This window comes from Coregonus clupeaformis, chromosome 38 (genome assembly GCF_020615455.1).
Source record: "Coregonus clupeaformis isolate EN_2021a chromosome 38, ASM2061545v1, whole genome shotgun sequence".
NCBI classification, from domain to species: domain Eukaryota; kingdom Metazoa; phylum Chordata; class Actinopteri; order Salmoniformes; family Salmonidae; genus Coregonus; species Coregonus clupeaformis.
The window spans coordinates 2,559,429-2,804,843 of NC_059229.1; the positions used below are offsets into that span (position 1 = coordinate 2,559,429).

General features: G+C 43.7%; 3 protein-coding genes, 26 non-coding genes and 1 pseudogene across 29 annotated transcripts; all 30 read left to right on the top strand.

Annotated features, from left to right (window-relative positions):
- Window positions 1-632: 632 nt before the first annotated feature.
- trnap-agg lies at window positions 633-704 on the top strand. Its single transcript has one exon. It is a non-coding gene; the product is annotated as a tRNA-Pro (tRNA).
- A 1,183-nt stretch (window positions 705-1,887) lies between these two features.
- Window positions 1,888-1,959, top strand: trnap-agg. The gene has a single exon. It is a non-coding gene; the product is annotated as a tRNA-Pro (tRNA).
- Window positions 1,960-3,141: 1,182 nt separating this feature from the next.
- Window positions 3,142-3,213, top strand: trnap-agg. Its single transcript has one exon. It is a non-coding gene; the product is annotated as a tRNA-Pro (tRNA).
- A 1,315-nt stretch (window positions 3,214-4,528) lies between these two features.
- Window positions 4,529-4,600, top strand: trnap-agg. The gene has a single exon. It is a non-coding gene; the product is annotated as a tRNA-Pro (tRNA).
- A 1,181-nt stretch (window positions 4,601-5,781) lies between these two features.
- Window positions 5,782-5,854, top strand: trnap-agg. Its single transcript has one exon. It is a non-coding gene; the product is annotated as a tRNA-Pro (tRNA).
- A 1,201-nt stretch (window positions 5,855-7,055) lies between these two features.
- Window positions 7,056-7,127, top strand: trnap-agg. Its single transcript has one exon. It is a non-coding gene; the product is annotated as a tRNA-Pro (tRNA).
- Window positions 7,128-8,308: 1,181 nt separating this feature from the next.
- trnap-agg lies at window positions 8,309-8,381 on the top strand. The gene has a single exon. It is a non-coding gene; the product is annotated as a tRNA-Pro (tRNA).
- A 1,202-nt stretch (window positions 8,382-9,583) lies between these two features.
- trnap-agg lies at window positions 9,584-9,655 on the top strand. The gene has a single exon. It is a non-coding gene; the product is annotated as a tRNA-Pro (tRNA).
- Window positions 9,656-10,871: 1,216 nt separating this feature from the next.
- trnap-agg lies at window positions 10,872-10,943 on the top strand. The gene has a single exon. It is a non-coding gene; the product is annotated as a tRNA-Pro (tRNA).
- Window positions 10,944-12,150: 1,207 nt separating this feature from the next.
- On the top strand, window positions 12,151-12,222 carry trnap-ugg. The gene has a single exon. It is a non-coding gene; the product is annotated as a tRNA-Pro (tRNA).
- A 1,209-nt stretch (window positions 12,223-13,431) lies between these two features.
- trnap-agg lies at window positions 13,432-13,503 on the top strand. The gene has a single exon. It is a non-coding gene; the product is annotated as a tRNA-Pro (tRNA).
- A 2,600-nt stretch (window positions 13,504-16,103) lies between these two features.
- Window positions 16,104-16,175, top strand: trnap-agg. Its single transcript has one exon. It is a non-coding gene; the product is annotated as a tRNA-Pro (tRNA).
- A 1,209-nt stretch (window positions 16,176-17,384) lies between these two features.
- On the top strand, window positions 17,385-17,456 carry trnap-agg. The gene has a single exon. It is a non-coding gene; the product is annotated as a tRNA-Pro (tRNA).
- Window positions 17,457-18,702: 1,246 nt separating this feature from the next.
- trnap-agg lies at window positions 18,703-18,775 on the top strand. The gene has a single exon. It is a non-coding gene; the product is annotated as a tRNA-Pro (tRNA).
- Window positions 18,776-20,019: 1,244 nt separating this feature from the next.
- trnap-agg lies at window positions 20,020-20,092 on the top strand. The gene has a single exon. It is a non-coding gene; the product is annotated as a tRNA-Pro (tRNA).
- Window positions 20,093-21,424: 1,332 nt separating this feature from the next.
- trnap-ugg lies at window positions 21,425-21,496 on the top strand. The gene has a single exon. It is a non-coding gene; the product is annotated as a tRNA-Pro (tRNA).
- A 1,255-nt stretch (window positions 21,497-22,751) lies between these two features.
- trnap-agg lies at window positions 22,752-22,823 on the top strand. The gene has a single exon. It is a non-coding gene; the product is annotated as a tRNA-Pro (tRNA).
- A 1,270-nt stretch (window positions 22,824-24,093) lies between these two features.
- trnap-agg lies at window positions 24,094-24,166 on the top strand. Its single transcript has one exon. It is a non-coding gene; the product is annotated as a tRNA-Pro (tRNA).
- Window positions 24,167-25,457: 1,291 nt separating this feature from the next.
- trnap-agg lies at window positions 25,458-25,530 on the top strand. The gene has a single exon. It is a non-coding gene; the product is annotated as a tRNA-Pro (tRNA).
- A 1,303-nt stretch (window positions 25,531-26,833) lies between these two features.
- trnap-agg lies at window positions 26,834-26,905 on the top strand. Its single transcript has one exon. It is a non-coding gene; the product is annotated as a tRNA-Pro (tRNA).
- A 1,336-nt stretch (window positions 26,906-28,241) lies between these two features.
- Window positions 28,242-28,313, top strand: trnap-ugg. The gene has a single exon. It is a non-coding gene; the product is annotated as a tRNA-Pro (tRNA).
- Window positions 28,314-29,605: 1,292 nt separating this feature from the next.
- trnap-agg lies at window positions 29,606-29,677 on the top strand. The gene has a single exon. It is a non-coding gene; the product is annotated as a tRNA-Pro (tRNA).
- Window positions 29,678-30,981: 1,304 nt separating this feature from the next.
- Window positions 30,982-31,053, top strand: trnap-ugg. Its single transcript has one exon. It is a non-coding gene; the product is annotated as a tRNA-Pro (tRNA).
- A 1,290-nt stretch (window positions 31,054-32,343) lies between these two features.
- trnap-ugg lies at window positions 32,344-32,415 on the top strand. The gene has a single exon. It is a non-coding gene; the product is annotated as a tRNA-Pro (tRNA).
- A 1,297-nt stretch (window positions 32,416-33,712) lies between these two features.
- Window positions 33,713-33,784, top strand: trnap-agg. The gene has a single exon. It is a non-coding gene; the product is annotated as a tRNA-Pro (tRNA).
- Window positions 33,785-35,124: 1,340 nt separating this feature from the next.
- trnap-agg lies at window positions 35,125-35,196 on the top strand. Its single transcript has one exon. It is a non-coding gene; the product is annotated as a tRNA-Pro (tRNA).
- Window positions 35,197-41,506: 6,310 nt separating this feature from the next.
- LOC121553896 lies at window positions 41,507-44,268 on the top strand (annotated as a pseudogene).
- A 19,356-nt stretch (window positions 44,269-63,624) lies between these two features.
- Window positions 63,625-74,038, top strand: LOC121553951 (sal-like protein 3). Its single transcript, XM_041867354.1, has 4 exons — window positions 63,625-63,708; window positions 69,916-72,837; window positions 73,052-73,395; window positions 73,553-74,038. The coding sequence occupies exons 1-4, from the start codon at window positions 63,627-63,629 to the stop codon at window positions 73,949-73,951; spliced, it is 3,747 nt and encodes a 1,248-aa protein (XP_041723288.1). The 5' UTR covers window positions 63,625-63,626; the 3' UTR covers window positions 73,952-74,038.
- An 8,193-nt stretch (window positions 74,039-82,231) lies between these two features.
- LOC121554026 (probable phospholipid-transporting ATPase IIB) lies at window positions 82,232-145,177 on the top strand. Its single transcript, XM_041867464.2, is given in 31 exon segments — window positions 82,232-82,345; window positions 86,840-87,013; window positions 89,036-89,186; window positions 92,839-92,952; window positions 93,143-93,251; window positions 97,257-97,315; window positions 97,592-97,643; window positions 100,724-100,818; window positions 103,995-104,075; window positions 104,744-104,819; window positions 105,951-106,027; window positions 110,867-111,027; window positions 111,237-111,379; window positions 114,880-114,992; window positions 116,833-117,093; window positions 126,445-126,606; window positions 126,926-127,018; window positions 127,853-127,936; window positions 138,821-138,991; window positions 139,231-139,329; window positions 139,452-139,541; window positions 139,801-139,945; window positions 140,526-140,590; window positions 140,750-140,905; window positions 140,988-141,052; window positions 141,206-141,314; window positions 141,491-141,548; window positions 142,654-142,857; window positions 143,303-143,319; window positions 143,321-143,336; window positions 144,958-145,177. Coding segments are annotated over 31 exon segments (3,417 nt in total). The 5' UTR covers window positions 82,232-82,265; the 3' UTR covers window positions 145,095-145,177.
- A 4,923-nt stretch (window positions 145,178-150,100) lies between these two features.
- On the top strand, window positions 150,101-225,780 carry LOC121554012 (nuclear factor of activated T-cells, cytoplasmic 1-like). The gene is made up of 10 exons (XM_041867447.2): window positions 150,101-150,588; window positions 155,325-156,366; window positions 156,566-156,725; window positions 163,528-163,730; window positions 165,412-165,584; window positions 165,963-166,103; window positions 176,276-176,331; window positions 193,426-193,558; window positions 194,799-195,392; window positions 223,985-225,780. The coding sequence occupies exons 1-10, from the start codon at window positions 150,570-150,572 to the stop codon at window positions 224,038-224,040; spliced, it is 2,577 nt and encodes an 858-aa protein (XP_041723381.1). The 5' UTR covers window positions 150,101-150,569; the 3' UTR covers window positions 224,041-225,780.
- The last annotated feature ends 19,635 nt before the right edge of the window (window positions 225,781-245,415 follow it).

Below are 245,415 nucleotides of genomic sequence, written 5' to 3' on the forward strand. Positions count from 1 at the left end.
TTACCGTCAGTCGAGTCCCCTGACACTTGTGGGGGTCATAGAGCAAAACGGAGAACACCATCGTGTCCGTGAGAGTACCCCCTTTCCATAGAGCAGTCAAAAAATGTTGTAGGTCAAAGTGTTTGGAAGCTAAATACGTTTTTGTGAGATGATCGATTATTGGGATGTCTCATGGTTTGACAAACAGCGCTCTAGCTCTGCCACCTTTCACCGCAGAAGCGGAGGTGTGACATCAGTTGTTATGGAGGATTGAGATGCAGTCTAGTTTAAAACTGACAGAATATAATTGGGATTTTTAAGATGATTTGACTTCGATTGACATACGGTGCGTCAATCGACTCAAAATAAATGTATTCTTTTTAAAAATCTTCATTTATCTCTTAATCTTCATTTGTCTACCCTCATCATTCATTTCCTGCGGTTACGGCTGAAGTAGATCGAAACTGGAAGACACAACAGACCAATTAAAGAGAATTTGAACTGGACCCCGGTCAAATGCTTGTGATACAGCTATGCTCAAATGCATACCACCAACACTAACATGTTATTCACTCTTTCCTGGCACCATGGACACGTCAATCCATATCCTCACCGTCTTTGCTGTGGAAAGCAAAAAATATAGAAGATCAAATGGTTCGTTGGTCTAGGGGTATGATTCTCGCTTAGGGTGCGAGAGGTCCCGGGTTCAAATCCCGGACGAACCCTTTTGTAGAACCTTTAATAAGTTGAGATAGGCGGATCTCGGGCCACTGGTAGGAGGGGCGAATGCAACAGCTAGAGTGCCGGGTAAGGTGGCTGAGTGGTTAAGGCAATGGACTGCTAATCCATTGAGATATGCGCCAGCAGGTTCAATGTTGCACAATGTTTATTCATTTCATGACCCCAAATGAATATAGAAAACGTGCAAGAGCAAAGCAGACTGTGAAGAGTTACGCAAACAAGGATATAGATTCGAACCCACAAGTCTGGAGACCAAATCCAGAACCTAAACCCACTAAACACTTAATGCTTTGGCATTGGCCAGGAAACGAACACAGGTCAAATGCTTGGAAGGAAGCTATGTTCACCACTATACCACCAATACAATTTGTCACTGTACAGCAACATGGAGACATCAATTTATATCTTGACCGTCATTTCTGTGGAAAACCAAAAATCTTTGACCAAAAGGCTTGTTGGTCTAGGTGTATAATTCTGGCTTAGGGTGTGAGAGTTCTCTGGTTAAAAAATATCTGTCATTTTAACCAGCACCGGTTACCGTCAGTCGAGTCCCCTGACACTTGTGGGGGTCATAGAGCAAAACGGAGAACACCATCGTGTCCGTGAGAGTACCCCCTTTCCATAGAGCAGTCAAAAAATGTTGTAGGTCAAAGTGTTTGGAAGCTAAATACGTTTTTGTGAGATGATTGATTATCGGGATGTCTCATGGTTTGACAAACAGCGCTCTAGCTCTGCCACCTTTCACCGCAGAAGCGGAGGTGTGACATCAGCGGTTATGGAGGATTGAGATGCATCTAGTTTAAAACTGACAGATTATAATTGGGATTTTAAAGATGATTTGACTTCGATTGACATCCGGTGCGTCAATCGACTCAAAATAAATGTAGAGTTTCTTTTTACTCTTTAAAATCTTCATTTATCTTCTTCATTTGTCTACCATCATAATTATTTTGCTGTTATGGCTGAAGTAGATCGAAACTGGAAGACACAACAGACCAATTAAAGATAATTTGAACTGGACCCCGGTCAAATGCTTGTGATACAGCTATGCTCAAATGCATACCACCAACACTAACATGTATTCACTCTTTCCTGGCACCATGGACACGTCAATCCATATACTCACCGTCTTTGCTGGTGGAAAGCAAAACATATAGAAGATCAAATGGCTCGTTGGTCTAGGGGTATGATTCTCGCTTAGGGTGCGAGAGGTCCAGGGTTCAAATCCCGGACGAACCCTTTTGTAGAACCTTTAACATGTGGAGATAGTCGGATCTCGGGCCACTGGTAGGAGGGGCGAATGCAACAGCTAGAGGGCAGGGTAAGGTGGCTGAGTGGTTAAGGCGATGGACTGTTAATCCATTGAGATCTGCGCCAGCAGGTTCAATTTTGCACAATGTTTATTCATTTCATGACCCCAAATGAATATAGAAAACGTGCAAGAGCAAAGCAGACTGTGAAGAGTTACGCGAACAAGGATATAGATTCGAACCCACAAGTCTGGAGACCAAATCCAGAACCTAAACCCAATCACTAAACACTTAATGCTCTGCATTGGACAGGAAACGAACACAGGTCAAATGCTTGGAAGGAAGCTATGTTCACCACTATACCACCAATACAATTTGTCACTGTACAGCAACATGGAGACATCAATTTATATCTTGACCGTCATTTCTGTGGAAAACCAAAAATCTTTGACCAAAAGGCTTGTTGGTCTAGGTGTATAATTCTGGCTTAGGGTGTGAGAGGTCTATGGTTAAAAAATCTGTCATTTTAACCAGTACCGCGTAATGGGGTCAGTAGCCCCCTGACACTTGTGGGGGTCATAGAGCAAAACGGAGAACACCATCGTGTCCGTGAGAGTACCCCCTTTCCATAGAGCAGTCAAAAATGTTGTAGGTTAAAGTGTTTGGAAGCTACAGACGTTTTTGTGAGAAGACCGATTATCGGGATGTCTCATGGTTTGACAAACAGCGCTCTAGCTCTGCCGCCTTTCACAGCAGAAGCGGAGGTGTGACATCAGTTGTTATGGAGGATTGAGATGCATCTAGTTTAAAACTGACAGAATATAATTGGGATTTTAAAGATGATTTTACTTCGATTGACATACCGGTGCGTCAATCGACTCAAAATAAATGTATTCTTTTTAAAAATCTTCATTTATCTCTTTCTTCATTTGTCTACACACATCATAATTATTTCTGCGGTTACGGCTGAAGTAGATCGAAACTGGAAGACACAACAGACCAATTAAAGAGAATTTGAACTGGACCCCGGTCAAATGCTTGTGATACAGCTATGCTCAAATGCATACCACCAACACTAACATGTTATTCACTCTTTCCTGGCACCATGGACACGTCAATCCATATCCTCACCGTCTTTGCTGTGGAAAGCAAAAAATATAGAAGATCAAATGGTTCGTTGGTCTAGGGGTATGATTCTCGCTTAGGGTGCGAGAGGTCCCGGGTTCAAATCCCGGACGAACCCTTTTGTAGAACCTTTAACATGTGGAGATAGTCGGATCTCGGGCCACTGGTAGGAGGGGCGAATGCAACAGCTAGAGTGCCAGGGTAAGGTGGCTGAGTGGTTAAGGCAATGGACTGCTAATCCATTGAGAGATGCGCCAGCAGGTTCAATTTTGCACAATGTTTATTAATTTCATCTAAGGACCCTAAATGAATATAGAAAACGTGCAAGAGTAAAGCAGACTTTGAAGAGTTACACAAACAAGGATATAGATTCGAACCCACAAGTCTGGAGACCAAATCCAGAACCTAAAATCACTAAATACTTAATGCTGTTGGCAGGGAAACGAACACAGGTCAAATGCTTGGAAGGAAGCTATGCTCACCACTATACCACCAATACAATATGTCACTGTACAGCAACATGGAGACATCAATTTATATCTTGACCGTCATTTCTGTGGAAAGCCAAAAATCTTTGACCAAAAGGCTTGTTGGTCTAGTTGTATAATTATGGCTTAGGGTGCGAGAGTTCTATGGTTAAAAAAATCTCTCATTTTAACCAGTACCGGTTACCTTCAGACGACTCCCGTGACACTTGTGGGGAACGTAGGGCAAAACGTAGAACATTGTGACAAGTGGGGTCAAAGTAGCTTGAAGGCTAAACTGCTCTGACGCTACAAACAGAAGTTGGCATGTAGACAGTACCGACTTTAGACGAGCCCCCTGAGACTTGTGGGGGTCATAGAGCAAAACGGAGAACACCATCATGTCCGTGAGAGTATCCCCTTTCCATAGAGCAGCCAAAAAATGTTGTAGGTTAAAGTGTTCGGAAGCTAAATACGTTTTTGTGAGATGATCGATTATTGGGATGTCTCATGGTTTGACAAACAGCGCTCTAGCTCTGCCACCTTTCACCGCAGAAGCGGAGGTGTGACATCAGTTGTTATGGAGGATTGAGATGCATCTAGTTTAAAACTGACAGAATATAATTGGGATTTTTAAGATGATTTTACTTCGATTGACATACCGGTGCGTCAATCGACTCAAAATAAATGTATTCTTTTTAAAAATCTTCATTTATCTCTTTCTTCATTTGTCTACAACATCATAATTATTTCTGCTGTTACGGCTGAAGTAGATCGAAACTGGAAGACACAACAGACCAATTAAAGAGAATTTGAACTGGACCCCGGTCAAATGCTTGTGATACAGCTATGCTCAAATGCATACCACCAACACTAACATGTTATTCACTCTTTCCTGGCACCATGGACACGTCAATCCATATCCTCACCGTCTTTGCTGTGGAAAGCAAAAAATATAGAAGATCAAATGGTTCGTTGGTCTAGGGGTATGATTCTCGCTTAGGGTGCGAGAGGTCCCGGGTTCAAATCCCGGACGAACCCTTTTGTAGAACCTTTAACATGTGGAGATAGTCGGATCTCGGGCCACTGGTAGGAGGGGCGAATGCAACAGCTAGAGTGCAGGGTAAGGTGGCTGAGTGGTTAAGGCAATGGACTGTTAATCCATTGAGAGATGCGCTAGCAGGTTCAATTTTGCACAATGTTTATTCATTTCATGACCCCAAATGAATATAGAAAACGTGCAAGAGCAAAGCAGACTGTGAAGAGTTACGCGAACAAGGATATAGATTCGAACCCACAAGTCTGGAGACCAAATCCAGAACCTAAACCCACTAAACACTTAATGCTCTGCATTGGACAGGAAACGAACACAGGTCAAATGCTTGGAAGGAAGCTATGTTCACCACTATACCACCAATACAATTTGTCACTGTACAGCAACATGGAGACATCAATTTATATCTTGACCGTCATTTCTGTGGAAAACCAAAAATCTTTGACCAAAAGGCTTGTTGGTCTAGGTGTATAATTCTGGCTTAGGGTGTGAGAGTTCTCTGGTTAAAAAATCTGTCATTTTAACCAGCACCGGTTACACCATCAGTCGAGCCCCCTGAGACTTGTGGGGGTCATAGAGCAAAACGGAGAACACCATCGTGTCCGTGAGAGTATCCCCTTTCCATAGAGCAGTCAAAAAATGTTGTAGGTTAAAGAGTTCGGAAGCTAAATACGTTTTTGTGAGATGATTGATTATTGGGATGTCTCATGGTTTGACAAACAGCGCTCTAGCTCTGCCGCCTTTCACCGCAGAAGCGGAGGTGTGACATCAGCTGTTATGGAGGATTGAGATGCATCTAGTTTAAAACTGACAGAATATAATTGGGATTTATTAAGATGATTTTACTTCGATTGACATGCGGTGCGTCAATCGACTCAAAATAAATGTATTCTTTTTAAAAAATCTTCATTTATCTCTTAATCTTCATTTGTCTACAAACATCATAATTGTTTTGCTGTTATGGCTGAAGTAGATCGAATCAGGAAGACACAACAGATGAATTAAAGAGAATTTGAACTGAACCCTGGTCAAATGCTTGGAGATACAGCTATGCTCAAATGTATACCACCAACACTAACATGTATCACTCTTTCCTGGCACCATGGACACGTCAATCCATATACTCACCGTCTTTGCTGGGGAAAGCAAAAAATATAGAAGATCAAAAGGTTCGTTGGTCTAGGGGTATGATTCTCGCTTAGGGTGCGAGAGGTCCTGGGTTCAAATCCCGGAACGAACCCTTTTGTAGAACCTTTAATAAGTGGAGATAGTCGGATCTCGGGCCACTGGTAGGAGGGGCGAATGCAACAGCCAAGAGTGCAGGGTAAGGTGGCTGAGTGGTTAAGGTAATGGACTGTTAATCCATTGAGAGCTGCGCTAGCAGGTTCAATTTTGCACAATGTTTATTCATTTCATGACCCCAAATGAATATAGAAAACGTGCAAGAGCAAAGCAGACTGTGAAGAGTTACGCAAACAAGGATATAGATTCGAACCCACAAGTCTGGAGATTAAATGCAGAACCTAAACTCACTAAATACTTAATGCTTTGCATTGGCGGGAAACGAACACAGGTCAAATGCTTGGAAGGAAGCTATGTTCACCACTATACCACCAATACAATTTGTCACTGTACAGCAACATGGAGACATCAATTTATATCTTGACCGTCATTTCTGTGGAAAACCAAAAATCTTTGACCAAAAGGCTTGTTGGTCTAGGTGTATAATTCTGGCTTAGGGTGTGAGAGTTCTCTGGTTAAAAAATCTCTCATTTTAACCAGTACCGGTTACAAAATCAAGAGGAATGCTCGAAGTGAGAGGAGCCCCCTGACACTTGTGGGGGTCATAGAGCAAAACGGAGAACACCATCGTGTCCGTGAGAGTACCCCCTTTCCATAGAGCAGTCAAAAAATGTTGTAGGTCAAAGTGTTTGGAAGCTAAATACGTTTTTGTGAGATGATCGATTATTGGGATGTCTCATGGTTTGACAAACAGCGCTCTAGCTCTGCCACCTTTCACCGCAGAAGCGGAGGTGTGACATCAGCGGTTATGGAGGATTGAGATGCAATCTAGTTTAAAACTGACAGAATATAATGGGGATTTTTAAGATGATTTGACTTCGATTGACGTACCGGTGCGTCAATCGACTCAAAATAAATGTATTCTTTTTAAAAAATCTTCATTTATCTCTTATCTTCATTTGTCTACACACATCGTAATTGTTTTGCTGTTATGGCTGAAGTAGATCGAAACTGGAAGACACAACAGACCAATTAAAGAGAATTTGAACTGGACCCCGGTCAAATGCTTGTGATACAGCTATGCTCAAATGCATACCACCAACACTAACATGTTATTCACTCTTTCCTGGCACCATGGACACGTCAATCCATATCCTCACCGTCTTTGCTGTGGAAAGCAAAAAATATAGAAGATCAAATGGTTCGTTGGTCTAGGGGTATGATTCTCGCTTAGGGTGCGAGAGGTCCCGGGTTCAAATCCCGGACGAACCCTTTTGTAGAACCTTTAACATGTGGAGATAGTCGGATCTCGGGCCACTGGTAGGAGGGGCGAATGCAACAGCTAGAGTGCAGGGTAAGGTGGCTGAGTGGTTAAGGCAATGGACTGTTAATCCATTGAGAGATGCGCTAGCAGGTTCAATTTTGCACAATGTTTATTCATTTCATGACCCCAAATGAATATAGAAAACGTGCAAGAGCAAAGCAGACTGTGAAGAGTTACGCGAACAAGGATATAGATTCGAACCCACAAGTCTGGAGACCAAATCCAGAACCTAAACCCACTAAACACTTAATGCTCTGCATTGGACAGGAAACGAACACAGGTCAAATGCTTGGAAGGAAGCTATGTTCACCACTATACCACCAATACAATTTGTCACTGTACAGCAACATGGAGACATCAATTTATATCTTGACCGTCATTTCTGTGGAAAACCAAAAATCTTTGACCAAAAGGCTTGTTGGTCTAGGTGTATAATTCTGGCTTAGGGTGTGAGAGTTCTCTGGTTAAAAAATATCTGTCATTTTAACCAGCACCGGTTACCGTCAGTCGAGTCCCCTGACACTTGTGGGGGTCATAGAGCAAAACGGAGAACACCATCGTGTCCGTGAGAGTACCCCCTTTCCATAGAGCAGTCAAAAAATGTTGTAGGTCAAAGTGTTTGGAAGCTAAATACGTTTTTGTGAGATGATCGATTATTGGGATGTCTCATGGTTTGACAAACAGCGCTCTAGCTCTGCCACCTTTCACCGCAGAAGCGGAGGTGTGACATCAGTTGTTATGGAGGATTGAGATGCATCTAGTTTAAAACTGACAGAATATAATTGGGATTTTTAAGATGATTTTACTTCGATTGACATACCGGTGCGTCAATCGACTCAAAATAAATGTATTCAAATTTTTAAAAATCTTCATTTATCTCTTTCTTCATTTAGTCTACACTCATCGTAATTATTTTGCTGTTATGGCTGAAGTAGATCGAAACTGGAAGACACAACAGACCAATTAAAGAGAATTTGAACTGGACCCCGGTCAAATGCTTGTGATACAGCTATGCTCAAATGCATACCACCAACACTAACATGTTACACTCTTTCCTGGCACCATGGACACGTCAATCCATATACTCACCGTCTTTGCTGTGGAAAGCAAAAAATATAGAAGATCAAAAGGTTTGTTGGTCTAGGGGGTATGATTCTCGCTTAGGGTGCGAGAGGTCCCGGGTTCAAATCCCGGACGAACCCTTTTGTAGAACCTTTAATAAGTTGAGATAGTCGGATCTCGGGCCACTGGTAGGAGGGGCGAATGCAACAGCCTAGAGTGCAGGGTAAGGTGGCTGAGTGGTTAAGGCAATGGACTGTTAATCCATTGAGAGCTGCGCCAGCAGGTTCAACTTCGCACAATGTTTATTAATTTCATCGACTCTAAATGAATATAGAAAACGTGCAAGAGTAAAGCAGACTGTGAAGAGTTACGCAAACAAGGATATAGATTCGAACCCACAAGTCTGGAGATTAAATGCAGAACCTAAAATCACTAAATACTTAATGCTTTGCATTGGGAAACGAACACAGGTCAAATGCTTGGAAGGAAGCTATGCTCACCACTATACCACCAATACAATTTGTCACTGTACAGCAACATGGAGACATCAATTTATATCTTGACCGTCATTTCTGTGGAAAACCAAAAATCTTTGACCAAAAGGCTTGTTGGTCTAGGTGTATAATTCTGGCTTAGGGTGTGAGAGTTCTCTGGTTTAAAAATATCTGTCATTTTAACCAGCACCGGTTACCAGCGATCGTGAAGGGAGAAGGGCGAGTAGAGCCCCCTGACACTTGTGGGGGTCATAGAGCAAAACGGAGAACACCATCGTGTCCGTGAGAGTACCCCCTTTCCATAGAGCAGTCAAAAAATGTTGTAGGTCAAAGTGTTTGGAAGCTAAATACGTTTTTGTGAGATGATCGATTATTGGGATGTCTCATGGTTTGACAAACAGCGCTCTAGCTCTGCCACCTTTCACCGCAGAAGCGGAGGTGTGACATCAGTTGTTATGGAGGATTGAGATGCAGGTATTCTAGTTTAAAACTGACAGAATATAATTGGGATTTTTAAGATGATTTGACTTCGATTGACATACCGGTGCGTCAATCGACTCAAAATAAATGTATTCTTTTTAAAAATCTTCATTTATCTCTTTCTTCATTTGTCTACACTCATCGTAATTATTTTGCTGTTATGGCTGAAGTAGATGGAATCAGGAAGACACAACAGATGAATTAAAGAGAATTTGAACTGAACCCTGGTCAAATGCTTGGAGATACAGCTATGCTCAAATGTATACCACCAACACTAACATGTTACACTCTTTCCTGGCACCATGGACACGTCAATCCATATCCTCACCGTCTTTGCTGTGGAAAGCAAAACATATAGAAGATCAAAAGGTTTGTTGGTCTAGGGGTATGATTCTCGCTTAGGGTGCGAGAGGTCCTGGGTTCAAATCCCGGACGAACCCTTTTGTAGAACCTTTAATAAGTTGAGATAGTCGGATCTCGGGCCACTGGTAGGAGGGGCGAATGCAACAGCCTAGAGTGCCAGGGTAAGGTGGCTGAGTGGTTAAGGTAATGGACTGTTAATCCATTGAGAGATGCGCCAGCAGGTTCAATTTTGCACAATGTTTATTAATTTCATCGACTCTAAATGAATATAGAAAACGTGCAAGAGTAAAGCAGACTGTGAAGAGTTACGCAAACAAGGATATAGATTCGAACCCACAAGTCTGGAGATTAAATGCAGAACCTAAACTCACTAAATACTTAATGCTTTGCATGCGGGAAACGAACACAGGTCAAATGCTTGGAAGGAAGCTATGTTCACCACTATACCACCAATACAATTTGTCACTGTACGGCAACATGGAGACATCAATTTATATCTTGACCGTCATTTCTGTGGAAAGCCAAAAATCTTTGACCAAAAGGCTTGTTGGTCTAGTTGTATAATTATGGCTTAGGGTGTGAGAGTTCTATGGTTAAAAAAATCTCTCATTTTAACCAGTACCGGTTACCAGGCGATCCCGTGACACTGTGAGATGAAAGGTCAGAAAGAAGCCCCCTGAGACTTGTGGGGGTCATAGAGCAAAACGGAGAACACCATCGTGTCCGTGAGAGTACCCCCTTTCCATAGAGCAGTCAAAAAATGTTGTAGGTTAAAGAGTTTGGAAGCTAAATACGTTATTGTGAGAAGATTGATTATTGGGATGTCTCATGGTTTGACAAACAGCGCTCTAGCTCTGCCGCCTTTCACCGCAGAAGCGGAGGTGTGACATCAGTTGTTATGGAGGATTGAGATGCAAATATCTAGTTTAAAACTGACAGAATATAATTGGGATTTTAAAGATGATTTTACTTCGATTGACATACCGGTGCGTCAATCGACTCAAAATAAATGTATTCTTTTTAAAAATCTTCATTTATCTCTTTCTTCATTTGTCTACACACATCGTAATTGTTTCTGCTGTTATGGCTGAAGTAGATGGAAACAGGAAGACGCAGCAGACGAATTAAAGAGAATTTGAACTGAACCCTGGTCAAATGCTTGGAGATACAGCTATGCTCAAATGTATACCACCAACACTAACATGTTATTCACTCTTTCCTGGCACCATGGACACGTCAATCCATATCCTCACCGTCTTTGCTGTGGAAAGCAAAAAATATAGAAGATCAAATGGTTTGTTGGTCTAGGGGTATGATTCTCGCTTAGGGTGCGAGAGGTCCCGGGTTCAAATCCCGGACGAACCCTTTTGTAGAACCTTTAACATGTGGAGATAGTCGGATCTCGGGCCACTGGTAGGAGGGGCGAATGCAACAGCTAGAGTGCAGGGTAGGGGGGCTGAGTGGTTAAGGTAATGGACTGTTAATCCATTGAGAGATGCGCCAGCAGGTTCAACTTTGCACAATGTTTATTAATTTCATCCGGACTCTAAATGAATATAGAAAACGTGCAAGAGTAAAGCAGACTGTGAAGAGTTACGCAAACAAGGATATAGATTCGAACCCACAAGTCTGGAGATTAAATGCAGAACCTAAAATCACTAAATACTTAATGCTTTGGCTTGGGAAACGAACACAGGTCAAATGCTTGGAAGGAAGCTATGTTCACCACTATACCACCAATACAATATGTCACTGTACAGCAACATGGAGACATCAATTTATATCTTGACCGTCATTTCTGTGGAAAGCCAAAAATCTTTGACCAAAAGGCTTGTTGGTCTAGTTGTATAATTATGGCTTAGGGTGTGAGAGTTCTATGGTTAAAAAAATCTGTCATTTTAACCAGTACCGGTTACCTAGCGATCCCGTGACACTTGTGGCAGGAGAGGAGCCCCCTGAGACTTGTGGGGGTCATAGAGCAAAACGGAGAACACCATCGTGTCCGTGAGAGTATCCCCTTTCCATAGAGTAGTCAAAAAATGTTGTAGGTTAAAGAGTTTGGAAGCTAAATACATTTTTGTGAGATGATTGATTATTGGGATGTCTCATGGTTTGACAAACAGCGCTCTAGCTCTGCCGCCTTTCACCGCAGAAGCGGAGGTGTGACATCAGTTGTTATGGAGGATTGAGATGCAAGAAGGTCTAGTTTAAAACTGACAGAATATAATGGGGATTTTTAAGAAGATTTGACTTCGATTGACATACCGGTGCGTCAATCGACTCAAAATAAATGTATTCTTTTTTAAAAATCTTCATTTATCTTTTCTTCATTTGTCTACACACATCGTAATTGTTTTGCTGTTATGGCTGAAGTAGATGGAATCAGGAAGACACAACAGATGAATTAAAGAGAATTTGAACTGAACCCTGGTCAAATGCTTGGAGATACAGCTATGCTCAAATGTATACCACCAACACTAACATGTTATCACTCTTTCCTGGCACCATGGACACGTCAATCCATATACTCACCGTCTTTGCTGTGGAAAGCAAAACATATAGAAGATCAAAAGGTTTGTTGGTCTAGGGGTATGATTCTCGCTTTGGGTGCGAGAGGTCCTGGGTTCAAATCCCGGACGAACCCTTTTGTAGAGCCTTTAATAAGCTGAGATAGTCGGATCTCGGGCCACTGGTAGGAGGGGCAAATGCAACAGCTAGAGTGCAGGGTAAGGGGGCTGAGTGGTTAAGGCGATGGACTGTTAATCCATTGAGAGATGCGCCAGCAGGTTCAATTTTGCACAATGTTTATTAATTTCATCCGAGGACTCTAAATGAATATAGAAACATGCAAGAGTAAAGCAGACTGTGAAGAGTTACGCAAACAAGGATATAGATTCGAACCCACAAGTCTGGAGATTAAATGCAGAACCTAAAATCAGTAAATACTTAATGCTCTGCATTGGACAGGAAACGAACACAGGTCAAATGCTTGGAAGGAAGCTATGTTCACCACTATACCACCAATACAATTTGTCACTGTACAGCAACATGGAGACATCAATTTATATCTTGACCGTCATTTCTGTGGAAAACCAAAAATCTTTGACCAAAAGGCTTGTTGGTCTAGTTGTATAATTATGGCTTAGGGTGTGAGAGTTCTATGGTTAAAAAAATCTGTCATTTTAACCAGTACCGGTTACCAAGGAAAAGTCAAAAAGGCGAAAGTAGAAGCCCCCTGACACTTGTGGGGGTCATAGAGCAAAACGGAGAACACCATCGTGTCCGTGAGAGTACCCCCTTTCCATAGAGCAGTCAAAAAATGTTGTAGGTTAAAGAGTTTGGAAGCTAAATACGTTTTTGTGAGAAGATTGATTATTGGGATGTCTCATGGTTTGACAAACAGCGCTCTAGCTCTGCCGCCTTTCACCGCAGAAGCGGAGGTGTGACATCAGTTGTTATGGAGGATTGAGATGCAGATATCTTTAGTTTAAAACTGACAGAATATAATTGGGATTTTTAAGATGATTTTACTTCGATTGACATACCGGTGCGTCAATCGACTCAAAATAAATGTATTCTTTTTAAAAAATCTTCATTTATCTCTTATCTTCATTTAGTCTACACACATCGTAATTATTTTGCTGTTATGGCTGAAGTAGATGGTAACAGAAAGACACAACAGATGAATTAAAGAGAATTTGAACTGAACCCTGGTCAAATGCTTGGAGATACAGCTATGCTCAAATGTATACCACCAACACTAACATGTTAACTCTTTCCTGGCACCATGGACACGTCAATCCATATACTCACCGTCTTTGCTGTGGAAAGCAAAACATATAGAAGATCAAATGGTTTGTTGGTCTAGGGGTATGATTCTCGCTTAGGGTGCGAGAGGTCCTGGGTTCAAATCCCGGACGAACCCTTTTGTAGAGCCTTTAATAAGTTGAGATAGTCGGATCTCGGGCCACTGGTAGGAGGGGCAAATGCCAGCACAAGAGTGCAGGGTAAGGTGGCTGAGTGGTTAAGGTAATGGACTGTTAATCCATTGAGATATGCGCTAGCGGGTTCAATGTTGCACAATGTTTATTAATTTCATCCTGACTCTAAATGAATATAGAACGTGCAAGAGTAAAGCAGACTTTGAAGAGTTACGCAAACAAGGATATAGATTCGAACCCACAAGTCTGGAGATTAAATGCAGAACCTAAACAATCAGTAAATGCTTGCTGCTTTGACGGGAAACGAACACAGGTCAAATGCTTGGAAGGAAGCTATGTTCACCACTATACCACCAATGCAATATGTCACTGTACAGCAACATGGAGAATCAATTTATATCTTGACCGTCATTTCTGTGGAAAGCCAAAAATCTTTGACCAAAAGGCTTGTTGGTCTAGTTGTATAATTATGGCTTAGGGTGCGAAAGGTCCAAGGTTAAAAAATCTCTCATTTTAACAAGTACCGGTTACCTTCAGACGACTCCCGTGACACTTGTGGGGAACGTAGGGCAAAACGTAGAACATTGTAACAAGTGGGGTCAAAGTAGTTTGAAGGCTAAACTGCTCGGACGCTACAAACAGAAGTTGGCACACAGACAGTACCGACTTTAGACGAGCCCCCTGACACTTGTGGGGGTCATAGAGCAAAACGGAGAACACCATCATGTCCGTGAGAGTATCCCCTTTCCATAGAGTGGTCAAAAAAAATGTGTAGGTTAAATAGTTTGGAAGCTAAATACGTTTTTGTGAGATGATTGATTATTGGGATGTCTCATGGTTTGACAAACAGCGCTCTAGCTCTGCCGCCTTTCACCGCAGAAGCGGAGGTGTGACATCAGTTGTTATGGAGGATTGAGATGCAAGAAGGTTCTAGTTTAAAACTGACAGAATATAATTGGGATTTTTAAGATGATTTGACTTCGATTGACATACCGGTGCGTCAATCGACTCAAAATAAATGTATTCTTTTTAATAAAATCTTCATTTATCTCTTTCTTCATTTGTCTACACTCATCGTAATTATTTTGCTGTTATGGCTGAAATAGATGGTATCAGAAAGACGCAACAGATGAATTAAAGAGAATTTGAACTGAACCCTGGTCAAATGCTTGGAAGATACAGCTATGCTCAAATGCATACCACCAACACTAACATGTAACTCTTTCCTGGCACCATGGACACGTCAATCCATATACTCACCGTCTTTGCTGTGGAAAGCAAAACATATAGAAGATCAAATGGTTCGTTGGTCTAGGGGGTATGATTCTCGCTTAGGGTGCGAGAGGTCCTGGGTTCAAATCCCAGGAGGAACCCTTTTGTAGAGCCTTTAATAAGTTGAGATAGTCGGATCTCGGGCCACTGGTAGGAGGGGCAAATGCAACAGCCAAGAGTGCAGGGTAAGGGGGCTGAGTGGTTAAGGTAATGGACTGTTAATCCATTGAGATATGCGCCAGCAGGTTCAATTTTGCACAATATTTATTAATTTCATCCTTAGGACCCTAAATGAATATAGAAAACGTGCAAGAGTAAAGCAGACTGTGAAGAGTTACACAAACAAGGATATAGATTCGAACCCACAAGTCTGGAGATTAAATGCAGAACCTAAAATCACTAAACACTTAATGCTCTGCATTGGACAGGAAACGAACACAGGTCAAATGCTTGGAAGGAAGCTATGTTCACCACTATACCACCAATACAATTTGTCACTGTACAGCAACATGGAGACATCAATTTATATCTTGACCGTCATTTCTGTGGAAAACCAAAAATCTTTGACCAAAAGGCTTGTTGGTCTAGTTGTATGATTATGGCTTAGGGTGTGAGAGGTCTATGGTTAAAAAATCTCTCATTTTAACCAGTACCGGTTACCAAAAGAGAGGGTCAAGTAGAGTAAAGCCCCCTGACACTTGTGGGGGTCATAGAGCAAAACGGAGAACACCATCGTGTCCGTGAGAGTACCCCCTTTCCATAGAGCAGTCAAAAAAATGTTGTAGGTTAAAGAGTTTGGAAGCTAAATACATTATTGTGAGATGATTGATTATTGGGATGTCTCATGGTTTGACAAACAGCGCTCTAGCTCTGCCGCCTTTCACCGCAGAAGCGGAGGTGTGACATCAGTTGTTATGGAGGATTGAGATGCAAAAAGGATATTCTAGTTTAAAACTGACAGAATATAATTGGGATTTTAAAGATGATTTGACTTCGATTCACATACCGGTGCGTCAATCGACTCAAAATAAATGTATTCTTTTTAAAAAATCTTCATTTATCTCTTTCTTCATTTGTCTACACACATCGTAATTATTTTGCTGTTATGGCTGAAATAGATGGAAACAGAAAGACGCAGCAGATGAATTAAAGAGAATTTGAACTGGACCCTGGTCAAATACTTGGAGATCAGCTATGCTCAAATGTATACCACCAACACTCACATGTATCACTCTTTCCTGGCACCATGGACACGTCAATCCATATACTCACCGTCTTTGCTGGGGAAAGCAAAACATATAGAAGATCAAAAGGTTTGTTGGTCTAGGGGTATGATTCTCGCTTAGGGTGCGAGAGGTCCTGGGTTCAAATCCCAGACGAACCCTTTTGTAGAGCCTTTAATATGTTGAGATAGTCGGATCTCGGGCCACTGGTAGGAGGGGCAAATGCACAGCACAAGAGTGCGAGGGTAAGGGGGCTGAGTGGTTAAGGTGATGGACTGTTAATCCATTGAGATATGCGCCAGCGGGTTCAACTTTGCACAATATTTATTAATTTCATCCTGACTCTAAATGAATATAGAAACGTGCAAGAGTAAAGCAGACTGTGAAGAGTTACACAAACAAGGATATAGATTCGAACCCACAAGTCTGGAGATTAAATGCAGAACCTAAAATCACTAAATACTTAATGCTTTGCATTGGACAGGAAACGAACACAGGTCAAATGCTTGGAAGGAAGCTATGCTCACCACTATACCACCAATACAATATTCACTGTACAGCAACATGGAGAATCAATTTATATCTTGACCGTCATTTCTATGGAAAGCCAAAAATCTTTGACCAAAAGGCTTGTTGGTCTAGTTGTATAATTATGGCTTAGGGTGTGAGAGGTCTAAGGTTAAAAAATCTGTCATTTTAACCAGTACCGGTTACCAACTGAAAGAAGGGGTCAAAGTAAAGGAAGAAAAGCCCCCTGAGACTTGTGGGGGTCATAGAGCAAAACGGAGAACACCATCGTGTCCGTGAGAGTATCCCCTTTCCATAGAGCAGTCAAAAAAATGTTGTAGGTTAAAGTGTTTAGAAGCTAAATACGTTTTTGTGAGAAGATTGATTATTGGGATGTCTCATGGTTTGACAAACAGCGCTCTAGCTCTGCCGCCTTTCACCGCAGAAGCGGAGGTGTGACATCAGTTGTTATGGAGGATTGAGATGCAAATACTCTAGTTTAAAACTGACAGAATATAATTGGGATTTTAAAGAAGATTTGACTTCGATTGACATACCGGTGCGTCAATCGACTCAAAATAAATGTATTCTTTTTAAAAAATCTTCATTTATCTCTTTCTTCATTTGTCTACACACATCGAATTGTTTTGCTGTTATGGCTGAAATAGATGGAAACAGAAAGACGCAGCAGATCAATTAAAGAGAATTTGAACTGAACCCTGGTCAAATGCTTGGAGATACAGCTATGCTCAAATGCATACCACCAACACTAACATGTTACACTCTTTCCTGGCACCATGGACACGTCAATCCATATACTCACCGTCTTTGCTGTGGAAAGCAAAACATATAGAAGATCAAAAGGTTTGTTGGTCTAGGGGTATGATTCTCGCTTAGGGTGCGAGAGGTCCTGGGTTCAAATCCCGGACGAGCCCTTTTGTAGAGCCTTTAATAAGTTGAGATAGTCGGATCTCGGGCCACTGGTAGGAGGGGCAAATGCCAGCCAAGAGTGCAGGGTAAGGTGGCTGAGTGGTTAAGGTGATGGACTGTTAATCCATTGAGGTATGCGCCAGCGGGTTCAATTTTGCACAATATTTATTAATTTCATCCTTAGACCCTAAATGAATATAGAAACATGCAAGAGTAAAGCAGACTTTGAAGAGTTACACAAACAAGGATATAGATTCGAACCCACAAGTCTGGAGATTAAATCCAGAACCTAAAATCAGTAAATACTTAATGCTTTGCATGGACGGGAAACGAACACAGGTCAAATGCTTGGAAGGAAGCTATGTTCACCACTATACCACCAATACAATATGTCACTTGTACAGCAACATGGAGAATCAATTTATATCTTGACCGTCATTTCTATGGAAAGCCAAAAATCTTTGACCAAAAGGCTTGTTGGTCTAGTTGTATAATTATGGCTTAGGGTGTGAGAGTTCTAAGGTTAAAAAAATCTGTCATTTTAACCAGTACCGGTTACCTAGCGACTCCCGTGACACTTGGGAGAGGGGTCAAGTAAAGCAAGCTACAAAAAAGAAAGCCCCTGAGACTTGTGGGGGTCATAGAGCAAAACGGAGAACACCATCGTGTCCGTGAGAGTACCCCCTTTCCATAGAGCGGTCAAAAAAATGTTGTAGGTTAAAGAGTTTGGAAGCTAAATACATTTTTGTGAGAAGATTGATTATTGGGATGTCTCATGGTTTGACAAACAGCGCTCTAGCTCTGCCACCTTTCACCGCAGAAGCGGAGGTGTGACATCAGTTGTTATGGAGGATTGAGATGCATACGATAAAAGGATATTCTAGTTTAAAACTGACAGATTATAATTGGGATTTATAAAGATGATTTGACTTTCGATTGACATACCGGTGCGTCAATCGACTCAAAATAAATGTATTCTTTTTTAAAAATCTTCATTTATCTCTTTCTTCATTTGTCTACACACATCGTAATTGTTTTGCTGTTATGGCTGAAATAGATGGAAACAGAAAGACGCAACAGATGAATTAAAGATAATTTGAACTGAACCCTGGTCAAATACTTGGAGATACAGCTATGCTCAAATGTATACCACCAACACTAACATGTATACTCTTTCCTGGCACCATGGACACGTCAATCCATATACTCACCGTCATTGCTGTGGAAAGCAAAACATATAGAAGATCAAAAGGTTCGTTGGTCTAGGGGTATGATTCTCGCTTAGGGTGCGAGAGGTCCTGGGTTCAAATCCCAGGACGAGCCCTTTTGTAGAGCCTTTAATAAGTTGAGATAGTCGGATCTCGGGCCACTGGTAGGAGGGGCAAATGCCAGCCAAGAGCGCCACGGTAAGGTGGCTGAGTGGTTAAGGTGATGGACTGTTAATCCATTGAGATATGCGCCAGCGGGTTCAATTTTGCACAATATTTATTAATTTCATCCTTGAAGACTCTAAATGAATATAGAAACGTGCAAGAGTAAAGCAGACTGTGAAGACTTACACAAACAAGGATATAGATTCGAACCCACAAGTCTGGAGATTAAATGCAGAACCTAAAATCACTAAATACTTAATGCTTTGCATTGGCGGGAAACGAACACAGGTCAAATGCTTGGAAGGAAGCTATGTTCACCACTATACCACCAATGCAATATGTCACTGTACAGCAACATGGAGAATCAAATTATATCTTGACCGTCATTTCTGTGGAAAGCCAAAAATCTTTGACCAAAAGGCTTGTTGGTCTAGTTGTATAATTATGGCTTAGGGTGTGAGAGGTCTAAGGTTAAAAATATCTGTCATTTTAACCAGCACCGGTTACCTAGACGACTCCCGTGACACTTTAAGGGTAAAGAAGAAGGAAAAAGGATAAGCCCCCTGAGACTTGTGGGGGTCATAGAGCAAAACGGAGAACACCATCGTGTCCGTGAGAGTATCCCCTTTCCATAGAGTAGTCAAAAAATGTTGTAGGTTAAATAGTTTGGAAGCTAAATACATTATTGTGAGAAGATTGATTATTGGGATGTCTCATGGTTTGACAAACAGCGCTCTAGCTCTGCCACCTTTCACAGCAGAAGCGGAGGTGTGACATCAGTTGTTATGGAGGATTGAGATTCATACGATACAAAAATCGGATATCTTTAGTTTAAAACTGACAGATTATAATTGGGATTTTAAAGATGATTTGACTTCGATTGACATACCGGTGCGTCAATCGACTCAAAATAAATGTATTCTTTTTTAAAAATCTTCATTTATCTCTTTTTCATTTGTCTACACACATCGTAATTGTTTTGCTGTTATGGCTGAAGTAGATGGTAACAGAAAGACGCAGCAGATCAATTAAAGAGAATTTGAACTGAACCCTGGTCAAATGCTTGGAGATCAGCTATGCTCAAATGTATACCACCAACACTAACATGTTATTACTCTTTCCTGGCACCATGGACACGTCAATCCATATACTCACCGTCATTGCTGTGGAAAGCAAAACATATAGAAGATCAAAAGGTTTGTTGGTCTAGGGGTATGATTCTCGCTTAGGGTGCGAGAGGTCCTGGGTTCAAATCCCAGAACGAGCCCTTTTGTAGAGCCTTTAATAAGTTGAGATAGGCGGATCTCGGGCCACTGGTAGGAGGGGCAAATGCACAGCACAAGAGTGCAGGGTAAGGTGGCTGAGTGGTTAAGGTGATGGACTGTTAATCCATTGAGGTATGCACTAGCGGGTTCAATGTTGCACAATATTTATTAATTTCATCCTTGAAGGACCCTAAATGAATATAGAAAACATGCAAGAGTAAAGCAGACTTTGAAGACTTACGCAAACAAGGATATAGATTCGAACCCACAAGTCTGGAGATTAAATCCAGAACCTAAAATCACTAAATACTTAATGCTTTGCATTGGGAAACGAACACAGGTCAAATGCTTGGAAGGAAGCTATGTTCACCACTATACCACCAATACAATATTCACTTGTACGGCAACATGGAGAATCAAATTATATCTTGACCGTCATTTCTATGGAAAGCCAAAAATCTTTGACCAAAAGGCTTGTTGGTCTAGTTGTATAATTATGGCTTAGGGTGCGAGAGGTCTAAGGTTAAAAAATCTGTCATTTTAACCAGTACCGGTTACCTTCAGACGACTCCCGTGACACTTGTGGGGAACGTAGGGCAAAATGTAGAACATTGTGACAAGTGGGGTCAAAGTAGCTTGAAGGCTAATCTGCTCTGACGCTACAAACAGAAGTTGGCATGTAGACAGTACCGACTTTAGACGAGCCCCCTGAGACTTGTGGGGGTCATAGAGCAAAACGGAGAACACCATCGTGTCCGTGAGAGTACCCCCTTTCCATAGAGTAGTCAAAAAAATGTTGTAGGTTAAAGTGTTTAGAAGCTAAATACATTATTGTGAGAAGATTGATTATCGGGATGTCTCATGGTTTGACAAACAGCGCTCTAGCTCTGCCGCCTTTCACAGCAGAAGCGGAGGTGTGACATCAGTTGTTATGGAGGATTGAGATGCATGAAAATGGATATCTCTAGTTTAAAACTGACAGAATATAATTGGGATTTTAAAGAAGATTTGACTTCGATTGACATACCGGTGCGTCAATCGACTCAAAATAAATGTATTCTTTTTAATAAAATCTTCATTTATCTCTTTCTTCATTTGTCTACACACATCGAATTGTTTCTGCTGTTATGGCTGAAATAGATGGTATCAGAAAGACACAACAGACCAATTAAAGATAATTTGAACTGGACCCCGGTCAAATGCTTGGAAGATCAGCTATGCTCAAATGTATACCACCAACACTAACATGTATCACTCTTTCCTGGCACCATGGACACGTCAATCCATATACTCACCGTCTTTGCTGGGGAAAGCAAAACATATAGAAGATCAAAAGGTTTGTTGGTCTAGGGGTATGATTCTCGCTTTGGGTGCGAGAGGTCCTGGGTTCAAATCCCAGACGAGCCCTTTTGTGGAGCCTTTAATAAGATGAGATAGGCGGATCTCGGGCCACTGGTAGGAGGGGCAAATGCCAGCACTAGAGTGCCACGGTAAGGTGGCTGAGTGGTTAAGGTGATGGACTGTTAATCCATTGAGGTATGCACCAGTGGGTTCAATGTTGCACAATGTTTATTAATTTCATCCTTGAGGACCCTAAATGAATATAGAACGTGCTAGAGTAAAGCAGACTTTGAAGACTTACACAAACAAGGATATAGATTCGAACCCACAAGTCTGGAGATTAAATGCAGAACCTAAAATCACTAAATACTTAATGCTTTGCACGGGAAACGAACACAGGTCAAATGCTTGGAAGGAAGCTATGTTCACCACTATACCACCAATACAATATGTCACTTGTACAGCAACATGGAGAATCAATTTATATCTTGACCGTCATTTCTATGGAAAGCCAAAAATCTTTGACCAAAAGGCTTGTTGGTCTAGTTGTATAATTATGGCTTAGGGTGTGAAAGGTCTAAGGTTAAAAAAATCTGTCATTTTAACCAGTACCGGTTACCAGGACAAAAGTAAAATTTAAAGTGGGGTCAAATGTAAAAGTCGCGCACAAACAGAGTATACAGAAGCCCCCTGAGACTTGTGGGGGTCATAGAGCAAAACGGAGAACACCATCATGTCCGTGAGAGTACCCCCTTTCCATAGAGTAGTCAAAGAAATGTTGTAGGTTAAATAGTTTGGAAGCTAAATACATTATTGTGAGAAGATTGATTATTGGGATGTCTCATGGTTTGACAAACAGCGCTCTAGCTCTGCCGCCTTTCACAGCAGAAGCGGAGGTGTGACATCAGTTGTTATGGAGGATTGAGATGCATACGATACAAAATGGATATTCTAGTTTAAAACTGACAGATTATAATGGGGATTTTTAAGAAGATTTGACTTCGATTGACATACCGGTGCGTCAATCGACTCAAAATAAATGTATTCTTTTTAAAAAATCTTCATTTATCTCTTTCTTCATTTGTCTACACACATCGTAATTGTTTTGCTGTTATGGCTGAAATAGATGGTAACAGAAAGACGCAGCAGACCAATTAAAGAGAATTTGAACTGAACCCTGGTCAAATGCTTGGAAGATCAGCTATGCTCAAATGTATACCACCAACACTAACATGTATCACTCTTTCCTGGCACCATGGACACGTCAATCCATATACTCACCGTCATTGCTGGGGAAAGCAAAACATATAGAAGATCAAAAGGTTCGTTGGTCTAGGGGTATGATTCTCGCTTAGGGTGCGAGAGGTCCTGGGTTCAAATCCCAGACGAGCCCTTTTGTAGAGCCTTTAATAAGTTGAGATAGTCGGATCTCGGGCCACTGGTAGGAGGGGCAAATGCAACAGCCAAGAGTGCACGGTAAGGGGGCTGAGTGGTTAAGGTAATGGACTGTTAATCCATTGAGATCTGCACTAGCGGGTTCAATGTTGCACAATATTTATTAATTTCATCCTTGAAGACTCTAAATGAATATAGAACATGCAAGAGTAAAGCAGACTGTGAAGACTTACACAAACAAGGATATAGATTCGAACCCACAAGTCTGGAGATTAAATGCAGAACCTAAAATCAGTAAATACTTAATGCTTTGCATTGGGAAACGAACACAGGTCAAATGCTTGGAAGGAAGCTATGTTCACCACTATACCACCAATACAATATTCACTTTAGTACAGCAACATGGAGACATCAAATTATATCTTGACCGTCATTTCTATGGAAAGCCAAAAATCTTTGACCAAAAGGCTTGTTGGTCTAGTTGTATAATTATGGCTTAGGGTGTGAAAGGTCTAAGGTTAAAAAATCTGTCATTTTAACCAGTACCGGTTACCTAGCGATCCTGACATAAGAGCAAAAGAGAACATTGAAGGGGTCAAAGCAAGGAATGCTCGCGTACAAACAGAAGTCAAGACAGAGACTAGAGCCCCCTGAGACTTGTGGGGGTCATAGAGCAAAACGGAGAACACCATCATGTCCGTGAGAGTACCCCCTTTCCATAGAGTGGTCAAAAAAATGTTGTAGGTTAAAGTGTTTGGAAGCTAAATACATTATTGTGAGAAGATTGATTATTGGGATGTCTCATGGTTTGACAAACAGCGCTCTAGCTCTGCCGCCTTTCACAGCAGAAGCGGAGGTGTGACATCAGTTGTTATGGAGGATTGAGATGCAACGAAATGTTCTAGTTTAAAACTGACAGATTATAATGGGGATTTTAAAGATGATTTGACTTCGATTGACATACCGGTGCGTCAATCGACTCAAAATAAATGTATTCTTTTTAAAAAATCTTCATTTATCTCTTTCTTCATTTGTCTACACACATCTAATTGTTTTGCTGTTATGGCTGAAATAGATGGTAACAGAAAGACGCAACAGATGAATTAAAGATAATTTGAACTGAACCCTGGTCAAATACTTGGAAGATAGCTATGCTCAAGTGTATACCACCAACACTAACATGTATACTCTTTCCTGGCACCATGGACACGTCAATCCATATACTCACCGTCATTGCTGGGGAAAGCAAAACATATAGAAGATCAAAAGGCTTGTTGGTCTAGGGGTATGATTCTCGCTTAGGGTGCGAGAGGTCCTGGGTTCAAATCCCAGGACGAGCCCTTTTGTGGAGCCTTTAATAAGTTGAGATAGGCGGATCTCGGGCCACTGGTAGGAGGGGCAAATGCCAGCCAAGAGCGCCACGGTAAGGTGGCTGAGTGGTTAAGGTAATGGACTGTTAATCCATTGAGGTATGCGCTAGCGGGTTCAATGTTGCACAATATTTATTAATTTCATCCTTGAGACTCTAAATGAATATAGAAACATGCAAGAGTAAAGCAGACTGTGAATACTTACACAAACAAGGATATAGATTCGAACCCACAAGTCTGGAGATTAAATCCAGAACCTAAAATCAGTAAATACTTAATGCTTTGCATTGGGAATCGAACACAGGTCAAATGCTTGGAAGGAAGCTATGTTCACCACTATACCACCAATACAATATGTCACTTTAGTACAGCAACATGGAGAATCAATTAATATCTTGACCGTCATTTCTATGGAAAGCCAAAAATCTTTGACCAAAAGGCTTGTTGGTCTAGTTGTATAATTATGGCTTAGGGTGCGAAAGGTCTAAGGTTAAAAAATCTGTCATTTTAACCAGTACCGGTTACCTAACGACGTGACACTTGAGGCAAAAGTGAAATTGTGACATGGGGTCAAAGTAGCTTGAAGAAGTCGGAAGTGGCATGTAGACAGTACCGACTTAGACGAGCCCCCTGAGACTTGTGGGGGTCATAGAGCAAAACGGAGAACACCATCGTGTCCGTGAGAGTACCCCCTTTCCATAGAGTAGTCAAAAAAATGTTGTAGGTTAAATAGTTTAGAAGCTAAATACATTATTGTGAGAAGATTGATTATTGGGATGTCTCATGGTTTGACAAACAGCGCTCTAGCTCTGCCGCCTTTCACAGCAGAAGCGGAGGTGTGACATCAGTTGTTATGGAGGATTGAGATGCATAGATACAAAATGGATATTCTAGTTTAAAACTGACAGAATATAATTGGGATTTTAAAAATGATTTGACTTTCGATTCACGTACCGGTGCGTCAATCGACTCAAAATAAATGTATTCTTTTTAAAAATCTTCATTTATCTCTTTCTTCATTTGTCTACACACATGGTAATTGTTTTGCTGTTATGGCTGAAAGAGATGATATCAGAAAGACGCAGCAGATCAATTAAAGATAATTTGAACTGAACCCTGGTCAAATGCTTGGAAGATCAGCTATGCTCAAATGTATACCACCAACACTAACATGTTATCAGTCTTTCCTGGCACCATGGACACGTCAATCCATATACTCACCGTCTTTGCTGGGGAAAAGCAAAACATATAGAAGATCAAAAGGCTCGTTGGTCTAGGGGTATGATTCTCGCTTAGGGTGCGAGAGGTCCTGGGTTCAAATCCCAGGACGAGCCCTTTTGTAGAGCCTTTAATAAGTTGAGATAGGCGGATCTCGGGCCACTGGTAGGAGGGGCAAATGCCAGCCAAGAGTGCCGACGGTAAGGTGGCTGAGTGGTTAAGGTAATGGACTGTTAATCCATTGAGGTCTGCACCAGCGGGTTCAATGTTGCACAATGTTTATTAATTTCATCCTTGAAGACTCTAAATGAATATAGAAACATGCTAGAGTAAAGCAGACTTTGAAGACTTACACAAACAAGGATATAGATTCGAACCCACAAGTCTGGAGATTAAATGCAGAACCTAAAATCAGTAAATACTTAATGCTTTGCATTGGACGGAAACGAACACAGGTCAAATGCTTGGAAGGAAGCTATGTTCACCACTATACCACCAATGCAATATGTCACTTGTACAGCAACATGGAGACATCAATTAATATCTTGACCGTCATTTCTATGGAAAGCCAAAAATCTTTGACCAAAAGGCTTGTTGGTCTAGTTGTATAATTATGGCTTAGGGTGTGAAAGGTCTAAGGTTAAAAAATCTGTCATTTTAACCAGTACCGGTTACCTTCAGACGACTCCCGTGACACTGTAGAGGGCAAAAGAGAACATGAAGGGTCAAAGAGCAAGGCTAAACGTTGGCACAAACAGAAGGCATGTAGAAGTACCGACTAGACAACCCCTGAGACTTGTGGGGGTCATAGAGCAAAACGGAGAACACCATCATGTCCGTGAGAGTATCCCCTTTCCATAGAGTGGTCAAAAAAATGTGTAGGTTAAATAGTTCAGAAGCTAAATACATTATTGTGAGAAGATTGATTATCGGGATGTCTCATGGTTTGACAAACAGCGCTCTAGCTCTGCCGCCTTTCACAGCAGAAGCGGAGGTGTGACATCAGCGGTTATGGAGGATTGAGATTCATACGATACAAAAATCGGATATCTTTAGTGTAAAACTGACAGATTTTAATGGGGATACAAAAAAAAAATTGACTTCGATTCACGTACCGGTGCGTCAATCGACTCAAAATAAATGTATTCTTTTTAAAAATCTTCATTTATCTCTTTCTTCATTTGTCTACACACATGGTAATTGTTTTGCTGTTATGGCTGAAAGAGATGATATCAGAAAGACGCAGCAGATGAATTACAGAGAATTTGAACTGAACCCTGGTCTAATACTTGGAAGATAGCTATGCTCAAATGTATACCACCAACACTAACATGTTATAGTCTTTCCTGGCACCATGGACACGTCAATCCATATACTCACCGTCATTGCTGGGGAAAGCAAAACATATAGAAGATCAAAAGGTTTGTTGGTCTAGGGGTATGATTCTCGCTTAGGGTGCGAGAGGTCCTGGGTTCAAATCCCAGACGAGCCCTTTTGTAGAGCCTTTAATAAGTTGAGATAGGCGGATCTCGGGCCACTGGTAGGAGGGGCAAATGCCAGCACAAGAGTGCCTGACGGTAAGGGGGCTGAGTGGTTAAGGTAATGGACTGTTAATCCATTGAGGTCTGCACTAGTGGGTTCAATGTTGCACAATATTTATTAATTTCATCCTTGAAGGACCCTAAATGAATATAGAAACATGCTAGAGTAAAGCAGACTTTGAATACTTACACAAACAAGGATATAGATTCGAACCCACAAGTCTGGAGATTAAATGCAGAACCTAAAATCAGTAAATACTTAATGCTTTGCAGCGGGAAACGAACACAGGTCAAATGCTTGGAAGGAAGCTATGTTCACCACTATACCACCAATGCAATATCACTTTAGTACAGCAACATGGAGACATCAAATAATATCTTGACCGTCATTTCTATGGAAAGCCAAAATTCTTTGACCAAAAGGCTTGTTGGTCTAGTTGTATGATTATGGCCTAGGGTGCGAAAGGTCCAAGGTTAAAAAATCTCTCATTTTAACCAGTACCGGTTACCTTCAGACGACTCCCGTGACACTTGTGGGGAACGTAGGGCAAAATGTAGAACATTGTGACAAGTGGGGTCAAAGTAGCTTGAAGGCTAATCTGCTCTGACGCTACAAACAGAAGTTGGCATGTAGACAGTACCGACTTTAGACGAGCCCCCTGAGACTTGTGGGGGTCATAGAGCAAAACGGAGAACACCATCATGTCCGTGAGAGTATCCCCTTTCCATAGAGTGGTCAAAAAATGTGTAGGTTAAATAGTTCAGAAGCTAAATACATTATTGTGAGAAGATTGATTATCGGGATGTCTCATGGTTTGACAAACAGCGCTCTAGCTCTGCCACCCTTTCACAGCAGAAGCGGAGGTGTGACATCAGTTGTTATGGAGGATTGAGATGCATAGTAATGGATATTCTAGTGTAAAACTGACAGATTTTAATGGGGATTTATAAAGATGATTTGACTTCGATTCACGTACCGGTGCGTCAATCGACTCAAAATAAATGTATTCTTTTTAAAAATCTTCATTTATCTCTTTCTTCATTTGTCTACACACATCGTAATTGTTTCTGCTGTTATGGCTGAAATAGATGGTATCAGAAAGACGCAGCAGATCAATTAAAGAGAATTTGAACTGAACCCTGGTCTAATACTTGGAAGATACAGCTATGCTCAAATGTATACCACCAACACTAACATGTTATTCAGTCTTTCCTGGCACCATGGACACGTCAATCCATATACTCACCGTCATTGCTGGGGAAAGCAAAACATATAGAAGATCAAAAGGTTCGTTGGTCTAGGGGTATGATTCTCGCTTTGGGTGCGAGAGGTCCTGGGTTCAAATCCCGGACGAGCCCTTTTGTAGAGCCTTTAATAAGTGGAGATAGTCGGATCTCGGGCCACTGGTAGGAGGGGCAAATGCCAGCACAAGAGTGCCGACGGTAAGGGGGCTGAGTGGTTAAGGTGATGGACTGTTAATCCATTGAGGTCTGCGCCAGTGGGTTCAATGTTGCACAATATTTATTAATTTCATCCTTGAAGGACCCTAAATGAATATAGAAAACATGCTAGAGTAAAGCAGACTTTGAATAGTTACACAAACAAGGATATAGATTCGAACCCACAAGTCTGGAGATTAAATCCAGAACCTAAAATCAGTAAATACTTGATGCTTTGCATTGGGAATCGAACCAGGTCAAATGCTTGGAAGGAAGCTATGTTCACCACTATACCACCAATGCAATATGTACTTTAGTACAGCAACATGGAGAATGAAATTATATCTTGACCGTCATTTCTATGGAAAGCCAAAATTCTTTGACCAAAAGGCTTGTTGGTCTAGTTGTATGATTATGGCTTAGGGTGCGAAAGGTCTAAGGTTAAAAAATCTGTCATTTTAACCAGTACCGGTTACCTTCAGGACGACAGGGAGGGCAAACGTAGAACATTGAAAGGGGGTCAAAGTAGCTAGGTAATGTTGACGCTAAAACAGAAGTGGCTTAGACAGTACGATTAGAAGCCCCCTGAGACTTGTGGGGGTCATAGAGCAAAACGGAGAACACCATCATGTCCGTGAGAGTATCCCCTTTCCATAGAGTGGTCAAAGAAATGTTGTAGGTTAAATAGTTTGGAAGCTAAATACATTTTTGTGAGAAGATTGATTATTGGGATGTCTCATGGTTTGACAAACAGCGCTCTAGCTCTGCCACCTTTCACAGCAGAAGCGGAGGTGTGACATCAGTTGTTATGGAGGATTGAGATGCATAGATATGGATATTCTAGTTTAAAACTGACAGATTTTAATGGGGATTTAAAAAAAAATTTGACTTCGATTCACGTACCGGTGCGTCAATCGACTCAAAATAAATGTATTCTTTTTAAAAATCTTCATTTATCTCTTTCTTCATTTGTCTACACACATGTTAATTGTTTTGCTGTTATGGCTGAAAGAGATGATATCAGAAAGACGCAGCAGATGAATTACAGATGATTTGAACTGAACCCTGGTCTACTACTTGGAAGATCAGCTATGCTCAAATGTATACCACCAACACTAACATGTTATTCAGTCTTTCCTGGCACCATGGACACGTCAATCCATATACTCACCGTCATTGCTGGGGAAAGCAAAACATATAGAAGATCAAAAGGTTTGTTGGTCTAGGGGTATGATTCTCGCTTAGGGTGCGAGAGGTCCTGGGTTCAAATCCCAGACGAGCCCTTTTGTAGAGCCTTTAATAAGTGGAGATAGTCGGATCTCGGGCCACTGGTAGGAGGGGCAAATGCCAGCACAAGAGTGCCGACGGTAAGGTGGCTGAGTGGTTAAGGTAATGGACTGTTAATCCATTGAGGTCTGCGCCAGTGGGTTCAATGTTGCACAATATTTATTAATTTCATCTTGAAGACCCCAAATGAATATAGAACGTGCTAGAGTAAAGCAGACTTTGAATACTTACACAAACAAGGATATAGATTCGAACCCACAAGTCTGGAGATTAAATGCAGAACCTAAAATCAGTAAATACTTGATGCTTTGCGCGGAATCGAACACAGGTCAAATGCTTGGAAGGAAGCTATGTTCACCACTATACCACCAATGCAATATGTCACTTTAGTACAGCAACATGGAGACATAAAATAATATCTTGACCGTCATTTCTATGGAAAGCCAAAATTCTTTGACCAAAAGGCTTTTTGGTCTAGTTGTATGATTATGGCTTAGGGTGCGAAAGGTCTAAGGTTAAAAAATCTGTCATTTTAACCAGTACCGGTTACCAGATCCGTGACACTTGTAAGAGGGCAAAACGTAGAATTGTGACAAGGGGGTCAAGTAGTGAAGGCTAATGTTGACGCTACAAAGAAGTGGCATTAGAAGTACCGATTAGAAAGCCCCTGAGACTTGTGGGGGTCATAGAGCAAAACGGAGAACACCATCGTGTCCGTGAGAGTATCCCCTTTCCATAGAGTAGTCAAAGAAATGTTGTAGGTTAAAGAGTTTAGAAGCTAAATACATTTTTGTGAGAAGATTGATTATTGGGATGTCTCATGGTTTGACAAACAGCGCTCTAGCTCTGCCGCCTTTCACAGCAGAAGCGGAGGTGTGACATCAGTGGTTATGGAGGATTGAGATGCATAGATACAAATGGATATCTCTAGTGTAAAACTGACAGATTTTAATGGGGATTTTAAAGATGATTTGACTTCGATTGACATGCCGGTACGTCAATCGACTCAAAATAAATGGTAGTTCTTTTTTAAAAATCTTCATTTATCTCTTTCTTCATTTGTCTACACACATCGTATTGTTTCTGCTGTTATGGCTGAAAGAGATGGTATCAGAAAGACGCAGCAGATGAATTACAGATGATTTGAACTGAACCCTGGTCTACTACTTGGAAGATAGCTACGCTCACAGGTATACCACAAACACTCACATGTAATTCAGTCTTTCCTGGCACCATGGACACGTCAATCCATATACTCACCGTCATTGCTGGGGAAAGCAAAACATGTCAACACTGAAAAGGCTCGTTGGTCTAGGGGTATGATTCTCGCTTTGGGTGCGAGAGGTCCTGGGTTCAAATCCCAGACGAGCCCTTTTGTGGAGCCTTTAATAAGTGGAGATAGGCGGATCTCGGGCCACTGGTAGGAGGGGCAAATGCAACAGCACAAGAGTGCACGGTAAGGTGGCTGAGTGGTTAAGGTAATGGACTGTTAATCCATTGAGATCTGCACTAGTGGGTTCAATGTTGCACAATATTTATTAATTTCATCCTTGAAGGACCCCAAATGAATATAGAACATGCTAGAGTAAAGCAGACTTTGAATACTTACACAAACAAGGATATAGATTCGAACCCACAAGTCTGGAGATCAAATGCAGAACCTAAAATCAGTAAATACTTGATGCTTTGCATGGCGGGAATCGAACACAGGTCAAATGCTTGGAAGGAAGCTATGTTCACCACTATACCACCAATGCAATATTCACTTTAGTACAGCAACATGGAGAATAAAATAATATCTTGACCGTCATTTCTGTGGAAAGCCAAAATTCTTTGACCAAAAGGCTTGTTGGTCTAGTTGTATGATTATGGCTTAGGGTGTGAAAGGTCTAAGGTTAAAAAATCTGTCATTTTAACCAGTACCGGTTACCTTCAGACGACTCCCTGACACGTGGGGCAAAGTAGAAATTGTGAGGGGTCAAAGAAAGGCTAATCTGTGCGCTACAAACAAAGTTGGCATGTAAATGATAGAAAGCCCCCTGAGACTTGTGGGGGTCATAGAGCAAAACGGAGAACACCATCATGTCCGTGAGAGTACCCCCTTTCCATAGAGTAGTCAAAGAAATGTTGTAGGTTAAAGAGTTTAGAAGCTAAATACATTATTGTGAGAAGATTGATTATTGGGATGTCTCATGGTTTGACAAACAGCGCTCTAGCTCTGCCGCCTTTCACAGCAGAAGCGGAGGTGTGACATCAGTTGTTATGGAGGATTGAGATGCATAATACATTTCTAGTGTAAAACTGACAGATTTTAATGGGGATTTTAAAGAAGATTTTACTTCGATTGACATACCGGTGCGTCAATCGACTCAAAATAAATGTATTCTTTTTTAAAAATCTTCATTTATCTCTTTCTTCATTTGTCTACACACATCGTAATTGTTTCTGCTGTTATGGCTGAAATAGATGGTAACAGAAAGACGCAGCAGATGAATTAAAGATAATTTGAACTGAACCCTGGTCTAATACTTGGAAGATCAGCTATGCTCAAATGCATACCACCAACACTAACATGTTATTAGTCTTTCCTGGCACCATGGACACGTCAATCCATATACTCACCGTCATTGCTGGGGAAAGCAAAACATATAGAAGATCAAAAGGTTTGTTGGTCTAGGGGTATGATTCTCGCTTTGGGTGCGAGAGGTCCTGGGTTCAAATCCCGGACGAGCCCTTTTGTGGAGCCTTTAACAAGTTGAGATAGTCGGATCTCGGGCCACTGGTAGGAGGGGCAAATGCACAGCACTAGAGTGCGACGGTAAGGTGGCTGAGTGGTTAAGGTAATGGACTGTTAATCCATTGTGGTCTGCACCAGTGGGTTCAATGTTGCACAATATTTATTAATTTCATCCTTGAAGGACCCCAAATGAATATAGAAAACATGCTAGAGTAAAGCAGACTTTGAATAGTTACACAAACAAGGATATAGATTCGAACCCACAAGTCTGGAGATCAAATGCAGAACCTAAAATCAGTAAATGCTTGCTGCATTTGCTCGGGAAACGAACACAGGTCAAATGCTTGGAAGGAAGCTATGTTCACCACTATACCACCAATGCAATATGCACTTAGTACAGCAACATGGAGACATCAAATTATATCTTGACCGTCATTTCTGTGGAAAGCCAAAAATCTTTGACCAAAAGGCTTGTTGGTCTAGTTGTATAATTATGGCTTAGGGTGTGAAAGGTCTAAGGTTAAAAAATCTGTCATTTTAACCAGCACCGGTTACCTTAGGACCCGACACGAAGAGGGCAAAGTAGATTGTGGGGGGTCAAAGAGCTTGAAGGCTAATGCTCTGACGCTAAAACAGAAGTTGGCATGTAGACAGTACGACTAGAGAGCCCCCTGAGACTTGTGGGGGTCATAGAGCAAAACGGAGAACACCATCGTGTCCGTGAGAGTACCCCCTTTCCATAGAGTAGTCAAAAAAATGTTGTAGGTTAAAGTGTTTAGAAGCTAAATACATTTTTGTGAGAAGATTGATTATTGGGATGTCTCATGGTTTGACAAACAGCGCTCTAGCTCTGCCACCTTTCACAGCAGAAGCGGAGGTGTGACATCAGTTGTTATGGAGGATTGAGATGCATAGTCTGGTTCTAGTTTAAAACTGACAGATTTTAATTGGGATTTTTAAGATGATTTGACTTCGATTGACATACCGGTGCGTCAAACGACTCAAAATAAATGTATTCTTTTTAATTAAAATCTTCATTTATCTCTTTCTTCATTTGTCTACACACATCAATTGTTTTGCTGTTATGGCTGAAATAGATGGTAACAGAAAGACGCAGCAGATGAATTAAAGAGAATTTGAACTGAACCCTGGTCTAATACTTGGAGATACAGCTATGCTCAAATGCATACCACCAACACTAACATGTTATTCAGTCTTTCCTGGCACCATGGACACGTCAATCCATATACTCACCGTCATTGCTGTGGAAAGCAAAACATATAGAAGATCAAAAGGTTTGTTGGTCTAGGGGTATGATTCTTGCTTAGGGTGCGAGAGGTCCTGGGTTCAAATCCCAGACGAGCCCTTTTGTGGAGCCTTTAACAAGTGGAGATAGTCGGATCTCGGGCCACTGGTAGGAGGGGCAAATGCACAGCACAAGAGCGCGACGAAGGGGGCTGAGTGGTTAAGGCGATGGACTGTTAATCCATTGAGGTCTGCGCTAGTGGGTTCAATGTTGCACAATATTTATTAATTTCATCCTTGAAGACCCCAAATGAATATAGAAAACATGCTAGAGCAAAGCAGACTTTGAAGAGTTACACAAACAAGGATATAGATTCGAACCCACAAGGCTGGAGATCAAATGCAGAACCTAAAATCAGTAAATACTTGATGCTTTGCATTGGACCGGAAACGAACACAGGTCAAATGCTTGGAAGGAAGCTATGTTCACCACTATACCACCAATGCAATATTCAATTTATCACGGCAACATGGAGAATCAAATAATATCTTGACCGTCATTTCTATGGAAAGCCAAAAATCTTTGACCAAAAGGCTTTTTGGTCTAGGTGTATAATTATGGCTTAGGGTGTGAAAGGTCTATGGTTAAAAAAATCTGTCATTTTAACCAGTACCGGTTACCTTCAGACGAGTCCCGTGACACTTGTGGGGAACGTAGGGCAAAATGTAGAACATTGTGACAAGTGGGGTCAAAGTAGCTTGAAGGCTAATCTGCTCTGACGCTACAAACAGAAGTTGGCATGTAGACAGTACCGACTTTAGACGAGCCCCCTGAGACTTGTGGGGGTCATAGAGCAAAACGGAGAACACCATCGTGTCCGTGAGAGTACCCCCTTTCCATAGAGTAGTCAAAAAAATGTTGTAGGTTAAAGTGTTTGGAAGCTAAATACGTTATTGTGAGAAGATTGATTATTGGGATGTCTCATGGTTTGACAAACAGCGCTCTAGCTCTGCCGCCTTTCACAGCAGAAGCGGAGGTGTGACATCAGTTGTTATGGAGGATTGAGATGCAGAACAATGGATTCTAGTTTAAAACTGACAGAATATAATGGGGATTTTTAAGATAATTTTACTTCGATTGACGTACCGGTGCGTCAATCGACTCAAAATAAATGTATGAGGTTTCTTTTTTAAAAATCTTCATTTATCTCTTTTTATTTGTCTACACACATCTAATTGTTTCCTGCTGTTATGGCTGAAATAGATGAAAACAGAAAGACGCAGCAGATGAATTAAAGAGAATTTGAACTGAACCCTGGTCAAATACTTGGAAGATCAGCTACGCTCAAATGTATACCACCAACACTAACATGTTATTCACTCTTTCCTGGCACCATGGACACGTCAATCCATATCCTCACCGTCTTTGCTGTGGAAAGCAAAAAATATAGAAGATCAAATGGTTCGTTGGTCTAGGGGTATGATTCTCGCTTAGGGTGCGAGAGGTCCCGGGTTCAAATCCCAGACGAACCCTTTTGTGGAGCCTTTAACAAGTGGAGATAGGCGGATCTCGGGCCACTGGTAGGAGGGGCAAATGCAACAGCCTAGAGTGCACGGTAAGGTGGCTGAGTGGTTAAGGCGATGGACTGCTAATCCATTGAGGGATGCGCTAGCAGGTTCAATGTTGCACAACATTTATTAATTTCATCTTGAAGGACCCCAAATGAATTTTAGAAAACGTGCAAGAGCAAAGCAGACTGTGAAGACTTACACGAACAAGGATATAGATTCGAACCCACAAGGCTGGAGACCAAATCCAGAACCTAAACCCACTAAACACTTAATGCTCTGCATTGGACAGGAAACGAACACAGGTCAAATGCTTGGAAGGAAGCTATGTTCACCACTATACCACCAATACAATTTGTCACTGTACAGCAACATGGAGACATAAATTAATATCTTGACCGTCATTTCTATGGAAAGCCAAAAATCTTTGACCAAACGGCTTGTTGGTCTAGGTGTATAATTATGGCTAGGGGGAAAGGTCTAAGGTTAAAAAATCTCTCATTTTAACCAGTACCGGTTACCGTCAGACGAGTCCCCTGACACTTGTGGGGGACATAGGGCAAAACGTAGAACATTGTAACAAGTGGGGTCAAAGTAGTTTGAAGGCTAAACTGCTCGGACGCTACAAACAGAAGTTGGCACACAGACAGTACCGACTTTAGACAAGCCCCCTGAGACTTGTGGGGGTCATAGAGCAAAACGGAGAACACCATCATGTCCGTGAGAGTATCCCCTTTCCATAGAGTGGTCAAAATTTTAGACCCTTTTCATGCAAAATGTATACAAAATATTTTTCACGTTTGTTATAAAAAAAATGTATCCCTTCATATGCCGAACTAGTTGCATTGTTGATTTTGCCTAAAACATGATTTTAGAAAATATTCATATATATATTTTTTTTTAATCACATTTAAAAACCCTTGTATGTTATATTCTATATATGTCCTTCTAGTGCTGAACGTTAAAACATATTTTAGACCCTTTTCATGCAAAATTTAAAAAATATATTTTTCACGTTTTTTATAAATAAAACTTTGTATCCCTTCATATGCCGAACTAGTTTTTTTTGTGGATTTTGCCTAAAACATAATTTTAGACAATATTCATTGAAAAAAGCTTTTTAAAAAATCACATTTGAAAACCCTTCTAAATTGTATTCTACGTCTGTCCTTCTAGTGCTGAACGTAAAAAAAAACATTTTAGACCCTTTTCATGCAAAATGTATAAAAAATATTTTTCACGTTTGTTATAAAAAAATGGTATCCCTTCATATGCCGAACTGGTTGCATTGTGGATTTTGCCTATAACATGATTTTAGAAAATATTCATTGAATATTTTTTTTTAAATCACATTTGAAAACGCTTGTATGTTGAATTCTACATATGTCCTTCTAGTGCTGAAAGTTAAAAAAATATTTTAGACCCTTTTCATGCAAAATGTATTTTAAAAAAAATCACGTTTGTTATAAAAAAAATTGTATCCCTTCATATGCCGAACTAGTTGCATTGTGGATTTTGCCTAAAATATGATTTTGGATAATATTCATAGAATTTTTTTTTTTTATAACCCTCCCGTTGTCCTGTCCGGGTCAAAAAGACCCAGGCTACGTGTTAGAGTGAGTGGCTGTAAATCCCGTCCCGCTGTCCTGTCCGGGTCAAAAAGACCCAGGCTACGTGTCAGTGCCAATGTATCAGAGCTAGTGGCTGTATATCTCCTCCCGCTGTCCTTTCCGGGGTCAAAAAGACCCAGGCTACGTGTCAGTGCCTATGTGTTAGAGCGAGTGGCTGTATATCTCCTCCCGCTGTCCTGTCCTTTCTTGTCCTGGTCAAACGACCCAGGCTACATGTCAGTGCCTATGTGTTAGAGCGAGTGGCTGTATATCTCTTCCCGCTGTCCTGTCCGGGTCAAAAAGACCCAGGCTACGTGTCAGTGCCTATGTGTTAGAGCGAGTGGCTGTATGACCCCTAGCGTTGTCCTCTCCTGTCCTGGCTGGGGTCAAAACGACCCAGGCTACGTGTTAGAGTGTTAGAGCGAGTGTGTGCTGTGAACGGTACCCTTGCAAATCAAATCAAATCACATTTTATTGGTCACATTGTAGGTACAGACATTACAATGAAATGCTTACTTTCTAAAGAATCTGGTGATTTCCTTGTAATATTGTAGGTGTGTGTCACTACTTGACAATGCTTGAAACCCAAGATGTCCATTTCCTCAACAAGTGAATATATGTCATCTGGTCTTCGGCTTGCTGACAATTGTACATCTCCGCACGTGTTTAATTCTGACAGTCTGTCAACTTGTATACTTGCGGTACAATATTGTAGGTTTTCGTGAAATCACAAGGTATGCGTAGCCTCGAACGGATCCCCGTCATGGCGCCTTGTTTGGGGGCAACAGAAAATTCTTGAAATATCCAGGCGACTTTCTTCATCAGAAGTGTCTGTTCCTCATCTGAGAGATCTGTCATGTGGACACCGCTACACACGGAAGAGATATCGCATGGCATTTCCCGATATGTCCGATATGTCAACAAATGGTCTCGGACGTGGCTGTGACAAACGTCCATGTCCCACATGTCGTAGTACAAAGCACAAGTACAAGACTCGCTATTGTCGAAACCGGTCAACATTGCACAGGGACACCATCCCACAGCTTCACGGTGTATCTTCTGCAAATGGTCCTGGTGTGTCACCATGATGTGTGACACTGCACCGTGGTAAAACCACAAGAGCAGAGCCTGTCCTACGACCCGAACGAGCCACAGCTCATAACTCAACAGACTATATTTCGGTTCGACAAATAGTCTTACCTCCAGTTTGTTGTTGGGCATGACCGAGAGGCTTTTCACCGTGTACCCGAGAAGTATGGGTATGTTCTTCACTACTCGATTGAATGCAGAATAGATGTCGTTGAAGTTGATGGTGCTCAGATTCAGTCGAGTCGACCCTCCGATGGCCAGACCGATCACAGTGACGACGACGGTGGTGTTGTCGGTAGTAGTTACGTGACTGGAGTCCGACGTGTGTATGTCAAACACTGCAGTGATGCAGCAAGAATCCCCCTTCACGTTTTCTGTGTTCTGGAAAGTCGACATAGCTTCGATCGATGTTGTTTGTCTGTGAGACACGAACCTGTTTTGATGCAGTGCTCAGAAGCTTCTCTGGTGGTATATTGTGGATTCAATGACCACTCCCATAAAAAGAATTAATTATATTATATTCATTTATTTATTTGTTAATTTTTTGTCAAATTATATCTTTGTGATTAGTATTAAAACATGACATTTTTAATAGTAGTTGTTATTTGTTGTAAACATAGATCATGGTTTCGGCTACATACAAGCAATCGTGGTGTCTACGTAGACAGACATCAAGTTATTCGATTCAAAACCTATTCTGTGCTGCCCATGTTCTATTCCTTCGACACACATCGTCGCTATTTTGACATGTCGGCAATCATGAGTTTGCGTTCCACGCCATTCCTTGAGTGCGATACAGCTAGTCCAGAAAGTGTCTCTGTGGGTTTGGGAGAAATTAACCCTCCCGTTGTCCTGTCCGGGTCAAAAAAAAAAGACCCAGGCTACGTGTTAGAGTGAGTGGCTGTATAACCCCTAGCGTTGTCCAGTCCAGTCCTGTCCTGGCTGGGGTCAAAACGACCCAGGCTACGTGTTAGAGCCTACGTGTTAGAGCTAGTGGCTGTATAACCCCTCCTGTTGTCCTTTCCGGGGTCAAAAAGACCCAGGCTACGTGTCAGTGCCTATGTGTTTGAGCTAGTGGCTGTATAACCCCTAGCGTTGTCCTGTCCAGTCCTGTCTGGGTCAAAAGGACCCAGGCTACGTGTCAGAGCCTAGGTGTTAGAGCTAGTGGCTGTATATCCCCTCCCGCTGTCCTTTCCGGGGTCAAAAAGACCCAGGCTACGTGTCAGTGCCTATGTGTTTGAGCTAGTGGCTGTATAAACCCTAGCGTTGTCCTGTCCTGTCCTGTCCGGGTCAAAAGGACCCAGGCTACGTGTCAGAGCCTAGGTGTTAGAGCTAGTGGCTGTATATCCCCTCCCGCTGTCCTTTCCGGGGTCAAAAAGACCCAGGCTACGTGTCAGTGCCTAGGTGTTAGAGCTAGTGGCTGTATAACCCCTAGCGTTGTCCTGTCCGGGTAAAAAAGACCCAGGCTACGTGTCAGAGTGTTAGAGCGAGTTGCTGTATAACCCCTCCCGCTGTCCTGTCCGGGGTCAAAAAGACCCAGGCTACGTGTCAGAGTGTTAGAGCGAGTTGCTGTATAACCCCTAGCGTTGTCCTGTCCTGTCCTGGCTGGGGTCAAAAAGACCCAAGCTACGTGTTAGAGTGTTAGAGCGAGTGGCTGTATATCTCCTCCTGCTGTCCTGACAGGGTCAAAAGGACCCAGGCTACGTGTCAGAGCCTAGGTGTTAGAGCTAGTGGCTGTATATCCCCTCCCGCTGTCCTGACCGGGTCAAAAAGACCCAGGCTACTTGTTAGAGTGTTAGAGCGAGTGGCTATAAATCTCCTCCTGCTGTCCTGACCGGGTCAAAAGGACCCAGGCTACGTGTCAGAGCCTAGGTGTTAGAGCTAGTGGCTGTATATCCCCTCCCGCTGTCCTGACCGGGTCAAAAAGACCCAGGCTACTTGTTAGAGTGTTAGAGCGAGTGGCTGTATAACCCCTAGCGTTGTCCTGTCCTGTCCTGGCTGGGGTCAAAAAGACCCAGGCTACGTGTTAGAGTGTTAGAGCGAGTGGCTGTATATCTCCTCCTGCTGTCCTGACCGGGTCAAAAGGACCCAGGCTACGTGTCAGAGCCTAGGTGTTAGAGCTAGTGGCTGTATATCCCCTCCCGCTGTCCTGACCGGGTCAAAAAGACCCAGGCTACTTGTTAGAGTGTTAGAGCGAGTGGCTGTATATCTCCTCCTGCTGTCCTGACCGGGTCAAAAAGACCCAGGCTACTTGTTAGAGTGTTAGAGCGAGTGGCTGTATATCTCCTCCTGCTGTCCTGACCGGGTCAAAAGGACCCAGGCTACGTGTCAGAGCCTAGGTGTTAGAGCTAGTGGCTGTATATCCCCTCCCGCTGTCCTGACCGGGTCAAAAAGACCCAGGCTACTTGTTAGAGTGTTAGAGCTAGTGGCTGTATATCCCCTCCCGCTGTCCTGACCGGGTCAAAAAGACCCAGGCTACTTGTTAGAGTGTTAGAGCGAGTGGCTGTATATCTCCTCCTGCTGTCCTGACCGGGTCAAAAGGACCCAGGCTACGTGTCAGAGCCTAGGTGTTAGAGCTAGTGGCTGTATATCCACTCCCGCTGTCCTGACCAGGTCAAAAAGACCCAGGCTACTTGTTAGAGTGTTAGAGCGAGTGGCTGTATAACCCCTAGCATTGTCCTGTCTTGTCCTGCCCGGGGTCAAAACGACCCAGGCTACACGTTAGAGGCATAAGCTCTGAGCCAGAGGTACTAGGTAAGCCGTAAACAAACACCAACACCAAGAACAACTACAACTACAACTACAACTACAACTACAACTACAACTACAACTACAACTACTACTACTACTACTACTACTACTACTACTACTACTACTACTACTACTACTACTACTACTACTACTACTACTACTACTACTACTACTACTACTACTACTACTACTACTACTACTAATATTGCCTCCGTGGCATGTCCGGACACGTCCCGAAGAGAGTGGTCTTGGGGACTTCCCCAGCCTGGGTGTCGAAGCTATTATGAGTGCTGTGCGTTTCACGGCCAAACAGGTCCTAGAACATATATTTTCCAATGACTCTGACTGCGACGAGGAAGCGGACGAGGAAGCGTCCGAAGAAGAAGACGGGGAGGAATACAACCCAGAGGACGAGGAGACCACAGAGGACGACGACGACGACTACGATGCCGCAGCCGCCGCCGCCGCTGCCGACGACGAGGACGATGTCCAAGTAGAAGAAGGTCAAGGCATAGAAGACGAACGAGACGATGACGACGACGACGACGACAACGACGACGAAGACGACCACAACGACGACGACGACGACGACCAACAAGAAGAAGAAGAACAAGGAGAAGAACAATGGGAAGGTGAAGGTGAAGGAGAGCGAGGAGACCGCCGCCGCTGCCGCCGCCGTATCAGCCCCAGAACACAACACAATATCCCTCGAGTGGAAAGAGACATTCGTGTCGAGAAACGGCCAAATCCAATGGTGCTCGGTGCCCTGTGACAACAATCGGGGCGTCGGAGGGGCCACCGCAGCGGCAAAAAGTAACAGGCCGGTTGCTGAGGTGCCGGAGGACATGAGGCCCGGGCCTACTAGGCAGGCCGTAGGCCAAGCCCGCGACATCCTCTCCACGTTCCGCTTGTTTTTCACACCCGAGATAGAAGACATCATCCTGGAGATGACCAATCTGGAGGGCGTTCGAAAATACGGAGCCCGAGGCGACGGCGACGGCTGCGGCGGCGAAGCGACCACCGCCACTACGCCGACGACCACGAAGACCACGACCGCGACCGCGGCGGCCGCTGGAAAGCGATGGACTCCACAGACCTGCGAGCCTACGTAGGGCTGCTCATCCTAGCCGGCGTGTACAGGTCCCGAGGCGAAGCGGCCTCTAGTCTCTGGGATGCCGAGAGCGGAAGGACCATTTTCCGCACAACCATGCCGCTCAAAGTCTTTCACGCTTACTCGAGACTCCTTCGCTTCGACGACCGCCAGACCAGAGCCGAGAGACGCGCAGCAGGCGGCGGTGACAAACTTGCGGCCGTGAGAGAGGTCTGGGACAAGTGGGTCGAGAGGCTGCCGCTCCTCTACAACCCCGGGCCCGACGTTACGGTGGACGATTAACTGGTCCCTTTCAGAGGTGTGCCGGGCCAACAACACCGTACAAGAGCACAACAACACTGTACACAACACAACACACTAAAGCTAATCTCTTCTCTCTCTCTCTCTCTCTCTCTCTCTCTCTCTCTCTCTCTCTCTCTCTCTCTCTCTCTCTCTCTCTCTCTCTCTCTCTCTCTCTCTCTCTCTCTCTCTCTCTCTCTCTCTCTCTCTCTCTCTCTCTCTCTCTCTCTCTCTCTCCTCCAGGCCGATGTCCTCTCCGCCAGTATATTCCAAGCAAGCCGGCCAAATACGGCATCAAGACCTGGGTGGCCTGCGACTCCAAATCCAGCTACGCCTGGAAGATGCAGGTCTACACCGGGAAGGCCACATGCGGAGGCCCCGAGAAGAACCAGGGGATGAGGGTCGTGCTCGATTTGACGCAGGGACTCAGGGGTCACAACGTCACCTGCGACAATTTCTTCACCTCATACGAGCTCGCGCGCCAGCTCCTGAGGAGGAACGTCACCGTGGTCGGCACAGTCAGAAAGAACAAGCCAGAGCTCCGCATGGCGCTGCTCGCCTCAAAGGACAGGCTCCTCTTCTCCTCCAAGTTCGCCTTCACGCCCACCACCGCTCTAGTGTCCTACCTGCCAAAGAAAAACAAGAACGTCTTACTCCTGAGCACGCTGCACACCGAGGCTCACGTTAGCCATCGCCAGGACAAGAAGCCGGCCATCGTCCTAGACTACAACAGCAACAAGGGAGGTGTGGACAACCTAGACAAGGTGACTGGAACCTACAGCTGCAGGAGGATGACCGCGCGCTGGCCCCTGGTGATCTTCCACAACATCCTTGACGTGTCCTCTTACAACGCTTTTGTCATATGGCGAGAGCTCAACCCTACTTGGATGCCTGGTAAGCGAAACAAGAGGAGGGTGTTCCTCGAGCAGCTGGGAAAGGCACTAGTGACTCCGTTCATACAAAGAAAGGCCCGTCTCCCTCGCACCGAAGCCTCTGCGGCGCTCGATAAAGCTGTTCAGAGGGCTACGTATCGTGATCAGCCCCGGCGGGATCACGCCCCCGCAGCACCGGACCACGCACCGGCCCAAGTACCCAACCCCGCACAACCCAGTAAGAGGAAGAGGTGTCAGGTCTGCCCCACAAAGAAGGACTGTAAAACACACACGGTGTGCACCAGGTGTAACAAATACATCTGCAAAGGCTGTTCACACGCATACTGTCCCACATGTTCCAATTGGGCCTTTAGTGAGAGGGGGACAGTTCGACCCGGAGGGCACGGCGTGTGTACAGAATACCAGGACAACGGGAGGGTTAACCATGGGAATGTGCATGATAAATATATTCGATTGCTTCAGGCTTCAGACTGAGTCACAGGAAGTCCCAGTTTCATACAGTTTACACAGATGGAGATCATTCTTAGTCAACATTCACATAAAAATGGGGCTGAGGAGTTTTCCTCACCTCTTTTCCATTATATGCAGACAGTGATAAACGTTTTAGAGTATAAAAGTGTTTGAATGGGCAGGAGTAAAATCACTATTTGTTTGCAGCCTTGTTGAACTTGTTGAATTCTATTATTCTCATCCTGCTGTCTCTTGTTTATAACCTACACTAATTCAAAATACTTTTTTTGGAGGTGACACTTATTTCAGTGAAGAATAAATGCAATCCTATTAAAATCATTTCCTCGACTTCCCAGCTTCTTCATTGTTTGAAATCTCTGTTTGAGGAGATTTTACAGGCAGAGAGGGATCCAGTTAACTCAACATTTCAGCACATACATATCATTGCCACTGTCTGTTTATTCCCGACTGGTGTACAGAGCTTTAAAACTACAAATGTCACAAGCATCTGTGATCTCACACCAGTGGCACGCAAGTAGGGGGAAATGTTTTCAGACATCATCTTGTCAAGCGTTTCTAAAAACATATTTTACGCATCTGAAATGCACTATCATTTACTTTTAATGTACTTATAAAAAGTGTAGATGTACGAATGTAGAATGACATTTCTGTATGTAAAAGTGCAGGAGGAAGTGGTTTCATTCTGATTCGTTTCTGGTGTTTATGCTATACCATCTTTGTTCATGAGTCATTCATTTATATCGATATCCAGGTGACAGTTGTATAGGTGAATTATGAGTACTTGAACATGGTTATGTGTTTCTCCCAGCATGCTTTAGAGATGAGTTCCTAATCGTTGTCTTGTCCCCTGTCTCCTACTGAGACTAACATGCTGGATAAAGAGGCTCCAGTATCTTTACATACGTGGCTTTAATGCGTCAAAGATTCAAGTTAGTGGAGCATTACAACATCAGTAATTTTTTTAGTAGTTTCCATTTCAATTACATATGCCAATGTCAACGTCAAAAACTTAGATGGATTCTTGAAAGTTTGGACAATCCTTGTCCGGCAGGGAAAATGTATTTTTAAGTAAAAATAAGAATTATTTTGTTGCATTATTTGAGATAAAAAATTGCATTTAGTGGAATTTTATAAGGGAAAAGATTTGTTTTGGAATATTCAAAATATTGTTCTTTTCCATGTCGGCTCTATGCCCGGAAATGCCCTTGTCTGAAGTGAAGGATCCCGATTTCAAACTCTCCAAAAAAACAATAATGAATATGAACTGAAAAAGGATCTTATGTAGTTTCTTGCAAAAGCCCTCTTTGACTTTGTAGCCCTCTCTAAAAAATGTGTCCGGAGATTTAGTCAACTTTGTCAGCTTTGTCTAAAATCCTAAATTAATCAGGAATGAACAGAGTCAGCTATACCATAAGGACCCCTACTTCATGTCCTCATTACATATAGTGCAACAAGACCCCTCAGGGTCTGTAAAGTTCTCTACTTTTGATAGATTTAAACAAACAATAGTGAAGTCATCATGGTCACAACCATAAACTGTGAACTCCATATTCCTGATAGAATATGAATGTTGGTTCAAATATGTTGATTTTAATTAAGCTTTAGAGTCATAAAGCAACTGAGAAAAGGAAAATTGCTACTTTGTATACCACTTGAATGAATAAGAAAAACTCTGAAAAACATAAACTCTGTCAGATTTTTTACTAATGTCAACTCCGTCAGTGCTGAAAGATCTGATAGAATGGTTATGTTTTTATTGGGGATTTTGAAATGAATAATTGTCCATATTTTACAAATGTTTGTATTGAGAAAAAAAATAGGACAGAAATCTCTGTTTTGAGTATCTGTTGTCAACTCCGTCAGTGGCTTGTCAACTCCATCTATGATGGCTAACCCTATTAAGATACATTTATTTTACAAAATTCTGAAAAAAGCTTTTGAATCACTGTTAATTATTTGCTCTCCTAGACTTACGTTTGCTTTATAAATGTTAATTTATGTTCTAAATCTAGAAAAACAAAATGCCAAAAATGTATGTAGAAATGAAATGCCCTTTATGGTGTCTGACGGAGTTGACATAAATGGTCTATAAAAAAATCTATGTTTCAAATATTGTTAATATTTGGTTGCAGGTAAAACCCTTTTGGGTTCCATGTAGAACCCGTTCTACAGAGGGTTCGACATGGAACCCAAAAGGGTTCTCCTATGGGGACAGCAGAATAACCTTTTTGGAACCCTTTTTTCTAAGAGTGTAAAGGATGCTTTTTGAGGAGGCTATGAAAGGAGTCCTTGGTTGTCCTTTAATCTGAAATGTATTTAAAACACTTCCATTTGTTATTGGGACATCTTCAAACAACACAAAAGACATCCAGCTGGTACATTCAATAATATTTTCCCTTTTGTTTCAAGAAAACAGCTATGATAAAGGTCTACCATACTCTCATTTGTACTATTCAAAATAGTTACAATGACCTTATATATCTTGTAACTTTTAGAGAGGCTGGTCTCACATGGTATTAATATAACCTTTGCCACATCAGGACACACTGAGAGCAACTCATAAACTATTTGATACCTTCCCATACTTTAACCATTCTCTGTAATAACAGGGTTTGTTCAATTTCAAGTCTTAAATGTGTCTGAATTGTATTGTGCTTTGAGTCTTCTTTTTACCACTTTTAGACGTTAGAGTGCCTACAGAAACTATTCACACATTTTTACATTTTTAGTCATTTAGCAGACGCTCTTATCCAGAGCGACTTACAGTTAGTGAGTGCATACATTTTCATACTGGCCCCCCGTGGGAAACGAACCCACAACCCTGGCGTTGCAAGCGCAATGCTCTACCAACTTAAATGTCTTGAGTCAATAAGTATTCAACCCCTCATAATACGTTGCATGGACTTACTCTGTGTGCAATAATCGTGTTTAACATGATTCTGTTATGACTACTTCATCTCTGTACCCCACACATACAATTTTCTGTAAGTCCTTCGAGCAGTGAATTTCAAACACAGATTCAACCACAAAGACCAGGGAGGATTTCCAATCCCTCACAAAGAAGGGCACCTATTTGGTAGAAAAGCACACATTGAATATCCATTTGATCATGGTGAAGTTATTAATGGCACTTTGGATGGTGTATCAATACACCCAGTCACTACAAAGATACAGGCGTCCTTCCTAACTCAGTTGCTGGAGAGGAAGGAAACCGCTCAGGGATTTCACCATGAGGTCAATGGTGACTTTAAAACACTTACCGAGTTTAATGGCTGTGATAGGAGAGACGACGGATCAACAACATTGTAGTTACTCCACAATACTAACCTAATTTACAGAGTGAAAAGAAGGTAGCCTGTACAGAATAAAAAAATATTCCAAAACATGCATCCTGTTTGCAACAAGGCACTAAAGTAATACTTTTTAAAAATTGGCAAAGCAATTAATTTTTTTCCTGAATACAAGGTGTTATGTTTGGGGCAAATCCAATACAACATGTTACTGAGGAGCACTCTCCGTATTTTCAAGCATAGTGGTGGTTGCATCATATGGGTATGCTTGTAATCGTTAAGGACTGGGGAGTTTTTCAGGATAAAAAAATTAATGGAATGGAGCTAAGCACAGGCAAAATCCTAGAGGAAAACTTGGTTCAGTCTGCTTTCCACCAGACTCTGGGAGATAAATCCACCTTTCAGGAGGACAATAACCTAAAACACAAGGCCAAGTTGCTTACCAAGAAGTCAGTGAATTGTCCTGAGTGACCAAGTTACATTTCTTTGCAAATCTACAGTGCATTCGGAAAGTATTCAGACCCCTACTTTTTCCACATTCTGTTACGTTATAGCCTTATTCTAAAATTGATAAAATAGTTTTTCCCATCAATATACACGCACCAATGTGTCAGAGAAAACACCACACACCTGGCAACCGAGTCAGCTTGCACTGCGCCTAGCCCGCCACAGGAGTCGCTAGTGCGCAATGGAACAATAACATCCCTGCCGGCCAAACCCTCCCCTAACCTGGACGACACTGGGCCAATTGTGCACCGCCCCATGGGTCTGCCGGTCACAACCAGCTCTGAGCCTGGATTCGAACCGGGATCTCTAATGGCACAGCAATGTAGTGCCTTAGACCACAGAGCCACTCGGGAGGCCCTACAGAGGCAATCATAGCTGTATGTTAAATACACCATAATGTAAGTTATAGGGAATAATTGGAATAGACATAATTGGAACTGGGCATTTGATTGATACATTGGCAATTACATGACAATTTCATGACCATATGCTTTGAATTAAAATAAAAATGTCCCAGGATAGTTCTACTCAGAGTCAGAGCAAATATTTACAACAGTCATGTCACACTCAGAGATAGAACCAGTGGTGTGTATTCGTGGATGCCAAGGGTAGCCATGCTTCCCCAAAAAATGTACCAAGAAAAATGTATCTTTCGTCTCTCTATGTTTCATACATTTCCTTCAATTTGTAAGAGGCTGAATGCATCTCACCGGAGTATGCATCCGAGCGAGGAAAACAGCGCCCCCTCTGTCTCAATACGTTTAGCCCATCTATCTGATACTGTCTGGTCAAAAATAATATGACACTGTTGCCACCCATAGCATTGAATGCAAGGGAAGCCAGCGAGCATTTGGCCTACCTTGATAAAAAATAAAATAATAATAATAATAGCTCAACGCTGATTGGTTATTAAACTGAGTGAGCTCAGCTGTGAATGGTCCAGGCGCACCAACAAAAAGTGTCAAGGGAAGGCAGTTTGGATTTGACTTCACACCAATCTCATCATATCAGAAGCTAAACGTCATTGACAGAAAACTTTAATTGTTGCATCTCGTTGTGTCGTTAAAATTAGCCATGGATGGAGATAGGGATTTGGATTTATGGTTTTACTTAATTCTACGTACTGGCCAATGATTATAACGGCGATTCTGATCCAACCCTAAATTCATACATTGTGCCCCTGTCCTGAAAGGATGGAAGTTCAACATGTAGCTAGATGTAGTAGGCTAATGTTAACTAGCTGGCCTGGCTCATCGTTGTCCATGAAAGGAAGTTAGGCTAGCGAGCAAGCAAACTAAAAGCGTGTACTGTATGACAGACTCATTGACTGTCTAGGTAACATGAAATAGGAGGACGGCATTTCTCTACAAGTAGGGTGAGTCAACATATTTGTTCTACTTGCACACACACATGCACACACACACAGAGAAATCAGTATAATAGACAGCCACATCATATATAGCTTACGCTGATTGTGTAAGGTTCTGTATTTATTTTCTTAGTTCACCTTGTGTTCTTGAATGTAGCCCTGTTTCTTTGTGTTCTTGGACATAGCCCTGTCTTTAATTTTTGTTCATTGATTTCACCTGTGTTAGTTACTCACCTGGTCTCATCAGCTCCTTATTTAGTTCAGTTCTTTCTGTTTGTGCCTTGTGAGGTAATGTTCGTTTTGACTCTACTAAGCCTTTCCTAGCTCGTTTGTGATTTTATTTGTCACATACTCGTGTTTAACAGATGTTATTGTGTGTGTAGCGAAATGCTTGTGCTTCTAGCTCTGACAGTGCAGTAATATCTAACAATTTCACAACATATACCCAATACACACTAATCTAGTAAGGAATGGAATTTAAGAATATATACATATATGGACAAGCAATGACAGAGCAGCATGGACTAAGATACAGTAGAATATTATAGAATAGAATGCAGTATATACATATGAGATGAGTAGTGCAAGATATGTAAACATTATTGAAGTGTTCCATTTCTTAAAGTGGCCAGTGATTTCAATAGGCAGCAGCAGCCTCTAATGTGCTATTGATGGCTATTTAACAGTCTGATGGCCTTGAGATAGAAGTTGTTTTTCATTCTGTAGCTCAGTTGGTAGAGCATGGCGCTTGCAACGCCAGGGTTGTGGGTTCGTTTCCCAACGGGGGGCCAGTATGAAAATGTATGCACTCACTAACTGGAAGTCACTCTGGATAAGAGTGTCTGCTAAATGACAAAAATGTAAAGAAATGTAATTATCTCTGTCCCAGCTTTGATGCACCTATACTGACCTCGCCTTCTGGATGATAGTGGGGTGAACAGGCAGTGGCTCGGGTGGTTGACGTCCTTGATGATGATTTTTTTGGCCTTCCTGTGACATCGGGTGCTGTAGGTGTCTTGGAGGGCGGGTAGTTTGCCCCCGGTAATACGTTTGGCAGACGCACCACCCTCTGGAGAGCCCTGCGGTTACGGGCGGTGCAGTTGCCGTACCAGGCGGTGATACAGCCCGACAGGACGCTCTCAATTCTGCATCTGTAAAAGTTTGAGGGTTTTAGGTGTCAAGCCAAATTTATTCAGCCTCCTGAGGTTGAAGAGGCTCTGTTGCGCCTTCTTTACCACACTGTCTGCGTGGGTGGACCATTTCAGTTTGTCAGTGATGTGTACGCCAAGGAACTTGAAGCTTTCCATCTTCTCCACTGCGGTCCCGTCGATGTGGATAGGGGGGTGCACCCTCTGCTGTTTCCTGAAGTTTTGTTTTGTTGATGTTGAGTGAGAGGTTATTTTCCTAGCACCACACTCCCAGAGCCCTCACCTCCTCCCTGTAGGTGGTCTCATCATTGTTGGTAATCAAGCCTACTACTGTTGTGTTGTCTGCAAACTTGATGATTGAGTTGGAGGCATGCTTGGCCACGCAGTCATGGGTGAACAGGGAGTACAGGAAGGGGCTGAGCACGCACCCTTGTGAGGCCCCAGTGTTGAGGATCAGCGAAGTGGAGATGTTGTTTCTTACCTTCACCACCTTCCTTGACTAGTCTCTCAAAGCACTTCATGATGACAGAAGTGAGTGCTATGGGGCGATAGTCATTTAGTTCAGTTACCTTTGCTTTCTTGGGTACAGGAATAATGGTGGCCATCTTGAAGCATGTGGGAACAGCAGACTGGGTAAGGGAGAGATTGAATATGTCTGTAAACACACCAGCCAGCTGGCCTGCACATGCTCTGAGGATGCAGGTAGGGATGCCGTCTGGGCCAGCAGCCCTGCGGGGGTTAACATGCTTAAATGTCTTACTCACGTCGGCCACGGAGAAGGAGAGTCCACAGTCCTTGGTAGTGGGCCTCGTCAAAGCGGGCAAGAAGGTGTTTAGCTTGTGTCGGCGACGTGGCTGGTTTTCCTTTTGTAGTCTGTGATTGTCTGTAGACCCTGCCACATACGTCTCGTGTCTGAGCCGTTGAATTGCGACTCCACTTTGTCTCTATACTGATGTTTTGCCAGTTGAATTGCCTTGCGGAGTAAGTAGATACACTGTTTGTATTCTGCCATATTCCCAGTCACCTTGCCATGGTTAAATGCGGTGGTTCGCGCTTCATTTTTTTGCAAATGCTGCCATCTATCCACGGTTTCTGGTTAGGGTAGGTTTTAATAGTCACACTGGGCACAACATCACCTATACACTTCCTGATTAACTCAGTCACCGTTTCAGTGTATTTGTCTTAATTATTTTCGCAAGCTACCCGGAACATATCCGAGTCCGCGTGATCAAAACAATCTTGAAGCGTGGATTCCGATTGGTCAGACAAGCGTTGAATAGTCCTTAGCACGGGTACTTCCTGTTTGAGTTTCTGTCTATAGGAAGGGAGGAGCAAAATGGAGTCATGGTCAGATTTGCCGAAAGGAGGGTGGGTGAGGGCCTCACAACCACCAAGGATTTTAGCAGCGCGAGTACAACAGTTGATATGTTGATAGAACTTCGGCAGCCTAGTCCTCAAATTTGCTTTGTTAAAATCTACAATAAATGCAGTCCAGTGAAGTTCTTTGAGGGCCGTCGTGGTATCAGCTTGAGGGGGGATATACACGGCCGTGACTATAACCAAATAAAATTATCTTGGGAGATAATACGGTCGCCATTTGATTGTGAGGTGTTCTAGGTCGGGTGAACAAAAGGACTTGAGTTCCTGTATGTTACTACAATTACACCACAAGTCGTTAATCATGAAACACACACCTCCGCTCTTCTGCTTCCCTGAGAGTTATTTATTCCTGTCTGCGCAATGAACTGAGAACCCATCTAGCTGGACTGATTTCGACAGAATATCCCCAGAGAGCCATGTTTCCGTGAAACAAAGTATGTTACAGGCCTTGATGTCTCTCTGGGGATACCTGTGTATGACCATTGCCTGCATGTGTCCACGATTCCTGCCTTCTGCGAAAGCGTAATAAACACTTGCCGCACTCTGCGCATGAATCTATACCTTTTTCTCCCTGAGTATTCATTACAGAATACCTCACCAAAAATTGAATGGATTCAGCGGAGCTACAGTGGCGCCAAACCCGGCAAGAGGAGCGTATGGAGGTAATCGGCCATCTTCTCCGCCAGCCTATCCCTACTCCTCCAATGCCAGGTATCGTAACCTATAGCCCTCCTTCATTCATATCCATGCCTGGAAAGTACGATGGTTCACCTAGGAAATGACAGGAATTTGTGTTGCAATGCAGAAAATACATTGAGCACAACCCCACTAACTTCGCAAAGCCCTGGACTGGGCCACCGCCATATGGACTGCCAACAGCACAGAACTCGGATCTGAGACCTATTTCCACACCCTCTTCAAAGAGGTATTCGATCACTCTCCTTCCTGTCGTCCTACAGGGGACCTCCTCATAGACCTTCAACAAAGACGCAATTCAGCTGTAGAGTATGCCCTCGAGTTCTGCACCATGGCTGCAGGGAGTGGATGGAGTGTGGCTGCTTTACTTACCGTCAACCGAAGAGGGCTCAACAGGGAACTTCAGGCGGAGCTGGCCTGTAGAGGTGACCTTCAGGATTTAAATCAATACATTCGAATGTCCATCTCCATCGACCACCTCATCGCCGACTGCCAAAGAACTCTGCCACCCAGGAACCCGAAACCTTCTCTTTCCATGATTCCGTCATCCCGTCCGAGTCTTCCAGAGCCCATGTAGTTGGGTCATGCTCCTCTCCTGTGTATCGAACGTCAAAGGCGGATCCAAGAAGGGCTCTGCCTACAGTGAGGGGAAAAAAGTATTAGATCCCCTGCTGATTTTGTACGTTTGCCCACTGACAAAGACATGATCAGTCTATAATTTTAATGGTAGGTTTATTTGAACAGTGAGAGACAGAATAACAACAAATAAATCCAGAAAAACGAATGTAAAAAATGTTATAAATTGATTTGCATTTTAATGAGGGAAATAAGTATTTGACCCCTCTGCAAAACATGACTTAGTACTTGGTAGCAAAACCCTTGTTTGCGATCACAGAGGTCAGACGTTTCTTGTAGTTGGCAACCAGGTTTGCACACTTCTCAGGAGGGATTTTGTCCCACTCCTCTTTGCAGATCTTCTCCAAGTCATTAAGGTTTCGAGGCTGACGTTTGGCAACTCGAACCTTCAACTCACTCCACAGATTTTCCATAGGATTAAGGTCTGGAGACTAGGCCACTCCAGGACCTTAATGTGCTTCTTCTTGAGCCACTCCTTTGTTGCCTTGGCCGTGTGTTTTGGGTCATTGTCATGCTGGAATACCCATCCACGACCCATTTTCAATGCCCTGGCTGAGGGAAGGAGGTTCTCACCCAAGATTTGACGGTACATGGCCCCGTCCATCATCCCTTTGATGCAGTGAAGTTGTCCTGTCCCCTTAGCAGAAAAACACCCCCAAAGCATAATGTTTCCATCTCCATGTTTGAGGGTGGGGATGGTGTTCTTGGGGTCATAGGCAGCATTCCTCCTCCTCCAAACACGGCGAGTTGAGTTGATGCCAAAGAGCTCGATTTTGGTCTCATCTGACCACAACACTTTCACCCAGTTCTCCTCTGAATCATTCAGATGTTCATTGGCAAACTTCAGACGGCCCTGTATATGTGCTTTCTTGAGCAGGGGGACCTTGCGGGCGCTGCAGGATTTCAGTCCTTCATGGCGTAGTGTGTTACCAATTGTTTTCTTGGTGACTATGGTCCCAGCTGCCTTGAGATCATTGACAAGATCTTCCCGTGTAGTTCTGGGCTGATTCCTCACCATTCTCATGATCATTACAACTCCACAAGGTGAGATTTTGCATGGAGCCCCAGGCAGAGGGAGATTGACAGTTATTTTGTGTTTCTTCCATTTGCGAATAATCACACCAACTGTTGTTCAAGCTGCTTGACAATTGCCCATTCCAGCCTTGTGGAGGTCTACAATCTTGTCCCTGACATCCTTGGAGAGCTCTTTGGTCTTGGCCATGGTGGAGAGTTTGGAATCTGATTGATTGCTTCTGTGGACAGGTGTCTTTTATAGAGCTAACAAGCTGATATTAGGAGCACTCCCTTTAAGAGTGTGCTCCTAATCTCAGCTCGTTACCTGTATAAAAGACACCTGGGAGCCAGAAATCTTTCTGATTGAGAGGGGGTCAAATACTTATTTCCCTCATTAAAATGCAAATCAATTTAAATTTATAACATTTTTTACATGTTTTTTTCTGGATTATTTTGTTGTTATTCTGTCTCTCACTGTTCAAATAAACCTACCATTAAAATTATAGACTGATCATTTCTTTGTCAGTGGGCAAACGTACAAAATCAGCAGGGGATCAAATACTTTTTTCCATCACTGTATACTGTGGTGGGAAAGATAATCTACTCAGCCATTGCCCTGTTCGCCCACCACGGAGAGATGAGAAGGGTACCTCCGCTGCCATGCAGGTAAACGGGTCCGTATTTCTAAATATCTCCCAGAAGCAATTCTCCATCCCAGTATTGATAACAGTGAAGGGGGTTACGAAGTACGTAGAGTGCTTGATAGATTTGGGAGCAGCAGGTTGTTTTATCGATCCCCAGCTAGTACAAGAGCTTGACATTGATCTTACACCTGTCACCCCTCCCTTAAGGATTAACACCCTGGACGGGAAGCCATTGGGCACTGGCTTCATTACGCACCTGACGTTACCCTCCAGATTGGATTCTTGCACACCGAAACCATTCAACTCATGGAACTCTCATCCCCCAAACAGCCACTCATCCTCAGACACCCCTGGCTTTGTCGTCACGACCCTGCCATCTCGTGGCGACAAGGTGAACTACTGTCCTGGTCTTCTACTTACTTCACCAGTTGTCTCAGCCTACCCTGCAGAGCCAAAACCGTTGAGGACTCTGCCTCTGCAGTGCCACCCACCATACCATCTGAATAAGCCCAGTACAGCAATGTCTTCAGCAAAATCAAGGCCTCCACTCTGCCACCACATCGCCCAGGGGACTGTGCTATTGACTTACTCCCTAGAGTGTCCCCACCGAAGGGCCTTGTTTACCCCCTATCTATCCCGGAAAATGAGGCAATGGAGAACTACATTGATGAAGCACTCAAACGGTTTCATTCGTCCTTCTTCTTCCCCAGGTGCGTCCAGCTTCTTCTTAGTTGGAACAAAGGACGGTGGTCTTCGTCCATGTATTGATTACCGTTCCCTGAATGACGTTACGGTCAATCTTCCTCTGATCCCAGCGATCCTTGAACAAGTGGGCCATGCCAACATCTATACAAAACTCAACCTGTGGAGTGCTTATAACCTTGTCCGTATACGTGAATGTGACAAATGGAAGACGGCCTTTATCACCGTACGAGGGCACTATGAATACCTGGACATGCCCTACGGCCTTACTAACGCCCCCCGCCGTCTACCAATCCTTTATGAATGAGGTTTTTCAGGAGATGATCAACCGCTTTCTCATCATCTACATTGATGACATCCTGATTTACTCCCACTCCCTGAAGGAACACATACAGCATGTACAAAGGGTTCTTCAACAGCTCCCTGACCATAACTTTTATGTGAAGACTGAAAAGAGCACCTTCCATGTAACCTCAGTTCACTTCCTTGGTTTCGTACTGACACCTGGAGGGGTCAGCATGGATGAGAACAAAGTCACCACCGTCAGTAACTGGCCCAAATCCACCACCGTTAAGGAACTCCAATGTTTCATTGGGTTCTCCAACTTCTATCGCCGGTTCATTCGGAACATCAGTTCTATTGCCGCTCCCCTCACTGCTCTTACCAGCCAAAAGAACCAGACCCTTCAATGGACTGATACCGCACTGACTGCTTTCAACACCTTGAAACGCCTCTTCAGCTCTTGTCCTTCTCCAACCTGATCCGACACTTCATTTCACCCTGGAGGTGGATGCCTCCGAAGTAGGAGTATGAGCCATACTCTCTCAGCGGGTGGGAACACCTCCAAAATCACATCCTTGTGCCTTCTTCTCCAGGAAGTTATCCGCTGCTGAGATGAATTACGATGTGAGGAACAGAGAACTCCCCGCCATCAAATCCCTTTCTCTTCATCTGGAATATATCAGAAGGGCCAAGAGGTTAAACTCCAGACAAGCCCGCTGGGTTATCTTCTTCACATGCTTCCATTTTCATGTTACTTACATCCCTGGAAAGAAAAATGTAAAAGCTGATACTCTCTCCCGCCAGTTTGACCTTCCGACCAGTAACTCAGAACCTACACCCATTCTTCCTTCCTCTTGCATTATGGGACCGGTACAGTGGGATGTTCACTCTTCCATACAAGAAGCCCTAACCTCAGACCCGGCTCCTCCTGAGACACCAGCTGGGAAGAGTGACATACCAGCAGCTGTTAGACCCCAACTGATGCAATGGTGTCACGTCCTGGGGGTTAGGACATCTGGGAATTACCTGAACCACTGAACTTCTAGCCCGTAAATTCTGGTGGTCCTCACTGGCATCCGACGTCAGGGATTACGTACTCTCCTGTCCAGTCTGCGCCCAAACCAAAAGCCCTCATCTCCCTTCCGGTAAGCTTCAACCTTTGCCAATTCCTCACAGACCCTGGTCCCACATAGCTGTTGACTTAATCACAGACCTTCCTGAATCCTCTGGTAACACCATCATCCTTGTCATAGTAGACCGTTTTTCAAAAATGTGTAGTCTGGTTCCTCTTCCTCATTTACCTAACGCCATGGAATTGGCTGAGTGTATGTTCCAACAGGTGTTCCGTCTGTATGGGATTGCGGAGGACATCATCTCTGACCGCGGGCCCCAGTTTGTCTCCCGGGTGTGGTGAGCCTTCTGTGACCGACTGGGGGTCGCCCTCAGCCTCTCCTCCATGTACCATCCCCAGACCAACGGGCAGACGGAACACCTGAACCAAGAAATAGGGAAGTACCTCCGCCAACGATGTTCTGCCTCTCCACACGACTGGAGTCGGTATATGGCCTGGGCCGAATACGCTCAGAACTCACTCATGCATTCATCCCTCCACCTTACTCTGTTTCAGTGTGTACTTGGTTACCAACCCCCCCATGTTTCCCTGGGAGGTGGAGCCTGGTACTGTCCCAGCTGTCGACGACTGGTTTCGCATATTGAGCAGGTATGGGAGACCGCTCACCGGCATCTGCAGAATGCCGACAGACGCCACCGACCTACGCCACTCTTTCACCCCGGACAGCGTGTGTGGCTCTCTACCAGAGACATCTGGCTCCTCCTCCCCTGCTAAAAGTTCTGTCCTCTCTTCATTGGTCCCTTCAAGATAACCCATCGCATCAACCCTGTCATGTACCGCCTCCAGTTACCCGGTCAGTATAAAATCTCCTCATCCTTCCATGTGTCTCTGTTAAAACCGGTCACCTACAGTCCCCTTCATCCTCCGGTCTCAACCCGCAGTGCGCCCCCACCGTTGGACTCTCGGAGGGGAACCTGCCTACGCCATTCAGGCCATCCACGCCTGAGAGGTTGCATCCAATATCTAGTGGTATCTGTGACCAACAGATTCCTATCTGTAATCCCAGTCATGTGAAATCAATAGATTAGGGCCTAATGAATTCATTTCGATTGACTGATTTCCTTATATGATCTCTACCTCAGTAAAATCGTGTGATCATTCGTTTAATAAATATGTTCACCCTCAACGCTGCGCTTTGGTCCTTCTCTGTAGACGAGCGTGACAGTTTGTCTCTTCACAGTCCGCGCTGTTCCATAAAGTGTAGTTTTATCTGTTTTTTAAATCTGATTTTACTGCTTGACTGAGTTGTGGAATAGAGTTCTACAGTGAGGGGAAAAAAGTATTTGATCCCCTGCTGATTTTGTACGTTTGCCCACTGACAAAGACATGATCAGTCTATAATTTTAATGGTAGGTTTATTGAACAGTGAGAGACAGAATAACAACAAAATAATCCAGAAAAACACATGTAAAAAATGTTATAAATTGATTTGCATGTTAATGAGGGAAATAAGTATTTGACCTCCTCTCAATCAGAAAGATTTCTGGCTCCCAGGTGTCTTTTATACAGGTAACGAGCTGAGATTATGAGCACACTCTTAAAGGGAGTGCTCCTAATCTCAGCTTGTTACCTGTATAAAAGACACCTGTCCACAGAAGCAATCAATCAGATTCCAAACTCTCCACCATGGCCAAGACCAAAGAGCTCTCCAAGGATGTCAGGGACAAGATTGTAGACCCACACAAGGCTGGAATGGGCAATCGTCAAGCAGTTTGGTGAGAAGGTGACAACAGTTGGTGCGATTATTCGCAAATGGAAGAAACACAAAATAACTGTCTAATCTAACTAATCTCCTTCTGCCTGGGGCTCCATGCAAAATCTCACCTCGTGGAGTTGCAATGATCATGAGAATGGTGAGGAATCAGCCCAGAACTACACGGGAGGATCTTGTCAATGATCTCAAGGCAGCTGGGACCATAGTCACCAAGAAAACAATTGGTAACACACTACGCCGTGAAGGACTGAAATCCTGCAGCGCCCGCAAGGTCCCCCTGCTCAAGAAAGCACATATACAGGGCCGTCTGAAGTTTGCCAATGAACATCTGAATGATTCAGAGGAGAACTGGGTGAAAGTGTTGTGGTCAGATGAGACCAAAATCGAGCTCTTTGGCATCAACTCAACTCGCCGTGTTTGGAGGAGGAGGAATGCTGCCTATGACCCCAAGAACACCATCCCCACCATCAAACATGGAGTTGGAAACATGCTTTGGGGGTGTTTTTCTGCTAAGGGGACAGGACAACTTCACTGCATCAAAGGGATGATGGACGGGGCCATGTACCGTCAAATCTTGGGTGAGAACCTCCTTCCCTCAGCCAGGGCATTGAAAATGGGTCGTGGATGGGTATTCCAGCATGACAATGACCCAAAACACACAGCCAAGGCAACAAAGGAGTGGCTCAAGAAGAAGCACATTAAGGTCCTGGAGTGGCCTAGCCAGTCTCCAGACCTTAATCCCATAGAACATCTGTGGAGGGAGCTGAAGGTTCGAGTTGCCAACATCAGCCTCGAAACCTTAATGACTTGGAGAAGATCTGCAAAGAGGAGTGGGACAAAATCCCTCCAGAGATGTGTGCAAACCTGGTGGCCAACTACAAGAAACGTCTGACCTCTGTGATTGCCAACAAGGGTTTTGCCACCAAGTACTAAGTCATGTTTTGCAGAGGGGTCAAATACTTATTTCCCTCATTAAAATGCAAATCAATTAATAACATTTTTTACATTAGTTTTTCTGGATTTATTTGTTGTTATTCTGTCTCTCACGGTTCAAATAAACCTACCATTAAAATTATAGACTGATCATGTCTTTGTCAGTGGGCAAACATACAAAATCAGCAGGGGATCAAATACTTTTTTCCCCTCACTGTATTAATTAAAATCAAAAATCTCAGTATTGATTGTGTTATCAGGCCACTGCAGCCAAGCCCCACTGTATTGATCCAGGCTGTGATTTATGAACATTTTCAAGAAAAATCCCTTTGTGTGGTTATAAGAGGAAACATACCCTTAGTATGTGTGTAATTATTTTTGATCTATTTTGTAATGGTGTAGTGTGCCGGCAGACTGCAAAGAATGTTGCCAAACATATGAGAACCCTTTTGTGGAATTATATTTTCAAATAAGCTTACTATCAATAGTACCAAACTGATATGTAACATGTTTATGTAATGTTGTTGCGCCAGAAACACCTAAGATGTTGCTCAATGGCAGAGCAATTGTGTTGTCTCTCCAAATGGAGTTAAAAGTGTCCCAAAATAATTTCTGGCATTTTTCTTCCTTGTACAGCCCTCACCAGACCTGCTGGCCTCAGTCATTTGTCATCTAATCCATAATGCAAAGCTTAGCATTTTGCTGTTGCTGTCTTGCTGATCAGTGTCTTTGAGCAAGGATAGGGTCTGGGGTCACAGGATGTCGTATCTTCATCGTAGGTACACACATTCCTCAGCTGACAGATCCTGATAGGAGGGGGCAAAATCTGCTCATCCATTTGGCCAGTAGTAAATCACACCCCACTGTAATCAATGCACACAAAAGCATGCCACAGGAAGTACTTCAATATGCACACTTGTGCACTGGCCTCCAATACGTTGTTTACCTTGAAACAAGCTTCTTTTTTCGTTGAGACTTTAATGGCACAGATAAAATGCAGTAAACATGTTTTCTATACACATACATTACCATGATTGTTGAATCTATCACAACGTCTTTTGGAAAAATATTTTTTTCTGAATGCACTTACCAGGATTGAGAGTCAGACTGTGCCCTGTGGTGTTAAAAACAATCTACAGTAAATGATACTGTTCAAAAAAAATTCTGAAGGGAGAATGGAATACAAATCTCACTGGTCCCTGGGAAAGAAACACTTCCCTAAACCCCTCTGTCTACTGGGGCTCATGCACTTTGGCGTTATAGCATGCAAGTACTATCCTACTGGATTGATAAGTAGGTTCATACGTTCAGTTGAAGTAGGCTGATCTGTGTCTGTACTGTAAGTTATTGTGCTTCTCTTTGGTAATCATACAGTACTGAAATGAAATCATTACATTTACATCATTTAGCAGATGCTCTTATCCAGAGCAACTTACAGTTAGTGAGTGCATACATTTTCATACTGACCCCCCGTGGGAATCGAACCCACAACCCTGGCGTTGCACCCCTTCTCAAAAAACCAACACTCGATCCCTCTGATGTCAACAACTACAGACCAGTATCCCTTATTTATTTTCTCTCCAAAACTATTGAGCGTGCCGTCTTTAGCCAACTCTCTTGCTATCTCTCTCAGAATTACCTTCTTGATCCAAACCAGTCAGGTTTGAAGACTGGTCATTCAACTGAGACTGCTCTTCTCTGTGTCACGGAGGCTCTCCGCACTGCTAAAGCTAACTCTCTCTCCTCTGCTCTTGTCCTTCTAGACCTGTCTGCTGCCTTTGATACTGTGAACCATCAGATCCTCCTCTCCACCCTCTCCGAGCTGGGCATCTCCGACGCGGCTCACTCTTGGATTGCGTCGCTCCTACCAAGTGGCGTGGCGAGAAGCTGTCTCCGCACCACGTGCTCTCACCACTGGTGTCCCCCAGGGCTCAGTTCTAGGCCCTCTCCTATTCTCGCTATACACCAAGTCACTTGGCTCTGTCATATCCTCACATGGCACCTCCTATCATTGCTACGCAGACGACACACAACTAATCTTCTCCTTTCCCCCTTCTGATAACCAGGTGGCGAATCACATCTCTGCATGTCTGGCAGACATATCAGTATGGATGACGGATCACCACCTCAAGCTGAACTTTAGCAAGACGGAGCTGCTCTTCCTCCCGGGGAAGGACCGTTCCATGATCTCGCCATCACGGTTGACAACTCCGTTGTGTCCTCCTCCCAGAGTGCGAAGAGCCTTGGCGTGACCCTGGACAACACCCTATCGTTCTCCGCTAACATCAAGGCGGTGACCCGATCCTGTAGGTTCATGCTCTACAACATTCGGAGAGTACGACCCTGCCTTACACAGGAAGCGGCACAGGTCCTAATCCAGGCACTTGTCATCTCCCGTCTGGATTACTGCAACTCGCTGTTGGCTGGGCTCCCTGCCTGTGCCATTAAACCCCTACAACTCATCCAGAATGCCGCAGCCCATCTGGTGTTCAACCTTCCCAAGTTCTCTCACGTCACCCAGCTCCTCCGCACACTCCACTGGCTCCCAGTTGAAGCTCGCATCTGCTACAAGACCATGGTGCTTGCCTACGGAGCTGTGAGGGGAACGGCACCTCCGTACCTTCAGGCTCTGATCAGTCCCTACACCCAAACGAGGGCATTGCGTTCATCCACCTCTGGCCTGCTGGCTCCCCTACCTCTGCGGAAGCACAGTTCCCGCTCAGCCCAGTCAAAACTGTTCGCTGCTCTGGCACCCCAATGGTGGAACAAGCTCCCTCACGACGCCAGGACAGCGTAGTCACTCACCACCTTCCGGAGACATTTGAAACCCCACCTCTTTAAGGAATACCTGGGATAGGATAAAGTAATCCTTCTATCCCCCCCTTACCCCCAAACATTGTAAAGTGGTTATCCCACTGGCTATAAGGTGAATGCACCAATTTGTAAGTCGCTCTGGATAAGAGCGTCTGCTAAATGACGTAAATGCAAATGAAAAAACTGAGCTACACGGGACCAAATCATACAAACTTTTCTTTGCAGAAGCAGGAGATCAATGTTCCAGTATTGTAGTTGTACATGATAGTGGTCAAGTAGTTAGTTTTGTGTGCCAAGCTAGTGATAAATAATCAATATTATATCAAAGTTTTGACATAAGAGAGCTCTCAACCACTCTGGCTATTCTTCATAAGTCTGTAGAAAGTTGAAGGTCAAAATAAATCATATTCCTCAAGGAGCGGGTCTTCTTATCTCTCTCTATATAGAATAGGTATAGGGAATAGGAGACAAGGCAATCAATACAAGCCTGCTGTGTAGTAGGCCTACTTGCAATTATTAACAGCTGATTCTGCCATTTCCAGGCAGGCCACATCCTTTAATACCATAATTACAGCCTTTTGAACAATAGGTGATGAGAGGGCCACAGCCTTGGACAACTACACCCACTTTGATACATTTATTATCTCAGAGGGGGGGGGAATGATTTGTGAATGAATACAGTGTATTCTTAATAAGACATCAAACCTCAAAAATTATGTTTGTAATGTAATTATCTATAGGCTACTGTTAGTTACACTCACTTTGATTGTTTGAGAAAACAACTTATCAACCCAGTAAAATGGCTCCATAAGCCAACTGAAACATCATCTATATATATTTGGCATTTAGCAGACGCTTTTATCCAAAGCGACTTTCAGTCATGCGTGCATTCATTTTTGTGTATGGGTGGTCCCGGGGATCGAACACACTACCTTGGCGTTACAAGCGCCGTGCTCTACCAGCTGAGCTACAGAGGACGGTTGGAGAAACGGTTCCAACACCTTATGTGGCATCCTAGCAGTCGCCTATAACATTTGGATAGAGGGCTTCTCATAATGGACTAGAGGCTTCTAAAGAGCAGCTGCGGGCAAGCAAAACCAAGAACCCGCTCCTCGGAAAGACAATTGCTTTGAGATTCGAAGTCGGTCTGTGAATTGGAACATTACTTTTATGCAAGAACTTGAATTTTTACGCACGAAAACAAATATCAGTATTCGATCACAGCCACTTGGCATCTGTTTGGGCACCTGAACAAGACTCTTGCTTTCTTCATATGTTTATTTTTTTTACAGTCCCCCTCCTCCGCTCAGCTTCATGAGAAATAGAAGACCAAGAGGATAAAGGCGCTGGGCAAGACTTTTCTGGCCAGGACTATCTTATCCATATGTAGATCTCCAAAATAATTAGTAAAAAGTGAAAAAACAGGAATGGAAGTGGAGTAAATTAAAAGAAAGTGTTTGTGATAAAGATGGGACGTAATTAAACTCAAAGAAGCGTTGGGGGAAATGTAGGCTACTGTAAAAACGGATGGCAAAAACATATTTACACATATGTGGCGGGTAAAAACAAAACCAACTGTTGGGGAACTGTTCACAGGTAGCCAAATGTCCATCACTGTTGTAGGGTGGACCGTGCGGAAAGACAGATGAATAGGAAGTAAAATATATTGTAATTATGAAACCCATCCCTCATTTCCATATCTAGTGTGGGTCTGCTGGACCTTTGCCAATCCCCCATCGAAAGCAACCAAGAGTGGTCAAGCATTATCCTCCATCATAATTATACCGACATGCGCAATCTGCACATGGGTCAATTCAGCTAATAGGCTATCCCTTATTTCACTGGCCCAACTTTCTCTGACGGGTTCTATTTGTTTGCTGCCAATGTATCCGCCAAAGGCAGCAAGGCAACTAGCAGATAACTGACAACATGTCCCGCCGCAAGCAAGCGAAGCCACAACATCTCAACTCGGACGAAGAAGCGTTGCAAACTGACGTCGCATCACAACATGGTACGTGAGATTCACACACACTTTTATGCAAACAAGCATATGTATATATTTTTAATCATAGACATATTTGATTGCCAGACGTTAATATGCTAGAGGCCTATTTAGCTTTTAAAGTTATTCATTCATACCTTATTATAATCCTTCCCAACTATTCATATTGTATTACAACCTTTTACCTCATTGGGACTTACATATTTGTTATTATTTCCTTTACTTCCCAAGTTGTTACAAATATAAGACTACTATGAATGGGAGAAGATTTTCAACGTTCTTTATCCTGTACATCAGTGTGATATTTCTTATACAATCTTAGAAAGTGGAATAAATAAATGGTAGCCTATAGCCTAGATAGATAATATAAATGGGCATAAATAAATTAAATTCCCCTCGGATATGATAAGATCATTCTGGATAGGCTATTGTCTGATCGATTTCAAAGCACACTTTCATGAGTTATGCGTGCAATTTTGCCCATTGGCAGGCCTAATGGTAGAAATTTGTCCTGAGAAATGTGTAGCCTATCAATAGGCTATATCCGTTCAGTGTGAAGGAATATTGAAAATAGTTACATGCAGTGGTGTTGTGGAGGGTATATGCAAGTAAACGCAGTTTACCCACCTTCTGCGGAAAAATGCATTGAAAGTGAAGGAAGCCTTACTTTTTTCACCTCGACCGGCAATCAGAGTTTACCCACCTATTTTTTTAAAATTTTTACCACTACATCACTGGTTACATGAAAAAACAAATGAATTGTTGTTGTTATTACATTTGTCATCAAATCATATCCTGACATAATTTTGACAAATGTATAAAAAGGAAATAGTTTCACAGAGGACACACATCAACTTTCTAGATTATAGCCTACTTCTAGTGGAACTGTATATTGTTAATGAAAAACTATAAGGTAGGCTAGTATGGTTACTATTAAAATATGATTTACAAAATGGCCTATAGGTCTAGAATGAGAGTTCGGTTTTGGATTAAGGAAGTGTTCATGATAAGGATACTCCTACTACTTCGTTTTTTGAAAGAGGTAGGCTATATTGGCATAGAGGTAAAAGAGGATGCCTAATGGGAAAGATTTTAGTATTTTTTATTAGAGTATATTGTTCTTCAGGTATGGAAAAGAAAACGTATATGGTCATTGAAATGTTTTTGGTAGTTCATATTCTACTGCAATTGAAATGCTTAGCCCACTGGGCAAAAACTGGTTAAATCAATGTTGTTTCAACATCATTTGTCAAAGCAAAGTATTTACATAATGTGATATGGAATCTACATGGAAAATACATTGTACTTGAAAAAAGGCATCAAAGTAAACTGTTGTTTTGAGGGTGAAATTTCAACCACAGGATTATGTCATCATGGTAACCAAATATTAACATAGACAAACCTTCTATAAAATATGTTGAATTTGTACCTTATATAAAATAAATATATATGTCCTTCAAATGTTGATATTTGGTTGTGTGTATAAATGTCTTCTTATGTAACCATATGAAGCTTGAATGTTCAAGATAGCATGTATAGGTAATTGCAGGTCTGTGGAGATCTTCACAATTGCAATAATAAGTTGTGCAGAATCTCGAACGGCATTGATCACTTACACCATGTAGCCTACTGTTAATGTAATCTGAACTGTAATCCAGGCCATTTGGTTCTGCTATTAGATGAACCACAGTAATACCACATTAATCTGTTGTATAAATAAGCAAAATAGCTGACATTGTATTCCCACTTGAACTTTGCTGTGATTTTAAATAGTTGAAAGCGCACTGAAAGACATTTGGGTGACAACTAAGCCAAAAATTGGGTTGTGCTTTTAGATGGATGAAAGCATACTGATAACACATTGGAAATTCAATTAACTTTTGGCTGTCTGTTTGAGTGGGGGAATATAGGTTGTTACCTCATTGATCAACGTCTCAACCAAATATTACCAAATTATCCAAGTTGAAATGACTTGGTGTGCCCAGTGGGAGGCTGCTTCTCTGAAAGTGTTTATTTGAATAAATACAGTGCATTCGGAAAGTATTCAGACCCTTTCCCTTTTTCCACATTTTGTTACGAGACAGTCTTATTCTAAAATTGATTAAGTAAATTGTTTTCCTCATCAATCTACACACAATACCCCATAACGACAAAGCGAAAACAGGTTTTTAGAAATGATGCAAATGTATTCAAACTAAAAAACATATACAGACCCGTTGCTATGAGACTTGAAATTGAGCTCAGGTGCATCCTGTTTCCATTGATCATCCTTGAGATGTCTCTACAACTTGATTGAAGTCTACCTGTGGTAAATTCAATTGATTGGACATGATTTGAAAAGGCACACACCTGTCTATATAAGGTCTCAACGTTGACAGTGCATGTCAGAGCAAAAACCAAGCCAGGAAGTCGAAGGAATTGTCCGTAGAGCTCAGAGACAGGATTGTGTTGAGGCACAGATCAGGGGAAGGGTCCCATAACATTTCTGCAGCATTGAAGGTCCCCAAGAACACAGTGGCCTCCATCATTCTTAAATGGAAGAAGTTTGGAACCACCAAGACTCTTCCTAGAGCTGGCCATCCGGCCAAACTGAGCAATCGAGGGAGAAGGGCCTTGGTCAGGGAGGGGACCAAGAACCCGATGGTCACTCTGACAGAGCTCCAGAATTCCTCTGTGGAGATGGGAGAACCTTCCAGCAGGACAACCATCTCTGCAGCACTCAACCAAACAGGCCTTTATGATAGAATGGCCAGACGGAAGCCATTCCACATGACAGCCCGCTTGGAGTTTGCCAAAAGGCAACTAAAGGACTCTCAGACCATGACAAACAAGATTCTCTGGTCTGATGAAATCAAGATTGAACTCTGGCACCATCCCTATGGTAAAGCATGGTGGTGGCAGCATCATGCTGTGGGGATGTATTTCAGCGGCAGGGACTGGGAGACTAGTCAGGGTCGAGGGAAAGATGAACGGAGCAAAGTACAGAAAGATCCATTGAGATGGTTTGGGATGAGTCGGATGGCAGAGTGAAGGAAAAGCAGCCAACAAGTGCTCAGCATATGTGGGAACTCCTGCAAGACTGTTGGAAAAGCATTCCAGGTGAAGCTGGTTGAGAGAATGCCAAGATTGTGAAAAGCTGTCATCAAGGCAAAGGGTGGCTATTTGAAGAATCTCAAATATAAAATATATTTTGATTTGTTTAACACTTGTTTGGTTACTACATGATTCCATATGTGTTATTTCATAGTTTTGATGTCTTCACTATTATTCTACAATGTAGAAAATAGTAAAAATAAAGAAAACCCCTTGAAAGAGTAGGTGTGTCCAAACGTTTGACTGGTACTGTGTATATATATATATATATATATATATATATATATATATATATATATATATATATATATATCACAAACAATAGTACTCAACCACCACCATAAACTCAAGGGAGTGAAATAAATAGGCTAAATGTTTTTAAAGTTTTCTGGATGGTGCTTAAGTGTAGGACTATATTGTTCTCATATGGCTGATGGAAATATCAATTTAAATAAACATATGTTTCAATAATATCACATTTATCGTTATGATAATATATTATTTATATATTAAGATAATTTCATGGTAATTTGGCCTTGAAGTGAATCTCTCTTAACATGAATTTGTGATAATCTTTCTAAAATAAAATACTCACAGGTCAAATTAAATAAAGAGTTTTGAAATGAATATTGAACAATATGAATATTGTTCCACAGTTTTATAAGTTTTATGGTGTTAAAGTGGTTGTAATAGGGTTTGGCACAATGATCGAATCAGAATCATCAGAATCTTTGCTCAGAGGTCCTTAAACTCAAAATGATTTATTACTATCAGGTTTAATCTTATCAGCATGGTATTTATTTTTGTAATTCATTCATAATATTTCCCCCCACCTCAGTCAAAGATTATGTATCTGTATTTATTATGGATCCCCATTAGCTGCTACCAAGGCAGCAGCTACTCTTCCTGGGGTCCGGCAAAATTAAGGCAGTTATACAATTTAAAAAACATATTACAATACATTCACAACAGATTTCACAACACACTAAGTGTGTGCCCTCAGGCCACTACTCTACTACTACATATCTACAACACAAAATCCATGTGTACGTATGTGTATAGTGCGTATGTTATCATGTGTGTGTATGCATGTGTCTGGACCTATGTTTGTGTTGCTTCACAGTCCCCGCTGTTCCATAAGGTGTATTTGTATGTTCTGAGCCAGTAGACATTTTCCTAAGTACCTTTTTGTGGCACCTGACCACACGACTGAACAGTACTCCAGATGCGACAAAACTAGAGCCTGTAGGACCTGCCTTGTTGATAATGTTGTTAAGAAGGTAGAGCAACACTTTATTATGGACAGACTTCTCCCCATCTTAGCTACTGTTGTATCAATATGTTTTGACCACGACAGTTTACAATCCAGGGTTACTCCAAGCAGTTTAGTCACCTCAACTTGCTCAATTTCCACATTATTTATTACAATATTTAGTTGAGGTTTAGGGTTTAGTGAATGATTTGTCCCAAATACAATGCTTTTAGTTTTTGAAATATTTAGGACTAACTTATTCCATGCCACCCGTTCTGAAACTAACTGCAGTTCTTTGTTAAGTGTTGCAGTCATTTCAGTCGCTGTAGTAGCTGACGTGTATAGTGTTGAGTCATCCGCATACATAGACAAATGTTGTGACAATCCCACACAGTAGGCCAGACATCCTCAGACACACACACACACAAGCACACACAATCATTGTGAAAGCCGCTGTGCGTATGTGCTGTCACAATGGCTCTGTTTTTCAACCAGTTCCATGAATGCACTCAAAAATAGTAAGACAGAAGGTCTATCAGTGTTTGTTTGACAGTTCTAAGCACCCAACATTTGTTTTGCTACAATGTTAACTTGTTTGAACAAAACTTGTTTTATTTAATGTATTGGGTGTACAGAATAGACAAAACCTTGGATAGATCACAGCACGAAGATAAGTTTATGCCATATTTACATTCTATCATATTCTATAGAAGTGTAAACACGCACAGTCATCCCTTTTGCTGGTTTTTTCCTGACTTTATAGACTGTTTAGGAAAAAAGAAGGAAAAGCAACTTGGGTGTAAGTGTAATAAAAGAAAGGCTGAAAATGGCACCCTATGGGCGCTGGTCAAATTGACATTTTTGTCATTTAGCAGACGCTCTTATCCAGAGCGACTTACAGTTAGTGAGTGCATACATGTTTCATACTGGCCCCCCGTGGGAAACAAACCCACAACCCTGGCGTTGCAAGCGCCATGCTCTACCAACTGAGCTACACAGGGCCCCAAGATAAATGAAAGAAATATCATTATCTTGTGTGTGCAAGGGAGGTATCACGTGTTTATAGCTGGATTATGTAAGTATTAGTGAAGTTATTTAATATCAACATCAGACCAAGAAGTACATATTTTAATGATCTAGACTGATAACATGTTTCAACTAAGTATTACTTTTATATAGAAGCAGAATTATAGATTAATAATTTAAAAGGTTCCTATAGAATTGAATAAATGAAGATCAATTATTGGGTTTTCCTTGTTTTGTTTCTTAAATTACTACACTTTAAATATCAGATCACATTCATTCACAGAATGTAGTCATTTGAATTCACTGTAAAATATTGTTTTGAAATATTGCAATTGTATGTCCTTGTTTTCAACTTGTTTACAGAAGGTCATTTTGTAAACAATTTCACAAAGATAATGTTGCATTTTTTCCAGACATGCTCTAATAGACAATGATAACATGTTTGTTTGACAGAGTCAAGTGTTGTGGAATACCATTTGAAATTCCTGCTGCGGAAATTAGTGGTTGATTGCAGTAGGGAATGAGCAAGTCAAAGACCCAATTTGTACTCAACGGACAATTGTATGAATGCATTGGAAATCAATAATCAATAAATGTAATTCAGTTGCTGTATGCACAATTGATAGGTCACATAATCTGCATAAAAGGAGATTGCATAAAATTAGATTTAATTTAGTAGAAACTGGGTCTAATATGATACAATTAATCTATAGATTTAGAATGAAAACTATAGATTTTGTTTATCATTGAAAATATTTACTCTTACTGTAATTGAAGCGTTATAGTCTGTAATCATAGTAATATTAACTAATAATTATTTTCTTCTCTCCCTGTTTTCCATGCAGCACAATTGGAGGGAATGGACAAGGAGGAGCGGCACAGTAACAGTGAAGAAACGCACGTGTGTGAAAAATTTGCTGAGTTCTTCACCTGGGCCGAACTGTATGAGCACCAGAGAAGCTCCACAGAGGACCCAGCTCAGGTCCTCATTGTGAAGGAAGATGAGGGGATGCCTGGACCTGAGGGATCCCAAGCTGGATCCTCCCGAACCCCCAGCCTGGCCCTTCTTAGCCTGGCCCCCAGCAACTCAGCAGACATTATTGAGTCAGTGGACTGGGGCCTTGAGCTGGTGGAGCCTGTGAATGATAATGATAATGACAGCACAGATATGTTAGAGGAGATGAACATGGGAGAGAGGGAGGATGAATCCATGGAGATGGAGCAGCAGCACCACGACAAACATAAGTCATCTGGCCCCCAGAATCCCCCAGAAAGAACCGAGTTGGCCATCCCTTCATTTCAGTCGTCCGCTGTGACCAACAGCATGCCCAGTACGAACGTAACGCTGGAGATCCTCCACAGTACCCAGGTGGCTGTGGCCCAGTTCTCCCAGAGCCTCCACAGTAGTGGGGCAGGAGGGAAGGCGGCCACAGCAGCCATCCTAGTGATCCTGGAGCACCTGCTGGCTTTGCAACAGCAACAGGTCCACCAGTTGCATCTTATTGAGCAGATCCGTAGCCAGGTGGTCTCCAGGGCCCTATCACTGGCACCGAACCCTTTCCCCTCCCAAGGTCTCATCGCTCCCCCTGTCCTACCACAGTATGGGACGATACCCTCTGCCGTCAATGGACAAGTGTCTGTGTCTTTGGCATCTGTGCTTGAGAGGTCCCACACACTCACCTCACAAACTTCATATGGACAGGCCCACACGAGAGATGTTATATGTACCTCAGCTCCCTCGGACAACTCTGCCCCTCCCCCTACTAGCTGCAACAATATTTCCTTATTACAGCCTACCTACACGGGTTCACATACAAGTGGTAGCTGTACTCAGACCCAGACATCGTCCAGCCCACTGTCCATGCAGGGTCAGAGCAACAGTCTCCTCAGCTCACCATCCAGCCTGCCGTTTCTACCTCAGAGCCCCCCCAGCAGTGTCATCTTCCCCAACCCCCTGGCCAAAATCACAGCCACGACTAACGCTCTCGACCCCTTCTCTGTCCTGATGAAGCACCACCGGAATGGCAAGCTGCCCAATGTGTCCATGTTTGACACCAAGCCCAGCCCTGAGCAGCCCTTTTTCAAGCATAAGTGCAGGTTCTGCGCCAAAGTGTTTGGCAGCGACAGCGCGCTGCAGATCCACCTGCGCTCTCACACTGGGGAGAGGCCCTTCAAATGCAACATCTGTGGCAATCGCTTCTCCACGAAAGGGAACCTGAAAGTCCACTTCCAAAGACACAAAGAAAAGTATCCCCATGTTCAGATGAACCCTTATCCAGTGCCAGAATATTTAGACAATGGAATGTCATTCCCTCCTGAAAAACCAGCAGCCACTTGGCTGGATAGCAAGCCTGTTTTAGCGCCCTCTATGGGCCTTCAGCTTCCCTCCACTCTCACTACTATGGGAAGCTCAAGTGACTTTCTAAGTGTCACACTATCCATCAAATCCCCTTTTAGGCCCTCCCCAGACTCAAGTGAATGTGTGTCTTTGTCGCCGAACACTACAGGCAATGAAACCAGTGTTCCCACAGCTTTAGAGTCTCCACAGTCTAATCAGGAGGGGGAAGCCTCCAACGTCTTGAAAGCAGAGGAAATGCACCTGCCCCAAATCTGCACGACTAAACCCAGGGTGAGTCCAATTACTGTGACAACAAGTACAGCCATGACTATGACCACATCCACACCTGAGCCCAGTGCTCCAACTTCCCCCGTTTCCAACTCCTCACCACTTTCCCTGGCCTCTGACCTGTTCAAAGCCAAGTTTCCATTCGGTGGCCTCTTGGACTCTATGCAAACGTCAGAGACCTCAAAGCTCCAGCAGCTGGTGGAGAACATAGACAAGAAAATAACAGACCCCAACCAATGTGTCCTCTGTCACCGCGTGCTTAGCTGCCAGAGCATGCTGAAGATGCATTACCATATCCACACTGGGGAGATGCCCTTTCAATGTAAGGTCTGTGGCAGGGCTTTCACCACCAAAGGAAACCTTAAGACACACATTGGTGTCCACAGAGCAAACCCTCCTCACCGGGTTCAACATTCATGTCCCATCTGCCAGAAGAAGTTCACCAACGCTGTAGTGCTACAGCAGCACCTTCACATGCATATGGGGAGTCAGATCTTAAACTCACCGTTAATGGACGGCCTGCAGGACCTGGACATTGATCTCTCCTTCCATGAGAAAAACTTTGACAGCCTGAGTAACTATGACAATGACCTCATGGATGACAACTCCATGGAGGAGGATGACGAAGAAGAAGAAGAAGAAGAAGAAGAAGAAGAAGAAGAAGAAAAAGAAGAAGAAGAAGAAAAAGAAGAAGAAGGTGTAGATCCCCTCAAACCCCTGAGCTCTGTCTGTAGTTCTCCTCCCTACTCTGATGCTGTTGTCTCCAGCATAGCTGCACCGGAGAACCAAATGAAAATGATAGACTCCACCATAAACCTAAACCACTCCTTTGGGCTAAAGTCAATGATGAATGGATGTATGGACAGTGAACGCTGCGCTGCTATCCACTCCTCTACAGTGGGAGAAGGACAGAATCACAATGCAGCCGGCAGCCCAACCGTGTCTGAATCGTCCACCCACATGCATGTACCAGTGTCACCTGCACAAAGCAACTCTGAGGTCCACCTCTGCAAATCCCTGTCTGGGAAGCACAGTGGAGAATCCCAAGAGATCACAGCCTCAGTGAAGAGTGAGCAATCTGATTCGCCCACCTTGACTCCGGTACTGGAAAATGGAGTGGCCCTGGATCTGAGAGAACGTGGTAAGATAACAATATCAACTGATAATATCAATTGTATAGAGTAGGTGTAATAACAATGTAAAACGGTGTTCCATTTTTAAATGTTCTACTGTATATCACTACAACGGTTGAAAATGTTGTTTTCCCCCTTCACTATCTAGCAAATGTAGATCTCACTCATTTACCCCCAAAACATTTTAAAACTCTAAAACATCCCTTTATCTAATTGTTTTAGGTGCCAGCCAAAGCATTCCTGGCCTGGTTACCAGCATTGTGCCAAGGATGATCAAATCTGAAATGAATGGGTACCATCGACCAATGAACTTCAACGAGGGGCTGCATCATCCATTTGGCCTCCCGGTTCCTGCCACTCCTCCATCTCTGGTGAGCCCAGGAATCACCTCTCTGCTTGGGCCACCTCAACCTCGACGGACCCCTAAGCAGCACAACTGCCACACCTGTGGAAAGAACTTCTCCTCAGCCAGTGCTCTACAGATCCATGAGAGGACCCACACAGGGGAGAAACCTTTTGGCTGCACCATCTGTGGCAGGGCATTCACAACTAAAGGAAACCTGAAGGTACTACACGTTTATTTTGGATTGTAATTACTGCATATATTACCCAAACACGCTAAAGAATCAGTGCCTGTTGTTCAAACTATTTTAGAATATTTTCAGCTTAGTTTATAGATGAAAATGCTATATGGTCTATCCCCTCTCCCCCATTCCTCTTTAGGTACACATGGGCACTCACATGTGGAACAATGCACCAGCCAGAAGAGGCAGGCATCTGTCGGTGGAGAACCCCATGGTCTTGTTGGGTGGGGAAGCTGCCATGAAGTTCGGAGAGATGTTTCAGAAGGACCTGACGGCACAGGCCATGAACGTGGACACAGGGTTCTGGAACCACTACACAGAAGCTTTAACCAATGGCCTGGCCATGAAGAACAATGAGATCTCAGTGATCCAGAATGGGTGGATTCCACAGCTTCATGCCATGACGGCAGGAACGGACAGAGTCAGCACTGGAGGTAGCCCACCAATGACCAGTCTAGGAAAGACAGCCATGGACCTTGGAATTAACCGATACTTTTCTATGTTAATTGATGACAGTAAAAAGATTGGGATCAATTGAAATAAGTTTAATGGTAGATTAATAAGATAAATATATTATACAAACAATGTAGAGAATCATTAATTGATTTATTTGTAAACATCTACAGTGGGGGAAAAAAGTATTTAGTCAGCCACCAATTGTGCAAGTTCTCCCACTTAAAAAGATGAGAGAGGCCTGTAATTTTCATCATAGGTACACGTCAACTATGACAGACAAAATGAGAAATCCAGAAAATCACATTGTAGGATTTTTAATGAATTTATTTGCAAATTATGGTGGAAAATAAGTATTTGGTCAATAACAAAAGTTTCTCAATACTTTGTTATATACCCTTTGACACAGGTCAAACGTTTTCTGTAAGTCTTTGCAAGGTTTTCACACACTGTTGCTGGTATTTTGGCCCATTCCTCCATGCAGATCTCCTCTAGAGCAGTGATGTTTTGGGGCTGTCGCTGGGCAACACAGACTTTCAACTCCCTCCAAAGATTTTCTATGGGGTTGAGATCTGGAGACTGGCTAGGCCACTCCAGGACCTTGAAATGCTTCTTACGAAGCCACTCCTTCGTTGCCCGGGCGGTGTGTTTGGGATCATTGTCATGCTGAAAGACCCAGCCACGTTTCATCTTCAATGCCCTTGCTGATGGAAGGATGTTTTCACTCAAAATCTCACGATACATGGCCCCATTCATTCTTTCCTTTACACGGATCAGTCGTCCTGGTCCCTTTGCAGAAAAACAGCCCCAAAGCATGATGTTTCCACCCCCATGCTTCACAGTAGGTATGGTGTTCTTTGGATGCAACTCAGCATTCTTTGTCCTCCAAACTCGACGAGTTGAGTTTTTACCAAAAAGTTCTATTTTGGTTTCATCTGACCATATGACATTCTCCCAATCCTCTTCTGGATCATCCAAATGCACTCTAGCAAACTTCAGACGGGCCTGGACATGTACTGGCTTAAGCAGGGGGACACGTCTGGCACTGCAGGATTTGAGTCCCTGGCGGCGTAGTGTGTTACTGATGGTAGGCTTTGTTACTTTGGTCCCAGCTCTCTGCAGGTCATTCACTAGGTCCCCCCGTGTGGTTCTGGGATTTTTGCTCACCGTTCTTGTGATCATTTTGACCCCACGGGGTGAGATCTTGCGTGGAGCCCCAGATCGAGGGAGATTATCAGTGGTCTTGTATGTCTTCCATTTCCTAATAATTGCTCCCACAGTTGATTTCTTCAAACCAAGCTGCTTACCTATTGCAGATTCAGTCTTCCCAGCCTGGTGCAGGTCTACAATTTTGTTTCTGGTGTCCTTTGACAGCTCTTTGGTCTTGGCCATAGTGGAGTTTGGAGTGTGACTGTTTGAGGTTGTGGACAGGTGTCTTTTATACTGATAACAAGTTCAAACAGGTGCCATTAATACAGGTAACGAGTGGAGGACAGAGGAGCCTCTTAAAGAAGAAGTTACAGGTCTGTGAGAGCCAGAAATCTTGCTTGTTTGTAGGTGACCAAATACTTATTTTCCACCATAATTTGCAAATAAATTCATAAAAAATCCTGCAATGTGATTTTCTGGAAAAAATATTCTCAATTTGTCTGTCATAGTTGACGTGTACCTATGATGAAAATTACAGGCCTCTCTCATCTTTTTAAGTGGGAGAACTTGCACAATTGGTGGCTGACTAAATACTTTTTTTCCCCACTGTAAACATATTTTATTTGTCACATGCGCCCGAATACAATACCTGTTAACTCAATGTGTCATATTATATACAGATAAAAAACATTGTATTAATTCACAGAGCTATAGTATTTCATTCTTGTTTTATTTTACTGTTCATTTGCAAATGTTGGTTTTGCCCACACAAACAAGTTATTTCACTTTGTCCATGGTGCTTACTAAAGCCACATACTCTATTACTCTAAAAAGGGAAAATGTGATTTAGAAATGCAAAAATAGGAATCTGTCTTATGCCCACTACTGTATGCATACAGTATTTCCAAATTGTGTTCTAGAAGTTACAAATATGTGTCATTATAATTTACTTTTAATTCAAGATGCATCACAATGGTTGAGTTGAATATAAAACTAGAACTATAAAAAACATACTGTCCCACTGGGCACAGACATAATTTCAACATAGAGAAGTGAGTCCTCCTCATTTCTCACTGACGACATGCTGCTGTTGTGAAGATCAGCCTAGGATAGCTGCTTACCTGAGGAGGAGGTCGTCGGGTAAGCTTGGCGTCGGGTAAGTTTGGCTTTATACATAGCTTGGGCTTTGTCGAGTAAGGCTTAAACTATGTATTTAGATTGTAGTTAGGTATTGTAGGTAGGTATCGTGGGTTGTTGTATGTAATTATTGTAGGTTAGTACTGTATACGGCGGTGCCGGGTGTAGCACGAAGCTAGCTAGCTAGCTAACTCACCACCTAGCTGGCGAGTAGCTATTAGCAACGGTATAGTTGTCTCACGCCTGAGAGTGCTTGTTATTACGCCAGCTGGCTGCCTACAATAATTACATACAAGAACTGCCTACCATTCAGCTGTTTTCTAACCTCATTGTCTGAACCGTTAACGTTAGGTAGCAAGTGGCTACTGTGCTTGAAATGTAGCTAGCTTGTTGCTACCTGGATAGCGACTAGTAAACAATAGCTGGAACGACCGAACGAACAGACGCGAACTGGTTGAGTCAATTCAGTGGCTAGCTTTGCACTTGGCTAGCTAACAGTAGCTGCTAGGGGTAAGTCATAACCTACACTTGTGTTTTGTTCTTTACATATTGATAGCCCGAGTCGTTCAAGGAATTCGGGACATGGGTGACTAGTTAACGTTAGTTTGGCTCTCTTTGTGTTCGTGCCGTGAAAGGAGGGGTTCTTCTTTGTCTGAAAGCAATGGCTAGCTAGTTTGCTAACTATCCTAGCTAACTAACTGGCTGAATAAGTTGACGACGGACTCGCTCAAGCTGTCGGGACTAACCCACAACGTTAGACACGGACACGAACGATCTGCTTGCGTGTTGATACACTGGTGGTTTGTTGTGGCTGAGTATTGGCGCTAAACCGTGTTGTTGGAGACCGGCATGCTAGCTGGGTGTGGCGTCTTATGACGAGGTGCCCGGACGTTTTTCACGGAATAATACTGCACCTAGTTAGCTAGCTGAATAAACTAAGTTAGTATATTCCTAGAAAACATTGAACCGCTGTAGTTTACAACAATTATAGTTTCTGAGGTGGAAGTTGGGAGAGTTATATTTGGGAGTTGTGGTGAGGGAGGCCCCGCTCTCTCCTTTCCCAGATGTTTAGTTCATTTCATTCCGATCTCCTCTGCATTATTGTAGCCATCTGCTGCAGCCTGTCAACTATGCCTCTGCCTATCCCTGTTCTCTCCTCTCCGCACAGGCTACACAAACGCCTCACACCGCGTGGCTGCTGCCTCTCTAACCTGGTGGTCCCTGCACGCACGACCCACGTGGAGTTCCAGGTCTCAGGCAGCCTCTGGAACTGCCGTTCTTCTGCCAACAAGGCAGAGTTCATCTCAGCCTATGCTACCCTCCAGTCCCTCGACTTCTTGGCGCTACTCCTGCTGCTCTCTCCTCGTCTGACCATGTGTTCTCGCATACTCCGAGAGCATCTGGTCAGCGGGGTGGTGGCACAGGAATCCTCATCTCTCCCAAGTGGACATTCTCAATTTTTCCCCTGACCCATCTGTCTATCTCCTCATTTGAATTCCATGCTGTCACAGTCACTAGCCCATTTAAGCTTAATATCATTGTCATCTATCGCCCTCCAGGTTCCCTTGGAGAGTTCATCAATGAGCTTGACGCCTTGATAAGTTCCTTTCCTGAGGATGGCTCACCCCTCACAGTTCTGGGGGATTTCAACCTCCCTACGTCTACATTTGACTCATTTCTCTCTGCCTCCTTCTTTCCACTCCTCTCCTCTTTTGACCTCACCCTCTCACCGTCCCCCCCTACTCACAAGGCAGGCAATACGCTTGACATCATCTTCACTAGATGCTGTTCTTCTACTAATCTCACTGCAACTCCCCTCCAAGTCTCCGACCACTACTTTGTATCCTTTTCTCTCTCCCTCTCCTCCAACACTACTCTCTCTGCCCCTACACAGATGATAATGCGCCGTCGCAACCTTCGCTCTCTCTCTCCCGCTACTCTCTCCTCTTCCATCCTATCATCTCTTCCCTCTGCTCAATCCTTCTCCCTCCAATCTCCTGATTCTGCCTCCTCAACCCTCCTCTCCTCCCTTTCTGCATCCTTTGACTCTCTATGTCCCCTATCCTCCCGGCCGGCTCGGTCCTCCCCTCCAGCTCCGTGGCTTGATGACTCATTGCGAGCTCACAGAACAGGGCTCCGGGCAGCCGAGCGGAAATGGAAGAAAACTAGACTCCCTGCGGACCTGGCATCTTTTCACTCCCTCCTCTCTACATTCTCTTCATCTATTTCTGCTGCTAAGGCCACTTTCTACCACTCTAAATTCCAAGCATCCGCCTCTAACCCTAGGAAGCTCTTTGCCACATTCTCCTCCCTGCTGAATCCCCCCCTCCTCCTCCCTCTCTGTGGATGACTTCGTCAACCATTTTGAAAAGAAGGTTGACGACATCCGATCCTCGTTTGTTAAGTCAAATGACACTGCTGGTCCTGCTCACACTGCCCTACCCTATGCTTTGACTTCTTTCTCCCCTCTCTCTCCAGATAAAATCTTGCGACTTGTGACGGCAGGCCGCCCAACAACCTGCCCGCTTGACCCTATCCCCTCCTCTCTTCTCCAGACCATCTCCGGTGACCTTCTCCCTTACCTCACCTCGCTGATCAACTCATCCTTGACCGCTGGCTATGTCCCTTCCATCTTCAAGAGAGCGAGAGTTGCACCCCTTCTCAAAAAACCAACACTCGATCCCTCTGATGTCAACAACTACAGACCAGTATCCCTTCTTTCTTTTCTCTCCAAAACTATTGAGCGTGCCGTCTTTAGCCAACTCTCTTGCTATCTCTCTCAGAATGACCTTCTTGATCCAAACCAGTCAGGTTTCAAGACTGGTCATTCAACTGAGACTGCTCTTCTCTGTGTCACGGAGGCTCTCCGCACTGCTAAAGCTAACTCTCTCTCCTCTGCTCTTGTCCTTCTAGACCTGTCTGCTGCCTTTGATACTGTGAACCATCAGATCCTCCTCTCCACCCTCTCCGAGCTGGGCATCTCCGGCGCGGCTCACTCTTGGATTGCGTCCTACCTGACCGGTCGCTCCTACCAAGTGGCGTGGCGAGAAGCTGTCTCCGCACCACGTGCTCTCACCACTGGTGTCCCCCAGGGCTCAGTTCTAGGCCCTCTCCTATTCTCGCTATACACCAAGTCACTTGGCACTGTCATATCCTCACATGGCCTCTCCTATCATTGCTACGCTGACGACACACAACTAATCTTCTCCTTTCCCCCTTCTGATAACCCGTGGCGAATCGCATCTCTGCATGTCTGGCAGACATATCAGTATGGATGACGGATCACCACCTCAAGCTGAACCTCGGCAAGACGGAGCTGCTCTTCCTCCCGGGGAAGGACTGCCCGTTCCATGATCTCACCATCACGGTTGACAACTCCGTTGTGTCCTCCTCCCAGAGTGCGAAGAGCCTTGGCGTGACTCTGGACAACACCCTGTCGTTCTCCGCTAACATCAAGGCTGTGACCCGATCCTGTAGGTTCATGCTTTACAACATTCGGAGAGTACGACCCTGCCTTACACAGGAAGCGGCACAGGTCCTAATCCAGGCACTTGTCATCTCCCGTCTGGATTACTGCAACTCGCTGTTGGCTGGGCTCCCTGCCTGTGCCATTAAACCCCTACAACTCATCCAGAATGCCGCAGCCCGTCTGGTGTTCAACCTTCCCAAGTTCTCTCACGTCACCCCGCTCCTCCGCACACTCCACTGGCTTCCAGTTGAAGCTCGCATCTGCTACAAGACCATGGTGCTTGCCTACGGAGCTGTGAGGGGAACGGCACCTCCGTACCTTCAGGCTCTGATCAGTCCCTACACCCAAACGAGGGCACTGCGTTCATCCACCTCTGGCCTGCTGGCTCCCTACCTCTGCGGAAGCATAGTTCCCGCTCAGCCCAGTCAAAACTGTTCGCTGCTCTGGCACCCCAATGGTGGAACAAGCTCCCTCACGACGCCAGGACAGCGGAGTCACTCACCACCTTCCGGAGACATTTGAAACCCCACCTCTTTAAGGAATACCTGGGATAGGATAAAGTAATCCTTCTACCCCCACCCCCCCTTTACTCCAACCCCCCCCTCCCCCCCCCAAAAAAAATAAATAAATAAAAAACATTTGAAAGTGGTTATCCCACTGGCTATAAGGTGAATGCACCTATTTGTAAGTCGCTCTGGATAAGAGCGTCTGCTAAATGACGTAAATGTAAATGTAAATGTAGTTTTGATTGATTTGGTTGAGATGTCTACTAACGTGAATTCAACAAAAAAATGTCACCATGTCATTTGATTTAGGTGAACATTTCTATTTAAAAAATATGAAATTCCTGTACTTTGATGACTTTTTGCAAATTAGTTTTCCACGTTGATTCAACCTCATCAGATGTATTTGTTTTGTTGAAATGACGTGGAAACAACATTGATGCACCCAGTTTTTGCCCAGCGTGTCACGACTTCCTCCGAAGCTGCCTCCTTTCCTTGCTCGGGCAGGCTTCGGCGTTCGTTTTCACCGGCCTTCTAGCCACTGCCGCTCCTCATCTCATCATTCCATTTGTTTTGTCTTGTTTATTACACACACCTGGTTTCAATTCCCCTCATCAGTACCTGTATAAGTGTTCCCTCTGCCCCCTCGTCTTTGTGTGTGATTGTTTATTGTGGAGGTTAGTTTAGCTCGGTGGAGCGCTTGTATTGTGTATCTCTGGGATATTCACCCGTGTGCCTTGCTGTTTCCAGTGTGCTGTATATTTCCGCACTGGAGTGTTTGACACATTGCTGCGTACCGCTGTGTCAACGGAATAAACCTTTGATTTACCCTCCTGCGCCTGACTCCTTTAAATCACATCATCACACAGCGGGGTGTGCTCTCTTTTTTAACTCTTTTAGAACTTAATGGGATTTAAATTATATAACAAAAAAAGAGTACATGGTGTTAGCCTTCAAATTGAAGCATTTGTGCAAGTAATTTTGCATCCATAAGGATGGACAATCATTTCTTGAATTTAATTAATCTTAAATTGCATGTCCCATGTCTTCACTGGACTTTACGCTGTATATCAGCATGGATTTCAGCTTCCTCATGTAAGTTATATTCTCTGCATCCAAAATCTACATTGAGTATACAAAACATTAAGGACACCTGCTCTTTCCATGACATAGAATGACCAGGTGGATCCAGGTGAATGCTATGATCCCTTATTGATGTCACTTGTTACATCCACTTCAATCAGTGTAGATGAAGGGGAGACAGGTTAAAGAAGGATTTTTAGGCCTTGAGACAATTGAGACATGGATTGTGTATGTGTGCCATTCAGAGGGTGAATGGGCCAGACACAATATTTAAATGCCTTTGAATGGGGTATGGTTTGTTTCAAGAACTGCAATGCTGCTGGTTTTTTTCACGCTCAACAATTTCCCGTGTGTATCAAGAATGGTCCACCACCCAAAAGACATCCAGCCAACTTGACACAACTGTGAGAAGCATTGGAGTCAACATGGGTGCAACTCAATATTAGGAAGGTGTTCCTAATGTTTGCTATACTCAGTAAAAAATATAAAATGTATTGGCTTACAGATGCATATATAAACAAAATGTAGGCTATATGTTTTAGTCAAAACATGTTTTGTTACCAGTTTTGTTCCTCTCCATAGTGATTTCAGCATTTTATATCCTCCCCTGAGAACTGATTTCTAAATGTGATGTACAGAGGAGGCTTCAAAGACGCAAATCCAAGACCTCTTTTCTGCATGAAGGCTACAGAAAGACACTTTTTTCCCTAGTGTGCTATGGCAGGATGGCCTACAAAACAATGGAAGTGGAAATCTTTTTACAAACAATTTGCTGGGCCGACAGACATCTAATGAATGAAAATAATTGACTTGTCTAGTTTACAATATTTCATAATATTTTAAATATCTACAATTTGAGAAGTGTTTTTTCCAAATTTTACTGTTTGAAGCATTACTGCTTGACATGTGGCGACATTAATTCATAATTGTAGACTACAAAACGGAGTTCCGGAGTTCCCAGTTGTTTTGAACGCGGCATTGAAAGTGCCATCATTTTTTCCGGGGCGTCAACGTTGTGGGACTGGCAGTGACGTCATGATGTGTACAGTCCAGCCAAGATGGCTGACAGTATCCTGCTAAACCCGTTGTGGAAGAACTCAAAAAAACTTGCTTATTACAACACTGCAAGACATTCCAGGTATGGGACACAGTTACTTTTTTTTTGTTTAAGCGGTGGAGATATCATTTTAGATATTTTTGCATTTCAGTAGTTTGGAGACGTTGAAATAATGGTGGTTTCGTGGCTCGAGGTAGTTACGCGAGCTAAACAAGCGTTTCCTACCTGGCGCTGCTCTCAACAAACGAAGCAGGGTTATTTGGAAGCTGTATGACAACTGTTCATCTCTCTCGACATGCGAAGCAGGCAACGACCTATTACTATTTTAGGAATGACTAGGATTCAGGAGCCCTTTATTTGCCAAGCACGGCTAACGTTAGATAACAGAAAAGCCGAGCGTCACATTACGTGTTTCCACAACTCGCTCCTTCTTTGTCGTCTGGTTATTTAGCTAGATAGGTAGGCTATTGGCAAACAGTGCTTATAATTCCACATTTACAAGTGATAACTCATGATTTACTTAAGGAAACTAGGTAATACAGTGTGTAGATCCACTTAGGCAAAGCGTTTTTCGAAACCATCTCGTGGTCCAGATTGGGTGGGCGAGTCACAGTAGGAAGAGAATTGGAGGCGGGGCGCGTGACTAGATCACTGATCAATAACCTGCTGCTGAAGAGATGTCCTTGCCGATGGACCTCGAATGTGGTCATTATATAGACAATTCGCTGCTGTGTCTGGGTCAGTGCATAAAAAAAAGCACTGCCTGCAAACGTGCTTCCCTACTTCCATACACCACCACAAAATGTTGCTTGCACTGTTCCTCCAAGACCAACTAGGCAGAAAGGGGTTCCAGGGCCGAATTTCCAATGGCGCATTGCGGGACGAAGTAAGATTTCCTCCAGTTTATTCAATGCTTTCCTCGCAAATCTTATGAGAAGTTCCCAGACTTAGCATCATAAATGCATAAATCATTTCCATTGTTTTCCAAGTAAGGAAATCCTCAAAGACGCTGCCATCAGTGCAGTTTCTTTCAGAATGACTTCCATATAAGCCATGATACAATCTAGGCCTACTAGGCAAACTCCCTCCACCACAGCCCCTCAATGGTCATGGTCAACATCCTATGTCTGACGGAAACTTGTACTTTTCTGATAAGTAGGAACATTAGTAGGGAATCTCCCTGATTTACTGGCTCATAGAAGTGTCTGCCTTGGCCAATTGAACTGCTCTGTAGAGCTAATATGCACCAAGTGCTACTATATTGGATGGGTTGACCCTGAACTTGTACTAATCCTCTGTACTAAAGCCCTCCATCTGCGCTCACTGTTGATATCTTACAATTACAACAACAGCAAATTTTCATTATCAATCGGTGCCTTTGTTAATTTTTGTATTTGTGGGTGTAATTAAAAGATTCATCAACAAATGCTTGGCTAGATTATTATGCAAGCCCTGCCATTTGTCTTGGGCTTGGCATACCTCTGCACTCCTCCATTCTGATGTAGGGGAAGCATCTTTTCATTGATTCGTTATGTAGGCCTTGGCTATGCATTGGAATTGAAACAGTGCAGGTATCATGTTTTGCAAGTTTCCATAATGAGACTATGCATTGTTGAAAAGAAATGCTAGACAATGTAGGCTGAACCAAATTAGATGGGTATGTTGTGCTTGCTGACAACTTTGAATTATTTACCAATTATGCCTTTGATATTTTGAACAGGCCAATTATTGCTAGAGGAAAGTGGTTTGTAAATCTTTTTAGAAAGGATCTAATTGCAGAAATGGAATAGCTTATGCCTACCTGTAGAATAACATGAACACAGAAAGGAAAATAGCCAGGGGTTTACACTAACCAGGGGAGAAGCTCTTCTAGCCTAGTGTTAGTGAACCTGATACCCTCACAGGATTAAACCAGTTGCATTGTAACCCATATGTCACAATTTGGCTGTTACATTGGAGAGCTGACTGAGGCAAGAGGACCAGAATGTGCAGATTTCTCAAATCTATTTAGTTATTTTTTAATTTAATTTGGTGTTTTTTTTAAAGCTGGTAGATCTGCTTTAATATTGCAGATTGTGGCTTCTATCAATGTAATTGTCTGCATCATTTCCAATCCCCTATATATATATATATATATATATATATATATATATATATATATATATATATATATATATATATATATATATATATACACTACCGTTCAAAAGTTTGGGGTCACTTAGACATTTCCTTGTTTTCGAAAGAAAAGCAAATTTTTTATCCATTAAAATAACATCAAATTGATCAGAAATACAGTGTAGACATTGTTAATGTTTTAAATGGTTATTGTAGCTGGAAACGGCAGATTTTTAATGGAATATCTACATAGGTGTACAGAGGCCCATTATCAGCAACCATCAGTCCTGTGTTCCAATGGCACGTTGTGTTTGCTAATCCAAGTTTATCATTTTAAAAGGCTAATTGATCATTAGAAAACCCTTTTGCAATTATGTTAGCACAGCTGAAAACGGTTGTGCTGATTAAAGAAGCAATACAACTGGCCTTCTTGAGACTAGTTGAGTATCTTGAGCATCAGCAATTGTGGGTTCAATTACAGGCTCAAAATGGCCAGAAACAAAGAGCTTTCTTCTGAAATTCGTCAGTCTATTCTTGTTCTGAGAAATGAAGGCTATTCCATGCGAGAAATTGCCAAGAAACTGAAGATCTCGTACAATGCTGTGTACTACTCCCTTCACAGAACAGCGCAAACTGGCTCTAGCCAGAAGAGGAGTGGGAGGTCCCGGTGCACAACTGAGCAAGAGGACAAATACATTAGTGTGTCTAGTTTGAGAAATGGGCGCCTCACAGGTCCTCAACTGGCAGCTTCATTAAATAGTACCCGCAAAACACCAGTCTCAACGTCAACAGTGAAGAGGCGACTCCGGGATGCTGACCTTCTAGGCAGATTTACAAAGAAAAAGCCATATCTCAGACTGCCCATCTTAATGTTTTATTTTTATTGGCCAGTCTGAGATATGGCTTTTTATTTGCAACTCTGCCTAGAAGGTCACCATCCCGGAGTCGCCTCTTCACTGTTGATGTTGAGACTGGTGTTTTGCAGGTACTATTTAAAGAAGCTGCCATTTGAGGACCTGTGAAGCGCCTGTTTCTCAAACTAGACACTCTAATGTATTTCTCCACTCCTCTTTCTATTCTGGTTAGAGCCAGTTTGCGCTGTTCTGTGAAGGGAGTAGTACACATCATTGTACGAGATCTTCAGTTTCTTGGCAATTTCTCGCATGGAATAGCCTTCATTTCTCAGAACAAGAATAGACTGACGAGTTTCAGAAGAAAGCTCTTTGTTTCTGGCCATTTTGAGCCTGTAATTGAACCCACAATTGCTGATGCTCAAGATACTCAACTAGTCTCAAGAAGGCCAGTTGTATTGCTTCTTTAATCAGCACAACAGTTTTCAGCTGTGCTAACATAATTGCAAAAGGGTTTTCTAATGATCAATTAGCCTTTTAAAATGATAAACTTGGATTAGCAAACACAACGTGCCATTGGAACACAGGACTGATGGTTGCTGATAATGGGCCTCTGTACACCTATGTAGATATTCCATTAAAAATCAGCCGTTTCCAGCTACAATAGCCATTTACAACATTAACAATGTCTACACTGTATTTCTGATCAATTTGATGTTATTTTAATGGACAAAAAAATTGCCTTTCTTTCAAAAACAATGACCCCAAACCTTTGAACGGTAGTGTATATATTATTTTAAATATATTTATTTTGGATAGTTAGTCCAGTATCATTGTGAGGCCCTCCTTTACCTGGTACTGTAGTAGTCCTACTCCAAATTCCTTAGAAAGTCCTCATGAATAAGACATTATGTGTTTCCTGTGTGCTCTTAGTGATAATGTGAGTGGTGTACGCTACTCCAGGGCATAGGAACCAAGCCAACCTTTCCTCTGGCTTAATTCTATTCGTCAGTAGTCTTTCATTCCCACATCAGAGGTATTAAAGCTGTAAAATGCAGTAGAGAATAGTTTACATGCATCGATACTGTAGGGTCCATACATGTCTGGATCTGGATGCTAGGATCCTATTTGTCAAGTGAAAAATGTGGCCCAGTGGAATCGATGTAATGCAATAAAGCAGGAGGAACGTGTCAGGAATTTTTTTTTAAGGAGTTGAACCTGTTGTTTATCAGAGTGGTAGTGAAACTAACTGACAAATGTTGAAGTTCCTCTGCTTTAAGGTTGCAATCAATACAGATCCTCACTCTGATAGGCCTTTGTTGTTGTCTGGGTAAACAACTGTCTAGAATGTTCTGCCCTCTCTTTACTATTGTTACTTCCCAAGTTCTCACTTTTACCATGAATTCCTTCCTGTTTTTGTAAAGATTGTGGTGTAACAACAAGACCAGTTGTCAAATGTCTGTATTTTGTAAGCATACATGCATTTGCTCTAAGGTCTCTTCTGTCAATATGTTCACTGCAGGTTTGTTAGGATCTGTACCTGCTTGGTATTAACTTGTACCTAGCTGTATTATTTAGAGTATAGTCTATTGTTCTTCCTTTCCAGGTGTTCTTTAGAAGATGAACCCTCTAACTTGGACGAGATGCCGCTGATGATGTCTGAGGATGTTTTTGAGAATGATGAGAGTGACTACCACACCCTTCCTCGGGCCAGGGTCAACCAGAGACCTAGAGGCCTGGGGTGGTTCCTCATGGGGGGCTGGAAGATCCTCTGTGGCAGGTAAGTGGAACCACTAACTTTTGGGCTGCATCCCGATTCTCCACCCCTTCTACTGAAGTGTGCACTTGCACACTCCCCGTCAAAGATTTAACAATGGTGGAAAATTCGTCCAGCTAATGCTTACACCAATCCAATGCTATTAAATCCATGTCGAGAATAGGCAAGTGCGCACTTTGGGAGGAGGGTGCCGAATTTTGATTTGAAGACTTTGAGGTCAAACAATACGACGCAGCTTATCCAGCTAATGATTCATTTGACGGGTTCTATCCTCTACTGAAATACCATTTACAATGTGTGAGAGTAAAACATTTATCAGCACTAACACCAATATAATGTAATACGGTTTGTAAACAAATGGTAGAGGGATATTTTAATGCTAAACAAATAACTTTTAGCAATGTTTATCCATGAATTTGATAGAATTACATTTTGGTTTGGTTATCAGTGGTGCATCTCCAGCTCATGCTGCATATTGATATTTTCCCTAATGAACAAATCAGATTTTTCACAGCTGACCAGTTTGATGCTTTCCAGTAATTTTATGAATGCTTAGCAGAGGATTATAAAACACAAATAATTCATGCAGAATAACCGTGCTTATTCAAATGTCCTATTGTTTAAATAGTATTAATTTGAGCAAATAATCTCTCTTGTGAATCTGGATGGTGGCGTGTAGAGAGGGTTTACATAGAAGCCAACACAAACACATATTTTGTTAAGTTGATTTATGTTGCTTTGTGTTTTGCCAACGTGCTTAAAGACTGTAAATGCCAAGGCAATCAGCATGACAGTGTACACCACCATGACGCCAGACTTTCTCCTCTAGTGCCAGAGCTTAGGGCATAGGCCTAGTCAGATCAAACTGAATATAGGCCCATATGGGTTAGCTATCCGTACCACTAGTTGGTTGAATAAAGACAAGCAATGCTATTTTTATCACACAAAGTACTGTACTGAGACTGGACTGAAACAGATATCGTCGCCTCTTTGCAACCTCTTGTAGACTCACAGATGCATGGGAAATGGATGATCTCTGGATGTTACCAGCGCCACTCAGCCACCCCTGGAAAAACTCACAAAGAAATCTGTAGAGTTGACAATCTCTGCAATTATTAGTAAAAAACATTTATTCCATATGTCTGTCTCTTGAGTGGGACTTGACACTGGTCTCTTCAGCATGCAATGAAGTCTGGCTGCCGTAGCATTCAATTCATTCAGGAATCCGCCCTGGAGTGCTCATAACCTTTTCAGTTCATTTAATGAACAGTATGAACATTTGGGCTCCCGAGTGGCGCAGCGGTCTAAGGCACTGCATCTCAGTGCTTGAGGTGTCATGACAGACCCCCTGGTTCGATTCCAGGCTGTATCACAACCGGCCGTGATTGGGAGTCCCATAGGGCGGTTGTTGGCCCAGCGTCGTCCAGGTTTGGCCGGTGTAGGCCGTCATTGTAAATAAGAATTTGTTTTTAACTGACTTGCCTAGTTAAATAAAGGTTAAATAAAAAATAAAAATAAAAAGAGTGGGCTGGACCACCACAGTGTTTCTTGTCAACGAGCTAAGTGCTATGAACGAGAAGAGGCCTAGCCTGCTCATGCTCATGTGTACTCAAATCTGTACTACTCTCTACCATGCAGTATCCAAGCTGATCTCCAGTGATACAGTAACAATCCCATGATCATTGTGTAAAGTAACCGTTCCATAGCTAGAGGTAAATGTTACGCAGCTTTCTTTGGTAGCTCACCAGACCTATTTTATTTCCATAGCAGCGACACCACACTTCAGACCTTTACAAAGGCTGTCATGAGGAAAGCAGTCCTATTTATTTAGGTTATTCTGTTTGTTGAAGGGCGTATGTACTCATAATTCCAATTATGTTTCTTAAGATGTCATTCTTTATTTGTTTCTTCCATTCTTGGACTACTACTCACTGGAATAAGGGATTCTCGTGACAATGTCACCTGTGGCTTGTTATTCACAATAAAGAAAGTTGTGATGATGACGTCTTTCATTCTGTCCTTCAGCTGCTGTGACTGCTTGGCTCGTACGTGTCGGAGGAAGAAGGAGCTGAAAGCCCGAACAGTGTGGCTGGGCCACCCGGAGAAGTGTGAGGAGAAGTACCCCAAGAACGCCATCAAAAACCAGAAGTACAACCTTTTCACCTTTGTACCTGGGGTGAGTTTACACACAGGGCTGTATGTAAGCTTACCTATCAGGGTGCTCTTTAGACATACACTATATATGCCAAAGTATGTGGACACTCCTTCAAATTAGTGGATTCGGCTAAACAGTGGTGAAATAAAATGCATGTATTGCTCTTTGGTCCTTGAAAAGCATCTACAATAGATGGCCAAAAATATGCGGACAACCCATCTAATGAGTGGATTCGGCTATTTCAGCCACAACCGTTGCGGACAGGTGTATAAAATCGAGCACACCGGCCATACAATTTCCATAGACAAACATTGGCAGTAGAATGGCGTTACTGAAGAGCTCAGTGACTTTCAACGTGGCACCGTCATAGGATGCCACCTTTCCAACATGTCAGTACCTCAAATTTCTTCCCTGCTAGAGCTTCCCCGGTCAACTGTAAGTGCTGTTATTGTGAAGTGGAAACGTCTAGGAGCAACAACGGCTCAGCCGCGAAGTGGTAGGTCACACAAGCTCACAGAACGCGTCCGCCGAGTGCTGAAGTGTTCCAAACTGCCTCTGGAAGCAACATCAGCACAAGAACTGTTCGTCTGGAGATTCATGAAATGGGTTTCTATGGCCGAGCAGCCGCACACAAGCCTAAGATCACCATGCGCAATGCCAAGCGTCAGCTGGAGTGGTGTAAAGCTCGCTGCCATTGGACTCTGGAGCAGTGGAAACGCGTTCTCTGGAGTGATGAATCATGCTTTACCATCTGGCATTCCGACGGACGGATCTGGGTTTGTTGGCTGCCAGGAGAACTCTACCTGCCCGAATGCATAGTGCCAACTGTAAAGTTTGGTGGAGGAGGAATAATGGTCTGGGGCTGTTTTTCATGCTTTGGGCTAGGCCCCTTAGTTCCAGTGAAGGGAAAAATGCTACAGCAGACAATGAAATTCTAGACGATTCTTTGCTTCCAACTTTGTGGCAACAGTTTTTGGAAGGCCTGTTCCTGTTTCAGCATGACAATGCCTCCATGCACAAAGCTAGGTCCATACAAAAAGGGTTTGTCGTGATCGGTGTGGAAGAACTTGACTGGCCTGCACAGAGCCCTGACCCCGACCCCATCGAACACCTTTAGGGTGAATTGGAACGCCGACTGCGAGCCAGGCCTAATCGCACTACATCTGTGCCCGACCTCACTAATGCTCTTGTGGCTGAATGAAAGCAAGTCCCTGCAGCAATGTTCCAACATCTAGTGGAAAGCCTTCCCAGAAGAGTGGAGGCTGTTATAGTAGCAAAGGGGGGACCAACTCCATATTAATGCCCATGATTTTGGAATGAGATATTAGGTGAGCAGGTGTCCACATACGTTTGGTCATATATGAAATGTGTCTTGCTAATTGACAAAATAAACGTATATTATACTGAACAAAAATATAAATGCAACATGCAACAATTTCAAAGATTTTACTGAGTTACAGTTCATATAAGGAAATCAGTCAATTGAAATAAATTCATTAGGTCCTAATCTATGGATTTCGCATGACTGGGAATACAGATATGCATCTGTTGGTCACAGATACCTTAAAAAAAGGTACGGCCGTGGATCAGAAAACCAGTCAGTATCTGGTGTGACCACCATTTGCCTCATGCAGCGTGACACATGCCCTTTGCATAGAGTTGATCAAGCTGTTGATTGGGGCCTGTGGAATGTTGTGCCACTCCTCTTCAATGACTGTGCAAAGTTGCTGGATATTAGCTGGAACTGGAACACGCTGTCGATCCAGAGCATCCCAAACATGCTCATTGGGTGACATGTCTGGTGAGTATGCAGGCCATGGAAGAAATGGGACACTTTCAGCTTTCATGAATTGTGTACAGCTCTTTGTGACATGGGGCAGTGCATTATCATGCTAAAACATGAGGTGATGACGGCGGATGAATGTCACGACAATGGGCCTCAGGATTTCTTCACGGTATCTCTGTGCATTCAATTTGCCATCGATAAAATGCAATTTTGTTCATTGTCCGTAGCTTATGCCTGCCCATACCATAACACCACATCCACCAGGGGACACTCAAACCGCTCTCCCACACGATAACATACACGCGGTCTGCGGTTGTGAGGCCGGTTGGACGTACTGCCAAATTCTCTAAAACGACGTTGGGACGGCTTATGGTAGAGAAATTAACAGTTAAATCTCTGGCAACAGCTCTGGTGGACATTCCTGCAGTCAGCATGCCAATTGTACGCTCCCTCAACTTGAGACATCTGTGGCATTGTGTTGTGTGACAAAACTGCACATTTTAGAGTGGCCTTTTATTGTCCCCAGCACAAGGTGCACCTGTGTAAGGATCATGCTGTTTAATCAGCTTCTTGATATGCCACACCTGTCAGGTGGATGGATTATGTTGGCAAAGGAGAAATGCTCGCTAACAGGGATGTAAACAAATGTGTGCACAAAGCTAGAGAGAAATATGCGTTTTCTGCATATGGAAAAGTTATTGGATCTTTTATTTGAGCTCAAGAAACATGGGGCCAACACTTTACATGTTGCGTTTTATATTTTTGTTCAGTTTAGATGTACCAATGTATAATAGTTCACAATTCCAACATATTTTGAAATATTGATAGAACATGCGTTGAAGAAATTGTGGTCACGAACTGAGATGTTAGGTTTCCAACATATTTTTTACTCTGAAGGAAAAGCTTAAGATCAATCAAAGCTCTTTATGAAAAAACAAATGACTTCATGATGAAGAGACTGACCTTCTGTCAGAGTGATATACAATGTAAGCTGTCTCTCAGACATAAATATTCTCATCCATATTGAGCCAAACCCTCTTTTTCTCCTCCACTTTGAATTATTAAATACACAGTGATTGATTTAGCAGTGTGCTTCATCCTAAATGTCAAGGAGTTCATTAACTATAGAGCGTCATTCATTGATCCTATTGGCTAATAATCTAGGACTGTGAACCAGGCGCTCATAATTGTGATCATTACTCAAAATCTGAATTATGCTATCTGAACTAGTGATGATGTTCTAGGCCGATATCCATATGGCAACCTATTTGAAAGCAGATATTTCCTGCAACCCTAATCTGTACTCACTCTGCTAAAGAAGTTCAAACTCCCCACAGAAGTACCACCCACAAGTTGATAGTGTCTGTAAAATGTGGTCAGTTCACCACACCTGGGACTCTTGTGTGACACTTGTCGTGTTGTGTGTTCCATCTGATACGTCTACTCTTGCAATTTCCCCTTGAAATATCTTCCACTTGAAACAAAAGCTCATCTAGACCAACACAATACAGTACTATCAAGACAATGAGCACCTTACATTGCATAGCCCTACTTATTTAACCTGTTGCTTTGCTTCGTAGTTTATTCTGTCAGACTCAGGACGTGCCCATCTCTGCCATTGGGAACACTGTGACTTTGCAAAGTGAAATCTGTACCTCAATGTAATTAAATAAAGAACTTAAAAATATACTGTTTTCTTCCATCCCTTATCAGTCTAATGTGTAACAAGTAAGAGGAGAGCTGTTGTGTCTTTTCCACTTCGATGTGTAACCCAGCCGGTGTGGCTGTTGACTGCGTTCTGTCTTCTTCAGTGCAGATCGTTTCACCTTGCTGGTAGTGTATTGACTCACCATGCTGAATCACTATCTCTTTTCTTATTCTTCTCAGGTTCTCTACCAGCAGTTCAAGTTCTTCCTGAACCTGTACTTTCTAGTGGTGGCCTGCTCCCAGTTCGTGCCAGCCCTAAAAATAGGCTACTTGTACACGTACTGGGCACCTCTGGTAAATGTGTTTTTCACTTTTCAGGATTAGTGTGAATGCTTTATATAGGCTAAACTTAGTGTTTTTTAACACAAAAACAGACATTGTCCCAGTCCTAAAATATGAACACTCTTGTATTACTTGAATTACATCCTGACAGGACTTGTTATGTGTGGTAAATGTTAACTGCGTTTTTATTTCTGCCACCCAGGGCTTTGTGATGGCTGTTACAATGGTACGTGAGGCAGTGGACGAGGTCCGACGGTACCAGAGGGACAAGGAGATGAACTCCCAGCTCTACAGCAAGCTCACAATGCGAGGTTCATAACAAAACATGTTTCCTCCTTCTCTGTATGGATAAAGATACAACTGTAACTGTTATGAAAATGGATACTCCTCTGCTCACAGTTGATTGGTCACATGATGCTGAGAGATATTGTAGTTAAGCTTGCCCCATTGAAGAAACGACACTCACAGGGATCTGCACTGTAACAACAGTCATTCTTCTTGCAGTAATTGCATGTATTTATTTTCCAAGACTGTATTATCTAAGATCTCCCAGTTGTGTGTGTGAGGAAAATCCCCTAGTGTGATATCCATGACACTGGAAAGGGATGTAATTTTCACATGGAGAATGTGTGTGTGTGTGGGAGAGAGACGAAATAGGGTATTGAATGGATATAATTGAGTGACCTGGTGTGCCCATGTTTTTGTCTATGACTCAGACCAGCAGTAGCGGTTCGTGAGTAAAATCACTGGGGAAGCCAAGCCAGGGAAAAAAGCCATATTACAACCTACGTGTTGTGATAATTGTGTTGTGTGCTCTGTGACCTGTTAGGCCTATATATATATCACGGTGTCAAGGCATATGAACTAATGCCGAGACAACAAGAAGACAGTGGCAGAATAAATTCAACCACACCTTTGTTTCATCACAAAACCGGAGAGCAACATCTGTCCAGTGAAGTCCACAAAGCATATTGCATGTAACGAACAGTTACATGACCTACACCTTGGTCAATGAAGTTAATGTTTCCGACATGTTCGGACTACTAAATAACTATTGATTTAGAACCACGGAGAGTTACCGCAAGTCGCAAAGAAAACAGGCGCTTTCTTCACTATTCCAGCACCATTTCAACTTCAACATCATCTAATTGCCTAAGCTGAGTCTAATACAGTGACAACTAAAAGATACCAAAAACGATTTAGGCCAATCAAAGTAAGCTAAATCTGAAGTGGCTGTCCATGGTACTTGTGTGTGCGGCAAGTATTAAAAACATGTTGACTCACCCTACTTGTAGAGAAACAGCAATGCCATCCTCCTCTTTCATGTTGCCTAAACGGGCTATGACTCTGTCATACAGTACATGCTTTTAGTTTTAGTTGTCCTAGGCTACATGGTTAAAAGGCTTGCTCACTAGCCTAACTTCCTTTCATGGGCAACGATGCGCCAGGCCAGCTAGTTAACATTAGTATACTACATCTAGCTACACGTTGAACTTCCACAATGTATGAATTTATGGTTGGATCAGAATCGCCGTTATAATCATTTGCCAGTATGGAGAATTAAGTAAAACCACAAGTCCAAATCCCTATCTCCATCCATGGCTAATTTAGGAAAGGGACGATTTTAGCTAGCCACCGGAGGACAACGTCACAACGAGATGATGCAACAATTCAATTTTTTTCTGTCAATGACGTTTGGCTTGTGGTGTGATTGGTGTGAAGCCAAATCCAAACTGGCTTCCCTTGACACTTTTTTGTTGTTGCGCCAGGACCATTCACAGCTGCGCTCACTCAGTTTAGCTCAATGGCTATTGTTTTACAGTGGGGAAAAAAAGTATTTAGTCAGCCACCAATTGTGCAAGTTCTCCCACTTAAAAAGATGAGAGAGGCCTGTAATTTTCATCATAGGTACACGTCAACTATGACAGACAAATTGAGAGAAAAAAATTCCAGAAAATCACATTGTAGGATTTTTAATGAATTTATTTGCAAATTATGGTGGAAAATAAGTATTTGGTCACCTACAAACAAGCAAGATTTCTGGCTCTCACAGACCTGTAACTTCTTCTTTAAGAGGCTCATCTGTCCTCCACTCGTTACCTGTATTAATGGCACCTGTTTGAACTTGTTATCAGTATAAAAGACACCTGTCCACAACCTCAAACAGTCACACTCCAAACTCCACTATGGCCAAGACCAAAGAGCTGTCAAAGGACACCAGAAACAAAATTGTAGACCTGCACCAGGCTGGGAAGACTGAATCTGCAATAGGTAAGCAGCTTGGTTTTAAGAAATCAACTGTGGGAGCAATTATTAGGAAATGGAAGACATACAAGACCACTGATAATCTCCCTCGATCTGGGGCTCCACGCAACATCTTACCCCGTGGGGTCAAAATGATCACAAAAATCCCAGAACCACACGTGGGGACCTAGTGAATGACCTACAGAGAGCTGGGACCAAAGTAACAAAGCCTACCATCAGTAACACACTACGCCGCCAGGGACTCAAATCCTGCAGTGCCAGACGTGTCCCCCTGCTTAAGCCAGTACATGTCCAGGCCCGTCTGAAGTTTGCTAGAGTGCATTTGGATGATCCAGAAGAGGATTGGGAGAATGTCATATGGTCAGATGAAACCAAAATAGAACTTTTTGGTCAAAACTCAAAGAATTCTGAGTTGCATCCAAAGAACACCATACCTACTGTGAAGCATGGGGGTGGAAACATCATGCTTTGGGGCTGTTTTTCTGCAAAGGGACCAGGACGACTGATCCATGTAAAGGAAAGAATGAATGGGGCCATGTATCGTGAGATTTTGAGTGAAAACCTCCTTCCATCAGCAAGGGCATTGAAGATGAAAGGTGGCTGGGTCTTTCAGCATGACAATGATCCCAAACACACCGCCCGGGCAACGAGGAGTGGCTTCGTAAGAAGCATTTCAAGGTCCTGGAGTGGCCTAGCCAGTCTCCAGATCTCAACCCCATAGAAAATCTTTGGAGGGAGTTGAAAGTCCGTGTTGCCCAGCGACAGCCCCAAAACATCACTGCTCTAGAGGAGATCTGCATGGAGGAATGGGCCAAAAAACCAGCAACAGTGTGTGAAAACCTTGTGAAGACTTACAGAAAACGTTTGACCTGTGTCATTGCCAACAAAGGGTATATAACAAAGTATTGAGAAACTTTTGTTATTGACCAAATACTTATTTTCCACCATCATTTGCAAATAAATTCATTAAAAATCCTACAATGTGATTTTCTGGATTTTTTTTTCTAATTTTGTCTGTCATAGTTGACGTGTACCTATGATGAAAATTACAGGCCTCTCTCATCTTTTTAAGTGGGAGAACTTGCACAATTGGTGGCTGACTAAATACTTTTTTGCCCCACTGTATATATTTTTTCTATCAAGGTAGGCCAAATGCTCGCTGGCTTCCCTTACACTCAATGCTTCGGCCAGCAACAATGTCATACTCTCTTTAACCAGACAGCATCAGATGCACTACATGGCCAAAACTCATTCCAAATTCATGGGCATTAATATTCATCGCTCCAGAGAATGCGTTTCTACTGCTCCAGAGTCCAATGGCGGTGAGCTTTACACCACTCCAGCTGATGCTTGGCATTGCCCATGGTGATCTTGGCTTGTGCGGCTGCTCGGCCATGGAAACCCATTTCATGAAGCTCCCGACGAACAGTTATTGTGCTGACGTTGCTTCCAGAGGCAGTTTGGAACTGTAGTGAGTGTTGCAACTGTGGACAGACAATTTTTAGGTGCTACGCGCTTCAGCACACGTTCACCCCGTTCTGTGAGTTGTGTGGCCTACCACTTTGCGGCTGAGCCGTTGTTGCTCCTAGACGTTTCCACTTCACAATAACAGCACTTACAGTTGACCGGGGCAGCTCTAGCAGGGCAGAAGTTTGACTTGTTGGAAAGGTGGCATCCTATGACGGTGCCATGTTGAAAGTCACTGAGCTCTTCAGTAAGGCCACTCTACTGCCAATGTTTGTCTATGGAGATTGCATGGCTGTATGCACGATTTTATACACCTGTCAGCAATGGGTGTGGCTGAAATAGCCGAATCCACTCATTAGATGGGTTGTCCGCATACTTTTGGCCATCTATTGTAGATGCTTTTCAAGGACCAAAGAGCAATACATGCATTTTATTTCACCACTGTTTAAACATTCATAGTGTGTCTTATGATGTAGTCAATCTTCAGTCAATGTGTCTGTAAAGAAACCACTTTAGAGATTCCTTTCTCTTTGTCTGTCTATTTACAGACATTTCTGACCTTGGTTCTGCTACTTTCCTCTCAGGTAAAGTTCAAGTGAAGAGTTCTGACATACAAGTTGGTGACCTCATCATAGTTGAAAAGGTGAATCATTTGTTAATGTGTGAGCAATGTTGTAATCCTGTAAAATCACTTTGTATTTGAGTATCATATGGCCCTGAATGATTCATATGACTGGATCACTGTAACTGCCTGCTCAAGGAAGTGACCTTGTTCAATTATTCAGGAATATCCCGGGACTAGTGTTACTGCTCTCGCTAACATTTTGACACCGTTAATAATCTTAGTTAGTGACAGTTTACTATCTAATTCTCACCTTTTTTTCTGTTTATTTCATTATAATGTTATGTTTTGTTGCAGAACCAAAGGATCCCTGCAGATATTGTATTTCTAAGGACATCAGAGAAGACTGGTGAGTTGTAGGAGCTCTAAGTGTCTGTAACATAGACTAAGCACATTACATTCCCAAAGCACAACAAATATCATCTGTGTAATTAGACAACAAAGTTTGACATTAACAGACCACTACAAAGTTACATGGTCCATATAAATCTTTAGGGGAAGGGATTATTCAGATAGAGTAGTGTTATTACATTTTCCAGTCAGTAACTTTATGCTTTCCCCTGTCATGTTCATCATAGCTAATAAACTCAGCAAAAAAAGAAACGTCCTCTCACTGTCAACTGCGTTTATTTTCAGCAAACTTAACATGTGTAAATATTTGTATGAACATAACAAGATTCAACAACTGAGACATAAACTGAACAAGTTCCACAGACATGTGACTAACAGAAATGGAATAATGTGTCCCTGAAAAAAGGAGGGGTCAAAATCAAAGTAACAGTCAGTAGCTGGTGTGGCCACCAGCTGCATTAAGTACTGCAGTGCATCTCCTCCTCATGGACGGCACCAGATTTGCCAGTTCTTGCTGTGAGTTGTTACCCTACCCTTCCACCAAGGCAACTGCAAGTTCCCGGACATTTCTGGGGGGAATGGCCCTAGCCCTCACTCTCCGATTCAACAGGTCCCAGACATGCTCAATGGGATTGAAATCTGGGCTCTTCGCTAGCCATGGCAGAACACTGACATTCACGCACAGAACGAGCAGTATGGCTGGTGACATTGTCATGCTGGAGGGTCAGGATGAGCCTACAGGAAGGGTACCACATTATTGCCTTACCTCCATAACTTACTACATTTGCACACACTGTTTCTAGATCTTCTATTGTGTTATTGACTGTACGTTTTGTTTATTCCATATGTAACTCTGTGTTGTTGTTTTTATCACACTGCTTTGCTTTATCTTGGCCAGGTCGCAGTTGTAAATGAGAACTTGTTCTCAACTGGCTTACCTGGTTAAATAAAGGTGAAATAAAAAAATCAAAAAAAAAAAGGGAGGAGGATGTCATCCCTGTAACGCACAGCGTTGAGATTGCCTGCAGTGACAACAAGCTCAGTCCGATGATGCTGTGACACACCGCCCCAGACCATGATGGACCCTCCACCTCCAAATCGATCCCGCTCCAGAGTACAGGCCTCGGTGTAACGCACATTCCTTGACGATAAACGCGAATCCGACCATCACCCCTGGTGAGACAAAACCGCAGCTCGTCAGTGAAGAGCACTTTTTGCCAGTCCTGTCTGGTCCTGCGACGGTGGGTTTGTGCCCATAGGCAACGTTGTTGCCGGTGATGTCTGGTGAGGACCTGCCTTACAACAGGCCTACAAGCCCTCAGTTCAGCCTCTCTCAGCCTAATTGTTTATGGTTCATTGAACAAGCATGGGAAACAGTGTTTGAACCCTTTACAATGAAGATCTGTGAAGTTATTTGGATTTTTTAAGAATTATCTTTGAAAAACAGGGTCCTGAAAAAGGGACGTTTCTTTTTTTGCTGAGTTTATTTATGTGCAATTTCAGTTATAGAGCAGAGAAAGTAAAGTCATGACAGTTCAAATATCCCACTTATATCCCGCCTTGTATTTCTATCTAATTGAACTGTAGCTCAATGAAACTAACCTTTCTGGAAAAGTAAAGTTGAGTTTCGTACCACGTTTACCAGAAAACAGTACTGTAGATTGAATAAAGAGTAAAACATTCACATATCGGATTTGAGAATGATAAACACCTGAACAGATTCTTTAAAGTTATGAAAGTGATAAAATGTATTTGATATAAACACATGTTCCAATTTTTAAAGTGTTACATATTCAAATCCATGACTGCCAAAGCCTATCCTGTCCTCACAGAATTCAATCATCCTCTCCTGTCACATTATAGGAAAGTAGCAGGATTTCGCCTAGGTCTGGCTCTCTGTCCAAAGATTATAATTTCTAATAGATTTAGGGACTGTCTGCTGTGGCAGTTTGACCTATACATATCTCATGCAAAACCCTGCCCTCAAAAGTACAATATGAATCAAAATCAAACTATTTTGCATTTACAACCAACAAAACCCTGCCCTCAAAGTAAAATAAATAAAATAAAAAATAACCTGTAACTTTTACTATAGATACAGTACTACAGAATGTAATGCATGACCCTTCTGCATGACGATAAGGGACAGTGATAATCTCAGTGTGGTATTACTGACTCCTCTCATCAAAGGCCTCTGTGTCCTCTACCAATGGCTGATTGGCTGGGGAATGTAAACAACATCCCAGAGTCCTCCAGTGACAGATGATGTAAATACCAATGAATCAATGGTCCCATCAGATCACAGGCTCATCTCTGAGAGGTATCAGGAGAAATAAAGGCTCTGGGCATCATTTCCATCATTCTCCTATATGCCAATATGTCCTCGCAAGGAGCACTGATGTCTTTATGCCCTCGCAACATCTCAGTGGTATTATGTGAGCAGAGTCTTAAAATAAATAATTAGTAATTTAGCAGACGCTCTTATCCAGAGCGACTTTCAGGAGCAATTACGGTTAAGTGCCTTGCTCAAGGGCACATCGACAGATGTTTTCACCTTGTCGGCTCGGGGATTAGAACCAGCGACCTTTCAGTTACTGGCACAACACTCTTAACCACTAAGCTAGCAGCCTTGGGGGGGAAGGAGACGTGAATCATCCTCAACAATATTTTTTCCATCATGCTTAACACCCTGGGCCCATTTTAATGCTGCCCTTTAGCCATTCTGTCAAATAGCCACCCTCATCCATTAATTTCGTATGGAATATTACCTTGGATCAATACAGTTCATGACCGCTAAGCATTTATTGGGCTCTTGTAGACGGCTAAGTGGCGTTTCTCATTGCTCTATATCGTGTAGTGCACACATGTTGAAGGCAGGCATACTGAAGTGGTTTGACCATTAGCACACGAATACTGTCACACTAAGAACTGATATTTATGATAAACATATACATTTTCTTTCACTGTACTACATTTCTTTCACATTTGAGGTACTGGCTAAACGTCTCTGAATACACTAAATTGTTTTTATGGGGTATTAAAAGCATACCTACTTTAAAACTGTTTGTGTTTTTCTAGGTTCATGTTTCATCAGGACGGACCAATTAGATGGAGAGACAGACTGGAAGTTGAAAGTTGCTGTTGTTTGCACACAAAGACTACCTGCTCTGGGGGTATGTACAATGACCTGTTCTCAGTATGTGACCATTATAACTGAGAAATGTCATTATGTTAACTATTTTGTGTTATTAAAACATTGTCAGTATTAGGTTGTCTTTAATGTGGCATTGAAACCTTATCCTCATGACAGCCAGAACACCCTAGAACACAGTAGCTTCTTCCTCTAGGATGAGGTGATACTGATTTCTTTATTTTTCTGTCACTACTTAATGTGACCAAAGAATGAAAGTTTCAGCAAGTCAACTGGATGATTGCATCACCAGATAGGGTTTCCAGTCGATGGGGGATGGCAATCATCATAGTGTTATTTATTACCCAATTTTATCATTTTTATTAAACCCATCCTCCCTACTGACTGTAACAGGATGATTTATAGAAGGCTGTGAGGTCATTGTAACTTTCAGGGAATTATGACACGCTTTTGAAAAAGATCCATACAGTTGTTAACCAATGCATATTCTGTACATTTGATGTCTATTGAATCTGCTTGGCCCTTTTTTTTATTAGTTACAGTTGAAGTCGGAAGTTTACATACACCTTAGCCAAATACATTTAAACTCAGTTTTTCACAATTCCTGACATTTAATCCGAGTACAAATTCCCTGTCTTAGGTCAGTTAGGATCACCACTTTTTTTTTAGAATGTGAAATGTCCGAAAAAATAGTAGAGAGTGATTTATTTAAGCTTTTATTACTTTCATCACATTCCCAGTGGGTCAGAAGTTTACATACACTCAATTAGTATTTGGTAGCATTGCCTTTAAATTGTTTAACTTGGGTCAAACGTTTCGGGTAGACTTCCATAAGCTTCCCAGAATAAGCTGGGTGAATTTTGGCCCATTCCTCCTGACAGAGCTGGTGTAACTGAGTCAGGTTTGTAGGCCTCCTTGCTCGCACACGCTTTTTCAGTTCTGCCCACAACTTTTCTATAGGATTGAGGTCAGGGCTTTGTGATGGCAACTCCAATACTTTGACTTTGTTATCCTTAAGCCATTTTGCCACAACTTTGGAAGTATGCTTGGGGTCATTGTCCATTTGGAAGACCCATTTGCGACCAAGCTTTAACTTCCTGACTGATGTCTTGAGATGTTGCTTCAATATATCCACATAATTTTCCTTCCTCATGATGCCATCTATTTTGTGAAGTGCACCAGTCCCTCCTGCAGCAAAGCACCCCCACAGCATGATGCTGCCACCCCCGTGCTTCACGGTTGGGATGGTGTTCTTCGGCTTGCAAGCGACCCCTTTTTTCCTCCAAACATAACGATGGTCATTATGGCCAAACAGTTCTGTTTTTGTTTCATCAGACCAGAGGACATTTATCCAAAAAGTACGATCTTTGTCCCCATGTGCAGTTGCAAACCGTAGTCTGGCTTTTTTATGGCAGTTTTGGAGCAGTGGCTTCTTCCTTGCTGAGCGGCCTTTAAAGTTATGTCGATATAGGACTCGTTTTTCTGTGGATATAGATACTTTTGAACCTGTTTCCTCCAGCATCTTCACAAGGTCCTTTGCTGTTGTTCTGGGATTGATTTGCACTTTTCGCACCAAAGTACGTTCATCTCTAGGGGACAGAACGCGTCTCCTTCCTGAGCGGTATGACGGCTGCGTGGTCCCATGGTGTTTATACTTGTGTACTATTGTTTGTACAGATGAACGTGGTACCTTCAGGCATTTGGAAATTGCTCCCAAGGATGAACCAGACTTGTGGAGGTCTACAATGTTTTTTTCTTAGGTCTTGGCAGATTTCTTTTGATTTTCCCATGATGTCAAGCAGAGAGGCACTGAGTTTGAAGGTATGCCTTGAAATACATCCACAGGTACACCTCCAATTGACTTAAATGATGTCATTTAGCCTATCAGAAGCTTCTAAAGCCCTGACATCATTTTCTGGAATTTTCCAAGCTGTTTAAAGGCACAGTCAACTTAGTGTATGTAAACTTCTGACCCACTGGAATTGTGATACAGTGAATTATAAGTGAAATAATCTGTCTGTAAACAATTGTTGGAAAAATTACTCGTGTCATGCACAAAGTAGATGTCCTAACTGACTTGCCAAAACTATAGTTTGTTAATGAGAAATCTGTGGAGTGGTTGAAAAACGAGTTTTAATGACCCCAACCTAAGTGTATGTAAATTTCTGACTTCAACTCTATGTGCCCCATGTGTTATGATTGAATGATCTTTATACAGGAAGAACATGTCACTCTTGAACTGACCACGATTTATGTGTTTCCTGTCTAATCAATAACACTTAAGAGTGAGTTCAATTTATTTTGGACAGAGAGGAAAACATAATGTTTCACCAGTTTACTAATCGAGGTTACAAATCCTAACTTCACATACACTTTTCTCATAAATGTCTCTTGTCCACATAAACACATGATTTATTTGAACGTTTGATTCAGAACCCCATCCTTTTTCATTTCCTCTCTTGATGAAACATTTAGTCTATGTGGGAAGACACTTGCTGCAGCTGTGTCTCAGAAAGTGACATAATTCTGCCTCTATTGTGTCTGGCTCTAGAGTGTCTGTGTTTCATCAGTAGGAGGCATTACTGGCAGCAGCTCTCCACTGGGGCTGAGTAAGATCATCTTCCCCTCCCTGCCATGTTCTTACCCTAGGAGCACTGTGAGCAGAACTGAGGGGACCCGGTGCTTAGAGGCAGTTTGACTGAATAATTTAATGTTTACAATAAATTCTGTTCCACAAGGGGCGTGGACCGCAGTTAGATCGGCGACAGGTCACACAACTGAAATGGAGCTTGGGGTGAGGAGGAGGTGGTGTGTGTGTGGGTGGGGGGTGCTGTGGTATTATTTAAGATACTCTGCTGTCCTAGCTTCAGGAAGAAGTTGGTTCCACCATTGGGGTGCCAGGACAGAGAAGAGCTTGGACTAGGCTGAGCGGGAGCTGCCCTCATGTAGCGGTGGGAGGGCCAAGAGACCAGAGGTGGCAGAACGGGGTACTTATTTTCGCTGACACGGTCATCCACTCCCCATCCTTTTATAGCAGGTGTTATCTTGGGCGAACCTCACAGGTTTCTTCAACACCTGACCCGTGGTGCCCTTTGATAATCTCTCTCTGGGAGAGTTAGGAAGGCTTTGTCTGAAGTATGAAGTAAAATATTTACTCTAGTACTTTATTCAGGTCTGTCATTTCTCCTCCTCTCTCAGGACCTCTTCTCCATCAGCGCTTATGTCTATGCCCAGAAGCCTCAGCTTGACATCCACAACTTCGAGGGAAACTTCACAAGGGTAAGTAGCTTACTGACATCACACTGTCAAACAAATGTGAAAGGTACATGACATGAACACAGTAAGAGGATCAACAACACTAAGTGAAATGCCACGTTGACAAATGGCAACAATCAAAACTAGTGTGTGCAGCAGCAGCATCTCCAGGAGGCATGGTGCTAAGTGCTGACATCACAGGAAGGTCCTCCCTGTTCTCCTCCATCCGTTCCCTCAGTGATTTGTTTTTATTAATGGCAGATTAGTGCAGACCCCCACAAAGAGGGGCTTTGTGTATCGCCTTCACTCTTGGCCACGCCAGGCTTAGTGAGCGAGCACTTTCTCTGCTCATTCATCCTCCGCTCTGTTCCACCGCCTTCCTTTGCATAACGTGTGCTTTTAGTCCCGGCCGTTCCCACAGATTCCCTTCAACTAAACGTACCAATTTATGAAGCTTTGTTTCTTTTTGTGTTCCCAATCGCCACATCTAGTCAAAGTATTGATAAGGGAGAAGACATATGTAGCTCAGACGCATGGTGGCAGGTGCTTGTGGAAATGAATGGTACTGAATGTCTCTCTGGTGTTCTGGCTGCACCCTCTAAGGAAGGGTTGTCGGGTATTAATAATAAAGTAACATTGTTCTTCTTGAATGTTCAATAAAGATATAACGATTTTGTATATCTCCCCTGTAGGAAGACAGTGACCCTCAAATCCATGAGAGTTTGAATATTGACCACACCCTTTGGGCCAGCACTATTGTGGCATCTGGTAAGTAAAAAACGTCTTAACTGTGTGGTTTATGATATGTTTGCTGTTAAAGGCCAAGATAGGTCAACGCTTTATTTTACTTTTGCATCCAAAGTTTGTAACCAAGCTTTACGTAGACATTTCTGATGTGTAGTTGTTTATGACATGGGATCCCATTCCCCAGCTAACCCAATGACATTTGTAGTGATAGACAATGATGTGGAAATGGGAGATTTAAAGATATGTATAAATGTGAGTTCATAAGTCTTTCTCCTACCTCAGTCAGCTAAGCTTAATTCCCCACAGGACCGTTTTCTCAGTGGAAAGTGTTTGACGCTCTCTCAGCCATCTTCTCCACACCATTGATCTGCGGTGACCCTCTCCCCCTTGGCCTGACTTTGACCACACAAACACACATCCCCCTTTATCGCCCCCGACCCCCTTTTACACACACACGCACAGACACCACCTAACTTAGTCCTCTGACATCATTCCTACATGGCTATGTCATTGTCGGCCACAAAACTCTCCTTGGCTTTCATCAGAAGGACACTCGATAGCCTTTGGTGTTCACATATTTAAATGAAAACGCTTCTACATGTTGTGTCAAAACCATTTGTCACATTTTTGCCCTTTTATCTTAGGTCAAGGTGATGATTGATTAATTTACATTTGATTTGTTCTCTCCTCCTCACCTAATCTTTCACGGTTTATTTCTCGACCCTTTTTCTCTTTCCATCTCCTTTTCTCTCTCTCGCTTAGCCTTTATAGTTGGTGGATTGCATGGGCTGTATTTAAGTGTATTAGTGGCCTTGCTCTCCCATTTAAGCTAATTTAATACTAATGGCACATTTGTCTTCTGTAATAAGGACTTAATGAATCGGCAATTAAAGATGGTGGAGTATCGATCGGCTTTCATGAGCTGATTCCATGGGAAGGGTCCGGCCAGGTGCCTAACACATTAAACCCCTGTCTGTCTCTGTCTGTGGGGCTGAGTGGCTACGAGCAGGGAGCATATCAGCCACCGCCGCTCCCTCTGCTCAGCATTATTGATTCTCATTGCTGTCGGTCTTACTTGACAGAGATGAGTCTGAAATGTGTGTGGTCCAGGTAATGAGCAGCATTTCTTTCTTCTGTCTCTCTGTTTGGCAGGCACAGTGATAGGGGTGGTGATCTACACAGGCAAAGAGACCAGGAGTGTACTGAACACTTCCTCCCCCAAGAATAAGGTGAATGTTTATGTTTCTTTTGCAGGCAGAAATAAGTTGGGGATTTGTTTGTGTGTGTTTCTATGTACTTTTGTGTAAGACTTCTTGGTAGTGGGAAAATGTATCAACAGATAAGTCATAACGTTACACCAAATATAACCCATACAGTGCATTCTGAAAGTATTGAGACCCCTTGACTTTTTCCACATTTTGTTACGTTACAGCCTTTTTCTAAAATAGATTAAATCGTTTTTTCCCCTCATCAATCTACACACAATACCCCATAATGACAAAGCAAAATCAGGTTTTTAGAAATGTTTGCAAATGTATTAAATAAAAAATGGAAATATCACATTTACACAAGTATTCAGACCCTTTACTCAGTAGTTTGGGGGAAGGCCCTTTCCTGTTTCAGCATGACAATGCCCCCGTGCACAGTGATAGGTCCATACAGAAATGGTTTGTCGAGATTGGTGTGGAAGAACTTGACTGGCCTGCTCAGAGCCCTGACCTCAACCACATTGAACACCTTTAGGATGAATTGGAACGCCGACTGCGAGCCAGACCTAATCGCCCATCATCAGTGACCAACCTCACTAATGCTCTTGTGGCTGAATGGAAGCAAGTCCCCACAGCAATGTTCCAACATCTAGTGGAAAGCCTTCCCAGAAGAGTGGAGGCTTTTATAGCAGCAAAGGGGGGACCAACTCCATATTAATGCTCATGACTTTGGAATGAGATGTTCGACGAGCAGGTGTCCCCACATACTTTTGGTCATGTAGTGTATGTACAGAGTTCTTACCTAAAGATTTTTGCCACAACCACACTCTTCTGTGTTAACCTTTTGTTGGTTGACACTGTCTCCTTACTATGGACATTTTTGGACGTAAGTGCCTTTTAATAAGAACACTGATGTTGCGGGTCGAACAGCAAGGCCCAGTGTTTTGTGTAAACTCTGCGGCTGAGAGGAATTCAATATTTCAAGGAGATGTCAGAAGTGCCAATATGGAGACTAAGATTGGGGAGATAGTCATACAGTGTTGCTAAAGTCACAAGAAGGTTTTGGTTTCATAACCTGTTGTGACACAAGCCAGCACAATGCTTGCACTTGAGCTCAGTGACAGGACATCAGGTGTAGCTTCACTCTTTGTCTTGATGTTGTTGAACTGACTTTGTGAAGAACAACAAACATTCTGTGATGTGAGACATTTCCCCAACGTCTGTTCCTCATTGAACCCTGTTTATGCAAGTTCTAATGCACATATTATTTCCACTGGTGCCTCACAGAGCATGTTGGCAGTTATATACTGGGGAAAAAATGTAAAAGCAACATGTAAGTGTTGGTCCCATATTTCATGAGCTGAAATAAAAGATCCCAGAAATGTTCCATACGAACAAAAAGCTTATTTCGCTCATATTCTGTGAACACATTTGTTTGCATACCTGTTAGTGACCATTTCTCCTTTGCCAAGATAATCCATCCACCTGACTGGTGTGGCATATCAAGAAGCTGATTAAATAGCATGATCGTTACACAGGTGCACCTTGTGCTAGGGACAATAAAAGGCCACTCTAAAATGTGCAGTTTTGTCACAGAACACAATTCCACAGATGTCTCAAGTTTTGGAGGACCGTGCAATTGGCATGCTGACTGCAGGAATGTCCACCAGAGCTGTTGCCAGAGAATTTAATGTTAATTTATCTACCATAAGCCGCCTCCAACGTTGTTTTAGAATATTTGGCAGTACGTCCAACCGGCCTCACAACTGCAGACCACATGGAGGTCCTGGGCTGGCGTGGTTACACATCTGACTACTTCACCTGCAGGATCATCTGAGACCAGCCACCCGGACAACTGATGAAACTGAGGAGTATTTCTGTCTGTAATTAATTGTGTGGAAAAACTCAATCTGATTGGCTGGGCCTGGCTCACCTGTGGGTGGTCCTATGCCCTCCCAGGCCCACCAATGGCTGCGCCCCTGCCCAGACATGCGAAATCCATAAATGTAAGGCCTAATTAATTAATTTCAATTGACTGATTACCTTATATGAACTGTAACTCAGTAAAATCGTTGAAATTTTTGAATGTTGCGTTTGTATTTTTTTTCAGTATAGAATGATTAGCGTGATAAACGAAGAGATCTGAAATACCTTTTCTGTTTTGTCTTTTTCCCACAAATTTCCCACAAACACAGAAAAATACATGCAGCGCAGCCAGATTAAATAATTCCTTTCACTTTTAATGGGTTTGGGATGAATTAAGTAAAATATGCACTTTTATTTATTTATTTACTTTAGGTTGATGTTATTCAGTCCTTTTCCCCCCCTGACTGAATTAATAATGACTTCATCTGATTCTCAGCGAGCCGCAGAAAATGTAGGTTGTCCATTGTTCCGGCAAATGGGGATCCTTTGCTTTTCAGGCATGCGCAGTGTCCTCAATTCTTATTTTAATGAACCATGTAGTGAGGCACCAGGGTGGGGAGGATATTTCTACCCCAGTCTACACTGGGGATTTAACTACAGCTGATAATCAGTCACTGGTCTCTCAGTGCTCCCAGTTCTCTGGGGAATGGGGCCGGTAGGGGAAATTGTATGTTTTGCAGCTGTTGTAAGCGTGATGCTGGCACCTCGCCTCGAGGGTCGATAAAACTGCCGGTTTTTACTTTTTTGTGTTGTTCTCTAATTTTCTTAATCAGTTTGTTTTGTGCATTACTACACACACCCAGGTAGAACTTTTGAAATACGAATCGCTGGGTACTGACCGTCCACCTGACCTTCCCGAATTCCCTGCGATGGCAGAACAATGGACTAGCTTCTTCAGCGAAGCGTCGAGCTGCTTGGGAGTCCTACCTGAGAGTAGGAATCGAAGACGCCGACGGAGAGGCAGACATGGCGGGGTCTTAGTGAGATTAAGACGCCGGGCGACCTGTCCTCTATTACCGAGCATACTACTCGCCAATGTTCAATCATTAATGAGCAAACTTGATGAGCGAGGATCTCCTTCCAGAGGGACATCAGATCCTGCAACAGTCTGTTTTTCTGAGACTTTGCTTTTCTCCGACATCCAGACGGATTATATACAACCAGCGGGTTTAAACTTTTTTCGAGCTGATAGGAAGTGGGCTCTCTCTGGCAAGGGTGGTGAGCTCTGCTTTATGACCAACAACACCTGATGCGACAGGGGAAAAAGTACTGCTCCTCCTACTTGGAATACTTGGTCATAAAATGTCGTCCTTTTCACCTTCTGAGAGAGTTCACAGGGATTATCGCCATGGCTGTGTACATCCCGCCCCAAGCCGACACCAAAAAGGCTCTCAAAGATCTTCAAAATGAAATTCCCAGAGGCAGCGTTCATTGTTGTGGTCGACTTAAACCGTGCTTCCAAATTATTACCAACACATCAACTGTCTAACACGCAGAAATTCTACTCTTGACCACTGCTACACGTCTTTTCGACACAGGTATAAGGCCCACACCCGTCCTCCTTACAAATATGACTTACGCAGATCGATCAAGATGGCGAAACACAAGTATAGAGACAAAGTGGAGTAGCAATTCAGCGGGTCGGACACAAGGCGTATGTGGCAGGGGCTCCTAACGATCACGGATTACAAAAAGAAAGCCAGCCACATCACAGTAACCAACGCCACCCTACTGGACGAGCTAAACACCTTTTTGTCAAGGTTCGGGCACAATGACCCTGAGCTGCCGAGGAGAGCCCCCGATGACACTGAGGACATATGTAAGTCATTCAAATGTGTTAACCCTCGCAAGGCTGCCGGCCCAGATGGCATATCTAGCCGTGCCCTCAGGCCTCTATACCCACCTGCTTCAAGATGCCCACTATCATCCCTGTGCCCAAGAAAGGGAAAGTAACTGAACTGAATGACTACCGACCAGTAGCACTCACTTCCGTCATCATGAAGTGCTTCGAGAGGCTAATCTCAAAGACCATATCACATCCTCCCTCCCCCGACACACTTGACCCTCTCCAATTCGCCTACCGCCCTGACATATCCACGGACAACGCAATCGGCATTGCACTGCACGCTGCCCTTACCCACCTGGACAAAAGGAATGCATATGTGAGGATGCTGTTCATTGACTAAAGCTCGGCCTTCAATACCATAGTTCACTATAAGCCCATTACAAAGCTCAGGGCCCTGGGTCTGAACTCCTCCCTATGCAACTGGGTCCTGGACTTCCTGACAGAGCCAGGACAGCAGGGGGTCAAACTGTAGAACCCAGTTCCTACATTTGAATAAAATAATGGATTTGATCAAATGCTATGCTACATTTTATCTCTGGGACCCTCAGGATGACAAATCAGAGCAAGATTACTGACTGTAAGTACATTATTTACCTTCAGAGGTGAATGTATCAAACCAGTTGCCGTGACAAAAGTGTTTTGTTGTTGTGCACTATCCACAAACAATAGCATGGTCTTTTTTTTTAGCTGTAATAGCTACTGTAAATTGAACTCTGCAGTTAGATTAACAAGAATTTAAGCTTTCTGCCCATATAAGACATGTCTATGTCCCGGAAAGTTGGCTGTTGTTTACAACGCCATTCTAGTCACATATCGCATATTGAGCAGCAGCTGTCCCGGTATAGGGACACCGATCCTGTAGAGGTTAAGCGTTATTGGCCAATCAGTACCTAGCTTTATATGTTCATACACTAGGGTGCCTGCTGTCTCTATATGAAGGACTACTTCTATAACAGCCACATGCATGCATAAGGAGCTAAATAAACCAAGCATATCTAGTCCCAGTGGAGGATTTGCCTGTCCTTTTTAACCTGTGGCTCTGTCCTCAGTATGGTGGCTCTAACCCCTGGCCTCTCTCTCCTCTACAGGTGGGTCTGCTGGACCTGGAGCTGAACCGCCTCACCAAGGCTCTGTTCCTGGCTCAGGTGGTCCTATCTGTTGTCATGATAGTGCTGCAGGGCTTTGTGGGCCCCTGGTTCCGCAACCTGTTCCGCTTCATCGTGCTCTTCTCCTACATCATCCCCATCAGGTACGGCACATATAGGTAGAGACAATATAGATAGATAGTGTATTCAACTCTATAGTACAGCATTGCATCCATTTCACTGCTTTAATGAGTCTTTGCTTGACTATTGTTGGTGACATTGTGCAATAGAATCATGGTAATCATTTTGCTTAATTAACACATATTTTGCTGAACACAATTGAACTTGACCTCTGTTTTATTTGTATGTGCAGCTTGCGTGTCAATCTGGACATGGGGAAGTCTGCCTATGGTTGGATGATCATGAAAGATGAGAACATCCCTGGTACTGTGGTACGGACCAGTACCATCCCTGAAGAGCTGGGCCGCCTGGTGTACCTACTGACTGACAAAACAGGTACCAGGATACACAGCCACTGATCAACTGTAACAGTCAGGGATGCAAACTGGTCGCCTTTCTGCGATATTCTCCGTTTTGATCTCAAAATAGGCCATCCACGTGAATCGAGTAGATCTGTGTAGTTTCTCATATCTAAATCATTGACTAAGTACAGAATGCATCCTTGCGCATCCTACAAAAATAATATACATTTACATTTTTGTCATTTAGCAGACGCTCTTATCCAGACCGATTTACAGTTAGTGCCTTCGTCTTAAGATAGCTAGGTTGGACAACCACATATCACAGTCATAGTAAGTACATTTATCCTCAATAAAGTAGCTATCAGCAAAGTCAGAGCTAGTAAGGGGGGGAAAAAGTCAAGTGCGAGTGTTAGTTCACGAAAAGGAGAGGGTGCGAGTGGGGGTGCTGTGGGATTATTTAAGATACTCTTTGAAGAGGTACGGTTTCAGATGTTTTCGGAAGATGGGCAGGGACTCCCTTACAAAAAAATATTGCAGTTTTGAAACTGCTGTAAAAGTGCACCAACTGCAGTCGACTATTTTGGATGCAGTAATTGCAGAATAACACTGCAAAACTACTGCAGTAAAAAAAAGCGGTATCATTTTGGACACAGTATTTGCAGCGTACTGCAGTTATACAGTATATGTCATTTCAGAGTGAGTGCTTCGTGGGCAGGCTCTGTCATCTCTCCACGCCACAAACTGGGAGGCTGTGGCACTGTAAGTATGGTGCTGAAATAAATGTTGTTGGGAAGCACACAGGCAAAGTTGGTTGGATTTACCAGAAGGTCTACTAAAGTGTGACTTTGTGCTCGTGTTTCTTGGCTATTTACATCGTTTTGTTCATACGCTAGGTTATTTTTCAATGTTAGTTTGAGTTTGATGCAACTGCTAACTTAGCCAAGAGGCATCTGAGATTCTCCACCGTTATCATGGCAACCCCCCACCCTTAAAGGGGAGCTGAACATATTCAAGTGTACATTGTGCTTGATTGAGCATGGAACACTCCAATAACCTTTTATTCCTGAACTTATATGAATTTCTTATCATTATAACACTCTTCCTCAAATACTTTCATTGTGCTTATGTACTCTTGTAAAAAATGTCAGCACCTAGCAATGTGTTTGAGATGTGAGACAGGATTTGTGTTTTCTTTGTCTTTATGCACTTCTATAGAACAACTTGTCAGATGCAGGTGCATTAAAGACTGAACTATTTCTGTCATGATAAACCTTAAACCCAGACCAAAAAGCCCAACTTCCCACTACCCCAGGAAACTATTTTCAAATGTGTATTATGTACTTGTTATTCTCGGAAAATAATCAAATGTTCTTACACTTCATATGGATTTTTCGTGCATTTCCGTGCAAATTATTTTGGGGGGGCCCTCACCAGTTTGCATCCCTGAACAATACAGAATTCAATTGAGATTGTTAGTTCATTTCTATTTAATGTATTCTACATTCGTTTTTTCTCTGACTCTTTTAGAACAAATGAGTATCCTTTCCAAGAAACAAACCTTATCCTGACCTCTGTTATCCTGAAATAACCACATAGTTATGGCATAGGAAGATGGCAGCCATTTTAAGATTAAGGTGTCCTAAGAAACATGATTTCTCTTTGGAAGGATATGATTTAATATTGAAAGATCTGAAAATAGTTAATAAGCATAAAAACCACAATTAAGAATGATGTTCCCTTTTAAACAAACCTTTGTCTGTTTTAGCTACAGTGGGGAAAAAAAGTATTTAGTCAGCCACCAATTGTTCATGTTCTCCCACTTAAAAAGATGAGAGAGGCCTGTAATTTTCATCATAGGTACACGTCAACTATTGCAGACAAAATGAGAAAAAAAATTCCAGAAAATCACATAGTAGGATTTTTTATGAATTTATTTGCAAATTATGGTGGAAAATAAGTATTTGGTCAATAACAAAAGTTTCTCAATACTTTGTTATATACCCTTTGTTGGCAATGACACAGGTCAAACGTTTTCTGTAAGTCTTCACAAGGTTTTCACACACTGTTGCTTGTATTTTGGCCCATTCCTCCATGCAGATCTCCTCTAGAGCAGTGATGTTTTGGGGCTGTCGCTGGGCAACACGGACTTTCAACTCCCTCCAAAGATTTTCTATGGGGTTGAGATCTGGAGACTGGCTAGGCCACTCCAGGACCTTGAAATGCTTCTTACGAAGCCACTCCTTCGTTGCCCGGGTGGTGTGTTTGGGATCATTGTCATGCTGAAAGACCCAGCCACGTTTCATCTTCAATGCCCTTGCTGATGGAAGGAGGTTTTCACTCAAAATCTCACGATACATGGCCCCATTCATTCTTTCCTTTACACAGATCAGTCGTCCTGGTCCCTTTGCAGAAAAACAGCCCCAAAGCATGATGTTTCCACCCCCATGCTTCACAGTAGGTATGGTGTTCTTTGGATGCAACTCAGCATTCTTTGTCCTCCAACACGACGAGTTGAGTTTTTACCAAAAAGTTATATTTTGGTTTCATCTGACCATATGACATTCTCCCAATCCTCTTCTGGATCATCCAAATGCACTCTAGCAAACTTCAGACAGGCCTGGACATGTACTGGCTTAAGCAGGGGGACACGTCTGGCACTGCAGGATTTGAGTCCCTGGCGGCGTAGTGTGTTACTGATGGTAGGCTTTGTTACTTTGGTCCCAGCTCTCTGCAGGTCATTCACTAGGTCCCCCCGTGTGGTTCTGGGATTTTTGCTCACCGTTCTTGTGATCATTTTGACCCCACGGGGTGAGATCTTGCGTGGAGCCCCAGATCGAGGGAGATTATCAGTGGTCTTGTATGTCTTCCATTTCCTAATAATTGCTCCCACAGTTGATTTCGGTCTACAATTTTGTTTCTGGTGTCCTTTAGACAGCTCTTTGGTCTTGGCCATAGTGGAGTTTGGAGTGTGACTGTTTGAGGTTGTGGACAGGTGTCTTTTATACTGATAACAAGTTCAAACAGGTGCCATTAATACAGGTAACGAGTGGAGGACAGAGGAGCCTCTTAAAGAAGAAGTTACAGGTCTGTGAGAGCCAGAAATCTTGCTTGTTTGTAGGTGACCAAATACTTATTTTCCACCATAATTTGCAAATAAATTCATTAAAAATCCTACAATGTGATTTTCTGGAAAAAGAAATCTCAATTTGTCTGTCATAGTTGACGTGTACCTATGATGAAAATTACAGGCCTCTCTCATCTTTTTAAGTGGGAGAACTTGCACAATTGGTGGCTGACTAAATACTTTTTTTCCCCACTGTATGTGAGGTTAATTCCCCCCACCGCCACCCAATAAACTCTGCCACCGATGCTGAAAGAAATCCTAGGGGTAACACTGTAGCCATAATGGATGCATGACCCACTCAAAAATGACTCAATGAGCATCAGTATGTGAATTATGTGCTGGTTTAGAGACTCACTCATTAACCTGTTGTTTAATACAAATCTCACTTCATTATGCTTTGTGAATTGAAGGCACTCTAACACAGAACGAGATGATCTTCAAGCGGCTGCACCTGGGGACAGTGTCCTATGGGACGGACACCATGGACGAGATCCAGAGCCATATAGTGCAGTCATACGCACAGGTGATCATACTCTACCAGTTAGGGTTAAATTCTTAGTATTGTCTTAAATGGTTCACTGAATTTGAGTAGCCTCAGTAAACATGTGCAAACATCACCTGTCAATTATAGGAATGAACAGGAGAAAGATTAGCTATTGATCTGTTTGCTTTGTTAACTTTCATAGGATCAGGAGAGATCATGGCTCATGACGACTCATAAAGAGTCATTGAGTTAAACCTCTCTCTTCGTTACTTTTCATTGTTCATTCATGCTCAGTCTCTAAGCGTTACACCGACGTACTTTCAAAACTAGCGTTTCCTCTCTAGGTGGTTGAGGTTGATCTGTAGCTGAATTCATGAAATAGTTATATTGTTCACACTCAGGCAGGCCCCTAACAGCTGTGCTGAGGATGGAACCATCTGCCTGCACTCTGTTTTAAGCTCGGCTAATGAAAGATGACAGTCTTTTTAGCGCGCTACTCAACAGCAGCTTGCGTTTCAGCCCCACTGATTTGTAGTACTGGTGTGTTTCATGTTCCCTTTATTACAGAGATGACCGAACGTGACAGAGATTGATTGTAACGCTACATGGAAATCTATCATAATCTCATTATAGGTCCCTGCATGACATGGTTTGTGAGGAACAAAGGGTATGTAGATAGATATCAATGTGTGAAATTGAATTATGCAGGCATCTGTAAACATGATGAAATTCATAGGAATAAATGCATTTAATATCACGTGCAGAGCTATGGTGATGCCATTGTTACGTTGAATGTACAGTATAGAGCGCAGTTGTGTACAGATCTGCCAACTAAGGGGAAGTAATCTATTAAATGCAGAATTCAAGGTAGACATAGATTAATATATATATATATATATATATATATAGGTTTAACCCTTAAATGAGGCCAAGCATTTACCCACCTCTGTGTAAAGGATTGAAACAGAGAGATTGAGATAATGTAGCAGTGAAGGGTAGTCTGAAAGGAGAGCGAGATGAAACATGACCTTAAGGGCAGCTGGCAATAGAAGGAGCTCTCATAACTTGACTGGCTACCACTCCCATTTTTCATAGTGACGTGAGCGCTCTGTTGTAGGCTTGCAGAAGGGTTGTCATTTAGCATCGTTGTAGGAGTCTCTCTCTAGAAGCAACAATGGTTAATAAGGCAAAATCACCTGCTCCAGTGGAGCATATCAGCCCTCTCAAACCTAGCTGGCACAGTGGGCTGGTCCGTGAGACGCCACTGAGTTGAATTGATGGGCGTTGTCAGGTCGGAGAAGACTGAAAAGCCCCCGAACCAGATATGACACAAGAAAGATGATGATACAGCGTTTCCCTGCCACTGTGTTGTTTAGTTGAATACTGTGTCAGGTGAATTGTGCCCTGAGCGGAGTGAGGGTTTAATCTGGTAGCTACTTCACTGCCGAGTGAGGGAGGGAGAGGGAGTGCTGGTGTTGTTACTGTAGCAGCTCAGTTATGGCATTGTCAGGATTTTTGCATGCTTGATAATGGATGACAACAGGCTAGTGAGAGTTGACAGGGTGATTGCAGCCTGCGAAAGTCGCTGCATTACCTGTCTACTGTATCAGTGGTCATATTTCAAACATATCCAGCAGGACACAACATTTTGGAACTTTCAGATGGGCATGTTTGTTCAACATAACATAGGAATCATGACGACTCTAGTCATGGCATTTCTTTCTACAACGTTCGAGAATGTTTTGCAACTAAACGTGGGCCAGAGCTATGTGGAATTCCCCTTAGGGAATGTCTGTTTTTCATGTCATCATAGTCCACTCCCTGTATGCAGAATAATAATAATAAATGTGGTTTACTTTTCTCCACACCGAGCACCCAGACCCAGCAGTCCAACGGCAGCAACAGCAGCACCAGCTCCACCGCGTCCAGGAAGCCCCAGCCAGCCCCGGCCCCCAAGGTCCGCAAGAGCGTCAGCAGCCGCGTCCACGAGGCGGTGAAGGCCATCGCGCTGTGCCACAACGTCACACCCGTCTATGAGTCCTTCGCCAGCGTCAATGGGGAGACTGAGTCCACTGCCGCCGAGGCCGACCAGGACTTCAGCGACGACAACCGCACCTACCAGGCCTCCAGCCCTGACGAGGTCAGCTCTAAACTCCACAGAGATCTATTCGTAGGTAACACCGTAGCAAGACGTTTTGCAACGGAAAACCAAAACAAGTGTTTCTTATTGGTCAAGTTCAGGTAGTCCCTCCCTGTTTCAGTCCGTTTTCTTCCGTTTATTGGCTACTGAATACGACCCAGGCTTCTCTCTGATGTTTCCGCCTTCAACACTAAATTTCCTTTGTAGTTTGTCATAATCTGGGCTTAATGGAATGGCCATTAACTCCGAGGTCATAAAGTTGTCAGAGGTTTAATCAGCAGTGTTTGTCCTTTATAATTTATAGCTCTAATTGTAGGAAGAATCTGTACTGATAACGACCCCAACGGCAGTCCCGTGGCGTCACCTTCCTCTGCCTGTCTGTCTGTGTAATGTAAAGTAGGACCATTTATGACCACCAGTACCAGGTGCTGCTTACCCCATCATTTACTGCCCTTTCTGATGGGAATATGGCCGCTGTTATTAGAGAAATCCAAGAAAGTCCTGGATGAATATGGAATACACACAGGGAACAAGGAGAGGTTTCTTCGTTATATAACTTTGTCATAAATATTCAATACATATCAAAGGATCGCTAATCCCCCCCCATATTGTACAGTGTTCAGGACCATTGGAGTGTTTTCACCCATGACACAATGATTTTGTGAAACTTACCTTGGCTTGCGCTAGGCTCGAGCCCAGCGCAGCTCAGCCTAGAAGTCAAAATGATGATAAAAGGTTTCCCTTTTTGTCTGCTCTGGAATTGCCTGCCTGCTCGTCCATCCTGTCCCGCCTTGATGTGTATATTTATTTATTTCCTTTTACACTTGGCTCCATCTCCCCCTATTGTCTGGTACTGCTTGGATTGATCAATATTAAATTTTCTCTGAGAGACGATGAGAGGGGTCTGTGGTTGTTCAGTCTCACCCCTACCTCTCTCTTTTCCGCTCCATCTCTACTCACATGTCTCTCTCTCTCACTCTTTTTCTTCCCCACTCTCTTTTATGATCTCTTTGTTCTTTCTCTCAGCCTCATTGACAGCAATGTCAGAGCCCAGTCAGTGCAGCACTATGAGCTCCATATTTCATTGGCTGGCTCACTCTCCCTCTCTAATCTAATGATCTGTCATTAAGGAGATGAAGGTGGCCGGCCTGGGGTCAGAGGTCAGGGTCAGTCGACCTGCTGGTCAACCATGCTGTGATGAGGGCCCCGCTCTAATCTCTGACCCTGTGATGTCAGAAGAGGGGTGCATCCCAAATGGCAACCTATTCCCTATGTAGTCCTCTACTTTGGACCAGGGCCTATAGGGAATAGGGTGCCATTTGGGACTGGCCCGAGAATGTTTGACCAGGGCCTATAATGACCGTGGAGTCTCATGAAGTAGCAGTTTATCATCTCCAATATGAGTTAATTGGATATCCGATGGAAAAAGTGGACCCCAATGGGAGTACCAGGCAAAGGAACAATTTGTTTGGTTTGTTGAGTATTATCACTTGCATATACAAGTCCCTGATTGACCCCTTTCAATAGGAGACCAAATAAAACTGCAAAGATGGACATTTATCTACAGAGTCAGTCGGCATGCATGAATGATTTATATACATGCACAGTTTTAATGTGATAGCTACAAGTTAGTGCTACAAGATAGTATTTTGAATGTTGACCACCCTAAATCAATTAAGATAATTATATTTAGCAAGTGCTTTTAAAATCCTAGTTTTGATTGGTAATGACATGGTGGGAAGAATTGAGCTATTACAGATCCATTTTCATCATGAAATGCTTAGCTGCTGTTAATTTCATTTTGATATACAGTACCAGTCAAAAGTTTGGACACCTACTCATTCAAGGTTTTTTCTTTATTTTTACTATTTTCTACATTGTATAATAATATTGAAGACATCAAAACTATGAAATAACACATATGGAATGTAGTAACCAAAAAAATCAAAATATATATATTTTTTGAGATTCTTTGCCTTGATGACAGCTTTGCACACTGTTGGAATTCTCTCAACCAGCTTCATGAGGAATCCTTTTCCAACAGTCTTGAAGGAGTTCCCACATATGCTGAGCACTTGTTGGCTGCTTTTCCTTCACTCTGCCGTCCAACTCATCCCAAACCATCTCAATTGGGTTGAGGTCGGGTGATTGTGGAGACCAGGTCATCTGATGCAGCACTCCATCACTCTCCTTCTTGGTTAAATAGCCCTTACACAGCCTGGAGGTCTGTTGGGTCATTGTCTTATTGAAAAACTAATAATAGTCCCACTAAGCGCAAACCAGATGGGATGGCGTAATCGCTGCAGAATGCTGTGGTAGCCATGCTGGTTAAGTGTGCCTTGAATTCTAAATAAATCACAGACAGTGTCACCAGCAAAGCATCCCCACACCATAACACCTCCTCCTCCATGCTTTACGGTAGAAACCACACATGCTGAAATCATCCGTTCACCTTCTCTGCGTCTCACAAAGACACACGGTTGGAACCAAAAATCTCAAATTTGGTCTAATGTCCATTGCTCGTGTTTCTTGGCCCAAGCAAGTCTCTTCTTCTTATTGGTGTCCTTTAGCAGTGGTTTCTTTGCAGCAATTCAACCATGAAGGCCTGATTCACGCAGTCTCTTCTGAACAGTTGATGTTGAGATGTGTCTGTGACTTGAACTCTGAAGTATTTATTTGGGCTGCAATTTCTGAGGCTGGTAACTCTAATGAACTTGTCCTCTGCAGCAGAGGTAACTCTGGGTCTTCCTTTCCTGTGGCGGTCCTCATGAGAGCCAGTTTCATCATAGCGCTTGATGTTTTTTTTATTTATTTTTTTATTTCACCTTTATTTCACCTTTATTTAACCAGGTAAACCAGTTGAGAACAGGTTCTCATTTACAACTGCGACCTGGCCAAGATAAAGCAAAGCAGTGCAATAAAAACAACACAGAGTTACATATGGGGTAAAAAAACATAAAGTCAAAAATACAACAGAAAATATATATACAGTGTGTGCAAATGTAGCAAGTTATGGAGGTAAGGCAATAAATAGGCTATAGTGCAGAATAATTACAATAGTATTAACACTGGAATGCTAGATGTGCAAGAGATTATGTGCAAATAGAGATACTGGGGTGCAAAAGAGCAAAATAAATAACAATATAGGGATGAGGTAGTTGGGTGGGCTAATTTCAGATGGGCTGTGTACAGGTGCAATGATCGGTAAGGTGCTCTGACAACTGATGCTTAAAGTTATTGAGGGAGATAAGAGTCTCCAGCTTCATAGATTTTTGCAATTCGTTCCAGTCATTGGCAGCAGAGAACTGGAAGGAATGGCGGCCAAAGGAGGTGTTGGCTTTGGGAATGACCAGTGAGATATACCTGCTGGAGCGCAGACTACGGGTGGGTGCTGCTATGGTGACCAATGAGCTAAGATAAGGCGGGGATTTGCCTAGCAGTGATTTATAGATGGCCTGGAGCCAGTGGGTTTGACGACGAACATGTAGTGAGGACCAGCCAACAAGAGCGTACAGGTCACAGTGGTGGGTAGTGTATGGGGCTTTGGAGACAAAACGGATGGCACTGTGATAGACTACATCCAATTTGCTGAGTAGAGTGTTGGAGGCTATTTTGTAAATGACATCGCCGAAGTCAAGGATCGGTAGGATAGTCAGTTTTACGAGGGCATGTTTGGCAGCATGAGTGAAGGAGGCTTTGTTGCGAAATAGGAAGCGATTCTAGATTTAACTTTGGATTGGAGATTCTTTATGCGAGTCTGGAAGTTGAGTTTACAGTCTAACCAGACAACGACTGCACATGAAGAAACTTTAAAAGTTCTTGAAATTTTCCAGATTTACTGACTTTCATGCCATAAAGTAATGATGGACTGTCATTTCTCTTTGCTTATTTGAGCTGTTCTTGCCATAATATGGACTTGGTCTTTTACCAAATAGGGCTATCTTCTGTACACCACCCCTAACTTGTCACAACACAACTGATTGGCTCAAACGCATTAAGAAGGAAAGAAATTCCACAAATTAACTTTTAACAAGGCACATCTCATGAAGCTGGTTGAGAGAATGCCAAGAGTGTGCAAAGCTGTCATCAAGGCAAAAGGTGGCTACTTTAAAGAATCTCAAATATAAAATATATTTTGATTTTAACCCTTTTTTGGTTACTACATGATTCCATATGTGTTATTTCATAGTTTTGATGTCTTCACTATGATTCTACAATGTAGAAAATAGTAAGAAATAAAGAAAAACCCCTGAATGAGTAGGTGTGTCCAAACTTTTGACTGGTACTGTACATGATCACTAGAATGTTGGGAATAGTATTCAAATGATTGATTGGGTAGTTTAAACCGGTCTGCCATTGTCGTAATGTAGTCACGGGTAGTCTCTTAAATTTCTTGTAACACATGATTCACATACAGTTTGTATCTAAGTTGACATGGCTTTAAATAATTCCAATGGAGCTGATAAACTAGATTGAGGAGGTAGGTATTAGATCCTGACTGTGTGCGTGCGCGTATACACGTTCTTGCTGCACGTGCGCCAATGCGATTATGATCCACAGTTGTGTGGATATAGCCAGCCCAGCACGGACCTCAAAGGGGAACCAGAAAGAAATGATGGGGTATTAGCAATCAGTTCCAATTTGTAGGTCAGGAGTAAATTAAAAAAATGAGCCCGTGGAGATTTGAGTCGTGTGTAGCTGAACGCTCACTTGGGGGGCGGGAGTTCCTGCTGAGGAGAGGAGGGAAAAGACAAATAGAAAAACACTCCTCTGTTTGTGAATGAACTGTGTCCAGACTCCACTCCAGAGATAAGGCACTTTGACCATTGTATACATAGTATTTGTAAGGCAACAAACAATCAATATTACGACAGTGGATGATGATTCAGGATTTTGGGTTATATCCAGTAAAGTGATGTACTGAACACTATTTTGAAATGCAAAGCATGTTCTTGGGGTTCAATGGTTTGTAATATAACCAGTTGTTAAACCACAGAAAATATTTATTTTGGCACATTGAGCATGGATGTGTAGGTTATTTACATGAATCTGCGGTTGAGTGTATGCCCTATTATTGGGGGGAAGGGACACGCACGCCAGCACACACACCCACACAAAGATCCCCATTAATTATGATAACCTTGTTAGTTCAGGTCTGTTATATGCAGAAATCGCTCCACCATTTCCTGGTTGCAAAAATTATAAAAGTTAGCGTAATTTCAGTTTACAGTTGAAGTCGGAAGTTTACATACACCTTAGCCAAATGCATTTAAACTCAGTTTTTCACAATTCCTGACATTTAATCCTAGTAAAAATGCACTGTCTTAGGTCAGTTAGGATCACCACTTTATTTTAAGAATGTGAAATTTCAGAATAATTGTAGAGTGATTTTATTTAAGCTTTTATTTCTTTCATCACATTCCCAGTGGGTCAGAAGTTTACATACACTCAATTAGTATTTGGTAGCATTGCCTTTAAATTGTTTAACTTGGGTCAAATGTTTCGGGTAGCCTTCCACAAGCTTCCCACAATAAGTTGGGTGAATTTTGGCCCATTCCTCCTGACAGAGCTGGTGTAACTGAGTCAGGTTTGTAGGCCTCCTTGCTCGCACACGCTTTTTCAGTTCTGCCCACAGATTTCCTATAGGATTGAGGTCAGGGCTTTGTGATGGCAACTCCAATACCTTGACTTTGTTGTCCTTAAGCCATTTTGCCACAACTTTGGAAGTATGCTTGGGGTCATTGTCCATTTGGAAGACCCATTTGCGACCAAGCTTTAACTTCCTGACTGATGTCTTGAGATGTTGCTTCAATATATCCACATAATTTTCCTTCCTCATGATGCCATCTATTTTGTGAAGTGCACCAGTCCCTCCTGCAGCAAAGCACCCCCACAGCATGATGTTGCCACCCCGTGCTTCACAGTTGGGATGGTGTTCTTCGGCTTGCAAGCCACCCCCTTTTTCCTCCAAACATAACGATGGTCATTATGGCCAAACAGTTCTATTTTCGTTTCATCAGACCAGAGGACATTTCTCCAAAAAGTACGATCATTGTCCCCATGTGCAGTTGCAAACCGTAGTCTTGCTTTGCTGTTGTTCTGGGATTGATTTGCACTTTTCGCACGAAAGTACGTTCATCTCTAGGAGACAGAATGCGTCTCCTTCCTGAGCAGTATAATGGCTGGGTGGTCCCATGGTGTTTATACTTGCGTACTATTGTTTGTACAGATGAGCGTGGTACCTTCAGGCGTTTGGAAATTGCTCCCAAGGATGAACCAGACTTGTGGAGGTCTTCAATTTTTTTCCTGAGGTCTTGGCTGATTTCTTTTGATTTTCCCATGATGTCAAGTAAAGAGGCACTGAGTTTGAATTTAGGTCTTGAAATACATCCACAGGTACACCTCCAATTGACTCAAATGATGTCAATAAGCCTATCAGAAGCTTCTAAAGCCCTGACATCATTTTCTGGAATTTTCCAAGCTGTTTAAAGGCACAGTCAACTTAGTGTATGTAAACTTCTGACCCACTGGAATTGTGATACAGTGAATTATAAGTGAAATAATCTGTCTGTAAGCATTTGTTGGAAAAATTACTTGTGTCATGCACAAAGTAGATGTCCTAACCGACTTGCCAAAACTGTAGTTTGTTAACAAGAAATTTCTGGAGTGGTTGAAAAACGAGCTTCAATGACTCCAACATAAGTGTATGTAAACTTCCGACTTCAACTGTATGTGATAAAACAAGCAATGCATAGTGTAGAGAGTCATTTTACCATCTAAACTGCTGTGAAATATTCTTTCAATAACCAAAAATATTGTATTTTCAGCTGTTTGAAGCTGGTGTACAAAACCGAAAGTTAAAAAAGCACAAGAATGGGAAGCATAGAAATAGTGCACATAGAACAGATCTACCACTTCTTAGACTTGCTTTCAGTGAGAATGACAGATCGATAACGGGTCACCCAAAACGTTACATATTGCAGCTTTAAGTAGAGGCCAGTTTTAGTGCATGCCTTTCTGTTTCAATTATTGACCCTGTTACCTTTTATGCTTTTTGAGCACAAGTGATACTTAGGGTCATTTTATATACATTATTGGACAAACAAATTATACAAATGTGCATATTTCTTTGCTTATCTAGCATCGTAATGATCCTGCATAACAAATTTGACAAATTGCATTAGCCTACTTCCTGATATGAGATTCAGTCTATGTAGATTATTGTCATAGGTAGGTATATTATGTTAGGTACAGTGAGGGAAAAAAGTATTTGATCCCCTGCTGATTTTGTACGTTTGCCCACTGACAAAGAAATTATCAGTCTATAATTTTAATGGTAGGTTTATTTGAACAGTGAGAGACAGAATAACAACAAATAATCCAGAAAAACGCATGTCAAAAATGTTATAAATTGATTTGCGTTTTAATGAGGGAAATAAGTATTTGACCCACTCTCAATCAGAAAGATTTCTGGCTCCCAGGTGTCTTTTATACAGGTAACGAGCTGAGATTAGGAGCACACTCTTAAAGGGAGTGCTCCTAATCTCAGTTTGTTACCTGTATAAAAGACACCTGTCCACAGAAGCAATCAATCAATCAGATTCCAAACTCTCCACCATGGCCAAGACCAAAGAGCTCTCCAAGGATGTCAGGGACAAGATTGTAGAACTACACAAGACTGGAATGGGCTACAAGACCATCGCCAAGCAGCTTTGTGAGAAGGTGACAACAGTTGGTGCTATTATTCGCAAATGGAAGAAACACAAAATAACTGTCAATCTCCCTCGGCTTGGGGCTCCATGCAAGATTTCACCTCGTGGAGTTGCAATGATCATGAGAACGGTGAGGAATCAGCCCAGAACTACATGGGAGGATCTTGTCAATGATCTCAAGGCAGCTGGGACCATAGTCACCAAGAAAACAATTGGTAACACACTACGCCGTGAAGGACTGAAATCCTGCAGCGCCCGCAAGGTCCCCCTGCTCAAAAAAGCACATATACAGGGCCGTCTGAAGTTTGCCAATGAACATCTGAATGATTCAGAGGAGAACTGGGTGAAAGTGTTGTGGTCAGATGAGACCAAAATCGAGCTCTTTGGCATCAACTCAACTCGCCGTGTTTGGAGGAGGAGGAATGCTGCCTATGACCCCAAGAACACCATCCCCACCGTCAAACATGGAAGTGGAAACATTATGCTTTGGGGGTGTTTTTCTGCTAAGGGGACAGGACAACTTCACCGCATCAAAGGGATGATGTACCGTCAAATCTTGGGTGAGAACCTCCTTCCCTCAGCCAGGGCATTGAAAATAGGTCATGGATGGGTATTCCAGCATGACAATGACCCAAAACACACGGCCAAAGCAACAAAGGAGTGGCTCAAGAAGAAGCACATTAAGGTCCTGGAGTGGCCTAGCCAGTCTCCAGACCTTAATCCCATAGAAAATCTGAGGAGGGAGCTGAAGGTCGAGTTGCCAAACGTCAATCTCGAAACCTTAATGACTTGGAGAAGATCTGCAAAGAGGAGTGGGACAAAATCCCTCCTGAGATGTGTGCAAACCTGGTGGCCAACTACAAGAAACGTCTGATCTCTTTGATTGCCAACAAGGGTTTTGCCACCAAGTACTAAGTCATGGTTTGCAGAGGGGTCAATACTTATTTCCCTCATTAAAATGCAAATCAATTTATAACATTTTTGACATGCGTTTTTCTGGATTTTTTTGTTGTTATTCTGTCTCTCACTGTTCAAATAAACCTACCATTTAAAATTATAGACTGATCATGTCTTTGTCAGTGGGCAAACGTACAAAATCAGCAGGGGATTAAATACTTTTTCCCCTCACTGTATATTACATGAGGTATTTTATGTTGGTGTTGTCCCTTCACCATATGTCGTAATCTAAAACATAGCCTATGACTTCAGTATTATTCACCATCCTGCTCCTTCTATTGTGTAATAATTGGCCACTGAGTTATAGTTAATAGTCCTTCTGTTACTATGAGGCCAACAACAACCTTCTGTGTCTCATTGTATTCCCTCTCAGCTGTGAATGATACTTAACAATGAACCAGTTACTGTCATGTGTTTGATTTGATTCAGGGCGATCAGGAAGTTGACCGCTGACCATGTCGGGACAACCGTTTAACTTCTCATACGAAAGACAGCACCCTACCCAGGACAATGTTCCCGAACACTGCCCTGGGGCATTGGGATATTACACACCGACCCTAACCTTGACCTGTGAACCCTCTATGTGGCCCCATAGCTAGCCCCTAATGAGAGGAGCAGAGGGCTTGGGTCTGTGTAGTAGTGCAGATAGTGTTCCTGACCTTACTGTGTTGCTCCTCTTCAGGTGGCGCTGGTGCGGTGGACGGAGAGCGTAGGCCTGACTCTGGTGAACAGGGACCTGACCTCCCTGCAGCTGAAGACCCCAGCAGGACAGATCCTAACCTACAACATCCTGCAGATCTTCCCCTTCACCTCCGAGAGCAAGAGGATGGGCATCATCGTCCGTGTATGGACTTAGTTTTGCTGACCATTACATGTGTGGTAACAATGTGTGTGTGTGTGCGTTAGTCAGACCTGGGTTTAAATACTATTTGAAATAATTTAAAATACTTAAGCTGTGCTTGATTGAGCTTTCCTGTTGCAATGGAACCAATAGAAAAGTCAGAAAGGTGCAAACCCCATCTAGGCAGGTTAACACAAACATTCAATGCATTTGAAAGATTTGAAAGTAGTATTTGAATTCAGGTCTGGTGTTAGTATGATATGGCACTGAAATGCTTTTTATATGATTATACATCTATAATTTTGTTCATATTTTGCTCTAGGAGGAGACCACAGGTGACATCACATTTTATATGAAGGGCGCTGATGTTGCCATGGCGTGTATCTTGCAGTACAATGATTGGCTGGAGGAGGAGGTAAGGCGTCCATCCAGGCTGTGTTTATATGAATAAAATTAATCTAACACATGCAGGCTAATTACCTCAGTTGTTAACCATGACATTCATTCATCACAAGATCAACAGGCCCACCCATGACTGGGTGTGCAATACTGTATGTTCATAATTGTATTGGCAATATTGAGCCATTTTCGACCAGGGGCTGTTTTTGATTTAATTAGTGACCTACATGAAGTGCATTCCTTTCCTAGGAGGCATTAGTGTCTGCATCCCAAATTGTGCCCTATTCCCTATTTAGTGTGCTATTTTTGACCAGGGCTGTGGTTTAATATAATTCACTGTATAGGGAATAGGGTGCCATTTGGGACGCAGACAGTATGTCATATTCCTAACAATGGTGTTAATGATGTTCCATTGACTGTAATATCCCGCAGACTGTCCAAGCAGTGGTGCTATATTGGTACCATGTCAATAAGCAATCAGCGCGTCAGTTTCAGCTCATTGGCATTTCATATAAAAAAGAAACCGCCATCTGTGGGTTTTATTATGTCCTCTGAACTTTGCCCCGAGGCGGCTTTATTCCCCATTGATTTCTGTTGTTGTTGGTTGACTGTTCTGATGCAGCTGACTCTCAATTAGATGAAATGATCTATGCCTGTACTGTATACGATACAGCCTATGTTTAACCTACTGTATGCCATATGACATTTGTTAAAACATATTGTTTGTTTAATGAAAAATATCTGACTGGAATATAGAGATTGATTTGGTGTGCCTACAATTGTTCAGTAATTAATATTTTTTTATCATATTACGTCCCTCTCTCCTAACAATCCCCTCTTTTGCTAACAGTGTGGGAACATGGCTAGGGAAGGGCTTCGGACCCTGGTGGTGGCTAAGAAATCCCTGTCTGAGGAGCAGTATATAGACTTTGAGGTACAAAACATAATGTTCCTTCTAAACCCTCTTGAGTCGATTTCTGTGGCTCCACAGAAATGGAATTAGCGTAATAATAAAAAAATCCCCATGAACATCTGTCTGTTTAAGCTAAAGATATCTGCATGGGCTGTATCCCAATCCACCGCATCTGCAGTGAAAGGTGGCAGAGCTACAGCAGTGTTTGTCAGACCATGAGACATCTCGAAAATCGGTCTTCTCATGAAAACTATTATGACCCCTCTCTGGAAAGACGAGACTCTCGCGTACATGTCAGTGGTTTTGCTCTATGACCCCCACAAGCGTCACGGGCCTCGTATGAAGTCGTACCGCCGATCTGCCAACTTCTGTCTGTAGCGTCCAAAAATGTGGGCTACACACTAAGATATATATTTTATCAGGTAAGTTGACTGAGAACACATTCTCATTTACATTTACGACCTGGGGAATAGTTACACGGATGAATGAGCCAATTGGAAGCTGGGGATGATTAGGTGGCTCAGATGGTATGAGAGACAGATTGGGAATTTAGCCAGGACACAGGAATAACACCCTTACAATAAGTGCCATGGAACCTTGAGTGACCACAGAGAGTCGGGACAACCGTTTAACGTCTCATACGAAAGACGGCACCCTACCCAGGACAATGTTCCCGAACACTGCCCTGGGGCATTGGGATATTGCTTTAGACCAGAGGAAAGAGTGCCTTCTACTGGCCGTCCAACACTACTTCCAACAGCATCTGGTCTCCCATCCAGGGACCGACCCTGCTTAGCTTCATAGGCAAGCCAGCAGTGGGATGCAAGGTGGTATGACCCCTCTTTGTAAAGGTGAGTCTCTCACGAACACGTACACTACCGGTCAAAAGTTTTAGAACACTTACTCATTCAAGGGTTTTTTCTTTATTTGTAATATTTTCTACATTGTAGAATAATAGTGAAGACATCACAACTATGAAATAACACATATGGAATCATGTAGTAACCAAAAAAGTGTTAAACAAATCAAAATATATTTTATATTTGAGATTCTGCAAATAGCCACCCTTTGCCTTGATGACAGCTTTGCACACTCTTGGTATTCTCTCAACCAGCTTCATGAGGTAGTCACCTGGAATGCATTTCAATTAACAGGGGTGCCGGGGAAAAAGTAAGGAACTTGTCTGTCGGCCTTGCATTAAAGAACATCATTTGTTAAAGAAAACAGATAAATAAAAAAGTATTCCAGTTTCATTTAAGGACTAAAGGATTGACAGCCGTCCCATATAGATTGCAAAATAGTTGGGAAGAGATTTGACGTACCGATTCCATGGCATAGTGTTTATGAACTGATACGCAAAACAACACCGGATTCAAAACGTTTCTATTTAAATTATTTAAATTCCTGGTCCAGGAATGGCTAAAGGATTGCAATATTTACCTGGAGCTAACCCTGCAGAAAGCACTACTGGGTGATCTGAAAAGTCATAGTCATAATCAATAATATAATAATACTTTTAGCAAAAAAAAAATATTTTCAATTTACAATCTGTAGAAACAATGAGAATAGAAAGGTTCAGAGCTTTTGTAAAACATCACAGTACAGTTAAAAAATATATAGCAAATAGAAATCCAATATGGATGGTGTTAAGAGATAGATGGGTGGTGTTGAATGGAGTTGAAGGATGGGTCTAATAACTAACAACAACTAATAACAACAAGATAACTAATAATGTAAGCATACTGTGTCCATAATAAGTATATAGGTTATAGGTTGAGAGCTTTTGTGAAAGAGCACAGTTAGAAAGATATGGCATATAGAAGCAAACCGGAAGGACATCATGAAAATGATCAGATAGGTTGAGGGTAGAGGAAGTTCAGGAGTAAAAACAAACAAAATAGAATTATTGTAAAATTGACTGTGTCCATAAAATGTATATAGTATGTATAAGCTGGAAGTAGAGGCCTAAGCATTGTTGTTCACTAGTTTACTCCAATTAGGGAAGGAGTGGTGGGGTTGGAAAGTAATAAAGGGACATATATATTTTTAAAGGATATGTGTGTGTGTATGTATGTATGTATGTATGTGTATATATATATGTACAGTGAGGGGAAAAAAGTATTTGATCCCCTGCTGATTTTGTAAGTTTGCCCACTGACAAAGAAATGATCAGTCTATAATTTTAATGGTAGGTTTATTTGAACAGTGAGAGACAGAATAACAACAAAGAAATCCAGAAAAACGCATGTCAAAAATATTATTAATTGATTAGCATTTTAATGAGGGAAATAAGTATTTGACCCCCTCTCAATCAGAAAGATTTCTGGCTCCTAGGTGTCTTTTATACTGGTAACGAGCTGAGATTAGGAGCACACTCTTAAAGGGAGTGCTCCTAATCTCAGTTTGTTACCTGTATAAAAGACACCTGTCCACAGAAGCAATCAATCAATCAGATTCCAAACTCTCCACCATGGCCAAGACCAAAGAGCTCTCCAAGGATGTCAAGGACAAGATTGTAGACCTACACAAGGATGGAATGGGCTACAAGACCATCGCCAAGCATCTTGGTGAGAAGGTGACAACAGTTGGTGCGATTTTTCGCAAATGGAAGAAACACAAAAGAACTGTCAATCTCCCTCGGCTTGGGGCTCCATGCAAGATCTCACCTCGTGGAGTTGCAATGATCATGAGAACGGTGAGGAATCAGCCCAGTACTACACGGGAGGATCTTTTCAATGATCTCAAGGCAGCTGGGACCATAGTCACCAAGAAAACAATTGGTAACACACTACGTCGTGAAGGACTGAAATCCTGCAGCGCCCGCAAGGTCCCCCTGCTCAAGAAAGCACATATACAGGGCCGTCTGAAGTTTGCCAATGAACATCTGAATGATTCAGAGGAAAACTGGGTGAAAGTGTTGTGGTCAGATGAGACCAAAATTGAGCTCTTTGGCATCAACTCAACTCGCCGTGTTTGGAGGAGGAGGAATGCTGCCTATGACCCCAAGAACACCATCCTCATCGTCAAACATGGAGGTGGAACCATTATGCTTTGGGGGTATTTTTCTGCTAAGGGTACAGGACAACTTCACTGCATCAAAGGGACGATGGACGGGGCCATGTACCGTCAAATCTTGGGTGAGAACCTCCTTCCCTCAGCCAGGCCATTGAACATGGGTCGTGGATGGGTATTCCAGCATGACAATGACCCAAAACACACGGCCAAGGCAACAAAGGAATGGCTCAAGAATAAGCACATTAAGATCCTGGAGTGGCCTAGCCATTCTCCAGACCTTAATCCCATAGAAAATATGTGGAGGGAGCTGAAGGTTCGAGTTGCCAAACGTCAGCCTCAAAACCTTAATGACTTGGAGAAGATCTGCAAAGAGGAGTGGAACAAAATCCCTCCTGAGATGTGTGCAAACCTGGTGGCCAACTACAAGAAACGTCTGACCTCTGTGATTGCCAACAAGGGTTTTGCCACCAAGTACTAAGTCATGTTTTGCATAGGGGTCAAATACTTATTTCCCTCATTAAAATCCAAATCAATTCATAAAAAATTTTACATGCGTTTTTCAGGATTTTTTTTTTGTTATTCTGTCTCTCACTGTTCAAATAAACCTACCATTAAAATTATAGACTGATCATGTCTTTGTCAGTGGGCAAACGTACAAAATCAGCAGGGGATCAAATACTTTTTTCCCTCACTGTATGTATGTATCTCAAAAAGTGTTTTTGTAAATATTTGAGTATATCTTTTCATGTGACATCACTGAAGAAATGACACTTTGCTACAATGTAAAGTAGTGAGTGTACAGCTTGTATAACAGTGTAAATTTGCTGTCCCCTCAAAATAACACAACACACAGCCATTAATGTCTAAACCGCTGGCAACAAAAGTGAGTACACCCCTAAGTGAAAATGTCAAAATTGGGCCCAAAGTGTCAATATTTTGTGTGGCCACCATCATTTTCCAGCACTGCCTTAACCCTCTTGGGCATGGAGTTCACCAAAGCTTCACAGGTTGCCACTGGAGTCCTCTTCCACTCCTGCATGTTGACATCACGGAGCTGGTGGATGTTAGAGACCTTGCACTCCTCCACCTTCCATTTGAGGATGCCCCACAGATGCTCAATAGGGTTTAGGTCTGGAGACATGCTTGGCCAGTCCATCACCTTTACCCTCAGCTTCTTTAGCAAGGCAGTGGTCGTCTTGGAGGTGTGTTTGGGGTCGTTATCATGTTAGAATACTGCCCTGCGGCCCAGTCTCCGAAGGGAGGGGATCATGCTCTGCATCAGTATGTCACAGTACATGTTGGCATTCATGGTTCCCTCAATGAACTGTAGCTCCCCAGTGCCGGCAGCACTCATGCAGCCCCAGACCATGACACTCCCACCACCATGCTTGACTGTAGGCAAGACACACTTGTCTTTGTACTCCTCACCTGGTTGCCGCCACACACGCTTGACACCATCTGAACCAAATAAGTTTATCTTCGTCTCATCAGACCACAGGACATGGTTCCAGTAATCCATGTCCTTAGTCTGCTTGTCTTCAGCAAACTGTTTGCGGGCTTTCTTGTGCATCATCTTTAGAAGAGGCTTCCTTCTGGGACGACAGCCATGCAGACCAATTTGGTGCGGTGTATGGTCTGAGCACTGACAGGCTGACCCCCCACCCCTTCAACCGCTGCAGCAATGCTGGCAGCACTCATACGTCTATTTCCCAAAGACAACCTCTGGATATGACGCTGAGCACGTGCACTCAACTTCTTTGGTCGACCATGGCGAGGCCTGTTCTGAGTGGAACCTGTCCTGTTAAACTGCTGTATGGTCTTGGCCACCGTGCTGCTGCTCAGTTTCAGGGTCTTGGCAATCTTCTTATAGTCCAGGCCATCTTCATAATAATATAATAATATGCCATTTAGCAGACGCTTTTATCCAAAGCGACTTACAGTCATGTGCGCATACATTTTTACGTATGGGTGGTCCCGGGGATCGAACCCACTACCCTGGCGTTACAAGCGTCATGCTCTACCAATTGAGCTACAGAGGATTGTTATGTAGAGCAACAATTCTTTTTTTCAGATCCTCAGAGAGTTCTTTGCCATGAGGTGCCATGTTGAACTTCCAGTGACCAGTATGAGGGAGTGTGAGAACGATGACACCACATTTAACACACCTGTTCCCCATTCACACCTGAGACCTTGTCACACCAACGAGTCACATGACACCGGGGAGGGAAAATGGCTAATTGGGCCCAATTTGGACATTTTCACTTAGGGGTGTACTCACTTTTGTTGCCAGCGGTTTAGACATTAATGGCTGTGTGTTGAGTTATTTTGAGGGGACAGCAAATTTACACTGTTATACAAGCTGTACACTCACTACTTTACACTACATTTACATTTACATTATTTAGCAGACACTCTTATCCAGAGCGACTTACAAATTGGTGCATTCAACTTATGATAGCCAGTGGGACAACTTTTTTTGTTGTTCTTTTTTTTGAGGGGGTGGGGGTAGAAGGATTACTTTATGCTATTCCAGGTATTCCTTAAATAGGTAGGGTTTCAAGTGTCTCCGGAAGGTGGTCAGTGACTCCGCTGTCCTGACGTCGTGGGGGAGCTTGTTCCACCATTGGGGTGCCAGAGCAGCAAATAGCTTTGACTGGTCTGAGCGGGAACTGTGCATTCGTAGAGGTAGGGGAGCTAGCAGTGCCCTCGTTTGGGTGTAGGGTCTGATCAGAGCCTGAAGGTAAGGAGGTGCCGTTCCCCTCACAGCTCCGTAGGCAAGCACCATGGTCTTGTAGTAAATGCGAGTCTCAACTGGAAGCCAGTGGAGTGTGCGGAGGAGCGGGGTGACATGAGAGAAGTTGGGAAGGTTTGTAGCAAAGTGTCATTTCTTCAGTGTTGTCACATGAAAAGATATACTCAAATATTTACAAAAATGTGAGGGGGTACTCACTTTTGTGAGATACTGTATGTATGGATGTGTATATATATATATATATATATATATATATACACACACACACACTGCTCAAAAAAATAAAGGGAACACTTAAACAACACAATGTAACTCCAAGTCAAACACACTTCTGTGAAATCAAACTGTCCACTTAGGAAACAACACTGATTGACAATAAATTTCCCATGCTGTTGTGCAAATGGAATAGACAACAGGTGGAAATTATAGGCAATTAGCAAGACACCCCCAATAAATGACTGGTTTTGCAGGTGATGACCACAGACCACTTCTCAGTTCCAATGCTTCCTGGCTGATGTTTTGGTCACTTTTGAATGCTGGCGGTGCTTTCACTCTAGTGGTAGCATGAGACGGAGTCTACAACCCACACAAGTGGCTCAGGTAGTGCAGCTCATCCAGGATGGCACATCAAAGCGAGCTGTGGCAAGAAGGTTTGCTGTGTCTGTCAGCGTAGTGTCCAGAGCATGGAGGTGCTACCAGGAGACAGGCCAGTACATCAGGAGACGTGGAGGAGGCCGTAGGAGGGCAACAACCCAGCAGCAGGACTGCTACCTCCGCCTTTGTGCAAGGAGGAGCAGGAGGAGCACTGCCAGAGCCCTGCAAAATGACCTCCAGCAGGCCACAAATGCATGTGTCTGCTCAAACAGAAACAGACTCCATGAGGGTGGTATGAGGGCCCGACGTCCACAGGTGGGGGTTGTGCTTACAGCCCAACACCGTGCAGGACGTTTGGCATTTGCCAGAGAACACCAAGATTGGGAAAATTCGCCACTGGCGCCCTGTGCTCTTCACAGATGAAAGCAGGTTCACACTGAGCACATGTGACAGACGTGACCGAGTCTGGAGATGCCGTGGAGAACGTTCCGCTGCCTGCAACATCCTCCAGCATGACCGGTTTGGCGGTGGGTCAGTCATGGTGTGGGGTGGCATTTCTTTGGGGGGCCGCACAGCCCTCCATGTGCTCGCCAGAGGTAGCCTGACTGCCATTAGGTACCGAGATGAGATCCTCAGACCCCTTGTGAGACCATATGCTGGTGCGGTTGGCCCTGGGTTCCTCCTAATGCAAGACAATGCTAGACCTCATGTGGCTGGAGTGTGTCAGCAGTTCCTGCAAGAGGAAGGCATTGATGCTATGGACTGGCCCACCCGTTCCCCAGACCTGAATCCAATTGAGCACATCTGGGACATCATGTCTCGCTCCATCCACCAACGCCACGTTGCACCACAGACTGTCCAGGAGTTGGCGGATGCTTTAGTCCAGGTCTGGGAGGAGATCCCTCAGGAGACCATCCGCCATCTCATCAGGAGCATGCCCAGGTGTTGTCATACAGGTACGTGGAGGCCACACACACTACTGAGCCTCATTTTGACTTGTTTTAAGGACATTACATCAAAGTTGGATCAGCCTGTAGTGTGGTTTTCCAATTTAATTTTGAGGGTGACTCCAAATCCAGACCTCCATGGGTTGATAAATTAGATTTCCATTGAAAATGTTTGTGTGATTTTGATGTCAGCACATTCAACTATGTAAAGAAAAAAGTATTTAATAAGATTATTTCATTCATTCAGACTAGGATGTGTTATTTTAGTGTTCCCTTTATTTTTTTGAGCAGTGTATGTATGTATATATATATGTGTATGTATATGTATGTATATGTATGTGAGAGAAAAAAAACTTATGGGAGATTGGAAGTAATGCAGCCAATTACAGTGGGGGAAAAAAGTATTTAGTCAGCAACCAATTGTGCAAGTTCTCCCACTTAAAAAGATGAGAGAGGCCTGTAATTTTCATCATAGGTAAAAATAAATAAAATAATATGCCATTTAGCAGACGCTTTTATCCAAAGCGACTTACAGTCATGCGTGCATACATTTTTTTGTGTATGGGTGGTCCCGGGGATCGAACCCACTACCTTGGCGTTACAAGCGCCGTGCTCTACCAGCTGAGCTACAGAGGACCACACGTCAACTATGACAGACAAAGACATTTTTTTCCAGAAAATCACATTGTAGGATTTTTAATGAATTTATTTGCAAATTATGGTGGAAAATAAGTATTTGGTCAATAACAAAAGTTTCTCAATACTTTGTTATATACCCTTTGTTGGCAATGACACAGGTCAAACGTTTTCTGTAAGTCTTCACAAGGTTTTCACACACTGTTGCTGGTATTTTGGCCCATTCCTCCATGCAGATCTCCTCTAGAGCAGTGATGTTTTGGGGCTGTCGCTGGGCAACACAGACTTTCAACTCCCTCCAAAGATTTTCTATGGGGTTGAGATCTGGAGACTGGCTATGCCACTCCAGGACCTTGAAATGGTTCTTACGAAGCCACTCCTTCGTTGCCGGGGCTGTGTGTTTGGGATCATTGTCATGCTGAAAGACCCAGCCACGTTTCATCTTCAATGCCCTTGCTGATGGAAGGAGGTTTTCACTCAAAATCTCACGATACATGGCCCCATTCATTCTTTCCTTTACACGGATCAGTCGTCCTGGTCCCTTTGCAGAAAAACAGCCCCAAAGCATGATGTTTCCACCCCCATGCTTCACAGTAGGTATGGTGTTCTTTGGATGCAACTCAGCATTCTTTGTCCTCCAAACACGACTAGTTGAGTTTTTACCAAAAAGTTATATTTTGGTTTCATCTGACCATATGACATTCTCCCAATCCTCTTCTGGATCATCCAAATGCACTCTAGCAAACTTCAGACGGGCCTGGACATGTACTGGCTTAAGCAGGGGGACACGTCTGGCAGTGCAGGATTTGAGTCCCTGGCGGCGTAGTGTGTTACTGATGGTAGGCTTTGTTACTTTGGTCCCAGCTCTCTGCAGGTCATTCACTAGGTCCCCCCGTGTGGTTCTGGGATTTTTGCTCACCGTTCTTGTGATCATTTTGACCCCACGGGGTGAGATCTTGCGTGGAGCCCCAGATCGAGGGATATTATCAGTGGTCTTGTATGTCTTCCATTTCCTAAAAATTGCTCCCACAGTTGAGAGTGAGAGCCAGAAATCTTGCTTGTTTGTAGGTGACCAAATACTTATTTTCCACCATAATTTTCAAATAAATTCATTAAAAATCCTACAATGTGATTTTCTGGATTTTTTTTCTTCTCAATTTGTCTGTCATAGTTGACGTGTACCTATGATGAAAATTACACGCCTCTCTCATCTTTTTAAGTGGGAGAACTTGCACAATTGGTGGCTGACTAAATACTTTTTTTCCCCACTGTACATTGATGGAAGTTACAATCTATCTGCAATATTAAAGCTGATATACCCCATAAAAAAAATAAAAAAAACTGGTGTGCCTCCTTAAAAGTTAATTTGTGAAATGTATTTCCTTCTTAATGCATTTGAGCCAATCAGTTGTGTTGTGACAAGGTAGGGGGGGTATACAGAACATAGCCCTATTTGGTAAAAGACCAAGTCCATATTATGGCAAGAACAGCTCAAATAAGCAAAGGGAAACGACAGTCCATCGTTACTTTAAGACATGAAAGTCAAGTAACAGACACATCTCAACATCAACTGTTCAGAGGAGACTGTGTGAATCAGGCCTTCATTGTCGAATTGCTGCAAAGAGACCACTACTAAAGGACACCAATAAGAAGAAGAGACTTGCTTGGGCCAAGAAACACGAGCAATGGACATTAGACCGGTGGAAATTTGTCCTTTGGTCTGGAGTCCAAGTTGGAGATTTTTGGTTCCAACCGCCATGTCTTTGTGAGACGCGGTGTGGGTGAACGGATGATCTCTGCATGTGTATTTCCCACCGTAAAGCATGGAGGAGGAGGTGTTATGGTATGGGGGTGCTTTGCTGGTGACACTGTTTGTGATTTATTTAGAATTCATGGTACACTTAACCAGCATGGCTACCACAGCATTCTGCAGCGATTACGCCATCCCATCTGGTTTGGGCTTAGTGGGACTATCATTTGTTTTTCAACAGGACAATGACCCAACACACCTACAGGCTGCGTAAGGGCTATTTGACCAAGAAGGAGAGTGATTGAGCGCTGCATCAGATGACCTGGCCTCCACAATCCCCCGACCTCAACCAAATTGAGATGGTTTGGGATGAGTCGGACCGCAGAGTGAAGGAAAAGCAGCCAACAAGTGCTCAGCATATGTGGGAACTCCTTCAAGACTGTTGGAAAAGCATTCCAGGTGAAGCTGGTTGAGAGAATGCCAAGAGTGTGCAAAGCTGTCATCAAGGCAAAGGGTGGCTATTTGAAGAATCTCAAATATAAAATACATTTTGATTTGTTTAACACTTTTTTTGGTTACTACATGATTCCATATGTGTTATTTCATAGTTTTGATATCTTCACTATTATTCTACTATATAGAAAATAGTAAAAATAAAGAAAAACCCTTGAATGAGTAGGTGTTCTAAAACTTTTGACCGGTAGTGTACATGTCTGTTGTTTTGCTCTTGGAAGCACCTCAAACGCCTCACAAGACTCGCCTGAAGGTAGCCCAGTAACAGTTTTAAAACAATGAATGGAAGTATATATATGGAAGTAGTTTAGTGCCTAAAAGAAAGGGTTAAATATGTGTCAAAAAAAATTAAAGTTTCCTGATCTTTCTTATCTCTCAGATATAGGACAAACACTTCAAAACAAACTTCCTTGAGATTTTTATTTAATTATTCCCCCAGGCTTAGACTAGAGGATAACTGTCCTGCTGATCTCAAAATAATCAACAAACCGAATGCGCTGCCTACTTGCCCTCATACCACTTACTTCCCTTCCTCTCTTGCCGTGCTCTACACTCTGTTGCCATGGCTATTTATTTATCTCAGATTTTCTCCGTTTGACTATCTATTTGTACCTCCCTATCTCTCTTTAATTATCACTTCCTTTTTCATCTCTCCTCCGTCATTGACGGACTACCTTTCCCTCTCTGTGTCGGTGTAGAACCGGTACAACCAGGCCAAGCTGAGTATGAATGACCGGGCTCTGAAGGTGTCAGCGGTGGTAGAGAGTCTGGAGAGGGAGATGGAGCTTCTGTGTTTGACTGGGGTTGAGGACCAACTACAGGCCGACGTCAGGCCAACCCTGGAGCTCCTCAGAAACGCTGGGATCAAGGTGTGAGACCACACTATCCTTTTGTGTTTTACTACAACTGTGAACGTACTGTTACATGTTGGCTGCATTTATATTGCGCTGTCCTTTCCATGTACAGTATAATGTTAGCTGTGAAAAAGTTTCACTCCATAGAATCTGACTGGTCCTTGTATAATACGAAACACTGTAAGATGGTCCTTTTAATGCCACTGCGGATACTCTGTCACTGATTCTATGTCATGGTTTTGTTTTCTGTTCAGATATGGATGCTGACTGGGGATAAGCTGGAGACAGCTACTTGTATCGCTAAAAGCTCCCATTTGGTGTCCAGAAGTCAAGATATTCACGTGTTCAGATCGGTACGCTTCTCCTTCTTTTTTAATGTTAAAATAATAACCTGTCACTTTATGAGTGTTAAAGGGATGAGGAAATGGTATTGTATCTGTCCTTCCACAAATTGTATTGCCTGGCTCTCGAGCAGGTCTCCAACAGAGGAGAGGCCCACCTGGAGCTCAATGCCTTCAGAAGGAAACACGACTGTGCTCTGGTCATCTCTGGCAACTCTTTGGAGGTACTACAACACAACACACTTCTCACAAGCCTCTCAAGATTGTACTGTATATGCATTATAATTGTGTCAAAACTTAAACCTTTTGAAGCCGAAACAGCAAACAGAGGAACAAAGCACATCAGTTATGATTTGATAAGCAAATAAAACTCAATTGTAACACCGTTGATCTGAAGAGATGGTGCAGTAAGTATTATGTGAATGTGCTTGTGGGTCCGGATGTGTTTGCATTTTCCGAATCCATACGTCTATCTTCCCACAGGTGTGTCTGCGGTACTACGAGCATGAGTTTGTGGAGCTGGCGTGTCAGTGTCCGGCGGTAGTCTGCTGTCGCTGCTCCCCCACTCAGAAAGCCCAGATCGTCCACCTGCTCAAGCAGCACACAGCCAACAGAACCTGTGCCATAGGTGAGCCCCTGTGCCATAGGTGGAAATGGGCTCACCTATGGCACAGGTTCTGTAACAACTAACTAAACTAATTTTGACTTGTTTTAAGGACATTACATCAAAGTTGGATCAGCCTGTAGTGTGGTTTTCCACTTTAATTTTGAGGGTGACTCCAAATCCAGACCTCCATGGGTTGATACATTTGATTTCCATTGATCATTTTTGTGTGATTTTGTTGTCAGCACATTCAACTATGTAAAGAAAAAAGTATTTAATAAGATTATTTCATTCATTCAGATCTAGGATGTGTTGTTTAAGTGTTCCCTTTTATTTATTTTTAGCAGTGTATTATTATTATTATTATTATTATTATTATTATTATTATTATTATTATCTCACTATTGACTACTTTATTTTGAAAATGAAGAAACTAGACCCAGTATGAGAAGGTACACCTATATTGTCCACAATCAAAGAGCATAAGCATCTCTGTTAACATTGTTTTGTCATCATCCTGGGGCATAAGCCTTATTTCCATATGGCTCTTTAACATGTTATTATTGAGCCTGTGGCTGACATGTGGCTCTCTTTTCTCTCCCAGGTGATGGAGGTAATGATGTCAGTATGATCCAGGCAGCAGACTGTGGTATTGGTATTGAAGGAAAGGTTAACAATCCATATCACTCCTCCTCTTCCACTTATTATTACATTAAATCGTTTTTTTTTTTTTTATACGAAAATATGCTTATGAGCGCCATATTTAGTCTGATGTGGGGTGTGTCCTTCCCTAGAATAGCATGACGCTCTTATGCTCTTCCCATGCAGGAGGGGAAGCAGGCATCCCTGGCGGCAGATTTCTCCATCACTCAGTTTAAGCACATTGGTCGGCTGCTCGTGGTGCATGGCAGGAACAGCTACAAGCGCTCAGCAGCCTTGGGCCAGTTTGTCATGCACAGAGGCATGATCATATCAACTATGCAGGTAGACCTGAACATGTTTATGTTAGTAGTACTGAATATGGAAGGACTTGAATGAAATGTAATATCTCCCTCCCTCTTTGCAGGCAGTGTTTTCCTCCATTTTCTACTTTGCATCAGTCCCTTTGTACCAGGGTTTCCTCATGGTTGGGTATGTGGCTGTCTATATTTTTACTGCAATTGTTTTCATTTGTGCATACAGTATGTGCATGCATCTAAACATGAGAAGGTGAGATCCTTTCTATTCATGCTGTGGTACCGTGTTCTCTATTAACTCAGTCCTGTGTTCTCCCCTTCTGTGCAGGTATTCTACCATCTACACGATGTTCCCTGTGTTTTCCCTGGTGCTGGACCAGGACGTGAAGCCAGAGATGGCCCTGCTGTACCCTGAGCTTTACAAAGACCTCACCAAGGTACAATGACAACCTATTCTATGTAATACTGGCTGGAAGGGGGAATGGATGGTCAATTTACACTAACTCTGTTTTCATTAAGGGTTTAACGGGTTAAAGTGAATTCAAAAGTTTTGTTTTGTGGTTCGACAGGAATTATATTATGATGTCTGCAATTCTGTATTTTTCTCTTCTAGGGTCGTTCCTTGTCTTTCAAAACTTTCTTCATTTGGGTGTTAATCAGTATTTACCAAGGTAAGAGGATTGACAGGATACTCCTCCGTAGCTTTCTGAGTTTGATTTCCTTAACACAGTTCTAATGATGAATACTAACACACAGGTGAGGGTGCTGGGAAACATTATGGATATTAGGAATTTAAAAGGTGTTGGCCAGGTGCACAAACTCTTATATAAAGGATCCATCTGCAGAGTATGGCAGCTTTTCTGAAAGCAACTTGAATGATGCGCAGCGTAGTGGCTTAACCACCTTTTATTACTCACTGTTCATCCAGGCACCACACTTCTATTTCATAATTTTGACTGTTTGCAATACTTCAGTCCACTGCCCCCTGACTCTCAGACAGTCCTGTTTCTCAGTATCTTAGGTTTCCAAGCGTCATCCTCAGCTACACGCAGGCTTTTGTCCGTCCAGTAAATCAATATTTCTGTCATCGCTAAGCCATGCAGCATGTTGAAAAATATCTGTTCCTACTGGAGCATAACTTCCTGACAGCTCGTTTTTTTAAATGAAAGGCCTAATAACAAAGTCCAATTTATTACCTCCCAGGAATGCACTGCATGTAGACTGTATGGAAAAGGCAATTATGTGATCAGTTATAGGCAATTAAGCTCAATTTGATGCGCGTTATGATTAAATGAAAGGCTATCAAAATACAGTAGGCACCACCATAGCATAGATGAATTAGTGTCAAGCTACAGTACTCCGAGGGGTTTACCTGGGTGGTTTCGGGATACACTAGGACACATTGTGTCTGTTCGCCCTCATAAATAATGTAATTGAGCCAAACCCTGTGTCTCCAGACTTACTGTAATCCTAACGGGTGGACCCTGTCTGGTGTCTCAATGAACAGACTTTGAATAACAGACTTTCAGTGAGCATTGTGGATCAAAGTCACTTTTAAGAAATAAACCAAAACAAAGGCCTAATGTACTTGTCATATTTGGTCCCTTGAAATAATAAACCAATTAATTGTATTTTTAGGTCTTATCGTTATTAACTAGAAACAAATTGATTCTAGTCGATTACTAGAAGAAATTCAAGTTGTTCCATTCTCTAGTTTCTTTCTCAAGCTGATTAAACAGTTACTCAACCACTAACACTTCTTTGTGGCATCCCCAGGTGGCATCCTGATGTACGGCGCACTGCTGTTGTTTGAGTCGGAGTTTGTGCACGTGGTGGCCATCTCCTTCACTGCGCTGATCCTCACCGAGCTGTTCATGGTGGCGCTCAACATCCGTACCTGGCACTGGCTCATGGTACTGGCAGAGTTCCTCAGTCTGGGCTGCTACATAGCCTCGCTCGCCTTCCTCAACGAGTACTTTGGTAAGCAAATGTTCTTTACCTGAGGAGAAAAACAACTAAATTCAACTTTATTTATCCCCCCTTAATTTTTGTATTTGCTGTTTGATATTGTGCTGATACGTGTTGAGGGGTAATAATGATTTTGTTTTGTTGCATTTTGTTATGTCGAAGGCAGTTCTGCCAAACACTTTACTCTTGTAGTGGAACAGTTTCACCCTTTGCACTACACTGCACTGCAGCTTTTGTGTTTTAGTTTGATGCACTTATGTTTGAGTTAACGCAATTAAACCTTGGAGGTCTGTGCTTTGCTCGTGTCTGCCATCTTCTTTCTCTCTCTCTCTCCCCCTCGCTCTCTTCTGTATCTCTCTCTCCCTGTTTTTTTCTCTCTCTCATGCTGGCACTCACCTCGTCTCTCTCTCTCTGCCAGTCGTCCTCTCTTTTTCCACTGTATGTGGCCTTGGGACAGGCATAGGCAGGGGGTCCTTTTGGAGCTTTTCTGGGTAGGTGTGCAGCACTGTGGAAACACCTCTCTTCTCTTCCACCTCCTTTTCAATCTTTCCTCTCATTCCTGTTTTTGACCGTGCTGTGACTGCTCAGCTCTGTTCATGTTCCTTCAGTGACCATACTCTGACTTTTGCAGCCCTATTTGATGTGACGTACACTACATGACCAAAAGTATGTGGACACCTGCTCGTCTAACATCTCATTCCAAAAATCATGGGCATTAAAATAGAGTTGGCCACTCTTCTGGGAAGGCTTTCCACTAGATGTTGGAACATTGCTGCGGGGACTTGCTTCCATTCAGCCACAAGAGCATTAGTGAGGTCAGGCACTGATATTGGGTGATTAGGCCTGGCTCGCAGTCGGCGTTCCAATTCATCCCAAAGGTGTTCAATGGGGTTGAGGTCAGGGCTCTGTGCAGGCCAGTCAAGTTCTTCCACACCGATCTCGACAAACCATTTCTGTATGGACCTCGCTTTGTGCACGGGGGCATTGTCATGCTGAAACAGGAAAGGGCCTTCCCCAAACTGTTGCCACAAAGTTGGAAGCACAGAATCGTCTAGAATGTCATTGTATGCTGTAGTGTTAAGATGTCCCTTCACTGGAACTAACGGGCCTAGCCAGAACCATGAAAAACAGCCCCAGACCATTATTCCTCCTTCACCAAACTTTACAGTTGGCAATATGCATTTGTGTAGGTAGCGTACTCCTGGCATCCGCCAAACCCAGATCCGTCCGTCGGAATGCCAGATGGTAAAGCGTGATTCATCACTCCAGAGAACGCGTTTCCACTGCTCCAGAGTCCAATGGCGTCGAGCTTTACACCACTCCAGCCAACTCTTGGCATTGCACATGGTGATCTTAGGCTTGTGTGCGGCTGCTCGGCCATGGAAACCCATTTCATGAACCTCCCGACTAACAGTTATTGTGCTGACGTTGCTTCCAGAGGCAGTTTGGAACTCGGTAGTGAGTTTTGCAACCGAGGACAGACAATTTTTACACGCTTCAGCACTCGGCGGTCCCGTTCTGTGAGTTGTGTGACCTACCACTTCGCGGCTGAGCCGGTGTAGCTCCTAGACGTTTCCACTTCACAAAAACAGCACTTACAGTTGACCGGAGCAACTCTAGCAGGGCAGAAATTTGACTAATTTACTTTTTGGAAAGGTGGCATCATATGTCGGTGCCACATTGAAAGTCGCTGAGCTCTTTAGTATGGCCATTCTACTGCCAATGTTTGTCTATAGAAATTACATGGCTGTGTGCTCAATTTTATATACCTGTCAGCAACGGGCTGAAATAGCTGAATCCACTAATTTGAAGGGCTGTCCACATACTTTTGTGTGTATATATAGTGTATGAGCATGTTTGCCTGCTACTTTTTATATTGTTTTACCATTCCACTCAGTGATGTCTCATTCCAGGCATGTGTGCAAAAGCTCTTTTAAACAGAAAAGCTGGATCCATGATTATCAACTGAAATATTTTGAATAGTCAAACCTAAGGGTACCTTAAGACCTAAGTGGAAACAAATGAATGTATATCAACATGTTAGTGCCTGGCACATATTGTATGTGCTGATATCTGGACAGATTTCTAACCTGTGTGTTTTTTTTCTCCCAGACCTGGCCTTCATCACAACGCCAGCCTTCCTGTGGAAGGTATCAGTGATCACCGTCGTCAGCTGCCTTCCTCTCTATATCATCAAATACCTGAAGCGCAAGTTCTCACCACCAAGCTACTCCAAGCTGTCCTCTTGAGTCATCTCCTACTTCACACTTCCTCTAAGAATTTTTCTTACTCTCTACGATCCAACCTTTCTTTTCAGTGCTTTTTTTTGACTGATCCACAGTAAAGGGAACCTAAAGCGGTCAAGGAACCACTAGAAGCGGAAACATGAAGAGAGAATTTTATGAATTTGTCACTGGAATGTGGTAATACTTGAATATACTTGAAAAGACTGATCACAAAACCAAAAAGGGACCGAGGGAACAGGTAAAAACGGAACAAATTGCCCTTTGATGCACTGGACAGGAAGGTTCGGGTCAATTTGCCTTCTGTTTTAATGCACTTCCAACCAATCGGCTTCAAGTGTAATTTTTTATAACTCGATGACTATGCTTTCCACATTTCACTTTTTGTATGTGGAGTTATTTTTATTACATTGAACGTTACTGAGTAGAGATACTAGTATAATGGTTTAATTTGGATTTACTACTTTTGTGTCGTGATTACCAAGCACTGTAAATAGCAACTTAACGTGCAGCATTTTACTACTGTACCCTGACACTTAACTGTTCTTACCTAGGGAAAATGTACATTAACCAAAAGTAGCTACATTTCGCAACTCAAAGAGTGAAAAATGCAAATGATTTGTTCTGGGAACAACAGCCAACTGGCTTAGGATTTTCTCTCTTTGTACATTAAGTCCTTTACATTCCCAGAAGCTGCATATCATACAAAATACCTTCATGAATTCCTCATAGTATGAAACCAGCACTCCATAGTTACCTTGATTCAGGCAATCGTATTCTGTGTATCCTGGCCTTGAACACAGTGTATTTCGCCATAGGGCTTTTGTGCCTCCTTGTGTGATTGTTGCGATTGGATATCGTCTCTTATAGCTCCGGATGTCAATCAGAGGATTAGCTAGACTAGCTAGTGTGTTTTGTCTCTTATTTGGAAGATCTCCTGGGCCAGCAGTTTGACCACAGGGGATCTACCTTGTTGTAACCAGTCACTTCTGACAATGTTTCACAATGACAATACTGTTCTCTCTCAATCTCAAACAACCACAGAATATTAAGGCCGTAGTTTTGTAGGCATCCTCTGGCAATTACTAATATGACAGTTTCTTTATTAAGCTCTGATCATGTCTTCTGGGCTAGAGATGAAACTGACTGGATGCGAAGACGAAACCTGACCACGGTTTGTAGGAATACGTTTTATCATTCTTGCCATGTGAGTGTGTGCATTTAGTTAGATATTTGTTCCTAGTCCAAACACAATTGAATAAATGTATCATCATGCTCACACATCTCTTTTCCTGATTGTTTTTGTCTGTACAGTAAGTTGTATGTTTCTATGTGGAAGAGGTTGCAATATTTTTGTATCCCATTTAAGTTGAACTCAGGTAAATCATTCCTGTAGTTCCTGAATAATATGAATAGAAATGTGGCAATGCTGTATGAGGCAGACAGTGCTGTTATGTTTATTCATGAATGACGTATGGACATGGCTGTGTCACTTTAATAGAAGTTGTTAACTTGATCCCAATCGTCTAACAATGTGTTTTCTGTTGATACTTGTGCTCTGTTTGTATGGTGTTATACAGGTTGAATCTGTTGAGGACTTGCTTTCTATGTCATAGACTGCAGTTTCTAAAAGTATGACTTATTTATGCTATTACTATTGATTAATGAGCAATAAACTGACATTTTAACAATTCATAGTTTCATATGGTGTGATTGCTTAAAAAGGATTCCCGCTCAATTAACTAAGTGGATTTGTTATATCTCGTTCATCTCTTCTGGTTAAACTTTTTCTGACTTGAGTGGTAAATGTTATAACATTGAGTTTAGAAAACCTAGCTACTGTGGTTATAAATGTAATACTGGTAACCCTCAGTATTGTATTCATGCAGATGGAGAATAATTTTTGACCACAAGATGGTGGCAAAGAGCTGACACTGAATATTTTATTTATCCAGGTAATTATTACAGAGGAGAGGAATGAGCCAATTGGAAGCTGTGGATGGTTAGGTGGGATGTTATGGAAACTTCACCAGGACAGCTGGGTTAACACCCCTACTCTTACGATGAGTGCCATGGGATCTTTAGTGACCACAGAGAGTCAGGACACCCGTTTAACGTCCCTGCTGAAAGACTGCACCCTACACAGGGTAATGGCCCCAATCACTGCCCTGGGGCATTGGGATGTATATATTATTTTAGACCAGGGGAAAGAGTGCCTCCTACTGGCCCTCCAACACCACTTCCAGCAGCATCTGGTCTTCCATCCAGGAACTGAACAGGATCAACCCTGCTTAGCTTCAGAGTTAAGCCAGCATTGGGATGCGGGGTGGTTTGCTGAATCTAAGAAGGTTGGTTAAGAATCAAGTCTTTTAGAGTATATTCATTTGAGTACACATTTTAAGCGTTTGCTTTGACCCGCAACGAGCCCGTTGTGGGACGAAGCAATTTAAAATGTTAATTTGTGATGGAGTATAAGTTGCTGCAACTATCTCTGTGGTATCCAACCCTCATGGGCCTATCAGGTTGCCTCATGTTAGTCTGTGGGCTCATCTATTCCTCCTTAGGCACCTCCAACTAATCAGACTAACCTAACCATTTAGTCAACTTTTCCCAAGGCAGTAATTTATTCAGTATGTTAAGTAAATACAAAGGGATGACTTGATCAATAGAAAACTCATCACTATGCTGAAGCAGTAATTACATTGACTTCAACTATTTTACCCTCAGAGAGGGGGGTTACTAAAGGTTACTATATACTGTAAAAGTGGTATTCGGGGTAGCCTGAGCTGCTCACTAAGCAAAGTGTACTAGAAACACAGGATGGTTGGTGACCCAGTGATGAATGTGATGGTCCGATGGCTCTAACATGTTAGGAAACCTCCACTTTCATCTCCCCCTTGTTTTCAAAGAATAGCCTTTTCTATTGGGGAAATTACAATACTGCTGGTGTACTAAAGAGAGGATGCTGAGCTAGATAAAGGGTTTCACACACCGTGATTCAGCTTGTTTTCTTTTTCTGTGCCTTTTTTGCTTAATTACACAACTAGCCAATGTGTTCTCAGACTCCTTGGTTTTTATATTTTCTTTGTCAGTCTACAGGTTTGACAGTCAAATCAGTCAAAAGCAGACTTCTGTACACATGTTGTGGAAAATCTACACAGGTGAGTGCACAATGTCAAAGCTACTGTAAGCCCATTACACTCAATAATAACGTTAACTTCATTAGAATGAAATAGAAGGTTCTATGGAGCATCTGTCATTGGTCAGCACAGACCAAGGGAGCATTGGAGCAAATTATCAAAGAGCTGTAAAAGTGTCAAAATTTGATTTGACAGTAAATAGAATTCATATCAATACGTCAGGTCTCTTTCATGGTTGTGAATGAGATAATTTCAAATGCTGCAGGATAATGCATCTATTTGACATTTCTTGACAAAATGACGTTAGCCATCCTCTGGGTGTAATTCTAAAACATTTACATCGCAGAAATGCTAGATGTGTGGAGGAACATTTTGTCAAATTTGTATTTTCTACTACATTTTCAGCTTTTTATATGCTGGAAAGACCTACCATTATGATATTATGCTACCGTATCTTGATACTAAATGGCCAAATGGCTTCTCTAGCCTAATTCCATTCGACTGGGTTTGTTCTGGAATTCCAGTGCACCCTGTTTGAATTAAGTAGGAATGACCAATGCAAATGAAATTACCAGCTATAATGGCCGGGCTTCTGGTTTAAAGATGTCTCCTCAGTATTTCCACTATACTCTGTGCTCAAGGAAGATCTCCAAACACATATTAAAATGCTCACGCATTCTGTGTGTTTAGTGGAGATTGTGTTTAGTGCCGTGTTATAGGTAGCTGTTGGTCAGTGTTGTGTCTGGACTTCATGCTGGCTTTGGGGCCCATTAGCCCTATAAGCTGAGCCCCACTCACTATGAGTGCTCTCTCAGCCTTGGGGGAATCGCTGCTTCAGAAAACTCCCTCTCCACTGGAGGCCTGCCACCATTACCTGGCAACCGCCATACACAACAGGAAACAGACTGGGGGATTCTGTCACAGCGCCAGAGAAAAAAGGAGCACATTGATGATGGGAGACAGGAAGGCTGAGTGGGAGGGAGGGCGGAGGGTGGGCAGTGCACCCTTCAACCTCTCCACCCTTCTGGCCCAAAGCAGAGCAGCACGGCTGGCCCTTAAATGTACGCAAAGAGCTAACATCAATGACATGCATGTCAATCTCTCCTGGCTCAAAGTAGAGGAGAGATTGACTGCATCACTACTTGACATGTTGAAAGCACCAAGCTGTCTGTTCAAACGACTAGCACACAGCTCAGACACCCATGCATACCCCACAAGACATGCCACCAGGGGTCTTTTCACAGTCCCGAAGTCCAGAACATACTCCGGGAAACGCACAGTACTACACAGAGCCATGATTACATGGAACTCTATTCCACATTTAAGTAACTCATGCAAGCAGTAAAATGAGATAAAAAAAAAAAACTGATACAACTACACTTCATGGAACAACGCGGACTGTGAAGAGACACACACACACACATATAGGCACACAGATACTCACACACATGCTAGTACCTGCTCTCTACACACATATATTTGAATATTGTTTTATGGTGATATTATACATTTTGTGTTGTAGACATGTAGTGGTGTAATTATGTTATATGATGCACTATTTTGTGTGATGTCCCTTAATGTGTTTGGACCCCAGGAAGAGAAGCTGCTGCTTGGCAGCAGCTAAAGGGGATCCATAATACATACAAATACAAATGGCATATCCATTAAATGATCTTCCTTTTCATGTTCTTTACATGTAAATATTACATTACATTTTCCACTAGCCTGCAGCGCTCTCTGAACAGCAACTGTCGCTGCCAGCCCAGCTAATCAACTACGCGTGGAAGCAGCTGAAATCCTCAGTGAGTGGAGTGAATCTCAATTGAACGCATCTGCTGGTCAGACTTGGATATACGTAACTGTTCAAGGGGCGGTGCGCTCGCGCTGAAGGTGATCCCCGGGTATAATCGCGGAGGAGCTCTCTGCAAACCAAGCAGTGCTTCACACATGCCCAGACCAGCTAGGATCCCCTTCCACAAAATCAATCAGGTATTACAAATCAGCCACTCAAATAATATTTACTCTCCATGCGAATCATAAATGTAATCCCGACCCTGCTTTTTGATTTCTTTGCTCTATCCAATTGTATCCAAAAGTGTTTCACTCTGCAGATACGATTTGTATTTTTCTTCGAGTCGCTTTTAAAATAATCTACATTAATATAATATTTATCTTTAAGGAGATTTGTCATAGTTTCGAAGTTGGTTAGAGTATAGCTAGAGTGCATCACCATCATCATTGGAGTCCTAAAGTGAAGCTTTATGGCTATTGGATAACGCAGACCTGCGGCTGTCTTCAAAGTTCGATTTTGGACGTGCCGTTACCTTGTCTGTAAGAAAAAATGAAATCTGCTGAAGAGGGTGAGTAGGCTCTTCCTGTTACTTTTGAATGGCAGACTGTGTTTAAGAGTAATATTGTATTCATAAACGATAATTCCATCGACATTTGAACGGATGCTTTTGCGTGTTGGATAGCTGCCTGTCTAATAGCCTACTAATATACAGGTATGACAATATAATGAAGCGTAGTGAATACTGAGATGGTTCTAGGATAGGTACGTCATTGTTATCCTAACTACACTGAACAAAAATATAAACGCAACATGCAACAATTTCAAAGATTTTACTGATTCAAGATTTTATATAAGGAAATCAGTCAATTTAAATAAATTCATTAGGCCCTAATCTATGGATTTTACATGACTGGGAATACAGATATGCATCTGTTGGTCACTGATACTTAAAAAAAAGGTAGTGGCATAGATCAGAAAACCAGTCAGTATCTGGTGTGACCATTTGCCTCATGCAGCGTAACACAACTCCTTCACATAGAGTTGATCAGGCTGTTGATTGTGGCCTGTGGAATGTTGTCTCACTCCTCTTCAAATGGCTGTGTGAAGTTGCTGGATATTGTCAGGAACTGGAACACGCTGTCGTACACGTCAATCCAGAGCATCCCGAATATGTTCAATGGGTGACATGTCTGGTGAGTATGCAGGCCATGGAAGAACTGGGAAATTTTCAGCTTCCAGGAATTGTGTACAGATCCTTGTGACATGGGGCCGTGCATTATCATGCTGAAACATGAGGTGATAGCGGTGGATGAATGGCATGAGAATGGGCCTCAGGATCTCGTCACGGTATCTCTGCATTCAAATTGGCATCGATAAAATGCAATTGTGTTTGTTGTCCGTAGCTTATGGCTGCCCATACCATAACCACACCGCCACCATGGGGCACTCTGTTCACAACGTTGACATCAGCAAAACGCTGGCCCACACGACCCCATACACGCTGTCTGCCATCTGCCCGGTACAGTTGAAACCGGGATTCATCCCATGAAGAGCCCACTTCTCCAGCGTGCCAGTTGCCATTGAAGTTAAGCATTTGCCCACTGAAGTGGGTTTAGACACCGAACTGCAGTCAGGTCAAGACCCTGGTGAGGACAACGAGCACGCAGATGAGTTTCCCTGAGACGGTTTCTGACAGTTTGTGCGGATATTCTTCGATTGACATTGTGTTATGTGGCAAAACTGCACATTTTAGAGTGGCCTTTTATTGTCCCCAACACAAGGTGCAACTGTGTAATGATCATGCTGTTTAATCAGCTTCTTGATATGCATCACCTGTCAGATGGATGGATTATCTTGGCAAAGGAGAAATGCTCACAAACAGGGATTTAAATACATTTGTGCACAACATTTGAGATAAATAATATTTTTGTGTGTGTGAAAATTTTCAGGGATCTTTTATTTCAGCTAATGAAACATGGCACCAACACTTTACATGTTGCGTTTATATTTTTGTTCAGTATATATTCCTGGTAGCTACTTACATTATTAAATAAATATTTGGTTTCATCAAAAGGTTTATATTTACAGTACCTACTAAAACTGGGGGGAAAATAGTGTATAGATATTGGGGTTATGTTGATATTGCCTTAAGGAATGATGAACTTGAAACACATGGGTCTTTATTATGAGAGCTACAGTGGCTTGCGAAAGGATTCACCCCCCTTGGCATTTTTCCTATTTTGTTGCCTTACAACCTGGAATTCAAATGGATTTTTGGGGGTTTGTATCATTTGATTTACACAATATGCCTACCACTTTGAAGATGCAAAATATTTTTTATTGTGAAACAAACAACAAAAAAGACAGAAAACTTGAGCGTGCATAACTATTCACCCACCCAAAGTCAATACTTTGAAGAGCCACCTTTTGCAGCAATTACAGATGCAAGTCTCTTGGCGTATGTCTCTATAAGCTTGGCACATCTAGCCACTGGGAATTTTGCCCATTCTTCAAGGCAAAACTGCTCCAGCTCCTTCAAATTGGATGGGTTCCGCAGGTGTACGGCAATCTTTAAGTCATACCACAGATTCTCAATTGGATTTAGGTCTGGGCTTTGACTAGGCCATTCCAAGACATTTAAATGTTTCCCCTTAAACCACTCAAGTGTTGCTTTAGCAGTATGCTTAAGGTCATTGTCCTGCTGGAAGGTGAACCTCCGTCCCAGTCTCAAATTTCTGGAAGACTGAAACAGGTTTCCCTCAAGAATTTCTCTGTATTTAGCGCCATCCATCATTCCTTCAATTCTGACCAGTTTCCCAGTCCCTGCCGATGAAAATCATCCCCACAGCATGATGCTGCCACCACCATGCTTCACTGTGGGGATGGTGTTCTCGGGGTGATGAGAGGTGTTGGGTTTGCGCCAGACATAGCATTTTCCTTGATGGCCAAAAAGCTCAATTTTAGTCTTATCTGACCAGAGTACCTTATTCTATATGTTTGGGGAGTCTCCCACATGCCTTTTGGTGAACACCAAACGTGTTTTCTTATTTTGTTATTTAAGCAATGGCTTCTTTCTGGCCACTCTTCCGTAAAGCCCAGCTCTGTGGAGTGTACGGCTTAAAGTGGTCCTATGGACAGATACTCCAATCTCCGCTGTGGAGCTTTGCAACTCCTTCAGGGTTATCTTTGGTCTCTTTGTTGCCTCTCTGAATAATGCCCTTGTCTGGTCCGTGAGTTTTGGTGGGCTGCCCTCTCTTGGCAGGTTTGTGGTGGTGCCATATTCTTTCCATTTTTAAATAATGGATTTAATGGTGCTCCATGGGATGTTCAAAGTTTCAGATATTTTTTATATCCCAACCCTGATCTGTACTTCTCCATAACTTTGTCCCTGACCTGTTTGGAGAGCTCCTTGGTATTCATGGTGCCGCTTGCTTGGTGGTGCCCCTTGCTTAATGGTGTTGCAGACTCTGGGGCCTTTCAGAACAGGTGTATATATACTGAGATCACGTGACAGATCATGTGACACTTAGATTGCACACAGGTGGACTTCATTTAACTAATTATGTGACTTCTGAAGGTAATTGTCACGCCCTGACCCAGGGGACGCTTATATGTTGAGTCAGGGTGTGTATATTCCTTGTTGTGCTTGTTCTATGTTATAGGATCTAGTATGTCTAGATCTATGTTGGCCGGTGTGGTTCCCAATCAGACGCAGCTGTCGCTCGTTGTCTCTGATTGGGGACCATACTTAGGCAGCCTATTGGCACTAGTGGGTTGTGGGATCTTGTTCCGTGTGAGGTTTGTTGCGTGTTACCTTTGGACGTCACGTTTCGTTGGTTTATTGTTTTGTCGTTGTTTATTAAGTTTATAATAAACATGTATGCATATCACGCTGCGCCTTGGTCTGACCCGTCTATGAACGAACGTGACAGTAATTGGTTGCACCAGATCTTATTTAGGGGCTTCATAGCAAAGGGGGTGAAAACATATGCAGGCACCACTTTTCCGTTATTAATTTGTTTAGAATTTTTTTAAATACGTTTTTTTATTTTTTTTTTTACTTCACCAATTTGGACTATTTTGTGTATGTCCATTACATGAAATCCAGATAAAAATCCATTTAAATTACAGGTTGTAATGCAACAAAATAGGAAAAACGCCAAGGGGGATGAATACTTTTGCAAGGCACTGTACATTACATTATGAGGTGCCCCTCCTATGAGTAGGTGGTACCAAAGCTCTCATTCAGGATGGTTTACTCAAAGTGGTAATCCATGCCTCTCTGCCTTTTCTTGCATGAGTAAACAGACCCCATTTGAAGAGAAATTGACCCAAAATGTACAGTGTCTCAGTGTGCAAGTCTAGATTTACTACAATTCAGTCAGAGAGCACATACACAACTACCAGTGGTTCTTGTTGGTAACGTGGCATCTTCTATGTAATCCATTAAGAATTTACATAGAGACATTGCAATGCTGTGACACCACTGCGATGTTAAGGTTATTACATTGTGATTATGTTGTGGGAGTCATGCGGTGGTGCACTGATGTCATGTCTTCATGGTTGCCTCAGTAGTCTCTTATTCACAGCAGACAGGAGCTCTGGCGACTGCATGCTTTCTGAGACTGGACTAGTCTTAAGAGCTGACTGTAGTAAGATTACTCATGTCCGTGTACCCTTAACCACCCCTTCCCCAATTCTCCTCTGTCTGTGCCACATGGGTAGTCAGTCTGTCTCTTATGCCCTCATACCTAGTGGGGGAGCTGGCATCTTGAACCTCCCCTGTTGTGTACAGCTTTCACCTTTAGTCATGCAAATAAACTAGCCATGTGGCACACACAGGTGATACATTTTTCTATAGCTTTTAATATAATAAACTAGCCAACAAAAAGAATAGTATGTGGTTCCTCAATGCTTTGAGGCAATGTGAAATTGAAAAAAGTTATAGTCTACATCTGCTTTTATGGCTGTGGTTATTTCTGGCCCTTATTTTTAAACGTCTCACCTTAGTTCCTTTGTGGAGGTTGTGGCTTTCAGGGCTGGTGTGTTGAACTGTGTGTTGGTGGTGGTTTTATTTCTGTGATTGGGGAAACCCATTTCGTTTTGAGTTTTCTGGTTTTGCTCTTATTTGGATTTACTTTCTGCATCGGCGGGTTAATGCTGTTTACACCCCATCATGAGCAACACCATCACAGCAGCTTTCTTTGTAATGAACTGGCAACTACACTATGTCTTTCAGTGTGTGAGCCAATGAGAGTATGTATGGACCATCATTCTAACTCATTCCATGTATTTGCTTTTCAGATGCATACACCCACACCCCCAACGTCAGTCTCTCTCTGGGCAAACCCTGCCTGCCCTCCCAGGACCACAGTCTCCAGTCTGGCCCCATCATCTCAGTCTCCATCAGCCAGCCTCCCAGCTACAGTGCTCACAATGACATGAGGACAGTGGGTTACTACTCGTCCCCTAGCGTCCGTCCAAACGGGGCCCCGATCCTCGAGAGCCCTCGTATTGAAATCACAGCCTACGGGCAGTTTCCTGAGGATGAGGTGGAAGAGAGCAACAACCTTCCTGTGGCTAAACAGGTAAACTCCATCGTGACCCTGACGTTGCCCAACGCAGATGGCTACCGTGACCCCAGCTGTCTCAGCCCGGCCAGCAGTGTGTCGTCACGCAGCTGTCACTCCGAGGCCTCGTCCTACGAGTCGGGCTTCTCCTACAACTACGAAAGCTCACCCCATAACTCACCCTGGCAGTCACCCTGCGTCTCACCCAAGGGCTCCTCCTCTCTCGCCCTGCCTGGGGATGCTTGCACCCATGCGGGCTCCCCCCGTCACTCCCCCTCCACCTCCCCCCGCACCAGTGTCACGGACGACAGCTGGATGGGCCAGCGGGGCTCCAGGCCCAACTCCCCTTGTGGTGGTAAGAGGAAATACAGCTTCAACGGAACCGCAACCTATAAGTACCCCTACTCCCCCAACTACTCCCCCGGTCCGTCCCCTCACACCTCCCCACGCCTCAGCGTCACAGACGAGTCCTGGATGCCTAACAACACAAACCAGTACACCAACTCAGCCATAGTTGCAGCCATCAATGCTCTGACCACAGACGGTGTGGCGGACCAGGGGGAGGGCATCCCTCTGAAGGCCCGGAAGACCAGCCTGGAGCCTGGGGCAGTCTGCCTGAAGGTAGAGCCTGGAGGAGAGGAGCTCAGCCCTGGGGACCTTTGTCAGGATGAGTACCCCTCCTCCCGCCTGCCCTTTAAGAAGGAGAACTACTGTGGGGGATTCCTGGATGTGCCACCGCACCCATACTCATGGTCCAAGCCAAAGCAATATGTCAGGTAAGCTGAAGCAAGACTTTGACTGACTGAAATAATATTCATTATAAGGTTGACAGCTCCAGACAACTGAAAGTTATTGAGGTCAAATTAATGTCAACTCAGAAATATCCGTTATGATGAAACATCCAAGCAAAGCACTGACAATCTGCTGTTGTGTCTTGTAACACTGCAAACTTGAAATATACCCTCTGCATCTTAGCCCATCTCTGCCAGCCCTTGACTGGCAGCTGCCATCCAGCTCGGGGCCGTACAGCTTGCAGATCGAGGTGCAGCCCAAATCTCACCACCGTGCCCACTACGAGACCGAAGGGAGCAGAGGGGCAGTCAAGGCTCTGGCAGGAGGACACCCTGTGGTGCAGGTCTGCTATTCTCCTTATACTAACATACCATACTGTAAAATAGACTTGTCTGGATGTAATACTATTAGCCCCATCACTTACCACTTTCTCCAACCTATTTCTACAATCACTTTCTCTCCAACCTATTTATCTCTCCAGCGCAGTAGATTAGTTGGTATGTGTTTTATTTATCATTACACGTCTATAATGTTATTCGAAAGACGTCATAGTTCTGAAAGAAATACCATAGGTATGCTATTAGACAGACCAGTCCGCTCAGTCAGTTCCTGTCCAGACGAGGGTGACTCAAACTTTTCCATTATGTCTCAAGTGCAGGCAGACAGTCGCAAAGCGAGGTAATGTGGCCAATAAAGCTTAGTCATGAGCTTAAACCACAGTAGCTTTGGTGGTCGAATCAGAAGAAGTATTGAGTAATAGTAATTATTGGACCACAAGGCCGGTCTTCCCAATCATTGCACAACATCACTGACTTGACTTCAACCTCTGAATAAACCACAGAGTCTACTGTGAGAAGGGAAAGTATGTCATCAAAGGTGTCTGCAGGCAAAGTTAGCATGTGCTGAATGGTATCTGGACAGTTGAACTTCTCACATATTCTTGTGTGGTGACACTCCAAAGTTTGCGACCACCCTAAGATTCCAACCAGTAGGCTACAGTGGGTCTGAATGGGGATCTGAGAACGTAGCTAGCTAAGCATATTGAACAATCCCGTGTGTCTAAACACCAGCATGCACATCTGTGCTGGGTAGTTTTTCTCTGTGATTAGGTGCTAATGATTTAATGACATGAGGTCTGGGTTACTCTCATCGTGAAATAGAGAGTGTGTTCTTTTTAAAACCTCCACCTCCCTACTCTTCCTCCCTCCCCCAGCTTCCGACCAAACACACAGACTTCCCTTTGTTTAGGAAAGTTCCCGTCTGTAATGCTGACATCATCCACAGTGGCGTCCTGTGGAGGCAGCCAGGCCAGGCTCAAACCACATACGTTTCTGGCAGTCTGATGGAGACGTTAGAGGGAACCTCAGATAAGGCCGCTCAATCTCCCTACACTCTTAGAAAAAAGGGTTCCAAAAGAGTTCTTCGGCTGTCCCCATAGGAGAACCCTTTTTGTTTGCCGGTAGAACCCTTTTTGGTTCCAGGTAGAACCGTTTTGTGTTCCATGTAGAACCCTCTGTGGAAAGGGTTTTACATGGAACCCAAAAGGGTTCTACCTGGAACCAAAAACGGTTCTTCAAAGGGTTCTCCTATGGGGACAGCCGAAGAACCCTTTTAGGTTCTAGGTAGCGCCTTTTTTTCTAAAAGTGTAGCTTCCTGATTACATGGTACACTCTGTGGTCTGTGGGGCTGTGGATACTGGCTGACTGGCCCTTCTCTCTGACTCTTCCTCTGAGTCAAACCTTGCCCAAACTGTACAGAGTTTGTTCTGGAAGCCGCTCTGGTTCCCTCCATGTCGAGCACAGCTAAGCCTGGTGTTTTCTGTTCTTTTCGAATGCCACGGCTGCTGCTACTGCAGACCACATGCGCCATTACGCAGATGGCAGACAGAGTTATGCTCTCCTAAAGGACTGTGTGTGCCTTTTACCACAGTTATCCTGGGTTTTAAGCTTTCATAGCTGGTACAGAAAAAATACTCCATACTCAAGTCTGTGGGGGCTTTTATGGCGAAAATCATTAAGTGATATAAAATAAAGTGAGTGAAAATATGTCAAACTGGCTAAAGATAATACTGTAAATGTAACCACTAATATCTTAATTTTTGATTAGCTAAATGTTGATTTTCTTAATACAACTATGAATGTCATGTAACCATTCTAGTTTAAATTATAATACTAAAGAAAAAGAAAATGAAAGAAAAGAAAATTGAATAGGAAGCCCGATAGGACGAGACTGTGAGGTCATCCACGTTAGTGTATTGGGGGTCTTTCTCTTTCCACAACACAAACATTGAGAGTTCTGTGTATTATGTAACCATCCCTTGGAGTTGGAGGGGTGGAGAGAGAGAGAGAGAAATAGAGAGATGGTGCCCCTGTTGCCCTCTTCCCTCTCTCCTTCTTTTCCTCTCTCTCTGGTGCCATGAGCGGCCAGAGTCTTGACATTCCTCTAGTGGGTGATAATACGATCTAGGGAGGGGAGACTGCACTGCCTGTGCCAAAACTAGCTACCTCTCACTCCAACACACTCCCTACAGCCTAAATAAACAGCATTGCTAGGCAGCAACCCATTTCCTTACACAAATATATAGAGCTTTTGCAGGCTCTTAACTCTCAAAGGGATCTACCTCTAAATGACATGTTTTGCTTACTGCTTTCCCAACCTAAGCCTAGTTAGCGACCCTCTCCTCGTCCTCCAGTGGTGGTTGTTTTAGGATAGCTCCCTATAACATGTGGTGGTTGCGGAAGCAAGGACCCCTGGAGCCCTGCTGTGATGGAGAAGCACCCGAATGCTCACACAGTAGTCATTCATGTTGGCACAAACAACATACATTGTTATAAATCAGAGCAATTAAAAGATGACTTCAGAGGGCTTATAGACAGGCATTTCCGGGCTAAATAGCTTGATCCCGGATAAGGACATTGACATTGCTGATTACAACATCTTCAGGTGTGTCAGACTGAAGATGGGTGGCTATATATGTGATATATATATAGCCATATATAGCTACAGTTGAAATCGGAAGTTTACATATACTTAGGTTGGAGTCATTAAAACTCGTTTTTCAACCACAACAAACTATAGTTTTGGCAAGTCGGTTAGGACATCTACTTTGTGCATGACACAAGTAATTTTTCCAACAATTGTTTACAGACAGATTATTTCACTTATAAGTTACTGTATCACAATTCCAGTGGGGTCAGAAGTTTACGTACACTAAGTTGACTGTGCCTTTAAACAGCTTGGAAAATTCCAGAAAATGATGTAATGGCTTTAGAAGCTTCTGATAGGCTAATTGACACCATTTTGAGTCAATTGGAGGTGTAGCTGTGGATGTATTTCAAGGCCTACCTTCAAACTCAGTGCCTCTTTGCTTGACATCATGGGAAAATCAAAAGAAATCAGCCAAGACCTCAGAAAAAAGATTGTAGACCTCCACAAGTCTGGTTCATCATTGGGAGCAATTTCCAAACGCCTGAAGGTACCACGTTCATCTGTACAAACAATAGTACACAAGTATAAACATCATGGGACCACGCAGCCGTCATACCACTCAGGAAGGAGATGCGTTCTGTCTCCTAGAGATGAGCGTACTTTGGTGTGAAAAGTGCAAATAAATCCCAGAACAACAGCAAAGGACCTTGTGAAGATGCTGGAGGAAACAGGTACAAAAGTATCTATATCCACAGTAAAACGAGTCCTATATCGACATAACCTGAAAGGCAGCTCAGCAAGGAAGAAGCCTCTGCTCCAAAACTGCCATAAAAAAGCCAGACTATGGTTTGCAACTGCACATGGGGACAAAGATCGTACTTTTTGGAGAAATGTCCTCTGGTCTGATGAAACAAAAACAGAACTGTTTGGCCATGATGACCATCGTTATGTTTGGAGGAAAAAGGGGAAGGCTTGCAAGCCGAAGAACACCATCCCAACCGTGAAGCACGGGGGTGGCAGCATCATGCTGTGGGGGTGCTTTGCTGCAGGAGGGACTGGTGCACTTCACAAAATAGATGGCATCATGAGGAAGGAAAATCATGTGGATATATTGAAGCAACAGCTCAAGACATCAGTCAGGAAGTTAAAGCTTGGTTGCAAATGGGTCTTCCATATGGACAATGAACCCAAGCATACTTCCAAAGTTGTGGCAAAATGGCTTAAGGACAACAAAGTCAAGGTATTGGAGTGGCCATCACAAAGCCCTGACCTCAATCCTATAGAACATTTGAGGGCAGAACTGAAAAAGCGTGTGCGAGCAAGGAGGCCTACAAACCTGACTCAGTTACACCAGCTCTGTCAGGAGGAATGGGCCAAAATTCACCCAACTTATTGTGGGAAGCTTGTGGAAGGCTACCCAAAATGTTTGACCTAAGTTTAACAATTTAAAGGCAATGCTACCAAATACTAATTGAGTGTATGTAAACTTCTGACCCACTGGGAATGTGATGAAAGAAATAAAAGCTGAAATAAATCATTCTCTCTACTATTAGTCTGACATTTCATATTCTTAAAATAAAGATTAAATGGCAAGAATTGTGAAAACTGAGTTTAAATGTATTTGGCTACGGTGTATGTAAACTTCCGGCTTCAACTGTATATATGTGATATATATAGTGGTTGTATATGTGAAATCAACTCTTGTGGCATCATGTTCTCTAAATATCACTATCTCTCTTTTTTTTGTTGCTTTAGGTTATACAGTGCCTTCAGGAAGTATTCATACCCCTTGACTTATTCCACATTTTGTTGTATTACAGCCTGAATTCAAAATTGATTAAATATATATTTTTAGACACAATATCCCATAAAGACAAAGTTAAAACATATTTTTAGACATTCTTGCAAATTTATTGTAAATAAAATACATAAATATCTAATTTACGTAAGTCTCTAAGAGCTTTGCACAATATTTGCACATTATATCATTGCTAGACATCCATTTTCAAGGCTTGCCATAGATTTTCAAGCCAATTTAAGTCAGAACTGTAACTAGGCCACTCAGGAACATTCAATGTCGTCTTGGTAAGCAACTCCAGTATATATTTTGCCTTGTGTTTTAGATTATTGTCCTGCTGAAAGGGGAATTTGCCTGTGCTTAGCTCTATTCCGTTTCTTTTTATCCTAAGAAACTCTGTAGTCCTTGCTGATGACAAGCATACCCATAACAAGATGCAGCCACCACCATCCTTGAAAAAATGAAGAGTGCTACTCAGTAATGTTTGTGTTGGATTTGTCCCAAACATAACGCTTTTTGTATTCAGGACATAAAGTTAATTTCTTTGCCACATTTTTTACAGTATTACTTTAGTGCCTTATTGCAAACAGGATATATGTTTTGGAATATTTTTATTCTGTACAGGCTTCCTTGTTTTCACTCTGTAATTTAGGTTAGTATTGTGGAGTAACTACAATGTTGTTGATCCATCCTCAGTTTTCTCCCATCACAGCCATTAAACTCTGTAACTGTTTTAAAGTCACCATTGGCCTCATGGTGAAATCCCTGAGGGGTTTCCTTCCTCTCCGGCAACTGAGTTAGGAAGGACGCATGTATCTTTGTAGTGACTGGCTGTATTGATAAACCATCCAAAGTGTAATTAATAACTTCACCATGCTCAAAAAGATGCTTTTGGGGGGCTTATTGACTCAAGACATTTCAGCTTTTCATTTTGTATTAATTTGTAACCATTTCTAAAATCATCATTCCACTTTGACATTATGGGATATTGTGTGTAGGCCAGAGACACAAAATCACAATTTAATCAATTTTAAATTCAGGCTTTAACAAAACAAAATGTGGAAAAAGTCAAGGGGTGTTTCTGAAAGCACTGTAGGATGTCTTAAATAAATTGGCTTCCCCTCTTAAATTGCTTGTAAATATTGAATGTTTTTATTTTGGTGGAATTGTAATATTGTGAATTTATATGATCGTGTGCAGGGCTCCTTTGAAAAAGAGGCCTTGGTCTCAATAGGATTCTGTCACGATCGTCTTCTTGTGAGATATTGGACCAAGGCGCAGCGTGTGCAAAATACATATCTTTATTTTGGACGAGGGAAAAAACACGAAACCGAACACTATCCAGAACTAACAAAACAACAAACGACCGTGAAGCTACATAACGTAAGTGCACAGACAAGCAACAAACGTTCAACATAGACAATTACCCACAAACACATGATGCCCATGGCTGCCTTAAATATGGCTCCCAATTAGAGACAATAAACCACAGCTGTCTCCAATTGAGAACCAATCTAGGCAGCCATCAACATACAAACACCTAGACAAGACATTACCCCATAAACCTACAAACCCCTAGACAAACCAAAACACATACTTCACCATGTCACACCCTGACCTAACTAAAATATTAATGAAAACAAAGATAACTAAGGCCAGGGTGTGACAGATTCCATGTTTAAATTCATTTAAATAAAAGAAAAAATAGTATCGTAACTCCTTTTTAAGTTCATGCGAAAATTTGACTACAGTAACTCAATGTCTTTGCTGCCTTTGCTTCTTGTCTCTTCTTGTTTCTTGTCTTGTTCTTCCTCCTGTATACAGAAGTAAGATCTTAATTTGAGCCAGTTTGCTAAGAGTGATCAAAGATCCTACATCTGTATTACTATGTCAGTCTGGCTGAGGTCACTTGGCATGAGGCCTCATGTCAAGCAACACCTATGGAGGTCTGAAATTCTTTAAGAAACGTGGGCCAGCCAAGCAGCCATTTGGAATCTTGTCCAATCAAATCATTCTGTAATTGTCTCACTGATAGAAAAGTGAACTCCTTCCACCGCTAAAAATATTTACCTCTGACGTTTGTCTCAGCTGGTTAACTGGCTCTTGGGCAGCCAGCGGGACCCTGGGGATGGAGCTACTGTAAGATCATGCTGTGCCGCAGCCCATCAATACTTACAGGGACTGACGTTAATGGAGGAAATATGTATTATGGGTTGTTGGTCTTGGATAAAGGTTCCTCAGGAAAATGTAAACTGGTATCTGGTGTTTGAAAGGTATCCCTGGGTGTTTTTAACGAGTTGTCAAGAATTGTGTGTGGGGATACTTTGTTTTTGACTAGACATAAGTAGGAACAAATCAACCATTGTTGATTGGCAATACATTATAATTTGAATGTAATTCTATGTCTTCTCCCTTCCAGCTCCACGGCTACATGGAGACCGAGCCCCTGACCTTGCAACTGTTCATTGGCACGGCAGATGACCGTCTCCTGCGGCACCATGCCTTCTACCAGGTCCACCGCATCACCGGCAAGACCGTCTCCACCCCCAGCCATGAGACCCTGCAGTCCAACACCAAGGTGCTGGAGATTCCACTGCTGCCCGAGAACAACATGCGCGCCATGTGAGTACTGTGTGGGTGGTTGGGTGGGAGTGTGTATTTTTTGTTGTGCCTATCAGTCAGTTAGACATTTATGCTCCTCCTCAAGCAACTCAAATGACGAGTGAACATCTGTAGAGTTATGTCCATGACGGCTGATCAACACCAGCTGGAGAGTGTGTGTGTGTGTGTGTGCGTGCGCGTGCGTCCGTGTAAGGCACCAATGCTGACAACTTAGTTTGACTCGATTAGAGACCCATTCAACGCATGACAGCCATCTTCCAATGTTTTTGTTACCAATGACCGAATACACTCCAAAAGCCAAACACAGTTTTTCTCCTGAGATTGGCATTGTGTTGAACCCTTGGCACAGCTGACTGAGACTTAACCTGTGTCCCAAATGGCACCTTATTCCCTATATAGTGCACTACTTTTGACCAGAGCCTATGGGTGCCTTTTGGGACACACCCTTCTTTTCAGGCATTGAATAGAGACGCCTCAGTAGCCTCAGCCTGTGCTCTGTCAGTCTGTAGGCGGAGGGAGAGCTGAACAGCTGAGTGTCCTTAGCCTCAACACCTGATTGCCTCACCAGCAGAGCAGCCCCCAGTGTCTGTCAAAAATGTTCGGGATTGGTCAGTTAGCGTAAAAGTTGACATTAACTACATTATAAGGAATGCAGCGTCGAGGAGCACTGCCATGGAAAAATGTGGAAAGGCTAATGCCATAAAAGTCTAAAATGTTAGAAGTGAGTGCACAGCTGTAACGATCCCGGCAGTCTGAGTCGGGTCCTGTCTGGTGACTAGTTTTTCCTGTTCGTGATCTCCAGTTTCCCGAGGGTTCGGGAACGCTCCGGGGAGCTCTCTTGTTTCCGCACCTGCATCCCATCAGCAATCTGCACACCTGGTCCTGATCATCACCCTTCTTAGGCTCTGGCCAAACATCCAGTTCCTGCCGGATCGTTAGCCATGAACATCACTCGTCCGGAACCCTCACCCTACCTCTGCCTGATGGTCGGCGGCTGCCGAGCCATCATTGGACCAACAACTGCACCCTCAACAACTCATCCACGCCGCCCGCTCTGTTCCCTGGATTATCCTGCACCTTTTTTGAATCTGTAATAAACCCTCACCTTCGTTCAACTCTCCTTGTCCTGGTCTGCTTCTGGGTTCTGTCTGAGGGAACCGTGACAACAGCATAGACAGGAGGGAGGGAGGGGGTGAGAAATTAGACATTTATAAAGTGTCTGATGAAGGCTCTGAGACTGTGTAAAAAGCATAATTACAGCCAATAGGTTGGCTGGGAGAGCCGTAGAAGGACCAACGTTAGGTCAGCATCCCATGGGTATTCTCTTTTGGTCCATTAAAAAGCTATTTATGAAACTATTAACATCCACATTGTTTGGGTTGCTGGAGGGTTGGGATTAGACCTGAAAGCAGTAGTTGCTGAGCACACAGCAAAACTTTCATTGGGGATACATGTGATAGTCTTCTGCTGAAATACTGTTGTTTGATGACTATTGAGTCATTCTATAGTGAAATCCCTTTGTGGTGCTAGAGAGAACTTAATAAGCTGAGTGTTGATATTTATGGGGTAACTGTCACAGGGATAATGATTTGAGATCTCAATAATGATGGTGTCTTTCTAATGTGTTGATAGCTATGAGCCTCTCTAAGGTTTAACTCAGTTTATTATCTGTTTAATGTAGAATTGACTGTGCCGGCATCCTGAAACTTCGCAACTCGGACATCGAGCTGCGGAAGGGCGAGACGGACATCGGGCGTAAAAACACACGTGTGAGGATGGTGTTCCGGGTTCACATCAACCAGCCCACAGGAAGGACATTATCCCTGCAGGCTGCATCCAACCCCATAGAGTGCTGTGAGTACACCTTCACTATCAGGCCTGCTTTAAAATGTATGATTGCCTTTTTAGTCTGACAGCCATGCTGTCTTTCATGCAGGGGGGGTTAACCAGGAGTTGATGGCCAAGTATGATAATGATGCCAAGAAAGTATTTGTAAAAACAATAATTTCAGAAAATTATACAATAACAAATACTAAATGGATCCATTCCCTCACCCTTAGGTCAGAGGAATACTATGTCTCTAGAGCTAATGGCTCTTGGCATTGTTAGTGGTGAGGATTCTTTAAGGGTTGTCAAGCTTGTGAAAATGACTTGGTCTGGATGCTCGGGGCTGCAGGGGGAGTGGGTTTGTAATGATTCTGTAGTGAGGACAGTGCTGTCCCCCTCCTACAGCCCAGAGATCAGCCCAAGAGTTGCCCCTGGTGGATAAGCAGACCCTGGAGACGTGCCCTGCTGCTGGGGGAGAGAAGATGCTCCTCAGCGGACACAACTTCCAGCACGACTCCAAGGTGGTGTTCATGGAGAAAGCCCAAGGTAGGAGCTGGAGCTGGAGCTGGATGCAGATGTGTGTGGGTTTGTGTGCATATTAATGTGCGCATGTGTCTACACAAGTGTGTGTGTGTGTGTTTGGTTTTACTATCCTTGTGAGGCCCAGAAGATAGTAAAACAAGGGAAAAGGCTATTTTAGGCTTAGGGGTTAGGTTTAGGGTTACAATCAGGGTTAGGAGTTAGGTTAAGGGTTAGGGGTTAGGGAAAATTGTTTTGGTCCCCACAAGAATAGTAAAATAAACGTGTGTGTGTGCGCGCGCTAGCGCTCTTGTGTGTGTGTCTACTCAAGTGTGTGTGTGTGTGTGCTCTAACTCCCCCCCTCTCTCTCTCTCTCTCTCCCTTTCTCCCTCTCTCCCCCTCTGGGTTTGAGAAACCGCAGGACTACTCCCTCCCTCCCTCCTCTTCTCCCGCCGTCAAAATATCCTCTATCCTGCCACATGTGGTGCACATTAATGCACAGTATTTTTAACCCAGCAGATTTACATTTGCAGAAGTTTCCATTGCCTGTTCAGAACAGGAATGGATCACAAATGCACTGTGTGCCGTGTGGGCTGCTGTGCTGTCCCTCACAGTTCAGTATTTGTTTCCTCTCCTCTCTCTAAGCCCGCTCAGTTAGGAAGGAGGGAAGGAGGGAAGGAGGGAAGGAGGGAGGGACTGCTCCCAGATGTTGATGCTAAGGGTTTACTAACAGCAATTTCCTTGATTAGCTTTAGAAAAGCAACATGAGGTATGGTTTGGGCCAAGGCTGTACAATGTAAACACATCTGATCGTATGGCTCGTGAGTCACTCAGAGCAGAGGGGAACCCGTTGCCATTGTTCTACCTGCGAGGAAAGGAATTCTAGGTGGAATGGGTGGGGGCTCGAGCCCCGGTGTCATACAATAGTAGTGTGAGATTGTTTTTCAAAACAAGAAGTGATTGTGTGAGAGCTTTGCTATATCTCTTTCTACATCTCTTGATTTCTCCTAAGCTCTATTGCTATTAATTGATGTATGTGAAATTGTAAATATTTTCTAAAAAGTTTTGGGTCAGTTTGTAGAAGATCAGTATCATCCCCTCGGATCTGTTGAGGTTAAGTAGACTGTCTTTAGGGCCTAGCACAGCCTCTGGGCTGGTGTTGATGCTCCCTAGTTTTTGATGAGGGTTCCCTGCGTCTGGCACTAAAATTAGGATTCCTGGGCAATCCTACCATGGAAACTCCCTTAAGCCAGCCTTCCACCCCCTCTCTCCCTCTCTCTCTCTCCTCTGCCTCCGTCCATTGAGTCTCCCTTTCAGCCTCAAGATCCCAATTCATTCATCCTGTGTGCTGTGGGATACCCTGTGGATCTTCAGTTCAGCTGTTGCCCTGTCTCTATACAATATACAATCTAAGGAAATGAAATTGTAGAGTATGTTATTTTATATTGTTTTAGTTTTAAAGCTGCAATATGTAACTTTTTGGGCAACCCGACCAAATTCACATAGAAATGTAGTTATAGATATGTCATTCTCATTGAAGGAAAGTCAAAGAAGCAGTATATCTGTACTATGTGCCCTATTTCTATGATTCCCGTTCTCAAGGTTTGCGTCTTTTACTTTCAGTTTTGTACACCAGCTTCAAACAGCTGAAAATACAATATTTTTGGTTATGGAGAATATATTTCACAGCGGTTTAGATGGATGAATGAAATTAGGCAAACTATTCGAATTTTAGCAACCAGGAAATGACGGAGCGATTTCTGCATAGTGCATCTTTAATTGTAATGTTTTTTTTTTTATTGTTTCATCCATGCCGAGGTCTAAAAACTGTTTAACGATCCTCCTCATAAATCCTGAATAGGGGATTCTGTTGCCACAGAGGGTTTACGCATTTTACCGATGGACAATTTTCCTATGAATATTCCAATAAACAATTTTTGAAGCTCCTACTTTAGAGAATAACTAGCCTATACCGTGTAGGTCATGTGTGCGTGTGTGCAAGTGTGTGTGCATGACGTTGTGTATGTCAGCACGCGTGTGCATGTGTGTGTGTGTGTGTGTGTGTGTGTGTGTGTGTACATAGGGGTAAGAGAGTGTTGTACTCAGTGACTCATACAGGAGGGAATCCCTGTGTCCCTGCAGTGAGGCATTTCAGAACCACTCCAGCCCCATAATAAAAGCAGCAGCTCATTATGATGACACAGTCCTGCCTCTGAGCTCCTGTCCACTCTCTCAGCACAGTTAGAGGGACCAGAGATAACATCACTGCAGTTGTCACCCGTGGTTTCAGTGTAGAGCAGTGGTATTCAACGTTGGCGTTCGCGGGGGAACTGCAATGGGGTCGCCAATTCAATTATTATTTTTTTATTTTTGGGGGAGCGGAAACAAAAAATTAGGAGTACTGATTATGGTATGGGACAATATACAAACGTTTTTGAGAAAGATCATTTGACAAATAAAATATTTGTAGTAAATGTATTTATTTTTTAATAAGAGATAACAATTAAATTAATTGAAGGTTATTTGTTGATGTAAAAATCTAAATGTACTGATTTTAAGGTTGTGCCATTAGATTTGGGGTGGGGTCGCAAGAAATTCTTAGGGAGAAAATGGGGTCCCCGCTGAAAAAGTTTGAATACCGCTGAGCATGGAGAGCCTTATCAGGCTGTAATCTGAAACTGCCTCAATCTGACCTTGCATTCCATTCTCTCCAGCCTCAGCCTGCCCAGAGATGGGCTCTTTGATAAGCCTCAGTACCGCTTAGAGAAATTATGAATCGATTAGCCGTCACTTTCTCAAGGTTTTGCCCCTGAATTTTTTTTCAAATTAATGTAGGCGGCTGAAGTTTGTTGACTCAAAACACAACATTATGTAAATGTATAAAAATAGAGATGGATTTTGTTTGGATTTGGATCTGGATCTGGATCTCCAGACCAAGATTGATAGATTAAGGTTAGTCACCAGATTCATTTGCACTTCTGACATTTTAATGAGGACTATAAATCATGCAGAATAATATTACCCTTTTCAAAATGGTTTTTAAGCATGTGGAGTTGTGTGTCAATGTCACGACTTCCTCCAAAGCTGCCTCCTCTCCTTGTTCGGGCAGGCATCGGCGTTCGTCGTCACCGGCCTTCTAGCCACTGCCGCTCCTCTTTTCATCATTCCATTTGTTTTGTCTTGTTTTTCACACACACCTGGTTCATATCCTCTCTTCAGTCCCTGTATAAATATTCCCTCTGCTCCCAATGTCTTTGTGTGTGATTGTTTCCATGTGGAGGTGTCGATAGCTCGGTGGAGCATTATGTACCTTATCGCTGGGATATTCACCCGTGTGTTTTGTTTTCCCCAGTATGCCGTTAAGTCGCACAGGAGTTGTTTTACGCATTGCTGTGAACTGCTGTATTGGCCGAATAAACCATTATTCTGTGATTCACACCTCCTGCGCCTGAGTCCGTCCAAATCACCCACTACAGAATCACACATCCAACAGCATGGAGTCAGCACGAGCTGGGAGTATGCCTGGAGTCTTTGACCGGGTCCTGGAGCATTCCAACATGTTAGCCAGCTTGGGTGAAGCGATGGATCGGGTTCTCCAGGCCGTCCAGCACCTGGAGAGGAGAGGACCCGACCCTGTGGAACCAGATGAGCGACCGGATCCAGCCACCCACACACCAGCACCCAGAGGTATTCACCTGTCTCGACCGAGGGAATAGGACGGGACAGCGGCCCGCTACCAGGGTTTCCTCCTACAGCTGGACCTCTATTTCAACACCATCAGCCCTGCTCCCTCGGATCGGGAGAAGTTGTCCGCCCTCGTCTCCTGCCTCTCGGAGAAAGCCCTGGAGTGGGCCAACGCGGTCTGGAGTGAAGGAGGAGACGCGTTGGACAACTACGAAGAGTTTGCGCGCCTCTTCCGGGCAGTCTTTGATCATCCCCCCGAAGGAAGAGAGGGTCTGGTCCATCTGAGGCAGGGGACGAGGACTGCGCAAGACTTTGCCCTGGAGTTTAGAACTCTAGCTGCTGGGTCCGGGTGGAATGAGCGGGCCCTCATTGACCACTTCCGATGTAGCCTGCGTGAGGACATCCGAAGGGAGCTAGCCTGCCGGGATACCACGTTGACCTTCAACCAACTGGTGGACATGGCCATCCAGAGGCTTCGAGAGGACGTCCTGGAAGGGGCCTGCCGTTTCACCCTCCCTTCAACCCGGAACACGTTCCGATGGAGCTGGGTGGTGCAGCGTTCCGGAAGAAAGGAGGACAGCAGATCCCGTGTCACTCTTGTGGCAAGAGAGGACATTCTGCTGCAGGCAGAGCACTCTGGCGTCACTCCAGGTAGCGCAAACCCACACTCGCTCAGAGCCCTCTGCTGCGCATTTCACCATCCGCCTCAACTTCCCTGATTATCACGGTAGTCTCCAGTGTAAGGCGCTGGTAGATTCAGGCGCAGCTGGGAACTTTATGGACAGGTCTTTAGCTCTTAGTCTATGTATTCCATTGGTTCCCCTGTCTATTCCATTACCCATCAAAGCAATTGACAATCGACCATTAGGGTCAGGTTTTGTTAGGGAGGTTACAGCACCAGTCACGATGATTACGCAGGAGACCCATAATGAGCAAATCACGTTTCACATTATTGAGTCCCCTGATTTCCCTGTTGTGTTGGGACTTCCCTGGCTAGCACTACACGACCCCACCTTTTCATGGCCACAGAGGGCTCTCACGGGGTGGTCGCTAGAGTGTCAGGGTAGGTGTCTAGCTGTTTCCTTTGGTGCGACCACGGTGGAAAGTCCAGACAATACCTCCACCGTGCGCATTCCCCCCGAATACCTCCATTTGGCGCACGCGTTTTCCAAAACGCAGGCAACCAAATTACCACCCCATCGGGCGGGGATTGCGCGATAAACCTCCGGTTAGACGCTTTGCCGCCCAGCCCAGGAGTCATGTATATCCCCTGTCACAGGCGGAAACGGAGGCTATGGAAATATATGTCTCAGAGTCCCTGCGTCAAGGGTTCATACGTCCCTCCACTTCACCCGCCAAACTCAAGTTTATTTTTCGTGAAGAAGAAAGACGGGGGTCTGCGCCCTTGCATTGATTACTGTGCACTTAATAAAACTACCATTCGCTATAGTTATCCTCTACCCCTCATTTCCTCTGTGATCGAATCAATGAATGGGGCGCGCTTCTTCACGAAATTAGATCTCAGGTGTGCGTACAACCTGGTGCGTGTCCGGGAAGGGGACAAATGGAAGACAGCATTTAGCACAACCACGGGGCATTATGAATACCTGGTGATACCGTACGAATGCTCCATCAGTCTTTCAGTCCTTTGTGAACGAGGTGTTTCGGGACATGCTTGGTCGCGGTGTGGTGGTCTACATCGATGACATCCTGGTGTATTTCTCTACGCGCGTCGAGCATGTGTCCCTGGTTCACAGATTGCTTGGCCGACTGTTGGAGCATGACCTGTATGCCAAGGCAGAAAAGTGTCTGTTCTTCCAACAATCCGTCTCCTTCCTCGGATACCACATCACCACCTCAGGTGTGGAGATGGAGGGAGACCGCATTTCAGCTGTGCGTAATTGGCCGACTCCAACCACGGTAAAGGAGGTGCAGCACATCATTGGCTTTTCCAATTACCATCGGAGGTTTATCCGTGGCTTTGGCAAGGTCGCAGCCCCCATCACCTCTCTGTTGAAGGGTGGGCCGTCCCGGCTCCGCTGGTCTGCTGAGGCTGACAGTGCTTTCAGTAACCTGAGGGCTCTGTTCACCTCAGCCCCTTCAACCTCAGCCCATCCTGATCCTTCATTGCCGTTCGAAGTGGAGGTGGATGCGTCCGAGGTAGGGGTAGCGCTGTCCTATCCCAATGCTTGGGCACGCCACCCAAGCTCCGCCCCTGTGCCTTCTTCTCTAAGAAGCTCAGCCCGGCGGAGCAGAACTATGACGTTGGTGATCGGGAGCTGTTGGCTATTGTCAGAGCCCTCCCTGTTGCTGGATTTCCACCGTCGCCATCCGGATCGCCCTGCTCCGCGTCCTCCTGGCCGTCCCCGAGGCCGGTGTCGGCGCGCTGCTGGAGCTGCATGTCAAGGGGGTGTACTGTCACGACTTCCTCCGAAGCTGCCTCCTCGCCTTGTTCGGACAGGCTTCGGCGTTCGTCGTCACCGGCCTTCTAGCCACTGCCGCTCCTCTTCTCATCATTCCATTTGTTTTGTCTTGTTTTTCACACACACCTGGTTCATATCCCCTCATCAGTCCCTGTATAAGGATTCCCTCTGCCCCCAATGTCTTTGTGTGCGATTGTTTCCATGTGGAGGGTGTCGATAGCTCGGTGGAGCATTATGTACCTTATCGCCGGGATATTCACCCGTGTGTTTTGTTTTCCCCAGTTCTCCATTAAGTCGCACTGTAGTTGTTTTACGCATTGCTGCGAACTGCTGTATTGGCCGAATAAACCATTATTCTGAGATTCACACCTCCTGCGCCTGACTCAAGTTGTGTGCTTGTGTTCACATTACAGTAAGAGTATCTGCATGGCGTGTGTCGGTGTCTGCACAGCATTTCCCAGCCTCTATGAGTTATGGCTGAGAGAGAGTGAAAGCAAAGGAGCTTTGAGGGAATCCTCCTAGCAGAAAAGTCAGACATGGAGAGAAAGTCCCTTATAAAAAGAGTGCTTTCACATCTGGGCCTGGCTGACTGGATGGCTTCCTGGTCTACTGCAGTCAGGCTGGAGTAACCATGGAGAATGAGTCACTGTGTCAGAGTCAGAGACCCACAGGCCTTCAGTTTCAACAGTTTCCCCTGTCTGAACCGACCGACTACTTTGTGACCCATGACCCAAAGCTCACCATATCCCTGTGAGTCAGAGCCAATGAGGAGAGTCAGTCCAACCAGGTACTGTACAGACCTGCCCTGGAACGGCAACAGACCCAGACAGGCCTGGTTGTTCTTGGCCAGAGGTGCCGTCTATGTCTACAGTATGATCGAGGACCTCCAAATAGAATTTTGTGAGGATTATAAAACTTCAAGAACCTTGCCAGGTGGTGTCTGGAATTACCCGAGAAAATTATAGATAACCATCCGTCTATAGAGGGAAAATCTGAAAGCGTCTGAGGAAGATGAAAGTGGAGTGAATCGTGTTTCTTTCGACGGAGAGACAGATACATTTTTTGGTGGGGTTTAGGGGTTTTTCTCAGAGTAACGGTTAGCCTACACTCAGTGGGAGGGGTGCTCTACTCTGTGTTACATGACTGGTCAGTGCTTCTGGATCCAATTCATTGCATTCACAGAATAATGACTTCCACTTTGAAACCGTTCAGCAGTTTGGCCGGCCTCTACACTTCAGAGAACAATGGCTGTTTTCATAAACAAATCAATTACATGCACATATACAGGGAGTTTATGTTTTATAAATTACAGCGTACTGTTCATAAAACCATATTTGAGGAAAACCAGAGACATATTTTTTATGAATTGATGATGGCACAGAGTGTAAAGTAATATATTGTAATGTAGAAGACAGACAGTGTGCTGTGCTGAGATGCAGATGTAGAATACAAAACTGTGTTGTATTGAGTAGTGAACTTCACTATAGCAAATACAGTATCCTCCCAGCAGCCATTGATCAATGCAGTTTGAAGAGCTGGCTTGCCTCAATTACCGCCCTTCCCTGAGACAGCACGCTTGCATGCAATACCCACAGTCCACGTGTTCTGGGGGTAGTGCTGGGAGGAAGAACTTACAGTCATCAGAGCCAGGACAAGGGCTCTCTTTCACCATTCCACATGGGCCTGGGTAGCGCATGTGTTTATATTTACTGTACGTTATGAGGGCTTTGGGTATATGCCACCCCGCTGTTTGGCTTTGGGCACTAGAGTTTACTCCACCCCAACCCAATTAAAGAGCACAAGGAGCTGTTTGATTCCCTTAATAAACTCTGCATGACAAATAGCTGTATTGTATACTACTTTATTCGGATCCAACTCTGGCTGTCATAACAGTGTAGTACACCACCAGTGCTGTGTCTATTGGCTACCCTGTGTTATGTCTGCCTTATGAAAGGTAATTACCACTGTAGACCACAACTAGAGAGCGGGTCGTCGACTCGTCCTTTGACTTTGGCAATGTTGGAATCAAGCCAAGAAAAAGTGTTGGGGGAGTTGTGGGAGGTTCTGGGTTTGTTGGGTTTGTTGAGGTGAGGGAGTGGTCTGGTCTGATTTGGCACTGGCACTGTTGCCATGGGTACTGATGGTGAGAGGCATTGTGCAGATGTTGTTAAGGCCCAATGGAACATTCTGTATTTATCAGTTCCTCAGTACACTCTGCACAACACCTTGTGCCATCAAAGTAAAGGTATCCCACGCATGTGATGCTCTACAGACACTTTTCTTGGCAGAGGGGCAATGACAAATTGCTCAATTTAATGTTTTGTTTCTGCATGAATGTGTGGCCAGTGAAAAAAATGAGAGTGAGAGTGAGTGACAGAGCAATAGAGAGAAAGACAGAAGAAAAGGGGAGATGTGAAAGGAGAGGGGAAGATCTGAAATGTTTTTTATCTCTGGTGGCGGGTTGACGTAGCCTTCTAAGGTTTCCCTTTTGGAGTGGTTCCCAGAGAGAGAGAGAGAGGGAGAGAGTGGAGGTGGAGCCGGAGAGGTTCCTTCCTGCCTCTAGTCTCCAGATATAATGGGAGGCATTGGGAGCTTCAGTGTCAGCTTCAGTCTCTTCCACTGCCACATCACAGCCCAAGCAGACCCAGACCCAGACCAAAGACGCCCAGTCTGCAATGGGCAGTCTTCTCCCCTGCCTGTGTTTGTGTCTACCTCTCAGTCTCACTTCATTACATTTACATTTACATTTTAGTTATTTAGCAGACGCTCTTATCCAGAGCGACTTACAGGAGCAATATTAGGGTTAAGTGCCTTGCTTAAGGGCACAGACAGATCTTTCACCTAGTCGGCTCGGGGATTAGAACCAGCGACCTTTCGGTTACTGGCACAACGCTCTTACCCACTGTTCATAAGAACAGACAGCCTTCAAGATAGCATCTGTCATAATATAGACCTAATCAAGAGTGCTTCTATTTGTGATGTTAAAGCTGCACTCCTTAATGGTGAAACTGCCACGTCCGTTTGCAATATTACAACAACAACAACAACAACGAAAGTTACTGCAAACAACAAACACTGTTTTTTTTCCCCTCGGACATCATTCAATGCGCAATAGAAGAGCACAATATGTACTGCAATTTATTTTACCATGCTGCGCGACACTCCTCAGCTCGGCAATAAAAACAATAACAATGGTGGTGGCGCTGTTTCGCAGATCTCAGCTTTAAGAATGGCCAGAATTGTTAGAAAGGCACTTTTTAGAAAGTTTATTCTCACCAAGGACATTTTTTATCTGATTTAATTCATATTTCAGGCTTTGTTAACGACTCATTGGTGTGAAAATTACTTTTTTGTTGATGTCTCATAGAAGAATAGCAAAATAGGATATTCTTTAGGACCCATGTTTTCAACAGCTGTGATGCCCTATTTTATTGCCTGATGGGAAAGCCAGTTTGTTACGACAAGTTGAAAGTTAAAAGATGTGTAATTAACAGAATATAAAACAAATAAAACATTTAATAACACTTTAATGAGCATGACAAAAGCACCGATATTTAAATATGAGTTATTTGAAAAGACTGACGGTGGCTTGGGTAGGGAGACTCAATGCCAAGGCTTCACTTTACAGTTATTCGCAGCCCACTGGTTATAGGAACCCCTGTTTTATAACCTCATTAACAAGCCTGCGAGTCACAATTGGTCATGCCGTTTGGGATTCCACAAAGGAATGAAGTCAGGGTTTCTCTCATCGACCAAAGACATCACTCATCCCTTTGGATCGTGTCTCAGCGTTGCATCAGATTGGCCCCCTCGGCCCAAGTGGGTTAGCCTAGACTGAGACAGGATATGATGTTGGTTATAACCTTGATTCTGTTGGAGCTGTTTCACAGATGACTGATGTCAGACAGAGCTAATAATAACAACATTAACAGCATCATGGCTTATGATGTCAACATTGACATGAATGGGGACCCCATTAGTCTAGTTATTTTCGGTGGTTACTCATTTGTGCAAGTCTGAATACTGGTACTTTTCTCACATTACATTTTCCCACATGCTCACCCTCACTCTTCTCTACTCTTCCTTCTGCAGATGGCCATCACCTATGGGAGACAGAGGCCAAGGTTGACAAGGACTCCTCCAAGTCTGTAAGTCCTATAAGCATGACATTCTGCATTTTTGATAGGTATTTCACAGCAATGATTGTGTTAGTTGGAAGACACTCTACTGAGTCTCTGTTTCTCTCTCGGATACACACAGCATAAGACCTGTGTCTGGAAAAGACAGTACAGTAGACACACTGCTAATTCTATTCATTTCTGAATTAGGGACACTCCTGGGGAAACGGTGTTGAGCTAAATGTTTTCGAAAGGTTCTGAGGAGTTCAGCGTTTCCCTGTGGGAATGTGTGCTTGACAGGGTGTGCTAGCTGTCTTGGTCTGGGTCTGGGACAGCTGTGTGGATGCTGCTGCAGGCAGGCCAGGGGCCGGGTGAGTCACCCAGAGCACTCTGTTATTCTGGGAGTCTGGGTCTGAGACTGGGGGATTAGAGCGTTTTTATATGTGAGGTAGTGCACCTGCTCCCCGTGTCCTCCCCTGCACATACACACACATATGCAAGAACGCGTGCACACACACTCTCACTCTCTCTCTCTCTGACACACACTCGTACACACACACACACATACACACAACACACACACACAGATGCATACACACATACTGTACATGCAAGCACGTGTGCACACACACAGTCAATTGTATGTGCAGGGCTCCCTTGCGAAAGAGACCCTGGTTTCAATGGTGACTCCCTGTTTAAATAAAGGTTAAACAACTATAATACACATGGTCAGCGTAAAGATTTTTTGCCTGATTTAGATATATTTCTGCTTATAATTTCCGACAGCAAAGATAAAAAAATGTGCGGAAAGATTTTCTGTGCAAAATGTACAAATGACATCAAATTGACGGGTTGTTAGGAAATAGAAACCTGTGAAAACGACCCAACATGTTTCTGATAGAATTTCATCCAAGCTGTACTGAAATCTTATCAGCTTTTATGATGCTGATAAAGATAGCATCTCTTCAGACAGTATCTAACTGCACATTCACATTCTCTCAAGATGCGGAAATAAACAAATCATATTTCTCAACTCCTGTTCCCAAGTCAAAATTGTGCCTACATTTGGTGTATCATTTTACTGCAAGAAATGCTTCATTCTGCAGAAGTTCATATTAAGGATATGTGAGAGGTTATAGACCTACAGTCAGTGTCCAGATTTCAGTTTCCATTTAACCCCTTCTGAACTGTAGGCTACAGTTCCCTTGATGTGCCATAGGCCACATTTGAGCAGACCCGGCTCCAATGGGTCAGCCCCTGTGGATTTTCTGGTGTCTATAGCAAATAAGGCATCAATAACTTATTTTTCTGTGAATTGCCGAAATGCAAAAACTTGACTACCATTTTCCGCAAAATTCCAGAATCAGTGTTTAGCCCACTCTTAGAGATAGAAGGGTTAGACACGCTTTCAAAAAGATAGCCCGCTGAAATAAAATGACAATTAAATTTTTTTTTTAATTTTTTTATTTCACCTTTATTTAACCAGGTAAGCCAGTTGAGAACAGGTTCTCATTTACAACTGCGACCTGGCCAAGATAAAGCAAAGTAGTGCAATAAAAACAACACAGAGTTACATATGGGGTAAAAAAAAACATAAAGTCAGAAATACAACAGAAAATATATATACAGTGTGTGCAAATGTAGCAAGTTATGGAGGTAAGGCAATAAATAGGCTATAGTGCAGAATAATTACAATAGTATTAACACTGGAATGCTAGATGTGCAAGAGATTATGTGCAAATAGAGATACTGGGGTGCAAAAGAGCAAAATAAATAACAATATAGGGATGAGGTAGTTGGGTGGGCTAATTTCAGATGGGCTGTGTACAGGTGCAGTGATCGGTAAGGTGCTCTGACAACTGATGCTTAAAGTTATTGAGGGAGATAAGAGTCTCCAGCTTCAGAGATTTTTGCAATTCGTTCCAGTCATTGGCAGCAGAGAACTGGAAGGAATGGCGGCCAAAGGAGGTGTTGGCTTTGGGAATGACCAGTGAGATATACCTGCTGGAGCGCAGACTACGGGTGGGTGCTGCTATGGTGACCAATGAGCTAAGATAGGGCGGGGATTTGCCTAGCAGTGATTTATAGATGGCCTGGAGCCAGTGGGTTTGACGACGGACATGTAGTGAGGACCAGCCAACAAGAGCGTACAGGTCACAGTGGTGGGTAGTGTATGGGGCTTTGGAGACAAAACGGATGGCACTGTGATAGACTACATCCAATTTGCTGAGTAGAGTGTTGGAGGCTATTTTGTAAATGACATCGCCGAAGTCAAGGATCGGTAGGATAGTCAGTTTTACGAGGGCATGTTTGGCAGCATGAGTGAAGGAGGCTTTGTTGCGAAATAGGAAGCCGATTCTAGATTTAACTTTGGATTGGAGATTCTTTATGTGAGTCTGGAAGTTGAGTTTACAGTCTAACCAGACACCTAGATATTTGTAGTTGTCCACATACTCTAGGTCCGACCCGTCGAGAGTGGTGATTCTAGTCGGGTGGGCGGGTGCTAGCAGCGTTCGATTGAAAAGCATGCATTTAGTTTTACTAGTGTTTAAGAGCAGTTGAAGGCTACTGAAGGATTGTTGTATGGCATTGAAGCTCGTTTGGAGGTTTGTTAACACAGTGTCCAATGAAGGGCCAGATGTATACAAAATGGTGTCGTCTGCGTAGAGGTGGATCTGAGAGTCACCAGCAGCAAGAGCGACATCATTGATATACACGGAGAAAAGTGTCGGCCCAAGAATTGAACACTGTGGCACCCCCATAGAGACTGCCATAGGTCCAGACAACAGGCCCTCCGATTTGACACACTGAACTCTATCTGAGAAGTAGTTGGTGAACCAGGCGAGGCAGTCATTTGAGAAACCAAGGCTATTTAGTCTGCCAATAAGAATGCGGTGGTTGACAGAGTCGAAAGCCTTGGCCAGGTCGATGAAGACGGCTGCACAGTACTGTCTATTATCAATCGCGGTTATAATATCGTTTAGGACCTTGAGCGTGGCTGAAGTGCACCCGTGACCAGCTCGGAAACCGGATTGCATAGCGGAGAAGGTACGGTGGTATTCGAAATGGTCGATGATCTGTTTGTTAACTTGGCTTTCGAATACTTTCGAAAGGCAGGGCAGGATGGATATAGGTCTGTAGCAGTTTGGATCTAGATTGTCACCCCCCTTTGAAGAGGGGGATGACCGCGGCAGCTTTCCAATCTCTGGGGATCTCAGACGTTATGAAAGAGAGGTTGAACAGACTAGTAATAGGGGTTGCGACAATTTCGGCGGCTAGTTTTAGAAAGAAAGGGTCCAGATTGTCTAGCCCAGCTGATTTGTAGGGGTCCAGATTTTGCAGCGCTTTCAAAACATCAGCTGTCTGAATTTGTGTGAAGGAGAAGCGGGGGGCATGGGCAAGTTGCAGCAGAGGGTGCAGAGTTGGTGGCCGGGTTAGTGGTAGCCAGATGGAAAGCATGGCCAGCTGTAGCAAAATGCTTGTTGAAATTCTCGATTATTGTAGATTTATCGGTGGTGATAGTGTTTCCTAGCCTCAGTGCAGTGGGCAGCTGGGAGGAAGTGCTCTTATTCTCCATGGACTTTACAGTGTCCCAAAACTTTTTGGAGTTAGTGCTACAGGAAGCAAATTTCTGTTTGAAAAAGTTAGCCTTTGCTTTCCTGACTGCTTGTGTATATTGGTTCCTAACTTCCCTGAAAAGTTGCATATCGCGGGGGCTATTTGATGCTAATGCTGTACGCCACAGGATGTTTTTGTGCTGGTCAAGGGCAGTCAAGTCTGAGGAGAACCAGGGGCTATATCGGTTCTTAGTTCTGTATTTTTGAATGGGGCATGTTTATTTAAGATTGAGAGGAAATTACTTTTAAGGAACAACCAGGCATCCTCTACTGACGGAATGAGATCTATATCCATCCAGGATACCTGGGCCAGGTCAATTAGGAAGGCCTCCTCGCTAAAGTGTTTTAGGGAGCGTTTGACAGTGATGAGGGGTGGTCGTTTGACCGCGGACCCGTTACGGACGCAGGCAATAAGGCAGTGATCGCTGAGATCCTGGTTGAAGACAGCTGAGGTGTATTTAGAGGGTGTGTTAGTCAGGATGATATCTATGAGGGTACCCATGTTTACGGATTTAGGGTTGTACCTGGTAGGTTCGTTGATAATTTGCGTGAGGTTGAGGGCATCTAGCTTGGATTGTAGGATGGCTGGGGTATTAAGCATATCCCAATTTAGGTCACCAAGCAGTACTAAAGTGCATCAATGATGGCATTTTTGAGTTAATTTGTTGGGACAGAGAGTAGGAAGTGCAACCCTTTAGAGATTTGACAGTTTTCCAGAATTTAGCCCAGTTCCCCTTACAATCAGAAAAAGTGGTTACATAATAATCAGATTTAGCATTTTTGATCAGTCTTACACATTGATTCCTTAGTTGCCTAAAACATTGCCAATCCGAGCCTAAGCCTGTGTTCCTGGCCTTGACCCAGGCAACATTTCTCTTATGAATGACTTCGTATAATTCAGGAATGAACCAGGCATTCTATATTCCTTTAACTCTGTGTTGTGAAGGGGGCATGATTATCTACAATAGTATTGAAGACATTGCAAAAAATCTTAAAGCTAAATCAGATTCAGGGATAGCAATATAAAGATAATGTAAAAAGGCTAAAGTTTTTAAAGTTCCTCTTAGTGATGACATGTGTCAAGGCCGGGCGTAGGTGTGGTGTGGAATCAATTGCAGGATGCAGATGCAAGTCCAAAAACACTTTAATAAAGTCCACAGAAACAACGGCTATAAACAGAGCCGGTTGAACAAGGGAAAAATAAACGCACTCAGCGTAAAAGTACAACAAACGCACAACGTGCAGACTCTCTAATAACATAGAGCTCAAACTGACTGGCAACACCTGCTGACCCCCTTGACGCGCGGCTCCAGCCGTGCGCCGACCCCGGCCTCGGGGACGACCAGGAGGACGCGGAGCAGGGCGCGTGGGATGACCACGATGGAACTCAGTCAGAAGAGACGGGTCTAAGATATCTCTCCTCGGCACCCAGCACCGCTCCTCCGGACCGTACCCCTCCCACTCCACGAGATATTGGAGACCCCCCATCTGGCGTCTCGAATCCAGGATGGACCGAACTGTGTACGCCGGAGCCCCCTCGATGTCCAGCGGGGGCGGAGGAGTCTCTGCTATCTCACACTCCTGGAGTGGACCAGCTACCACCGGCCTGAGGAGAGACACATGGAACGAGGGGGTAATATTCTTATACTCAATAGGAAGTTGTAATCTGTAACACACCTCGTTCAACCTCCTCAGGACTTTAAACGGCCCCACAAACCGCCGACCCAGCTTCCGGCAGGGCAGGCGGAGGGGCAGGTTTCTGGTCGAGAGCCAGACTCGATCTCCCGGTGCGTACACCGGTCCCTCACTGCGGTGGAGATCGGCGCTCGCCTTGTGTCGACGGATGGCCCGCTGCAGATGTACGTGAGCAGCGTTCCACGTCTCCTCCGAGCGCCGCACCCACTCATCCACCGCAGGGGCCTCGATCTGGCTCTCATGCCAAGGTGCCAGAACCGGCTGGTACCCTAACACACACTGGAAAGGGGTTAGTTTAGTGGAGGAGTGGCGGAGAGAGTTCTGTGCCATCTCGGCCCAGGGAACATATCTCGCCCACTCATCCGGCCGGCCCTGGCAATACGACCTCAGAAACCTACCCACATCCTTGTTTACTCGTTCAACCTGCCCATTGCTCTCCGGGTGGTACCCCGAGGTAAGGCTCACCGAGACCCCCAAGCGCTCCATGAACGCTCTCCAGACTCGAGAGGTAAACTGGGGGCCTCGATCAGACACTATATCCTCGGGTACCCTGTAATGCCGGAAAACGTGAGTGAATAGTGCCTCAGCGGTCTGTAGGGCAGTGGGAAGACCCGGCATGGGAAGGAGACGACAGGCCTTCGAGAACCGATCCACAACGACCAGGATGGTGGTATTTCCCTGGGAGAGGGGAAGATCAGTAACGAAATCCACCGAGAGGTGAGACCAGGGTCGTTGTGGAACGGGCAGGGGTTGTAACTTACCCCTGGGCAAATGTCTGGGTGCCTTACACTGGGCACATACCGAACAGGAGGAAACATAAACCCTCACATCCCTGGCTAACGTTGGCCACCAGTACTTAGTGCTAAGGCAGTGCACCGTCCGGCCAATCCCTGGATGTCCAGAGGAGATTGACGTGTGAGCCCAATATATAAGTCGATCCCGAACCTCGAACGGCACGTACGTCCGACCCACAGGACACTGTGGAGGGCTAGAGATCGTCACGCAACGCCCGCTCGATTTCGGGAATCGACCTCCCACACCACCGGTGCCACCAGGCAAGACGGCGGGAGTATGGGCGTGGGCTCAACGGACCTCTCCTCCGTGTCATACCGCCGGGACAGAGCATCTGCCTTACCATTCTGGGACCCAGGGATGTACGTGATCTTAAAAACGAACCGGGCCAGAAACATATTCCACCTAGCCTGGCGAGGGTTCAGTCTCCTAGCTCTCTTCTCCTCTTGAGACAGAGGATACACATGGCTCCGCGGAAGCGCAGCTCCTACCTGGAGGTCTATCGCACAATCCCCCTGTCTATGTGGTGGCAATTGCGTCGCCTTCGCTTTACTAAACACAATTGCTAAATCATCATACTGGGGGGGAATGTGCAATGCCGGCAGTTGGTTTGGACTTTCCACCGAGGTCGCCCCTACGGAAACGCCCAGACATCGCCCTACACACTGGACAGACCACTCCTTGAGAGCCCTCTGTTGTCACGAAATAGAGGGATTATGAGTAATCAACCAGGGAAGCCCCAGCACCACCGGATACGCAGGAGAGTCTATAAGGTATAGCTGAATAGTCTCCTCATGACCCTCCTGCGTCCCCATCCTAAGTGGAGCTGTGACCTCCCTAATCAACCCCGATCCCAACGGACGGCTATCTAAAGCATGTACAGGGAAGGGACTACTGACTGGAAGGAGGGGAATCCCTAACTCAGCACAAAATCGCCGATCTATAAAATTCCCAGCTGCGCCTGAATCTACTAGCGCCTTATGCTGGGCATGAGGTGCAACCTGTGGGAAGCAAACAGGTATGGTTAGGTGATCAACAGAGAGCTCTGGGTAAGTGGGGCGCCTACTCACCTGGAGGGACTCCCCAGAGCGTGGCCTGCCGTCTCTCCCCTAGGAGACCCCCCAGCACCTGGCCGCAGTGTGTCCTCCACGGCCACAGTAGGTACAGGGGTTGGTTCCCCTGGGGCTCCTTCTCCTCTCCTTTCTAGCGCCAGCACCCCCGAGCTCCATAGGACTAGGCTCGGAGGTGCTGGAGGGTGGAATGGACGACCCCCACTCAGGACGTCCGCGGGTGGCCAACAGGGTGTCGAGGCGAATGGCCATGTCAACTAACTGGTCAAACGTGAGGGTGGTGTCCCTGCAGGCCAACTCACGACGGACGTCCTCCCGTAGGCTGCAGCGGAAGTGGTCTATGAGGGCCGCTCATTCCACCCTGCGTCTGCCGCTAGAGTCCGGAACTCCAGTGCAAAATCCTGTGCGCTCCTCTTCCCCTGTCGGAGGTAGAATAGACGTTCTCCCGCCACCTTCCCCTCAGGTGGATGGTCGAATACAGCCCTGAAGCGACGGGAGAACTCTGCATAGGTGATCGTCGCGGGGTCTATTCTCCTCCATTCGGCGTTGGCCCACTCCAACGCCTTGCCGGTGAGACAGGAGATGAGGGCGGAAACGCTCTCGGGTCCCGAGGGCACCGGGTGTACGGTGGCGAGGTAGAGTTCTACTTGTAGGAGGAAACCTTGACACCCGGCAGCGGTACCATCATACGCCCTCGGGAGCGAGAGCCGAATCCCACTGGGTTCCGGAGCGTGGACTAAGGGACTGACTGGTGCTGGTGGTACTGTGGGAGGAGGCTTGGGTGCCCAACTGGTCTCCAGGCGATGCAGGGTATTCATTACTCCTTGTAATGTGTTGGTGATCTGGGCTATCCTGTCATCCTGTCCGCGGACGCGCTCCTCCCATGACTCGGTCGCTGCTGCTGCTCCTGCTGATTCCATGAATGGTGTGTAGTTCTGTCAAGGCCGGGCGTAGGTGTGGTGTGGAATCAATTGCAGGATGCAGATGCAAGTCCAAAAACACTTTAATAAAGTCCACAGAAACAACGGCTATAAACAGAGCCGGTTGAACAAGGGAAAAATAAACGCACTCAGCGTAAAAGTACAACAAACGCACAACGTGCGGACTCTCTAATAACATAGAGCTCAAACTGACTGGCAACACCTGCTGACATAGAACAACTACACACAACCACAAGACAGAAACAACGAGAACTTAAAGGACACATAATCAAGACGAAATGAGCAACAGGTGTAACAAATCAGACCAAACCAAACACACACAGACACAACGAACGGTGGCAGCTAGTACTCCTTGGACGACGACCGCTGAAGCCTGCCCGAACAAGGAGAAGGAGCAGCCTCGGCCGAAACCGTGACAACATGAGGCTTAGATTTAGGCATTTTCACATCGCTGACACAGACAACTGGGCAATGGTCACTAAAAAGTGGGAAAACCCCACTAGCAACATACAGTGGGGAAAAAAAGTATTTAGTCAAATCAAATCAAATCAAATCAAATTTTATTGGTCACATGCGCCGAATACAACAGGTGCAGACATTACAGTGAAATGCTTACTTACAGCCCTTAACCAACAGTGCATTTATTTTAAACAAAAAAGTAAGAATAAAACAACAACAAAAAAGTGTTGAGAAAAAAAGAGCAGAAGTAAAAATAAAGTGACAGTAGGGAGGCTATATATACAATAGAATAAAGTGACAGTAGGGAGGCTATATATACAGGGGGGGTACCGTTGCATAGTCAATGTGCGGGGGGCACCGGCTAGTTGAGGTAGTTGAGGTAATATGTACATGTGGGTAGAGTTAAAGTGACTATGCATAAATACTTAACAGAGTAGCAGCAGCGTAAAAAGTATGGGGTGGGGGGCAGTGCAAATAGTCCGGGTAGCCATGATTAGCTGTTCAGGAGTCTTATGGCTTGGGGGTAGAAGCTGTTGAGAAGTCTTTTGGACCTAGACTTGGCACTCCGGTACCGCTTGCCGTGCGGTAGCAGAGAGAACAGTCTATGACTAGGGGTGACTGGAGTCTTTGACAATTTTGAGGGCCTTCCTCTGACACCGCCTGGTATAGAGGTCCTGGATGGCAGGGAGCTTTGCCCCTGTGATGTACTGGGCCGTACGCACTACCCTCTGTAGTGCCTTGCGGTCAGAGGCCAAGCAGTTGCCATACCAGGCGGTGATGCAACCAGTCAAGATGCTCTCGATGGTGCAGCTGTAGAATTTTTGAGGATCTGAGGACCCATGCCAAATCTTTTTAGTCTCCTGAGGGGGAATAGGCTTTGTCGTGCCCTCTTCACGACTGTCTTGGTGTGTTTGGACCATGATAGTTCGTTGGTGATGTGGACACCAAGGAACTTGAAGCTCTCAACCTGTTCCACTACAGCCCCGTCGATGAGAATGGGGGCGTGCTCAGTCCTCTTTTTTTTCCTGTAGTCCACAATCATCTCCTTTGTCTTGGTCACGTTGAGGGAGAGGTTGTTGTCCTGGCACCACACGGCCAGATCTCTGACCTCCTCCCTATAGGCTGTCTCATCGTTGTCGGTGATCAGGCCTACCACTGTTGTGTCGTCGGCAAACTTAATGATGGTGTTGGAGTCGTGCCTGGCCATGCAGTCATGGGTGAACAGAGAGTACAGGAGGGGACTGAGCACGCACCCCTGAGGGGGCCCCCGTGTTGAGGATCAGTGTGGCAGATGTGTTGTTACCTACCCTTACCACCTGGGGGCGGCCCGTCAGGAAGTCCAGGATCCAGTTGCAGAGGGAGGTGTTTAGTCCCAGGATCCTTAGCTTAGTGATGAGCTTTGAGGGCACTATGGTGTTGAATGCTGAGCTGTAGTCAATGAATAGCATTCTCACGTAGGTGTTCCTCTTGTCCAGGTGGGAAAGGGCAGTGTGGAGTGCGATAGAGATTGCATCATCTGTGGATCTGTTGGGGCGGTATGCAAATTGGAGTGGGTCTAGGGTTTCTGGGATTATGCTGTTGATGTGAGCCATGACCAGTCTTTCAAAGCACTTCATGGCTACAGACGTCAGTGCCACGGGTCGGTAGTCATTTAGGCAGGTTATCTTAGAGTTCTTGGGCACGGGGACTATGGTGGTCTGCTTGAAACATGTTGGTATTACAGACTCAGTCAGGGACATGTTGAAAATGTCAGTGAAGACACTTGCCAGTTGGTCAGCACATGCTCGGAGTACACGTCCTGGTAATCCGTCTGGCCCTGCGGCCTTGTGAATGTTGACCTGCTTAAAAGTCTTACTCACATCGGCTACGGAGAGCGTGATCACATAGTCGTCCGGAACAGCTGGTGCTCTCATGCATGCTTCAGTGTTGCTTGCCTCGAAGCGAGCATAGAAGTGGTTTAGCTCGTCTGGTAGGCTTGTGTCACTGGGCAGCTCGCGGCTGTGCTTCCCTTTGTAGTCTGTAATAGTTTTCAAGCCCTGCCACATCCGACGAGCGTCAGAGCCAGTGTAGTATGATTCAATCTTAGACCTGTATTGACTCTTTGCCTGTTTGATGGTTCGTCGGAGGTCATAGCGGGATTTCTTATAAGCGTCCGGGTTAGAGTCCCGTTCCTTGAAAGCGGCAGCTCTACCCTTTAGCTCAGTGTGGATGTTTCCTGTAATCCATGGCTTCTGGTTGGGGTATGTACGTACGGTCACTGTGGGGACGACATCATCGATGCACTTATTGATGAAGCCAGTGACTGATGTGGTGTACTCCTCAATGCTGTCTGAAGAATCCCGGAACATGTTCCAGTCTGTGCTAGCAAAACAGTCCTGTAGCTTAGCATCTGCGTCATCTGACCACTTTTTTATTAGCCGAATCACTGGTGCTTCCTGCTTCAGTTTTTGCTTATAAGCACCAATTGTGCAAGTTCTCCCACTTAAAAAGATGAGAGAGGCCTGTAATTTTCATCATAGGTGCACGTCAACTATGACAGACAAAATGAGAAACAATAATCCAGAAAATCACATTGTAGGATTGTTTATGAATTTATTTGCAAATTATGGTGGAAAATAAGTATTTGGTCAATAACAAAAGTTTCTCAATACTTTGTTATATACCCTTTGTTGGCAATGACACAGGTCAAATGTTTTCTGTAAGTCTTCACAAGGTTTTCACACACTGTTGCTGGTATTTTGGCCCATTCCTCCATGCAGATCTCCTCTAGAGCAGTGATGTTTTGGGGCTGTCGCTGGGCAACACAGACTTTCAACTCCCTCCAAAGATTTTCTATGGGGTTGAGATCTGGAGACTGGCTAGGCCACTCCAGGACCTTGAAATGCTTCTTACGAAGCCACTCCTTCGTTGCCCGGGCGGTGTGTTTGGGATCATTGTCATGCTGAAAGACCCAGCCACGTTTCATCTTCAATGCCCTTGCTGATGGAAGGAGGTTTTCACTCAAAATCTCACGATACATGGCCCCATTCATTCTTTCCTTTACACGGATCAGTCGTCCTGGTCCCTTTGCAGAAAAACAGCCCCAAAGCATGATATTTCCACCCCCATGCTTCACAGTAGGTATGGTGTTCTTTGGATGCAACTCAGCATTCTTTGTCCTCCAAACACGACTAGTTGAGTTTTTACCAAAAAGTTATATTTTGGTTTCATCTGACCATGACATTCTCCCAATCCTCTTCTGGATCATCCAAATGCACTCTAGCAAACTTCAGACGGGCCTGGACATGTACTGGCTTAAGCAGGGGGACACGTCTGGCACTGCAGGATTTGAGTCCCTGTCGGCGTAGTGTGTTACTGATGGTAGGCTTTGTTACTTTGGTCCCAGCTCTCTGCAGGTCATTCACTAGGTCCCCCTGTGTGGTTCTGGGATTTTTGCTCACCGTTCTTGTGATCATTTTGACCCCACGGGGTGAGATCTTGCGTGGAGCCCCAGATCGAGGGAGATTATCAGTCATCTGTCATTTCCTAATAATTGCTCCCACAGTTGATTTCTTCAAACCAAGCTGCTTACCTATTGCAGATTCAGTCTTCCCAGCCTGGTGCAGGTCTACAATTTTGTTTCTGGTGTCCTTTGACAGCTCTTTGGTCTTGGCCATAGTGGAGTTTGGAGTGTGACTGTTTGAGGTTGTGGACAGGTGTCTTTTATACTGATAACAAGTTCAAAAAGGTGCCATTAATACAGGTAACGAGTGGAGGACAGAGGAGCCTCTTAAAGAAGAAGTTACAGGTCTGTGAGAGCCAGAAATCTTGCTTGTTTGTAGGTGACCAAATACTTATTTTCCACCATAATTTGCAAATAAATTCATAAAAAATCCTACAATGTGATTTTCTGGATTTTTTTATCTCAATTTGTCTGTCATAGTTGACGTGTACCTATGATGAAAATTACAGGCCTCTCTCATCTTTTTAAGTGGGAGAACTTGCACAATTGGTGGCTGACTAAATACTTTTTTCCCCCACTGTATTTATCTGGAGTATTTCTCAAAATAAGATCAGTCAGGGTAGATTTCGATGGATCTTTATGATTCAGCCGTATAGGCTCAGTTATCAGCCGAGACAGGTTTAGCTCAGAGCAAATATCTTTCAGCGTATCTGACACTGGCGTCCTCCAATCAATATTAAAATCGCCCATAATTAATAGTTCAGATTTACCAGACTTAGATAGCAAATTCAGCTAAATTGTTATGCGCACATGGGGGAGCAGAGAGAGAGTGATACACCCCTACTAGTGTCAGCTGGTTATTATGACCAAGGCCCACATTAAGAACGCTTTACATCAATTGTTCCTGAGCACTGCCATTTATTATGTTGGTATTGTCAGATATTCTGACAATTAATGACTTGATTCTGGCCAACTTTGAGCAAAGTGCAGAAATTTATTTTTGCCATTAAATCTGTGGCCAATCTCTGTCATGCCCACATACCTGGTGGTGTAGCAGGAAATGCAGGTCATTAGCAACCAAGAGGTTGTGAATTCAAATCCTAAGTGAGGTATAGTTTCAAGTAACCAGCATTCAGCAGCATACCGCCCTTTTACAGCAATAACACCTTAATTCAGCTGTAAAAAAGGCAATAACTTGTTGTTGTTTACCATACTTTCACTGCAACCAATAGCCTGTAGTATACTGTAAAATTACAGGGATTTTTTAACAGTGTAGCATTTCATTGAATAAAAGGAAAACATGGAGGAGAGGGAAAGCACAGGATGGTTATTCAGAAACATCAAAGCAGTAAAGTATTTTTTACTGAAATGCAAACAAAAAATGGTTACACATATCACCCTCACCCCTGACAAAGAACCCTCAAGAAAAAAAATGTTTTGCATGCTGAGTGTATGCTGGTCCAGCATGGTCTGGTCAAGCTGGTCTGCAAAACCACGGCCATCATTATCATATTTCCCAGCATGCTCTATTGCAGTTAGATTTTTAGAATTGTTTGTGTCAATATCTATGTTTTGGCATGTACATTGATTGATTCATTAATCAATGAATGTATATTATGCTACAAAAAGTTTTTCTAAACTAACTCAATCTGTTAGTTGGATCTGTTAGTTGCACCCGTTACTGAAATGGTTGTTCCAGTTTAGATGGTTTAGGTAGTCTCATTATTTTATCTGTCTAACCCTGGCAGTCATCCTGATTGCGATTTGCCAGTGTTTTTTGTTGTTGTTGAATGCATTAGAGGGATTTGAGTGCGGTTGTTCTCACGAGATGGCGGATGATGAAGTGGACTCTGAATCTAATGGCGGTAGAATCAAGGAGAAGGAAAACTGTGCAAAGTAGTGTACAGTGCTGAGAATGTCCTTTCGTATTTTGTTGGAGTACGGTTTGTTAATGAGGAGCAGCTGATCGGATTACCAATCCTGAAGAATCCATTTGAGATATCCAAACTGGTGGAGAGAGTGCTGGTTAAAATGAAGGCTGTGAAGGTCACGAGAGGCGGGCTTGTTTTGATTTGTTGTACTTCTGCAGATCATAAGTAACGTGTGTTGCGTCTCACCCAATTTTATAAGTTTGAAGTGTCGTGTGTGTCTCTTCGGAACAGGCACCCCTCAAGGGGGTAATATCTGGAGTCTCGTGGGAAGTTGATGTTGAAGAGATGAAAGATATTCCTGGAGTGATTGATGCACGTCGGATGAATCGTGTGGTGAATGAAGATATGGAGTCTCTCCCTACTCAAGTGCAGTTGGGGTATATAAACTAGAGTCACAGCATTTATCCCAAGACCAATGCAGTATGATCATTGTAAAGCTTTTGGTCATTGTTTCAAGTGTTTGCAGAAAGGAGAAGCCGAGATGTCCAAGTTGTGGAAAAGATAATGTCATGTGTTTTAAAAGTGATGAAAATGTTGTAATTGCGGTGTGAACCAAGAAGCCACGTCTTTGGAATGCCCAACAAGGGTGAAAGAGCGTGAGGTGGCCAAAGTCAGGGCTGTCCAGAGCATTTCATATGCAGCAGCTGTTAAAAGGGTTGAGGGTTTGAATGGTGCTCCTGAAGAGTCCATGGTGGTAGATAGGTCTTCACTGCAGGCTGCAGGGGTTGCCTTTCACCAGCAGGACCCTGACATTTTAAAGGTTAAGAAGGTGGACTTTGTGGCCTTTATAGCTATGGTGATTAATGGCACTGCCAAGGTGGCGAGAAGGTCCAGGAGTTACATGGAATATTGTCACAAGGCGTACTACACTCTCAGGCCCTAGAGCCTGAGAAGGGAGATAAGGAGATTTGAAAGAAGGAAGAAGTGGGAGTTTTGTTTTGTTTTTGTCAAATTACTATTTTTATTTGGGTGGATTAAGATAGTTTCCCTATCACGTATGGATTTTTTTTAACCTTTTTTTGGTTTTTCAACCAGTCCAGTTGGTGGCGGCAATACACCTTTTTGGGTTGTAGTCCGCCATAAAACCCACAGAAGAAGAAGAAGAAGAAGAAGAAGAAGAAGAAGAAGAAGAAGAAGAAGAATCATTCTGATTGCAGATTGTGGGTGAATAAATGCCCAATTGTTGAATATTTCCACTTAGGCTTTATTCAAATAGGAATTAGCCATCACATTGCAAGCCAGTGTTGTGCTGTATGTTAGTTTGTTTTTGCACTATATCTGATTTAGATTTGATGTTATCTTGTGAATTGTATGGGCAGGGCTCCCTTGCGAAAGAGACCCTGGTCTCAATGGTGACTCCCTTAAATAAAGGTACAAATAATTATTATTATTATGTGACTTGATGCTGGTTTTGTGGGTGAAGGCTGGTCACCAGCAAAAACACAGCAAAGGCTGGTCACCAGCGAAAATACAATGAAGGCTGGTCACCAGCCGATGATGGTTTATGCTGTTTTTTTTCAGTAGGGCACACACTCACTGTTGCTGTTGGGACACATCTGTGTGAATCTCAAACAGACGAGGGGCTTTCTTTACAGCCCAGACTGCTGGATCAGTCCCATTCTAAACACCGACAGAGCCTTGGCCAGGTTTAACCTCGCCTATTGTGCTACAAAGCTACGAGACGACACATTCAGCACTGAGGAATTTAAAACACCTCACCGCATCAGTCAATGTCCTGTCTTCCCCTAAGGGAAGACTCAAAGAGGAGTAAACCATAATGTAGAGGTGTTACTCGTGAATAATTTGATGATTAGGCCTATTGTAGCTTCTCCATGTCGGCTATATCACTGTTTAGTCATATAGACAATTGTCTTTTGTGATGGGAGTTACTCAAATTAGGTATAAGGTGTGCAATTGAACATGTCATTGCCGATTAACTCAAAAGTTTATTGAGAAAAGGAAAAGTAGTGGTTGTAGAACAATGGCAATCTGGTAGGAATGAGAATGAAAAAAGAATGAATTCATGTGTGTGTTTTTGATCCTCTTAATACCTTCCTCCCTGCTCACTTTCTTATCTATTGCTTCCCCCCTCACTATAAAATAAATGCTGTCCACAGTCCCTAGCATTCCAGACACAGTTCACGACTGAAAGTATGATAGATTAAAACAGTAAACTCTATTTTGACCGTTTTTCATTAAGTAATCCTGCATTATCAGGGCGGAGGCTAGAGAAGAGGGAAGCCGGCGCGTGCTATGCAACAGAAGTGCTTCATCTGGCTTCACTTTGGTTTACGGCTGTACTGATTTAATATAACGTGTGTCAGGCCTCACCTGCACCTGTCAGGGGCAACCTTCCTCCAAAGCCTAAAGCCAAGATAAATAATTTCCAGTCTGGCTACTGCTCAGCACCTCCATCAGTCTGCAATAGATTGAGTTAAACTCCAGACATGGGTTCAAATTCTATTCAAATGAATTTCAAATACTTGAGCTGGGCTTGACTGAGCTTGCCTGGTGCAATGGATCCAATAGAATAGTCTCAAAACTGCACCAGCACCAGTCCCATCCATTTGGCACTCCAGGCAGGTTAAAGCAAACACTAAAAGTATTTGAATGATTCCAAACAGTATTTGAACCCAGGTCTGTAAAACTCCATGCAGTGTAGTACTCTGGTCTGGTCACAGACTGAGCTGAACCCAATCACACACGTTCAGTCTTGGCCTGCGTTTACCTCGTAGACAGCAGGGAGCAGTGCTGGGGGAAATGAAACATCTGGATACTCCCTGGATGAATGTGTAGTTACTCACCATGAAAACAACCGTGGTTTACTGTATAACCTTACCTCACGTACGGGCTGTCACTGTATTCCCCATCTGGACTGGAGGATCACATACACTCCATGAATGGGATATAAAATGACTGTGCAGGATAAAGTGGCTGTTGTGAAAAGGCTGTTGTCCCCAAATAAAAGCATGATTTAAAGAAAGGAACCTGATGGCTATCTGTGACACATCTCAGATGTGTCCTTAGTTTGCAAAATACATTTTTGAGAATATCTTAGCATTTTTGTGTGTCTGAATGTATGTGTAACTAACAGTCTCTATTTGCATCTATGTGCATGTATATGGGCCTCGGTTGTGTCTCACTATGGATGACATTGCCTATGACTTTGCATTGCAGACATCTCTTCTCATTGAAATCCCTCCTTATCGGAACCAGAGGATATCCAATCCTGTTCAGGTGAACTTCTATGTGTGCAATGGCAAGAGGAAAAGGAGCCAATACCAGTGCTTCACCTACGTGCCTGCCAATGGTAAACTCTCTTTCATTCTATCTGTCTCTCTCTCTCTCTCTCTCTCTCTCTCTCTCTCTCTCTCTCTCTCTCTCCCTTTCTCTCTCTCTCTCTCTCGCTCTCTCGCTCTCTCTCCCTTTTCCTCTCTCTATCTCTCTCTACCCATTACCCTAACCCTACTCCTCTTTTGTCTATCCTTGTCCTTTCATATCACAGACCAATAAGAAAACTTTAATCACAATTTTTACATCTGAAGCAAAGAACACAAACATTATGTATTCCGCCTTTGTCTGGGGGTGTTCAAGGGAGGGACAAAGCGATGGTTTGAGTTATTCCCATTGTAAAAAGACATCTCCATAAAATCTAGTATTTTCCATACCTGTAGCTATAAGAACACTTGGAGTGGACTGCACCAGGGTGGAGAAGGTATATGGGAACGCTGTGTTATGTGAATAGCCAACCTGTTGCCAGACTAAATGAAAAATGCCACACCAGCTCAAATGAAAAAATTAATAATAAATAAACACTTCTAATTGTAGCCGGCTTGGAGCTAGCTAGCATCCAGTGGGTGGTTCAAAGCTCTGATTTAACTGCTGTCCCAGCCCTGTATGTGGGCACTGACGTGCCTCAGTCGCTGTCCCCTCTGAAAGTGCAACATTGTCCTCAGCCTCTGGTGAGAGTCAGAGAGGGGGAGAGAGGGGACATTGGGCCTGGTCAGTGTCTCTTAAAGGGTTAGACTCTAGAGTCTCTTCACGAAACAAGCTGTCTGGACAGTGTGGTCTGTGAAGTCTTGTTTAAAGGAACACTATATAGCATATTGACTAAAACTGTTTTTTTGTGTTTTTTGAGAGAGCAGTAATTTATTTCAAGTTGTAGATATCAGTTGGGTACAGTATGTAGCTTCTGCAGCAGCAACATATTTCATAATGTACATTTATAGGATACTAGTGATGGGGTCGGATCCAAAGAAAATAGGCCTTTTTATTATAGAACCAGCTGGAAGTCTCTTGTGGTGATGATTCATCCCTTTTTTTCTCTCCCTTTGTTTCATTTTTGAATATTTTCAGCAGGGTGGGAGAGCTTAGGCCCAGACACAGAGTCTCATTGATGAGAGTGTTTGTTTGGCTGTGGGTATCCTAGCCACAAACCCACTCACTCACTGACACTTTCTCACTCTCTCACCCGCTCACACTTGACAGGAGATCAAACGGTATGTTTATAAATGTTTCTCCTTTTCCTCTCCTTTTTCTCATTTGTTCAGTTCCAATGATAAAAATGGAGCCGCATGATGACTACGGTCCCCAGCGTGGCTCTGGCCTGGCGCTACACCCCAAGCCCTACTACACCCCACAGGTCATGACCTCCATGATACCCACAGAACTCCGGCTGTGCGTGGGGGGTGCCTACCCTGCTTGCCAACAGAGACTGGGAGGGAAGCCTTCCTCACTGTCCTCCTCATCCTCCCCCAGCACCAGTCCCAAACTGCATGACCTGTCACCCACCACACCCTTCTCCAAGTGCCTGTCAGCAGGCCCATCCCAGTCTCCGATCCCACATGTCTCCATCATCCAGGAGACTCCTGGACGCTACCAGCCGCAACCTGTCCTCTACCCGCCCAGTAGTGCCTCGTCCTCCCCAGGCTCGCAGCCCTCCACCCCTGGCACCAGCGGCCCGGAGGCCCCGTTCTCCCCCACCCACTGCCTAACGCCGCCCCAGCCCATCAGTGGCAGCTCTAGCCCAGTGACCCAACAGTTACCCAAAGTGCCAGAGAGAGGCGGCCGCTCGTCAAGCCCCACACTGGCTATCAACATCAAACAGGAACCACAGGAACTGGACCAGATGTACCTAGATGATGGTGAGATATTAATCATAAACCTCTCCAGATGATCCTAATGCATTGTGGATCACTGTGACAATTAAAGCCACCATTGAAACATACAGTAAATCACATTTTTGGCATATGGTAAATAATTTATTGAATAGCCAGCTGCTTAGAAGCTACATAAATGCACACTTGATGTACAATACTATGTTATGCTACTATCTGTCACTATTTACAGAACTCATGAACTTGGTGAGAAAGGCTTTTATGATTAACACCCTCTGGTCCTAGTCCTCCCACTGCTATCAGCTGACTAGAACAGGGATTTACAGTTAGATCATAGAACCCTGGTAGGTCTGTGGTTGAAATATTGTACTTTGAAGCCCCTGAATAATGGCCAGGCCTTTTAAAAGCCCACTGATAAAATAAACATCTCTCCTCCTCTACTGCTTTTATTCCTCCCAAGCAGACTGCAAGCTGGGGATTTTCTTAAAACAGTTTTATGATCTCACTGGTCTTGGATTCCAGCATTCACCACCTCTAAGGGTTCTGGGCTGTGTGCTGCTGATTTGAAATAAATGGGATAAATGATCTTCCCTGGGGTTAGCTAGACAACAGTGCTGCCTGTCCCCATATCAATCACTTGGATGAAACCATCCTTCAGAGCTGGAGATGGAGAGTCGCTAACCAGCAGCTATCAGCAGCAGTGAAAGTAGAGCTCTTTGATGTAATGTGATCTGCACCAGACAAGACCCCCCACCGCCGGCTGAACTGAACTGAGCTAAAATGTCTGGCTGGGTTGGGCTGGGGCTTCCTGGCCCTGGTGGATTTGTTATTATGCTGGAGCTACGGTCCAACCATTCTCATGGCCCCCTTCCTGCTAACAGTCTGGGTAAATAACACACTGACTGAAGCTCTGTTAGCCTGCTCTGTCTGTCTGGGGAATATCAAGCAGCAGAGCTCATACTGTAGTAGGTTATTTACATTGCTCATCTAATAATCACATTTATCAGGACTTGTGTTTGTCTTGTACACTTAGTGAGCAATGGTGGATTTGGACCAGGAGTGGTATACTTACAGTACTGTGGACAGGATGTGAGTTTCTGAGGAGAAAGGCCTCCCAATTTGTATTTTGGCGAATAGGATTTTTTTAAACACTAAGCGTTCCAATCTAATGTGGCTTCTCACTTCAGTAAATGTTTTTGGCACGGTTACATGTGTATTTGTATTTTATGGACTCACTCAGGTGTGGTGTTATGTTAATTCATTGTCGACCGTGCTCGTTAAAGCACACATAAACAAATATTTAAAAAATATATTTTGTGCAGAGGCGCCTACTGTCCATGGGCTAGTAACTTATTCTGTTCAATTCGATTCAGCACTAACGGGAAATTTGATTCGTGAAAATTCTCATTAGAGTTGGCTGCTGAAGTCATGCTTCCTGGATTTGTATTAGTTTAAAATGAGATACAGTAGATTAGAGTAGGGGTTCTCACTCGGGCCCCCCTTCTAGCATTGGGGAACATCCCGCGTGCGCACGCACCATGTCTATTTCTATGGGCATAAGCATTGTTCATGACACAAACTGTTCACACCCCTCTTGTTGGTGGAGAGAATTTTGAAGGTTTAAAGCTTATTTCCTGCAATTCTACACATTTTGTCATGGGGTGCAAAGAAAATATTGCAGTTTTGAAGCAAATGTTCTTGCAATTCTATAGATTTTGACATGTCTAATGTCTAATTACAACAAAATCTATGGGCTAAAAAACCTAAATAAACGTTAGCTGACATGGGCTTGTTGATCTGGACATTTCTGACAGGTTATAAATAGCTCTCTAAGGTCTGCAATGACTGACATGACATGAGGAACTGATGATGCACTACTCAATTTTGAAATTGCACCTTGTGCATTTAACTATTACAACTTTCAAGAGTAAGTTTAATAACGGACTGCGTTCCTTAAAAAAAAAAAAAAAAAATATATATATATATATATATATATATATATATATATATATATATATATATATATATATATACACACACTGGGGAGAACAAGTATTTGATACCAGTGGCGGCTCCTGAAAAAATTCTCAGGGGGGGCAATTTTTCTGATGATTTAGGTGACCTACACACATTTTTAAAAAGATATGTCCAGCAACAACATGAAGACAGGGGCAGCATATAAGTCAATACCAGAATCATTTATTGACTGATCTCAGGGAGTGCTCCTAATCTCAGCTTGTTACCTGTATAAAAGACACCTGTCCACAGAAGCAATCAATCAATCAGATTCCAAACTCTCCACCATGGCCAAGACCAAAGAGCTCTCCAAGGATGTCAGGGACAAGATTGGAGACCTACACAAGGCTGGAATAATAATAATAATAATAATAATATGCCATTTAGCAGACGCTTTTATCCAAAGCGACTTACAGTCATGCGTGCATACATTTTTGTGTATGGGTGGTCCCGTGGATCGAACCCACTACCTTGGCGTTACAAGCGCCGTGCTCTACCAGCTGAGCTACAGAAAGTGGATACTCATGGATGCGCATCGCAATTGTAAAATGTCAACACAATTGGAGACACCACGTCATTTTTGGAGACATGTTATTGACAGTAAACTATTGTAGATGCGACTGCTAACTAAATAAAACATTTTAGCTGGCTAGCTAATCATCTTAGCTAAATGTGGGGCAAACAATTCAGTTATTTACCGTTAATTTGAGGGATTGGGGTGAAAGAAATCGAGTTACATAGTGATACTTTACGATATACTGTATTGACAATATCGCAATATAACCATATCCACCCTGTCCAAAGTCTCTACTTGGTCTCAGTTCTCCAGTAAACTTGTGATTATCAACACTAACCTCATCGTTGTGGCGGCGGACAGCTAGCCTGTATCCCTCATCCAGTTGAGTGGCAATGTTATTTTTTCGTTCGTACCATTTTTTGGAAAATCCTCGGGTGTAGGACTTCCCCCCTTTAGTAGAAACCTGTTGAATTATTAAATTTGGTCTGGGAGGTCCTAATTGTTTCGTTGCCAATTTATCTTCATTTGTTCGCCGACAAAAGGAACTTCTTTCAAAGACACAATCGAGTTGGACTGAAGCCTAGCCATTTTGATAGTAGTGAATTGATTGAGGCTGCTACCCGGTCTTTTCTTAGTTACGTTCATTCATGGTTACGTTACGTATGACGAAAGCGCGTAAGTGCAAGCCCTCAGACACCCATAGAGATTGTATTGAAAGCTCTGAAATTTGAAAAAAATAGATTTTACATGGGAGTCTATGACAGACTTCTGGGCGATTTTCAACCTGACTGAAATCGCCCCAAAAGTGGGGGGGCCATTTGAAGCACGACTTTACCCTGATTGGACATTTAGTGGCACTGTGGCAGATCAGGCGTCTAGATTACAACACTGATAACTACTGTTGCCGTGATATAATTGATTAGAAAAAAAATCCCTTCCTTTTCCCGTTTGGCAGTGCGTCGCCCATTTCGCCCTATTGAACACACCGCCCCTGTTTGATACACTGCCGATTTTGCAGGTTTTCCTACTTACAAAGCATGTAGAGGTCTGTAATTTTTATCATAGGTACACTTCAACTGTGAGAGACGGAATCTAAAACAAAAATCCAGAAAATCACATTGTATGATTTTTAAGTAAATAATTTGCATTTTATTGCATGACATAAGTATTTGATACATCGGAAAAGCAGAACTTAATATTTGGTACAGAAACCTTTGTTTGCAATTACAGAGATCATACGTTTCCTGTAGGTCTTGACCAGGTTTGCACACACTGCAGCAGGGATTTTGACCCACTCCTCCATACAGACCTTCTCCAGATCCTTCAGGTTTCGGGGCTGTCACTGGGCAATACAGACTTTCAGCTCCCTCCAAAGATTTTCTATTGGGTTCAGGTCTGGAGACTGTCTAGGCCACTCCAGGACCTTGAGATGCTTCTTATGGAGCCACTCCTTAGTTGCCCTGGCTGTGTGTTTCGGGTCGTTGTCATGCTGGAAGACCCAGTCACGACCCATCTTCAATGGTCTTACTGAGGGAAGGAGGATGTTGGCCAAGATCTCGCGATACATGGCCCCATCCATCCCCCCCTCAATACGGTGCAGTCGTCCTGTCCCCTTTGCAGAAATGCATCCCCAAAGAATGATGTTTCCACCTCCATGCTTCACGGTTGGAATGGTGTTCTTGGGGTTGTACTCACCCTTCTTCTTCCTCCAAACACGGCGAGTGGAGTTTAGACCAAAAAGCTCTATTCTTGTCTCATCAGACCACATGACCTTCTCCCATTCCTCCTCTGGATCATCCAGATGGTCATTGGCAAACTTCAGACGGGCCTGGACATGCGCTGGCTTGAGCAGGGGGAACTTGCGTGTGCTGCAGGATTTTAATCCATGATGGCGTAGTGTGTTACTAATGGTTTTCTTTGAGACTGTGGTCCCAGCTCTCTTCAGGTCATTGACCAGGTCCTGCTGTGTAGTTCTGGGCTGATCCCTCACCTTCCTCATGATCATTGAAGCCCCACGAGGTGAGATCTTGCATGGAGCCCCAGACCGAGGGTGATTGACCGTCATCTTGAACTTCTTCCATTTTCTAATAATTGCGCCAACAGTTGTTGCCTTCTCACCAAGCTGCTTGCCTATTGTCCTGTAGCCCATCCCAGCCTTGTGCAGGTCTACAATTTTATCCCTGATGTCCTTACACAGCTCTCTGGTCTTGGCCATTGTGGAGAGGTTGGAGTCTGTTTGATTGAGTGTGTGGACAGGTGTCTTTTATACAGGTAATGAGTTCAAACAGGTGCAGTTAATACAGGTAATGAGTGGAGAACAGGAGGGCTTCTTAAACAAAAACTAACAGGTCTGTGAGAGCCGTAATTCTTACTGGTTGGTAGGTGATGAAATACTTATGTCATGCAATAAAATGCAAATTAATTACTTAAAAATCATACAATGTGATTTTCTGGATTTTTGATTCCGTCTCTCACAGTTGAATTGTACCTATGATACAAATTACAGACCTCTACATGCTTTGTAAGTAGGAAAACCTGCAAAATCGGCAGTGTATCAAATACTTGTTCAAAAAGGTATTTAGTCAGGCACCAATTGTGCAAGTTCTCCCACTTAAAAAGATGAGAGAGGCCTGTAATTTTCATCATAGGTACATGTCAACTATGACAGACAAAATGAGAAAAAAAAATCCAGAAAATCACATTGTAGGATTTTTAATGAATTTATCTGCAAATTATGGTGGAAAATAAGTATTTGGTCAATAACAAAAGTTTCTCAATACTTTGTTATATACCCTTTGTTGGCAATGACACAGGTCAAACGTTTTCTGTAAGTCTTCACAAGGTTTTCACACACTGTTGCTGGTATTTTGGCCCATTCCTCCATGCAGATCTCCTCTAGAGCAGTGATGTTTTGGGGCTGTCGCTGAGCAACACGGACTTTCAACTCCCTCCAAAGATTTTCTATGGGGTTGAGATCTGGAGACTGGCTAGGCCACTCCAGGACCTTGAAATGCTTCTTACGAAGCCACTCCTTCGTTGCCGGGCGGTGTGTTTGGGATCATTGTCATGCTGAAAGACCCAGCCACGTTTAATCTTCAATGCCCTTGCTGATGGAAGGAGGTTTTCACTCAAAATCTCACGATACATGGCCCCATTCATTCTTTCCTTTACACGGATCAGTCGTCCTGGTCCCTTTGCAGAAAAACAGCCCCAAAGCATGATGTTTCCACCCCCATGCTTCACAGTAGGTATGGTGTTCTTTGGATGCAACTCAGCATTCTTTGTCCTCCAAACACGACGAGTTGAGTTTTTACCAAAAAGTTATATTTTGGTTTCATCTGACCATATGACATTCTCCCAATCCTCTTCTGGATCATCCAAATGCACTCTAGCAAACTTCAGATGGGCCTGGAAATGTACTGGCTTAAGCAGGGGGACGTCTGGCACTGCAGGATTTGAGTCCCTGGCGGCGTAGTGTGTTACTGATGGTAGGCTTTGTTACTTTGGTCCCAGCTCTCTGCAGGTAATTCACTAGGTCCCCCCGTGTGGTTCTGGGATTTTTGCTCACCGTTCTTGTGATCATTTTGACCCCACGGGGTCAGATCTTGTGTGGAGCCACAGATCGAGGGAGATTATCATTTCCTAATAATTGCTCCCACAGTTGATTTCTTCAAACCAAGCTGCTTACCTATTGCAGATTCAGTCTTCCCAGCCTGGTGCAGGTCTACAATTTTGTTTCTGGTGTCCTTTGACAGCTCTTTGGTCTTGGCCATAGTGGAGTTTGGAGTGTGACTGTTTGAGGTTGTGGACAGGTGTCTTTTATACTGATAACAAGTTCAAACAGGTGCCATTAATACAGTTAACGAGTGGAGGACAGAGGAGCCTCTTAAAGAAGAAGTTACAGGTCTGTGAGAGCCAGAAATCTTGCTTGTTTGAAGGTGACCAAATACTTATTTTCCACCATAATTTGCAAATAAATTCATAAAAAATCCTACAATGTGAATTTTCTGGATTTCTTTTCTCAATTTGTCTGTCATAGTTGACGTGAACCTATGATGAAAATTACAGGCCTCTCTCATCTTTTTAAGTGGGAGAACTTGCACAATTGGTGGCTGACTAAATACTTTTTTCCCCCACTGTATACAGTGGGATATAAAAAGTATACACACCCCTGTTAAATTGGCAGGTTTTTGTGATGTAAAAGAATGAGACAAAGATAAATCATGTCAAAACTTTTTCCACCTTTTATGTGAACTTTTTCCACCTTTTATGTGACCTATAACGTGAACAATTAAATAGAAAAACAAACTGAAATCTTTGAGGGGGAAAAAAAAAAAACTCACAATAACCTGGTTGCATAAGTGTGCACACCCTTAAACTAAAACTTTGTTAAAGCACCTTTTGATTTTATTACAGCACTATTTATTACAGTCTATTAGCATGGCACATCTTGACGTGGCAATATTTGCCCACTCTTCTTTGCAAAAGGGCTCCAAATCTGTCCGATTGTGACATCTCTTGTGCACAGCCCTCTTCAGATCACCCCAGAGATGTTCAATTGGATTCAGGTCTGGGCTCTGGCTGGGCCATTCCAAAACGTTAATCTTCTTCTGGTGAAGCCATGCTTTTGTGGATTTGGGTGTGTGCTTTGGGTCGTTGTCGTGCTGAAAGGTGAACTTCATCTTCAGCTTTCTAACGTACGCCTGAAGGTTTTGTGCCAAAATTGCCTGGTATTTGGAACTGTTCATCATTCCCTCCACCCTGACTAAGGCCCCTGTTCCAGCTGAAGAAAAACAGCCCCAAAGCATGATGCTGCCACCACCATGCTTCACTGTGGGTATGGTGTTCTTTGGGTGATGTGCAGTTTTATTTTTGCGCCAAACATACCTTTTGGAATTATGGCCAAAAAGTTCAACCTTGGTTTCATCAGACCATAACACATTTTCCCACGTGCTTTTGGGGGACTTGTTTTTGCAAACTTCAGCCAGGCTTGGATGTTTTTCTTTGTAAGAAAAGGCTTCCGTCTTGCCACCCTACCCCATAGCCCATTCATATGAAGAATATGGGAGATTGTTGTCACATGTAGCACACAGCCAGTACTTGCCAGAAATTCCTGCAGTTCCTTTAATGTTGCTGTAGGCCTCTTGGAAGCCTCCCTGACCAGTTTTCTTCTCGTCTTTTCATACATTTTGGAGGGACGTCCAGTTCTTGGTAATGTCTCTGTTGTGCCATATTTTCTCCATTTGATGATGACTGTCTTCACTGTGTTCCATGGTATATGTAATGCTTTGGAAATTATTTTGTACCCTTCTCCTGACTGATGTCTTTCAACAATGAGATCCCTCTGATGCCTTGGAAGCTCTCTGCGGACCTTGGCTTTTGCTCTGAGATGCAACTAAGAAAATGTCAGGAAGATCCTGACAGCTGAACTTTATTTGTGATTAATCAGAATCACTTTAAATGATGGCCGTTGTGTAATAACTTCTATTTAACATGAGTTTGAATGTGATTGGTTAATTCTGAACACAGCCACATCCCAAGTTATAAGAGGGTGTGCACACTTATGCAACCAGGTTATTGTAAGGTTTTAGTTTTTCATTTTCCCCCCTTGAAGATATCAGTTTGTTTTTCAATTGAATTGTTCACATTATAGGTCACATTAACAGTGGAAAAAGTTCTGACATGATTTATCTTTGTCTCATACTTTTACATCACAAAAACCTGGCAATTTAACAGGGGTGTGTAGACATTTTATATCCACCGTATATATATATATAATTTTTTTATTGGGGGGGGACCCCTGCGCCCCACCTGCTGACCCACCTGCTGACCCCTCGGGCCCCACCTGCTGACCCCTCGGTCCCCCACTGAGTTAGAGTATGTGTGTGAATATATTAATGGAATGCCCATGCATTCAACTTTAGTGTGAAACAAAGATGTATACAATAGAGCTCTGATATTTTGACCTCCATACTTAATATCTGTCCTACCACACCACCAAGAGGTATCCCTATTTTCCATCATCCCAGTATCTCCCTCACGTGCTACCTTCTGACTAGGCTAGTCTGGCCCAGTGCCTGGGCTATAGGTCTACTCCTCCAGAGGCTGCGTGTGATGGAAGGAGCCCACGGCCTATAAAAGCTGCTGACTGGAGCTAGAGCGGTCTGGATGCTACCTGCTACCTGCTGCCTGCTGCCACTGTGGCCCTGAGGCAGTGGAGGAGTAGAGGACCAGGGCACACAGTGTACTGTTACTGTAAAGTCACGGCTGAGAGGCATGGGTAGTAGATGAGAGAGAGACCTGAGATGGAGAGGAAGGAAGGGAGGGTTATACCTTGAGATTGTGCTTCCCTCAACCTTTGCTAGATATTCTCAACCTAAGGAAGGCGACAACCTCTTTTACAGTTTTGGTTAGGAGGTGTGATGTGGTCACAAAGTGCTTTTGGGTTACCATGATCCAATATTGAATACCTATACATTTTAGAGCACCTAGAAGTTGATATATTTAAGTTTTACATTGGCATTGACTTTGCTTGACTTGAGCAATGCTGAATAGCCATTTAAGTGCAGGAAATACATCAACCGATACGCTGACAAGTATAACATAACAAGTTTTTCACATTTTCCACATTTTGTTAGGTTACAGCCTTATTCTAAAATGTATTACATTGTTTTTTTCCCTCATCAATCTACGCACAATACCCAATAATGAGAAAGCAAAAACAGATTTCTAGAAATGTTTGCTAATTTATTAAAAATAAAAAACTGAAATATTACATTTACATAAGTATTCAGACCCTTTACTCAGTACTTTGTTGAAGCACCTTTGGCAGTGATTACAGCCTCGAGTTGTCTTGGGTATGACGCTACAAGCTTGGCACATCTGTATTTGGGGAGTTTCTCCCATTCTTCTCTGCAGATCCTCTCAAGCTCTGTCAGGTTGGATGGGCAGCGTTGCTGCACAGCTATTTTCAGTTCTCTCCAGAGATGTTTGATCAGGTTTAAGTCCGGGCTCTGGCTGGGCCACTCAAGGACATTCAGAGACTTGTCCCGAAGCCCCTCCTGCGTTGTCTTGGCTGTGTGCTTAGGGTCATTGTCCTGTTGATGGTGAACCTTCGCCCCAGTCTGAGGTCCTGAGCGCTCTGGAGCAGGTTTTCATCAAGGATCTCTCTGTACTTTGTTCCGTTCATCTTTGCCTCGATCCTGACTGGTCTCCCAGTCCCTGCTGCTGAAAAACATCCCCACAGCATGATTCTGCCACCACCATGCTTCACCGTAGGGATGGTGCCAGGTTTCCTCCAGATGTGACGCTTGGCATTCAGGCCAAAGAGTTCAATCTTGGTTTCATCAGACCAGAGAATCTTGTTTCTCATAGTCTGAGAGTCTTTAGGTGCCACTCCAAGTGAGCTGTCATGTGCCTTCCTTCTGGCCACTCTACCATAAAGGCCTGATTGTTGGAGTTCTGCAGAGATGGTTGTCCTTCTGAAAGGTTCTCCCATCTCCACAGAGGAACTCTCTAGAGCTCTGTCAGAGTGACCATTGGGTTCTTGGTCACCTCTCTGACCAAAGCCCTTCTCCACCGATTGCTCAGTTTGGCCAGGCGGCCAGCTCTAAGATGAGTCTTGGTGGTTCCAAACTTCTTCAATTTAAGAATGATGGAGGCCACTGTGTTTTTGGGAACCTTCAATGCTGCAGAAATGTTTTGGTACCCTTCCCCAGATCTGTGCCTCGACACAATCCTGTCTCGGAGCTCTACGGACAATTCCTTCGACCTCATGGCTTGGTATTTGCTCTGACATGCACTGTCAATTGAGTGACCTTATATAGACAGGTGTGTGCCTTTCCAAATCATGTCCAATCAATTGAATTTACCACAGGTGGACTACAATCAAGTTGTAGAAACATCTCAAGGATGATCAATGGAAACAGGATGCACCTGAGCTCAATTTCGAGTCTCATAACAAAGGGTCTGATTACTTATGTAAATAAGGTATTTCTGTTTTTTATGTGTAATAAATTAGCAGATTTCTAAAAACCTGTTTTCGCTTTGTCATTATAGGGTATTGTATGTAGATTGCTGAGGATTTTTTGGAATTTAATCAATTATAGATTAAAGCTGTAACGTAACAAAATGTGGAAAAAGTCAAGGGGTCTGAATACTTTCTGAAGGCACTGTACTGTAACCAACTGGTTTTATACTGTTCACAGATAATTTCTAGATATTGATATGGAATGTTTTCCGCATGGAAACATTTCATACAATGAGTCCATTTTTGCTCTCTCTCGCTCGCTCTCACTCTCTCCCTTCTTTTTAATTCCTAGATTTTTTAAAAGCCTTTTCCCGTATTTCTGAATTTATACATTGTTCAGGCAATTTGCATCTATAAAATACTTGGTTGGAAAATGATTTTCATTGGCGTAATGCAGGGTGACTTGCTGAACTAGCTGACCGCACTCAGGGACTGACTAACAGTAACAGCAAGAGCCCCAGCCCACGGGCCAAGAACATCTTGTAGCTTGTGGCCTGGCCCAGCCATGTGGCCATTTTCTGGGGGATGTGTGTGTCTACCCCCCCCTTTCCCTGTCTCAGGGCTGGTCTTTTTCTGTGATTATTTATAGTGTTTAAAGGTGGTAGTTAGCTTGTTGGTGGACTGGTTCTATTGGTGGACTGGTTCTACTGTAGTACAGCTGTATTGTGTTGACAGAAACACTCGTTATTGGCAGGGTTGTTGACGCTCTGTACCCCTTAATGAGGCTAACAGCGCTGTCCTGCTAATTGTTTGGGAGTTTCTCCTCATTTTCCCTCTGTTTCCTGGAGGCTGAAATCAGACCGCCCCTCTCAGCTTTATCAGTCACCTCCAGCTGCTGCTGGGAGCCTGCGTAGGAAACCGGTTCCTGGATTACTTCATATCCATTACTCTACTTCCTGCCATGACGTTAGATATAAAGAATAACAAATCAAGCCCTTAAGTACATAAAACCCATAATCCGGTCACGGTTTAAATTACGTTTAGTTTATAAAGGCTTCATAAAGTCTTCATAATGCCATCGTAAGCACTACATAAATGTGTTACAAAGCATCTATAACCGTATGTCTTGCTTTATAAAGGGTTCATAAATGTGGCATAACTGTGTGACATAACCACAAATGTCAAATGTGACATAACCCACTATGTCGGATTTGATATAAACATGTGCTTTATAAAGGGTGACATGTTGTGCTGAGGTATGGTATAAGCACTAAAGCATTGTTGGAAAAAACGGTCGATCGTGATCTATAGTCGATCTTCAAGGCATTCCTAGTCGATCACCAAACATTTCTGTAGAAAACATCAACAGCCAACGATAAAGGCATAAAGGCTTGTGCTCCTTTTTTTCGTGTTGTGCTGTTAGCAGTAGGAGCACTTGATTCAGTAGCCCTGTGTACCGGGTAGACAAAGTGTTCCCATTTTGAACCATTTCATTTGTCTGAAAAGTCAAACTCCGCTTACCCAGTGGACCGGAAGATCTGTGGCTTAATCGAGTGCTCCTACTGCGCTGGCCAATCAGATAGCTCAAATCACTGTGCCTACCTACAGCTTCCACGACCCCGGCCAGAGCAAAGTTTGACACTAGCCTACGTGAGATTTCATAACTTTTAAATCATGACCAGAGAGAGACTATCAAGGAACACAGCAAAGAGCTGCTGTTTTTATGACATTTTTACATTGACATTTTAGTCATTTAGTAGACACTCTTATCCAGAGCGACTTACAGTTAGTGAGTGCATACATTTTTTCATACTGGCCCCCCGTGGGAATCGAACCCACAACCCTGGCGTTGCAAGCGCCATGCTCTACCAACTGAGCTACACGGGGGGCCTACGTTCAGCACTGTCAACACTGTTTTTATTCATCACTATTGCAAAACATAAAACACACTTCTCTCTACTTCCACTCTCGCTGCAGCTGCAATGAATGAGTAGCCAACTGCATCGATAGCCCTGCGTTTTTATTATTATTATCAGCTCATCTTGTCTATTTTAATATCGAGAAGTATTTCACTTTCTCTGGTCATAGGAACAACATGAATTTGTGCCTGAGGCAGATGCGGTGCGACTTGAGTTTCGCCATTAGGTGGCAGACTGTGTGCCCTCTCTCTGGTCAGTCTCACCGGAGGAAAGGAAGGAGAGAGCAGGGACAGTCTTCCACCTCCCTCCCTCCACTAAGCCATGTCCAAAACAACTGGGAACTCGGAAATGTCCGACTTCCGACTTCAGTGCGTTCAAGACAACTGGGAACTATATATCCAACTGGATTTCAATGGATTTCACGACTGGGCAGGGGCGAAGTCATGTGTGCCCCACCAACTGGGGAGCCAGGCCCAGCCAATTGGAAAGAGTTTTTCCCCTCAAAAGGCTTTATTCTCTCCCCCCCTCCCCCCCTCCCTAGTAGGTGGGCCTCCCCAGTGGGTGGGCCTAGTCAGCTTCTTGATATGCCACACCTGTCAGCTGGATGGATTATCTTGGCAAAGGAGAAATGCTCACTAACAGGGATGTAAACACATTTGTGCTCAACATTTGAGAGAAATAAGCTTTTTGTGCGTATGGAACATTTCTGGGATCTTTCATTTCAGCTCATGAAACATGGAACCAACAGTTTACATGTTGCGTTGATGTTTTTGTTCAATATATTTAGATATCAAAGCTCGAGTTTTGAAAGACAATATGGTCTGAGAAGGACAATATTGTCAGGCCAGGCATATAGCCAATATGCTGTGATAATGTATTGGGTCTACTGCACAATCCTCATTCCTTGTGGTCCTCTGTAGCTCAGCTGGTAGAGCACGGCGCTTGTAACGCCAAGGTAGTGGGTTTGATCCCCGGGACCACCCATACACAAAAATGTATGCACGCATGACTGTAAGTCGCTTTGGATAAAAGCGTCTGCTAAATGGCATGTTATTATTATTATTATTACAGAACAGTTTTTATTAGGTTAATGTTAAAATTTGTAAGTCATGTTTAAAAAAAATAATCTGAGCGGTAGATCTCGGCTTGCTTTTTGACTGCGAAAGTGATCTTGACTCAGAAAAGGTTGGTGACCACTGTTCTAAAGTGAAGTCATGTTATTCACATTGCACCTAATCTCCTTCCCAGACACTTCTGCCCAAACGCATCAAACTTGGCCTTCTAGGTTAGGGTTAGGTTTAAAATCACATTTTAAGAAGATCAATTGTGGAAATGGGCAGGGTTTAGCTATGATTCTGATTTTTTGGCTGTGTTAAGTAGTGACGACCAGGGAGAATGGTTTTGCTCTTTACTCAGTATGGTCACTCCCATAGAATTCTATGGTCACTCCCACTAAGGCCAACTTTCAATGGTTGTTATCCCAGGCTTATATGTGCTGTGTGCACAATAGCCGGGGGATGACATTACACCAAGAAACATAAGGAAATTGAAAGTGGCTTTCTTCTGGAACCAAGTTACATGTTCCTCAGTACACAAACACACACACAACAATATAACGAGCCATACCGTACGGTGCTGGGCCCAGTCAGGTCTTTGACACATTCACCCACTCCCCCGCTGAAAGATCAGCCACAACATGTTTGCACCATTGTAACAGGTTGTAATCAAGCTCTGATCTCCAGTATGGGAACAGAAGAGGAATTCCTGGTGCGATAGTCTCAGGTTGGACTACTCCAAATAATCTTGGCTCTGACACACACACACACACAAACGCAAGCTTTGCAGGTCCATCAACCCATTTAAATATCTCTCACACCCTACAGTAACCTGTGGATCATGAGATAACCTTCATAAATCAGCAGAACGTTAATAATCTATTTATTGACGCTTTATATAGTGTCCTGTAATACTTTGAGACACCTTCGCTGTACTTACTTACTTTCAAGTCAGACCCCTTTGGTCATTTTTTTAAACCTTTATTTAAACAGGGAGTCACATTGAGATTAAAAATCTATTTTACAAGAGAGCCCTGTATACATTACAAAAAAGACAGAATAATAAAACAACATACACATATATGTGTATAAAACAATATAATTCAGCGCACAATAACAAAATAAACATATTTAATAAAAGCAATCACATTCAAATACATAGAGGTCCTCAATCAATAGTTTAAACTGCCTGAGTGGCACCAGCACATCTAACTGCAGTGAAAGTTGCAGATTGCTCCACAAATTAGGGGGGAAAAAACTAAACGCAGATTTTTCCCAAATCTGTGGAGACTGAAGGTTGGCCTAGTGTTATTCAGTCCTGTAAAGGGGTTTGGTAACTAATGATTCTTAACTTAATTAATGAAGTTACATATGGAGGGAGTTTCTGTAAGATTGCTTTGTAAATAAATAAAAGAGAATGCAGCTCTCTTCTTACAGACAGAGGTCCATCCCACATTTTTATACAGACTACAATGATGAGTCCTAAAATTGTCCCCTGTGATAAAACGTATTGCGAAATGATAGACTGCGTCCAAAGGTTTCAAAACAGAGGTTGCCGCATGCATGTAAACAATATCACCAAAATCCAAAACAGGGAGAAACGTTGTTTGAACAATCTTTCTCCTATTATCCATACTGAGGCACGATTTATTTCGATATAAAAAAACAATCTTGGATCTTAGTTTCTTAGTCAGATTTTCTATATGCATTACGAATGACAACTTGTCATCAATCCAGACACCCAGGTACTTATATTGAGAAACAAGCTCAATTTGGGCTCCATTTGTAGTACAAATATGCAGGTCCTCAGGGTCAACATTTCATGACCTAGAGAACAGCATGAGCTTGGTTTTCCTTGTATTTAATAATAATAATAATATAATATGCCACTTAGCAGACGCTTTTATCCAAAGCAACTTACAGTCATGTGTGCATACATTTTTACGTATGGGTGGTCCCGGGGATCGAACCCACTACCCTGGTGTTACAAGCGCCATGCTCTACCAATTGAGCTACAGAGGACCACTTTTAACACTAATTTATGATCTGTAAGTGATTTCTGAATTGAATCTAAGTCATGCTGAAGTTCACGAATGGCCTGCTGCACTGAGGTGGCACAGGAATACAAAACTTTGTCATCTGCATAGAGATGAATGTTACAATTATTAACAGTGTTTCCAATGTCATTAATATACAAGGTGAACAGTAATGGACCCAAAATCAAACCCTGAGGAACACCTTTTTGAATCTCAAGAAATGCAGATTTAACCCCATCTGTCAAGATGGCCTGAGTTCTGTCGCTAAGATAATTCTGAAACCATAAACAGGCTGTATATCCCAGGCCTGTTTTTGATAATGTGACGAGTACTGAGGATACGAAGAGGCAGGATGCAGACGCAGGAATCAACAAGGTAAAGGTTTACTTAACAATGAGAAAGAGAATAACAAAGAGCGAGAAAAACGACATAACGCTAACAATTACACACAACAATGACTGCACAGTCCAGGGCTATATAGTGGTGGTGATGAGGTGCAGGTGCGCTGGAGGTGATTAGGATGTGTTGGGTTTCCATTCCTGTGTTGCCGAGGTGGTGCGCTCAGACTGGTGGCTCAGTAGACCGGCGAATCAGAGCGCCAGAGGGGAGCAACGGGAGGAGACGTGACAGATAACTTCTTCAGCAAAACAGAATGATCAACAGTGTCGAACGTCTTTGACAGGTCAATAAACAAGGCAGCACAGCTCTTTTTAGCATCCAAGGCATTGACAAGATCATTAACAACTAGCGTGGTTGCTGTGGTAGTAATATGCCCAGGCCTAAATCCTGATTGGTTTATATAAAAAATACAATTATCAGATAAAAAGGAACAAAGTTGTACATTAACCAAGGATTCAAGAATCTTAGCTAAACAAGGTAGTCTTGAAATGGGGCGATTTTATTTTATTTTTGTATTTCTTATTTCACCTTTATTTAACCAGGTAAACCAGTTGAGAACAGGTTCTCATTTACAACTGCGACCTGGCCAAGATAAAGCAAAGCAGTGCAATAAAAACAACACAGAGTTACATATGGGGTAAAAAACATAAAGTCAAAAATACAACAGAAAATATATATACAGTGTGTGCAAATGTAGCAAGTTATGGAGGTAAGGCAATAAATAGGCTATAGTGCAGAATAATTACAATAGTATTAACACTGGAATGCTAGATGTGCAAGAGATTATGTGCAAATAGAGATACTGGGGTGCAAAAGAGCAAAATAAATAACAATATAGGGATGAGGTAGTTGGGTGGGCTAATTTCAGATGGGCTGTGTACAGGTGCAGTGATCGGTAAGGTGCTCTGACAACTGATGCTTAAAGTTATTGAGGGAGATAAGAGTCTCCAGCTTCAGAGATTTTTGCAATTCGTTCCAGTCATTGGCAGCAGAGAACTGGAAGGAATGGCGGCCAAAGGAGGTGTTGGCTTTGGGAATGACCAGTGAGATATACCTGCTGGAGCGCAGACTACGGGTGGGTGCTGCTATGGTGACCAATGAGCTAAGATAAGGCGGGGATTTGCCTAGCAGTGATTTATAGATGGCCTGGAGCCAGTGGGTTTGACGACGAACATGTAGTGAGGACCAGCCAACAAGAGCGTACAGGTCACAGTGGTGGGTAGTGTATGGGGCTTTGGAGACAAAACGGATGGCACTGTGATAGACTACATCCAATTTGCTGAGTAGAGTGTTGGAGGCTATTTTGTAAATGACATCGCCGAAGTCAAGGATCGGTAGGATAGTCAGTTTTACGAGGGCATGTTTGGCAGCATGAGTGAAGGAGGCTTTGTTGCGAAATAGGAAGCCGATTCTAGATTTAACTTTGGATTGGAGATTCTTTATGTGAGTCTGGAAGTTGAGTTTACAGTCTAACCAGACACCTAGGTATTTGTAGTTGTCCACATACTCTAGGTCAGACCCATCGAGAGTGGTGATTCTAGTCGGGTGGGCGGGTGCCAGCAGCGTTCGATTGAAAAGCATGCATTTAGTTTTACTAGTGTTTAAGAGCAGTTGGAGGCTACTGAAGGATTGTTGTATGGCATTGAAGCTCGTTTGGAGGTTTGTTAACACAGTGTCCAATGAAGGGCCAGATGTATACAAAATGGTGTCGTCTGCGTAGAGGTGGATCTGAGAGTCACCAGCAGCAAGAGCGACATCATTGATATACACGGAGAAAAGTGTCGGCCCAAGAATTGAACCCTGTGGCACCCCCATAGAGACTGCCATAGGTCCAGACAACAGGCCCTCCGATTTGACACACTGAACTCTATCTGAGAAGTAGTTGGTGAACCAGGCGAGGCAGTCATTTGAGAAACCAAGGCTATTTAGTCTGCCAATAAGAATGCGGTGGTTGACAGAGTCGAAAGCCTTGGCCAGGTCGATGAAGACGGCTGCACAGTACTGTCTATAATCAATCGCGGTTATAATATCGTTTATGACCTTGAGCGTGGCTGAAGTGCACCCGTGACCAGCTCGGAAACCGGATTGCATAGCGGAGAAGGTACGGTGGTATTCGAAATGGTCGGTGATCTGTTTGTTAACTTGGCTTTCAAATACTTTCGAAAGGCAGGGCAGGATGGATATAGGTCTGTAGCAGTTTGGATCTAGAGTGTCACCCCCTTTGAAGAGGGGGATGACCGCGGCAGCTTTCCAATCTCTGGGGATCTCAGACGTTATGAAAGAGAGATTGAACAGACTAGTAATAGAAGTAGCGACAATTTCGGCGGCTAGTTTTAGAAAGAAAGGGTCCAGATTGTCTAGCCCAGCTGATTTGTAGGGGTCCAGATTTTGCAGCGCTTTCAAAACATCAGCTGTCTGAATTTGTGTGAAGGAGAAGCGGGGGGGGCATGGGCAAGTTGCAGCAGAGGGTGCAGAGTTGGTGGCCGGGTTAGTGGTAGCCAGATGGAAAGCATGGCCAGCTGTAGCAAAATGCTTGTTGAAATTCTCGATTATTGTAGATTTATCGGTGGTGATAGTGTTTCCTAGCCTCAGTGCAGTGGGCAGCTGGGAGGAAGTGCTCTTATTATCCATGGACTTTACAGTGTCCCAAAACTTTTTGGAGTTAGTGCTACAGGATGCAAATTTCTGTTTGAAAAAGTTAGCCTTTGCTTTCCTGACTGCTTGTGTATATTGGTTCCTAACTTCCCTGAAAAGTTGCATATCGCGGGGGCTATTTGATGCTAATGCTGTACGCCACAGGATGTTTTGTGCTGGTCAAGGGCAGTCAAGTCTGAGGAGAACCAGGGGCTATATCGGTTCTTAGTTCTGTATTTTTGAATGGGGCATGTTTATTTAAGATTGAGAGGAAATTACTTTTAAGGAACAACCAGGCATCCTCTACTGACGGAATGAGATCTATATCCATCCAGGATACCTGGGCCAGGTCAATTAGGAAGGCCTCCTCGCTAAAGTGTTTTAGGGAGCGTTTGACAGTGATGAGGGGTGGTCGTTTGACCGCGGACCCGCTACGGACGCAGGCAATAAGGCAGTGATCGCTGAGATCCTGGTTGAAGACAGCTGAGGTGTATTTAGAGGGTATGTTAGTCAGGATGATATCTATGAGGGTACCCATGTTTACGGATTTAGGGTTGTACCTGGTAGGTTCGTTGATAATTTGCGTGAGGTTGAGGGCATCTAGCTTGGATTGTAGGATGGCTGGGGTATTAAGCATATCCCAATTTAGGTCACCAAGCAGTACAAACTCTGAGGATAAATGGGGGCAATCAATTCACATATGGTGTCCAGGGCACAGCTGGGGGCTGAGGGGGGTCTGTAGCAAGCGGCAACAGTGAGAGACTTATTTCTGGAAAGGTGGATTTTTAGAAGTAGAAGCTCAAACTGTTTGGGCACAGACCTGGATAGTATGATAGAGCTCTGCAGGCTATCTCTACAGTAGATTGCAACTCCACCCCCTTTGGCAGTTCTATCTAGACGGAAAATGTTATAGTTGGGGATGGAAATTTCAGAATTTTTGGTGGCCTTCCTGAGCCAGGATTCAGACACTGCTAGAACATCAGGGTTGGCAGAGTGTGCTAACGCAGTGAATAACTCAAACTTAGGAAGTAGACTTCTGATATTTATGTGCAAGAAACCAAGACTTTTGCGATTACAGAAGTCATCAAATGATAGCGCCTGGGGAGTAGGAGTGATACTGAGGGCTGCAGGGCCTAGGTTAGCCACTACATCACCAGAGGAACAGAGGAGGACTAGAATAAGGATACGGCTAAAGGCTTTAAGAACTGGTCTTCTAGTGCGTTGGGTACATAGAATAAAGGGGGCAGATTTCCGGGTGTTATAGAAAAGATTCAGGGCATTATGTACAGACAAGGATATGGAAGGATATGAGTAAAGTGGAGGTAAACCTAAGCGTTGGGTAACAATGAAAGAGATAGCATCGCTGGAGGCATCAATTGAGTCAGTCTCCACGTGTATAGGGGGAGGGGCAAAGGAGCTATCTAAGGCAGGTTTAGCTAGGCTGGGGGGTCTACAGTGATATAGTAAAATTAGAAATAACCGAAACAACAATAAACTAACCATGTTTGGGCTGAGGCTAAACATAAACAGGATGTAGTACCGTAAAAAGGAACAGTCCAGCAGACATCAGCTGTATAGCTGAGTTATCATAAGGTCCGGTGGTAAACTAGTGAGTAAGAGGCCACGGCTAGCGTGTGCTAGCGGGCCGGGGGCTAGCAGATGGATGGAATCTTCGTGGTTAACGTCAGCAACCACATCAGACGATTTCGTCGGCAGACCAGTCGTGTAGGATCGGCGGGGCTCCGTGTCAACACTAGGTGGTCCCGTCCGGTTGACAGAGAGGTAGATAGCCGGGAGATGGGCCTAGCTCAGGATGATTAGCCAGACCGATAGTTGTCAAGATAATTTGTATCCCCACCCTTATGGAGTGGCAACACATACAGTGAGGGGAAAAAGTATTTGATACCCTGCTGATTTTGTACGTTTTCCCACTGACAAAGAAATGATCAGTCTATAATTTTAATGGTAGGTTTATTAGTGAGAGACAGAATAACAACAACAAAATCCAGAAAAACACATGTCAAAAATGTTATAAATTGATTTGCATTTTAATGAGGGAAATAAGTATTTGACCCCCTCGCAATCAGAAAGATTTCTGGCTCCCAGATGTCTTTTATACAGGTAACGAGCTGAGATTAGGAGCACACTCTTAAAGGGAGTGCTCCTAATCTCTGCTTGATACCTGTATAAAAGACACCTGTCCACAGAAGCAATCAATCAATCAGATTCCAAACTCTCCACCATGGCCAAGACCAAAGAGCTCTCCAAGGATGTCACGGACAAGATTGTAGACCTACACAAGGCTGGAATGGGCTACAAGACCATCGCCAAGCAGCTTGGTGAGAAGGTGACAACAGTTGGTGTGATTATTCGCAAATGGAAGAAACACAAAAGAACTGTCAATCTCCCTCGGCCTGGGGATCCATGCAAGATCTCACCTCGTGGAGTTGCAATGATCATGAGAACGGTGAGGAATCAGCCCAGAACTACACGGGAGGATCTTGTCAATGATCTCAAGGCAGCTGGGACCATAGTCACCAAGAAAACAATTGGTAACACACTACACCATGAAGGACTGAAATCCTGCAGCGCCCGCAAGGTCCCCCTGCTCAAGAAAGCACATATACATGCCCGTCTGAAGTTTGCCAATGAACATCTGAATGATTCAGAGGAGAACTGGGTGAAAGTGTTGTGGTCAGATGAGACCAAAATGGAGCTCTTTGGCATCAACTCAACTCACCATGTTTGGAGGAGGAGGAATGCTGCCTATGACCCCAAGAACACCATCCCCACCGTCAAACATGGAGGTGGAAACATTATGCTTTGGGGGTGTTTTTCTGCTAATAATAATAATAATAATATGCCATTTAGCAGACGCTTTTATCCAAAGCGACTTACAGTCATGCGTGCATACATTTTTTTTGTGTATGGGTGGTCCCGGGGATCGAACCCACTACCTTGGCGTTACAAGCGCCGTGCTCTACCAGCTGAGCTACAGAGGACCACTGCTAAGGGGACAGGACAACTTCACCGCATCAAAGGGACGATGGACGGGGCCATGTACCGTCAAATCTTGGGTGAGAACCTCCTTCCCTAAGCCAGGGCATTGAACATGGGTCGTGGGTGGGTATTCCAGCATGACAATGACCCAAAACACACGGCCAAGGCAACAAAGGAGTGGCTCAAGAAGAAGCACATTAAGGTCCTGGAGTGGCCTAGCCAGTCTCCAGACCTTAATCCCATAGAAAATCTGTGGAGGGAGCTGAATGTTCGAGTTGCCAACATCAGCCTCGAAACCTTAATGACTTGGAGAAGATCTGCAAAGAGGAGTGGGACAAAATCCCTCCAGAGATGTGTGCAAACCTGGTGGCCAGCTACAAGAAACGTCTGACCTCTGTGATTGCCAACAAGGGTTTTGCCACCAAGTACTAAGTCATGTTTTGCAGAGGGGTCAAATACTTATTTCCCTCATTAAAATGCAAATCAATTTATAACATTTTTGAAATGGGTTTTTCTGGATTTCTTTGTTGTTATTCTGTCTCTCGCTGTTCAAATAAACCTACCATTACAATTATAGACTGATCATTTCTTTGTCAGTGGGCAAACGTACAAAATCAGCAGGGGATCAAATACTTTTTTCCCTCACTGTATGCGAATTTCCTTGCTTTTGGAATACTTCCTGATAACAATGTTAAATAAAAAATGTGGGCTGTTGAGCCAGCAATAAACGGAGCTGCACACTTAAGCAGACCAGGCTCCAAATGATCAGCCCCTGTGGATTTTTTTTGTCTAATGTTTGCAAAGCATCCATGACTTCTTTATCAGTAGATTTCAGAGAAAAGAAAACTCCTGACCAGCATTTTCAGTATCATTCAATAGATTTTCACCATCAACATCCAAACTACTCTTTTCAAGAGCTGGCTTTGAAATACATTCAAATATATAGCCCGCAGAGATAAAATGGTGATTAAATGCATTAATTATATCAATTTTGTCAGTAATAGGGTCAGAATCTAAATACATTTATTGGGGGAGATAAGAGGAGACACAACCCTTCAGTGATGTAACAGCTTTCCAAAATGTACCTGGGTTCCCTGTACATTCAGATAGTGTATTAACATACTAATTTGATTTTGCTTTTTTAACTAGTTTTACACACAGATTTCTCAATCGCCTGAAAGTGAGTCTGTGAATCTAGCTTTAGCCCAGGCAGCATCTCTGTTGTGTATGACTTCAGATAGCTCTGGACTGAACCAAGGGAAAGACCTATTTTTAATTCTCAGTTTTTTAAAAGGAGCATGTTTATCTACAATACAATTGAAAACATTTGAGAAGTGGTTCAGAGCTGTACTTACTATAAAGTCAGACACATTTGGTCATTCATAAGTAAACACAAATGTATTAACACTTAAAGAATTATCACTAACAGCTAAAACAAATACACATTAAATACGTTTAAACCATACATTTCCTTTTAGTTTTACATTTTTAAAACAATACAAATACATTCAGTTTAAAAAAGTCCAGCAATGCAATTACATTGGACATTACACAGGGCTGTAAATAGTGTCGCTTGTTCCTGAGCTGGCGGACAAATGATTATTTCCTCTCTGCCTGCTGGAGGTACTGCATGTTGGTTCCAACCTTCAAAGTAACAACATGGAAAGTTAGCAGGTCTGTTAGGAAATTGGGGAAAACCTGAAAGAGTTGGGGGGAATCCGAAACCTGGAAAAACAAATCAGAGAAAACAGAATTTAGGAAAACAACTGAATTATGAAAACAATTCAAACTGATTTTAAAAGGCCTTCCAATGTTTTTTTGCTGTGAATGACTGCACTTTAGAGTGTGTGTAGCACAGCAATTTGGGGAAAGTTGAGGTCAGTCCAATATTGGCTTTGCACGCAAGAGGGAAAGAGGTTGGGCCATCCTAGAAATGTTTTAGAGTAATATGATATATACAATTTAGCAGATGCTTTTATTCAAAGCGACTTACAGTCATGCGTGCATACATTTGTACGTGTGGGTGGTCCCGGCAATCGAACCCACTATCCTGGCGTTGCAAAATGCTTTGTGAAGCCTCGATTTAAAATGATTTATAAAGCCTTTATTAAGCGTTGCTTATGCCACCCTTTATAAAGCACAGGTTTATGTCATATTTGAAATAGTGGGTTATGTCACACAGTTATGCCACATTTATGAACCCTTTATAGTGCATGACATATGGTTATAGATGATTTGTGACACATTTATGTAGTGTTAATGAAGCCTTTATAAGCTGCACGTCATTTAAAGCAGTCCCTCATATTAAATTGTCACACAGGTCGTCTTGATAATGTTTAGTTGAAAATGTATTGGGGCAAGACTGAAAACAATCATACATGTTTCTATGATTTGGTGTTTGCCAATTGTGAATAGGGTGACTGACTTTGTTTCTCTAGCCATGCAGAGTGATCATTTTGCACCATTCCTTCAGTAGCGGTCCTTGCCATTCACACAAGAAATTCCCATCTGGGGTGTTTGAACAACACATCGTTTTTCTAAATGTCTCTATCGCCAGATTCGGAATTGAACATCATCAAAGTAACCAGATCCACATGCTACTGATGTCACTTTGGTACGGAAGGCAATTTTTTGTGTTTTGCTGAGGGCGGGGAGCCTGAATCATCCGTAAACATACATGGATCAACGGTTAGAGTTTTTAAAATTAGATCCCTCACATGAAATGTGGCAACAGAATGAAATGTAGTCCATGGCAACGGACGATATGGGCTCAGTGGGGGTAAGCCATGTTTTCTGCTTGTAGTCAGTAGGTCAGCCTGCTTTTGCAGTGTCAGAATGAACAGCACTGATTCAGAGGAGGGGACATTTTTTTGCTTGCACCCCTGCCCAGTCATGTGAAATCCATAGATTAGGGCCTAATGAATTTATTTCAATTGACTGATTTCCTTATATGGAAACTCAGTAAAATCTTTGAAATTGTTACATTTATATTTTTGTTCAGTATATATGTTCTATATTTAGCAGATATCTAGAACCTCTTGAACCATATGTGGCATAGTTCTGCAATATATTCAACCTCCGTAATCCATCCACCATGTTGGTTGTTAAATGGGCAGGTGATGATATTGTGAGGAGGTTTCTGATGTATTGACGTCTCAGATTTATGGCTGACATCATGACTTGATGTACAGTACCAGTCAAAAGTTTGGGCACACCTACTCATTCAAGGGTTTTTCTTTATTTTTACTATTTTCTACATTGTACAACAATAGTGAAGACATCAAAACTATGAAATAACACATATGGAATCATGTAGTAACCAAAAAAGTGTTAAACAAATCAATATATATTTAATATTTTTGATAATTCAAAGTAGCCACCCTTTGCCTTGATGACAGCTTTGCAGGGGAGAGGAGAGTGAGGAGATGGAGCTGGGGGTGGTGATCCATTTCAGGACGTGGTTATTTCTTCACGTTGTGGTTATTCTTTTTGAAAAGCCAAGGTAGACAGATGCTGAAAGTAAACTATGCACCTTGTATGCATCGGAAAATGTCATGATGTAAATTGTACCTATACCTGTGAAAGGTTTTTATCAAATTGAAGCTGAGTCCTAATATGGTACATTATCCACAATGAAGCACAGATCTTCAATCTTATTGAATGGGAATACTCCAAGGGCTCCCTTGACAGATGGCAAGTCTCCTCTCCACATAAGCCCCAGCTCTCATAGCACATTCTTTATTAATATCTGAAAGATGGGCTTGGAAACCGTCTGTTGGTGATGTATTACACAGATAAAACTGTAGCACTGAGGTGAACCTTTGGAAACTAAACTTTTTTCTAAATTCCCTATTATGACAGATCAGGAAAAGGTGATTTAATGTACCTGAATATAAATGTCATAACTCTACTGACAAGTATCTGCTTTTGCCAAGTTCCTCATGAAGTCGTATCACATTGAAATACACCCCTGTCCTCAAAGACACATAATAGGTTCAGTCTGTCTGTGTTTCTATGACACATGCATGTGAGATCTCTGCTCCTTCATTTAGCCAACACTCAGATCCTATTTCTTTATTAATAGCAGTCAATCAGCTGGCCAAACACATTAACTTTATGTCTAGACAACTTGACGGCTCAGATTCAGAGGGAAGTTTCGTACTGTACTCTGTAGCCAAAATAAAAGAGATTCACTATTATCAAAATTCGAGTGATTTGTCTTCGAGATCCCTGTACATGTTATGGAATACCTCTTTAGTTACTTAGTTTAGTTTATTGGTTGCTTATGTGGGCCTAGGTTTTAATTTCTCACATTCAGCTGTGGTGATCATGTCAAATTAGTTTGACCTGCACATGATTTGGACCACAAAGACTTCCATGTAAACACCTCCGGGATTTGTCCTCTGAGACCAGCCAAACACTGCAAGGCACACCCTGTCACACTTCTTGTGGAGGGAAGTGGCTGTGTCAGTGCTGGGTCACACAGGGAAGGGCTGCACAGCACCACCTCAAATGAAAAGGCACCACTCCATTGTTTGGAGGGAATCTCACATCTCCAGGATGCTTTTCCCAAGCTCCTGGCTGTGGTGGGAGCGAGCTAACGCCGCAGGGCCAGTGTCCGGTCAGAGGGAATTCCTCTGTAAGCTTGTGCGCTTGGCTTCCACTGCCATGCACCAGGGGTGTTCCCCTCACTAATTTCCTATATGGCTGCTCTCTGGTGGAGCAGTGAGACATCCTGGGCCTGTTGCTAGATCTGAGTCCAGGAGGACCTGCTGCCGAAGCAGTTAGAGGCTCAGTCCCAAATAACACCCTATTCCCTATATAGTGCACTACTTTTGACCAGGGCCCATAGGGCACTATGTTGGGAATAGGGTGTGATTTGGGACGCAGCCAGAGGCTGTTAAATGATGAAGAAATAGTGCTGGTTCATTCAGTACTATAAAATGATAGATACTCAGAATAAAATAATATATCAGGCATTTTAGAGCTCCTCAATCAGGCGTCTGTGTAAATGAAAAAAGTGCCTTGTACCATTGACCCATTATCCGGTTCGAGCCCTGGATAATCGTCCAATAGGGACATGGCTCGTACATCACATCACTGTTCCCGTTTCTCTGCTGACCCATGATACTCATTTAGAACAGATCTCTAAGACCCAGGCTACACGCCTGCCTCCTCATCGCTGCTGGGACTGTGCCATTGACCTGCTGTCTGACGCAGTCCTCCTGAGAGGACACGTCTATCCCCTCTCCTACGCGGAGACCGAGGCCATGGAGACCTACGTACAGGAGAGCCTCCAGCAGGGTTTTATCCGCCCCTCTACGTCACCAGCCTCCTCAAGCTTCTTTTTTGTTAAGAAGAAAGATGGCGGACTGCGCCCCTGCATTGATTATCGAACACTGAACAAAGCCACCGTTAAGTTCAGCTATCCTTTACCCCTCATCCCAACCATCATCGAACAAATGCACGGGGCGCAGTACTTCACGAAACTGTACTTGAGGAGCGTCTACGATCTGGTGCGCATTCGTGCAGGTGACGAATGGAAAACTGCCTTTTCCACGACCACGGGGCATTACGAGTATCTGGTAATGCCCTTTGGCCTGTCTAACGCTCCTTCAGTCTTCCAGGCCTTTATTAACGAAGTGTTTCGGGACATGATGGGACGGGGTGTAGTGGTTTATATAGACAACATTTTGGTCTATTCTGCAGACCGAGTCCAGCATGTCTCATTAGTCAGGTCTGTGCTGGGAAGACTGTTGGAGCATAATCTCTATGTTAATCAAGAAAAGTGTTTGTTTTTCCAGTGGCCCATGTCCTTCTTGGGGTACCTCATATCCACAGAGGGAGTGGAGATGGAGGAGCAACGCGTCAGCTCAGTCAGTTCATGGCCCATCCCCAACTCCGTGAAAGCAGTCCAGCGATTCCTGGGCTTTGCCAACTATTTCCGGAGGTTCATCCGGGGCTTCATCACTGTGGTCGAGCCTCTTACCTCCCTGCTGAGAGGAGGTCTTCAGCGGCTTCGTTGGACGGCGGAGGCGGAGAGGGCGTCTGTGTAAATGAAAAAAGTGCCTTGTACTATCGACCCATTATCCTATCATTGTCATAGGAAAAGAATGTGTTGTTTTTATACAGATACTGAAGCAACTATAACACATATGGAGGGATGTGGTCTTATAAGTAATGAAGGGGCAAAGCAATTTTCTAATGCAAAGGATACCTTTTCTTACTAAAAACGCTTGGTTATTCAGATGTTACCAGATTGTGAAATATTGCCAGACTCCTCTATAGAGCTGATTAGGCTTGCCAGAAAAAGCACTGTAAGGGAGAGCAAGGTCCTCCTGGTGAGTGGTTCATGGTGGACTCCTCAATCAAGATGGCTGCCTTTGCCATCTTCTTCTTCTTCTTTATCAGGCCCACACTGGCACATTATTGTTTGTTTAGCTCCAGTTGGTGATGTGTATTTTTAATGGACTATGAGATAAAACTGGGGTAATCACAAACATAGAGTTAGAAATCTTTGTTACTGCGCCAGAAATTTAATTGTGTAATTTCACTGTGTGTGGGGGGTAACGAGGCAATCTGACCTAGGGTCAAATTGCTCGCTCTTACTTAAATCCATGGCTGTCTTATCTCAACAGAGACTGAAACTAGCTTGTGGCCTTTTGTTTCTCTCTTCAAACACAGTGAAGGGAGCGGCACCAGGGTTGAATGAAGTTTGGACTAGACCTTTGTCTCTCCTTTGCTATCTTCTTGATTGATTACAGCATGATGGGGTGGGGTTGGTGTATGATTCAAGGATTTAGGGCCCTGTCATGTGGATCCTTTGTAGAGAGCATGAAGCTGCATCCTCTCCAAACCAAACAGTCTGAGACTGCTGTTCATCTGTGTTAACATGGCTCCATTTATTTTGCGCTGTTTGAACAAATGACTATATTTTGCACATTGAACGCATTGAACGTATTATGACGTATTACCTGCTAAAACACCTATATCTCTCAAATACTATGAACTCTACTGGAGATGCTTTGATGTAGATTGTGAGATATTGACATCTTCCTTCTCCTTTCTTCACAGTTAATGAGATCATCAGGAACGACCTCTCAAGCATCTCCGTCCACAGTCATGCGTAGCACCACTTTCATCATGGACATAGAAGGACTGAGTGGGGAAAAAGAGGAAATCCCATACCAATAATTTTTACAACATCTGCATGCTTGGACTACAGTCTGCACGAAGCCCAAAAAACAACCATGTGGAACAAACAGAGATTCAGCATCCTGAAGATCAGAATCCAATGTGTGCCTTTCAGAAGATTCCATTTCAGAAGATTTGCCAATGTACAGAAATTGAAAATGAAATGAAATGGCTGACCTCTCAGAAAAGAAATACAGGCATACTATGTATGTAGCACCACCCCCTTCCAGCCTCAACCCCAAGAAGTATGCATTTCAGTTGACCAAGGACTGTTTTTTTCTTTACTTCTGTCTGCAGATATTGTAAATGATTGAGTGCCTAAGTGTTTATTTTGTGTACAGTGCTTCAGATTGCATACTTGGCTTTACAATGAGATGATTTCAACCAAAAGAAGTGCCTTTGACTGGAAATAGATGAGTATAAGGAAAGCTAACCAAATTTGAGGTCATGTTTTTTTCATTCATGATGAGAATTAAGCACTTGTTCACACTCACCACAGATTTACCTGCATGTTACATTTTACTTTTGATCTGTTGATTTGTACAGCTTTGTATGTTTGTGACTTGAGTCATCTCTTCAAGTGGTCTAAGGACTGAGAAATGGCATCAGAATTAAAAGCACATGCCTTGAAAAAGACAGAACTCAATCTGTTCAGGTGTATATTTATTTGAAGGAAATAAAACTATGGCAAAGCGTTGGCTATGTTGCCAAGATGATTTTTAAGATATTCAACCAAGCTAGTGCCTTTTGGAAAGCCAACATTTCATCTCAAGCACCAGTGCTGCCTCTGTCCTGTTAGAACAATGCAATGTTTGCATTTCATATGCTTGATTAGAAAATAGTCAGCTTGTGATAGTGACACTGTTGCTTACTGGCTAATGCTTGATTTGCATATGCTTCATATGGTTGCCATATGCTAATTCAAATGTATTGCCTTTACATAGTTGTTACATAGTTGTGTAGTTCTTGTCTACAAGATACTGATGGAAAGAATTATGCATGAAAAATAAGTGAACGGGAAAGAGCAAGTGCAGCAGGTTTTCTCCACGCTAATCATGCCATCCCTGAAACTCAGTTTGGTTATGTTTGTTTTGCTTGTACAGACAGTGGGGGAAGCTGGTAATATGTACATTAGCAATAATTATTTAATTGATATGAACGGAAGAAATCATCACACTTTGGTTAAATTGTCAATTCGAAAATAATACCTGGATACCAATGCAATATGCAGGTATAGCGTTTGTCTCTCAAAGAATGTATGCATTTAGATTGTAATAGAAAAAGGTTTGTCTCTTCTGCACAACTATTTAATCCAAAGAATAGGTAACAATGGTGAAAAGCAATACATTCTCACGTAGGAGATCAAAAACCTTCGAGATTAAAGTATGTATTTATTCTTATAGCATGTCCTCTGTTTATTCAAGTGTTTCATGTTGCTCCTCATATTACCAAATTGTTAACTATATAATACAATACAATACCAATATTCTCTTTGTAGAATGTGCTATAGCTAGACTGAATATATGTGAAATAATCACTTTTTTTGCTTTATCCTTATAGCTACGATTGTATCTTTAGCTAGCACAAGTTCCCTTACTAGAACTGCATATATTTACAGTACCAGTCAAATGTTTGGACACACCTACTCATTCCAGGGTTTTTCTTAATTTTTTCCTATTTTCTACATTGTAGCATAATAGTGAACACATCAAAACTATGAAATAACACATATGGAATCATGTAGTAACCAAAAAAGTGTTAAAGAAATCAACATATATTTTATATTTGAGATTCTTCAAAGTAGCCACCCTTTGCCTTGATGACAGCTTTGTACACTCTTGGCATTCTCTCAACCAGCCTCATGAGGTAGTCACCTGGCATGCATTTCAATTAACAGGTGTGCCTTGTTAAAAGTTAATTTGTGGAATTTCTTTCCTTCTTAATGCATTTGAGCCAATTAGTTGTGTTGTGACAAGGTAGGGGTGGTATACAGAAGATATCCCTATTTGGTAAAAGACCAAGTCCATATTATGGCAAGAACAGCTCAAATAAGCAAAGATAAACGACAGTCCATCATTACTTTAAGGCATGAAAGTCAGTAAATCTGGACAATTTCAAGAACTTTGAACGTTTCTTCAAGTGCAGTCGCAAAAACCATCAAGCGTTATGATAAAACTGCCTCTCATGAGGACCGCCACAGGAAAGGAAGACCCAGAGTTACCTCTGCTGCAGAGGATAAGTTCATTAGAGTTAACTGCACCTCAGATTGCAGCACAAATAAATCCTTCACAGAGTTCAAGTAACAGACACATCTCAACATCAACTGTTCAGAGGAGACTGTGTGAATCAGGCCTTCATGGTCGAATTGCTGCAAAGAAACCACTACTAAAGGACACCAATAAGAAGAAGAAACTTGCTTGGGCCAAGAAACACGAGCAATGGACATTAGACCAGTGGAAATCTGTCCTTTGGTCTGATGAGTCCAAATTTGAGATTTTTAGTTCCAACTGCTGTGTCTTTGTGAGACACAGAGTAGGTGAACGGATGATCTCTTTATGTCTGGTTCCCACCGTGAAGCATGGAGGAGGAGGTGTGATGGTGTGGGGGTGCTTTGCTAGTGATACTGTCTGTGATTTATTTAGAATTCAAGGCACACTTAACCAGCATGGCTACCACAGCATTCTGCAGCGATGCGCCATCCCATCTGGTTTGCGCTTAGTGGGACTATCATTTGTTTTTCAACAGGACAAATAACCCAAAACACACCTCCAGGCTGTGTAAGGGCTATTTGACCAAGAAGGAGAGTGATGGAGGGCTGCATCAGATGACCTAGCCTCCACAATCACCCGACCTCAACCCAATTGAGATGGTTTGGGATGAGTTGGACTACAGATTGAAGGAAAAGCAGCCAACAAGTGTTCAGCATATGTGGGAACTCCTTCAAGACTGTTGGAAAAGCATTCCTCATGAAGCTGGTTGAGAGAATGCTAAGAGTGTGCAAAGCTGTCATCAAGGTGGCTACTTTGAAGAATCTCAAATATAACATATATTTTGATTTGTTTAACACTTTTTTTGGTTACTACATGATTCCATTTGTGTTATTTCATAGTTTTGATGTATTCACTATTATTCTACAATGTAGAAAATAGTCAAAATAAAGAAAAACCCTTGAATGAGTAGGTGTATCCAAACTTTTACTGGTACTGTATGTGCATTTATATTAAGTCTTAATCCACAAATTTAAAGGAAATTAACAAAGCCATAGAGCCATGTTTACTGAAAGAGGACTATTATATTGTTCAGATATGTAGATGAATTGTTCAAAGCTTTTTTTGTGGGCTCCAATTCTGCTTCATGTACTGTCAATAAATAGTCTTTTTCGAATTATACGACTGTCGTCTCAATTATTTGCATTGAATAATGTTTGTTTTATTTAGTTAATTAATAATACACTCATAGTCATATTTAGTATATATCTATATATACCACATATACAGAACCAGTCAAAAGTTTGGACACACCTACTCATTCCAGCGAGATGCAAGGGATTCCTTCTGCAATGCGACCTGTACCTCGCTCATTACGCCGAAGCTGTCTCCGGGAGAGACAGAGTTGCCACAGTCATCTCGGCACTGACCGGACGGGCCCTAGATTGGGTTGCCACGGTCTGGGAGACGGGCGGACCCAAGGTCAAGTCCTACGAGCGCTTCACCCTCCTCTTCCGCTCGGTGTTTGATCATCCTGTGGAGGGACGTGAGGGGGGTGAGCGTCTACTCCGACTATGCCAGGGATCTAGGACCGCCTCGGAGTACGCCCTGCAGTTCCGGACCATCGCGGCCTCCACCGGATGGAATGAGTCGGCTCTGGTCACCGTTTTCTGCAGTGGACTGCAGGAGGAGGTACAGATGGAGTTAGCCTGCCGTGATGACAACCTGTCACTCGACCAGCTCATTAGCATGGCGATCCGGTTGGACAACCTCCCGCAGTCCCGGCGAAGACCTGCGTGGAATCCAGAGCCCATGGCTACACCTGTTCCGTGGCCAGAGCCGATGGAGGTGGGCTCTGCACGTTTGCCCAAGGCAGAGCGTAAGAGAAGGAGGAATCTGGGCCTCTGCTCCTATGGTGGAGAAAGGGGTCATTTCTCCCCGACCTGCCCTCTATTGACTAATAGGCGAGGAGGTGACAAGCCAGGGAATTCCCCTGCTCCAACCCAGGGAGGATGCAAGATCTCCTCTCCTTTTCTGTCAACTCAACCAGTGTGTTTTTCCATTAAATTCCCTGAATAGCCTAGACCCTCACTCCCGTTAGCTCTCATTGATTCCGGAGCTGCCGGTTATTGCTGGCCACTGTATTACGCATTCCGTTGGTTCCCCTACAGTCACCCATTCCAGTTCGAGCCCTGGATAATCGTACAATAGGGACAGGGCTCGTACATCACATCACTGTTCCCGTTTCTCTGCTGACCTATGACACTCATTTAGAACAGATCACCTTTTTGATTATAGACACCCCTACGCACCCCGTTGTTTTAGGTCTCCCCTGGTTGAGTTGGCATAACCCTGTTATTTCCTGGTCAGAGAGGAGACTGCTGGGTTGGTCGCAGGAGTGTCAGGGGAGGTGTCTCGCGGTGTCTGTCAACACCACTACGGTGGAAAGTCCGGACCACGCCTCTCAAGTGGATTTACCGGAGGAATACCAGGATCTGAACCGGGTTTTCTCTAAGACCCAGGCTACACGCCTGCCTCCTCATCGCTGCTGGGACTGTGCCATTGACCTGCTGTCTGACGCAGTCCTCCTGAGAGGACACGTCTATCCCCTCTCCTACGTGGAGACCGAGGCCATGGAGACCTACGTACAGGAGAGCCTCCAGCAGGGTTTTATCCGCCCCTCTACGTCACCAGCCTCCTCAAGCTTCTTTTTTGTTAAGAAGAAAGATGGGGGACTGCGCCCCTGCATTAATTATCGAACACTGAACAAAGCCACCGTTAAGTTCAGCTATCCTTTACCCCTCATCCCAACCATCTTCGAACAAATGCACGGGGCGCAGTACTTCACAAAACTATACTTGAGGAGCGCCTACAATCTGGTGCGCATTCGTGCAGGTGACGAATGGAAAACTGCCTTTTCCATGACCACGGGGCATTACGAGTATCTGGTAATGCCCTTTGGCCTGTCTAATGCTCCTTCAGTCTTCCAGGCCTCTATTAACGAAATGTTTCGGGAGATGCTGGGACGGGGTGTAGTGGTTTATATAGACAACATTTTGATCTATTCTGCAGACCGAGTCCAGCATGTCTCGTTAGTCAGGTCTGTGCTTGGAAGACTGTTGGAGCATAATCTCTATGTTAAACAAGATAGGTGTTTGTTTTTCCAGCGGCCCGTGTCCTTCTTGGGCTACCTCATATCCACGGAGGGAGTGGAGATGGAGGAGCAACGCGTCAGCGCAGTCAGGTAATGGCCCATCCCCAACTCCGTGAAAGCAGTCCAGCGATTCCTGGGGTTTGCCAACTATTTCCGGAGGTTCATCCGGGGCTTCATCACTGTGGTTGCGCCTCTTACCTCCCTGCTGAGAGGAAGTCCCCAGCGGCTTCGTTGGACAGTGGAGGCGGAGAGGGCGTTCAAGACGCTGAAGGCACACTTCACCACTGCTCCCGTGCTGGCACATCCCAACTGTTCACTCCCCTTCATCGTCGAGGTGGATGCCTCCGAAGTAGGAGTCGGGGCAGTGCTGTCCCAGCGCACCGGAATCCCTCCAAAACTGCGGCCCTGCGCCTTCTACTCCAAGCAGCTGAGCCCCACTCAGAGGAACTACGACGTATGGGACTGGGAACTCTTGGTGGTCAAGAATGCTCTGAAGGCGTGGAGGCACTGGCTGGAGGGGTCCAAACACCCTTTCCTGGTGTGGACGGACCATCGCAACCTGGAGTACATCAGGGCTGTGAAGAGGCTAAACCAGAGACAGGCCAGTTGGGCTCTATTCTTCACCAGGTTCCAATTCACGCTTTCATGACGTACCTTGTGTTGGGTGGAGTAATAAAAAACCCTAACGTATTCCTGCACCTGTCTTCTAATCATTATACAACGTGACACAAATACATGTCTTTCATTGAACAACCCCATGCCATGATTAGATGGTTAAAAAAAACACACCAATCTGTTTAATAAATTCTTGAAAAAATGAAAGGTAATTCTCTCACTATTTTATGGATATATAGTGTTTTGGAATTAAACTCTTCATTTATTAAAACCCACTGGAGCTTGCAAATGCAAATTATCAATTTAAACTTGAATATCTGTCACACCCTGATCCGTTTCACCTCTTTGTAATTGTCTCCAACCCCCTCCAGGTGTCGCCCATCTTCCCCATTATCCCCAGTGTATTTATACCTGTGTTCTCTGTTTGTCTGTTGCCAGTTCGTTTTGTTTCGTCAAGCCTACCAGTGGTTTTCCCCTTGCTCCTGTCTTTCTCAAGTTCCTGTTTTCTAGTTTTCCCGGTTTCGACCATTCTGCCTGCCCTGACCTGAGCCTGCCTGCCGTTCTGTAACTTGTCACACCACCCTGGATTATTGACCTCTGCCTGCCCTGACCCTGAAACTGCCTGCCGTTCTGTACCTTTTGGACTCTGATCTGGATTACTGGCCTCTGCCTGCCCTTGACCTGTCGTTTGCCTGCCCCCTGTTTTGTAATAAACTTTTGACACTGCATCTGGGTCTTCTCCTGAAATGTGATGGTACGAACTGGCCATGACTCCAGATAGCCATGATTAGCTGTTCAGGAGTCTTATGGCTTGAGGGTAGAAGCTGTTAAGAAACCTTTTGGACCTAGACTTGGCGCTCCGGTACCGCTTGCCGTGCGGTAGCAGAGAGAACAGTCTATGACTAGGGTGGCTGGAGTCTTTGACACATTTTAGGGCTTTCCTCTGACACTGCCTGGTATGGAGGTCCTGGATGACAGGAAGCTTGGCCCCAGTGATGTACTGGGCCATACGCACTACCCTCTGTAGTGCCTTGCAGTCGGAGGCCGAGCAGTTGCCATACCAGGCGGTGATGCAACCAGTCAGGATGCTCTCGATGGTGCAGCTGTAGAACTTTTTGAGGATCTGGGGACTCATGCCAAATCTTTTCAGTCTCCTGAGGGGGAATAGGATTTGTCGTGCCCTCTTCACGACTGTCTTGGTGTGTTTGGACCATGATAGTTTGGATCTGTTGGGGCGGTATGCAAATTGGAGTGGGTCTAGGGTTTCTGGGATAATGGTGTTGATGTGAACCATGACCAGCCTTTCAACGCACTTCATGGCTACAGACGTGAGTGCTACGGGTCGGTAGTCATTTAGGCAGGTTATCTTAGTGTTGTTGGGCACAGGGACTCTGGTGGTCTGCTTGAAACATGTTGGTATTGTAGACTCAGTCAAGGACATGTTGAAAATGTCAGTGAAGACACTTGGGAGTTGGTCAGCGCATGCTCGGAGTACATGTCCTGGTAATTAGTCTGGTCCTGTGGCCTTGTGAATGTTGACCTGCTTAAAAGTCTTACTCACATCGGCTACGGAGAGCGTGATCACATAGTCATCCGGAACAGCTGATGCTCTCATGCACGCTTCAATGTTGCTTGCCTCGAAGCAAGCATAGAAGTGATTTAGCTCGTCTGGTAGGCTTGTGTCATTGGGCAGCTTGTGGCAGTGCTTCCCTTTGTAGTCTGTAATAGTTTTCATGCCCTGCCACATCCGACGAGCGTCAGAGCCGGTGTAGTACGATTCAATTTTAGTCCTGTATTGACTCTTGCCTGTTTGATGGTCTACCCTTTAGCTCAGTGCGGATGTTGCCTGTAATCCATGGCTTCTGGTTGGGGCATGTACGTACGGTCACTGTGGGGATGACGTCATTGATGCACTTATTGATGAAGCCAGTGACTGATGTGGTGTACTCCTCAATACTATCGGAAGAATCCCGGAACATATTCCAGTCTGTGCTAGCAAAACAGTCCTGTAGCTTAGCATCTGCGTCATCTGACCACTTTCTTAATAACCGAGTCACTGGTGCTTCCTGCTTTAGTTTTAGCTTACAAGCAGGAATCAAGAGGATAGAGTTATGGTCAGATTTGCCAAAGGGAGGGTGAGGGAGAGCTTTGTACACGTCTCTTTGTGTGGAGTAAAGGTGGTCTAGAGTTTTTTTTCCCTCTGGTTACAAATTTAACATGCTGGTAGAAATGAGGTAGAACGGATTTACGTTTCCCTGCATTAAAGTCCCCGGCCACTAGGAGCGCTGTCTCTGGATGAGCGTTTTCCTGTTTACTTATGGCCTTATACAGCACATTGAGTGCAATATTAGTGCCAGCATTGGTTTGTGGTGGTAAATAGACAGCTACGAAAAATATAGATGAAAACTCTCTCGGTAAAGAGTGTGGTCTACAGCTTATCATAAGATACTCTACCTCAGGCGAGTGAAACCTCGAGACTTCCTTAGTATTAGATTTTATGCACCAGCTGTTGTTTACAAATATACACAGACCGCCACCCCTTGTCTTACCGGAGTCAGCCAATCTATCCTGCCGATGTAGCGTATATTTATATTTATTTTATTTAACCTTTATTTAACCAGGTAAACCAGTTGAGAACAAGTTCTCATTTACAACTGTGACCTGGCCAAGATAAAGCAAAGCAGTGTGTATATCCCACCAGCTGTATGTTATCCATGTCGTTGTTCAGCCACGACTCGGTGAAACATAAGATATTTCAGTTTTGAATGTCCCGTTGGTAGGATAACCTTAATCTTAGGTCGTCCAATTTATTTTCAAATGATTGAACATTGGCTAATAGGATGGATGGAAGAGGCAGTTTACTCGCTCGTCGTTGGATCCTTACAAGGCACCATGACCTACAGTGCTATGAAAAAGTATTTGCCCCCTTTATAATTTTCTCTACTTTTCCATATTTGTGATACTGAATGTTATCAGATCTTCAACCAAAACCTAATATTAGATAAAGGGAACATAAGTGGACAAATAACACAACAATTACATATTCATTTCATTTATTTCATAAACAAAGTTATGCAACACCCAATTCAAGCATCAACTGCTCGTTTCAAGTCCTGCCACAACATCTCAATTGGGATTAGGTCTGGACTATGACTAGGCCATTCCAAAACTTCCAATTTGTTGCTTTTTAGCAATTTTCATGTAGACTTGATTGTGTGTTTTGGATCATTGTCTTGCTGCATGACCCAGCTGCGCTTCAGTTTCAGCTCACAGACGGATGGTCTGACATTCTCCTGTAGAAATCTCTGATACAGAGCAGAATTCATGGTTCCTTCTATTAAGGCAAGTCGTCCAGGTCCTGAGGCAGCAAAGCATCCCCAAACCATCACACCACCACCACCATACTTTACCTTTGGTATGATGTTCTTACTGTGGAATGCAGAGTTTGGTTTTCGCCAGGCATTACTGGAACCATGTCGTCCAAAAAGTTGTACTTTTGAATCATCTGTCCATAGAACGTTCTTCCAAGAGTCTTGATGATCATCCAGGTGCTTTTTGGCAAACTTGAGTCAACTTTTTGGACGAGATGGGTCCCATTATGCCTGGCGAAAACCAAACACTGTATTCCACAGTAAGAACATCATACCAGATAACCGGATGTTTGTTCCTGACGCCATCTGCTCCTGGGTCCTGGAGTGGGCCCACTCCTCCAGGTTTGCCTGCCACCCGGGCTCCCATCGGACCCTGGCCTTTGTGTGACAATGCTTTTGGTGGCCTACAATGGTTCCTGACGTCTCCGCGTTCGTCGCCGCCTGCACGATCTGTGCGCAGAACAAGACCCCTCGGCAAGCTCCGGCTGGTCTCCTCGAAACCTCTGCCTGTTCCGCACCGTCCATGGTCTCACATATCCCTGGACTTGGTCATGGGTCTTCCCCCATCTGATGGCAACACCGCCATCCTGACTGTTGTGGACCGGTTTTCCAAAGCTGCCCACTTCATTCCTCCCCCAAGCTACCCTCCGCAAAAGAGATGGCCCAGCTCATGGTGCAGCACGTCTTCCGGATCCATGGACTCCCATTGGACATGGTCTCTGACCGGGGTCCTCAGTTCTCGTCCCGGTTCTGGAAGGCATTCTGCACATTCATTGGGTCGTCGGCCCTTGACCTGTCGTTTGCCTGCCCCCTGTTTTGTAATAAACTTTTGTTACTTCGACACTGTCTGCTTCTGGGTCTTCTCCTGAAACGTGATAATATCCATATATTATTGAATAGAAATGTAACTTCTCATGAAGTTGAATTTCAATTCTTGACTGATATGAATTCAAATTCATAGTGACACCAATCAAAAACAATGATCGTTACCGCAATACTTTTATGATGTCCAGAGTGAACTCTGTACCCCTCTAAATCTGGTTCTCTTTCTCTGTGTGCCCCCCCTTCATGATCAATGGATCAGGCGTCAGAACCCTGGCCTATCAAGGACAACTTATTCAATAAAATAGCATGATCAATAGTATTAAAATCTTTTGACAGGGCCACAAACAAAGCAGCACATTTCATTTCATTGTCTAAAGCATTGATAAGATCATTAACAACTAAAGTGGTTGCTGTAATAGTGCTATGCCCAGGCCAAAACACTGATTGGTTTACATTAAAAATATATTTAGCTGATAAAAAAAGAGCAAAGAGCAAGGATTCAAGAATCTTAGCTAGACAAGAAAGCCTTGAAATGGGGCATTAATTATTAATATCACTACTAACCCCGCCCTTATGGAGTGATAGCACAAGCTGATTTCCATATTTCCTGATAACAAAGTTAAATAAAAAATGTGGGTTATTGAGCCAACAATGCATACCAGGATCCAATTGGTCAGCCTCTGTGGATTTCTTGTTGTCTATTGCTAGCAAAGCATCTAGGACATATTTTTCTGTAAATAGCCTAAAAGAAAAGCTTTGACTATAAATTCTCTGATCATTCAGCAAGTTTCCCGTATCAGCATCCTGCCCAATATCATTGTGAATAGGCTTAGAAATTATTTCAATGAGATATGAAGTGCTAATAGCCTAGGTGAACCTTTCACAGCCGCTACCCAATGACGGCACGGGACCAGAGATCATTGGCTGGTAATCAGAGCCTTTCAGGGTGTTGATTGGCTCAAGAAAATCCTTTCATTAGCTCTGACTTACCCTTTTTGATATAATTTGATCCCACATGCACTACGTAGGATGGACGGAAGAAATCCTGTAATATCCTTCACCGTAGCCCCTAGGTAGCACAGGGTTTTCGCTGCAGGACTCGAGATGTGCCTCACCATGGAGCTACCAATGATGATGGCTGGAGGAAAGTGAGTGGCTGTTGACGTCCAGCCTTTTCTACAGCCTCCTTGAGGACAGACGGGAGATGGGGGACGGAGGACCTACATCATCAATGGAAGCCCTCCGAGCATGGGGGGGTCTGGAGCCTCAGACACCGTTGAGGCCTGATTTCAGAGGGAGCCAGGTGGGTACGGGCCTGTGGTAGAAACCTCCTGAGCTGGACCCTCAGGAGACAGGGTAGAGGATGAAGCAGCAGGAATCTCTGGAAGCAGGTGGGCAATGGACTGATGGTCAGCAGGATGGCATCCCCCAAAGCCATTTCAGCACCATTCAACAAAGACCGCTGCCTTGCGCTGGGCTTATGGTGTGTGACGTACTTCCACTGGGATGCAGGATCAATAACCGCGGCATCCGCCAGCTCCTCATCAAGCGTCCTTGCTCCTTTATTCTCCAAGGGGGGTGGGGAGGGGGGGATGGGAGGGGAGAGGTGACTTCATTAGGGAGGGGTCTCTGCAGGGCAGCCGTGGCCGGTCAGTCAGAGAATGGCGACACGATGGCATGGCAGTGCCACAGTGACCAGGCTGAGGAGTAGAAAAGGTAAAGGTGTGGAACCTATCAAGGATATGCTGCAATGCCTCAATTTGCTTACTTTGGATGTCAAGCTCAGACCTATATTCCTCAATAAGCTGAGTTTCCACATTGGAAATTATTATCCCGGAACTGTGCAAAATAGGTGTAGCTCCTACATGGGATGAAACGTTCACCGTAGTCTCTGAAGGTGGTAGCAGCCAATCTGGAAAAAGTCTGTTTCCCTGTATGGCAGAAAGTGGTAGAAGCCATTTTGCAAAAAGTCTGTTACAATCCACACATAAAATAGGTTAGCGAGGAATCGGCTAAAAGTCAATCAATCCACACATTGTGATAGTTAGTTAGATTGAATCACACAGTTTGTAGGATCACCACAGTTATACAGTGGGGAAAACAAGTATTTAGTCAGCCACCAATTGTGCAAGTTCTCCCACTTAAAAAGATGAGAGAGGCCTGTAATTTTCATCATAGGTACACGTCAACTGTGACAGACAAATTGAGAAAGAAAAAAAATCAGAAAATCACATTGTAGGATTTTTAATGAATTTATTTGCAAATTATGGTGGAAAATAAGTATTTGGTCAATAACAAAAGTTTCTCAATACTTTGTTATATACCCGTTGTTGGCAATGACACAGGTCAAACGTTTTCTGTAAGTCTTCACAAGGTTTTCACACACTGTTGCTGGTATTTTGGCCCATTCCTCCATGCAGATCTCCTCTAGAGCAGTGATGTTTTGGGGCTGTCGCTGGGCAACACAGACTTTCAACTCCCTCCAAAGATTTTCTATGGGGTTGAGATCTGGAGACTGGCTAGGCCACTCCAGGACCTTGAAATGCTTCTTACGAAGCCACTCCTTCGTTTGTGTTTGGGATCATTGTCATCCTGAAAGACCCAGCCACGTTTCATCTTCAATGCCCTTGCTGATGGAAGGAGGTTTTCACTCCAAATCTCACGATACATGGCCCCATTCATTCTTTCCTTTACACGGATCAGTCGTCCTGGTCCCTTTGCAGAAAAACAGCCCCAAAGCATGATGTTTCCACCCCCATGCTTCACAGTAGGGATGGTGTTCTTTGGATGCAACTCAGCATTCTTTGTCCTCCAAACACGACGAGTTGAGTTTTTACCAAAAAGTTCTATTTTGGTTTCATCTGACCATATGACATTCTCCCAATCCTCTTCTGGATCATCCAAATGCACTCTAGCAAACTTCAGACGGGCCTGGACATGTACTGGCTTAAGCAGGGGGATACGTCTCGCACTGCAGGATTTGAGTCCCTGGCGGCATAGTGTGTTACTGATGGTAGGCTTTGTTACTTTGGTCCCAGCTCTCTGCAGGTCATTCACTAGGTCCCCCCGTGTGGTTCTGGGATTTTTGCTCACCGTTCTTGTGATCATTTTGACCCCACGGGGTGAGATCTTGTGTGGAGCCATAGATCGAGGGAGATTATCAGTGGTCTTGTATGTCTTCCATTTCCTAATAATTGCTCCCACAGTTGATTTCTTCAAACCAAGCTGCTTACCTATTGCAGATTCAGTCTTCCCAGCTTGGTGCAGGTCTACAATTTTGTTTATGGTGTCCTTTGACAGCTCTTTGGTCTTGGCCATAGTGGAGTTTGGAGTGTGACTGTTTGAGGTTGTGGACAGGTGTCTTTTATACTGATAACAAGTTCAAACAGGTGCCATTAATACAGGTAACGAGTGGAGGACAGAGGAGCCTCTTAAAGAAGAAGTTACAGGTCTCAATTTGTCTGTCATAGTTGACGTGTACCTATGATGAAAATTACAGGCCTCTCTCATCTTTTTAAGTGGGAGAACTTGCACAATTGGTGGCTGACTAAATACTTTTTTCCCCCACTGTACAGACATTGGCAAGTCAAATTCAAGGACTTTTTCAAGCACTTTACAAGCAATTTTCAAGGACCTCAATGTCATACAATTGTATAATTAATATAACTGTACATATAGGGCCTAATATAGAATATAGAAGCATGCCAAAGGTGTCAAAAAAGTAGGCCATTACCACTTTTGTTAGGCCTACTGCTGCTAGGTAGCTCTCTCTGCTCTCCCCCTCCCCTCTGTCTGTTCTTAATTGCAGGAGTGAAGTCTGGTGTGCGGGAGTCAAGGTTCCAGCTGCAGCTCATTCACCATAATCACCTCAGCCTTAAATACCCGGTCAAACTTGCCACTCATCGTCAGATCATAGTCAAGACGACCATGTTAGTCTCGCTGCTGACTCAACCTGCTTGTTTTCGCTCTTTGTGTTTTTGGCCGGTTCTATTTATATTTCTCCTGTGCCACAGATTATTGGAACCTGACTCCTGCCTCCGCTTCACTCCTGCCACCACCATCCTGCTTTCCACTACTGGACCTCACATTTGGACTCACCACGGACACTAGGATGTTACGGTACCATTCCTGCTCAGAACCCTGGATCTGTTCCCCTCCCTGTAGACCTGGACTTGCTCTTCCCCTATTTTTGGAAACCTGGACAATTTAACTTTGAAATAAACCTGTTAAACCTTCTCTGGCTCGGTGTAGTTGTCTGCATTTGGGTTCATATTCAGTTTAAATCGTGACAGTATGATCTGACCCAAACATGAACCCAGCAGACAGTAGCTCAGATACCACCCCAGAGTTCACTCAAATTCAGACTGCCATAGCCAATCAGGGCATTTTACTTGGCCAACATGATACTTTGTTTAAGACTATTTCTGAGAACAGTCAGATGCTGCTTAATCAGGTTCAATTACTCACCAATCAAGTGTCTGCCCTTACTACCCAAGTTAATACTGTACCCCCCGTTCATGGCATACACACTGCTCCTTCTCCCGCTCCGCCTGTTTTTCCTGCTCCTCCAGCCCAGATCAGAGAGCCTTTTGTTCCTGCTCCAGAGCGCTATGACGGGAACATGGGAACCTGTGGTGATTTTTTGACTCAATGCTCGTTAGTGTTTGAACAACAGCCACTCACCTACACCTCAGAAAGATCCCGTATTGCCTACCTTATCAATTCTACTAGCGGTTCCGCTCGTTCTTCGGGGTCAGCGGTCTGGGAGAGTCAGTCGGACGTTTGCAACTCTTACGTTGCCTTCACCACTGAGATGAGGAAGGTTTTCGACCACCCCGTACGGGGCAAAGAGGCTGCTAAACGGTTGTTTTCTCTTCGGCAGGGGTCTCGCAGTGTGGCGGAGATGGCAGTGGAGTTTCGGACTTTAGCGGCAGTGAGTGGTTGGAATGACGAGGCATTACAAGGAGTGTTCATTAATGCTTTGTCTGAGACTTTGAAAGATGAATTGGTGTCATATGATGAATCGCCTACGCTGGATAATCTTATTTCACTCACCATCATGTTGGATAATCGGATTCGGGAGCGCCGCCGTGAGAGGAGTGTTAGTTCCAAGCAACCTGTCTGTCATCAACCAACTCCTCCCCGCCTCTTCCCTACGGAGAAGGCCGAGTCTTTCCGAGTCAATACTAGGAGCACTGAACCCGAAGCCATGGAGATGGGTCGTGCACGGTTGTCCTCAGAGGAGCGTGCACGTCGAATTCAGGCTCGTGTCTGCCTGTATTGTGGAGAAGCTGGTCATTTCGTTCCTTCCTGCCCAGTTCGTCCGGGAAAAGGGCCGGCTCATCATTAATGGGAGAAGTTTTGGTGAGCCGAGCAGCGGATTCTTCCTCTTCTCCCCGCATTCTGCTCCCGGCATCCCTCCAGTGGCAGTCCCAGAATTTCCCTGTTAGTGCGCTGGTTGACTCTGGTGCCGATGAAAGCTTTTTAGATCGAGAGTTGGCTCAACAAATGGATTTAGAGACTGTTCCTATGGACCGTCCGCTGCAGGCTAAGGGTCTAAATGGACAATTGTTGACCCATATTACTCATCAGACTGTCCCTGTTTGTCTCAGAGTGTCGGGTAATCATCAGGAGAACATTCAATTTCACATAATTGACTGCCCACAGACCCCCCTGGTCCTTGGTATCCCCTGGCTCATAAGACACAATCCACACATTGATTTGGTGACAGGTAGAATTGTTTCATGGAGCACATTTTGTCATGTTAACTGTTTGTGTTCTGCTCAGACCACTGCCAGCACTGTTCCTCAACCTCCACTGGAGTCCATGGATCTCTCTGCTGTCCCTGACGTGTATCATGACCTGGCATCCGTTTTCTGCAAACACAGAGCTACTTCTCTTCCTCCTCACCGGCCATACGACTGCGCCATTGACCTCCAGCCAGGAGCCCCTCTCCCTAACAGTTGCCTGTACAATCTCTCCCGCCCGGAGACGGAGGCTATGGAGAACTACATTCGGGACTCCTTGGCGGCAGGTATTATTCGTCCTTCCTCGTCACCTGTAGGAGCGGGATTCTTTTTGTTGGGAAAAAGGATAAGACCCTCAGACCCTGTATTGATTTCCGTGGACTTAACAACATCACCATTAAGAACAAATATTCTCTGCCTTTAATTAATTCTGCTTTTCCCCTCCTTCATGGTGCAACTATCTTTACGAAACTGGATCTACGAAATGCGTATCACCTGGTGCGCATTCGTAAAAGCGATGAATGGAAGACTGCCTTCAACACACCCTTGGGACATTTTGAGTATCTGGTTATGCCTTTTGGTTTGTCTAATGCCCCTGCTGTTTTTCAGGCACTAGTGAATGATGTCCTTCGGGACATGTTGAATCGTTTTGTTTTTGTCTATCTGGATGATATCCTGATTTACTCAAAGTCCTCCCAGGAACATGAACTGCATGTGCGCCAGGTGTTGCAAAGGTTGTTGGAAAACAAACTATTTGTGAAGATGGAGAAATGTGAATTTCATGTGTCTGAAACCTCTTTTTTGGGTTACATAATAGCTCAGGGGAGTTGCGGATGGACCCAGCTAAGATCTCTGCTGTCACGGACTGGCCAGCCCCCTCCACCCGCAAACAACTTCAACGATTCCTGGGGTTTGCGAACTTCTACAGGAGGTTCATCAAAGACTACAGCCGCATTGCTGCGCCACTCACCGCTCTCACCTCCATCTCACTACCGTTCACTTGGAATGAAGGGGCCGAATCAGCGTTCAAAGAGCTGAAACATCGCTTTGCCTCAGCTCCCATTCTGATGCAGCCTGACCCCGACCGCCAGTTTGTCGTGGAGGTGGACGCATCCGACACTGGGGTAGGTGCGGTGTTGTCACAACGTTCACCTGAAGATAACAAACTGCATCCCTGTGCTTTTCTTTCACGAAAACTTTCTCAGGCAGAGAGGAATTATGATGTTGGCAATCGTGAACTGCTCGCCGTTAAGCTGGCTCTCGAGGAGTGGCGGCATTGGTTGGAGGGGGCGGAACAACCCTTCATCGTTTGGACGGATCATAAAAATCTTGCATACATCCAGTCAGCGAAGCAGCTCAATCCCTGTCAAGCCAGGTGGGCACAATTTTTTTGTAGATTCAATTTTTCCCTGTCTTACCGTCCTGGGTCACGCAACGTCAAGCCTGACGCCCTGTCTCGTGTTCATTCTGCTGTTGATACTGGTAGTAACCCTGAAACCATCTTGCCTCCTACCTGCAGTATTGCTGCCATTACATGTGACATCGAAGGGATTGTTAGACAGGCTCAACATCTACAAGCTGACCCTGGGAGCGGTCCTCCTAACTGGTTGTTTGTCCCTGAGTCTGTTCGCTCCCAGGTACTTCAGTGGGCTCACTCGTCTCCCCTTACCTGTCACCCTGGAGTTACTCGGACCCTTGACTTTTTGCGACGGAAGTTCTGGTGGCCCAGGATGGAGGCGGACACTCGAGCCTTCATTGCTGCTGGTACGGTATGTGCACGAAGTAAGAACTCCACCCAGGCCAGCGCTGGTCATCTACGACCTCTGCCAATACCCAGCCGTCCCTGGTCCCACATTGCATTGGATTTTGTCACTGGACTTCCCCCCTCGTCTGGAAAGACTGTCATTCTTACTGTAATTTATAGTTTTTCTAAGTTTGCTCATTTTTTGGCCCTACCTAAACTGCCCACTGCCAGAGAAACTGCTGATATTTTGGTTGAATATGTGTTCCGCTCTCATGGTCTACCCACTGATATTGTCTCTGACAGGGGTCCCCAGTTTGTCTCCCAGGTATGGAAAGCTTTCTGTAAAGCTTTGGGCATCACATCCAGCCTGTCCTCTGGATATCACCCCCAGACCAACGGGCAAGCCGAGAGACCAACGGGCAAGTCCTCTGTAGCTCAATTGGTAGAGCATGGCGCTTGTAACGCCAGGGTAGTGGGTTCAATCCCCGGGACCACCCATACGTAAAAATGTATGCGTATATGACTGTAAGTCGCTTTGGATAAAAGCGTCTGCTAAATGGCTTATTATTATTATTATTATTATTATTAGAGCGAACCAGGAGATGGAGACCGCTCTCCGCTGTGTCACAGGGTCTAACCCTGGGTCATGGAGCTCCATGCTCCCCTGGGTGGAATATGCTCATAACACCTTGACTAACGCTTCCTCTGGTTTGTCTCCCTTTCTGTGTGCTCATGGTTATCAACCTCCCCTGTTCCCTTCTCAAGAGAGGGAACTGGCGGTACCCTCGGTGCAGTCCCACATGCGCCGCTGCTTCAAGGTCTGGAGGAAGGCCAGGGTAGCTCTGTCCCGAGCTTCGTCGTACATGCAGAGGCAAGCCAACCGTCACCGGTCCCAGGCTCCCGGTTACTCTCCTGGTCAAGAGGTATGGCTTAAGTCACGTGATCTTCCATTAAAAGTGGAATCTAAGAAGATGGCGCCGCGTTTTATAGGACCGTTTAAAATACTGTCTATTGTTAACCCCTGCGTGGTTAAACTACAGCTTCCTGCCTCCCTACGGGTTCATTCCACTTTTCATGTGTCCCAGATTAAGCCTGTGTCTGTTAGCCCTCTGTGCCCGCCCTCTCGTCCCCCTCCTCCGCCCAGGGTCGTGGGTGGGGGTCCTGTCTACACTGTCCGGCGACTTCTGGATGTTCGCCGCCGGGGTCGTGGTTTCCAGTACCTGGTGGATTGGGAGGGTTATGGTTCTGAGGAACGTTCCTGGGTTCCCAGGAGCTTCATTGTGGATCCTGCTCTGGTCCGTGATTTTCATCGGTTACATCCTGATAAACCCTGTCGGCCGCCGGGTGGCGTCCGTAGAGGGGGGGGTACTGTTAGGCCTACTGCTGCTAGGTAGCTCTCTCTCTGCTCTCCCCCTCCCCCTCTGTCTGTTCTTAATTGCAGGAGTGAAGTCTGGTGTGCGGGAGTCAGGGTTCCAGCTGCAGCTCATTCACCATAATCACCTCAGCCTTAAAGACCCGGTCAAACTTGCCACTCATCGTCAGATCATAGTCAAGACGACCATGTTAGTCTCGCTGCTGACTCAACCTGCTTGTTTTCGCTCTTTGTGTTTTTGGCCGGTTCTATTTATATTTATCCTGTGCCACAGATTATTGGAACCTGACTCCTGCCTCCGCTTCACTCCTGCCACCACCATCCTGCTTTCCACTACTGGACCTCACATTTGGACTCACCATGGACACTAGGACGTTACGGTACCACTCCTGCTCAGAACCCTGGATCTGTTACCCTCCCTGTAGACCTGGACTTGCTCTTCCCCTATTTTTGGAAACCTGGACAATTTAACTTTGAAATAAACCTGTTAAACCTTCTCTGGCTCGGTGTAGTTGTCTGCATTTGGGTTCATATTCAGTTTAAATCGTGACAACTTTAAGAATAACAATTTTTTTAGGCCTTGCCAATGCATTGATATTAAAATTATTATTACAGTGAGAATAATGTGGACACTGCCTGACTAAATAGATTCTTGATTTTTCTGTAGCATGTGTGGCCGACGCAGGCACACGTAATAAAGTTATGAATAGTGGTAGCATTAAAGTCTCACCCTTTAAATCTCATCATTGCCGTTTTTATAATGAGAAAGAGACCAAAAACCAGGTTCCTTTTTTAATGGAAGCATTTGTATTGAAAGCCAAGTTGAAGCCAACATTAGATGTTGTCATCCTAATAATAACCACACGTGGTTTTACCGCAACAGAGTAGCGCAACAACCTTAAATTGAAGCGGCGGGAAACAAACGAAAGTCGCCACATCTCTCACAAAAACGGATCAAAAATGAAATCACAGATAATTCTAAGGGAGCAAGAGAACTTATAAATTGGCTACAATAATTACAAGGACTTTTCAAGCACCAAATTGAGGAAATGTCTGATTTTCAAGGTAGGCCTATTCCAGTAGCCTACTTGAATTTCTGAGCTCCAAATTCAAGTAGGCTACTTCAAGCCCCTTGTATTGTTTAAAATTGCAAGTGTAACATGGAAAACAAAATGTATTTGTCATGTCATTTTATTACCAGATTATATTATGAATAAGCCCACTAGGCTATGTCATTTGCTGTCATATCCAGAATAATTAATAGGACTGATTAATGCTTAATATAATAATATAATAATTTAACTGATTAATGCTTAATATATGATATAAGGACAATGTACACTGCCATAAATGGAAGGAGAGAAAAGTAATGTTTTATATCACACAATTTTGGACAGATCTGTCAAGACACCAACCATGACAAAGGATTAAACTTAGGTTTTGAATCAACTCGTGAATTTTATTGAATATAGCTATGATCCCCCTTATATGCTAATGTATTGATATTAAACAAATTGGCTGATTATTATCAATGACTTATCAACACCGGGTACCCTAGTTTATAGAAAGACCCACGTGTTAAACTGTAGCCATGGTATAAAAGGGATCTCTGGAAAATAATTCAACTCCGTAGAAGGCTAGTTCCACTCCGCTAACACGTCGTGTAACACACCTTCCACGTCATTCATTATTTTCCATAGAATCCATAGCCCCTCATTTATTATCCCTTACCTATCAAATCAAATCAAATTTTATTCGTCACATACACGTGTTTAGCAGATCATCTCCTTTGTTTTGTTGATGTTGAGTGAGAGGTTATTTTCCTGGCACCACACTCCCAGAGCCCTCACCTCCTCCCTGTAGGCGGTCTCGTCGTTGTTGGTAATCAAGCCTACTACTGTTGTGTCATCTGCAAACTTGATGATTGAGTTGGAGGCGTGCTTGGCCACGCAGTCATGGGTGAACAGGGAGTACAGGAGGGGGCTGAGCATGCACCCTTGTGGGGCCCCAGTGTTCAGGATCAGTGAAGTGGAGATGTTGTTCCCTACCTTCACCACCTGGGGGCGGCCCGTCAGGAAGTCCAGGACCCAGTTGCACAGGGCGGGGTTCAGACCCAGGGCCTCGAGCTTAATGATGAGCTTGGAGGGTACTATGGTGTTGAATGCTGAGCTATAGTCAATGAACAGCATTCTTACATAGGTATTCCTCTTGTCCAGATGGGATTGGGCAGTGTGCAGTGTGATGGCGATTGCATCATCTGTGGATCTATTGGGGCG

What these genes read in the sequence shown, in the direction of transcription:
- LOC121554012 (XM_041867447.2), top strand. An exon ending in GAGAACAACATGCGCGCCAT is followed by an intron (nt 163,731 to 165,411) that starts GTGAGTACTGTG and finishes TGTTTAATGTAG; the next exon opens with AATTGACTGTGCCGGCATCC. An exon ending in CACCTACGTGCCTGCCAATG is followed by an intron (nt 193,559 to 194,798) that starts GTAAACTCTCTT and finishes TCATTTGTTCAG; the next exon opens with TTCCAATGATAAAAATGGAG.
- LOC121553951 (XM_041867354.1), top strand. Translation starts at nt 63,627, where the DNA reads ATGTCCCGCCGCAAGCAAGCGAAGCCACAACATCTCAACTCGGACGAA. An exon ending in CCTGGATCTGAGAGAACGTG is followed by an intron (nt 72,838 to 73,051) that starts GTAAGATAACAA and finishes TAATTGTTTTAG; the next exon opens with GTGCCAGCCAAAGCATTCCT. An exon ending in CAACTAAAGGAAACCTGAAG is followed by an intron (nt 73,396 to 73,552) that starts GTACTACACGTT and finishes ATTCCTCTTTAG; the next exon opens with GTACACATGGGCACTCACAT.